The following is a 259,650-nucleotide window of genomic DNA, read 5'->3' as shown; positions in this document are numbered from 1 at the left end:
ATTGTATAATTCGCTGGCTTAAATTGTATAATTCGCTGGCCTATTTCGCTGCAATTGTATAATTTGTTTTGCATATAGTTGAATCGAATTAAAATGTATGTATATTGCATAATTATAAGTTTATAGCAAAAAAAAAATATGTTTTTCTCGCTTTATACAAAAACATAAACACAATATATACACTTTTGTTGTATAAAGCTAGAGAAAATTGTATTTCACTGCAATTGTATAATTCGCAATTGTATAATTCGTTGGCCTTTTTCTCTGCAATTTTTGAACTAAAATGTTTATAAATTGTATAATTAAGTGTATAACACGAAGATATACATTTTTGCATGTGTATATACAATTTTCTCTCGCTTTATACAAAACAAAAACATAATTATACACTTCTGTGTATAAAGCGAGAGAGGCAAGCGAGAATGGAGAGAGACGAGCGAGATTCCTGGGAGAGAGACGCTGGCAAATTTTAGATAATGTTTGCTATGGAGCACAATTAAATCAAACTCTAGTTATTCTATTTAGAGCCTGTTTAGCTCAGCTTAAAAGCTGGTCAAACTGACTTAAAAACTGATTTTTGACTTATTTAACTGTTTGACAATACTCAAAATAGCTTATTTTAAGTTAAAAAAAAACTTATTTTAAGCCAAAAGTTAAAAGTTGGGGTAGGGGTGTTTTTTTTTTTTAGCTTATAAGCTGTTTTAAGTTGACCACATTTTTATGTTTTTTCCCTTAATATTTTTATACAAACTTCAAATTACCCATATAACCCTAACATCTCTTTCTTCTATTTTTCCCTTTTCACGTTTGGCATAACAACTTCAGCACTTTTATCCAAACGCATAACTGCTTATTTTAAAAATAAGTTTCAGTGCTTTCAAAAGTACTTTTTTAAAGCTGCTTTTATTAAGTCCATTCAAACAGACCCTTAATTTAGGTTATTAATTTGCTATTTTATACAATTTTCTCTTAAAAATAATGTACCAATAAAAACGAACGAAGATGTTATTTAATTATAAAATAAAATAAAAAAAGGGATAATTTGATCCAAATACCAAACTCAAATAAATTCTTACCTATTTTTTGTTATCCCAAGATGCAGATATTGATGAGGGTAAGGTGGTGCCTTTAAATCCTACATTTAGTGCTTGGTAGGTGTGATAGAATTTATGATGACCCATTTCTTTATGAAAAATAACAAAAGTGACATTAGATGGTGGTTCATTTTGTTAATTTTTTCGAGGGTACGACATAAACATCGAAAAATCAAAATATCGAACTAAATAGAGTTTTTTTGATATTTCAGTTTTGGTTTTTTAGTTTTTGATTTGATATTCGGTATATATTTTTATATTTTTTTTGATAATTCAATTCGATTTTTGATATGTAATTTTGTATTATTTGATATTTTCGTTTATCGAAATATATCATATTATATTAACTATTAATGTTAAATAATAAATATTATAATTTAAGATAAAAAAATTAAAAAGTAAAAGATATTTTTTTATGTAACTATTTTTAATCCATTAAGCTGAAAAACTTAAACAAAAAAGTTTGTAAATTTTTAAACTTTAAAAAAGCCCACTAAGCAGGCCCATTAAAAAGACTAAAATAATAAAATCGAACTGAAATAATATAAACTGAACCGAATTGAATTGTCTCCGCTCGGTGTTCGTACATGTTGTAAAAAAATTGAAAATCAAAAAAAATAAATCAAACCGAATTATCGAATTCTCACCCCTAACTTTTTATCTTAATTTTTGATTGATAATTTTTATAATAAATAAAATAATATACCTTACATATGCTCTACGTGTTATATTCTATAATTAGCAACGCAAGCACTATTATTCGATATCATTTAAGAAATAGATGCTGGAATCTAGATTGAATATATATACATTAATAGTGATTTAATGTTAAAGTCGATGATGATGAAATCGTACGAAAAGGGAAATCTATATTAATTTTACTATATTATTATAGGGGTATTAAGTTCGAAAAAAATTATAAAAAAATATAAGGCAACATGCCACCCTAATTTATCATCTTTTATTATTGCATGGATAGTCAAAAATTGAAATGGGAAATTGATTGATCATTTTATCTCAATATAGTTACTCCTTTAAGAAATTTAAAATTAAAGTTGATAATTACTTTTAATTATATCCTATATTTTAAAAAGTAATGCACAATATTAAGAGTGAGAATATACTCTACTTATATTTAAATCGAAATAACTTAGTAACTATTATTATTATTATTATTAATAATAATAATAAACATTAAAAAAAACTAAATTTGACGGAAGGGAGTATATGATATAAGGAAAACTCATATATATATATATATATTTTTTTTTTCTCCGTTTTAATTTGTTTAGTTTATTTTTTTTAGTAAAAAAAATTAATTTTTTTTTGATAATTTTTTAATTTTAACTTTCCACATAATATATTCAAGATCACAAATTTAAACGACATTTTAGTATTTTTGAAAAAATTTTAATTTAAAACCACAAGATCCAGAAAAGAAATTTAAGTATATTTTCTATCAAATCAAAATAGATCAAATAAATCAAAACAAAATGCATAGATTTTTCGAGGAGTATACAAATCTAATAGTCCATAATAATGTAACATAATTTTTTGTGTTTATTGTCCTTTTGTTAACAATAATTTCACACATAAAATAAATTTGGTTTGTCTTTTAATTTTACGAACAAAATTGTTTCCATTATTACCAACAATATAAAAACTCTTGTTTTTTTCTAAAATAATCGACTGAAAAAGAGGTGGTCCATAAAATAATTATATTATATAGTCTTTTTTTTAATGCAATAAAGTTACATAGTGTCTCTTTGATAACGTGTTTATACCATTGTATTGAATGATCCCAAATCGATAATAATTTATATAAATAACTACTTTCCTTTAATGACTTAACAACAAAAAAAAATTGAGTTGTTGCCTCTATTATTAATGTTGCATGCTTGGTCATTGACTATATATATCAATCTTCTTCTTTTGTGCCCACATTTCAGATCCAACCCTAGTTTTGGCCAGATAATATGGTTCTTTTGAACATGTATTGCTTGGGTGGGGGGTGGGGATTTGATCCGACGATTATATGTAATAATTTACTATGATTAAGTAAACGTATTAGAAAAAATTGATAGATTTTCTATAAATTTCATTGACCGCTAGATCACTTAGTATCCTATGACATATAAATGGGATAGTGCTTTTGAATATTTTATTGGATACATTTTTTTTGTTCTATTGAATATATATTAAAATGAACTAGAAAGAGCCTATTTGTTTTTTTTTTAATGTTACACTAGGTGTTGTTAATTTTTGTGTGTGTGTGTGGGGGGAGGGGGGGAGGGCTCCATATAAGATGTAGTGATACTATTAATAGTGTGAAGCCATTTGTAAAAAATTCGTATAAAATTGACTCAAAACAGACAATAGCATATTACGTTAGAAGTATCTTCGAGTTGTTCTAGCCCAATAATTGATTAGAAATTGTGCAGGATAAGACTGCGTAGTGCATAGAGTAACCTCTTGTATGTCCAGCCCTGCACACGTGGAAGCTTGGTGCGCCAGGTTGCTTATGCAATTCCCGCCTTTTAAAATTACTATCACATAACCAGAAGGTCACTGGTTCAAACCATGAAAACAAAACTCTTAACAAAAATGTAAGGTAAAACTCCATACGATAGACCCTTGTGATCTGGCTTTTCCCTAGATTCCGTGCATATAACGAGAGCTTAAAACACCAGACTGCTCTTTCTTAAGAGCTATTATCATTAAAAAAAAAAGGTAAGGCACAGATCAAGACCAAAAGTTTAAAACCAATTTATAAATCCAGAAAGCCTAGTAAATTTTTCAGAGAAAATGAGAGTTCATATCCTTTGAAAGCAACAACTCTACATATTCTTGATCAAGTCTTGGATTTTGCTGTACATAATCTGGGAAGGGTCAGTGCCTCCGGCGCTGCTCTGCGCTGCTCGTGAACTTTCCTGAAGCTTCATCTTCTCGATAATGTACTGCTTCTCTGCCTCAGCCTCGCATAATCGCTGTTTCAGATACCTGTTAGTGTAGTCCTCTTCCGACTTGTTTGTCTTAGTGAGTGTAATTTGTTGCAGTCTTTCAGCTTCTCGTCTAGCTTCAGCCGCTTTTTTGTCAAACATTTCAGCTTCAGCCTGTTTGAGCCTTACGATGCTTTCAATATCATCGATTTGTTGCTTCTTCTTCTGTCTCTCCATTTTCAGCATGCTCACTTCCCGAGCTTTATCCTTGAGCTCCTGATCACATGCTTCGAGAGATAGCCGTGCTTTCTTAACCAAACGCATCTTTTCCTCCGCTACGGCTTCCATTTTTCTGATGGCTTCCTGCACTACATCTGCAATCTTGCCGAATGCTTCTAGAGGAGCTATTGGCCGAGCACCTTCGTCATTGCCTTGATTCTTTGAAGGATCATCAAGATCTGTGTAAACGTAGGGGGGAAAAAAATTCAAAGATGAAATGTATGACTTAAAGATCTCGTACACCTAATCCACACATGACAAGCTACACTCTTCGGGCAAGTTTACATGTTATTTGAGACAGCAACATGCTCACCTCGTCTGTCTCGTTACAAGACAAGAAGTTCCAATTAGTTGCACACTGTGATGTAACATTAATTAAATCCTTTCTACACTACTTAATGCACAACTTAGGTGTTCAAAATTGCTTAGAAAAGTCAGGACTATTAGCCAGAGATGATTATACTTACACGCGGATATAGCAGCAAGAAACCAAACTACTACCTCACTTCCCACGATTTATTTCTCCACTTAGATTCAATGATAAGATCCACCATTCGGCCAGTCGTCCTAACAAATAAATTCTATATTTTGCAGTCCAATAATTAATATCCACACAACAGTAACAATGTTTCCATGCATATTCTCATGTAAGAAAATGTGATGAACCTAATGAATGCAAGATAAATAACTGCCTAAAACTTGTCAGAGGGTGTGGTGAGGGCTAGCAAAATATTTTTCACTTGACAAACTTAAATTACATTTTAAAAAATGGTTTTTTGCTTTGAGATAATTTAAAAGAACTTTAGTTACAACAACATACCGATTATAAATCCCACAAGTGGAGTCTAAGGGAGAGTGGCGTGTACGCAACCTTACCACTACCTTGTGAAAGTAGAGAGTATGTTTCTGATAAACCCTCGGCACAAGTAAAACATATAACAAATCGAAAAGGAAATACAGCAGTGAAGAAAGCATATAGAAAATAATGGAAAAAGAACAGTAATAACAAATAGTACAACAACCGAAGAAAAGAAAATAACATGTAACGATAAAATCGAAGAAAATAAGGTAGGAGGAGAATCAAAAAACTGTAGTTAAATTACTAAATAGGCATTAGTGTCATCCATAACCATTAAAGGGTGGATCATTTAGAAGGCAAGATTAACCTACATATTAGGTTAGGTTGGATTTATCTCAAAGTTTCTTCAGATTATGCCAGATTCAAAATTATAATCTGGTAATGACTCTGAGTGAACTTGGTCTGGTCTGGGAACGATATCCACCGAATTGTGACAGTAAAGGATAATTTAGCTCCTCATACATGACGGGAATTCGCAAAACATCATTCTCCTCCTCCTGTCTTCTTCTCCCTCTCTCCAAACCAGCCTATCTCTAATCTGATCATTTGCATGGATGTTTGAAGATCTATAAAGATGTCCTTGTTATTCGAGCTGATCAATACAGAATCTGTCTCTTTCTTGTCAAAATTTTCTGTAAATCATCTTTAACACACTTAAACTAACTTACATCAGCAGCCTATTCTCTCTCATTCGTCCTAGCTTAAACATTTCTTTCTCCCCCTTCTACATCCCTAATAGCTTTGCCAAGGCTTAGCCAATTCATTGGCTAATAGATTTCTTAGCTTCTTATACACTTTCGAGGTTTCACTATCTTTTTCATTCCACCACCATAATTTCAATTCTCGAGGTCCTAGCCCCTAGGCAAGGGCATACCGCATACCCAGTAGCTTAGGCTCAAACCTTGTATGTGTTAAAAAAATCATTTAATATGTATAGATAATTTATTCAAAATCTAGTAAACTACAAGGATTGTTACCTAGCACCCATAAATTAAAATCCTGGCTCCGCCTCTAATGCTATGCCTTCAAATATCACTACTTTCTTCTATCTCCATCCACTTCTAAGTTCCATGCTACATCATCCAATATCATGTCCTAAAATGCTAATTGATTTGTGCCTCTTGGTGTTCACAACCGTATTCTTTGTTGCATGCAACTCATCTCCTTTCAACATCACTACTTTCTTCTATCTACATCTACTTCTAAGTTCCATGATCCATCTTTCAATATTTTGTCCTAAATGCTAATTGGTTTGTGCACATGCAACTCTTCTCCTATCCCTCCACTATTCCAATTACCTAAGATCACCAATCTATCCAAAATGCTTGAGGCTATAAAGATTGAAAAAAATGTATGGCTAATAGGTTCGTGAAAACTGTTGAAGTTTGGCCAAGAGTATATTGTAATTAAAAGTTCAATATTAGAAGAGATGATTCATTATATTCTCAAATAGATATAGATACTTGATGATCATTGCACGAGCTTCTTGGTACAGTAAATGATCCAATCAGAGGGTGTCATTTGACACCCCTTCGCTCGGAAAATTACATTCTTTAGCTAGGTCAAAATTTGAGTTTTATGTATATAGTAATACGTTGACACCCTTTATTTTCTACATGTCTCTACTTCTTTTATATTGTGACACCCCTTAGTAAATTCTTGGCTCCGCCACTGTAATAATACACCTTTTTATTCAACCTAGCCTACTAAAGAACACTAACTATAGATCAAAAAAGCCAGAGAGAGAGCAGAGGACCAATAATCAAATTGTGACCTGCTACATTTGATTTCTTGTTAGATGCATCAAGCTTTCATTTCAACCTTTTCTCAATCTCGGACAGACCAATTCAAGTGTGGTCCAGAATAATCAATCATTTATCAACTACACCCCAATCACAAATAGTGTAGAAAAAAGTTAGGACAATAACTAAGATGTCAGGCTTACCTTGGAAAAAGGATAAGATCACTTTACAAGCCATTGGGTCTGCAACACCACCTTTCAGCTTTTCAACGAGTTCCTCGCATTTCCAATATAACTTGCGGCCTCTGGCGTCCTCACTTCTCTGGAAAATTCTCCTGACGAAATCGAGCTCTCTAACAAAAGCTTCAGCATCCCAAGTTGGAGCACAGTGCTGGAACACATCTTTAACCCAACCTAATAACTCAGATGTCCTACTGCAAGCATGGCATCTGAAGAGCGTCTCGGCTGAGCTAACTCCAACCTTAACAGAAGGGCCCGTTCCAATCTGCCCATTGCTAATGGCACAATCTGTATGTGTCCAATGAGAACAGAGATCACAACCAATCCATCTGCAAGTGTTGACCTCAAAATCAAACTTGTTACAAATAGCACACATGCAAAGGTTGCAGAAACCATTTTTCTTCGAGCAAATTTCGCAGCTACACTCCTCTGCTGGTAGCACACTGCCACATGCTATGTTTCTGCACCTCTTATACAAGAAAATGTCAATGAGAGAAGCTTGAGAGAGACTGACACTGGGATGCAAGAACGCCTGAATTCCCGTCTTGATGGCAACCAGAATTTCTAGCTGGGTACGGTGTGTTAAACACAGGATTCCTTCCGTCAACTCACCCCTACAATTCACTAGCCTTTGGAGGAATTGAAACTCATTTCTGTGCTGAGCACCACCTGACCCTTCAAGAATGACCCGAAGTTCATATTTGAACTTCTCTAGATACTCATCTGGGAGATTTCGCATCCTGTCAGCTATAACGTCAACTCTTTCTCGGGCAATGTCTCGAAGGGAAATTTTGTCTGAGTTTGGCATATTGCGGACAACAGAGTGCTCAGCATAGCCATTCTCTTTCTCCTTCTCCAGCTTTTTTGCCATCAAAGCATCAGATGTTGGCCATGTTTCGCGCGAGCTAGCACTTTCAGATGGTGAGTCACGAGCCTGATCAGAGGTTGAGCCACGTTCTTGAGGATTAGGAGATCCACATGCATCAGGAGAGACGACCAAGGATAAAGACGTCTGAAGTCCACCAGGCCGTGGTTGTTGGCGTGGAGGCAGCATTAGTCCGCGACGCTGGTGATCAAAATAAGTCACAAAAGGTTCCCGTCAGCAAATGTTCAGATATGTGCCAAACGGAAAACAAACAAAAAAACCGATGTCTGATCCAGTAATCACTATGCTTCAAATTCATTTTCACTTCTAATACACAATTTTGAACTCGCTCACAAGTCTTTCCCTCGAAAGAGACAAAAAAACAAATCACAAGATATATTACCTCATCTTTCTAAACATAAAAACATTATAACAAAAAGTATACAAAGCTTGTTTTTGTTTAAACTGCGAAAAAAAGAACACCATATATTTCCAAGTACAAGCAAACATATCTTACAACCGATATCTCCTACTTCCAAAAACTATCACATTCAAGCTAACATTTACTTTTCCAAATTCCTCTATGCTTTCTCTAGTTCCATCACTCCAAAGAAAAAGACTTTTTTGTTGAACAGTGAAATGTCAAAACACACCTGAAGTACACCAGTTTTTCGAGTTCCACACCTAAACTATTAGATATGCGTGTTTCCTATCTAAACTACCACCAAATGTTTATCAAACACACCTAGACTAATATCCAATGGTGCATGTACTACACTCTCTTTTTCAAAAAACAAAATAGTGCTATGAACTCTACTAACAACAAACACTAATACTACCAATTGGTCATGCATCAACAAGAAATTACTAACTTTACACCAAACCCTAACAAGAATCATCCAAAATATTAACAATATTTCACATTTATACCTTCAAGAACAGGGCAAATACAGGACATCAGCTAACATTAAATCAAAACAGTTACAAAAGTTTCTAACTTTATATCAAACACTACCAAACTTCACAGCAAACAAAGAACATCTGTTACTGAGCAAGTAAAACGTTAGATCAAACAAAAACAACAAACACCCAAATTCTCAAATCCCTTCAAAAATACAAACATAGCTAAAAACAGCATACACATATAGCATAAAGAACATAAAACAAGATCTGGGGTTTGTATAAAAATGAAAAATTACCTGCCTGAAATTCCTTAATTGATTGATAAAATAACCACAACAGTTGAATCAATTAACAAAAAAAATTATTTCTAGAAAATCATACCAAAAAAAAAAAAGGGTCTTGAAGAGAAATTAAAAATTTGAAAAAAAATGGGCTCTCAAAATTTTTTCCCTTTCATAAAGTCATGATTTTTATTTTGTGCTAATGTTTTCTTTACCCTTTTTTTTTTTGTGAAGACGAAAGAGAGGAAAGTGAAGAAAAAATTTGCTGAACCGAATTGGCAAGTAGACGGTTGTCGGATGACTTGGAATTTTTTTTATTTTTTAATTAATTTATTAATATTATTATTATTTTTAATTCTAATTTTTAATTTATTTTTTTTAATTTATCAGATGAAATTGGATCAGTATCTAATTTTTTCTTTGGACCCACATTTGTTAGCCGCGTGTTTGACTTTGTGTTTACCTATGTTTTTTTTTTAAATAAGTACGAAAAATTCGATTCGATAATTTTAATTTTAAATTTTAAAAAATATTAGTATATTTTTATATAATTTGATTTTGATATTTTGTGACATTATAAATTGATAATAATGACTTATCTGATTTTGACTTATGTAGAGTCATATCATGACAAAGTTTGTTTTTTTATAAATCGATCCAATTATATTATACTCTTGTCTTATACAAATATAAATATTTTTTAAAAAAGTACAAGCAAATTCATTAGTTAATCAATAACAAAAAAGAAACATTTCAATCAAAATAGACAGAATTTCAATATATGAATAATTATGATAATATAAATAAATTATACTATATACAACAATATACTTTAGTGTGATATTCACTACTTATTTTATAAATTCATATATCGAAGTATTTGATTGAAGTACTAAATATTTTGTATGAGTTGGAATACAAATACATAAAGTTTTTAAGGGTATAAGTTATAAAATAGTTTTGACCTATACAAAGGGATCATTAGACCTAACGAACGCTGCTTTTATCTTGACCGAACAAGCAAAACTAAAGTCCTTAGAGAAAATAGTGAAAGAAATCGAATGAGAAGCTAAGCAAACGAATAATCGACACATCAAGTCTAAGAGCTGAAATTTATTTTATTCAAATCATGTTTTTTACCTAATCACTTAAAATGTACCTTTCGTATCGATGATATTCGATAAAATCTTATGAAATACTTATTTATTTAGCTCAAATTGAAATAAAACATGACAAATCGACAAGAATGTATGTCAATCAAAAAAATTCTGAAAATCGATGACAGATATATGAAATTCAGGTATAGATAGGCCGTTAAGATTAGATTTATTTATCTACAACTCGATTTTGGTACAAATCCACAAAGATCAAAGTTGGAGTGTCCGCCTTGCTTCTCTTAAACTCTATTACCAGATCTATGTCACCGGCAGAATTGAAACACATTTTCATACATCTAACACGGACATCGCAAGTTGTGCTCGATCAAAACCCTATATAGAATAAATGTATATACGCAAACGTATAGATCCCCTTTCTTCCCTAAAATGCATCTTTATTCCAATTTTGCAAACAACCGTTTTCAATTCTTTTCATCTCTCGTTTATTAGATCCTTTTGTTACACTCGATCTTGATAATCAAATATAAACATTCTTATTAATTCTTTGGCACATATATTTATTTGTTTGCTAATCTTTTTTATACTTTGCATCAAGAATAAAAATGAAAAATAAAATTACAACTCAATCAAATCAATAAAATTCTTACCTTCATGACAAAGATGATAAAAGGAATTTGAGGATAAATTGAAGTGATAGAGGTGGACTCTTGTATGCTATTTTTGCCAATGTCCTTTGGAATGAATAGTGAATAAACAAATGTAAAGTTAAATAGTAGGAAAATTTTATCAAAAGACAAAAGAGCCCTTGAATTTGATGTGATGTCAAGGACATTTAGGAGAATTTAAGTGATAATTCTAAATTTTGTTATTTTATAATTGATCTATATTTTGAAAAGATGTTTCTAGATATCAGAATAATATATATATATATATATACACGCGCGCACACACACAATATTATCACGTAAGAAATTATGCAGAAGCAATATCACAAAATTATATTTATAGGATGATACATATAAAAAATTGAAAAAGTCGGTTAATTTTTTAAATTGACGCCTTAGTGTCATAATAGACTCTAAAATGGTGAGATTGTACATACTATTTCACCAACTCCCTACGGAGGGTTTCATGATGATTTCGCAAAGAGATGGTCCTGAAGTAATATTATCAAAATAGTCATCGGTTAAGACACACGAAAAATAAAGAAAATCGTCTAATTTTTGTAAATTGACCTTTAAATGTCCAAAATGTACTCTAAAAATAGTGAGACTGTACGTAGTGCTTCCCAAATTCCTAAAAAGGGTTCCGTAAAGGTTTCACTACGACATCGTTCAAAAACGATATTACTAAATTACCTATTTCCATTAAATTAGCCCGAAATGTCCAAATTGGACTCTAAAATGGTGAGATTGTATGTACTCCCCCCCCCCCCTCTAGCAGAGTGTTCATAAAGGTTTCACAAAAAATTATTCGAAAGTTATATCACAAAAATATTTATGCGATAACACACATGAAAAATTGAGAAAATTACATAATTCATGTAAAGTGTCCACTAAATGCTCAAAATGGACTCTAAAAATGATGAGATTGTGCATACTGCTCCCCAACTCTCTACGAAGAAATATGTAACATTTTCACCAAGAAATCATTCGACAGCCATATTACCAAAAAAATTATGGCCTAACGTACACAAAATACCTAAAACAAACTCTGAAAATAGTGAAATTGTACTTACTACTCTCCCAACTTCCTACGAAGGAATATGTAATGGTTTCACAAAGAAATCATCTGAAAGTCATGTCACTAAAATAGTCATGGCTAACAAACACGAAAAACTGAGAAAATGGCCCAATTCTTGTAAATTGATCCTTATTCACCTAACCCCCTGCAAAGGTTCCATAAAGGTTTTGCAAAAGAAACCGTCTGAAAGTCATATCACTAATATATTCATTGGATAACATAACAAATTAAAAAAATCGTCAAATTCGTATAAATTGACTCCCATCTAAGCAAAATGGGCTCAAAAAATAATAGTGAGATTGTACGTACTACTCCCCCAATTTCCTACAGAGGGATGGTTCTGTTAAGGTTTCACAAAGAAATCGTTGATATCACCAAAAAATTTATGGGCTAATATACGAGAATCAAAGAAATCACCTAATTTCTAGAAAATAACCCCTGAATGCCTAAAATTGACTCTAAAAATGGTGAGAATATACGTAGTTCTCTCCTAACTCCTACGGAGGTTTCCGTAAAGATTTAAAAAGGAAATCATCCGAAAGTCATATCACCAAAAGATACTTAGATAAAATTAGGGTCGGAGAAGTGAGAAGAAGAATTAGACGAGAAGATTAGTAGATATAGTTGATTGCTATCGTGTTTTGTGTAAAAAGGTACAAGGATAGCCTCCTCTACCTACGGGCTTCTCTTTAGTACTAGTAGTATTCAGTAATCGCGTTGCTGTTTTTTCTTGTTAACTTCAATATTTTTTTCGATAGAACCGAGGTTCAATTGGATATAATTTCTCTATTCTTATAAAAGTACGAGTAAATTACATATTCTATTTATAAAATTATACTAAATATGTTATTTTTATAATATAAGTTTTTTACACAGATCTCATAGTGTTAACAACTAATTACATCTTATGCCCTACTATTTATAAATTACAAAAAAAATTAAATTTGATGGAATAAAAAATATCATATCTTATTTTTTAAGTACATCACTCAACATTTCGATTTATCACATTCATTTCAATGCACTATGCAAAGTGATGTATACAAAAAAAATAAAATAGAAGAGAGTAATTAGAGAATGTATTAAAATAAATTATGTATTTAGTTAATTCTTCCTATGAAATATCAAATGTGTTATGTATTAGTTTGTCGTGTACTTAAATGAGACTTTTTCTCTTCTTTTTGTCGTTTTATTTCTTTTTTTTCTCTTTTGCTTTATTTGTAGATTAACATGGCAATGATTTATCTTGTATCTACCAAAAATGCATTGGAATTCTGTAAATACATTTTAATTCACTTCAAATTTTAAAAATTTTCTTTTCCTTTTCTAAATTTCGTGATAAATTAAATTATATTATGTCAGATAAATTAAAACGGAGAAATTAACTACATTTTTTTTTCATAGTGTACCTCATATACAATTTTATACAGGTTCGTTAATTTGCACTTTTGCTCCTATTTTGTTTTAATCTTAAAGTAAATAATTATTTCTTAGGGCATAAGTCTATATTTTTGTATTATAATACGTTATGCCTCGTGTCTTTATTAAATAATCTATATCTCACTAGACATAAGTTTGATTATTTATCAATCCATTTCTAAAGCAAATTGTGCAATCAAATATTTTAAACTATCAAGTCTTACATTAAGATATCTATAGGCAATACATCTTTGGTTATACAAAATAAAGAGATGTGTTAAATTAAAATAACATGATATGACGAATAAAGTTGAATTGATACGATAAAATTTCTTTCATACATCTTTTGTGCATATAAGTTAAAACTCTCTTTCACTATAATAACTTTTGTTAGTAAAATAGAAAATATATTTGATCGAAGAAATGGCTATAAGGCGTGAAAATCATATTACAATATCACAATATAACTCATATCTAATCAATAATATTTCAGATACTCCATTAGTATTAGTGATATGTTTTTGTTATTTAGCGATAAAAGTTATCCATCACTAATTTCTGATTATTATTTTTTGTTGTATAAGAATATGTGGGGGGGGGGGGGGGGGACCTAAACATTGCTCAAGGTTGGAGAATATGATTAAAACTTAGAGAACATGCATGAACTCTAAAAGCCAGTCAATTATAAATGATATAAGCTAGAATTTAATAATATGACACATGATAAATATTTCTAAGATATTTATATTATATATATATATATATATATATATATATATATATATATATATATATATATATATATATATATATATATAGAAGCATACATAACTAATCCCAAGTTTTTGGGTTTTTTCTTTTTTTGGGAGAGAAATATATAGCTAGCTAGTATTTTTTTCTTCTTCTTCTTCCTATTCAAAGATGTAGAGAAGTGAAAGGGAGTCTTGGAGTAGCGACAAGAAGAGTATTTCACCTTATGACTTGTGTGAAAATGATCTCTTTAAGTCTGTGCAGAGTAATTTCAACATGATCTAATTAACCCTTCACCGATCATTCTTGCATGCACATGACAGGAGTTTAGTACATCAAGTTGTTTTCTTTCCTCTTTTCTAAAGATGTAGAGAAGTATCAACATCTGAATGTGAGTCATCACGTTTAATTAGCTTAGGAGTACTCCTCACAAAATTTCGCGATTTAATATCTGGCCATAGGGAGAGAGAAAATCGAGAAGATGACTTGTCATTATATATTGGAGAAACCATGTTTAATTCAGAGTGGAAATAAAACCTATTATCATGATGATCAAAATGCATCAACATATTCTTTAATAGCTCTTTCTCTTGCCTCATCTTCTTGATTTTTTGCAATTGTTTGAACCTTTCTTGTAACAAAGAAATAGAGGACTTAACTTCCATTTGATCACTAGTAGTGTTTTTAACCATTGAACTTGTAATATATGATAAGATCAAAATTTGCAAGAAATGAGAGGTGAAATTGGTTTTTTTGTGATATGAGTTTAAGTTGCATGGCTATTTATACAAAATATTGTATAGGAGTATTTTGGTCTTTTAACATTGATTTCTTTTGGTTTCAAGAATCAACAAAAAAGTACAAAGTCCAAAAGAAAAAAGATGTTTAATTTGGTCATGGCTAAGTAGTAGTGATAGTCTTTTTTTTGTTTGGAGTAATTTGTGAGGGTAAGTGGCTAAAGTGGAAAATGGTGAGAAAAAAAGTCCAAAAATAGGTTAAAAACTAGTACATGGAATTGTGTGTTTGAAGGAATAATAATAGGTTATGTGCCAGATTGGTCCTCTTTTAACTTTTTGGGGAAAATTAGTGCCTTTTTTGGTGTCCATTTGGTGCACAATAACCATTTTTTATTATTCAAATTTTAATTATATATACCCTTAATATTATCAGTGTAATTTAACATGTTAGTACATTACAATAAAAATATCTTTTAGCGATAATAAATATATATATTAACAAAGTGTGTAAAAGTCTTTACCAACATTAGTCAATTGTAATTGAATTTAATATCGCTTAAAGGTTTTAAAGACATATATAAAAAATATTAATTGTCGCGCTAAAAATATATATTTAGTCGCAATTAAGTTATTGCGTTAAAGATTATTTTTGATGTAGTGATAATAGGTTGAATGTCTTATTTTGTATGTACACTATTTCGTGGTAAGAGTGCTGAATATTGAATCACTGATCTTTTAATATGTATTTAAAAAATTGAACTTATCGTACGTTTAAATTATGCATCTACGCCTATAATAATTATCTTCTAGGTATGTATAAATGTTAAACTATTTCTCTTTTTATTTACCTTTTTTCTTGTTTCTATGCTTAAAATAGCTTTAATTTGTAGTATATGAAACTTTTATTTCTAGTTATTGTAAACATTGGAAGGTAGTGTTTGGAGGAGAAAATAAAGCATAAAATGACAAGCAAATAGAAGTGGGAATTATCATAGGAGTCCATGATTCCTTACTTATACTAAAATACAATTTAATAACATTCTTTCTCCCTATATATAAGCTATATAGCTTTGCTTTTTTTTTTTAATAATATATAAAAAAAATAATAAAAATAAAACCAAACATTCTTTCTTGCCTACCTAATCCCAAATTTTGGGGTTTTGTCTTTAAGTAATTGGATGGTAGTGGCATGCAAATATGAAAGCTGCATATACTATTGTTATGTTTATATTATTGATGTGTTATTCGATCTTCGATATTTGTTTTGAAATTTGATAGAATATAGTCATGTAGAGATTATTTTATTAAAGTTTACGTATTGTAGAACTCATTTTTCGAGCTCCTAATAATAAGATTTATTCCGCTTCAAAAGTTTGAATCAAAACTTTTGATTAAGGAAAAATGATAATGTTCTATGATTGGTATATTATTTTCTTGATTATCTATATATTATATTCTTTATTTATTTTTTTCCAAAACATGAGCAAAATGACAAGTTACAAGTATTTTCTTGGAATGTTTTGCTTTGAAAAAAGTAAATAAAGTGTGTTTGTTGAGAGTAGACAACGCGTGCACTTAATATTAAAAAAGATTAAAAAAAATTATTAGGTTATATGAATTGGATAATATAAGAAAAAAAATGTTATACTATCGATGTAATTTCAACTTGTAATTGCCTATTAATTTCTTGTTTTATTTTAATTTATGTAATAGTATTTGATATTGATATGAAGTTTAAGAAAAAAAATACAAAAAGAAGAATATTTAAATTCATGGTCTAAATAAACTCTCATTGAATGCAAAATGAATTTTTTAAATTAAATTATTTCTAAATAGTTATATAATTCTTTGCAAAACTGAAAATACGAAGGTTCACCATGTATATATTGAGACAAAAAGAATACTAGATTTTACAAAATTAATATTTAATTATATATAATTTCATTATATTATATTGTTAATACATATAACTTAAACTAAATATACATGCAAATATATACCTAATAAGCAAAAGACGAATTTAAAATTTAAATATCACAAACTAAAAACATAACCTATTAAACTCTATGTCAGTTTGCTCAATATATATATAAACAAATCAAAATACAAGAGGCTTGTTTTGTTTATTTCAATTTAGTTTAAGTTTTTTATTTATCTTTTACATTTTCTTTTTATATGAAATATAAACTCAATTCATTCAATTTACTCGAATTAAAGTTGCGAAACTTATATAAATATATTATATTAAGAAAACATTTATCATTTATAGTAATAATATTTTTTTCACTTTTATTACAGTTATAATATAATTTTAATACATATTATACATATAGTTCAAGTTTTATAATAATACATTTTATCACACATTTTAATACAATGTGTCATTTTTTTATCAAACAAACACGAAATATATTTTAAAATTATTATAATACATATATATTGCATACATTATTTACTTTTGACACATATTACAGATTTATCATAGTATTAATATAAATGATAATAAATAAAGGGTATTGTTAAAATCAATAATTATTTATTAAAATATATTTATTCTAAGTATTTTTCCGTTAAAGATAAGAGTTATCTTTAATCTGATAGAGTTACCTTTAATCTCTAAGACTTTCCCATTCAAATCATTGCAAAATGGCTAGTTTTGCACATTCTTTTAAAGAGGCCAAAATTTAAATGATAGCCCCAAGATCCTATTTATGCAAATCACCCATCGACGGACCCCCTACCGTTGGCCCAATAAGGTTTTATTGGGCCTAATAATCCTGGGTAATCAAATGCAAGTCAGCCCAATGTATGACATTGTTTGGGCCCAATACTAATTTTTAGGAAAGACTATCTAATTATACGAAAGTTCCGACCATAAATACTAATTCACTTTATAGTTTGAAATAATTAAATATTATTTTTCTGATTAATATTTTTTTAAAATCAAATTTCAACTTAGATACACTAGTATATCATATATTTTAAGTTAGATACATACATATATACATGTATCTTTGATATCAGATCAATTTTAAAATATAGATACATAGGGATCGAAGAGAGGCGAGCGAGGGAATCAACATATTTCACAAACATTTACTCATAGTACAGAGACAAGCGAGATATGAGAGAGGTGAACGAAATTGTATCCTAGATAAATGTGAATCATGCTTCCATGCAATGTTTCTCGAACAAATCACACCTAATATGAATCTAATATGAATCACATGTATCTGAGTGCTGCCGTAAGATACATATATCTGGCAAAGTTAACGTAGTACGAAAGATAATTTTGAAAACTAAACATAATTAGATCATAAACTAGTGATATTTATGTTGTTTGCTAATAGTCTTATATTCAATTTAACAGTTAAAAAAAATAGCTCGATACACGAATTATCTTACTTTCATGCAAGAGTTAGGTCTCATTCTAAGAACTTGCATGCTTACTATTTACCTTTAGTAAAAGTATATATAGTGGAAACGTTTATTTTCCCTTGAACAAGTTATCATTAAAAAAAAATTAAAGTAAAGTTATTATTATTATTTATTATATTAATAAAGAGTAGTTGTTAAATGGAGAAAAATAGGTCTAAAAAGGCAAAAGGAGAAAAGGATTGAGCTTACACGTCCAAAAAGAATAAAAGTAAAGGAGAAAGTGATGGCACTTAAGTTAAGTCACTAATTAAATTTTTGCAACAATATAATAAATAAATAATCAATTCAAAAATAATGACAAAATCTTGATTCATTTAATCTCACACGAGTTTTCTGTAAATTAAAATAAATAATAGAATGTTTTTTTCTTAAATAATATAGCATGATTTAGATATTGTGTCAACTAAAGATGATCATAGATCTATCAATTTTTAAATGAAGTTGATTAGAATCTTAATCTAATAACATTCATTTTCTAATTAATAGGAATAATAAGGTGAGGGGAAAAATAGAAATAATTTAGTAAATTATGATTTAAACATAGTATTTAATTAATAAAAAAATAATTTGACGGAATACATAATTTAATTTCTTCAATTAGTGGACTGGTCATGTACTCAAAAATCAAAGCTTATCTCATCAATTTGTTGAAAAATAGTGGATATATTAGTGGTTAGTGACTTAATTAATAAACTAGTTTCCACTTGATATTAAAAAATAATAGTAGGATTGTTATTATTTAATAATATATTGTACATGGAGCACCTAGTATTAAATTAAAAACCATTGGTTGAAAAAAAACACTTAATCCACAGGCTAGAATTTGGTACAAATGAGAATTGTTTTTGATTTCTTTATCGCGTTCGAGATTTATATTAAATTTTGATAAAGTTTGAATTGATTTTTACGAAATTTGAAGTAAGAAATTTAGAAAATAAATTCTTATGACTCGATCTTTTTACAGTCAAGTGACGGTTCAACTCCTTGTTTTTGAAATAATATGGCAGGAATAGAATTTGATAACATAAAAGGAATTTACAAAAATTTAGAACTCGACATCATGATAAAATACCATCTTCATGATTAGATCATTTTCCTGAAATTTCGTAAAAAAAGTTCATTAACAATTGATATATTGTAATTACATATGTTATTAGAAATATGACGAAATAAAGGATCGAAAAAAATACACCAAAATCCAACATAAATTCTTTATGACTAAATAATTTATTTCATATCTTTTAATAGGACAAAAAAGGTTTAATGGAAATTCCCCACTAGTGAAAAAGAGCTAGAGAGAATATCAATGCGATCGCTTTTAAATATTTTACCCATCAAATTAAAATTATATAATATGGTCACTTTTTTCTTTTTTTTGCATAGCATGTTCTACATCATGATGAGTCAAGTTATTAATTAACTTTTGTATGTGATAATTTAGGTAAATTTTTACATCCAAATTCATAGAAAAGAAAAGTGAAGTTTTATAAAATATGTATCGTAATACAAGTTAATTATATATATATATATATATGGCACGATAATTTTGTAACACATGAAATATTTTTTTTATAAAATAAATAATACGTGATATATGTATGTTTTTGAGTTGAGACAGATATGATATTAACGTCGGATGTTCGCCTTAGTGATGGTGCTAGACAGATTTATATGAGAGAGAGGATTGACATGGTCAAATTAAAGAGAATGATTGACCGACTTTTGAAAATATAATACAAATTATATCTCAGACAAATCTCACTTCTTAACAAGAAATATAAGAAAATTAAAACCTTATAAGACATAAAATAAACATATACGTTACATGACCTCTAGACTTAATGATGATGTAACTCAAGAGATAAATTTGTAAAATCTATTTGTCTTTTAGATATCACGAAAGGTTTCACATTGGCTTTTAGTTATCGTTTTACTTTTATTGCTACATTATACTATTTAACATAAATGTTTTCCTTCTTGTATATTGTTAATATATCCTACATAATTATGTCAATCTGCTAAATTACATGAAACATTGCTCGTCTTCAATTATAGTCATTATCACCAAAATAAATAAACAAAGTTGTGAACTTTTCTTACTTTTTTTTTTTAATTTCTACATTGTAACGTCCATTATAAAAGGCGAGTATAAAAAAAAGTTAGATTGATTTCTAAATTGATTCAAACTTCTAAAGAAATCTAAAAAAATGTCAAATTACATATAAGCCTTCTAAACATCAAAAGGTTTCATTTTTTACTTTTATTTTTTTCCTAGTAAATATTACCCAACAAAAAAAAAATTATTTTGAAGAAGAAATAAATATCTTAATAGCTATGTGTCACGACCCGCCAGATACCCCGGCAGATCGCGACCCGTCCAGGCAGCCAGCAGCAGGCGCAAGGGGCAGACTGCCCAAGCAGGCCAGCAGGCAAAGGGGTAGGCAGCAGTTGGAGGGGCAACCGTTTCAGCAGTTTCAGCTGTTACAACAATCAATGGGGCGGCAGTTTCAAGCCTTGGAGAGGCTTGGCAGAACGTGGGGCAGACTAGTCAAGGCTAGGAGTCCCTTTTTGGAAGACTTAGGAGTCATGCCTTGAGTGCATGAACATAGGGGCTTGTATAGTTGTATTTATTTACTCTTAGTGGTTAGAGTAGTATAAATAGTAGGGTCATTGTATTTTGTAAAGCATCCAACAATTCATTGACTAATAATATACTAGTCCATTCTTCCAAATTCTGTCTTTGTTTTCTCTTTCTAAGTTCTCTTAGCGATCCAAGTAGAGGAAGACTTACTTGAGTCTACAAGATCGTGCAAGAATCGTGAGTAGACCGTCAAGTGCCGCACGGAGTATTGTCCGATTCGAGAAGTCCGTGACATATGACTGATTAATTGAAAAGTATAAGGCTATAGAAGAATGTGGTACAATGAATTATAAGAGATCGAATTTCTTGCAATTAGAGACTTTTATTTTAAGTGACAGATATCGACAAGTCTTTTTGAAAAGAAATACTTCAATCAAATGGACTTTAGAAATGATAATCTCATTAATCAAATTTTAAAACAGATATTAAACATCGATAAATAAATAAATATATGAAAATGAAATGTATAAGTAAGTGCCCATGCCAATTCTCATGGTTCCACTTGGACTTGTTTAGCATTAGTGAAATCAATTTGAAAATGATATATACTTGGACTTCTTTAGCAGGGAAATTAATTATTTTGGGGTCAAAAGTTTCAATTTTAGCTATGTATTCAACATGATTTGTCTTTTAAGATATGGTCAATTATTCAATCATAATATATATAACTTAAATTAGTAGAATGTAACAATAACTATATATCATTCACAAAATTTTATGGGCACCACTAGTTTCTAGTCATTAGTGTACAATTTTATGATCATTTTTCTTCATAATCAGAAATTTAAAATTTAAATTTCAAAAAGAAAATTACTAATAGAGAATTTATCCCAAGTAAGACTTTTAAGCTTGGGACATGTCCTCGTTTTTTCTGACATAAAATTAAATTAGTCTGACTCCAAAGGAACATAAAACAACACATGAAAAATAAAATAAACAATTGTATATACTTGGAACCTTCTATATCATGACTGATCCCTCCACTTAAAAAAAGAAATTAGAATGACTTAAAAGAAAGGGGATGAAAATGACAAAGGAAATAACTTGGGAGTAATGCTAAAAAAAAGGCAAATATACTCTATATATACACAATATACTATATATATAGTATAAGAGAAAGAACATGGAAGATACATTAATGTCTCCATGTCATTATCATCACATTTTAGTCTCTTAGAAGCTACTTCTTGCATCACAATTCTATATTGCTTTAATTTATTTTACACTCAAAAAAATCATAAATAGAAGATATAATTTATTAAGTTATCCTTATTTATTTAAAAAAAATAAAGAATCAAACACTATTAAAGAAAAAGTAAGCAATTTTTTAATTATGAAATAATTAAAATAATAATTATTTTTTATCTTAAATTTTTAAAACGATACGCATATTAAAATGATCGAAGTATTTTTTTTTACTGTGATCATATATGAAGAACGCTAAATTATAATTTTAAAAATAAAATATGACAACTAATATTAGACCGAAAAAGTAATTCAAACAACTAATTATTTTAATAAATGAAGTTGATTAAAAACATGTGTATTTTAATGTTTGTTTCCACCTTCTAGGAAATTAGAACCAAACATTTTGCAAATAAAAACAAATCCAAACGCGGTCTTCTTTGTCGGCAGTACATAATATATTACCCTTACTTCTACGTTTTATTACGTTATTTGCCATTTATAACTTGCGTACGCAATTTCCCTATAGTTTCGATTCTCTAATTACTTTTATGTATTATGTTTACAAATTAAATGCACGTTATGTTTATTTACGAGTAACGTCATATATCTTGTCTATGGCAAAGTCCGCGAGAAACTGAGTGGATTAGATCGGAATCATGATTATATATGATACTTGCTTGATAAATTTAGTTAAGAAATAAAATTACGTCTTTGCTGTCAGCTATAACTTTTGACATGATGATAACTGCTAAGTGCTTGATCTAATAAGTGGTATCAATACCAAGGTCGTAGACAGGTGTTTGGAGGTGGATGGTAAGCGCAATAGGCGTTTTGTCTCTATAAACAGATCCGTTGTCCGCATGTAATGCTAAAATTTTGATGATTTAATATACACTCGACGATATCATTATATTTAGAGATTTTGAACAAAATAGATTAATAAGATTAGAAAGGAACTATAAGTTTATGTATGAATTTAGTGGATTTCATAAATCTTAACTTGACTCAAATCTATCTAAAAAAAAATATTCTCTTATATTTATATGACTATAATTTATTCAGAATATATAATAAGTATAACAGTCTTTTGTAAAAGCTATAACTCCTAATTAATATTTAATTTTATAATAAGTGGTTAATATATTTAATATAAAGATTTTTTCCGACTGAAATATGCTTTACACCATTTACAAAAAATATAAATATAGAAGTGTTTTTACATTTAAAAAAAAAAGATATTATTGACGAAATATAATAGAAATATAGTTAGAGGTTATATTTAGAAACAAAAATAAAAATTAGAAACTGTAAAATCATAAATTAAAAATAAAATCAATAATTTATAATTTTTAACTACAATTACTCATAGTATCTATCGAACATGCAAATATTAAAATATTATTTATAGCATAAATTAGTTTGACTAATTTATAAATTCAACCAAATACACTTGAAAAATACAAATCTTTCACTTGTCGTTTTGGTTATTTAGTGGTAGCTAAGTGAAGCATACAAGTCAATTTTTTAGACATAGGATCACCAATTGGCAATTTCTAGTATAGTGTTTCAATTTTTCTAATTATTAATAATAAATAGAAAGCCATAAGTCAAAATTGGCTCCTAATAAATATGTGATACTTTTTTTTTTCTAGTTTCTATTTCATATATATATTTATATATAAAAGAAAAATATGATTATATTTTATACCATATCATGAGATTATTTGATTCAAAGATAAAAATTATGTTGGGATTGTCTTTTTAAAAAAAATCATTTTAATAAGATGACAGAGAAAAAATTAATCACGTTCATTCAAATTTAAATACTACGTGTGTTTATTTAATTTACTATTTTACTATGTTCTTAGAGTGCATATTTTACATCTTTACATATTTAATTGGATTGGTGAAAGTGTCAAAACAACATAGTTTGGACCTATTGCAAATGTTTAAATGATAATACAAATATTAAATTTCGTGTCAACTTTAAATATTTATATACATCTTTAACTGTTGTAAAAATATGTATTTTATTACAATTAATTTTGTACTTGATCAGTTATTCGACATATGCATGTAACAAACGTGTTAACAACTAACCAATTTAAATAAAAACAAAATTTAATCGTTTCACTCTACTTATAAAACGTATTATGAATTGACAGGGTAGGAGATAAACCTCATAATTCATTTGTAACTCTTAAAATATCACATGTCTTTATTTAATTCGCAGTCAATATATTTACACACTTTTTATATATTTGGTTAAATCATTACAAAGTGTCAAAATATTAGAATTAAACTCACCATATGTCTTTTAGTGACAGTAATCTTATTTGAGATATTCATCTCAAATTTCGTATCGACTTTAATTATCTACATAAACGTATGCTTTATTACTATTAATTTTATATATAAGTCTATTATTCAAACATATACATGCAAATACAATATACATGTTGAAAATTTATCCAAATAAAATAAAAATAATAATTTCACTCTACTAAAAAAAATATTATAAATTGATCGAAAAAAAAAGCTGAACTTATAAATTCAAATTTTAACCATTATTTTAAATTCAAATGTCACATTTTCATTTAATTCGTTATTTCGATATTTTATCGACGAATTATATATTTTTTACATAATTGATGAGTCAACAAAAATATCAAAATAACTATAATGTTTATGTAAAAATTGCTATCAATTTTAAATGTCTATCGTATGTACTCAAACTTATACTTCATTATTAATTAGTAATTTTATACATAATTATTTATTTGATATATACGTGCAACGCAAATACTCGGAAAAGATATTATGAAGTGATGTGAAAAAAAAAAAGGAGCAAATAAACAATGACTAGGAATTGACACTTCCCACGTGGTGTCATCAAACTATGGTCTACACTTTTTTTTTCAAGTAGTTATCTCCAAGAAACCAGCTCTTTATATTTCATCACAACTTTTTTCTCTCTCTTTATTGTAGATTTTTTCAATTAATTTGTTTGTTGACTGTATAATAAGCATAAAAAATTGTCAATACACTTTCATTTCTTCAGTCATCATAAAACAGAAGACCCCTTTTTTCCCCTTCTTCTCTTGTATTTGGCAGAAAAAGAAAAGTCCATTTGGAAAAAAGATCTTGAATTCATCAAAAAGATTCAATCTTTTTTATGAGGTTTGTTTTCTTATCTTGCTTTGTTTATTGGGTTTCTTAAATCTTGATTTTATTTGACTATTTGTAGTTGGTGTTGTTTGATTTTGTATGGAGCTTTTGATTAGTCTAATTGGTGATTTAATTGCTTATTATGTGTAAGTTCTTGACTTTGTTTATGAGTTTTGATTAATTTTGTGTTTAGTTGAATGGAAGGTTTGTTCTTTGCTTTTACTTTCTTGAATGGAAATTTTATGTTTCTATATATATGAAGTTTGGAGTTACTCTTGTTTTCCCTTTTTTTGGTTGGTGGGGCGGATTCAAGATTTGAACTTTATGTGTTAAAGTTTGAATTTTTATCTCAATTTATTTGATTTATAATGGAGTTACTCTTGTTTTCCCTTTTTTTGGTTGGTGGGGCGATTCAAGATTTGAACTTTATGTGTTCAAAGTTTGAATTTTTATCTCAATTTATTTGATTTATAATGGAGTTATTAGTTAAATGCAAGCTTTTGGCGTTGTTTATGGTTTAATTAAGTTAGTCTTGAAATCAAAGGTTTGTCCTTTGCTTACAGTTCTGGATGATAAGTTTCTGTGACTTTTGTATATATGAAGCTGTTCATTTGAAGTCCTTTTGTGGTGTGTGGGTGAAGGCGGATTTGAGATTTGAATTTATGGGTTGAAGTTCAATTTTTTATGACAATCTGTTTGATTTACTGCATTTGAAATTTATCACTTGTACTTGTATAGTGAATATTTTAACGCATATATAAGGTTTAAGCCAAAGCTACGGGGTTGAAATGAACTCGTACTTTTGTGTGCTGCATCTGCTCTTGTTTGTGGGGTGGGGCAGAGAGGGAGCTACATGATCAGGACTCAGAAGGGGTTCATTTAATTCCTGTTAGTTGGAAGAATATACCATGCGAATAGAGTAAATTTTAATCCCCTTTGAATTAGGAAGCTTTTAGTGTATTGCGTGTTCAAATCTTAGGTGTGACGTTCTTGTATTTTTAAAATTTTCCTTGTTAGAACCTTTTTTTAATTCCTCTTTATGTATATGCTAAATCTCGCTCTTTATGTTGGTCGGTAAGAGAGATATTGATATTGGTCCCATAGTATTGATTCCCCACTTTTGCTTATGTTAATTATTCTTGATCTTTATGTTTGGTCGATAAGATGGATGTCAATATTGATTCCTATCTTTTGCTTATGTCAATTATTCTTGATCTTTATGTTTGGTCGGTAAGATGGATGTCGATATTGATTCATATCTTTTTATATGTCAATTCTGCTCTTACACCTGTAAAGTAAATTTTTTCTGTCTTTTGAGTAGTTTAGTGACGCAGATGGGATTTTCGCCAAAGTTTCATCATCTACTGTATACATACAATAAAAAATAATGATAAAGGCTCTCTAGCTCTGACCCTGTAGTGGTCATTCATGTTTCTTCTTCATGGTATGAGAAAACATTTTAACATTAAGGATTTCTAGTCTGTGTTACCAATTTTTTCGGAAGGGTTTAAATTTTCTGTATTTGTTAGAAATTTGGTTGTGAGTTTGTCGCTGATATTGCTAACACTTCATTACGAAAATTTGATTGCTTGTGAATTAGAAAAATTGCTCATGAATAAAATAAAGATATGAGATGATTCGGCATACACGTGCACGTGCAAGATTATAATATTATTTCGACGTTTCCCAATCTGTAAAGTTAAAGATCGTATGGATAGCATGCACGTGCATTCACGTGCCCGGAAACTAGTAGTCTAAATAAATGCAAGAGTAATCATTTCACTCTACTTGGAATGATTACTCTTGCATTTATTTAGACTACTAGTTTCTAGGCACGTGAATGCACGTGCATGCTAAATCATGTCATATAATTTTCTAATAACACCTTCATCATTTCACTCTTCTTGGAAGTTTCAAAAAAAATCATTTCACTCTACTTGGAAAGAATATTGTGAACTGACGGGGCGACTATACAAATATTCAAAACATGAAGGTGTTTTTAGAAAACTATATGGCATGCTTCGCATACACGTGCACACACGTGCCAAAACACTAGCCTAAATAAAAACTAGAGTAGCCATTTCACTCTACTTGGAAAGAATAGTGTGAACTGACAAGGGAAAAAAAACATGATCACATAGACTATGAGTAGGAATAGAGACACTTCCCACGTGTTGCCAACAAACTGTGATCTACAATATTGCGGGAGGGCAAGTTCAAGTAGTTATCTCCAAGAAACCAGCCCTATATAAGAAGCACCCAAAACTCTCAGAGGTGATATCTTCAATCTTCTCTTGTATTTAGCAGAAAACAAAATTCTCTCTGGAAACAAAATCTTGAATTCATCAAAAAGACTTCAATCTTTTTAAGGTTCTTTGATTCTTTCCCTTTTGACTATTGGTACTAGCTAGATTTTAATTTTTTTTATGGAGTTTTGATTAGTCTATTTAGTGATTTTACTTCCTACAAAATGCAAGTTCTTAACTTTGTTTATCGTTTAATTAAGTTTCTGTTTTAATCTTGAAAATTAAAGGTCTCTTCTTTCTTTGCTTTTTGAATGGAAATTTTCTGTGACTTTTGTGTATATGAAGCTGATTATTTGAAGTTTCTCGTTTTGTTCTTTTCCTTTTGGTTTGTGGCAGAGACGATCCATGATTTGGCGCTGATTGTTCGCTTCCTATCTTTTTGTGTCTTCTTGCTCTTAATGTTGGAGTAAGAGGTTTTTGTCTTTTGAGTAGTTCGGTGGCGGAGGTAGGATTTTCATCTAGGGGTTTGTGGTTTATTATCTATATATGTGCACAAAGAAAACCATGTGACATGATTTGGCATACAAGTCAACAGGTGCTATACTAGTATGCTGTCTCTAAGTTTCCTAAGTCTGTGAAGTAAAGATAATATTTTTCAAAAATATATGACATGATTCTGCATAAACGTGCAACACACGTGCTGAGAAACTAGCGTAAATTAAAACAAGAATAATCGTTTCAGTCTCTCACCGCGGAATAGACACTTCCCATGTGGTGCCATCAAACTGTAGGCTACAATATTGGTGGAGGGGCAGTTCAATTAGATTCACCAAGAAATGATCCCTTTGTTTGACTATATAACAAGCACCAAAAACTTTCAGAAACCATAGCTTCAATCTTCTCTTGTATTTAGCAGAAAACGGAAGTCTCTCTGGAATTAAAAATCTTGAATTCATCAAAAAGACTAGGATCTTCTTAAGATTTGTAATACAATTTGATTCGACTGTTGTTTCTTCATAAAAAAGGCTCAAATCTTTTGAAAGTTCTTTGATTCTTGTTTCTCTTGGTACTAGCTAGTTTTTGATTTTGTATGGAGTTTTGATTCGTCTAAGTAGTGATTTAATCATTTAATTGCCTATTAAATACAAGTTCTTAACTTTGTTTATGGCTTAATTAAATTTATATTTCAATCTTGAAAATCAAAGGTTGTTTTTTGCTTTTTGAAAGAAAACTACATGACATGATTCGACTTACATGTGACACTGGTGCTGAGAAACTAATCTAAAATAAAGACAAGAATAATCATTGCACTCGACTTGGATAGAATATTGTGAACTGACTGGGGAAATGACCAAATAAACTATGACTAGTAATAGACACTTCCCCGGCAGTGTGTCTACAATATTGGTGGAGGGGCAGTTCAAGTAGTTATCTCCAAGAAACCAGTTCTATATATCAAGCACCAAAAACTTTCAGAGACCATTTCTTCAATCTTCTCTTGTATTTAGCAGAAAACAAGTGTCTCTCTGGAAAAAATATCTTGAATTCATAAAAAAACTTGATATTTGTAGGGTATGTAATACCATTTAGCTTGATTCTTTCTTCTTCATAAAAAAAGACTCAAATCTTTTGAAGATTCTTTTTGTTCTCGTCTCTCTTTGACTATTGATACAAGCATTAATTTTCATTTTTTACTTCATTTAGTAGTTGAAGATATTGAATTAATCTTGTAGTGCATTAGGCGGCATCTTTGCTTGCTCTTTTCTATCTTTTCAATAGAGTCTTCCCTCAATCAGGTACCTAAACCAACTTCATAGATTATCACTTTTCCTCCCTTTTGTTCCTCCCTTGATATGTCTGACGAATTAGAGGTCTACTTCTGAAGAGGTAAGGAATGTCTTTCTCCCCACTGTGTGTGTCTGTTGTTTCATCATATTTACCACAGTTCATATCGACATAGGCGTAGTATTTTGGTGAATGACTGGCCCTACAATGTGAGATATAAATCTCTATGCAGTTTGTGATGTTCTGATTTGATGAACTGTCCATTGTCTTTATGGTATTTGAACCTAGATGAATGATAATAGGCTCGACATGCTGTGTGTGGTATCTGTTTATTGTATTTGACAATGCACTGTTTTTACAATAGCTTTGTATTTAACATGTTATAGCAGTCAGCAGGTCTCAAAGTTACTGATCTCAAAACATGAAGGCAAATTTAGAAAATTATATGATATGATTCAGCATGCACGTGCACGCACGTGCCGAGAAACTAGTAGTCTAAATAAATGCAAGAGTAATCATTTCACTCTACTTGGAGAGAATATTGTGAACTGACAGACGACTATACAGAGAAGGTGTTTTTAGAAAACTATATGACATGCTTTGCATACCCGTGCGTGCACGTGCCAAAACAGTAGCCTAAATAAAAACTAGAGTAGTCATTTAACTCTACTTGGAAAGGACAGTGTGAACTGACAAGGGAAAAAAACATGAACAGATAGACTATGAGTAGGAATAGACACACTTCCCATGTGTTGCCAACAGACTGTGATCTACAATATTGCTGGAGGGCAAGTTCAAGTAGTTATCTCCAAGAAACCAGCCCTATATAAGAAGCACCCAAAACTCTCAGAGACCATTTCTTCAATTTTCACTTGTACTTCGCAGAAAACAAGTCTCTCTGGAATAAAAATTCTTGAATTCATCAGAAAGACTCGGATTTTCTTAATATTTGTAATACCATTTGATTTGATTCTTGCTTCTTCATAAAAAAGGCTCAAATCTTTTGAAGGTTCTTTGATTCTTGTTTCTCTGACTCTTTGTACTGGCTAGTTTTTGATTTTGTATGGAGTTTTGATTAGTCTGAGTAGTGATTTAATCATTTAATTGCCAATTAAATGCAAGTTCTTAACTTTGTTAATGGCTTAATTAAATTTCTGTTTTAATTTTGAAAGTCAAAAGTTTTTTTTTTTTTTGCTTTTTTAATGAAAACTATATGATATAATTCGACATACACGTGCGACACACGTGCTGAGAAACTAATCTAAAAGAATGACAGCTACCACGTGCTGTTTGTGATATCTGTTTATTGTATTTTACACTGCACAGTTTTTACAGTAGCTGTGTATTTTAACATGTTGTAGCAGCCAGCAGGTCTCAAACTTACTGATCGCAAAACATGAAGGCATTTTTAGAAATTATGTGACATGATTCAGCATACACGTGCACGCACCTGCCGAGATAGTAGTCTAAATAAATGCTAGAGTAATCATTTCACTCTACTTGGAAAGAATATTGTGAACTGACGGGACGACTATTCAAATAAGGTGTTTTTAGAAAACTATATGACATGCTTCGCATACGCGTGCGTTGCACGTGGCAAAACACTAGCCAAAATAAAAACTAGAGTAGTCATTTCACTCTACTTGGAAAGAATAGTGTGAACTGACAGGGGAAAAACATGAAGAAATAGACTATGAGTAGGAACAGAGACACTTCCCACGTGTTGCCAACAAACTGTGATCTACAATAATGCGGGAGGGCAAGTTCAAGTAATTATCTCCAAGAAACCAGCCCTATATAAGAAGCACCCAAACTCTCAGAGATGATATTTAGCAGAAAACAAAATTCTCTCTGGTAACAAAATCTTGAATTCATCAAAAAGACTTGTATTTTTTTAAGGTTATTTGATTCTTTCCCTTTGACTATTAGTACTAGATATAATTTTTTGTAGAGTTTTGGTTTGTCTAAGTAGTGGTTTAACTTCCTATGAAATGCAAGTTCTTAACTTTGTTTATCGTTTAATTAACTTTCTGTTTTAATCTTGACAATTAAAGGTTTCTTCTTTGCTTTTTGAATGGAAATTTTCTGTGACTTTTGTGTATATGAAGCTGATTATTTGAAGTTTCTCTTTTTTGTTCTCTCTTTTGGCTTGTGGCAGAGACGATCCATGATTTGATGCCTGATTATTTGCTTCCTATCTTTTTGTGTCTTCTTGCTCTTAAAGTTGGGAGTAAGAGGTTTTTGTCTTCTGTGTAGTCCGGTGATGGAGGTAGGATTTTCATCGAGGAGTTTGTGGTTGATTATCTATATATATGCATGAAGAAATAAGTGTTATTTTCCAATGAATGGTCCTGTAGATCTGCCCCCCCGAGTAGGCGATTCTTGTTTCTTCTTCAGGGTATGAGAAAATGTTCTACATTTGTTGGATGGATATGTTGTTTTCAATTTCATGAAAATAGTTTTTGTCTTTTCAGCCTTTTCCTCCTCCTTTTGAATCTGCTAATTTCCCTTAAGTTAACATAAAATTGATCCCACATGTTAAAGTCATTACTGTATTGATTAACTTTTCAGTAATTCATGATCTGAATATCCCAAGTTCGTCTTTTTCGTCTATTTCATATATATATATATATATATATATATATATATATATATATATATATATATATCTTTTTTGGTGGGTGGGTGGGTGGGGGGGGAGGGAGGGTGCAGGGTGCAGGGGGGGTGGTTGTGAATTTGAAGATCTTTTTTTTGTCTCTCTATTTTATGGAAATTTGATGTTAGGCTAGCAATTATTCAGATATCTGACAATTGGTTCTTTCTAGTATACTTTTCCATTTCTAAGTATACATATGAAGGAATGACTAATGAACTTGTTTTGAATTTTTAATACTTTTCTTGATAAGCTTGTGAATCTTTGGTAATTTTGTCACTTCATTTAATATTATTTTTTTTAATTACTTTATTTAGAAGTTACAGATAATGATAATGAATTTATCTTTATTAGCTGTCTTTCTTTTTCTTTTCTGGATGTGAGTTTGTTACATTTTATCTTTATCCAATTCTGTTTCCCTCAATTTGGCATCTAAAACCAACTTCATTAATTATTGCCTTTTGTTTTATCATTTGTTCTTTCCTTAATATGTCTGACTAATTTCACATTCTGGTTTAGAGGTAAAGATTGTCCTTCCCCCACTGTGTGTGTGTGTAATTTTATTCTTTTCACTTCTGTTCATATCGCCATACGTGTATTTTATTTGGTGAAGGGCCGTAGAACGTGAAATATAAATCTCTGTGGAGTTTGTGATGTTTTGATTGTATGAAACTGTCCATTGTCTTCGTGCTGGTTGTTGTATCTGTTTATTGGATTTAACACCACACTGACTTTAAGGTGGCTGTGTATTTTAAGATGTTGTAGCAGGCTTTTCTTGAGGTTACAGATCTCACTATTTGTTTGGCGTAAGTTCTTTTTTACACTGTCGGTCTATAGAAATTTGTTATTTTGCTGACACTTCTGATTCATACACTGTGATAAGAGGATGTGGATGCCTTCTTACTTGTGTTGGTGTGTCCTTTTCCGTCTGGTATACGTTGAGATTTTACATTTTTGTTCTTTGAAAAAGCTTCGTGGTTCTTTTAGTAGGAGTCTCCTGTTAGCCTTACTGCATTTTACCAAATTCTAGTTTCATCAAGTATACTGATTCATGATTTTTTTTGGCAGTTGGTTATGACATTCGACGTATCTGCTGAAAGCTTCTGAGACTTTGTGACTACTTTTAACGAAGAGACTTCGTTAGCTTGGAGCAGTTGTTCAGCATTTTAGCCAATTTGAAGAGAGTGCGTGACTGATCCCAATATGCGCGCATCCCAGATACCTCAATCATCAGGCGGAGTTCACAAGTTGTGCCATCAGCCAACGGCGAACTTTGAGCAATATTATAGCCCTTACCATGTAGTTAACAACAATTCCAGCGATACTAGCAGCTCGGGGACACAGCTCTCTTATCAGACACAGAATGATAAGTTTTTCACTCTTGACTCACTTCCTGATGCTGGTTACGTTAGCTATGATTCGCCTCCTGCTGTAAGCGTCTCGTCCAACTGGAGTCCGTTCTCTCCTCAGTGTTCTCAGTCGTACATATCGGATCAGCACCATTCCTCAGACAACACTTATGGTTCACCTTTGAGCGGGTGTTCAGTAATTAATGATGGGAATGAACTGAAGCATGTGCTAAGGGAGATGGCGAATAATTTGCTAGGGCCTGGTTTTGATATTGATGAAGACAGCAGTTGTTCTTTCAATGGTGAGGTCTCAAAACCTTCAAAGTGGAATCGCGTATTGGAAATTGCACCGAGCTTGGACATGAAAGAGCTGCTTCTTGCGTGTGCTGAAGCAATATCGGATGTCGAAGTCACAGCTAGAGATGCTCAGATGAATGTCTTAGAGCAAAAGGTATCGGATGCTGATGTGACAGCTAGAGATGCTCTGATGAATGTCTTGGAGCAAAAGGTATCAGTTTCCGGGGAACCTATGCAACGATTAAGCGCATACATGTTGGAAGGACTCAAAGCAAGAATATATTCTTCGGGAAGTAACATCTACAAAATGCTCAAGTGCAAGGAACCAACTGGTTCAGAATTGATCTCTTACATGCAAGTCCTCTATCACATCTGCCCCTACTACAGATTCGCTTACACATCCGCCAACGTTGTGATTGAAGAAGCCATGAGGAATGAGAGCAGAATCCATATAATTGATTTTCAAATTGCACAAGGAAGTCAATGGGTGTTCCTTATGCAAAATCTTGCTCGTCGGCCTGGCGGACCCCCTTCTGTCCACATCACAGGTGTTGATGATTCCCAATCAGCTCATGCACGCGGTGGTGGACTTCACCTAGTAGGCGAAAGGCTAGCGAAAGCTGCTGCATCATGTGGAGTGCCTTTTGAATTCCATGCTGCTGCTATATCGGGCTGTGAGGTTCATCTAGAAAACCTTCAAATGAGACATGGAGAAGCCTTGGCAGTTAACTTCCCGTACGTGCTGCACCACATGCCAGACGAGAGTGTAACCACTGTAAACCATCGAGACCGTCTACTCAGATTGGTTAAGAGCTTGTCCCCGGAAATAGTCACCCTTGTTGAACAAGAATCCAACACCAACACTTCTGCTTTCCTTCCAAGATTCCGTGAAACTCTGGATTACTACACCGCAATGTTTGAGTCAATTGCTGCAGGTCGCCCGGGGGATGACAAGCAAAGGATCAATGCAGAGGCGCATTGTGTGGCACGAGACATTGTCAACATTATAGCATGCGAGGGGGCTGACAGAGTGGAAAGACACGAAGTTTTTGGAAAGTGGAGTATGAGACTTACAATGGCTGGATTTACTCCATGCCCCTTGAGTCCATCAGTTGGTGAAGCCATCAACGGCGTGTTGAAAGAGTTCAGCCCAAATTATCGACTTGCAGAGAGCAAAGGCGCGCTTTATCTTGGATGGAAGAACAGAGCTTTAGCGACTTCTTCAGCTTGGAGATGACTGTCGTCTAAGGTGTAAATCTCTCCCTACATGATCTTCGTACACCTTTTTGATTTTACGAGATGTAGGACAAACGAAAATCTTAGGCGTGTACATGTCAACAACATTGGAAATGAAATAGTGAACTCTGAAATAGAATTGTGCATCTACACATTTATGGACATGGATTTAGCAGAAAACATCTATACTAAGTTGGACATTGGAAATGTTCTTGCTTCTTTTGCTCTCTATGTTTTATCTCTTTTTTGAATTATGAGTTTGTATCTATAATTGCATCAAGGCTTACTACTTGTGTCAAACAGTTACAAAATAGTAGTGAATATCATATCAAGTTTTGATTCTTTGGTTGTCCCGTAGATCCTTTATCTATCTATATGAAGAACGAATCATGTAACGTAACGAAGGGGATTCTTGTCTGTACAAATAGCATTTCGTGCTTGGAACGAGCATGAAAGAACGATACTTCTTTATCTTTTGAGTGTTTTGCTAGATGGATTGAGAATGATTCTGATCTAGTTCATGGTCTCTATCATCATAGAAGGAGCTACAAATCATTTGCGCTCTCTTATCTGAAATAGCTAACTTTCGGGTGTGAGTGGGGCCCAAGGTTATTGGTATCAGAGCCAATAAATAGCTAATTTTCAAGTGTGAGTGGGGCCCAATGTTATTGGTATCAGAGCCGATGTTCAACTCATGGAGCCAAGGCCTGGACTCGAAAGGGGTGCCAACCGTGACCAATGAGGTCAGTGGCTCTCCATTTAGCCTATGTGGGACACAGAGAGAATATTGTCGAGTGACATTGCTTCTTTGGCTTGAACCTAAGATTATGATTGTAATTTGTAGTAAACAATATTAGTGTTTATGGAAAAAAGGAGAAGCAATTTGTGATATATTATGGCACTTAATATTAACCAAGACAATATTTATGCAAACAAAAACATCTTATATTTGATTTAAACAAAATAAATATCAATGCAAAATGTATATAAAATTACACAATTTACATATATATACACATACAAAAAAAATGAAAAAAGAACAAAATTAAGAAAAGAAATTATTTATATATTGGAAAAGAAATTCTATTTTTTTTTTACAAAAAAAAATGATATATCAAAAATATATTCAAAGGATCTTTGATTTTCTCCCCTCTTGTATATACCTTCAATAAAATGTTCCAAGAATATTTGATTATTTCCTCTCTTATAAAATGTTATTGTTGTGATATTTTTTACAAGCTTTTCTGCATTCTTTTTGGCAATCAGTCAATGTGAAAACTCTAATTTGTAAGCATTCATAATAACATTGTGTTAGAGAATAATTCATATTATTGCTCTTATCAAGTTCTACATTTGTAGTTTTTGTTGTTGCATTTGTAGCCACAAATAGGCAAAAGATCAATATCAAAGTAAACATTTTACTGCTTGCCATATTTGTAATTAACAACAAATTAGAGAAAAATAATATTTTTTTTGTGTGTGTGAATTGAGTGTGTATATATATATATATATATGTTTTGTGTATTGAGAAGAAGGAAAAAGAAAGATTTTCTTTTTTCTTCTTTCTTTTCCCTTCTTCTTTCTCTATGAAAGAATTACTTGTGTTTTTTATATTAAAAAATGAAAATGAAGGGATTTGTTTATATAGATTATTTTTTTTTGAAAATAAAAAAAAATGTGCAAAATTTGAAGCCCAAAGAAATGAATAGTGTATTTGTTACAAATTTTTCTATGGTTTAAAAAGAATGTGATGGAGAAAATACATTTTATTTGGCTCACATGAAATTTTGGAATGCCAATAATAAATAGTGTGTTATATATAATTAATTCTTCGAATTTTGAGTTATAGTTGTTGGGGAGTTGTAACCTACTAGGGTCACAACTTTTTCATCTAAATACATTAGAAAATAATATCCTCCTATCATTTAAGAATTGCAAAACATATTTTTCGAACCATTTATGTATTTTGATTAAGCAGGAGGGGATGTTGAAGATAGGATTATAAATTAGAATGAAATCATAATAAAATAGTCGTACCGAAAGGTGTGGCCTAATAGCCAACTAAGCTGCGTAGGAAAGGCCCAAAGTTAATCCCAAAGAGATAATAATGAAGTTTCATAGGATCTTTTTGTCTAAGATGTTTCTAAATGTTTTTCAAGTTTTTACTCGTAAAACTTGAACTCTATTTTTATGTCCAAATAAAACTTTAACTTCTAAATATCCTTTGTCATGTAATAAATAATACTTTTTTTAAAAATTCAAATTTAAATCAAATCATATTGAAACGCCTAATAAGACAGAAACAAAGGGCAGGTTAAAGCACAGAAATTGAATTATACAAAACTGGGAACTCCAAAAACAGTTTTTAAAAAATGTACTTCTCCCATTGAGATCATTTACATTTTCTAAAGAAATAGTTGTTCCTATAGATCCAAGAGAAAGCTGTACTTCTTTCTTCAACCAACAAGAAACTGAATTACATCATGGGAGAAGTGATATTTAACATGTCTTGGACTTAAAATAGGAATTGTTTACTTTTTTTCTTTTTGTTTCCCACTCGGTGTCCAGTATCAACATTGGGGCGCGAGTAAATATGAATTCACGCCAAGAAGTCTCACATTGAAGGGTAAGCCGCTCCCTAACAGAAGTGACTTCATATTTGATTGTTTTACTTAAGATGAACAACATCCACCTTTCTTTGTATCTGCAACTGTATCTTCATTTCCTTCATCAGCCTGCAAAACCACAGACTTACCATTTGCTAGCCGCCCCGAGTCCTTTTTCTGGAGCTCTTGAGATTGAATGACTTTTCTGCTCAGAATATTATAGATCTCCCTAACAACTGTCTGGAAAGCAGACGTTACATTCGATGAATCCAAAGCTGAAGTTTCGATGAAAAATAGACCTTTCGCCTCAGCCAAGGCTTTGCCTTCCGCTGTTGTAACTTCCCTGGCGTCTTTGAGATCAGACTTGTTGCCAACGAGTATTATAACCACATTCATGTCCGAATGAGCTGTTAAAGGAGTAAGATATAAGTCAAAAACGATGCTATCAAGTAAGTAAAAAGATCCTGAAAATTGAAGCTGTCATGTATGTTGCTTTATTTTATGAGCAATTCCAGGGACAAGTACATCAATGATACATGCTATGTTGCTTGGATTCTTACAATTTCAAAGAGTCCGAGCAGCATAAGACAACGGTGCCTTTCAAACAATCAAACCAACCCAGAGAATCATATGGGAGCACAATGCATAATCCAACAGATGAACTTAATGTACCATAGGCAAAAAAGATTATGAGTTAATGACATGGAATAATCTCTATTGATATGAAATTCTCAACAATAACATACCTAGTGTAATCCCACAAGTTGGGTATAGGGAGGACAAACCTTACCACTACCTTTGGAGGTAGAGAGGTTGTTTCCGGCTTTCCGCTAGACCCTTGGCTCAATGAAAAGCATATCAAAGCCGATCGAAAACAGAATAACTGAAGAGAAGGGATCATGGCAAAACACTACAGAAATCATGATAAAACATTTTGAAAAAAAAAGAATAGTAACTACAACAAAAGTGCGATAATCGAAAATCGTTGGACAAGAAGTTACATGAGAAATAGTACGACTACTAGTATGGGAGGGTAAGAGAAAAAATGTTCTACTACCTACTAACCTACTACCTAATTATCCACTATTGAGCTATATTGAAACAAAATCCAGTGCAGACCTTCCTCAAGTACCTTAAACGTGGCTATTTCAAACTAAAATGAGAAAACAAACAAGTGAATTGTCAAACAAATATAAACTAAAACAAAAAAATAAATCAAAGAGCATACTGCTTACTCTGAAGCTCGTTAAGCCATCGATCAATGTTATCGAAAGTCAGGCGCCTACTAATATCATAAACCAGAAGAGCTCCAACTGCACCTCTGTAATATGCAGAAGTAACTGCTCTAAATCGTTCTTGACCAGCCGTATCCCATATCTGCGCTTTAACCTCCTTCCCATTTATGTTTATCTTTTGAGTCTGAAATTCTACTCCAATTGTCGATTTTGAGTTTGGATAGAATTCATCTCTAGCAAATCTAGCAAGCAAATTCGATTTACCAACTGCAGAATCACCAATCAATACAATCTTGAAAAGGTAGTCCTCTTTTTTTTCTTCCTCGGAATTGTGTGCCATCTTCTTCACCACATAAAATGGGAAGCTAGAACATCATAACTACTTATTTATGCCGAAATAAAGAAAAGTAAAGAATGAACAGGTATAGGCCCTTGGAAAAAACTTCAAAGGCAGGGGTCGGCTACAGAAGGAAACAGCAAAAGTAAAGAAGAAAGAAGTCTCAGAGGTAAATGTTCTATCAGGAGATGAGGAGTGGTGGAAAAATATTCAAAGTGGACTTGCAAAGCACCATGAACTAAAACTTCCCTCCAGTCACTGTAGTTACTTCTTCGAGTTCAGATTCAGTCCTAAAAGGAAAGTGATGACTTTCAAATATCTACACAAAAGCAAAGCATCAGAAACTTAAAGTTCAGCAAAGAATGAAGTGTCCCACCCTGTGCTAAGCTCCCACTCCCTTGCTTCTTGCCGTCAAGTATTAAGCTCAAAACCTGAAAGCATATGATGGAAATCAAGCAATCTGAAATTTCGTGGAACTTGGAAAATTAAGTTTTAGATTTTTAAATGACGTCGTCAACTAGCATGGGATTAAGGTGTAGTAGTTGTTGCTGTTGTAGTATTCTAAAGGTTACATACGGGTTGATTTATTAGATGGTCACTCAACTAATATTATTATCTGAGAAAGTCACCTTTATTGTTGATTCTAACTTATTTCAACAAACAAAGTGACTTTCTGAGATAACAACTATTAATTGAGTGACCATTTGAACAATCAACTTGATGACATATTTAAGAACAATCTTTTGGACCTAAAGAAGTTCCCAAAACTCATCTAATTTGCTATAGATTTTACCAGATTATACCATGTTACGTTACAAACTATTGCTCAATAAAGTCTGTGAAAAGACAAACAATAACCAACACAGTTTGCATGTGTCTTTTTGGTGAGTAGGGAGAGACCCGTCACCTTCTCCGAAAATAAAGTAAAAAATCTCAGTAGATGGGAAGGATGCTACGACCATAGAACTGTTGGTGCTGTAAAATTTCATTAACTATCCGAAGACTATTAAATTGCTTACATTAATGACTAGAAGTTTATACATGAGCTATAATTGATTGAAGAATCATGAAGTTCAGCATTGTACAGTTCACTACATTTCGTCCTCTTTCCAGTATAACTGAAAATATTAGAGATTTAAATTGCAGTATTGTAAGGTTTCTGTCAAAATAAAAGGCTGCTCGTGTTGTTGTTGTTTTCATGTGCAAATCAGCCATAGCTGACAACTCACACAAAATTGGCACTTGTAATTCTGGAAACATACAGCAACAATAACATACCCAAAGTAGTCCCACAAGTGAAGTTTGGGGAGGTAGTGTGTACTATATACACAGCCTTACCCCTTACTTTGTGAAGGTAGAGAGGTTGTTCCCGACAGATCCTTGACCTGAGTAGCAGATATATAAAAACCAATATGAAAAGGACTCCACCACTTTTAAAAAAGACCTCTATGAAAGTTAGAATGCCCACCACTTCTAGTTCCTCTTGGACACTCCATTTTAAGCTAAAGCCAATTCGACCAACAGAAGTTCTATCTCCCACTAACTGCATTATTTGAGATTCATGGTGTCTGGACAACTTACGTACACCTTGACAATGATTTAATAATTTACAAGTTCCTGCTACCTTCCACCAACACGTAACAAGTAACTCAGTCGACTTAGTCATAGACATATAAGAAAATATCACTTAGTTATCATTCAAGCCTTATTTCCTAATGTTGTCACTCCAACATCTTCACCTGCCGGGGCAATCCCTTTGCGAGTACTACTTTGGTATGAATACCACATAAGGGAAAACGGAGCATAATCTCTCTATTGCAATTGCCCTGGATTACAAGTACATGCATCTTTCTATGAAATTTAATCAAATCAATTAACTACACCTCAATCCCTAACACTGGTATGCTATATAAATCTTTCTCTTTTGATCATTCATCAAAGATTTCGTAAATGCTTGCTCTAAGCCAGTGTGATAACACATAATTATAGATTGTCGAGACCTCATATTGTATCCAAAATTGCATCAACACCGGGTACAATAACCAGGTTGGCCATATAAATCTTGTATATCATTCGTTCTGTTTAGGTCTATTTCATTCCAATATGTCCTTTATGGGATATGAAGGGTTCTATAAATCTCTACTTACCTGTAGAAGGGATAATTAATTCCAATTAGTTTGTATCGTTAATATAAATCATTTGTTACATGACTCTCTGTAATTAGCAAATTTCGTCCTTCCTATAACAAAGACTTAATATCATACCAATAAACAGAAAGTGCAACCTTCTGCAAGTAGTTAGTATCCCCAAAAATGGCTAACAACAACAACATACTTGTGGAATGAGGTCTGGGAGGTTGAGATGTACGTACAACTTACCCCTACCTTTATGTGGTCGAGAGGTTGTTTCCATAGACCCTCGACTCAAAACAAATGTAATCAAAGCATGATAGAAAGAAAACAACGACAACATAATAGCAAAGATAAATGGAACAAATGAAACAGCAGGTAGTGAAAATTAGTAGAATAAGATACTGCACATATACTAACTAATACTACAAGGCAAAATGGCTAACAAATAGTTCAATTTTTTGTGAACCTTCATTATGTAGTACCACATAATAATAAGGCTATTCAGGAATTTTTTTTAAAAAAAAACATGTCTAACTGATCTCTCCAAATTTATTTGTATAATGTTGCTCGGACTCTTAAAAATACCGATAAGTGTGTGCCACATCCTACAAAAGTTATGCACTTTGAAGGATCCGATATTGATACGACAACATTTTTAAAGAGCCGGCAACATATTCCTTATTTTTTTTTTTAAAAAAAAAAGGAAAAAAAACACCCTTACCTAGTCTCTTCAACCATGAACAGGAAAAGAGCCCCATCCACATGTAAATTACTTAAACAATTAAAAGGAAATTGACCTAAGATAGAAGAACAGTATCCTACATGTTTTCCTATATGGGACCCTTGTAGTAAATAATTTCAACAATAAGCTACACTGCATAAGTTGTCTCATCATGTCTAATAAAAAGAACTTTCAAAATATGTTGTATGACTAAAACAAGACAGACAATAATTACTAAGTCTGACATAACTACTTCTAGTGCAACATCTTTTACTCCCTCCATTTCAAAGAATTTAAGATAGCAAAAAAAAATTTTTGAATCTTATTACGAGTACCAAAATGTTCATTAATCTTGTGGAATTAAGAAGTTCTCAAAAAGGAAAGAGACATTTTTTTCACAAACACTAAAAACGAAAGTAAGACAAACAAATCAAAACAGCGAGTAACAATAACAACAACATCAAAGTTTGAGAAGGATAGAGTATGCACACACGTAGAGAGGTTGTATCTTGATAGACCCTCAGGACAAGTATTTCAAAGCCGAGAAAAGAAATAACAAAACTAAAGAAGCCAAAACAAAATAAAGATAGCATGATAAATATAATAAACTAAAACATAAGATTACTACAATGAAATTACAAAAAACAACGTACAGTAACATAAATCGAAACGGAGAGAGTAACACTTAACAATCATATAATTTTGGCATTTACCAATTTAAGATAAAAACAGACACATAATACTAAATACAATTAGCATCCACCACCCTTTTTTTAGGATATTCCTAAATCAACCCATATTTCCATTTCAAGGTGAAACAAAGAAAAACTGGGGGGGAAAATCAATCTTTATCAGTTTCTAGCTAAAAAAAATGCAAATTTAACTAAACAATGATAATTAGAAACTAATATAAAAGAGAATTGGGTAATAAAGATTCAATCTTTATGACAAAAGGCACATACCCAATTCTTTATAATGATCAAAATGCTATATTCCCTTATCAATCTATCAAGTGGTGTGATCAAATCAAGAACCAGATCAATGAATCAAACAGCTCTAAAAATGGGGTAATTTGAAAATTTTGTTAGAAAAAAACATAGGAATCAAATGATTATGTTTTTGGGTTTTGGAGAGATTAAGGAAAATTTCAAGATTCAGGCAAGATGGGAGAAGGAGAGAGAGAGAGACACCAGATTTACAGCATTTGTTACACTATACAATGGTGAACAGATGGCAGCAATAAATGGGCTTTATTTAGCTAATGGATATATATTTGTGCTCCAGTCCAAACCAAAATATATTGCTGACTCGAACTCAGCGGCGAAGCTAAAAATTTCATAAAGGGATTCAAAATAGCAATTTATTATGTTAAGAATATTTAAAATATGTTATTTAATTATTTCATGTGTCAATAATTTTTCGACGACGAATCTCAATTGAACACCCTTCCTGCCATGTGGCTATGTCACTGCTCTTGATTTTAATTTACGTGACACCGTTCATCGAAAACAAAAATAAAGGAAAACAGACCTTTTTTAGGTTTGGTCTTATTAAAGCTTAGTTTAGTGTATGGTTTTAATTGATTTTTCTTCATAATAAAGTGTTATTGATAAAAATAAAGATGATGTTGTTAAATAGTTGTCAAAATAACATTAATTTGGAAAAAACTAAAAAAGAAAAAGCGTCACATGAGTTGACTAAATATAAAGCCTCATTTGTGCTATGTAAGAGAAAAAATTGTAATTGTTATTTTGCATTTAGATTTTTAGAAAATAGCAAGGTTTTGCTTAGTTAAAAATATCGAAGTACTTTTTTATTTCAAAACGTATTATAATAAATTATATCGGTGTGCATAAATATAGTGAAATATATTATATTTGTGTGCATTATAAGTATCTTGTATATGAGTTCGAAATACACTACATCTACATGCATAACAATAGTAAAATGCATCGTATCATTTTTCTTAATAAGTGTGTGTATATAAATATACCATATCTCTATCTAACTCTTTTCGTATGAGTAATAATTATATCTATATGTATCTAATGTATCTACGATAATTTCAAAAAACCTAAACACCATCTATTTAAAGACAAAAATTAAAGACCATCGTAATTTGAGATTCACATGCCAAAAACCAATTAGCCAAAGCCAAATTTTTTGTTTTATTATCGTTGATTGGGATACTATTTTCTTTTATTATTAAATCTATCTAATGTTCAAAACATACTTAGATCATTTAATTCAGATATGATCCATGTAGGGCTCATAAAAAGAGTGTTCTCCCTATACATATACAAAGAAATTAATTGTGTAATTCATTATACACATACAAAAGAAAATAGTTATATACATCCAAATCAATTGTATAATTTGTGTGTGTATAAAACAATAAAGAGAGAAAGATAAAAGAAAAGAGACAAGGTAATATTTGTATTATATAATTATAAGTGTATAAGACGAAAATATATGTATTTACAAGTGTAAATAAAATTTTCTTTCGCTTTATACAAACAGAAACGAATTTATACATTTCGTTTTTGTTTGTATAAGCGATAGAGGCGAGGGTGGCGAGCGAAATTTGAAAAAGAGGAGAGAATTTAACAAAAATATATGTATATATACAAAAAAAATTCGCTTTATACAAACAGAAACACATTTTATACACTTGCTTTTGTATAAAAGTGAGAGGAAGCGAGCGAGAGAGGGAGAGTGGCGAGTGAAAGTTTGAGGGAGAGAGGTGATTGACAAAAAGTTTGCTACAGGGCACAATTAAATCAAAGTATGATTATGACATTTAATTTGATTTGTTAGTTTGCTATTATATACAATTTTCCCAATAAGTAATGATGCACAAATGTCGCATCAAGAAAATAAATTTAAATTGCTAAAAAGAAATGGATGAACACACATATACAAAATATTTAATTTTTGTTTAAATTAATTGAACAGAAGTGTCAAGATGGCCGAGTTGGTCTAAGGCGCCAGTTTCAGGTACTGGTCCGAAAGGGCATGGGTTCGAATCCCATTCTTGACAATTTATTTTTGTAATTTTTCTTATGTCATGTTGAGAAAATTAATATGCATGCATCTTATTTGTTTTCAAAATATTTAAACAACACACACACTTAAATGGAAAACATAGCCAAATTATGAATCTAGCTTTTGAACAAGGAAGTCATTAGGTCGAGGATACATCTATCTGAACAGGTTGCTCCAAAGTCATTAGGTCAAGGATAAGTCATAACATCAATAGTAATATTCAATTAACGATTCTAGTATCTAAACCATCTTGCGTGCACCTCGTTTGTTCCATCAAATACCTACTACTAGGTACATCCCTAGCTACTTTGCCTTGTTTAAATGGTGCATATTATAAATAATGTGCATCTTTGCTGCCCTTGCATTTAGACTGATAGGTATTGTAACATGATGTGGCACTACACAGAAAGCAGACCTGGTTTAACTTTGACAATTCTGAGAAAAAGACCGAGTCATTTGTATTGGCACTAATGTCACTCAAGTTGAGCAAAACTGAGAAGATTACATTGATAAATGATTATGCATAACTAAAGTTTCATCTTCCTCCTATATTATCATGATAACAACATAAACCAGCGGGCATGACGTCTTTACTGGTCCCTTCTACACAAATCACCTCGCGTCCAAGTTGTTCAACTAATTCTCTGTAGTTTTGATATCCACTTTCGGGTCCAAATTCAACGTATGTAACTAGCCTTAGCATGAGAGTCGAGGCACTACAAAAAATTTCCATGTATGTAATGTGGTTAAGTACAGGAATAATAGAAGGAAGGGGAAGGGGTGGGAGCAATATGTCATATCAAAGCATCAAAAGAAAATGGAAAATTATGGGAGGAATTGATTTGAGATGGTAAAGGAGAAAAAAACAAAACACCCCTAAACTATACCTGGATTCTTCGAAAGAAAAAAAAAATACCCCGGATTCTCTGTTACACACTACTATACTTTGCGAATCTCCTGACATTTATAACATCTTTTATTAAATTATTTCTTACTGTCTTGTTTTCTTTTTCACTAGAGCTTCTTTTGTTTTCGTTATTACATCATAGACCAGCAGTCCAGCACGATGCCACAACTACCTTTGCCAAAGGCAAGATCTTTTCTCCTCCACCATCACCTAAACCATCAAACCTCTCACCACCACCATCATAAAACAAACAGCACAAAGGAGCATCAACTTATGTTTGTTTTCTATTAACTACATCCTCGAGGTCTTTATATTTATCCAGCAAATCATCCAAAATGCAATTTTATCACAAGGGCCCAAGGAAAATGAGCTTAACCTCATTCCCCATTATTGCATTTTGCCCTTCCCAAGTCCCAAATTGTTGTTGCTCCCTTCGTTGGATGTAGCTATTAATTTGTCCCTTTACCTCTTTTGTAATGCAGGATGTATCAACCTTAATTACCCAAGGTCAAATAAATTGGAAATTTACGGGTGGAAATTTAATTGAGATCCGAGGAATGAATGAAAGATCAAAAGCAAAGATTAAATGAGCAGAGTAACTAAGATACGGAAACAAAACCAAAAGAAAAGACCTTACCAAAAAATTGTTCTGATGTATGCGTACAATGAGCACATTCAGCTGTCTCTGCTTTTAGATCTTTTTGATTTCTTAATATGATTTTCAGATTTCAGCTTTCCCTTGTAGGGTACTAAGTTATCTGGCTCAAGCAATTCAGCAGCCCTTTTGTTGCCTATCCTCTTCTCCGTAATGCTGTAGTATCAGAAAAATGCATGAGGCGGAGTGATGGAATGAAATAAGTGAATAGAAACTTCACAGTTAGCAAGCAAACCTGTAAGCTTGAGACTCTTCTGCTTTCGTTTCCAACCATTGAATATTTCCTGTGTTATCTGGAATTAATGACCCACACATATGTAGTATCTCTTCATCAAAACTACAAATAAAGAGCACGACATCAAGTCTAATTCATCCTTTATGTGATTAAAAAAACAAAATATCACCTCGTAAATTACACCTCTTTAGCTATTACAACAGTTCGAAGTTATTAGTTATATGACTCTCCCTTGATTCATCAAGTCATATTTATGCACCATATTCTTAAATCTCACGATCTCTTTCTCTACAACAACAAATATGCCTAGTATGTAATCCCACACGTGTGGTCTGAGAGGGCAGAGTGTACGCAGAACTTCAGACTGCTAAATTGAACCAAATAACTGCATATATGCTTCTGTTCTTTCTTTGTTTTATATTACTTCTGGTATGTATCAATCCCTATTTTAGAGGAACACAGGAAAATAATTTCCAGTGCTCAATAAAAAATTTGAACGAAAATCTTACTTCTTAACTGAGAACCGTAGAGTAGTTCCCACTTTGATCCTGTGTTTCTTGTTTGATCTGCTAACAAAAACTTCTTTCCCGTGTTTCTATGAAAAGAGAAACATATTCAAAGACAAATCAGTATCAAATCTATATCTCAACTCAAGGTTTCATTAGTTCAAAGTGCTTACAATTTTATACTTGAAATCTTCTCGAATGTCCTCATCTGCTATGACAGCCGAAGAAAAACCAAGAACAACTATGTGAATAGACTGCTGGCCAACTTTAACGACCTCACCTTCTGAAAAGATCAATATCGAAAGTAGGATTAAAGAAACAAAGTCCATCCAAACAAATTTACCATATTTAGGGGTTGTTTGGTACAGTGTATAAAAATAATGCTAAATAAAGTGTATTAGTAATGCTTGCATTAGTTATACAAAAATTATTTCTTATGCATTGTTTGGTTTAGTGTATAAAAAATATCCTTCACAATTATGGTGAAAAACATGTAAAGGGGTTTTTAAGGGATATTGGGACTTTCACAATGCTAATGCATGCATTAAATCCTTTTGCATTACTGATACCTAGAAATCTATGGTATTAGTACACAATAGGGCGTATAACTAATGCTAGGCATGAAAACGTGTACCGAAGACATTATTTTTGCTAAGACACTCTACCAAACGCCCCCTTAAATATTTATATCGCTAGGGTGGGAGTTGAGCTTTGAGTTTTTGAAAAAGGGAAAACAATGAGGTGGTGAAATTGAAAAAAATTACGCTAGTTTAGCATTTACTCCAAGAACAAAAAGCCTGGAAAGTAACTGAGCTACAGTACACTTTTACAAACAAAAAGAACTCAGTTGCAGGACTACCTAATAGCATTTCTGGCTTTGGATTAAAAAGTAGCAATTTTGCTTCAAGTTTCACACCAAAATAAGGGTGAATTCCTGGAAGAATTCTAGCCAAATTGCTACTGAACTTGGGTTCATAAGTCAATACCACACCATCTAAAGCTTCATTAAACCTGTAAAAAGAAGGAATCTTATGAACAAAAGTACCTAAAGAAACAAGTGGAGCAGAAGGCCAAATACACTCAAACACCAAATTCCTAAGTGATGATAAAGGAGGGAAGAAAAGAAAGAAAAAATTGAACCATGAAAATAGGAACTTCAAATAGCAGGATTGTCAACCCAAAATAAAACACAGTAAAGAGGCGACCATGGGATACCTCCCCAAATAAACTCAATAATCCGTCCAACTGATTGGACAAGCTGAAAAAGTAAAATTGCTTGCACAATCCATTCACAATCTGATCAAAACATAACAATAATAATTAGACACACATCAATCTCTAACTACTTGCAGAGATGAAATCCAACCTCCCTCTCACCTTTTAAGCAGTGCACTCATGATATCGATATATGGCATGATGCCTAGACAAAGCCAATGTTTAGCAGAATCATCATATTGTGACTATATTTACCTATGCACTCAGTCAACCTACCACAATTCTCCTCTATTATACTAGCTCAAAGCCAGCTATACAAAGCTCACATATGGGAAGTTCTAGACAAACCTATGTTGCAGCAACAATTTTGTAGAGACCGAGCAATATTATTAACTAAAAATGGATTAATTAACACTCTACTGAAACAAAACATGCGTTATCAACTACTCAACATCTCCACACTAAAAAAATGTAACATTCACCAAAGTTTCTCATACCAAACCAAAAAAATCACTTTTTTTTGGTTGAATTTGTTTGTAGATAGATTTCACTGAGGAAGACACAAAACACAAAATCTGCGACTTCAAATTGAACCGTACTTCAATTTTCTAACACAAAATAGGAAAGATGATGAGGAATTACTTGAAAAGCAGTGAACTGAGTTCGCGATAAACTGCGGTTTCGACATTTTTGGCGTTAGATGGATGTAAATACACAAGCAAATTCGCCCTACACTCTTTCAGAGCCTCCATTGATGCCCAATTTTGTTAGGGTTTATGTTAAACCCTAAAATCTTAGAAGAGGAGATGTAGAAGTAATAAATAATTGGTTATTTGCACTTCTGACCATTTTGTGTTGGTGTTAAATTTTGCCTATCACGCTAAATATTTTTTTTTTTGTGAGCATAAATTTATTTCTAGTATTATAATATTTTACAAATATTTTGTCATTTAAAATTATATATGTCCTCCTTATAAAAGTAATTCATATATAATTGTATCATTATAAAAGTGATTTACATATATTTTTTTATCGTTACAAAAATCACATATCATTACAAAAATGATAAAATCCATTTTTTATTATTTTCTTATTTTAATATTTTAAAAATTATGTATTTGATATTTTCACATATATATTATTTTTGACTTCTTTAATTATTATTATTTGAGTTTTAATTTTTAAAAAAGCATCAAATATTGGATTTTTTTAAATAAAAAAAAGTTAATAAAAATTAATTTAAAATTATTTTTTCATTTTAATTATTTTTATAACGATGAATATATGAGTTTTGAATAACATATATCATGTCCTTTTCCAATATAAGTTGATGACTAAAGAACAAAAATTTCAATACAAATTAGTCAATTTAATAAACAAGACAATGCAATTTTACATAGTTATAATGCTATAAATTTTATATAGTTATAACAAAAAGAAAGTGGAGGGAGACTCTAGTTTGTTAAACTACACAACAATATAATTTTACTAGTGTAGTGTGAGGAAGGTGTTGTGTACCGTCAACCGTGTACGCTAACCTTCTATCTTTATAGAGTAGGGTGGTTGTTTTCAGTATACACTCGGCTCAAAAAAATCAATACGTTCGAAGGAAATGCAACAATAAAATCTCCAAACCTTCCAAAAAGAAGTATTTTGGCTAGAGAAAGAAGATGAAGGAAACAAATGACAAAATAACTACACACAAAAAGTGAAGGTTAATTAATAATTTCAAGAGCTAAGTTCAGTTGAGAAAAATCATCATTCATTTACACACACAGGGCCATAACCTTGACAGCTTAGGAACTAACTAGTACTGAGTTCAAGAGAGTTCCTTGGTTTCAAGGGCTGCAATTTCTTTGACAACTTGTGCTTTGTCAGCCTCAAATTGCTCATCCTCTGTAAGATAAGAAAAGATGAAAGAGTTAGGAATAATGTTACGTTATCGGATAATTGTGGTGTCCGAGCCAGCTTACGTGCATAAGACCTGAAGGAAACTGTGAGGCATCCTTTCACGAGATACAGTTCTGAGTACATATTTATTGTGCATGTAACATATTGATAACTGATATTTAGTGTGTATGTATGTACCTTTGTCAGTCTTGAAATCGGCAAAGAGGCGCAGAAGCTTGCTTCTATTTGCGATGAGGATGCTAACAATATCTGAAGGCTTGTTCTTGTTTGCAGCAAATAACTACAAAAGACGAAAGCCAGAGATGAAGCTGTTGCTAACGGAACGGTCAGCAGACGTGGTTTAAAAAAGTCGAAATCAATAGAGTACCTTGAAAACATGGAATGCTTCTATCTGGATACTCTTGCTTGACTCCTGCCAAAGGAGGAAATTACCAATCAACAAAAAATTACAGCAATTCAAGGAGATATTTTGATGGCGTAGTGTAGCCATTCTTCTCGGTACGAGACTGGCTTTTCAGATCAATCAACTACAGTGATGGGAAAAGGGAGCAGCACAACTTTTTTTATACACGTAAAAACTACCATCCAAGTCTCTGAACTTGTTCAAATGAGTGAGTGACATATTCGTTCAACTCTTTTATACTAAGCAAAAAGTGGTCGATCTAATTCTACACATTTCACAATTTAACAATTTGTCCATTAGATTGAGTTGGACTTATCACACACGAAACTTGAACTGATGTTGCGACGCGAATATCAACTGCAACTATTTTATGATAGATATGGTAAAGCCCCCACCACCCACAAAATAAGAAGACGATAAAATCAAATGCACCAAAAGAACTAAGAAACTTCAAGAGAATACAAGATTAAAGAATGAAGTAGAAGAACCGTCAGGAAGAGAGGGCTGAAATAAGTAAAATGCAACAAAATATAGCTCAATACCCTGAGAAGGTTCATAAGGATCCTTAAGTTGTCTCTTGAACTAACATAACGCGTCATTACTGCAGCATTTGAGCGGTCGAGCAGGATGTCTCCCAACAGCTGCAACAATAAAACAAACATCTTTAAAGATTAAAAGAAAGACAATGAAAAAGGGATACCTATCAGGCTACAAGCTACCTAAACATAAATTGGAAAGACTCACTGAGTGAAAGAAATGAAGAAGGACTCCAGAACTACAATGACCTTTAGTGGTGTATAACATTATGAATTTCCGGTACAAAGAAATAAAGAGAGCTTGAATAAATGGGGGAAAAAACTGAACCACTGGAAATTTCTCTTCAAGATCAAAAAGTTCTATTTCCCGTCAATCAACAGATTGAATCACTCCATTCTAGTGAATCTGTAAAACTGCTAAATTCTGAATACACGAATTTCATTCAAGTTTCTCTTATCCAAGAACTTCAATTTCCTCCTCTTCCCTGATTTATCATGGAAAGTCCAACCCAAAAGGTACATATTAAAGTGTTATCTAAAGAATTTATGAAGTCAACTACAAACACAGCCCTCTGAGTAAAGGAAGATGCAAAAACAGCTCTTTCAACAAAATGAGGATCAGTATACAAGGGATTGATAAAAGATGTTATCTATGTAAATATTAGGAGGGCTTGAGGTAGAAAATGCACATCAAACATGTGTGGATACTATGTACTTGGTTCCACCAAGATATTTCCCAAAAGATGTGAAAAGTTTCTGAAGAAACAGAATTTTTCGGAAGTATATTATTCAGCACAAGTTGTCTACAAGAAGAGAGGAGGCTTCCCTTACCTTGATAGCTTGCCTTCTGGTGATGTAATTACTGGACTCTAGCAGTTTGGAGTTATACTCGGCAAAGAACTGAAAGCAAAACCAGCACAGAATAAGTTCCTCGTAATTCATTTATCGAAGAAAGAGTAATTGATGAAAAAATCCAACAAGAAAACCGGAAATAGCTATTAGAAGTTAAAAAACATATATCATATAGTTTAATGTTGGACACATTTATGTACCAATCATTAACCCCAAGTAAATAGCTATTAGAAGTTAAAAAACATATATCATACAGTTTAATGTTGCACATGTTTATGTACCAATCATTAACCCCAAGTACAAAACACTGAGAATTCATGTCGCTGGCACTAAAATCCTCCTTACCGATATCCCCAAGACAATAACAGTTGATCCTATTCTGCCTACCCTAAACTACACAATCCTGGGTGAAAGGAAAATGGCAGCAACAAGTACAGACTCTAAGGTTCTTAACACTACTTCTCTTATCAATTACATGTCACAATTTATCACCCGTTTTTGTTAATGAAAAGGTGTCTCAAGAGGCACCATTGGGTGAAAGCAAGAGTTTCCAATAACATTAATAAAGTAAGACTCTGAAAGCCATGAATCCCCAAAAAAATAAAAGGTAAAATGTGCATTAACTGAGTCTTCCATCAGTACTATAAGAATCATTTCATTGTAATAAACAAAATAATAGTGTGTACAAAAAAACACGTTGAAGTATCAAAGCCATATGAAGCAAGAAGTTTCTAAAGAACAACTTGAACTATAGATAACAAAACAAGCAGCAACAAGTTCATAGAGAATTCCCGGTAACTATGGTACAAACAGTTAACTTGCATGCGTACAATAATAAGCAATAAGACAAATACACTAAATCTATTACCCAGTCATAATTCTTCGAAAGAAACTCAGCTACTGTTGATTTGTGCCTCGTCAAGAGTTCCTGCAAAAAATATTGCAACCGAATTGGTATAATGCTGCAGTAGGCATGAGAAGCGACTCTTACGAAAGAGCAAAAGCTTCTCAGAACAACAATAAATATGTCCAGACCACTATTAGCTTTGGAATGACCATAGTACGACGACCAATCTACTGAATTTCAGTAGAAATTAATTCAGCAAATTCTTACAGCGGACATTAAGAAGCCCCAATTATTGATCTGAAAAAAGCAAGCTAACCACACCTTATACAGACAAGGGTTCACGTGGAGTACAATTAGCTTCTCTTTCCTTCTTTTCATAAGAGGTTTGCTAGTGCAATAGGGAAAAAGATTGATGCCGTATTTGTTTGAATAGCCATTGAAATGACAATAGAATATTTTCAAGGGAACAACGATTATCTATCAGATATTCATTCCACTAACATAATTAAAAGGACCCAACCTTAAAAGTTGCAGCGGCATCAGCAGCAATATCAAAATTTGGCAGCTGAATATAATCAAAAAACTTCTTCACATGCTCTGATTCCAAGACATACCTAACAACAAAAGCACATATATATGTTCTAAAAAAATAGATCCAGCAGTAGCAGCATAAGGTTGCAATACATTTCATTCACAGTCAAAAATTTAGAAATAGGTAGCAAAAAGAAAGAAATTACGTACTTCAACTTACATCAGATATATGAATCCTCTAATACCAATCAATTCAAATGACATGTAATTGTTTGAAGAAAAAAAGAAGGAAAAAAAAAGCGCATCAGATAGGTTCATGTGATTCACCTTGCAACACTCTGGTGTCGAATGCATTCCCTTAGCATTGTACCATAATGCAAAGCCAGTTCTATATTCTCATACCTAAACGGCAAGGGAAAAGAATCATCAGAAATCCATATACCAATAGCCAAAAGATTGACAGATGATCTTCAAAAACGCATTTTCTTGCTAGGAAACAAATTTTATAAAAGAAGCTATCCTACCAAGGGTTTAAAAATGGCAAAAAATACTACCTCAGTACAACTAGTGCAAAGGAACTTGACTGGATATGTGAATAAAGGAGTTACTTTGATTACAATAACACCTCAATGCCAAAGAGTTGGGCTCATCTAGATAAATCCTCACTGACCATGTAGCTCTATTTAAGCTTATCTCAGGCCAATATTATACAAAATAAAAAGGAACAGAAAGTTCTCTATATTTTCCACTGGTAAATACAAATATCTGACAGGGATAAAAGACTGAGAATAGCATAGGACCTAAAGTTAAAGTACTAACAAAACTAAATTTATAGATCGTTTTCTTCCATCATTCTTTATTTTTCACTAAATATGCATAGATTTCAAAAGATTGTGTATCTTTCCAGACTACTTTGTTCCAAGTAATTTTTTTTCGAGGATAGTAACACTAATCTATATATTCACATGTATACTACATCCAAAATATGTAATTCTCCTTCAAAAGGTATTACAGACTAATCATACTGCCGCCTATCACCTCTTAATCTTACAAATAATCTAAAACATTATTCCACTTTAACACCTTCATTCATCATTATTTCATACCTATGGATCGAGTTTCAAAAAAAAAAAAATCACACCTATGGATCGGTGTATCTGGAGGAAAACACAGGGCATGACCAAAGTATATCAAGCGATCTGTTCTCATTCTACACTCAATATGTGCTACTCGCACCTTCTGTTAATCTGAACGTGGTCTTTTCAATCTTGTCTAATATTATATGACCACGCATCTATCTTAGCATTTGCATCTCTGAACACTTATCTTGTGAATGTTCGCGGGTCTTAAAATTGTTCTATAAAACTTACCTTTCACGGATTAGCATCCTTCTATCACATAGCACCCCAGTAGCACTTCTTCATTTTGACCATCCTATTTTAATTATATGTATAACATGTTCATCTATCATACCATTCTTTTTGTTGATTGCCAATGCATAAGAGTCGGCATTTGTATTAGAAAGTAAAAGGCAAAATTAGTTCAAACAATTTAAAAACTCATAAAATGGATCAATTTGATAATGCAATAGGCACGTGATAATATCATGCCACCATATTCCTAAACTTCTTTTCAGACACTGCTTACCCTGCTACTAATATATCCATCAGATCAATGTTTGCTTCCAAGTAATCACAAGCAATCAACCGCGATTGAACCTGTTGTCTTTGCAGATTTGCAACTACTTGAGTAGCATCTTTCCGAGCCTGCAAAAAGTAAACCTCCTTGTAATAGGAAGACAAGAGGATGGAAACAACAAGATCTTATGTGTAATAGGATCAATAAACATCAAAAGCCAATACCAAATCATCAAATCACATGCAGTGAAACCAGAAGCAAACACTAGAGAACCAGATGATATTCTTATGAAATGCAGATAAATGCATAAAAAGGTCAATTGATACAATAAGAACGATACAACATGACCAGAAGAAACTTCATGCACTCAAGGGTAAAGTATTACCTCTAAATTCAGTTTTGGAAGCATATTAATCAGCAGCCGTAGGGTGTCTTCTCTAAAGAATTCTTGAGTCAGCTGAGAACATGCATCAGAGACAGGTTCTGATTGACCATTCCCGTAAAGAACGCACTTCAAGTCCCGCATTGTCTTGCTTAACTCCATCATCTGCATATTCGGATAAGAAAAGAAGTAGACGACTCAAATTTATAAGCAATTGGTGTATGCATATTCAATCAGAAACAGAACTACATATGGTTGTTCCTATTTTTCATCATGCAATTCATATCAATGGAGTACTCCAAAACCTTAAGATAGAACCAAATCCAACGATGACACAACTTTGAAAAATTGTCCCACTACAACTAGCACATACACTAAGTAACATCTATCCACCAGTTCCATCATATTTAACTAACCAAATAAATACAGGATTAAGGCATAGTTGATTCATCCATTGAATTTCTACCAATTTAAGCATCCAATGGAATCAAAGTAAATATTTCATCATATTCAAAAACAAATGATCCAGCTCCAAATTTAGCTAACTAAGGACAATCAATTCTGACAATGCACAAAACTATCCAGATCAAAAGCATACAGCCAAAAACTTGATCCAAATAAACTAAAAGCAAAACAAACTCGAATCAGTGGTGGAACTACAGTTCTGCATAAATTTAGCCTAAGCCACATACTCCTATTTCAATTTGTTCGTCTTACTTTCTTTTTAGTCTGTTTCAAAAAAAAATGCTTCACACTTTCCTAGCGAACTCTTTAGTACTAACTTTCAATATGACATGTTTAAAGACCACAAAATTCAAATATTTCTTTACTTTCTTAAACTCCGTAGCAAGCACAAACAAATTAAAACCTAAGGAGTATTTGTGTTGAGACGATTCACTTAATCAGTATAAACAATTTAATCACAACACCAATAAACTACGTTTCCCTACAATTCAGAACTCATAAACCTAAAATTCTAGCTTTACCTCCGACTGAAATCACAACCAAACAAAAACTTAAGCATGTCTAAACACTAAGATTGAAAAAAAAAAAACAGCAAGAGAATTCTATTTTAATAAACAAATCATTACCTTTTCTTCTCGCTTGCTCTCGCGGATATCAGAATTACGCTGTGTATACATAAGGAGATCACGAGTTTGACGAACAAGTTCAACCGGAGTTTTCGGCTTTGATTTGAATAATAAACCCTTCATCTTTACCCAACCTGTGTCTCCGGCGCCGATTCTATTTTCTGGTAACGACAAAGCTGCCGCTGCCGCTACTACTGATGCCGCCGGCGACCGGAGACTATTGAACCACCGATCTGCTCCGTTAGCTCTCTGTGCACCGAAGCTACAGCAGATTCCTGTTTTCAGTTGAATCTGGTTGGGCCCCACACCCCGAAATATTATCACGGATCTAACATTTTTTTAGTAAGTGGCTAGTAAAAGTATAGTTGTATAATATTATTAGGAGTACTATTACTTTATTTATTTATTTATCAATAATTAAATAGCTAAAATAATTTATTAGTATATAAAATATTTAAATTTTAAAAGAAAAAAAAATCAAACTAAAAATACTCTTAAAAGAATTAATAACGGTAATTTAGTCAAATGAGTATTTTTTTATGAAGTTTTTACTATGAAAAATACACCTCAATTATTTGGCGAGATATTTATTGTAGAAAGAATATTTACGTCTAATTAATAAATTCAAGAAACATGAATATGTTTGTTATACATAAGTTTATTAGGTAATTATGATTGAGCGATATGTGCTTTTATCTTATTTTTTAGTTAGTAAAAATTAAAATGATTGATTGGATGAAGATAATGATGCAATAAGTATCGAGCAATATTATTATCTATCAATAAGATTTGAACAAAATAGAGAAATATCATGTAACACTTTGGTCTCATATGAAATTTAATCGTAATTATTTATAATTTAACCATTTGATTATATATTTGACTACAATTGAGCCAAATAACTCAAATTGTTAAGACATAATATATAAACGTGTTTTTTAATTTTGTTTAAATTAATTTCTACGTCCTTAAATTTTTGCTTTAACTCAAATAGACACTTTAATTTTTGTGAAGTTAAACAAACAACAAATACGTTCTACGTGACAATTATTATCCTATATATATTATGTCACATAGAATGTATGTGTTTAAATATTCAATTTTATATAAATTCCAATTCCTATTCATGCATATAGAAATCTATCAAAAAAAAACCTTTATAAAATAAATATTCAATTAAGAATAAAACGATATAAATAAATTCAATTATATTAACCTTTAAAAAATAATTCACATCTAAGTTTTTTTTTTTTGAGAAAACGATCGATTTTAATTTAATATTAGCATGGGATCCTATTATGACACTTTCACGTGAATCAACAAAATGTCCTTTTCCTCACAATCAAGACAAATTAATTTTGTCATATATTCTCTTTATAACTAATTCATAGATCCATAATTAAAGGAAAAGGGGAAAATCAAACAAAATATAATTTTGATATGTTTTTTTTTATTTATTTTTATGTTTCGCTAGATATTTGATATTTATATCATAATTTTATAGTTATTTTATGAAATTTCTCCTTATTTTATTAGAAATTTTACATTTGAATATATTATAATAAAAGAATTCAATTACAAATATTATAATCATGTATAAATTCTATAATAAATTTAAATTTATTATTAGAGATGGAAAATCAAAGAAAAAGAGTAAAAAGTCATTATAAATAGTGACACTTACTTGCACCATTTAATGAATTTAAAAATTTTAATGCATATAAATAAAAGTAAAAGGAGATTGATAATTTTCAAGCATCAAACATTAATTGCTCAAAATTTAATGGAAAAAAAAAGAGAAGAAAACTGAGACTTATCCATTCAGTCCAACTTTATTTCAACAAGTTGTATAGCAAATAAATTATATATATATATATATATGCTTATAATTATTTTATATATGACATAGTTATATAAATATCTTTTACTCAATTTATGCATAAAATTTAGCTTATTTATGTGACAAGTATATAACATTTTGTTAGTAGCAAAAGTGAATATAAAAAATCTGAACTCTTAAGATATACAAGTACTAAACTTATTAGGTACATTTTTTGAACTATACATTAAACTTATATTTTATTCGATAAAATTTATGATGTTAAGGTAAAATGAATTAACTAATATTATCAATCAATATATATATAGATAAATTAATCGTTCGTTCGATATATATAACTTAAACAACTTAAACTTGTTTGCTATTATACTTTTTAGTCTAATAATATAATGAGCTCGATTAAAAAAAATTAAGTTTCAAACTTAGATCTATAAATAGTACTAAGAGAAAAAATTAAATATATTAACAGTAAACAAAAATCACTAATCACACATTAATAAGAAACTTAAAAATCACAATAAACACAACATTTTTGCAACCAAAACACCAGAAAATTAAACACAATCTACAATTTTTTGAAGGAAGTGAGATTCCTCCAGCTCATCCATGGCTTATCCCAAACTTCCGCCAAGTACTTATCGCCGCTGCGGCTACGACGACCGCCGTCTGTGGCGGAGATGACCAGTCGGTAATTTGTCCCGGCGACGACTTGTGTTTCTCCTTTCACCACTCGTTTAAACACTAATTTGGATTTGGTATTCTCGTTGTACTGATCCACTGCGAATTTACCGATCTCCGCTACTTTACTGTCTTTTGTGTCGGTTATACGGCTCCAACCGCCGAGTAAACCGCCTTTTCCTCCGCCGAGTGCAGCGGAGGCGTGGAAGAAGAGGGAAGCGACTACCACGGCGGCGAAGAGAGTTCCGGCGAGATTGCGGTTGAATTTTATGGCCATTTTTGTGTGTGAGAGAGAGAGGAGTTTTTGAGAATTTAATGCGGGGAAATGTTTAACGTGTGAGAAGTTAATATAGGGGAAGCACCTTCTTAATGAGATCTCGATAAGAACGTTTAATCAAATATTTTAAATTTAAATTTTTCGACGTAAAAACTTTTATAGTAAAAGTATTGAAGTTAAACAAATTTGCAACCTGTAAATTCAACAAAAACTCTTATAATAAGAGCGTAAGATATATTAAATTCAAATTAGTTAGACAGTTATGAGTTTAAAAATTTTAATAAAAATTATTTTTATTTAGTATTGGTTAATCCTTCAAGGTGTGACAATTAAATTGGAACCTTAATTCGAAAGATAAAAATAGGCTCAAGAAAAATTAATAGGATTCAAATTTAATACGAATATCGAATAAAATTATTTTTTAAAGTTTATATAAAGTTCTTAAAGTCAAGTTCACATGGGTACCATGTCATGGTTGGGTTCATGGTCATTGGTGGAGTTTTTATATTTGACTTTTCATATAATTATATTTTATAATCTTCGTATCCAAGTTGATTATCAAAAATATAATGTAACTTAACTTATTGAGAATATGACGGTAAATAAAAAGGTATAAAGGTCATTCACCTAGTTCAATTCTTTACTATATTTTGTGATTACAATATCTAAAGAGTCATTAGCTACAAGATTATAATAAGGTCTCAATACACTTTGTTTTTCGTGAATGTCACTTCTAAGATTTCACTATAACATATTATTGTTGTGCCTGAACTAACTTGCTCACGCACCTAGATAAAATTTACAAAATACTAGTGTAATCTTATCAATAAAGACCGACAAGAATAAGGTATTTGCAAACATTACCATTACAAAGACAAAAAAGTTGATTTCGATAGATTCTGGAGTAAAAGCATTACAAACAAATCGACAAAAACAAACAACAGAACAGAAGAAGTCAAGACAACAAAAAACTAAAAAAAAATATGACAAACAACAAAGCGATGTGATAATCAAAGTACAAGAAACTCAGTATAATACTATGGAAGTATGAAAGAGTAAGCTTGATATGATATTTGGACACACATAATAAAAGGAATAATCTATACTCAGATAACTCCCTAGTATGATTCTCTAAGAAGAGAAATATGGTGACAATGGTCAATTTAGTTAGAAGGTAAGTAACAAGGATGCAAAACCATAACATGAAAGATCAAAATTTGATCAACAAAATCTTTTGGTTTCTCAGAATATCTCAGTTACTGGACATTCAATTAGAAAAACGACGATAGCTATGCGCGCGAACAGAAGGAAAGAGATAGAAAGAGAGAGCTCATTGTTAATCAGTCATAGCCAAAGCTCAACTTTATTCAATGATACTCAATAAGTAAGAACCTAACTGCTAAAGTTAACTCCTTCACATCATTGAATAATCAATTGCAGAAAAATGTTATCTTTTTTCTTTTCCTCTTCTCAAAAAAACTACCAGACGAGACGGGACAAAAATTACGAAGAATGAAAACAAGAATAGTCTTGGTTTGACAATTCAAGCAACATCTTTGTTTATGTTGCCAGCCACTCCTTCTTGATGTCAAATGTGTAGTTGATCTCCAAATAGCACTTGTTATCATCATCAAGGAACTGAAACAAGAAGAAAGAGGGAACATTTAAGTTAATACGCGTAGAACAGCCTCAAGAATGATGTCTGTCAGATGCGCAAGCTGAACATGATATAACATATTTGGAGAGCTATGAACTATAAGTACAGACATGGAAGTGATACAGACTAAGAAAGAATTTGTTGAGACTTGAGAGATTAGATTTACTTAGGCTGTCTAAGAAATCTCAGAGACATGGTACGTTGCAACAGAGATTATTTAAGTAATTAGTTGCTTGATGGATCGGAGGTCTAATACTTCATAACACCCTTAGAAGACGGTTGTGAAGTTTAGGTGCTTTTTAGGAGTTTTGAAACAACATGGAAACATCTAAAAATGCCTCAATTTCAGGCAGTGTTGCTCGGACTCTTCAAGAAATGCTATTGTGTGCGCTCAGATCCTGAAGTAGTGCATTTTTGGAGGATCATAGATGAGGCAGCATTTTTGGAGAGTCCGAGCAATATAGGCTTTAGGTGCATGCTTGGGATCTTAATATTGCTTATGAACCAACCTAATAAATCTGTCTTTTGGCAAATACATATTGCGGCTCGACTAGATGAATCAACCTCTAGAATAATAAATTTATGTCCTACCTATAAAGATGAAAGGAAATGACAACTGTTTCTCCGATATGGGAAAAGTTAGGGATTTAACTTATAAACAGTGAAATCTTAACGTGTTGCAGAACGTAACTAGTCCTATTTTCCAAGTTACTAATTTCACCTTTTATGGAAAGTCACATGCAGTTATCAATTAGAATTCATATACATTATCAAGCAACTGCAGTCTCAATCAGTCCACAGTATTGAAGAACTTAATATTCACCAAATTCAATAATAGCGGAAGATTTTCAGTTCTGGCATACAGTATATAGCATGAGGGTCAAGTCAAATAATAGACAGAGAATATGTTCAGAGCATGTAAGGCAGAAGATAATCACCTTTGTCCTTGCTGAGTAAGATCCTCTAGCAAACATGCCAGAAGGGGTAGTATCCTCCGGCATTTCATGTGTATAAGGCTCCGATTGAGGACTGAAGGCCCCAATCATTTGTTTTGTGCTGTCAACTGAAATAGGTTTTTGTGAAAAGAAAAAAAGCATTTTGATCAGAAACATCTGAAATAGATGTCGCCACATTTACATAGATAGAGACAGCAAAGAATAGTTAGTACCTTTGAGACCAGTTTTCCATACTGTGTTTATGTATTTGAGCCCTGTCACTATATTATTGGTGACTAGAAATGAGAATTTCAGGCTGTATTTGCTCCCTTCTTTCAGTGTAAACCATGGACACTGGGGTTTCCCACCCTCAGGGATTGGGAGAACAATATCAGGTCTACCAGGGGACTTGATTTCAAGGCTCAAGATCTTCACGTCTGGATCCAGGGATTCTACAAATTAAATAACAGTGTATAAAATGTCTGAATTTCTGTCGAAATACTTCTTTCATAGTCATCAAGACTTTGGTAAATCTCAAAATGTCCATGAGAAGTTCTCACATGTCGTTTTTGAAGAACATTGACTGTACGAATAAGAGCTAAATTGTGCATAGATATAGTGAATCTTTTGCCTTTACTACACCACACATTACAATTAACATAAACTCAGAAGAAGCAGTTAAAAATCACCTTCCAGAATGTTGTATCAGGACTTATGACAGAAAAATGAAAATTGGTGCTGTGAGCGGTGAGTTAAGAGAAAGAAACAGTATTAACACTAAGTATATACTCAGTCATCTATACCTATGCTTCAAAAGGGGTGGTCCAGTATCGGTATTCTGTTCTTTGTTACTGAAATTCGTGAAGATGGAAAATCCAAGATGAAAAAGAACGCTCCTCACTTGAAAATCACACCAGAATTGTTATCTAATTTGTTTCTATGACTCAAAAATTGAGACAATAGCATTAACCAGATGATTAGTCAAACTACAAATGTTCCAACGAAACAAAATCCAGGAAATCATTTCATTTTATTAATTGTATGTGCATATACCTCAATGGAATAGTTGAATACACTACCTTCGATTAAAGTCAATTAAATCTAACAGACATTTCGCCAGAAGGATTTGGTCCTGGAAGAACAAATTAGGAATGCAACAAATATGAAGTCCACAAAAATTTGTTCTTTAATATGACATTCCAAAATGCAATCAAATCAATCAACAATCCCCCAGTACCAAAAATTTCAAGCCGGCTATACAGATCATCTGCATTTTTTTTCTCTATTCAGATTCATTTCATTCTCATACTAAAACATATTCCAAAAATGAAATAAAACCAAGAGAACTTAAACAATTATATTTCTATCATGCCTTGTATGCGTTGAAACGCAAGTGTAGGAAAAGGAAGAGGACCATTACTAGAAGGTAGCATCCCAAGTTCACACTTCTATTTTCTGGTCTTACACAAACCTCATAACATACAATATGCTATTTGAACCTGTTAGTTCTCGTCATGGATAGTCATGCTCATCATAAACAAGAAAAGGAAAAGATCTCAAATTTCGCATGTCAGTTATAGAAATTCCACAAAGTTCATTCATGAAACAAATCTTGAAAACAAAAGAATGGTTACCTCCAACAGCATTGATATCCACACTTCCAAGAAGCTGCTCCTTCCATCTTCTCAAACTCTCATCATCCTAAAATTCCAAAAAACATGAAAACATAACCAAACATTAACACAAAAAGAAGGGGTAAAAACATTTGGTAAGACATAAAAAATGCAATCTTTATGGCTTTATGGGTGGGGGTGGGGGGGAGGGGGGGATTATTACATTTGGCCGCTCGGTCAAAAATAATTACAGCCGCTAGTCAGTGCACATATATTATACACTAAATTATAAATCTATAGGCAATCTTTACAGCACCAACAACTCCCCCTTAAGTCCCAACAAATTGGGATTTGGTTATATGAAGCTTGTTTGGATAGTTATTACCTATTGTATTAATTTTACTATATCATATCGTTAAATTCATCGGTAGGTAATGACGAAAAGTCTCATATTGCATAATAACCAATATGGTGTGATTGTGTTGTTACCTTTTTTCATTTATTATTTAATAGTCCTATTTTATACTTATCTTAACTTTTTATATTACCTCTACCTGGTAAACTACTTCTCTTATAGATTTATATTTTAAATTGTTGATATGTAACATTATATGACAACAGATAATGATACAATCTATTCAGCAATTGTATTCATTTTAACAATACAATACGCCACAATATGATACAACATGAAACAATACATAACAACCGGTGGTAAGCTCATTCCATATCATTATTATCCAAACATTGTACATATTAAATCGATACAGTATCATACAATACAAAACAATATGATATATCATGAAATAATACGTAACAACTAGTAAGTTCATTCCATATCATCGTCATCCAAACATTGTATACATTAAAACAAAACGGTATCACACAATAGAACAAAATATGATCCGTCATGAAACAATATGTAACAACTAGTAAGCTCATTCCATATCATTGTCATCCAAACATTATATACATTAGAACAATAAAATATCATACAATATGATATAACATGAAACGGTACATAATAACCGGTCAGCTCATTCCATATCATTGTTATCCAAACATTGTATACATTAAATCAATACAATACAGCACAATATGATACATCATGAAACAATACGTAACAACTAGTAAGCTCATTCCATATCATGGTCATCCAAACATTGTATACATTAAAACAATACATTATCATACAATACAACACAGTACGATCGATCATGAAACAATACATAACAGCCATTAAGCTCATTCTATATCGTCGTCCAAACATTGTACACATCAAAACAATACAGTACCATACAATACACCACAATAAGATACATTATGAAACAATACGTAACAACCAGCTAGCTCATTCCATATCATTATCATACTAAAAAAAAGAAGTTCAGGGGGAGGGAAAGAAACACCTTATCCTTCTCAAATTGTTCTTTGAGAGTGCATTGTGGTCCCAACTCAATCTTATTATGAGTTTCATCTTCTTCCTCATCCTCAGTAGTGTAAAGAGAACTCTCACTCATTTGCCTGCTGACATTTTTCTCACCAGGCTCATGCTCAATCTCAGAATCAGATTCAGCAATTGGAGTTGCAGTCCCCCCTTTACCCTCCTTACCAGAATGCATAGCTGCTGCTGCTGCTGCTGCTACTTTTTCTTCTTTTTCTCTTTTTTTTTTTTGGGAATTCCAAACAAACCCCACTAGCCAAAATTCCAAAAAGGACAATTCTTGACAAGAAATAAAAAGAACAAAAAGGAGCTACTTAGTCTTGTTCAATCAGAACATCAAGAAAAGCCCAAAAACTCAGAGACCCAATAAAAAAGAATCTCTTTTTATTGAAAAACAAGAAAATGGGGTCATAGAAAAATGGTTAGGATGAGTGAAAAATGAAGGAAAAAGAAGAATACCAAGAAAACAAATACCCAGAAAGGATAATGCAAGTAAGAAGAGAAAGACAAGAAGAAAAAAACAATAGATGAAAGACACAGAGAGAAATATGGAGAAATAATTGGGGTAATGTGGTGATCCTTGAATTGTTGAGGATTAAACTGAAGAAAATGAGAAATAATAAAAGGAGAGAAAGAAGGAGAAAGGGAATGGTGGTGAGTTCATGAAGGTTTTCTTTACAAGGGATTCCATGAAGGAAAAACAAACAAATTATAATAAGAACCTACCATTTGACTTCTTCATATTGAAGAAATAAAACAATACGGTTTTAATTTGGTTGTCTCATTTCAACTCGAGTTAAAAGAATTTTTTAAAAAAAAACTTGTACCGTATTATTATAAACATATCACGTGAAAAAGTAAGACTATTCAATATGTTTGTATGATTTTTGACTAATTTAATACAAAATTTAAGAAAATAAATACGATAAGATTTATCGTATGATAATAAACATGTCATGTAAAAAGTGTGATGTTTCAATTTATTTATCGGAGTTTTGACTACTCAAGCATGGAATTTTAGAAAACTAGAGAATATTTTTGGATCAATATAATCTTAAATATGTCATGTGGAAAGTAAGACGTTTATATTTGCTTGTCTGATAATGACTTATTTGACAGAAAATTATAAGATTTAAGAAAATTTTTGGATAATATCATCTTAACACATGTCATATGAAAAGTCAATCGTTTCAATTTATTTGCTTGATCTTTATTTACTTATTACAGAGTTTAAAAGATTTTTGAATTGTAAGTCTTAAACATGTAATGCGGAAAGTTAGAAATATAGAGTTATCAAAAAAAAATATATTAAAAAGAGAGTAAGAAAAATAAATCAAAATAAAGGGACTATACAACAAGCTTACATGGTCGAGAATAATATATAATGAATTACTCCCTTTGTATTAATTTATATATATAATTTTGATTTGACTCATAGTTTAACGAGGTAAAGAAAATTTTAAATATGTCACACAAAAGTCGAAATTTAAAATTTGTCCAAAACGAGATAATTTTATGTGTGTATATATAACTTTTTTTAATACAAATATACAATCTACAAAAAAACTATTGAGTTTGTCTGAATTCACAAACCTTCATTTAACTCTACCTCTAGAAAAGTCTGAAGAATATATAAATAAACATTAAACCCAAGTTTAACATTATATGAGAAGGTGATAACTACAAAATATCGCTATAATTTTGTCTATTTACAAGACATAGCTATAATTATTGTATCAACAAATATTAGTTGTATCAACAAAAGAACAATGAATATCAATTATATCACATGAAAGGGTCTTATTCAAACCGCAACTATCAATTATATTTGCGCAGATATCAATTAAATCAAACGAATATCGAACATATTTATATATTGTATATTATATATTTGATATATTACGTTATCGTAAATGTGATCTAAATATTTGTCACGTCGTATAATTTTTATTGGAAAAATTGTATATAATAGCAAACTAATAATCTAAAATAAACGGAATAGCTAGGGTTTGATTTAATTGTGTTCCATAGCAAACGTTAGCTAAAATTTGCCATCGTCTCTCTCCAGAAATCTCGCTCGCTACTCTCCATTCTCGCTCGCCTCTCTCGCTTTATACACAGAAGTGTATAATTTTGTTTCTGTTTTGTATAAAGCGAGAGAAAATTGTATATACACATGCAAAAATATATATCTTCGTGTTATACACTTAATTATACAATTTACAAACATTTTACTACAAATATTGCAGAGAAAAAGGCCAACGAATTATACAATTGCAGTGAAATACAATTTTCTCTAGCTTTATACAACAGAAGTGTATATATTGTGTTTCTGTTTTTGTATAAAGCGAGAAAAACATATATCTTCTTACTATACACTTATAATTATGCAATATACATACATTTTGATTCGATTCAACTGTATGCAAAACAAATTATACAATTGCAGCGAAATAGGCCAGCGAATTATACAATATAGGCCAGCGAATTATATAATTGTATATGTATAGCAAATTATACAGTTTTATGTTTGCTATGGAGCGCAATTATGCAAAGTTTGCTATAGCCTACAAATATGAATTTTTTGTTGGCTATATGTGAAAGTCGCCGATTTTTCTTTCACATTTGCATAAATCAGCCCATATATTAGTCTATGGCCCATTATCAGCCCAATAAGAAGAACAAAACATCTTCTCCAAAATTAGCTGTGCAAAAGATCCGAAGAGAGAAAAACCAAATTCGATCGAAGAAGAAAGAGAGAGATCTATCGAAGGCGAAAATGGCGGAAGATTTGGTATTGGATACAGCCATTAGAGACTGGGTATTGATTCCATTATCAGTGGTTATGGTTCTAATTGGAGTGCTTCGTTACTTTGTCTCAAAGCTTATGAAGGGTTCTTCTCAAATACCTGATCCTAAAATCGTCAAAGAAGGGTTCTTTTCTAAGCTCTTTCTATTGGGTTTTAACGAATTTTAGTTTTTTTTTTGGTCCTGCTGATTTTTTAAAAGTTTTTTGATTTCAGGCAAGTGATAATTAGGGCAAGGAATTTGAGAGCTGGGGCTAATTATATTCCAGCTAAATCTTTTCGTGCAAGGAAAGCTTATTACAGCAATGAGGTTCAACTTTGTATTTTTAACGAAATATTTGTTGTGTATTTGCTTGCTTAGTGAAGAAGATTGTTTGATATTGATATTTCTATAAGCTTGATTGTAGAAATTGAGAATTTATCTTACAAGTTGAACAGGTTTATTTTTTCTTAAAATGAATAAAGCATGATTAGATGGTGAAAAAGTTTTAAAGTTGAGTTAGTAAGATGGATTGGAACTTTGATAACTTAGGGAAGATGAGGGGTAGTAGGAGAGAGATACAGAAATCTGGAAAGAGTGGTTAGGAGGGTGCTGGTTAAAACTGGACCAAGATGGTTGGTGCAAGTTATCTATTGTCCTTTCATTTTTTTGTCTATGAAATCAAACATGAGAAGCTCGCAAGGTCTTTTTGCTATTACATGTGTTATAGAAGCCTCTTATAAATGCATAAATGTAATACTGAATGCTCCTATCCTGATTTGATTGTTTTGGGACTCGTACCTAAAGCAAGAACGAAGCTTGAAGTAGTGTTTTTGGAAGAAAATGGATTGAAAACCTGTAGTAAAGGCCACTTTTTGTCAAGTTTGAGGTGTTATCAAGATAAAAGTTGGGTCTGCTTGATTTTTGAGGTAGTATGATGTTTAAGTTTTAACAACTGATGATTAGTTGATGAGAAAGATTCTTAGTGAGGAGCATGAACACCATTTTGGGAAGACCACATTAGACTATAGAAGGTTGAGTCTGCCAGTTTGGACATGATTCTGCCTTTTGTTGTTTGATAGAGTGTTTCAGGCTTCCTTTACTACACTTGCCTCTTGTTTGGCCTAGTAGTTAAGATGCAGAAGAGTTGTACAACAAGGAGGTTAAATAGTTGGGTTACTAGTGAACACTAGCTAATTACTGCCTAGAATGATGATAAGGTACTTTAAGTGAAGAATATGGAAGCTAGTAATTGTTGATTGGTGGAGTGGAGGTGAACATGATCTATGTTCAACACTGAAGTTTATTTGGTTGAATTTGAATGTCTTTTGAATTGATGCAAAGAGACTGGTAGAAACACTGATGCATACACAAATTTTGAAAAAAATATGGGTACATGGTTTGTATATGAGTATCACTTTGTATTTATTTATGTGGACTTCTTTACTATAATATATTTGAAGTAGTTACTGAAATACATATAGGTATTTATACCATCAATTTAAATTGTTGTAAGCTACTAAAAAACAATAGTTCAGCATCACATATAAAAAAGAACATCAACATCTATGCATTGCATACACATATTGATAGAGGCTTCTCATAGTTCTCTTTTCAAGGGAATCGAAGGGTTGGTCAAATAAGGGAACTGGAGGTTCAACTTTGTTGAAAGCTGACTATACTTTACAATAATTTTGTTGGTGTCCATTGGATAACATAAACAATTGTGCTTTAAGAAGTAAAAGAAATAATTAGGAACTGGCCCTGAAGTATCTGAGTGTTGTATACCATTTCTTTTCAACTTGAATAACTAAATAGGTTGGTGCATGAGGTTTTTTATTTAAGAAAATTAATAAACCTGAAAATACAACTCTTGTCCAGTAGTGCACTTGTCAGCAATTACATGGTACTAGCTGTAAGAACATGTTTAGTTTAAATCCATTGATGGTGGGCCTTCGGTTTCTTAGGAAAAATTAGTTTACAAATACAACAATGCAGGAAAATGGATTACTCCATGTGCCCAAGGGCCAAGCTGCGAATCCACAGGCACAAATGTTCTCTGACCCAAACATGGCTATGGATATGATGAAGAAGAATTTGTCAATGATAATCCCTCAGGTATTATACTACTAATTCATCAGCTAAGATATTTTTCACAATAATCGATTGAACGTTGATGGTATATAATAATTTGTGAATCTAACTACTTTCTTGTGTATTCTCCATGTTGTCAGACTCTTACATTTGCATGGGTCAACTTCTTCTTCTCTGGGTTTGTAGCAGGTATTCCTTTTCCCAATATATGAATTCCTTATTTTCTTCGTCAATATTAAAATCTCGGTTGCATAGTGCATTCTTATCTTGAATGTGAAACTTTATATTGTGTTTTCCTTCTTATATCAACTCACATAAATTCGGGTGTTGTTTCAGCGAAGATACCTTTTCCATTAACTCAGAGGTTCAGGGCCATGTTGCAAAATGGCATTGATCTAAGCACTGTTGATGTCAGTTACGTCAGCAGTCGTTCATGGTAAACATTAGCATTCATGACTTAATTTTGATTTTCTAAAGTACTAGTGTTTTTAAAGTTACGTTTTGTAATAGGCAATTTGCTGTATCTTATACTTTCTACGAAACTGCTCAGGTATTTCCTCAATCTGTTCGGATTAAGGGGTTTGTTCAGCCTCATTCTTGGAGAAGAAAATGGTCAGCAGTTTCTGTAGAAGTTTGTGTAATTCCTTTTTTCACAAGTAGATGTCAAGAGTCAAGACGTGGCCAATAATTTCTGTTTTTAATGTATATTGAGAAGTTTTAATTCCAGAGAACTCACTTGGTTTTTTTTTCCCAATTTAAACTATTTATATCGATATTCGATGCAGCAACTGATGATACTCAACGCATGATGCAAATGAGTGGATTTGGTATGGACCCCAGCAAGGTAAAATTCTCTTAGGCTACACGCTTGTAATCAAATTTCTCCATTGATATCTGCACACATTATGTTAATCAAAGACCAAACTAACTTTCGTATTCTCACCTTAAAATGTTAGCATTTTGTGCGGAGTTCTTTAAAAGTTCCCTATGGGACCAAGAAATATTTGGTTCGTATCAGCTCTTCTTCGTCCTTAGTTTTTCCCCGTTGCATTTTCTCTGCCACCCTGAAACTAGATTCCTTTTGGCTTGAACTCATTATGGAGACAATGGTCCTGACAAAATCTTGAATCTATCCTTGTATGCCTACTTCACTGAGTAGCACCTTGGCTAATGGATATTACACTGCTAGCTATTTGAAATCAATCACAGCTGAGCAGGACCAGGAAAACTAATCATTCGACGATGTCTGTTTTGTGAACAAATTGCACTTCTCCTATTCTATCTTGCTCTGCGTTTATGGATGTTAATTTTCTTCTACAGACTTTGGGAGCAGAAAAGGACGGACTAGACATCGTTCAGCATGATTGGGTGCTACCTAAATTCGAGCTGCGAGCTGAATCAGTCTTGCGGAAACTTGTGAAATGAGGATCTGCGGTGGCGTTATTTCGTATTTGGATATGCAGCATTTTGCTTGCTGATCGAGCTTCTTCTCGATGCATGTGGTCATCGTTGCTGAATACGTTATACATTGTTCAAAAGCCAAGATGCTTGTCACAGTAAACTTCTTTTTCTCTTGACCAAAATTGGTGAATTTGCTGCCACTTTCATGTAGTAATAGTTTTGAAATTTCTCAAACTCTATAATTTTGGGTGCAAGTTAGTGACCGTAAGCTTTGATGATTAATCATTTTGATTTATGATATTTTTCTACTGGAGACCACAAATGTTAAAATTGTGAACTTGAAACTGAGTTTTTGTTATCTCTCTATTTCGACGGAAAATACCATTTACGGGGATTTCAATCGAGATACCTGAACAGGGCATTAGTTCATTCTCGAGTGTAGTGGAATGATGAATTTATTTCTTCGCCTTTTTGATAATAAAGCAGCTATGACTCCAATTTTGTTGCATAGTTGCTTAGACGTTGATACCCGTGCCTACGTCTATCGCAACTATCATGATCATAGTTATCCCCATCGGAATCAAAATCTTTAGTTAGATCGCTATTGTGTGTGTATGTGTATTCGATACAATACAAAATACTCATGTTATTTGCCATAGGTTCACCTTTTTGGTCACCACATGAGGACTCATTGGAATAGTTCTGGTTAATTTTGGGTTAGACATTGAGCTATATACGTTCTTTTGTCTTTCATTTATTATAATGGTGTTGTTTGGATCTAACTTATGAATATCTCAAGTTTTGAACTATCCAACAAATACATAGCTTACTTCCTAGTTCCTACTAAAATAATAAATATCTCTGTGTATCGAGACCTAAATAGATAGGAGGAAATTACTCATCGTTCGAGGCCTCGTGATTTTCCTCCTACTTCATTGACATACTATGGTTTATGATGTATCATCCTACAAACTTTAAAATGCTTTCCAAGAAGAGTTTAGTTTACACAACTCTCTTCTTTGAGCAACACCTATACCTATTAAAAAGTGAGAGTTTACCAAACAAACAAGAGTCAATTTCTATTATATTAGTTAAGCGCTAATGAGGACGAAAATAAATGAAAAAGAAGCATCAACTTTTCATGCAATTACTAAATTCGATTGAGACTGATCGCAATTGTATATCGATAAAATTTATTTGGAATTGTATATACATCAATCAAGTTTTGATCAGGATTGAAACGTAATTATTATTATTATTATATTTGGACTAAGGTATAATGATTTATAATCGAGTCTAATAGAAAGGTAAGAGAAAGTTTTGAACATTATGAATTTAGAGATAGACTCAATCGAAATTGAAAGGATGAATCAAACTTAGTTTAATTGAAATTGGGACGAATTTATCTATAAAAGACTGATTGAGATCGTGACGTAGTTATTATTGTTATAGTTATTTAATAAGCATATAGACAAACTTGATTTTTAGAAAGCTTTTTTTTTTCTTTTTTTTGTGAAATACACATTCTAAAAGAATTTAAGAAATCTAAAATCATTATAGTATTATAGATATTTAAAAGTTCTATTTTTGAAATTATAATTGTTCAAGGACTATATTCTTCTTTGTGAAAAAGGCTCAAATATGTCATTGAACTTTCAGAAAAAAAGTTCATTTATGCTATCAGTTAAAAGTTTGGCTCATTTATGTCATCACTGTTAAAGAAAATACTCATTCATGCCATAATTTTTTTAACAGTGGTTTTGCAAAACCATTTTTGACACGTGGTCAATTATAATTCAGCCACATCATCAATTTTTTTAATTAAAAAAATCAAAAAAAATAATTCATTTTTATTTAGAATTTAATTTTTTTTATAAAAAAAAATTGATGACGTGACCAATTATAATTTGGCCACATCATCAATTTATTTAATAAAAAAATCAAAAAAAATTAATTCAATTTTTTTAGAGTTATGATTTTTTTAATTAAAAGAATTGGCCACGTGTCAAAAATGATTTTGCAAAATCACTATTAAAAAATAATGGCATGAATGAGCCTTTTCTTTAACGGTAATTGCATAAATGAGCCAAACTTTTAACTGATGACACAAATGAACCTTTTCTGAAAGTTCGATACCATATTTGAGCCCTTTCCCTTCTTCTCTTATGATACTTGCTATTTTTCATTAGGAGTACTTCACAATTTTGCACCCTTAATCTATGTACTCCGGTTTCAATTTATGTGGTACTTTTTATTTTTCAAGAGTTAAACAGTACAAATTTATCAAAAATTTACGGATGGAATCTTCAATTTGTTTTGAAATGAAATTTATATATTTATAAATTACGTCAAAAGTACTATAAGTTACAATAATTGATATTTCGAAATGTTTAAAAGATCCATATAAAATTTACGGTAAAAGATAGACTTGTTTGAATCTCAAAATTTGAAAAGTGACACGTAAAATAAAACAGATGGAATACCATTTATGATTTACGCACTATTAGTCTGTTCCCCCTAGTTTATTCGATCAATTCATATTGTCATTTAATCACTAGAAAGAAATTTCATCGTTGTCAAGAGACTATAATAAAGCGTAAGTCGTTAATTTAAATCAAACTTTTGTAACTACATCAACAAATCTTTAGAATACATAATTAAAAAAAATTGAAAAATATATATTTTTTTTTTTAAAAAAAAAGATAAAAAGTGTTTGTCTATTTAAATAATTTTTTTAAAAAAGTAGTAATAATGAAATTTAAATTTTAGGGATCATAGATCTAGGTGGCAATGACATAATTCCAGCGTGGCAAAAAAGCAAGTGGGGCCCATGGCCCACTGATTTATACCTGAAAAAGCATCTAAGGGACCCACTTGATTTAAGCATCTTTAGAATGGGCGGTTTGATGGGTCCCACATAGTTATATGAACTTTACTATAAAATTAAAAAAAAATAAAGTTGCCACGTCAGATTATTCATGTTGCTTTTTGCATAGTCCAAATAGGACAATGTTATGGGCGGAATTTAGGAAAGGATCGAATCACGAGAATTTTACGTTGTTTTTATGATATGAATATGGGAAATTGTGATTGTGTGCGAGATTCAGAAAAGCGTTGTATTTCTGTTATTTTCACAGTTTGAACTTGAGACACTGTGATCGTCTGCGTGATTCTAGAAAAGAGTCAAATCACGAGAATTTTACATTGTTTTCACAGTTTGAACAAGTGAAGTTGTAACCTCTTGCTACATTTCAATAATTTTATCCGTTACATCTCTTCCAGGAGGAATCCTAGAATTCTGTCGATTTTCTAGGTTCAGAAAAGTGTGAATTCTTAAGAACGCTTAGTTTAGTTAAAAAAATACTTAAACTATTTTGAAATTAGGGGCAATGTAGTAAAAACTTACGATTTAATGTCATTCCACTTAAAAAAATCAATAAATACAAAATATTATGTGATATTTTATCTATTCAAACTACGTTACACAACGTAACTCAATATTCTCAATATCAATATGTATAATTAATCGAGATGTGTATAAATTAACCGAGATCCCGACGAGTTAAAGAATTAATGATCACAATATGTGAGTGGGGGTTGAATAAGCGCCGGCCTAGTGTCCCCTCTTAACGTTAATGACCATTTTTCCCAATATGAATCTTTAATATGGACGTATACAAATAATACAATATGATAATGACATGAACATTTCAACTTCTAATGACAAAAATTTGATTTAAATTTTTAAGATTTGTGTTTGTTTTTATTGGTCGATTAATCAGGTTGTTAAGTTAATTATATAAAATATATATATTTTTAAATTTTATGCATTTTTCGTCTCGTAAAATGTCAGATATTTTCTACTTGAGACTGATGCGTAAAATTAAAGAAATTATGACCTATATAGTTTTGTGGTTAGCTCCACTACCTATAGTTAATAGACAAACGAAAAGATTTATAATTTTTTTCTTTTGAAATTTGTATCTAAGAGTAATTGAAATATTCAAACGGAACGTGACTTAATTTGAACGATTTATATGAAATATCCTGACAAATTTAATAGGGCGACGATGTACTATTAAGCTTTTATTTATTTACTTTTAATTAGGTTGTAAGAGGGTGAATGATTGTTGCATGCCGTAGACGAAGGGTTGGTAGTAATTTAGTTTGCATGGCTTTTCATGATGGCCAACACTTCCCATGATCCAATAATACTCATAGAAAATTGCAATCAAGATAACTTTTTTACTATATATATCATTATCGTACATTCTACCTTTCCTAGATCGAAATATATCAAATATATATATATATATATATATATATATATATATATCCATTATACTTTCGATTTAGAGAGAATAAAGTGTATGATGATCGTATTTCTACTTTAGAGGTGAAGGAGAGAGGTTGTTTCCAGTAGACCATTAGTTCAAAATAAAAATAGTCTAGAAAAAGACTTAATGAAAAAAAAATATATACAATGAATAGTTACAAAACGATAATTAGGGACGTAGTTGTACTAGTACAAACTACACGAAATAATAGATAGTCGCAGAAATCGACAAACAAGAAATTAAACTTGATAGCAGTTCTACGACTACTAATAAGTGCAACAAGATAAAACACTAATATGGACACACTCTTACCTACTAATTTTTTAACCTAAATTTATATTTTTCACACTTTTTTATTTAAAAACATGTCCTCGATAAGCTGGGATAGATCCACGAAGGGACCAAATTGCAACAAAACCAAAGAAACAAAAAAATAGTACGTAGCTAGTGTAATTATTTATGATTAATTAGAAGAACATGAAAGCATGATAGTCCTACAGTCACCTACATACTAAACTTTACACAAAACACAAAATAATTTAATTTAAGAAAAAGATATGATTGTTGTTATAGCAAATGGCCTCCAACACCATGTGGATTGTCATTTCCAATAAATCATAAAGCATGGGTTTTAACCATCTATTCAACTATAAAATATATTTATCGATAGATTAACGATGAATTTATGAGTAATTTTTCTTTTTATCGTATCGTGCCTCAAGTTAGAGGCAAACTCAATATGAATATCATAACAATGTTTCAAGATTAAAAAATCAGAAAAAATTATATGAATTAATACATTTTTAAGAATAAAAAACTGATTTTAGCGATTCTATTTTGTTTATTACCATTTATAGTAATATTGTAATAAATTTGTAATATATATTAAAAGTGAATTATGTATGAAATATATTTGAATTATAATTGTTTTTGAAATATATTATGTTTGTTTGGTAAAAAATTGTCACATTATATTATAAGTGTATTAAAATATGTGATAAATGTATTATCTCTCATTAAAATTTGTATTATATTTTAATAATAAATTTATCTTTGTAAATATATATTAAACTTGTATAATAAATGAATTAAAAGTAGTCAAATGAAAAAAAAAATTGTTATTGCTGCAAATGGTAAATATTTTTTATTATAGTATATTTATGTGTTTGAATGACAAAATTAAGGACGCACTGAGTTAAATATACATTTCAAAATTCATAACATTTAAATTCTTGATTCATAGAATAATTTTGAGATATTCAATATCCGTTACTTTTTCTTTTTAATCTATTTTAAAAATGATATATCTTTCTCCTTTTATTTGACATCGATCAAATTTAAACGTTAATATGTCATGTTTAAGATTATAAAATTAACGAATATTTCTTACATTCTACATGTTTCTAATTTAAAACTATAAAAATTAAGAAGAAATTCAACTTTTTAAATTTTATATTAAATTAAAATAAGATAAATAAATTAAACAGAGAATCGTAAAAGAATAAAAATATTAACAACTAGACATGCAAAATTTGTCCTAGCCTTTTATGTCAGTTGATATGAGATGTCATTTTTGTATATCCCTCAATATTCTTCTTTTCACTTTTTTTTTTAAATAAAAAAAGATTCTTTTTTTATTTATTTTTATATTAAATTTCATTAAATATTGTACATTTTATTTCCCTATAAATAGCTCTCTATATTCTTCATTTCTCATAACCATTCTTACTATCAAAAAACACATTTGCTCCCTTTTTTCATCTTTTAATTTTCTTCACATCTTGTTAGTTTCAATTTCCAAAAATGGCCACTGTTGAGGTACATTTTTCTCTAGTCATTTTCTTTAAAAAATGTTTTCAATTTATATGATTCTTTTGTCTTTTACAATTAAATCGATTTGATTTTGATTTTACGTTCGTTCGAGCATTGGATCTCTTACCTCATCCCAATATCACGCGTTATTTCTATGTATTCTAATCAGAAGAAGCAGATTCATAATTTAAAGTTTATGAGTTCTGAACTTGTAGTCAAACTCATACAAGTTTACAAATTAAATAAACATTACAGATTTAATGAATTTTTTAATATATATACAGAGTCTAAAGTTACTGAGTTCGTCAGAACTCGTATGTTAATTATGTACTTATATTTTTTTTTCATGTCAATGCTAGTTATACTACTTCTATTTTTTCACCGCGTTTATTTTTTTTTTGTTACGAAGGTTCAATCCACACCAGCCCCAGAAGTAGTAACTGTTCCAGCTGAAATCGAGGCGAAGATCACACCAGAAACAATCAAAACCGAGGAAGTAGCCCCCGTTGTTGCAGAAGAAACAGCACCAGCACCAATACCAACGCCAACAGAAGAAACCGCTTTAGTTGAAGAAAAAGCGGTCCCCGCCGTGGAAGATACCGTAATCGAACCAGCACCAGAACCAGAAGAAGAGAAATCAGCTCCAGCTGTTGAGGAAACAGTGGCTGAAGAGAAAACAGAAGACTCTGTTTTGGCAGAGGAAACAGTGGGTGCAGAACCTGAAGTTGTTGGTAAGATAAAAATATTTTATTTTTATAAAATTACCTTTATGATTTGTTATTAAATTAAATGTTGTTTTTTTTTCACGGTCGAGTCTTTAAGTTGTTTAAGTAGATTCAATCTATGGGCACCCGACAATGGATATCGATAAGTGTTTGTTTCGTGTGATAGAGAAAGACAAAAAGTTTCACATTGTTTAATAAGACAATGTTTTAGTCATATTTATATTTTTTTGTAAAGTAAATAAAATACATTGTTTTATAATTTTATTTTTATTTTTCAACAGATGATGAAAAAGTTGAAGTGGAGAGTGAGGCAAAAGAAGATGAGGAAAAAGTTGTTGATGCACCAGCTGTTGAACAAGTTGAGAAGATTGAAGAGTAAAATTGGTGAATAATGTGGGGTAGGGGGTGGGGGTGATGTTTTAATATTTTAAGTTAAGGTTTTATATATTATTATTAGTATTATTTAGTATGGTAACTAGAATGAAGGAATATGTTTGTTGTAATGCATATATCCTTGTGTCTTTGGTCTTTGGTTTGTAGTTTGTGGGAGGGGGGTGGGGGGTGGGGTGGGGGGGTTGGAGTCTATCTTTGAATAATAATAAAAGGATTAGTATATCTTTTTGTCTATTGTGTTTTTTCTTTCTCTTTAATAACGATGATATCGAAATCAGCTTGATACATTTCGATTATTATAATGAATATCTACGAGCTTTTATTACTATATGGTTTAGGTAATTCTCCTTATCAAAGATTTAACAAATGAGAAAAGATTATCTGTTATTTCTAAAATTTTCACGACTATTCATCATTAAGCCACATCCTTATTTATCATATCGTTCTACTTAGAAGTTAGATCAACTCAATATTACGTACGAATAAAAACTAGTAAGTATGTGTGCTTCTAAAAGTTGACATGGAACATGATCAAATCATTTTAATCAACCTCTTATTTAATCTTTCATGTGCTACTTACAAGTTAAACCTTCTATCGTGGATCATTTTAATCTTCGTATGATCATATATTCTTTTTTAGTATTCATATTTATACAACACTCATCTTGTGGATATATCGAATACTATAACAACTCTAAGAGCCTCATTATATGCATCTCTCTATATGATATGATATAATATAACTTTTTCATGATACTTTTGTTTTTTCAATTATCCTATTTTAATTTGTGTAATATATCCATTTATCGTACTACTTTTTCGAAATATTAAGTCTGAATATCTAAAAATAAGTGAATGCCTCATCTCTTTTTTTGCCCAATCTCGTTGAACCATTTGTATCTATATGAATTAAGATTCTGATTCATGGATCTCTAGATTCAAAAAATTAAAATAAGAGGCTTCAATCATTTTTTTTCGAACCAAAAAACAAGAAAGAGATAATCCAACAACTTTGTGCTTTCCCATTCTTACAAAACCAATGCTATTGGCTCACTTTCAAGTAAAAAAAAGTAGTACCATTTTTCAAAAGTTGGCTATGAATGGTTTCAAGAGAAATAGATCATGATTTCAAAAGAGATAGATCGGAAAAATATTAAAAAGATGTGATTAGATCGGAGTAGACATAATGCAACTTCAGCTATGAATAATAATAAAATGATTAGTATATCTTTTTGTCTATTGTGTTTTTTCTTCTTCTTTTTTAACAGTGATATCTAAATCGGCTTATTGCATTTCGATTATTGTAATGAGTATCTATGACCTTTATTAATACATGTTTTAGGTAATTCTCCTTGCCAAAGATTTAACAAATAAGAAGAGATTATCCAATATTTCTAAAAAAATTACAACTATTCATTATTAAGTCACATCTCCACTTATTAAGTTAAAATAAAAGCTACTAAGTATGTATCTATAAGTTGACATGGAACATGTTATTTTATCTTCAAGTGCTACTTACAAGTTATACCTTTTGTTGTAGGTCATTTTCAATTTTTATATGGTTGTATATTCTTCTTAGCATTCACATTTATACAACACTCATCTATTATTTAGTGCTAGAAGCTAAACCGCCATAAGCTCATCCTTCGGGTCTTGCTTCCAGCGTAGGAGGCCAAGCATTTTGCCAGACGTCCCGACCTGGGAGCCCCGTTTGCCTTTGGTACTTCAGTAGATCTTCTAAAAAAAAAGCGCTACTTCAGCCTTAACTACATCTACATTACACAAGACCCGCCGATACCTACCTATAGAGTAAAATTCTAATAAAAAAGTACCAGTAACGACTTTCTAGGTTTATGGATTCAGTCAGCTAAACTCCATCAAACTCCTCAATCAATATCAACAAGATATCGTGACCGCTTAGGCTTGAGTTTACTTTAGTTTGAATGTAGACCAAAATAAGCGGCGTTTATTCAAACAAAGGGAGCCGAAGGTTTCCTTGTTTAGTAATACGAAAGTAGTTCTGCTATTAAGATGTGGATATATCGAATACTATAGCAACTCAAGAGTTTCGTTATATGCATCTATCATATATGATATGATATAATATGACTTTATTATAGCACTTCTGCATTTCAATTATCCTATTTTGATTTTGTGTAGTATCTCTACTTAGCATGCCACTCTCTTGAAACATGAAGTCTGTATATTTGAATATTTGAGAATAAGTGAATGCTTCATCTCTCTTTCCCCCGATCTCGTTGGGCCATTTGTATCTATATGCATTAGAATTTCGATTCATGAATCTCTAGATTCAAAGAATCAAGTTAAGAGGCTCGAATCATTCTTCTAATAAAAAAAGAAGAGAGAACCCCAAAACTTCGCGTTTCTTTTCTTACAATGCCAATGTTATTGTTATTTTCAAGGAAAAAAAAGTAATCCCATTCTTCAAAAGTTAGTTACGGATGATTTCAAGAGAGGTAGATCAAAGAAATATTAAGGAAATATGATAAAATCAAACATAATGTAGCTTCAGCTTGCTGAGGACATGACTTTAGATAAAAGATTATAAGAGATACACATGCATTAGGGTAAGAAGGTTAAATAGATAGTAAACGTTGTCCCCCTTATTTCCTTGTTCCGAAAATCTACCAAAAATGATCTCTACCTCCAAAATAGAGGTAAGATCTTCGTACACTCTAACTTCCCCCTGTCCCCACTTGGTGGGATTAACCTATGTATGTTGTTGATGTAGTACCATTCTTCACAGATTAGTAACATCAAGTCCAGATGGTGTCTGGCATATGAAGAAAAGTTGATGATTCTAACCATAAAAGAAGTGAAATGCCAATCAAATCTGTACTCACAATACAAATATAGTACATTTGTTATCTAAATAAAAGGAGAGGGCAATATTACAATCACTTCCCAAGGCATGCTGTTTTTAGCATGACAAAGATTGAAAAAAAGAACTAAGCTTTACAGATATAAACAACACACACACATGAAGAAATATAACTACAAGTTAAAAGAAAAAACTTGACCCTTCTTACATTTTTTTTATTAACAGATATTATACCTGTATAAAAGTTAAATTAAGGTGAGAATAAACTACAACCTTCCACCATTTAAACCAACTAGAAAAAAACTTACCAAAGTCAAGTTCCAGATAGGAGCATACGCTATACATATGTACAAGTTGATTACATAACTTATGTGCAGTCTGATTCAGGTCCAAAAAGATCGATGATGTTACCACGTACCAAAGCTGCAACCTACATGCTCTTGGGTGATAATGTGAAGTCGATCTTGCATGGCATCCATGGATGGATAAGGAGGAAAGCATAGGCGGAAGAAGCACGTGTGTGAAGAAGGCAAACGATCATTTGACTCTCTGGTTTTGTAGATGTAAAGCCTAGAGGCCAAACCTCCAAAACCCTCGACGGGAAGATACTTTATTGAAGTCCAAAAGAAGAGGAGAACCTTTCTCTGCTCAGCTGTCATGCACCCAACAATCTGCAGGAATGAAAGAAAACATGTATGAATCAAATCTCATAAATCGAGGTTCATCCTTATAAGAACAATTAGGAAATCCAGGACTTATATCCATTGACCACCAGATACTTTGTTTGCTTCCTTTCTCCACCCATCTTCTACAGAAAATTGCAGTAATCCAAGTCCCAGGAGCATGTTATAATGGATCCTTGCTTAGCTTATTACCCAATTCAGACTCACAGAAAGTGAAATGCAAAAACTCGACACTACTAAATGCAAAAGGAGGGTAGCTCTAGATGTGCATGTATGCTCAAACTATCGATTTTCCGGAGCAGAATAAATAAGACTTATCATATGGCACTGTTCAACTTGTTTGATGATCTACTTGAACAAAATTTTGCACCTCTCAAAAGAAAAATCGTTTCTTAAGTTTTGTAGAATGGCAGATGAGGTGACAAAATATCTCCATGATGACTATATATGATCAAAATCAAAAGAATGCAACCTCTCCAAACAGCACAGCCGACAGCGGGGTAAAGCTTTTTAGAGTTGCTTTCATTGATTATTTCCTATAACCAGAATCAAAGCATTTAGTTTTTAGCCTGCAAAATGCTCTTCACAGAAACCAACCGTTCTTCATTGTTAATTCTTATTCCACCTACAAATATGATAAAGGTGTAAGCCAAGGGCGGCAACAGGTCCACATCCTAATATTAGCCTCTAAATTTACTCCGTGCTGGAATTTCTGGAGAATAAAAAGATAAACCAATTCTAAAAAGTAATTGCTTCTCTCTATCCAAGCATTGAGCAATCAAAGAAGACTACGAACAACTGTTTATGGAACTTTTTTTTTGTTTTCCATTACCTTCTCATACTCGAGCATCAAAGGTTATCATTATTACCATCCTAGTATAGACAAGATAGAGAATATCATAGAGCTTAAAATCATAGTTAAATCATAATTTTAGAGTAAAAAGGACGACAACCCCTCTAGATTGCCTATATTGGATATCCCTCGCCCTTATTTTTTTTAAAAAGGATCCAACTAAGCTTTTTAGGACTATTTGACACACCTATGTATGACCCCATCTAGTCAAAAAGTATCTGAAAGTTGTCGATGTTGCACAAAATGAGAAATTCACAACCAAAATATCCTTCTAAACTAAGCAACTATTCACTAATTATGCATATCTTTTTCTCACACACGTTTAACTTTGGAAGCCAAAATTCTAGTTCCTTTTACAGCTAACACTTAATTATATATGAACTTCAATAAATCCAGACCTTAAAGGTAAAAAGAAAAATAAAATTAATGGAAGTACCTTCTTCTAGATAAGTGGAAATGCCTAGTCTAACATGTCATTTTAAAATGCCTAAGATCAATGAAGGTTCAAATCCCAGCACAGACAAAAATACTAGGTGATCTCTTCCTTGTTGTCCTAGCCTTTAGGAACATAGTTACGTTTTGCTGGCAGGTACCCCCATGGAATTAGTCGAAATGCACACAATTGGCCCGTACACATGGTTATTAAACAAACACACACACACACACATATATATATATATAACCTAGTGTGTGTGTATATAATCCAGTATATATTTTGTTTGATAATGCTATATAACCCAGTATATGTATATATATATAAGCTTGTATTCTCTCTATTAATATGAACTCCAAGATTTGCACATTGAAAATTACTGGCATATGTAGGCAATCATCATATTTTGCACGTATAAGTTGTAAGATGGACTAAATTTGTTCCGAAGTTGGATCTTTCTATCTCTTTCACATAGTCTTCAACTATTAAGCACAAAGGGCATATTGGCCATAGCATAGTCACTTGCACACTTTTTAGCAAAAGGGTCTAACAAAGGTGTCTCTTAGTTTCACAAAGCGGTTAGGTATCTGTAACTTAAGTGGTTTAGCAAAGGTGTTCCTGGAGCTTATCCTAATATTAATTGAGTTTATTATATTATATGTCAAAGAGAATTTGCTAAGAACTACAAAAGTAAAAAGAAACAGTGTTGTTTCAAGCAAATTATCTAGTGATATAAATAGGTTTAGAAGTGAAACAGCCTCTTCCTTAGTGTTTCTCCTTCAACAGTGTCCATTTGATTCAGAATCTCTCAGGAAAACCAAAAAAGAAATATCAGGAAGGTCCCTCATTCCCACCAGGAAAAAAAAATCTCCCTTCTCAGAAAAGAAGTAAACACATATAGAGAAGAAAGAAGAAAATATAGATTTTTGCCTACTGCAATACCTTTGAAAAGAACCAAGCTTCTATACAGAATATTAACAGAGGAAAGACTGAGATGAAAGAAAAGAAATGAAGTCCCCAAATAAAGGAAATGTACAGACTGCAAGACCAGAAACAGAACATACCTTCCAAAACCAAGATATTTGAGGATCACTTTCTTTATAGCCATTATAATCAGTATGTGCTTTCCAGTCTTCCACAGAAACAGCAGTTTCACTCCCGTGGAGCATCCAATCAAGATCTTCAAGATTTAAGCTCTGGAAAAAGGATTTCTGGAGCCTTACGGAGGTTATAATGTCAGCAAAACCTTGAGCAAAATGAGCTACCTGCTCAGCAATGGATGTGACAAAGCGGTGCTGAATAAGAAGCTCAACATACTGCTTCCTATTTTTACTATTCACCATGGTACTTTTCCCATTAGGGCACAGCTCGACAACCTTCCTGGATCCTAACTCTTCTACTTCACGAACAAATGTCAAACCAAGAGTATCTTGATCTACCATCTCCGGATCCATCTCCAATATCTGCCTGCAGCTGCTGTACAAGAATGGATCTGCATCCCTTATGTCATCCAAGGAAATACTCTTGCCCGACAATTGTAAGAAGAACACGCGGTCAAAGACAATGCCAACTTGTATTTTATGCATTAAGGCCAAAGCAATTACCCTGCCAGAGAAGCTAAAATACTCAAGGTGCAACGGGTCCACCTTCGACGCTGCAATACAATTATGTAGAATGTCAACAAGGCCCCAATAATAAGAGTAGTATCAGTGTCTTGCAAAATAAAAAAGTTGTTCCAAACAAAACATAGGCATTGCAAGTTCATCCAAATAAATGGAAACAGTGATGATGAATGAAAATTCAGCTTGTCTAACCACATATCTCAAAAAGAAAAGAAAATGATACTATGACTTGGAAGTACTCCATTTATAGTGCAATACAAAGAAAAGTGGACCATGAATTTCTAACTTTGTCTAAGAAAGTTTGCCGGCTAAGGATCGGTGTGGTCATCCATCAGACAGAATGTTGAGCTCTATATCAGTGTTTCCCAGCATTTATCTGATTCCCCGCAGAAGACAACCAGATGGGGACTTCAGAAGAAAATCAGGAAGAGGACAAGAAGAGTATCTAAATCAAGAAAACAAAATAATATTTAGATATTGCATGTTGAAATACCTACCAATAACTTATTTATTGGTGCAATTGATTGATTTGGTGCCAAAATAGCTGAATCTTTTTAAGTTTAAATGAAAATAATTATGAGCTACGCATTAAATACTGGAATCTTTTAGTTTCTCTGCACAGATAAGGACCTGGACAGGCAGGAGAAGCCCTTATCCCACCTTCAAATATTTGGAAAATTATACATTGGTTATCAATCAGCAATTATTGAAGAAAATTCAAACCTATTTTAGGTCAAAATTGCTAAAACGAGAGACAGAAAGAGGAGGGAGGGGGGGATATTATGAACAAAGATTAAATTCTATTAAGACAACTAGCTCGCCAAGTGAACGTCTAACCCCCTCATACAAATTGGTCCACATAGTAACTACCTACCTATTTACATATATAACTAATTTGTGGACTGACGAAAGACTTAATGAATAATTTTACAAGATAATCATTTGATTTCACAAACTTTAATGACTATGTCTCTCGTGTATCTCTTCTCCAACAAAAGCAAAGTCGATTTCCTTGTATGTGGTCCTCCCATGGAAGATCGAATTTGATGCAATACGAAGTGTAACTTGACTATTACAGAAGTTTTATCTAACTAGTACTTGAGTTTGATATACGAATAGACTTTTAGGATACGACTACATTACAGGGACCACACAAATGAAAAAGGGGCTTAAGTCTAGCAATAAGAGCTCAATCAGTGATGCTTGAGTTATGCACACATTATGGGTTTGAGCCCTACCGATATAAAATCTTGGTATTTAAACGGAAAATGGTAGAGGGGTGGGCCCATCATCCATCGAGTTTCAAACCGTGCCATTAGTCCTTGGAGATTTCTCCATTTTAAGAAAAAAAAGTACAAACGCATAAGAGCAAATATTGATAACTCAAAAAGATGCCAAGATGATGATTACGATAAAAACGAACACTTCATACCCTTCAAAGATTATGTAGAGGACACAGTTTTGCAATAAAAGAAGGATTGAATCAGAACTTGTTGAGGAGGAGACAATGGAATTGTACACATAGGATCCATTAGTTGTGGGTCATGTACGACCACAAAAAAGTCAATATGGTCAACGTAGGAAGAGGATGTGAAGAATGACCTGAAGAAGATGGCATTGCCAAACATAATGTACCATACAAATAAGTTGAGGGCAAAAAAGTGATTGGGTTCATGCCTTCATGTGGCTTGAAGCAAAAAGCATGACGAAGCACACACTTCTTCAAAGTAAAGTGTATAAGTTATACAAGTAAAAATCACCAAACACATATTTATCATGCAATCTATTGATCAAATTGCAATTAAAACAACTAATTTCAAACATCCAATAAACAATAACGATAATATTCCAACTCGTCAAAGTTATGATTCAAGTAAAGCTAGAGTCTACTTTCCTTGTAACATGTTTTTGATGGTGGCCAGCATTCTCAATGCTGAAGAATACAACAGTACTAATTATCAAAAAAAATTCAAAGAACAGACCGATTTTCATTAGGATAGCCTCACACATCATTGTGTGAAGTCTTACACTTATCTAAAACACACAGCCTAAACCATGAAGCGGTAACACCTTGATTAATTGTTTCATAGCTTTAAGACACGAAGTGATGACTTCTAATAACACTAAGCAATGGTAATCCTTACTAAATGGATGACAACAAGGAAACAGACACTTAAGATAGGGTTCTTCAACAGTTCAAATCCCACTCTCAACAGTTTTAGCATTATTCAATTCTCAAAAATAGAGTAAGGGTCTTTACAGTTCAGTTATTTCATAAAAAGACTAGGAATGCAAGTTCAATTCATTGAATCCACTAGAGCAATGTACAAATACGTCAAATGCAAATACAATATCCACATATAGAACTTTGAAATCACTAACAAAATGTGAAGATCTGAGAGTTTATATAGAAAAAATGTCAGATGAATTTAAAATAAAGGCAAGGAAAGCTTACCTGGATTTGGAAAGAACCTTCTGCGGTCATTTGGACAAGCAACAAACAGTGCGTTCTGAGGGTTGAAGATTGCTCGACATACCAAGAAAAACCACTCCCTCAAGACGCCAGGCCCCGTAGCTTCTTCACTCTTGAACTCCATAAACAAACCACCACGTAATGACTCAGGATCTGCATGTGCAATGTACTCAAAAGATTCTGAGAGCAACTGAGCGCGGTCAATGAGCATCTCGTGAAGCTCCTCGTACTCGTCCTTCACTTCTGGAAGCATCATCATGGCTAGATACCTCCTCACCTCAAAATTAGTCACTTCCTTGTGCTCCAAAATCCACCGATGATCTTCAGATCGTTTAGCAAATCTCATAATCAGAAAACACAATGAAACTTTTCTATGCCTCATTCTATTCCAAAATTCATCCTCTGAGCCCTTATAAAGTTTTGATATAGCATTTATCTCCTTCAGAATTGCAAAGTACTGGGACCACCCGGATACAAGAGGCTCACCTTCTCCTTTCTCTTTCAATGCTAAAGATTCTTCCATTTTCTTTAGACATAGCTCTAATTTCTCAAGCAAATCAAAGTAAATATCATGCAAACATTTAATCTGCTGTCTGTAATACAACATCTCAAATCTTTTGCTTTCCTCCTCACTGGTGCCTTCCTCCTGCAACGGAAAAGCGATTGGACTGCAAATCGCTACATGATCCCCGATCAAATTCATAATAGGACCTATAAATGCAGTAAAATCACGCACATCACTCGAAGAAGGCCCCATTACCATGTCTGATCCCACACTTGATTCTAAAGCCTGTGATAACTTAGCTGCTAGTTCGCGAACAAATGGGAAAATGTCTTGCAATTCCATTACATCTTTACCATCAGTCTTCTTACTCTCCCAACTTAGAACCCCAACAGACTCTACAATACCCCCTAAACTACTCCGACAAACACCATATAAAGAATCATCAACACCAGCAGACGCCCTAAGCAACTTACAGAATTCTAAAATTATAGGAGCACATTGCGTATATATAGGATTAGGCAAAACAGTCTTACTCGAATTAATAAATTGACGAATCGATTCATCAGCAGTATCCTTGTTCACTTTAGCTTGAGACATATAGAGCATTACCAAAGCTGCCGGGGCGCACGAAGAGAGAAAAATCTGAAGGTGCTCGGCAGATTTTTCAGTAGCATTTCGCGGTGTCATAGTAAGAAACTCAATCAGTCTAGTCTTTATACGATTCGAAGGACGAGGATTACCACTCTTACACAGATCAAATATCTGAGAAACCAAGTCATTTATCAGCTGCCATGCTTGTGGATGCCCTGTGCTCCGCATTCGTCCAACCAATTGCAATCCAGCATCATTTTGAATATCGCAGCCTGCTAACGTTTGCTCCCATTGTAGCTGCTTCCCTCTGTATATTAATCTCTGCTCAGTTATGGGCATTCCGGTAATGAACTGGATTTTCTCATGAATTGATTTTACTGAGTCAGTAGACTCAGCTTGAAGCACCAAAGTATTCCCGCGGGATAATAACCTGACAAAAAACTGAAGACGACCCGGAAACCTAGTTGACTGAGTGAACACCGACGATGAAGATGAAGATGACGATGACGGAAGCTGTTGCAGCGATGATGAAGCTGAGTCAGAGCTGTTGTTCTGATGATGACGTGGAGCAGAATCGGTGAAAGAGGTAAGGACAAATTGGTCTTTTCTCATCCTGACGGCGGAGTGTACTAAGTATAGCTCCGATGAAACAGCGTCTTCGTCGGCAGCATAATCTTCAAGCTTCCGTTTAGGATTAACTCCGGTCATTGAAATTCCGGGGTTTTACTCCATAGAAGAATCATAACACCAAAATCCACCAAAAAAAAAACTACACCCACTAATTTTTTCTGCTGAGTTCAAAATTTCCCTCAATCAAAACTGAAAACAACAACACGAAGAACGAAGAAGATGAAGAGGAGAGAGAAAGTGTAGAGAGAGAAAATGGAGAGTGAGAAAAAAATGTTTGAGAAGAAGAAGAGAAAATGTAATGAAAAGAAAAAGAAAAAAAGCTTTTTGTTACGCTAAGTATTGTGAAATGACCAAAATAGGTTTCCCGCGAGCTACATGCCTTTTCCATTTTTAGTTATTAGGACATAAATATTTGTCCCCCGTTCACTTTTACGTGTTCACTTTCGATTCAACGCGTATTTTATTTTATTAATTTTCTATATAAGTTATGACCATTTTTTGAGGTTTACAAACTGATCTCGATTTTTAATTTTGGATATTCACTTAAATTTTACATATTTATTTTATACCACGTTAGAAGATAAAGCCACTTTTATATTAAAGGAAATATTTTTTAACGGAATTAAGTATTATTTTATACAATGTTATGAATAATTTTGTATGTATAGATATAGTAGATATCGAATCTCCTCCGGCTACTTTCTGCGTCTATTTTTACATATTTTAAACTTTTTTATTTAAAATTTTATTTATTTAATTTTATACAAATTTGAATATTTTTTTTTCCGTATGCCATCGTATATAAATATCAAATGAAATCAAAATAAATAAATAAATAAATATATATATATATATATATATATATGTATTTATGCCTTTTTATTATTTTTGAATAGTTATATTTGGTAATTTGTTCATTAAATTTCGGGTTTTGTTAATCAAATCTTGTAATTTTTATTATTGATTTGCAGTATCTTGACCTTAATTAATTAAATTAAAACATTCCATCTTACAAAATTTTTACAATCAACATTTTTATACAGCAAAAAAAATACTAACAACACTAAATTGATCAATCTGAATATGGTGAGATGAATTGAAATATCTCTTTTTAAACAAGGATCTTTAATTTTATATTTTTGATAATAAAAGAAAATTATTGAAAAAATCCACTTTTAATAAACTATATAATATATAAATTTTTATTTTATTTCAATAAAAATATCGAATATCAAACATAAAAAAAATTAAATCTGTTTTTCCTATTGTTGGACCTGTTCACATTATAGGGGGCCTTTTGGAACTTTCCAACGACATGCAATAAGACAACACTATTACATATATAAAAAGAAATGAAAGAAAAAAAAAACTTTTAACACAATATATATGATTTAAAACAATAAAAGAAAAAAAGGAAAATAACGTGATACAAGGTACATATTTTATTTATGATAATCGTAATATTCGTTTCAACTTGCGTGAACTTAAAATGATTCGATGATAATAAGTATATTGTATTTTCATCTAACATAAATTATCTGAATAATTAATGTTCAAAAATGAAACGAGTTATTTATAATATAAAAGTGTTATTTTCATATATATATATATATATATATATATATATATATATGAAATGCATTTTGAAGGTTTAAGAAATCACTAAGCCAGAATTTGATGATTCACTTTTTGTATCAAAAATTTATATCGAAGAGGATTTTATCTTTATGTTCTGTTATTTGACTCGTTGTTTGATATATATTTACTAGTTATATCTACGTATTGCAACGTGAATGCATGGTGCTCGGCCCGTGTGATTAATAAACAAGGCATTACCCTTTTTAAAAAAATTTAAAGTATATTTTACTGATTGATCGAGTAAAAAATATAACCGTTTAAAGAGATTTTGAAAAAAATAAATATTTATTTTTATGTATAATATTATTATTGGCCCCCCAAATTTTACTCACCTTTCTACTAGTTGAGTCCTCACTTTTTGTTCAAAGTGCATTTCTTCTTTACACACTCAAAAAGCATAGATGAAAATTACATAGGTATTGTATAAGTAAACTAATTAAAGTCAACTCATAAGATTACTTTTCCAAAAAAAAATCGTAGATCGATGAATATTTATTTATTTTTAATATGTAATCAGATATTTTGAATTTAAGCTTTAAATATAAAGTTATTTTTTAAAAAAAATATTCTACTTTTATTATAATTTTCTTCGATACAAATTCAAATTTAGTTCAGCTTTAATATGAATATGTTTGGTTAGTGAAAAAACATACTAAACATGACTTTAAAAATAGAGCTAGAATCTTAATTATAAATTTAACATAATTTAATTTTAAAAGAGGAGGGGAAACAAAAGAGGTGAATTATTATTATTATTATTATTGTTATTATTATTATTATTATTATTCATTTGATATTTATATTAGAACTGATTAATTCGATTTGAGCTATATAAAACTTATTTAAGAAAAAATATTCTTTTAAATATAGAATAATCATATTCATTCCTTCCCAATCCATCGTTTTTAATGCCAAAGGAATATTTTTTCAACCTTCTTTTCTTCTTCTAAGTTTTATTTTCTTCCATTTGCATAACAAAGGAAAAATAAATAATTTTATGTTATCTCACAATTTTTTTTTATGACAACCTCTTTTTGTTATTTTAAAATACATGCAATATGTATGAAATTGGGTCATATTATAAGTGTTTAATATAATTAAATATTTTTATCCTTCTTCTTTTTATCGACCATCTTTTTTAAAAAAATAATTAATATAATAGAATGGAAAATTTGCAAAAAGTAGGACAATGGATGGCTAACTCAAAACTCTTTAGGGGTTAAAGTTAAGCAATTAAAATTTATTAATATCTCGTTTTAAGGAGGAATTTAAATAAAAATGTGATATAAAAATGAATTAAAAGGTTAATTATTAGGTAATACAAAACAAAGTATATATGGCCAATTGACCATAATAAGTCAAAAGGCAAATGCTAACCTATTTGATATTTTTTTCAAAAATATAAATTTGATTACTATTTTAATCGATTTATTATATAGCAAGTCGATAAAGAATGGTTTAATTGCTACTTGGAGCCCAAGATACAACACTTATCTATATTGATGTACTAACAATGGATTTTTAACTTGGGGATATATTTAGGAGAAACTATGTATATATATATATATATATATATATATTCACAAACATATACATTATTACCATCTTTATTTTTCAAATATCACATATTTTATCACTATTTAAGAATTTCTTATTATATATTAAGGGGACGTTTCGTTATTGATTAGAGTTGTGTAGGGTTTAACTATGCAGATATTAGTTATGTAGGGTTTAGTTATGCAGGTATTAGTTATGAATAGTTCAGTTATGTAGGTATTAATTAGTTATATAAATGTTAGGGAAAATGCACAAGTAGCCCCTTACACTAAGGCTGACGTGTCATTCAAATATTTCCCCTGCGCCTCAATTGCGTGGGGTCACGGAGTGTGCCATGTAAGACAAATGGTGTATATAATTACAAAAAAGAAATAAGTTCAGATATGTGTTTCTGAAATTCGATCATAGTTTAGGGAGGTACTTGTGCATTTTCCCCAAATGTTATAATACATGAATTATTAGCTACTGAATATTGTTTGTTGTAAATTAATATATATTATTTACAAATAAATAAATAAAAAGTATAATTTTACCTCTTGTTGAATAAAAAGTAAAGTAAAAAAAATTCTCCCTGTATACTGGACTTCTATTTTTTTCTTTTTGTTATTTTTTTTAATGTTTATAATATAAAAATAAATATTATTAATATATTTTCAAGTATATTATGATATCATACTTAATTAGGTAAATATTTGATCAATATATTGTATATATTATTTATATAATTTTAATATACCAAATATATGAATTATGTATAAATTTATGGCCAAAGTAAATATATGTTAATTAAATATGTAGAATATATTTAATAATAGTAATATATATATATATATATATATATATATATATATATATATTTAGTTCTATTGTTGTAAGGAGAACTTTTCAACGCGAATCTATCCGAATGATATTAAGGAAAAATTACTCATATAAGCAAATATATACTAGTTAATTAGTTAATATAGCTATAGTTTTGTTCAATATTATTCACAATCTTCTTTTACTATAACTATGCAACTTAACTTTTTAATTTTGTATAATTCACACGTTTGAATAATTCGAAATTCATATAATATAAATTGCATAACTTTTGTATAATTCAGAATGTGTATTATATAATTCGTATAACTATTTACACTTCTGATATTTGTAATTGTATAAATTTCGTTATTTCGAGTTTATACAAAAACAACTGAAATATGTAAATGTATCCGCAAATCATACAAACTTGTGAACTATACAATCGAGGCAGCTTAAACTGTAGTTACAATCCGTGAATATGTAAACTATAGATATGAAGTATAATTAAATTTATTATAATGACTATTTACGAAAAATTCGTATATTAATCGAATATCGAATATCAAATATCAAATATCATGTGAAAATGTGTGACCAGCCCAACCATGAAAAATCATATGGGCCAGCCCAATATACACATGGGCTTTAATCTAATTATCCATTTTACATAAATTAGAGGCTGAAAAAAAACTCAGCAATTAGCCATTTTTCAAATCTAGGGTTTCTCTCTTTCACCAGAAGCTTCTCAAGCTTTTCTCCAATGGCGGCGAAGAAGACAATCCGAAATCCAGAGCTAATCCGTGGCGTCGGAAAGTTCTCACGTTCCAAAATGTACCATAAGAAGGGTTTATGGGCAATTAAGAAGAAAAACGGCGGTAAATTACCTCTCCACGAGAAAAAACCCGCCGTCGCCGTTGCTGCTGTAAAGCCACCAAAATTCTACCCTGCTGATGACGTGAAAAAGCCTCTTGTTAACAAACACAAGCCAAAGCCTACAAAGCTTAGGGCAAGTATTACACCCGGAACAGTGTTGATTATCCTTGCTGGTAGGTTTAAGGGAAAGAGAGTTGTGTTTTTGAAGCAGCTTACTTCTGGATTGCTTCTTGTTACTGGTCCGTTTAAGCTTAATGGAGTTCCATTGAGACGTGTGAATCAAGCTTATGTTATTGGTACCTCAACGAAGGTTGATGTTTCTGGAGTGAATGTGGAGAAGATTGATGATAAGTATTTTGCTAAGCAGGTTGAGAAGAAGCAGAAGAAGGGAGAAGGAGAGTTTTTTGAAGACAAAAAGGAGGTTTGCTTGTTCATTTTCTGCTTAAATTTGTCTCCTTTTTTATGAAATTCTGTATTTTTCACTCAATTGGACTTAGTATTATACATTGGTATACTCCCTCCATTGCTATTTGCTTGTCCTATTTTGATTTAACACTGAGTTTATCGAAGATATGACTAATGCATCAAAATGCGTACTTATTGTAACTAAAGTGTCACTAAAAAAGCATAGTAGACAAACAAATTGAAATAGTAGTGTATATGCTGTGTGAATGTTGCAATGTTGTATTACTTATTAGTGAGCTTTTGGTATATGAAGATATTTATAGTCCTGGGACTTGGTATAGATATCGGGTTTATTAGAACGATTGTAGTGTGTGTGATTAACTTGCTTTGGGGACGAATGTATTAATAGCTTATATGCTGTGGGAATGTTGCAATTCTGAAGATGCGATACTTATTGTTCACGAGTGTGTAGCATATGTAGATGTTTATTGTTAGTAAAAGTAATCACATTTAGAAGTCTTTTCTATACAATTTTAGACAAGAAATGGAATTGCGTTGTTGTGATCTTGGTTAGAGATGGTTTTAGCATTTACTTTCGAGAAAAAGTTCCAAGTTTTAGTATAAATATATATTGGTGAGAAAAGATGCACTCGCTGCTCCCTTGTAATAGTGAGTACGCGCAGCTTTGTGTGATCTAATTTGATGCGGGAGAATACAATTGAGAGTTGTTTGATTTTCGTATTTGTATTCGTTTTTTGAATGCAGGAGAAGAATGTGCTTCCACAAGAAAAGAAAGACGAGCAGAAAACTGTGGACTCTGCATTGCTCAAGGCTATTGAAGGAATTCCTGAATTGAAGGCGTATTTGTCTGCAAGGTTCTCGTTGAAGTCAGGCATGAAACCACACGAGCTTGTGTTCTAATGGAAGTATACCTACAACATTTCTGTTGAAACTGATTTTTGTTACTACTATTTTTCTGTTTTCTTCGGATTGAACTTGCGTTAAGAGTTCATATCGAGTATAAACATCTTTAATTAGAATTTGCAATATGAGAATTTTCTTGATTATCCTTCTGATATCATGCAATTTGTTTTCTTTAATATATACTATCTTGTTCTTTTCTCCTATGTACTGAAGCTACATGTGTACCAAGATGAGTGTTAAGTTGGCTACTCTTCTTCTTGACTGCCATTGTGGCTGTAGCTTATATGTGATGAATATATCGAGAAGTTTAAGTGGCGGGTTGTTGTTGAACTGTTCACATATCTGCTTACCGATCTTCTTACATTGTGCATACTTGTTGAGAAGGGTACTTGCAGGAAATGGCGAAGTGTTTTGGCTCGTTGGTAAGCCCTTTGTTATCGCCAGTGATCTCTACACTTATCGCTCACTCTGCTGGTCCCTATGAAGTGTTTTGGCTCGTTGGTAAGCCCTTTGGTATCGCCTATGATCTCTACACTTATCGCTCACTCTGCTGGTTCCTATCGGTTTGCTTATATAGTTGCTTCTCCTAAATAATTGTGGCTACCATAGTTGCTTCTTCAATATTTGCATCAGGTGACTCTTATGCTGAGTGTCTATCGAAAATAACCTCTCTGTGTTCACAGGGTAGGGTTAAGGCTAGGACACCATCTATAGACTCAACTTACGAGATTACGCTTTATTATAACAAAGAACCTTGCTAATCTTCTCAACCATATAGTGTAACTAAATAGATCCCTTCTTATTTATCCAAAGGATAACTATATATTATGTTATATATTTTTAATGAATGTAAGATAAGGTGAGCTAAACCATATTTTTATTGAAATGTAGTTAAATATCCTTGACGAAATTAATTAACACTAAATTAATTATTAGCTTTGTTTTAATTTATATGTTCCACTATTTTTTGTAAGTCGGTTCTAAAAGAATAATAAATTTTTATATAAAAGGTTGAAAATATGAAAAATTGATCACGCTAATTAGTTGAGGGAATTCGACATCTATTATATATATAAATAATACCTTTAATCATATATAAAAAATTAATTATTTGTCGAAGAAAGTTCGAATGAACCTTCACTTCAAGTTGGCTCTGTCCAGATGGATCACAAATCATCACATACATGATCAAGAGATACTGTTGACAACATAAAAAGAGGATAAATGAAATATTTCTTTCGTTTTGATTATTTGACATATTTTAATTTGATATCAAGTTTAAGAAAATAAAATGATTTTTAAATTTTGTTATCTTAAACAAAAGAATATATCAATTGTGTCAAATACCTTTAATTTTGTGATCTTAAACAAAAGATATGTCAATTGTGTCAAATACCTTTAATTTTGTGATCTTAAACATGCAATATGGAAAATTGAAATTAAAAATGACTAAAAAAAGAAAGAGATTAATTATTTTGAAACAGAATAAAAAGAAAAGTAAATCAAATAAACTAAATCGGAGAGTAGCAATTTAAACTATCATTAGTTCTAACAATATAGACACTACCAAAGACCCAATTTTTTTTGCTGATAAAACAAATTAATTAGGCAATTTGCATGAGCCAAGTTAGCTAAAGTCAAAAAGTATACACATATATTCAAATTCAAAAGAAAAATACTTATTTAAATTTTTATTCTATATGCTTTGGCACTAAATGCGTGAAACATACAAAAGATAACTAATTTTTTCAAGGTGTTTGTTAGGTAGAGAAGGGTGTTATATATATTTGAAAGAATATTTGTTCAAACTTTTATCGACACATGCCAATATATATATCTTTGACATTAATTAATGTCCTAATAAAGCTTGTCACTCATAATCACTTTTGATTCATTCAAAAGAATTTAAATAAAATTAATTAATCATAATAATAATGAATTTAAAAAAACTCATGTATGTTGACTCATTCTTCTTAAATATGGACATATAATTAGAACATCACACCAACCAATCAAGATAAAAGGAAAATAAGCTATAGGGAAATAATTTATTTAAATATCACGACAATAATAACTGTTATACTTTAATCATCAAATATATAAGTTCTCACTATTCATATCATTTTATTTAAATTATCTCATGTCAAAAACACAATTTTTTTTAATATCTTCTTAGTTGACATTTGGATCTCTATTAATATTAGGAGATTCCTAGATAATATTAAACCTACAATTGAGGTACCAACATGTGTTATTAACTTAAAATTCAACTATTTGTGCAATAATGGAAAAAGTGGGACCCTAACAAAAAGCTAGAGAATATATATATATATATATATCACATATTTTACCTACTAGTTTCACATATTACAAAGTCTATAGAGCACAAAACTTCCTACTCATACCCTTTATATAACGTCATCACTGTCACCATCACCATGAACGAAAAAAAATTTATAGTTGTTATTCTCATGACAATTATTTTTTTCTTATGCTCGAGCTGCTCTGAATTCCTCTTCTGCTCGAATTCCTTTGGTAATGTAGCGTTTGTAACAATGTTATGATAGCGTACTTTTATATATATATATATATATATATATATTTTCTCTCTCCAAAATGGTATAATTAACCTATATGTATATCAATCGTAGCTTATGATCATCCATGGGAGGAGGATTATGTAGTTCTTCGAAAGCTAGGAGGTGGCTTTTTTTGGTGATACTTGGCTTCTAAAAAATGTAATTGATAATTCAGAGTATGTCTTGAAAAAAATCAAGGCATTATACCCTTTTCCCCTCACATAAGATTAAGTTGTATTTATGACTTAATGACACATTAATAAATGTAACCTTATTTTATACGCATGCATGTAGAATTTGACACTGTGTGAGAAAAAAATGAGAGAGATATGCAATATATTGATGAGTTTATGATATGATGAATATAAACCATACAATATAAATAAATAAATAAATAAATAAATATGGTGTAGCAGATGAAGATGAGATCAGTTCTTTTTTTTAAAATTAAGGTATGAATTCGATTAGATTTTAGTATGAATATCGAAGATCGAATGAAAAATAATATTAGTAAAAACTATGAAACATATAATACAATACATAATAATATTAGAATGTTTTTAAAACATATAATACAATACATAATAATATTAGAATGTTAATAGATATCAGTGTATAACAATTCAACTCTAATAAATGTTATATTAAAAAAGGTCCTATGGTGCTTTTCTAACCATATTTTCTTCATGTTTTTTCAGTAAAACAGGTTTTGGATGCCTATTTAAATTGTTGATGTTATAAAATAAATTGGATTAAAATGGTGTTAGGTAACCTTTATGCAATTTGAGGATATTTATTCATTGCATTGGTTCATTATAATAGATCTCACAAATTTTAAAGCAATAGGAATGCTTAAAGAGATCAATTATTCAAATAATAATTTTTTTCTTCGATAAGTAAAGACATTTTGAATTAGTCGAAAATGTAATTAATTAATTAATTCATATTTATATTTAAAAATTGATATTAAATAATTAGTTTTTAACCATTATGCAATACTACTAATATGGCTGAACAATGTATTGAGATTTCCGAGATGTTAAAGGTAGAAAGAATGCACAAGCTTACCAAGCTTACAACCTGCACTGATAATGGATATGCCGATTATATTCGTAATCGGGATCCATTATGAATAGGGTAATATTTTTATATATTAAATTTTTATATTTATTTATATTTGAAAATAATTAATAATTATTATTTTTAAATTTAAATTTTGAGATGTTGAGTTTCTCAAGCTTGTACGTCCTCTATTAAAAGCATATCCCAATTTGCGTATTGGAGTGGATGACATTTCATCATCCCTATTTTGCTGTTTCTACACATGATGGTAATAACTTTTTCTTTAAAAAATATAATCCATGGCTTACCCAACCCACATTGTTAAAGTTCCATTAACCAATACGACTAACAAATATATGTTATTAAATGGGTTTCAAAATTTGTAGTCCAATCCAAACAAATCACGGGTTGGATAGATTGGCTCTATGGTGATATTAAAATACTTTTTTTTAATTTTTAGTTATTTTAATTTCTTTTTAGGTGATGTTCTGTTGGTTATAACTTATAATTTCATTATTAATTTTTAGTGCGAATTTTTTCATGTATGGCAACATATCTCATTACTATATTGTTTTGTCAATGGGCTCGATCACGATTAGCCTTTTTGGTTATTATATGCTGAAAGTCTACGTAGATTTGCGAAAGGAAGAAAACAAGAAGAAGATGAACTAAAATATATCCGTAGTCATATCTACTAAATTGTTATTTTAGTAATGCTATCGAATATTGTATAACGTTATCTTTATCTGTACTTAATTTTCAAGATATTGAAAAATTCAAATGTATAATAAAAAACACAAACAATTCGAACACACTATGTCTACTTTAGAGATAAGGTGCCTACCCAACTAAGCTAAGTGTACATTGATTTGTCCAATCTTATTTTGAACCCATTTCTAAGTCTAATATATGTTCTTGCGTTACATAATATTTCACATTCTTGATTTTTTTTCATTCTCTAACTAATAACTATATGGAGTTATTTTCTTGACAATAACCATTACTCGATTATTTCCATATTTACTAAGACCATATGGCTTAGTGATATGGAGAATTAATTTTAGATAACCAATTAAATACTTGTTATGCTTCCTCAAAACATTTATACTCTACTGCAGTGACATTCAATTTTGAATTTGAACCTAACACACACAACAAAAGGTTATCTCTGATTTTAAAATTTTAGGTATTGCTAAAATCATGCACTGTGTGTGGTAAAAGAATATGAATGTCCACGAGACAAGAAAAAAATAGACATTTCCAAAATAACCCATGAAAGTAGATACAATTGATAATAGTTTCATTGTTTTTATAAATCTCTGAACTCGACATATTAAGTGATATAATAAAAATACACTTATAACTTGGGAGTTTTTCTAACCGACAATTGACACTATGAGCTACATGATGATACAACATCTCACCGATGCTGTCAGAACTGTTCTATACCTTGCCGGGTATAGAACACCTTTACTAATCTCGGAGGCACTAAGGCTTCATCTAAAAAAGTATGATCTTTTATCCATGTCGGCATACATGGTTTATGAGCAATTTCAGTTGTTTGAACTCATCCTCATATTGGTGCTCAATACTACTACTAATACTATGTATTAATGCTCAAATGTGTAAAACATACTCTTTCTCTACTCAGACTATCCTCTTAAAAGAGGTAACTACTCTGAAATACCTTTGAACTCATAGATGTTTTTTTTAGAATTCAAAATTTCTCTTTTCTCAATGTAAAAATCATATATTTGAAAATACTTAGTTTCCATAAATTTTACTCAAAAACTAGTTTAAAACTCAAATGTTGACTTTAAAAGATTCTCAAGATTTATAACTCAATATAGAGTTCATGCTGAAATATAATCATGAATGAATTAACTTAAGAAACTCAATGACAATATAGGGAACTCTATACTCAGAAGTCAAGAACTCAAAACTCCACGATCTAACTCACCTCACGAATACGCAATTCAAAGGGTTAAAGCGCGAATATGGACATAAATGCATCCACTCAAGGATCTCAATAACAATATTGAAACTCAATAACAACTTTAGAACTTTTCTCCTAAACTCACTTTAATTTTGAATGAAAATTCAGGCATGTGATTAGAACATGCATGTAAGAACTCTAAATATTAATGGAGCCTTTGAGAGCTAATACAAAGAAGAGAAAGTAGTCACGATTCAAACGAACACGTTTAGGAAGAAGCACAAACAGAAAATGGACTATGCATTCTTGGTGTACTAGTGACACGCCGCCCCAACACTCCTGACATACTGTCAGAGCGCCGCAACAAGCCCCAAAGTACTGGGGCTGGATTTGGGCGTAGTGTTGTCGAATCGCCCCAGCACTCCTGGTGTACTAGTGGCGCGCCACCCCATCCGTTCCCAGCGACTACTAGTTTAGAATTGATGAATTTCTCCTAAACTCTTCTTGTTTCTCAACCCCAACATCAATATGAATACATGAAGAATTTCATACAATTCCTTTCAAGAATCACAACTCATACTCAAGATCCTCAACCCAAGAAACTAAAAACCCCCATTGTTAAATAATGAAAAAGAATAACTCAAGAATCTCTTAATATAACGATTTCATGGATGAGTTAGATGAATGACGTGTGATCGAATAAGTCCAACTTTATGAGAAGCCTTACATATCTGGCAAGAACGATGTTCATGGCGAAATCCACAAATCTTGAAGAATGTTTGAACTTAGCACCTTTTCTCCTCTTGAAACCTCATTTTAAATCCCTAAGTGTCTAGGAATGTAAATATGTGATTTAGAATATGATTATACCGTTAATTGGGTCAGGAAAAACGTGCTAAGCCTAGTGAAAAAAATGAAAAGATCAAAATATCCTTTTTAAAACTGAATGAAGTACCTTAAATAGAGAGGCTTCACTTGAACAAACATAACTTTTTAATTTGAGTTCAAAATTTAGCAAACTTAACGACGTTGAAGAGAAGACTCAAATACTTCAATTTGGTAGGTCGTGGACCACCTAACTCTTTATGTTTAAAAAGATATGATCATTTGAAGTTGACTCAAGTAAAATGTCATAGTGAAACTCAATCAGAAAGAAAGCTTCCAACTCAACTTTATATAAAGGGATTCTAGTGAACTTAACACTTTAGAAAATTTAAAATTACTCGATATAATCTTTTTTAGAATGAAAAATGGTTTGAGTCTATACTTAATTTTTTTTGGAATGTCATGAATTTACTAGGTAATGTCAATAAATATATATAATTTGAATTTCATCTAAAATTTGCTTTGACCATCATATCGAAAAGCCAAATACAAATTCAATCACAATCTCTTGATAACACAATGATGGATGGATAGATAATATACAGCCGAACCAAAAGTTTAGGATTCAAAACATGTAAATTTGTACAAAATCATAAGAACGATTAGATGATTGAATTGTCTGTCCTATCAAGTCATAAATGACTTGCGATCATCACAAAAATACTCTAAAACACCAAAAAGATCACAAAAAGGAAAAAATGATCTAAAAAATCATTATAAATATAATATAAAGTATCAACATATATAAACATTTTTCACGAAAAATATTTTCGAGGAACACACCCATCATCATAATTTCTTTTTCGAGTCTCTAATAACTAATTCATTACAAGTCATAATATTCTCCTTGTATTTTCTCAATTTTCTCTCGCACCACAAATTTTTACTTTTACCTTTCTTACACAGATCCCGATGAGCTTTTTCATCACTATATAAATACTCCTTCCCTCTTCCCTCTTCCCTCCATCTCTCACATTTTTTTTAAGCTTCACTTTCAATTCACGCAATTTTAAGCTTTCGTTTCAGTTCACCCTCTTTGTTGAAAAACTTCATAATACAGATCGGAAAAACTCAAATTCTCTTCTACAATAATGTCTCCCGTGCCTGCTCTCAGTCCTGCTGATGCCGAGAAGCTAGCTAATCTCAAATCTGCTGTTTCCAGTCTTACTCAAATCAGGCAAGTTTTTTTGATTTTTGAGATTATACGTAGTTTTGCTTAGATTTACTTGCTCTAAATGCTAGGATCAATATCTATGATTCTCATTTCTGTATTTCTGGAGGTTTCATTGATATACGATAGCAGCATTGCGTTTTTTTCTCAGTTTCTCATGTTTTGTTCATTTTTTGATTCGAAGCTTATTTGAATTTTTTTGCAGTGGTAATGAGAAATCTGGATTTATTATGTGTGTGTGAATATGCTTAGATTTACTTGCTCTGATCAATATTCGATGTATCTCAGTTTTCTCTATTTCTCGCGGTTTCATTGCTACACGATATCAGCATTGCGTTTTTTTTTTCTATTTTTCTCAATTGCTTGATGTTAGTTCATTTTTTGATCTGGAGCTGTTTTTTTTTTTTTTGCAGTGATAATGAAAAATCTGGATTTGTTATGTGTGTGACTCTGTAGTTTTGCTTGATTTACTTGCTTCATGTTATTATCATCTTCAGAATAGGTTACATTGCTACACGATAGCAGCATTGCGTTTTCTTCTCTTCTATTTTTCACTTCGTTTATTTATTTTTGGATTTGTACTTGATATAGTGTGAACCTTTTGCTTTTGCAGTGATAATGAGAAATTCAATTTTCCATTTCTGATTCCCTTTGTGTGGTGTAGTTTTGCTGGATTTACTTGCTCTGCATGATAGCATCATGTCTTATATATCTCAGATTCTCCATTTCTGGATCCGTTGCTCATTTAGTTTAGTTTTCCTAGATTTTGCTTGCTGCATGATAGTGTCATTTGCTTTTGAATTGTTTGATCTGATCCAGACCTGATATTTTTTAAAATATTTTATTTTTCATTTTTTGTGTTTTCTCATCTGATTGTTTTTGTTATTTGCAGTGATAATGAGAAATCTGGATTTCTTAACCTTGTCACTCGCTATCTAAGGTACGATTGGAGATTTATCTGATTACTACTTATTATAGTTAGTGCTAATCATTTTAATTAACTGAACTTTAGAATGCGGTTTAATCTAATGCTCAATTTCTTGAGTGAATTTGTGACAGTGTTAGGTGATTTAAGGTAGTGATGTGGTAGTGTCTATTGATTTTGATTATCTCGGATATGTTTTTAGTTTTGGAGGATAAGTTTAGTTTTTAGCTCGTGAAACTCAAACAAGAGCAGATCAACTCATGATCTATTGTGGCATTTGAATTGTAGTGGTGAGGCACAACATGTCGAGTGGAGTAAGATCCAGACGCCAACTGATGACGTGGTGGTGCCTTACGACAAGTTAGCACCTCTCTCTGAAGGTATTATTATTTGCTAATTGCTCTTCTTGTATTGATTGGCTACTGTATTGGGAAGTGAGAACAAGTGGCGGATGTGTATAGAAATTGGTAGTTATTTGTCTGTGCGTGTGCGCATACGTGTTATAAAAATTATTTTCATATTTGTATACATGGTAAGTATGAGTCTAGTTGAATTTGCACTGGGGAGCTAGATCTGCCTTTTGATTTATCTTACAATTCAAACTGTTTCTGAAGAAGCTTCACTATCTTGATCATTGCAGATCCCGCGGAAACAAAGAAGCTCTTAGACAAACTTGTCGTCCTGAAGCTCAATGGAGGCTTGGGAACAACAATGGGGTGTACTGGTCCCAAGTATGTATTTGCCACAAATACAGCAGTTATTTTGTCTAAAGATTATGTCTAACAGGGTTATGCTATAGATATGTGGATAATACTTTTGTTTCAATTACTGGTCTTAACTCATGTTTGTCAGCACATATTGTTCCAAGTATCTTTCTGTTCTATTACATGCCACTGGAGAGTGAATACTGTTGGTGGATCCAGAGCAGTGTTCTGAATCTTCTGTCTTTTTTCTTGGCTACATTATTTTATTGATTCATCAGTAAGGTTCCAAGAAACTTTCTGAATGGGATTCTGAATCTTGTTAAGAGTACTATTTTATTTTACCTTCACATGATACCCTTCTTTGAATTTTTTTTTCTTACACATGCTCTCTGTGAAGGCTATAAAGTGATAAAACTCGGTTATTGGTTTCTCTTTCTACTCTGTATTTGATTGTTTTCTAATGCTTTGAGTCGTGAAACATGAATAGCAACTACTTATTGGGTTGATTTGAATGCATTTCCTACCGCAGCTTGTATCATTTGGATGTGAAACAGTTCAAATGCTGCCTGCAACTAGATAGAATTTGGCAGAGTTATAATACTGAAAGACCAATACTAAACCACTTTTCTGCACGTGACACCTTTTCAAGAACACAGATAGGAGAAATAAAAAAAGGGCATTTTGGTGCACAAAGTATCCCACATTAGCAGGGACTCAGGAAAGGCCACCTCCCAAGGGATGTGATGTAGATGGGAGAAATATGATGGTTAATTTATAAGTAGATCAGGTTTTACATTTGTTGACAGCTGAGGTGCTACCTCCTTACCTTTTACCTTTTTGGTGTTTATGATGATGCTTGAGTTCTTGAGAAGTTCGTCTAGATATGTTAAAAACCTCTCATTTCTCATCATAAAATGGAAGTTTTAGCTGGGTTATTTATCGATCTTTATATCTTCTCAGAGTCTGAAGTTTGTATTTCTTCCATGCAGATCAGTTATTGAAGTTCGTAATGGTTTGACATTCCTTGATTTGATTGTCAAACAAATTGAGGTATCTATGATTTTATGGATCAATTTAGTTCACAATGATGTTTCATATATATTCACCGACAGAAGGATGCTGTCTGTAGGCTCTCAATACCAAGTATGGATGCACTGTTCCCCTGCTTTTGATGAATTCATTCAACACCCATGATGATACAGCAAAGGTGAAATAATATCATTGTGAAGCATAGTCATCCATGATTGTTCTCCAGTGTTTGGATTTGGTTCAGCTGCTGATTTTGCCTTTGCATTCTCTATGTAGATTGTAGAAAAATATTCAAACTCAAACATTGAGATTCACACATTCAATCAGGTTAGTGGGGCTTAACATTAATGATATTAAGTATCGGCTAGCTTTTTTTTTCACCCAAAATTTTGGATTTGAATAGGTTTATTTATTGTTTCATCTTTAATTTTTGTAGAGTCAGTATCCTCGTATGGTTATTGAAGACTTTGCTCCACTTCCTTGCAAAGGCAATGCTGGCAAAGATGGATGGTATTTAGATCTGTTTAATGTGTGGACTTTGTGATTACGATTAAAAAATGGAATCAACTCACCATTTGAAACATTCACGAAAAAATTTCTTGTGGGAGCTATACTGAATTATAATGATAGAATCTACATCTTAATGATCATCTTTTAAGTGATGATTCAGTTATTCTAACTGCTCTTTCTTTAGTTACTATTTTTCACTCTTTTCTTGTCACTTAAGTTAAACCTGTAATTGATGATGAAGATTTCCTCCTTCAAGCTGCATCTATACTTGTTCTTGCAGTTATTGGAAAATAAAAAAAACTGTACTCATGTTGTCTGTGGCCAAGTATGCTACTATATTTGCTGCTGCTAGAATGAGAGCAGACTCTGATTAATTTCTCTTTTCTGTGACATAAATCATTCTTCATAAAGCAATCCATTTCAAACATAGGCTAAGATTGTCGAATTCTTAATTCTTAATATTGAATCTCAACTCGAGTAGATTGTTCATGGGTTCTGGTCGTCTGGTCCTGTTCTTGTACTCCTTTTTTCTTTTGTTGGTTTCAATTTAGCATTTCTCTCAGCTAATGCAGTGTTCACATGTACAGGAACCCCCCAGGTCATGGTGATGTTTTTCCTTCTTTGATGAATAGTGGCAAACTTGATGCACTTTTATCGAAGGTTCTGCTCTTCATGTTACTGCTTTCTTCTGATTTTGCCTTGCATTGGTCTGGTCTTTTTTATATTTACTGTTTGTGTAACAATGACTAATTTTCTTTTTCAATCTGTTACAGGGGAAGGAATATGTCTTTGTTGCCAACTCTGATAATTTGGGCGCTGTGGTTGATTTGAGTATCCTTGCTATGATTCTCAAATGTGTATAAAGCCTGAGTTCATTTATTAACATATCAATCATAAGAAGCTTCCAATAGTGATAGACTTTTTCCAATCACCGCCAAGTGCAATTTAGTTTCCTTAATTCAACATTACAGAAATCCTAAATCATTTGATTCAGAACAAGAACGAGTACTGCATGGAGGTAATGACTGTAATGCCTTTTAAGGCTATGTGTTTGGTAGGTAAAACTGTTTCTAGTTTCTGTAGTATTAAATCATGACAATTTTTGCAGGTGACACCAAAAACGTTAGCTGATGTTAAAGGTGGCACCCTAATCTCTTACGACGGAAAAGTACAGGTCTGTGGCCTTTCCCTAAATTTTTTTTTGGATGTTGAGGTTATTTGCTATAACATCCTTCTCCCCACATTTCATCATTTGAAGATGTAAATATTTCAAAACAACACTAGGACCACCACCCGTATCTTTTCTCCTTCACTAGAACAACTGAGTACTAGTTTTAGAGGGGATAATGGTAACATCAATTGGTCAAATCTCCAGTTATGAGGATTTTCATCATGTGTGCTAACCCTTCCCATCCCTCCTGCCTACCCTAACGGGTCAAAGAAAAATAATCACCTGCAAAGTGAACTGTACTTTCTTTGCAGTACTTCTAATCACCACAGTTCCTGCCTATTTTGCTTGCTGTTAAACACCATTTGCAAACCTATGATGGATGTCCAAATTCAAGTGTTCTTTTACTCTTTTTGGTTTTCTCTTTTTGTGAGAGCTTAGGGTAATTGTTTTGCTTCATTAAAGTGAATTTCACACAACTTGCTTATTAAGCTTCTGTTTTGTGTGGTGGTGCAGCTTTTGGAAATAGCTCAAGTACCTGATCAACATGTGAGTTATGCCTCTTCTATTTCTTCTATTGCTATTATAGTATGCATTGACGTTGCAGATGTTAAATTGCAGCTGACATTAGGCGATAGAGAGCAAAGACAATAAATAGAAGAAGTAAAAGAACATTTCAAATGCCTGATTCTGTGTCAATATATTGTCAATTTTTTCAAGTTGTACTGTGACATACAGCTCAATCAATAGCTGATATGTTTATCCAATTCTGATGAAATTATCTCATTTTTATTTCACTCACCATTCTGTTTGATGCTCTACATGAAACTGTTACAAATACACCTGAAGATTGCCAGAGGGTTTCGAATATACTTTCACTTGAGTTAACTAATTGGATTAGCTCATATGGCTGAGTAACTCTACTAACTATAGACCTCGTAGTTCTTTTTCTGAACAATCTAGTTTTCTCTGCAATTCCTTTCTATCAAGATGTTTCTTTCAAATGAAATAGCTAATTCTGTTGCATGTACATTATATGTATTGTTAAAAGTTGTGAGCTGCTCAATGTTCCTCCTATGTTAGTATTTGCTGCTATTATTCAAACAAGATTAGTTAATTGACATTTCTCTTGTTATCGTATCCAATTCCACTTCTCCTTTAAACTTATGGTGTACGTGATCTTTCTTATCCATCCCGGAGGTGGCACATCTGATGTATAAGAAACTTGTTTGGTACAGGTCAATGAATTCAAGTCAATAGAGAAGTTCAAGATTTTTAACACCAACAACTTGTAAGCTGAGACGACTTTTTTAACCTACTCTAAGCTTTATGTTCTTACTTCCTTTTCCTTTGAAACGTGCACTGATTGAATCCTTGGCTATACAAACAGGTGGGTGAATTTAAATGCTGTTAAAAGACTTGTAGAAGCAGATGCACTCAAAATGGAGATAATTCCAAACCCCAAGGTATCATTTTTTGCTTGTGGAGGCTGAAGTTCAATGTTTCAGTACTTTGTATAAGATCACGATGTAGCTAATTTAATTTGCAGGAAGTAGACGGGATCAAAGTTCTTCAACTTGAAACTGCTGCTGGTGCTGCAATTAGGGTATCCCAAGACCTTAATTCTTGTGCCTTTTAGTTACTACTGCCATTCCTTTAAGTCTTGATATTTTCATCGAACTGATTCCTCTTCTGATGAAGTTTCGCTAAGCATTACCTTTTTTTCTCATCTTTCTTTTCTTTACCAGTTCTTTGATCGGGCTATTGGAGCTAATGTTCCTCGATCTCGTTTCCTTCCAGTGAAAGCAAGTTCAGATTTACTTCTTGTCCAGGTTAATTTTTGTATTTGTCATGATTACTGATAAAATTCATCCCCTGTTAATCAATGTTCTTTATAATATGTTAACTCACCTGCATAATTTTTACAGTCTGATCTTTACACCTTGACTGATGATGGCTATGTCATCCGCAATCCAGCCAGGGCTAATCCTTCTAACCCTTCTATTGAGTTGGGACCTGAATTCAAGAAGGTTGAGCTTACTTGCTGAAATTATATTTAACATGGTAGATTGGTTGGTCTTTCGTTGAATGCCAGCTGATAAGTCTACTTATCTTTTCAGGTTGCCAGCTTCTTAAGTCGTTTTAAGTCGATTCCCAGCATTATTGAGCTAGATAGCTTGAAGGTCACTGGTGATGTATATTTTGGAGCTGGCATTACTCTGAAGGTAATTAACAAAGTTTGTCTTCATCTCCCTTGATCTCACGTGTTCACCGGTAGAGTTGGTTTTCTTAGACTATGTTCAGATCCAATAGTTCATGGCATTTTCATATGACTTATCAGTGTCCAATTTTTTTTGTTTCCAAACCTTTTAGGGGAATGTGACTATCAATGCTAAATCCGGAGTGAAGTTAGAAATTCCAGATGGAGCTGTTATTAAAAATAAGGTAATTCCATGCATGCGAGCTATTCAATTTAGTTGATATATATTGCTTTTCATCAAAAACCTATTTGGTTATACGTTGTGTCAATTTTTCACTCCAAATTTTAAAGAGTTTTTCAAGTCAAAAGAAAAACTTCCCATCCCTTTTGGGTCGGATATGGACGAGGAGGGATTTGAACCCCTAACACCGTGGTTCGTAGTCACATACCTTAAGTACCCAAAAAGAACCTTTCCTCTCCCCAGTTAGCCATTTCGGATCAAGAATATGTATATGTCCAAAGATAACTTCAACAATGAAATACCCTTTTTCAACTTTGCATTAATAACTACTTTTTCTAATATCACGCAATTCATGTCCAAACGCCAACTAAAGTTTGTTACATTGATTTCCAGGATGTCAATAGACCTGAGGACATATAGGAGAGTTGAGTTACTGGTGTTAAACAACATAGGATGTTCCGAAGAAGCAAGGCGTAATTTTTTGTTGCAGTTTATAGAGAATTGTCACATTAACGAAAATAAATGAACAATTTTGTTTTGGCTAACGGTACTCGTTGTAAGAGTTCAAATGATTACAATCCCCATATCTTGAGAATTACTAGTATTTTTCTTAAACAAGCTTAGTCTCTCTTGATTCTAGTTTCTAGTTATAAGCAATTAAACTTCAACTTCGCTCTTGAAGCATTGCTACTGTATGTTCAAGATTTTCTTTTTCTTGTTTTTGCCAAAAAAAATATTACTCCTTTCCTCTCTTGAGACTTTTCTTTAGAATTGCATATCTAAAATTTGAAATTATTAGTTTAAATTTGAATTTCTATCACATTCAATATCATTTAGGGAAAAAAAATTACTCAACAAGTCAAACATGTAATATGTATTTGCTAGAAAAACTTTAGTTTAAAATATTGCAATTTGTAGCTATATATAGGGTTTTATAGCTAATTTCTCTCTTCTATGACTTGCATCTCTTTCTCTCTCCCGTCCAAACAATTGTAGCCCCAAAAAAATATTCCACGTAAAATATGATAGTTATATTTTGTATTGTGTGAAATGTGTTTGTATTCCATATCAATTGCATGCGTATTTGTATCAATTGTATTATGACAATTTGTAATCTTGTCAATAGTATTTATCGAGACAAATTGTGTTCGTTAATACACATGATACAAATATGTTCGATATATGATACAAATCATTTGTATTCAGACAATTATATTGTATTTGTATCAACTGTATTTGTATTCTTTATCAATTGTATTCGTGATACAACGAATACAACATTTATTCATCCTCTCTCCTCCCTCTCTTGATCTCGCTCGCCTCTCTCCTCCCTCTCTTGATCTCGCTCACCTCTATCCTCCCTCTCTCGATCTCACTCGCCTCTTTCCTAATTGTATTCATTTGATACAAATCAATTGTATTCGTGATACAACCTCATACAACATGTATTCAACTTTTCTCACCTCTCTCTCAAATCTTGCTTGCCTCTCTCCTCCCTTTCCTAGTCTCCTCCTAACATGTAGCTATAATTTGTAATTATGCAAACTATAGGTTTAGATCCCTAATTAAGCCCAAATTGTAGTCATTTTTTAAAGTTTTCCTTTTGTTTATTGAGTTTGAAATGTATTATTTATACATTTTTACTTCTTAATAAGTTTTAAGCACGTATAGGGCTTAAACAGAAATTATGAAGTTCAAATGAATCCATAACTTATTTTGTACTTGCTAGATCTACCCACCCTTGCTAAACGTCCCAATGGCAATCTTTGGGCAAGGCAGAGTTACAGTAGTGCTAACAGGTTAACTTTTACCATCTTTGAGCTAAATCTATATTTATGCTTAGAAATCCAATCAATACATACAAATATTTTATAAAAAAAACTCAAGAATAAAATTTTTACAATTCAAAATATTAAATATAAAATTCTTATTCTGTTTCCGTCTTAAAATAAATCAACATTTAAACATCATGAGTCGACATTAATGGTTAAAGACCTTATGAGACTAATGTCAAGACTGGTTCCCTGTTACGCCTTGTTTTATATTCCTCCAACATTTCTATATAACAATTATATAACAATTTTTAATGAAAAGTGGTTGATTATGTGAGGAAATTAAAAGGATTACATTAGCTATATGTATGAACAAACAAACTTTGCTCAACAAACAAAATGAATCACATTTCGCTATATATATGAACAAACTAACTTTGCACAACTACCTAGTGGATCCTTATCTTGGGAGGCAAAGAGGTCGTTTTTGATAAATTCTTGGCTCAAGAAAAAGCATATTTAAACAAGAAATAGCGGAAATGAATAAATCATGCTAAAAGAAAATACTATAGCAACTATGAAGAAACATTTTGAATTTTTTTTTGTAATAGTAATAAACTATTGCGATTTTTGAAGTACTAGAGACAAAATGTAATAATAGAAATAGAATGACAAGAATGACAAGAAAAATATTGCAACTACGAGTATGGAAGGATAAGTAAGGCACTGTACTTTACTATGTCCAACTAACCTTCTATCCTAATCCATGTCCTTCACAACCTCCTATCTAAGTCATGTCCTTGACAAGCCGCACTTGCATCATGTCTTATCTAATTACCTTTTCTCGATACTGTTTTGACCTACCTCTACTTCTTTAGAAATCATCCGTTGTCAACCTTTCACACCTTTATATGGGGCACTGTGCATTTCCATTTCACAATATACTCGAACCATCTCAACCTTAACATTTTTTGCAACTTGTCCTCCATTAAGGTCACTTCTGTCCTAAATATTTTCATTTCTAATTTTTCCTAATATGCCACATAATCATCATTTTTGTAACTCTATCTTCTGAATGTGAGAAATCTGGCCATTCTGGCCCATACATGATACAACATAGTTGGTCTGATCACTTCTACGTAATACTCATCTTTAAGTTTTGATGGCATCTTTTTATCACATAATACGATGGGGCCTTCTTATTATCTTTAATATTTCAAAATCATCGAAAAAATAACTCAATGGAGAATATATTCAGAGTTAGTTTACTCGTTATATATATAAATTGATTTTTCAAATGATCACTCAATTAATAACTATTATCTCGAAAATTTATTATTGATTTCAATTTCTTTCAATAAAATAATTACAATTTCCTAAGATAATAAATACTACTCAAATTAACTAAATAATCATCTAAAAATTCAACTCCTCATTATATTAGTTGTATTATTTTGAAAAGCTTTAACTGCCAAAATCTTGACAGAAGAAGTCTATATTATCTTATTGGGTGATTGGTAGTTGGATTATAACATATCTAATAATTAATTGAAGAATATATTCTGTAGAAAATAAAATAAGTGCACTTGATCGATCTAAGCATATTTAATAAAGTCGCATCTTTATGCATTTCATTTAGTATGAATCGTTCAAACTAATTATGTTCTTTTGTTTCATTAATGTTCGCTCCTTTGTCCATATTTATTTATGCTGGTTTATTTGACACGTCTTTTAATAAATAAATAAATTTATATATTACCTCTAACTATTATAATTATATAGTAAATATAAGTCAAGTTAAAAGGAAATAAAAATAATTAATACTTACTACTAATGTTATAATAGATGCAAAAAAGTAAATAATTTCTATTTTTTTACAAGTGAACAGATAAAAGTTAGAATTTCTATTTTTTAATATAGCGGACATAAGTGGACTAATCTCAACGTTAATTCATTGGTTGGATCAGTTGCTTCTTATACTTTGATTAAATTAATGACATGTTCCCACATGATGAAAGTCGATATATTAAATTGTTTAAGCAACTATTATTGGTAAAAAAGAGATTTAAAATAATAACATTATATCTAGGTATTTTTGGAAAGCACAATGAAGTATGTTAGAAACGCGTTGGAACAGTCAAATATATGATTTAGTTATCAATAAAGTTGAATAGAATTATGAATGACTAAAATATAAGACTTAGTTGTCAATAAAGTTGAATAGAATTATGAATGACTAACAAAAACAAAAGAAAAATAAAGTAGACTTAAGGTTTTCTTAATTCTTTGCCTAAGTCGTACTGTTCATATTAGACGGTACTAGTAGAAGGCAACAAGCACTCTATAAAATAGGTAAAACGTATAAATTATAAAAATATTATTAAATTGATATTACATGTCATGTGATTAAAAAGTCAATCTGAACTGTAAAACATGTCTTTTACTAGAATAAAATTGTATACAAAAGATTCTTATAGTTCGATTCTTTTTTCGAATTTCACACATAACAAAAATTTAGTACGTCGCACTTTCCTTCTTAAATATACACAAGTTTCTTTAAGATGAATTGAACACGAAATGAAAAAAAATAGTATTGGCTTAAAATTTAAGTATGAAAGTAATGAAGCCATTCAATTTTTATTTTAGTAAAATCTTAGAGAAGAAAAAAAAGGTCCAATTTTTTTAAAGCAAATAAAATTATAAGATTTAAATCATAAACCAAAATAGAGAATTTCATGCTACTTCACTAATAAAATTATTACACCATCTCCTCTATTTTTAACTATTGTCTCTCTACCCCTTTAAAAATAAATTCCTATAAATATGCCTATCCTTTACACTATCTTTTTGTTTTATAAATAGTAACCTCTTATTGATTATTTTTTTTCAACGAAGGAACGAAGAAGAAATTAATTCTCTCAAAGTCGTTCCTTCTTGAGAAAAAAAACACACACTCTCTCTCTCCTCCGTCCATCACCATTCACCACCACCATGGTCATATCCAAGGCCGCCTCGGAGTCGGATCTCTCCGTCCATTCCACCTTTGCTTCACGCTATGTCCGCGTTTCTCTTCCCCGGTAAATTAAAATTATTACACACTATTTTTATTGAGTTGAGAAAGTTGCTCGGATGGTAATAAGCATCTCTCACTTTTAATCCGAAGATTGTCACTAAGGGAGCAAAAGGGTGGAAGCTCCTATAGGAGGATTAAGAAAATGTAAAAAAAAAAGAAGAAAAAAACAGCACCCGAACCTCGGGCCTCGAAACACAACTTATTCTAACTTTTACAACATACTTAATATTATGCTTTCCAAAGAGCAATTCTTTTCAAAATCTTATGCGGATCTAATATTGCTCATGCAATTTGAATTTTAAATCCTTTTGCTTAACTAGTTGTGGAAGATCATGAACGTTTATAGGAGAATTTCTAGTTTCGTCTCTAATTTAGCAATTTGTTTTTTTTTTCTCTTGGTGTTTAAAATTCTTGAAAAATATTATTAATTTATTTATTTTGCAATACTTTTATTTTAGGTTTAAGATGCCGGAGAATTCGATACCAAAGGATGCAGCATATCAAATAATTAATGATGAATTAATGTTGGATGGAAATCCAAGGCTAAATTTAGCTTCATTTGTGACAACATGGATGGAACCAGAATGTGATAAGCTAATCATGGATTCAATTAACAAGAATTATGTTGACATGGATGAATACCCTGTCACCACTGAGCTTCAGGCAAGTTATCCATATTTTTTTTTTCTCTAACAATATATTTGATCGTGCACACATCAATTATTTCATCGAGTATATATGGTCTCCACATTGTCTTTTCTAAATATTGTGTTTGACTGAGTTGTTGTGCTTACATTGATTATTTCACCTAATATTCATTTTACGCACCTTCATCGAATATATTTCCACCTCACATAGTCAACTTGTGCGTAAGTCAATTATTTTACTAAGTATATATGATCTCTCACATTGTCCTTGAGTTAGTGAAGCAAACCCGATTTTTAATGCAGACACTGATTGATATATATATATATATATATTGTTATCGCTAAATGCAAATCAAAAGTATAATACACACGACAAAGTAATAACATACTAATTATGGATAGATTTAACATAGAAGAAGGTAATTAGAATGTGATGAGATACTAGAACATAGAAAGGAGATGAGAGATAAGTGAAAGCCAAAACTTCAACATAATTTTCACAACGGTTCTTTCTGATCCCTAGACCTCCTTAACATTAGCTAATTGGGCTTGGATCCCATTTAAAACTCTCTAACATTTTACTCGGCCCAATAATAGCAAGTGAAACAGTCTCATATTTGTCACGTCTAGGCCATAGGCCCCTATAAAGTCATCGTGGATCACAACAGTTAAAGTCTACGCATACCTCAATTATTTCATCGAATATCTACTACTTCGACTCCCACGTTATCTTTTTTTTTTATAAAAAAAAGTAATTTAATTTTTTTATATATTTATTTATTATTAAAATACAGAATCGATGTGTAAACATGATAGCTCATTTATTTAATGCACCATTGGGAGAGGGAGAGGCTGCTGTTGGAGTTGGAACAGTTGGATCCTCAGAAGCCATTATGCTTGCTGGATTAGCCTTTAAGAGAAAATGGCAAAACAAAATGAAGGCCCAAGGAAAGCCTCATGACAAGCCCAATATTGTTACTGGGGCCAATGTCCAGGTATGTTTTCCACTAAAAGCCCATCTTTTTCTTTTCGAAAAGTTACACATTTGATTCAGAAATATAAAAAAAAGATAGGATTATACCCTATTATATAGTTGATTAAATTGCATTGATAATATTTAAATTTTTATTAATTATAAAGGTATGCTGGGAGAAATTTGCGAGGTACTTCGAAGTAGAATTAAAAGAAGTGAAATTGGAGGATGGATACTATGTAATGGACCCTGAGAAAGCTGTGGAAATGGTTGATGAAAATACTATTTGTGTTGCTGCTATTTTGGGTTCCACACTTAATGGAGAATTTGAAGATGTCAAGCGTTTGAATGATCTCTTGGTTGAGAAAAACAAAGAAACTGGGTAACTTATCTCACCTTCTACGTTCTAACCTCGTATACATTATAATTTTTCGACGAAAGAAGTTCAAATAGACTTTTTGTCTTTGACTATACACACACTCTTTACTTCACAAAGATAGGAGTATGTGTCAATATACATCCATCCTACTCTTTCCAGATTCAGCACGTGAGATTACACTGTATATGTTACTGTCGTTTCATAAGTAATTAATAGTTGATTATAATTGTTATTTATTTAACAGGTGGGATACTCCAATTCATGTGGATGCAGCAAGTGGTGGATTCATTGCCCCATTTATATATCCAGAAATTGAATGGGATTTTAGATTACCATTAGTTAAAAGTATTAATGTGAGTGGTCACAAATATGGTCTTGTTTATGCTGGTATTGGTTGGGTTATTTGGAGGAACAAAGAAGATTTGCCTGAAGAACTTATTTTCCACATCAATTATCTTGGTGCTGATCAACCTACTTTCACCCTTAACTTCTCTAAAGGTAATTATTGCTCCCTCCGTCTCATTTTACCTGACATTTTTCGCATTTCGAGATTTAAACAACTCTATCTTTCATCGTAAGTTTTCATAGATCCTTTTAACATTTTGAATTATCAATTATTGTGACTTATAGTACTCTTTACGTAGTAATTTACAAATATATAAATTTCATTTCAAAAAATTTAAAGATTTCATATGCAAATGCCCGATCAAAATTAACCTGGTTGACTCTCGAAAAATAAAAAAAGTATCACATAAAACGGGACAGAGGGAGTACTAGTTTAATTATTTTTTTTGATCTTCACAAAAAATGTTCTCAAATGTATACATATCATACAAAAGCTTAGAAGATCACATGAACATATTATCGTCAAACTACTATTGTTACAGAGAACATATAATGTAACATAATATGAAAATATATTATCATCAAATTTGTCAGTACATAAAAGATAAATTTCTGATATTCTCTTGACTCGCAGGTTCTAGCCAAGTAATTGCACAATATTATCAACTTATTCGTTTAGGTTACGAGGTAAGCTCAAATTTATGAATAATAATATTTTTTTTGTTAATTTTAAGGTTATTATTGTAATAATTAATTATCATTATGAATTATGTTATTAACTAGGGATACAAGAATATTATGGAGAATTGTCAAGAAAATACAAGGGTACTAAGAGAAGGACTTGAAAAGACCGAAAGATTCAACATAGTATCTAAAGAAATTGGAGTCCCATTAGTAGCATTTTCTCTCAAAGACAATAGTAAACACAACGAATTCGAGATTTCTGAACACCTTAGGAGGTTTGGGTGGATCGTGCCAGCTTACACGATGCCAGCTAATGCTGAGCACGTGACCGTGCTCAGGGTAGTGATTAGGGAAGATTTTTCCCGAACACTAGCTGAGAGGCTCGTGGGGGATATTGTAAAAGTCCTCCACGAGCTCGATAACCTCCCAGCAAGAGTCACGGCTAAATTAGCCGCGATCGCGGAGGGTGAAGGCTCATCAGGGCATAAGAAATCCCCAATGGAAGTGCAATTGGAAATCACCAATGTATGGAAGAAGTTTGTTGCTGAAAAAAAGAAGACCAAAAATGTAATATGTTAAAAAAGAGAGTTAACTTTGTTCTTGTTTTTATTTGTGTGTGTGTGTTTTTTTTTTTTTGAGTGTTTTAGTGCTAATGTATTTTGAAAGGTTCAATTAAGTTTGGACCTTTTTTTTTTTGGTGTAATTTGTTTTCTTTTTGAGGTGTTTTGACACCTTTTGGAAAAAAAATAATTATTTTTTCGATTTATTATGTTTTTATTTTATTTTTAAGCGTTTAAATTTTAAATATAAATAATTTCGGTGTATGAGAATTCAAAATATTTGGCTTTAACATGATACTCATACATTATTTAAACTCTTAGAAATAAAATTTATATATTTAAAAATTATATATATAAAAATAATTGATAATTTAAAATATTAATAAACTATTTAAGAAAAATATATTCAACGAAGACTCTATTCTTTAAATGGTGTTGAAAAGAAAAAAAAATACAAATATTAATCATAGGAAGAGGAAAACTAAATATATTACTAATATTTTGAAGAAATTTTAACTGTAACTAATGTACAATGTGTTACACAAAATTTGACCTTTTTCAATTGGTGTATAGGGGCACTTTGATTAAGTGAATAAATATAGAGTATAAATTATGTTGCTCGATAGTATGGAGTATTAAGGTAAGCAAGATCGAAAAAGTAACTGATTCTTATATATAAAATTTTATTACGAAATAATTTTTTTGTAATAAGGATTTTTTGAGCTCTTTTACTGGTGCAAATCTTATATCGTAATCTCATGACTAACAAATACATTTAATGAATCTATTCGGAACACAACTCTCCCTCGTAAGTTATCTTAATCTATGTAAACTAAAAAGATAGCATAAAATAGATATTAATTAAAGTAGAAAGCTGCTCGTCTTTGTAAGCTTCACCTGTAATGATCTTCGATAAAAATAATGATTTTTTATTCAAACATATATTAAAACTCATTATAATTTTTTAGTTTTTATCAATTGAGAACTCAAAAGATCACATATTGTGACATTAATTACTTAACTAAATTAATTTTACCTAAGTCAATTTATTGAAAAATAAATTGTATTTTATAATTAGATTTAACCTCCCATATTTCATTTCACAGTTACGAAATTACCCTTTTCTACTGAACAGAAAATCGAGATCTGAGCTCCCCACCCCCACTCCCTTCACCCCACCCACCCCCAAAATTCTCTATATCTAACAATATATACATACACAAAGAGTGATACATATATATATATATATTCATGTATACAACGGAGATGGAGAAGAAGATGATGAGTTACGTCGTCGTTTTGATCGTTTTGTGTTGTGGGGTTACTCCGGCGAGATCGGACGGTTCCGATCATAAGTACAAGGCCGGAGATCAGGTTACTATGTATGCTAACAAGGTTGGTCCTTTCCATAATCCAAGGTAATGTTTGTACATTTGTGTTTAACATTTTTGGTAAAATGGAGAATGTGAAGCTGAATTTAACATTTCGTGTAAATTTGATTTTTTTTCATGATCGAGTTATGTAATTTGTGCTTTTCTAGGTTTAAAAATGTAGTATGTTTTTGTACATATTGAGCTTCGGTAGAGTAACCTGGAATGTATTTTGTGAAATTAGTTGAGGTGCGTGCAAACTGCTCCTGATATCAAAAGAAAAATTAAAGTAGTTTGTGGTGTGTATATATGTGCATTGTCCCGACTCCCGAGCCCGGAGTTATAATGTCCTTGGTTAATGAGTAGAAGTAAATTCACGATTTGAAGTTTATAGGTTTTTATCGTGGGCTCAAGTTAATATACAATAATAATTGGGTACGTTGTTTGAGCCAAAGTTATAATGGCCTTGGTTAATGAGAAGTGGATTTAGGATATGAATTTTATAGGTTTGTGCAACGGTTTCAAGTTAATGTCCAATAGTGATTGGGTTGGGTTCAGAATTTGACATTTATAAATATTGAGTTAATTCTTAATGTATATACAGGGTCGAGGCAAAATGTACTGAGTTTACGTGAACTTTGGTGACAATCTAGATACCTCAAATTGTTAATGAATTAATGGTGCTGGCTGGATTTGATGAAATTTTTCTTGATATACTGCTAGTTATTAGAGATTAAGTTGGAGTCCCTGACAGATTTGATGAGCTAACCTTGCTGCTTGCTTCTGTGTCCTAGAAAGAGATAAAGATAAGAAATTGGGATATGTAGATTTTAAGACTAAATATTTACTTATGTAGTAGCTTCTTAAAGGACACAGCATATTGCAACGATACGGAGTACAGTATCTTATGTGGCTGACTTCATTGAATGAAAGATGTCTATGTTCGATTACTTAAGTATATCAAGATAAAGGGAGTGATGATGCAACTTAGGTGGACGACAAGTCTACTAGCTTAAGTTATGTGGAAAGTTATATAATTCCTTATGTATGACTGATGATGTATGAATGCTTTTCGACTTTCATGAAGATTGATGAAAGTTAACTAAAGAGCAGTCGCCTCCTACTTTTGCCTTAGATTGTTCCACAACAAGTGTGAATTTTGGTTTGCTCTATTTGTCCTTCTAATGGAATCTTAATAACTAATAATTGTTATATAAGTTGTAGGAGGACTTCAAAAAATTTCTTTCTTCATGTTGGTATTATAGTATACGAGAAAATGAAAGAACAAAAGAGTGTGTCAATGCATATGGATGTTTGAACAAACTTAAGTACTATCACCTCATAATAGTACAAACTGCAAACTTCACATTCAAAATGTTTCAAACAACTTTAAGCGTCTTGATCAAAAAGAAAGATTCGTAGGACTCTTAAAAAATTAATCCAGACATGCATGTTTGGCTCATGGAGTTGGTTTTGCATTTGCCTTGTTCTTGTATTTCCAACATGCAACTTTCTGTTCTTTCTTTGAGTCATTGTTGACAAATGAGTCTCTTCATTTTTCCTTACTGAAGAAATTTGCGAGGTCATGTAGATAGATGTAGATAAGGAAAGATGGACCCAAAGCCTAGAGTGAAGTACAATGGGTTTTAACAAGTTGATAAATTGGAGATTGATGTACTTACAAAATCTTTATCCTTCTGTCACAACATTTTGACTTGAAATTGATTAAAAAAAACATATATATTTGCCCTTGCATATGTCCTGTATTTCCTTTTTGTCTGTGGAATAGCTCATGGATTGTTCTCTTTTTGCATTTTTCATTCCAGCGAAACGTACCGATTCTTTGATCTTCCATTCTGTGCACCAGGTATGCAATTAATGTTTAAGTTTCCTTCGTTTAAGTCACTCTGTAAATTTTAAGTTTCAAGCTTACCGAAGGATGTGTTTACAGCTCATGTGACTGAGAAAAAGGAAGCTCTTGGTGAAGTCTTAAATGGTGATCGATTGGTCAGTGCTCCTTACAAGCTCGACTTTATGTACGACAAGGACTCAGAAATAGTGTGCAAAAAGAAGTTATCGAAGGAAGAAGTTTCTCTATTCCGTAATGCCGTTGCCAAGGACTATTACTTCCAAATGTATTATGATGACTTGCCCATTTGGGGTTTCTTAGGGAAAGTCGATAAGGAGGGAAAAACAGATCCCAGCGAGTACAAATATTACCTGTTTAAACATCTCCATTTTGAGATCTTTTACAACAATGATCGTGTGGTTGAGATCAATGCACGAACTGATCCTAATGCCTTGGTTGATATCACAGAGGATAAGGAAGTAGATGTTGACTTTATGTACTCTGTGAAATGGAAGGAGTCAACTACTCCTTTTGAGAAGAGGATGGAAAAATACTCACAGTCATCATCAATGCCACATCACTTGGAAATCCATTGGTTCTCAATTATCAACTCCTGTGTGACAGTTCTTCTCTTAACTGGTTTTCTCGCAACAATTCTTATGCGCGTTCTTAAGAATGACTTTGTCAAGTAAGTGACATTTCAGTTAATATAGTTGGTTTGCCTACATTTGTTAGTCTTGAGAATAAGTTTTCTCTTTTGTGTCTAAATTTCCATTATTTCTTAATCGATATTCAAGGTATGCACATGATGAGGAGGCAGCTGATGACCAAGAAGAAACTGGGTGGAAATACATTCATGGTGATGTTTTTAGGTATCCGAAGTACAAATCGTTGTTGGCTGCTGCTGTTGGTTCTGGTACCCAACTCTTTACAATGTAAGTATATTTTATCTTGAAAATTTGTTATCATAAGCATAGATATCGCTAATGCTCTTTTCCTACTTAATTTCCAGGACCATCTTTATTTTCATTCTTGCACTTGTTGGTGTTTTCTATCCTTACAATCGTGGAGCTTTATTCACTGCACTGGTTGTCATATATGCTCTCACGTCTGGGATTGCTGGCTATACTGCATCCGCTTTCTACTGTCAACTAGAAGGAACAAACTGGGTATGTTTTCATGGCTCTAACACATCTCATTCTCATTTGAAACAATACTCTTTCCGTTGTATGACATCTTTCTATTTTTGGACATGCCAAAATGTTTTAACAATTCTATTGCAGTATTTCCAAAACTTTCGAGAATCCAATTTCATTGAACTATTCAACTTTTAAATCCTGAAAATATAATAAAACGTCAATCAACACCTTTAACTCTGTCCAGTTGAATAATGTATAATGAATGGAGGGAACATTCACCCCTAATTCTGATCTTTTTAGAACGATTAAAAGGAAAGTCATCCCTAACTTTGATTATTTATTCACAAAAGGGGATAAATCTGCATTTATAATTTTTTTTCCTATCTTGTACCTTGTCAACACCCGTTGCTTGTCATTTTTATTAAAATCATTCTTCTCTAGCATTGTTTGGGGGAAAATGAAGGGGTTAAACCGTTATATAACAAGACGACTGATTTGTTTCCCCAAGGTCTAGCCTGTGTAGTAAAGGGTCTAATTCTATCCCCTTGCTTTTTTTTTGCTAACCATAGGGAATGAAAGATAATACTTTATGTCTCTGAAGTAAATTATTGAACTGTTGAAATGTATAAAACGTACTCGCTTTTAAATTATTCAACTGTTGAAATGTGTAAGTTGCTCAAAAGCTATTCTGGAATCAGCTTCTATATCAGTATCTGCGGGTTAGTATTATTTGCCTAATTTCATCAAGTTAATTAAGATGACATGCTTTTCCTTGAGTCGAGGGTCTATTGAAAACAACCTCTACCTCCCAAGTTGTGTAGGGGTAAGGTCTGCGTACAATCTAACCTCCCCACCCCAGACCCCACTTAGGGGTTACATTGGGTATGTTGTAGTATTGTCAAGTACATTGCTATCTTAGCTAACGAAGCACAACAGCGGAAAATGGAAGTGAGTGCATCAAAATAACAAGATGGTGTTGTTTGTGCCTTGCAGGTCAGGAACTTGATATTGACTGGGGCATTGTTTTGTGGACCGCTGTTTCTCACATTCTGCTTTCTTAACTCCGTTGCTATCGGCTACACTGCCACTGCTGCGCTACCTTTTGGAACCATCATGGTCATTTTTCTAATATGGGCTCTTGTAACATCACCTTTGCTCGTATTGGGAGGGATAGCTGGAAAGAATAGTAAATCTGAATTCCAAGCTCCTTGTCGTACCACCAAGTATCCAAGAGAGATACCGCCATCGCCTTGGTACCGTGGAACTCTGTCTCAGATGGCAATGGCTGGGTTTTTGCCTTTTAGTGCCATATATATTGAACTTTACTACATATTTGCAAGTGTTTGGGGTCACAGAATTTACACAATTTACAGTATCTTGTTTATAGTCTTCATTATCCTTCTAATTGTCACCGCTTTTATAACCGTGGCATTGACATACTTCCAACTTGCTGCTGAAGATCACGAATGGTGGTGGAGGTACGTTGCTCCTTCACCCTTTTAGAATCAGCAATTTCGTTCTTCATTTCTAAGGAAAATGTGACATGCAAGAATCACTTTCGTTAAGTTCATGATCTCTCTGCATACCGCGATACATTTGAGGTTGTTGACAATGATGTAAAGTCCTCAACTTTTATATGTTATTTCGCCATGCAGGGCTTTCCTTTGTGGTGGATCAACTGGACTGTTCATCTACGGATACTGCTTGTATTACTATTATGCACGTTCCGATATGACAGGGTTCATGCAAACCTCATTCTTCTTCGGGTACATGGCTTGCATCTGCTATGGTTTCTTTCTCATGCTCGGGTCTGTTGGTTTCCGTGCAGCCCTATTCTTTGTCCGTCACATATATCGATCGATCAAATGCGAGTAAAGTTGTTGTCTGTGGTCTTCTACATCTCACAGATTGCTTTCCAGATTTGGTAAAGGCCACAATCAGGTGTCAAATAGGAGCATGTAGGAGAATTCATTTTCTTGAAAAGAAGCTTGTATTATCATACAATGACAAATTTTTTTCATATATAACTAGGCATTTTTCATTTGCAGCTCAAAAGTTTACAACAATGATGTTTGAGGAGGGTAGGATGTACGTAGAGTCGTAGACCTTATCCCTGCAGCCTTACCTTTGCTAGGTAGAGATTATTTTCAGTAGATCCGCGAACAGCTGAAAACTCAGTTTTCTAGTAACATGATAGATTTTAATTTTGCTAATGCTATATAATCAGATAGTACTAGGTTAAGATGATCATTTATTTGATACTATTTTCTTTTTAGTAAGTTTAGAAAAAAATGTCTTTTAGCCATATAATGTCATGCCGCGTATAAGATCATAAGTTTGAGAAGATTGGAATTTTTTATGTTATTAAAGTCAATATAACTAAGATGTTTATTCAAGGATGTTAGCTCACCAATTCTATCAATTCATCCTTATTACTATCACCATCGCCTGTGTTATCAACTACCGTTATCATCGTCCATCATTATCAACTATCAGCACTCACAACTATCATTTTTAGCTACAACCATCATAGTTGTAAATTTCTACAACCGACCATCATCGCCATTAGCCACTAGTTATAATCTTTAACACCAATCGAAATAATCACCATCAATAATCATCATTATATGTCATTGATTACATTTATCATGCACCATCTTTTAGCTTTCACTATCATAAATCATAACTATCAATCGTCACCATTAATCACTATTATCAACCACCATCACCATTAGATACTCTCATAACACCACCATAACCAATATCATCCCAATTGACACCTACAACCACCATCGCTAGCCATAACTAACCGATCACCATATAATTTTTAAAAATATCTATTAGATATAATCATTTAATATTTTCTTAAATTTATATTACTAAGTCTTAAATATAGACAATTGTATTGATCATTTAAAAATATCTCAATTTTTATTAAAATTTTATATCAAGTCAAACTATGATAAATAAAGTGAATATACAATATTTCTATAATGTCTTTTTTTTTAATTATTTCTCACCCAACATTCAATATCCCCATTGAAGTTTAATTAATTCCAACTTCACACATTACAGGATCCATTTCTAAGATCAACAACACTCCAAACAATAATATTTTTGTTTCTAAGAACTCAAACTCAAAACTATCATATTAAAAGTGAAAAAATCTCAACAAGCTATCAAACTCAAAACTATCATATTAAAAGTGAAAAAATCTCAACAAGCTATTATTATCTGACGATCAACATGTTATATTCTATCATAAACAATCGAGCAAAATCGATTTCTCTCTTTCTATTTACTTAATATGAACCCTACCCGTACAACACATGTTGTTATTTTGTATTGTAATGGTTGTCTTTTCCTCTAGTGAAAAATATTCCAAATTCATTTTCAAGTCCCTTTGGCATTAATATTTTTGAACAACAAAACATTAATGGATCTTATGCCAAAATTGTTAAAGCTGTATTCACATTAATTAAATATCTGCATCACAATAAGTATTTAAGAGAAAATTTAATAAGAAAAAAAATGTACAAATACAAAAACAGTGAAAAATGATTAAAAAAAAAGTGATATATATTTATAAAGTTTCACTTTTTTATGTGCAGCTTTTAAGATTTGTCTCTGTGATAACTGCAGGGTGTCTGGAACTCACTTTACACCTTTTCATTAACTGTAAATTGGACAATTTTTTTTTTAAATTTATTATATTTTATAAATTATTTGATATTAAATTCGTAAATTCGTGTCAAATAGTAAAAAAATTATTTGTTTTTAAAAAATATAGTAATTCATGATTAAGAGATCGATCTTAGAATATTGACAAATGAAGAAGGTGAATACTATTTTGATTTCGATTTGAATCGAGAAAAAAATTATAATACGATGGAAGTCATTAATTATGTAATTTAGTGGAAAGATTTATTCGATACTATTGTTTTAATCATTGTACCAAGAACTTTTTCTATTGTATTTAGTGATGATTTCAATTTAGGCTTTCTGATATATTATAAATGAAAGTGTATCATATAAATTAAAATAATTAATAAAGTAATTAATTATATATATATATATATATATATATATATAATAAATCATTCTTGGTCTACTTTTCGGTTTATCATATCAAGTTTTATATTAAGAATTCCCTATTGTTCAAGGGTTTTTTGAAGATTTAACATATAATAATAATTATGTAAATATTTATATACAATGTATTAATTATTTTTCTATATATACTTTATCTAGAACAAGAACTATTGAGTTTATGACCATTCATAAATTTAACCATTGTATTGTAGATTCCCATTTACTATTTATATAAATAGAAAATAATCAAAAATGTCTCTAGACTATCGCAAATGATCTATATAAATATGGCCTTCATTAATTTATTTTGCTAAAAATAGTCTTTCGATTACATTGTGGCTCCAATTATTAATATCCATCCACTCAATTCTCTGACTTACCCGACTAAATTTAAATTTGTTTTAGAAAATCTTGTATCGGAGATAAATCGCTCAAAGATAATTTCATATATCTAATAAGACTTGAATTTGAAATTTTTAATTAAAAACGAATGAATACTTATCACACGTACACAACTCATTATCACGCGTACACAACTCATTAAATTCTTCAAGATCTCACTATTTTTTGTAATAGAAGATTGACTAGAGACTGAATGGATTGTGTTTTTCACAAGATAAAACTGAATAAGCCAAAAGAAAAAAAAGAGAGAGGATATATTTCACCTCAAAGAAATGTTTCTTTTTTTTGGGTAAAAAAGTACAAATTATAATTTTCACATGTTGACCAGTAACTTTAAATGAAACTTGTAAATACATACAATAGAGGGTTGGACACAAAAATATGAAATATATACAAAAAAAGAAATAATTTTTTTAAAAAATTTAAGTTAAAATATTTGAATTGAAATTATGTTAAAACATATAAACTCATAAAATAAGTAAATTTTAAGATACATATTCTAAAATTTAGAACATTCTTAGCAAAAAGTCTAATTTTATCGCTAAGCGTGGAGAAAGAATCTTAATCATTTCGATACATGTTCATAGTTTTCAAAGGAGTTAAACTATAGAATGTCATATGGTTAGGTCAGTCATATATAGTTAGGTCAACAAAAGCATCAACATGTATAGCAAGTATAGTTGAAAAAGTGAGGTGTGAAAAGAATAAAGTATACGTAGATTTAATTTTATCATTATAAGGTAAATAGTCTGGTTTAGAAGTTATATACTTAGGTAAAAAATATTACCATACTTGGGTAAAAAACAATAACATATTATATGTATAATTGTATACACTTCATTTTTTTGAGACGTACGTTATTTGTAACCCTAATTATAGTTTCATAACTGAGGTATGAGATGAATGAAGTATACACATATTTTATGCTTATCTTTATAAGATAAAACGATTACTTTTGAAGTCATATAGTTAGGTCAATATCAAATAACATGCTAAAAATAATTTTGAGTACACTTCACTCTTTTCATCTGTCATTTGTAAATCCAAATACTATTTCACAAGTAAAGTATTAAAAAAATGAAATATACACAGATCTAATCCTTATTTTGATAAGATAAAGAGACTACATTGATACTCATATAGTTAGGTTAAACCAATAGTATAATATATATATATATATATATATATATATATATATATATATATATATATATATATATGTATATGTATGTATAGTTACATAAGTGAAGTATCATATAATTAGGTCAATACCAATAACATTCAAAATATAATTTTGTGTACATAAATTCACTCTTTTTAGACGTTATTTTCGATCCTAAGTATAGTTTCATAACTGAGTTATGAGAAAAATGATGTATACATAATTTTTATTCGTATTTTCATAAAATAATTAAAAGCACCTTTTTGAATTCATATTTAGGTCAAATAAGTATCCTTTTAAAAGCACCATTCTTTTCAAACTTTATTTCTAACACGGCCAAACTCATAGACAGATTTCTAAATTTATTGGGTTATTTTCCTCAGGTACCTCAACTACGTCATTTTCCTATTGAATCATTGAACCACTCATAATTTGTTCCTTTTAAATATTGTTGGCTGATTTTGATTGGTTTTTCTATTGTAAATGCCTTCAACTGTGTTCATATTATAATGACTTTGATTGAATGAATGAAGACAAACTGTGTGTCAGTCTCAATTATTTTCTAATGTGTTCAAATGACTTGAAGTAAAACACAATTATTCTCGAACATTTTCATTATCAATTGGACTAATAATGACTTCTGAAACAATATATATATCATCATCTATCAACACCCCTCACAAAATCTAATTCTGTATCAGTCAATAATATTTAAAATGAACAAATTATGAATGTTTCAATGATTTAATAAGAAAATACCGCAGTCAAAATACCTGAGGGAAATAACACAACAAATTCAGAGATCTATGATATATTCGACCTATCTAACACTAAGTAGTTATTCTATATCATGTCATATAGTTAGTCCATCAGTCCATGGAACTCAAAAAATCATAACAAAATAGCAATGAAATGGAAATGTAGTAGTTAGTCCACATTTAAAGATCCAAAATGCCTTTATATTAAAAGCATACTATATAATAAAATTCATCAATATTCTAGTAGTCTCTCTCTCATCAATACATGTAAGTATATATATATATATATATATATATATGTATGTATGTATATATATACACATATATATATGTATGTATATATATATATGTGATATGATGAGAGTTTTCAGAAGAGTGAGGGGTCATATACTGTGTGTCTTGTCTAGGGTTGAAAATGACTAAAGCTTCTGCATACACTTACAAATCATGGCACTGAAAAACATGGCATTTTAATGAGCATTAAAATTGGAATAGTACTATTGATAAAGACACTAGAGTAATAATAATAATATGTCAAAAATAAAAAAATACATTAGTTTTTTAGTTCTATTTTCCAGCTTTTTCATATATTCATTGGTCCACAAAAAAATTAAATTAAATCTATTATATATAGCAAAGTGATTTTGGCTTCATGTTCTTGTGTGATATTGAATGTTATGAAATAGACTTTATAGAATACATAGCTTTAATCCTATTTCCAGCCTTTTTCTTGTACTCATCATTTGGTCCACCACTCAAGACCATATAATTGCCACGTGGCTTCTTATTTTTTTTATTTTTTTAATGAAAATTGACTTTTTTTAATTTCGAGACGACGATCTATCGAAAATAATTTTCATCTAACTAAAAATGGGGGCAGATAAGATTTGTGTATATCTCGCTTTTTTCAAATTTCATTTTTTGAAATTATGTTAGAATGTCTTGTTACTATTATCAGATTTTGAGACAAAAATCTATCAAAAATAATTTATTTTTAAAATCTAAAAATGCAGATAAATAAGATTTATGTACATTTCATGCTCTTTAAAGCTTACCTAATGAGGTTACACTTATATTGTTGACTATTAATTTGAATATCGCATTAGAGAGAATTTCTTCGTCTTTAAATAACTAGATGTCTGGATTTAAAATTTGAGTACGTGAGAAAAATCCTCATGAAAAGTGTTTCTCCATTGTTAAATCATATAAGCATAACAAATAACATAATCAATGTTTTACAAAAAGAAAAATTCTCAAATATTTAAGTAGATAATTAATATCCATTTCATAGTTATGTTTAGGTTAGTTCTTATGAATTGATCAATAATAAAAGAAAATTATCTTCAAAAACCTATCATCAAAGGCCTTGGAAGAGATCTTTAGACACCTTGAAAAAGATATGAAAACCACTTAATATATACTTTCAATTTAATCCATATGATAAATTAATGTTTCATTCTCATGAATTCAATGATTAAATACTTTAAATTCTTTCATCAAAGAATAGGTTTTATTCATATAAATCTTGAAATTAAACCATAATATCTTTTGAAAAAAAAGTAATATAATGAGATTCGATCAATTCAGATTAATTTATCGAATCTCTCAGATATTAGGGTTTTCAACATCAAGAGTAGATGCATATGTGAGAGATTACTAAAAACAAATATTAGACTCTTAAGCATATTCTAAATTTATATTTGCATATAATTAAACTAAACTAACAAATTGAAAAAATAGAATACATGTAGGGCAAGATTAAAAAAAAATTAAAATGATAAAAACCAACTTTATTCAACTAAAGTCTTACAATAAAACATAGTTTACATTGTTCACTCATATAAAAAATCAAAAACTTAACTAGCATTTTTCATCATAACCACCAAAAACTAATTATTTCAACTAAACTTGTTAAAAGAAAAAAAAAGCTACTAAATATTTTTCATCATCTTCTATAAATAGAAGATGACAAATAATAATTATTAGTCAAAGTAGCATCTTTTGATGATGACACACTTTGAAATTGTTTATTATTACAAGAACTACATTTTATTATCTTCATGACATGTGATGATGATGATGATGAAGCACAAACACTTTGTCTAATTTCCATTGCTTTTGCCATTTCAAGGTTGGCTAATTCAATCAAACACTTTGCTTCTTGTCTCTTCTCTATAGCCATTGCCTTTTCTTCCATTGCTATTTTGAGTATTTCATTTGCTTCACTTTTCAATCTTGTTACTTGTGTTGTTGCCTCTTCAATAATTTCTTTGACTTCAATATCATTGTTTTGGACTATGTAATTATTATTATGATGATGATGATCACTTTGATCAACAAATGATGAAAAATTGTGTGTGTTTTGGTTGAAATAATTTGGAGAAGTGAAAAGCTCAAGATCAAGATTAGGCAATATTTTTGAATATTGATCATGTGGTGGGATATGAGTTGTAGTAGTAGGCAAGAAAATTGGTTTTGGTATTTGCATATCATGACATTCTTTAGTAGTTGTACTTTGTGGTTTGCATGAATCTTGATGCTCAATAAATGTTTCAACTCTGAAAAAAAAAACACAATAAAAATGGGAGGAAAAAAAAAGTAGATTAATTAGAAGAAACATACTATATATAACTCAAATTTACTATCAGAAAATCGCTAATTTTTAATTAAAAATATTTCCAACAAATCTATCAGAATTTGACTCATATAATATCGTCGAAAATTAGTGATTTTCTGATAATAATATTCATGTTTTTAACTAAAAAGATAGTGATTTTTATAATCATATAGATAAGGAAGAAATTTTCAAATGTGAGCACACAAAATATGTTTGTACATTTACAAGACATATATATACATTAGGTTTTAGACCTAAAGGATGTTACCAATTCAAGTAACATGTGGTAATCTCATCTTGATATATGTGTATAATTTTTATATATAAGATAGTGTAAATTTACTTTTTACGCTATTAAGTCACTTAAAAGATTTTTATAAATTTAATTTATATCACTAAACAATGAATTAAACCTAATTCTATTTGACTACATAGAAATGACATTTTATAATGAGACAATCTTAGTAGATATAGACTATTTAGTTATAAATTAACCAGCTACGAATTTCATAGCTAATTCTTTAACGTTTTTTAGTAGTATATTTAATATAACCTAGATAATAAAGATACGCTGATGATAAAAATTACTATAACAATAACATATTTAGTGGAATCTGAATAGGACGTTGTAACCTTACTCCTATGAGGATAAATAGATTCTATTTTTTCTTATAGATTCTCGACTCAAGTAAAACAGAACACAGATATATAATTAAGAAGATGAATTTACCTAGAGAAAACTCTTCCACAATCACAAGAATGGCCTCTAGTACCACAAGTTTTGATGTGAGCTTTATAATCTGATTGAACAGCATAACCTTTGTTGCATTTTTGACAAATCCATTGTTTGTAATTGCTATGTTTTCTTCTAAAATGTTTTTTGATTCCAACAAGATCACCTAATGCATGACATGGATCATGGTGCACACAACTTGGCTCTGGACACACATATACTCTCTTCTTAATAACTTGATCCATCTCATTTTTCTCTTCTTCCTGATGATCACGTTGAAAATATAATCAAGTAAATGAAATTATATTTATATTTAATTAAAAAAATTAACATATCTAATCATATAATCTAATATGTCAGTTACAATTTATGTGACTATATTTAACTGGGGAGTGACGTCTAGAATTGAAAGACTTTTGAAAATTATTGTCGAAAACTAAGCCTTAGCAATTTGTGTGATTATTATAAATCATTTCAGTAAGAATAAACAGAGAAATTCTAAATATTAAAATGTATCGTTCTCGTAATAAAAAAGAAGAAGAAGAACTTCATGACTTGCACGTGAGGAGATGTGTTGAAATATAAAGTATAATTTAGTAAATAAAAATTGTATAATTCTCATCAATATCTTTCTCGGTCTTGTGGCTAAGATCAAGTGTAACATCTGTTCTTATCAGATATATGAATTCTCCGTCTACACATGATATTAACTCATTTTTCAAAAAGGGGAAGACTCACTCCCTATTGAACGAATGAAGAACTTGTGTTCTATCGAACAGTTTAAGATTTTAGATGAGACGATATATTGATGACGTAATTATACATAAATTAAACTACCTTCTTCTTCAACTTCCATGGAACCTTATGGCGACGACGATGCATTTGTAGATTTTGCTCTCTTTGAAAGCTAAGGTTGCAGATTTCACAAACGTAACGATCAGATTCCATTAACATCTCAGCTGTAAGATATACAACTTGTGCATCGGGATCTGTGCAAATTCGTAAATTTAATTATTACGAGTTCAACAGAATTCAATAGCATTCTTACCAGTCGAATAACCCTAAACATATGTGTGTTAGCAATAGTAGCGGAGCCAGTAATTCAAATATAATTTTCACATCTAAATTTATTAGGTTAAGAAAATTTTAAAAAATTAAATCTATTAGGTTAAGAATTTTTTTTAAAAAATAAATATATAAAAATATAATTTTCTGACGAAAGGGGTTGTATCAACCAAACAATCTTTGTTACCTATAGCTCCGCCCTTGACTATAAAGATAAGGTTAAATCATAATTCAACTTTCTCATCTATAACGTTTAAATTCTGAATTCAAAAACACAAGGTCGGAGATAGAAAAAGCCAAAAGGAGGTTCATCTGAATTCTTTTCGTTACATCCTCATGAATCCTCTGATGAAAATTCTGTTTTCGTCACTGACTGAACATGTTGATCAATTTAGAAATATAATAGACACACAAGAGCTAAAACTCAAGTGTTTTTTCACATAATTATCAAAAAAAGTACCATTTTCTTCATATATTTATGTAAATTAATTTTTTTTTAAAAATATACTAATTAATTAATTAAAAATATATATATATACCTGGAGTACCAGCAGGTCTTCTTTTTCTTTTGATAATAAAACCATTTTCTGGGGAAGAAAATGGATCAGAATAATTAGAAGGAGCACCAAACAAGAAAGAGTTGCTAGTTAGCATAGAGAGAGAGAGAGAGAGAAAGAGATATATTCAATATGATGAAATATTGTTTTTTGCTTCTTAGCTTTTTGTATATAGATGGATAGATAAGGAGAACCAGTTAAATAACAAACCTAATATATATAGTACGATAATAATATATTCAGTATAATTATATATGTAGTACGATAATGATATATTTACTGTAAATTATACGACTGGTTGAAATATTTGTACCCTTAGAAAGGGTAGGTGTATACAATTTTATCCTTGCTAATATATAGTACGACAATAATATAGCAAGTGTAATCACACAATCATGTAGTAATATGTTCAGTGTAATTGCATAACTGAAATATGAAAACAGTAGGTGTATACAATTTTATCCTTGCTAATATATAGTACTACAATAATATAGCAAGTGTAATCACACAACTATGTTAGTAATATATTCAGTGTAATTGCACAACTGAAATTTGAAAACAGTAGGTGTATGCAATCTTAGCTTATAATTAACTGTCAATATATAGTACGACAATAATAAATTTAGTATAATCGAATGACTGGTTGAAATATGTGTACCCCTAGAAAGGGTAGGTCTATGTAATTTTATTTTGATCAATATATATAGTTTGATAATGATATACTCAGTGTAATAGCATAATTAAAATATGAATATAGTAGGTGTATGCAATCTTTTAAGTACTATCAATGTATAGTATTACAATAATGTATTCAGTATAATCGTATGACTTGCTAAGATGTATGCAATTTTATCCTTAACAATATATAGTACGATAATAATATGTTCAGTGTAATTGTACAATTGAAATGTAAAATTAGTGAGTGTATGCAATCTTATAGCTAGCATTATATATAGTACGACAATTATATATCTAGTATAACGGCACGACTGACCAAAATATGTGTACCAGTAAAAAGGGTAGATGTATGTAATTTTATTCTTACCAATATATAGTATGAAACTAACATATTTAGTACAATCAATGTCAGAGCAAGGAATTCCACAAAGAGTGTTCAAAAATAGCACGATAAAAGCTCTTTTCAAAAAATAAAACTAGTGAAATTCAAACAATACAAGCACCACTTCTTTAAAAGGAGGCGAAAACACTGGGCTACAATAACTTATTGTGTCAAGACTATCCAAAATATGTTATCAAATCATTTCATGTATCATTTAACTTGTATTTATAATATTTTTTTTCCGACAAAGGATATCCAATTGGACACTGAACATCATGTGGCTACACCACTGAGTATAATCATACGACTGACAAAAATACGTATATTCTTAGAAAGAGTAGGTATTGTGTGTATGCAATTTTATCCTTACCAATATATATAGTACGATAAGAATGAAATGCTTAAACTAGCAAACATCAATGTACTAAGGTAGAAAAGTATCTTACCAAAATAAAAATAAGAGTTCGATCTTAGAATTATACACTTTATAATTTTGTATTTTGATTTATTTATTATTAATTTTCAGAATTTATATTCATATACTTAATTGCTATTCATCAAAGAAATACTTTATAAGTCTTTAACATATAATACTGAGTTCGGAGCATAAAGGGTATAAAATATTAACAAAAATTCCAAAACGTTATATAAATTTTATATTAACCAAAACGGCAAAATCGCTGGAATAACAACGATTTCCTCCACCTGAAAAAGCAAAATATAATTTTTAAAAAAAAATTCAAATCGCTACCTAGGCAGCGAATTTCATTTTTTTTAGAAAATCTAGGCAACAATTTCCATTTTTAAAAACAAAAAAAAAATGAAAAATTGCTGCCTAGGTAGCGATTTGAAATTTTTTCAAATGAAAATCACATTTTGTAAAATCGCTGCACTAGCAGCGATTTTGCTTTTTCCGGTGGAGGAAATCGTTGTTGTTCCAACAATTTTACCATTTTGGTTAATATAAAATTTTATATACGATTTTAAAAATTTTATTAATATTTTATACTCTTTAGGCTCCTGACTCATATAATACTCATTAACTAATTTTAATCACCTAATTCTAATTAATGGGTTCTTGATTTGATAAGCATGTTACCAATTATTCTAGATATTATATTATATATATTATATATCAATATAATCAATATATTAATTAAATAGAATTAATGAAAATGTTCTAAAGCAATTGAACTGTGTACATTTTTCAAGCCTATTGTATAGAAACTTAAACTCTATACATAAATAATACAATTCAATTAATTATAATAACTATAACTATTTTTTAAGTGATTCGATTATTTTAATTTTCTTATATTATTAATGTATAGAAGTAATAATATTTAATTTCAAAATTTATCTCACTTTTTTTTTTTGAAAAATATATAAGTAGCACAAATATTTTTTGTATTAATTAGACGTACTAATTTGTACTCTAATGAGTGAAAATTCCCTTGAGATTTGACATTTGTACAAAGTACCTAAAATAGGACCAAACATCTTTTCTTATCTAAATGAAATAATCTTTTTTTAGATATACGAAATGTGGGAGCATGAGAAAATATTTTTGTACTTCTAATTTGTGAATAAAAAAATAATCTAAAAAAATATCGTCCTAAGTAATAGTTCATGTAATATATAAATTTAAATTTAATCAGACTTAATATAAATATTAAATATAAAAAAAAATCTAATATATATATATTAAACTTATTATTATTATTATTATTATTTATTTTATTTTATTTATTTTGGTAGTTGGGAAATCACTATTCACTAATTATAAAAAGCCAAAGAAGAAATGATTGTTTTGTACAAAATTGGTGAAAATGAGTCTTCTACTTTATTGGTTTCATATTCTGTCTATGTTATGAAGTTTCACGTGGTAGTTTTTATTACAAATTTATATTTATGTTGATAAGGTAAAAACAAATAGAATATTTATCGAAATTATTTTTCTAATTCATAAAAGTAAAATAAGGTGTAAGTAATAAAATTTTACTTTTTTTTGTATCTTAAATTAGTTGTTTAGTTTCTCTTTATATATATCTCAAAATATTATTAATAAAAAAATTAATATTTTACTAATTTATTATAAGAAGTTTTTTACGATTAAGAAAAATAAAATCGAAAAAAAAGGTAAAATAAGAAAATTAATCCTTCCTTCATTTTTGTTCATATTTAACCTGACACCCTTTAAGAAGTAAAAAAATACATTGTAATTTTTCTATATCATCCTTTATAATAAATTCATGTCTTTGAAAAATTATTATAATTAATAATTAGAATAAACTAGAAATTAAGTGATAAATCTCTTAATTTTCGAAACTGAATATTTATTTTAATATAATGGATATAAGTAAAGATGAAAGGACGAGAATAACTTGTGACGATTATTTATAGAGGTAAATAAATAGATTAATTTTATTGATTTAACAGTTTATATCCAACAATTATTGATCTAATAATTAAACACAATAATTATTTATCACAAAACAGGTGTTGAATTATGTAAGAACTAATTAAGACAAGTCGAAATTGTTTTGTCAATTTTCATTTTCCTAATCTTTGTTTCATGATTAATATCATTTTTCATATGTAATTTAGCCTTGATAATGACTTGACTTATCTTGTTCAACAATTAAATAAATAAATTAAATGCTAATTAATTAATCTAACAACATAAACATAAAAATTGTCCCTATTTGGCTCTTTGGAACCAAACAATATCACATGAGACTTCAACTATTATTATTATTATTATTATAGAAATAAATTGATGTAACAAAACTCTTGAATTTTATTTCTTCGTCGACATCATATAATATATTTTTTAAGAAAATGTCACCAGAGCTCAATTAAAAAATTATTTAAAAAATAAATAAAAGATCTTTAATGATTTATTTTTGTAAAAATCGAGAATAAAGTTATTATTATATACGTATCAAACCATGAATTAGTAATTAATTTAAAGTTTGCAATTAGACTATCAGAGTTAGAAATTGACTTGTTAAAAATATTTTTGATAATTTTTTTTTGTTAAAAATCAAAAATATTTTGAGCGATGAAATAATTCTAAAGTGGCTCCGTCTCTATATCCAGATAGTCCTTCTAATTTATATGTTATGGAATAATTTTTTTTATGAGTATGTCAAAATATTAAACGATAAAAATACTATAGTACATTTAGTAGTAGTACAAATTTTGTTTTTAAAAATCGAAACATTAGCTCGTGGTTTCAAACAAAGCCTTAAATAAAAGTGAAGGACCAAGTTGCTGCAGGTGCAATTATAATCTATGTCTTGGATCTGAAAACATATCATTTGTTTGGATGTGAAAAATAAAAAAATAAAATAATAATAATAATAATAATTATTAATTAAAATAAAATAAAAATATAATACGATAAATATTCTAATAAAATAACAATTTGTATTGGTATGAATTGTGGGGCGTAGGGTTGAGATTTCGTTGTTCTTAATTAATTAGAAGTTTTGAATTAAAGCTTATGAGAATAGAAAAGAGATTTTGATAGGGGCATGATACTAGAAAAATGGATTCTGCAATATGCGAATGTGAATTTAGTTGAGCTTAGATTTTTACATATCGATATAAGTTGTGATAGGATAATTGAGACAGTTCCTTCAGCTTTAATAAAGATTTTGAATTCGAGCTCGAAATCCTGCTTGAAGCACCATCCAAGAAATGTACCATGTATACAAATTTAGTTTGAGCTCTATGTGTGGGGATATCAGATATGTGAGAAATAATTATAACAAAAAAAAAAGACGGTTGAGACGATCCCTCCACCTTTAACAAAAGATCTCGAATTTCAATTTAAATTTGTTTTTGGAATCTCCGAGCCCATAAATGAACTATGCAATATGCATACACAGATTTAGCTGAACTCAATGCGTGCGAATATCAAATATTTAATGAAAAATAATTATAACCAAGAAAATTGAATCGTACCAACGTGAAATATGATGAGATAGTTGAGATTCTTCTACTCTTAACCAGATATCTTATATTTATGCCCCAAAACCCTATTAGGATCGCTGCCCTAGAAATGAACCCTACAATACACAAGTTAAAATATAATCGAATTTTAATACAAATATCGAACATGACCCCGAAAGAGATATATATATATATATGTAAAAACAAAAACAAAATTGAATTTCAGATTAGTTGTTTTCTAGTGTTTGTAAAGGACCCTCACCCCACCCCCACCCCCACCCCACCCACCCCACAACCCCCCTATTGAAAGGATATATATTCTTACATAAATAAATAATTTAGATTCTCTAATCGATGCAGCATATTACAAAGAATGAATGTCTTCGTCAGTCTTTCAATTATATGTTCCCTTACTCATTATCATCAAGATACCTTTTCTGGTAAATTCATTTTATTTTTTTTATTTTCTATTTTTTTTATTTTTTTGTTTATATGTAAATATCACATGAATAATTAAGTGATAAAAATATTTAGTAGTTCTATAGAAATTTGTGAATATTCAAAAAAAAAAAAATGAAATTGTAAAAAAATATATATTATATTATATGTTACTCTCTTCGTTCCATTTTGTATGTACGCATCTCTTTCTATAAATAGTTAGACCACAATACTTGTCATATTTATGCATAAATTATCATATTTTGTCTGTTATACTTTTGATAGAATAGTTAATTAATCTTGTCATTATTAATAAAGTTGAGTTAACAAAACATTAAATAAGAGTACAAGAGTAAAGTTACATAATTTCTTAATTCAAGAGCAAAGTAAAAAGGTAACATATGAAATGAGACGGGGGAATATATTATTAGAGATACTACATAGACACACCACTATCATATATACTTTCTAAATATTACATATTTTATCACTAATTAAGAGTTTATATCATATATTGAGAAAGATACATGTATTTTTGACATTAGATATATTAAATTAGGGAGAGAGGCGAGGGAGAAGGAGAGGTAGTTGAGCGAGATTGTTATGATTCCCACATACATGCGAATCACACTAGATATATACACTTGATACATGTATTGTATGTATATGTGATAATATCAGATACATAGAAGAATGATGAATGAGATGAGAGAGCGAGGCGGACGAAGTTTGTTATATATCTTAATTAGATATATCCGAGTACACTTAGATATATTGTATCTTAAACAAATTACACCTAATTTTGAATCCATGTATTCCGAGCTACACGTATCTGGATGTATCTGGACACACCAAAAATTTATATAATAGGTAATTTTATAAACTAAAATATATCTAAATAATCAATTCCTAAACTAATAAAATTTATATAAATTTCTCTTCTACTATTTTTTTTTTTTAAATTATAGTTGTTAAGTATTTTGCGGCATTGGATTTGGTAGTACAAAGAAAATATTTTCCTGTAAAATCAAATCTAATGCATGGCTATAAATTTTGAAATTCATAAATTTGTGGAGCAAAAATTCAAAAACACAATCATTCAATTTTTATATTTTCAGGTTGAGGACAAATAGTCCAAAATATATCAACATAGTCACTGAGGATGTGAGTGTTAATTTCTCCGATCATTTAATATTTAACTGGACATGATTTTCTTTAAAAAAAAGAAGAAGAATATTTATAAATTTATTATCTAAAATAAATCATAACATTACTCATGTTCCATATTAAAAGTTGGTCATTTTATTAAAAATGTATGACATAAATTATTTAATTACTTACTTAATCAAAATAAATCAAAATTAATTAATTTTTATTTAGTTTTAGAAGCCTAAACAAATTTAGAAGTTCCAAAATTTCTTTTTCAAATGTTTTATTAATTAGTTTAGATCTATTCAAATGATATCTATTCATATACCCTATGCTATTAAGCATTATAAATTATCTCATCAATATGAATAAAAGGTAAATCATTAAAATCAAATATTTTATTTATGATTTTCAAGCACGGTATAAAAACTGTTATAATTAATATAGAACGGAGGAAGTAATTTCTCTGATTGTACGTAGGAATGTCAAATGAGCTAATTGATTAGACTGAGTTAGTAAAATTAGTAGATAATTATCCATGAGTTGGATCAAAATGAGCTAAATGATGGGTAAAAAAAGGCAAGAGCCGATGCTTAGTTCCGGTTAGATGTGGAACTAGGTTTTCAAGCTTATGAATTTTAAATTATAATTTTTTAAGTAACTGAGTTTTAAATTAATTATTTATACATATTCAACGGATTTTAAAGACAAACATAAATTTAAACTAAAGCTATTGAATTTGACTGAATCTTGTAGACGACACTCTAGCTCCTCCCTTTGTTCCTTATACGAGTTTATCCGAACTCAGTAACTTTTGACCTAGGACTTATATATTGGAATATATCTAGCGTATGACGATAAAAAAAAACAAAGAATGTTATGTTGGCTAGATATTCATAAGAGTTAATGTTTTGTGCACCGACAATGTAGAAAATTCAAAATACTGGTCTTGTTGACATGAAAACGTTCTATCCCATATCGATTGTTATGTATATGAGTCAAAAGGAACAAAAACATCGTCCTGAGAGGATACCTCAACAACAACATACTCAGTGAAATTCCACAAGTGGGTTTGAGGAGGGTAGAGTGTACACAGGACTTACGGCCCCGACTAAATGAAAATAAAGAATTTATTTTCGAAAGACCTCAGCTCAAGTAACACATATAAACAAAAGAAAGGAAGACTAAATAAATACTAGAGGACAATATAAAAAAATCGTAACAACGACAAAATAATGAGATAACCAAAGCGGGCTTCAAGGAAATGAACAGGCAGATAGTTAACATGATCATGAGATTAAAGTACAGAATTACATCTACTTATTAGTTATTTAGATTCATCTTCCCGTCTTAAATATATATATATATATATGTGTGTGTGTAAAATAAAAACTACAGTATATACTACTCCTCAATCATTAATAAGTTGTAGTTGGAATTTTGTGATACAAAATGAAATTCATGTCTACTTTTACTAAACAACCAAACATTCAACTTCGAGAACGAACATCTAGATGTACACCTCAACTCTGTTATCATTACAGTGTGGACACCCAACGCTGACATAACACATATAAACGAAAGGTGTGTGATACAACCCTCCTCGATCATTGTGTCTTGTAGTCATAGTTTTTGAAGGTTGGGTAGTCTATGAATTCTTGATAATGAATCGTATGTCAGAGCGAGCCCTTGCAACGTCAGTTTCTTCGAGCTCGAAAGGAAGTCATGTGTATATTCATCCAATGAATGCAAACTATAAGCAAATAAATTAAAAATATTTCCCCTTGTTATTTACAGAATTTTATTTTATATTGAAAAATTATAGGATTTTTTTTTTTTTACTTTTATGATACAATAAAACTAAATTTTATCATTTTCATTTTTAAAAAAAAGACTAAAATTTTTACTGCATATTGAATTATTAGGTAGAGTACTATTTACTCATGAAAATATGAGTAAATGTGGGTAAACTAATATTTTATCCAATTCATTTCTTAAAAACTCTATTTTTACCAATATCAAATATAAACGGCTCAAATTTTACCCAACACGTCCATTTGTCACCCCTATTCTTAAGCCATTCCAAACATGTTGTACTTAGGCCACCAATAAAGGCCCGATTCTCATGATCTAATACAAGATTTGATTAACTACAGTAAATGATTTAATACATAGAGTTTAAGTTATATCAGTAAGATTAAATCATCGATTCTTATAGATAGGAACAATTCACTATTGACTTAGAATGCATGAATGATTATTGCTCCAAAATATAAAGATTATATTCATCATCTAAGTTACATAAAGCACCAAACATACTTAAAAGAATATATTAATTATGTGAATGAATAAAAAATTTAAATATTATAATCAAACATACCAATGATTTGTTATCTTCCCCTTCTGTTTGTCATTTTCTTTTCCTCTTTCCATCCTCACTAATCAAAGCCAAAGTAGTTCAAAATTATAATCCCTTCCTTTCAACTTCTCAAGTGAAAATTTTTACATAAAACTAAGAATGAAGGAAAATTAAAGGTGTAAGTAAGAATTTTTTCTTTTCCAGTTGAGAGTTGTAAAGGTACTGTTAAAGATAAGTGCACTAATAATATTGTTAAGTAACGTGAAATGAATAAAAATACCCTTCGTTTATAATTTGGCATAAATTCATCTTTAAAGTTATATCGAAAAATTAGTTACACGCTTAAACTATTGAGTCGATCTATTATACACTAATACTATTCAAAAGTGAATTTAATACCACTCTCGAAGCTGACATGGAAATAAAATTAAATAAAAAATAAAAAAGGCGCGTTTGAGTAAAAAAAAAAATGACAAATTTATTCCCACCCCAAACTTCTCCTTCACCTTACGCTACCTTTCTTCTTCCTCCATTTTTTTCTTTTCACAAACACTATTTCCATATCATATTCGTCAGGTCAAGAACGGATTATCTCATTTATTTTTTGTGTCTTTTTGTTGATTGTGAGCATTTGAAATAAAAAAAAAATTAAGATCTATCTTTTTTTTGTGTAAAAAGTTTTTGGATTTATGCACAAAATATAATTTTTAATCTATGTTCATAGATCCTTTTTCTCTCTTATTAAAATTCTCTCTAAATTTATTTCAAAATCAGTAATAAAAAATCAAGAACTAATTTTTCAATTGTCTGACTAAAATCTACAATTAAAATATTGCAACTTTTCACAATTCTCCTCTTTGAGCTTAATTGAAATTTGTATATTGTGATAATTTTTTGTTGTGTGTTTGGTAATGGGTGAAAGATTAGTGGTGGTATGATTTTTAATTTCGATAATAACAATGAAATTCGTGATTTTGATGTAGATGGTGAATTTATGATTATGATTGTGATGAATTTCAATGATAGTGATATGGTTCTAATGGTTAATTAGTTAAATTTATGATGTTTGTTATCGAATTTTTATGATGACAATGACTGTGAGAAGATTCCGATGGTGAATTTGATTATGGGTGGTGAAATCTATGGTGGGGGAGAAGTGAATTTGATGATAATAGCAACAGTTATACTTCCTCCGTTTCAAAAAGAATGTTCCTATTTCCTTTTTAGTTTGTTTCAAAAAGAATGTCCCCTTTCTTTTTTTGACAACACTCTAATTTTAACTTTCCACGTGGCAGGTTTAAGACTACAAGATTAAATGACGTTTTGGTACATTTGACATAACTTTAATTTAGAACCACAAGATTAAAAAGTCTTCTTTATTTTCTTAAATTCCGTTTCAAGTCAAACTAGGTCATCCTTTTTGAAATGGAGGGAGTAGTAATTTAATGGTGGGTTTGATGGTGTGTAGGGAAGAAGAAGAAATTGGGTGACATGATTTTTTTTTAAAAAAAATATGACATTATTGATGTGGCAGTAACATGGTGATGACGTGACGCGAGTGTGAAACACTTTCTCATCATGTGACTGGTTGTATGTGTGTTAGGGTTGAAAAAAATTCACTTTTAAGTAATGCAGGCGTGTAATACGTCACACAATAGTATAAGCGTGTAAGTGACTTTTCGTGATAAGTTTAGAGGGAATTTATGTCTTTTGCCTTAATTTTTGTCACATATATAATATCATCATAGCATATCGATCTTTAGTTTTCATTTATATAACGATACAAAAATTATAATAAAATAAAAATATTTTTAAAAAAATTTGAAGTAGGATAAACATTAACTAATTTTAGAAAATATTATTAGAAAAAATATGTTTTAAGAAGAAAATAAATGATATATTTGATTGGAAGGACATTTTTGATCCATTAAATAACAATAAGAGGCGTTTATGGACAAAAGTAATGAGAAAAATACATTTTTGGACTAAATTATAAACTAATGATATTTTTTTTATTTCACATAGTAAAGGGTGTTTCACCTATGGAATTTGTTTCTCCTGCTTTCATTAGAAAAATCATTACTTTATTTTTATAAATTAAAAACTCAATTTTCTAAAAAAAAATTGACCAGTCAATTTTTTATATATATAGATTTCAAAAAATTGTGTATGAGAAGTGCTGGGAGGTATTGAGAATTGTACTATTGGTACTAGAAAGAAGAAATAATTAATCAGGCTACTTTAGAGTAAAGTCATCTTTTTTATATTTTCTTTTTAGGGTGTGTTTGGTATGAAGAAAAATATTTGAAAAATCAAGGGAAAAAGACATAGATATCCTTATAATTGCATGAAAAGTCATTTACAACACCAACAATTATAAACATATTTTATCGTGTGTATAAGTTAAGCACCTTTAGGGGCGGTAATTTCAGTCCATGTTAATAAAATGAGCTTATTTTGTCCATAATCACTCATATTTTAATTGGTTAAATATGAGTTTCAAACTATTTTAAGAGTTTCTATGAATATAGTCAAAATAAGTTAAATATAGGCATCTATTTGATCCATATTACATTACTTATTTTCAGTTTTACTTTCACTTTCGAACTTAATTGAAAAACAGATTATTATTTTTTTTTAATTTGAAAAACACACACAAAATTAGGAGTTGATTGGTGGAAGGCTGAAGGGGGGGGGGGGTAAATTCTTTTTTATTTTATTTTAAAAATAAGAAAAAATTAGAGGTAGATTGGTGGAAAATTGGGGGAGGGGGTAAAAAAACTTTTTCTTGCAAAAATAATTTTTTTTAAAAAAATAAAAATAAAAAAAATTTAGGAGTAGGTTGGTGGAAGGTGGAGGGGAGCAGGGGGTTAATTTTTTTATTTTTCCAAAAACAGTTTTTTTATTAGTTATAATTTAATTGAAGTTATATGCACTGATAAAGTCAATATTTTTTTTTATGTTACTTTATCGTTTTTTCTATCGTCTTACAAAGATGAATTAAATTATTTGTATTCACCTTATAAGTGACCTGACTGTATAAATATTCACTAAAACTCTTTTTTGTTTCTTCTTTCATATAGGTATTGGAATAATATCAATACCCTATGCACTTTCCCAAGGAGGATGGTTATGTTTGATGCTACTTCTTTTAGTAGCAATTATATGTTGTTACACAGGAATACTTTTGCAAAAATGCATGAGTGTTTCACCATCAATTAAGACATACCCTGATATTGGTGAATTTGCTTTTGGTAACAAAGGAAGAATATTGATATCCATTTTCTTATATCTTGAACTATACTTTGTTGCAATTGAATTCCTCATATTAGAAGGTGACAATTTGCAAAAATTATTCCCAAATGCAAAAATTCATGTTGGTTGTGTTAAAATTGTTGGAAGGGAAGTATTTGTTTTATTAGTTGCTATTATCATATTGCCAACAACATGGTTGAAAAGTTTAGGTTTATTGGCTTATGTTTCGATTGGTGGAGTTTTGGCTTCAATTGTTTTGGTTTTTTCAATATTTTGGGTTGGTGCAATGGATGGTATTGGATTTGAAGAAAAAGGTGTGATTTGGAGATGGGATGGATTGATAAGTGCAATAAGTATGTATACATTTTGTTATTGTGGTCATGCTGTGTTCCCAACAATATGCAATTCCATGAAGGATAGAAGCCAATTTCCCAAGGTAAATATATGTATTACTTCGGTTTCAGTTTACGTGGTACTAGTTGATTTGATATAAATCTTAAAAAAGGAATTTTTTTGAAGTTGTGGTTGTATATCGTTTCATTAAAGGTGTAAAATATTGCTTTTCTGTTATAGAAAGATCGATGAAATCTCTTTTGAGAAAAAATTATATAAAAATAAGTCATAAAATGAGACGGAGGAAGTATAACTCCCACACCACATAGAAAATAATTCTAACACTTGAAAGTTGAAGAGAAGTACTCCAAACCATAAAAATAGACAGAACAATACAATAAAATATTTTTGTTCAGTATTTGTTTGAATATAAAGTTGACAAATGACATAAATAATATGTCTAATTATTAAAAAAATGACATTTCATATTTACTCATAATAAATTATAAATACCTATTCTACAGCCTACATGTAATATTATACACATTTTATTTAATCATCGTGCGTATATATAACTTAAATCTTTTTTTTTTTTTTGGTCAAAACAGGTTTTATTTGTGTGCTTTATAGTAAGCACCATAACCTATGGATCAATGGCAACTATAGGGTACTTAATGTATGGACAGAATTTAATGTCACAAATAACATTAAATCTCCCAACGGGGAAAATTAGTTCAAAAATCGCGATATATACGACACTTGTTAATCCAATAACAAAGTATGCTCTTGTCGTCTCTCCAATTGCAACGGCTATTGAAGATAAATTACCTTTACGAAAGAGTAAATTTATCGTAAGCTACTTCATCAGAACAATTTTAGTCATCAGCACGGTCACTGTTGCGTTAACCGTTCCATTCTTTGGATATGTAATGTGTAGGGGTGACGAATAATAGTCCTGAATCATTAATTAATTATAAGTTTGTCATTGTAACTTTGTGATACTAATTGAAATTCATGTCTAGTTATATGATCCCTTTTCATTCATTTACAAGTTAAAACACCCTATTCTACTTCCTTTTACATCTCGTCATGATCACTATGTCTCGTGAACACGTGAAATAAGCACACATACAATAACTTAATTAAGGAATATGTTTGGAAGAAGGCATACATACATACATAATTACATACATATATCATCTGATCTCTGCAAAAGAATATATATTGTGTAATATTGGAAAAAACATAACATGACATTTCTAAAATTCGTATTCATACTCACATTATTAAGACCCCCAATCGTAGAATTGTACGTGAAGCTTGTCTACTCCGTTTATTTCTTCAACATATTCCTTAATTTTGAACAACGACTCTTTAAGCTGAGGGCTGAACTGTACAGTGATAAACTTTAATGACGCAATATCTCCAAAACTGTCTGGGATTTCCATAAGCTTATGACATGAATCTATAAATAGTTTCTCGAGCACGGGAAAGGATTTCTCTGCATCAACCTTCCATTTTATATCACTAAAGTACGTAGTCTTGTGAATTGTTTTTTTATATTGTCCAATTCTCAAGATCAAGAAGCCGTCCTATTTGGAAATTATGTTTATTGTTATGATTTTGATTTTTGGTTCTTCAGTTACCCTATCTAGAACTTACACTTCTTTGAAAAAATATTATTAGTCATGTGTAGGGGCGACGAATAATAGTCTTAAATCATTAATTAATTATAAGTTTGTCATTATAACTTTGTGATACTAATTGAAATTCATGTGTAGTTATATGTTCTCTTTTCATTCATTTACAAGTTAAAACACCCTATTCTACTTACTTTTACATCTCGTCATGATCACTATGTCTCGTGAACACCTGACACAAACATGACACATATAGTACGTATGGAAGGTGTCTAGATGATCAAAATTTGTAAGTTAGAGTGTTCAATTGACACAGGAGAGACGATCAGGCAATTTCAAAGTCAGACTTGTTTCATGTTTTATTGTAACTGAAAGTAGCAATCTAATAATACATCAGATGGACAAGCATACAATATCTCATCCGTTATAATAAAGAACACACACAATATCTCTTCCGTTATAACAAAAAATAAGCACACATACAATAACTTAATTAAGGAATATGTTTGGAAGAAGGAATGCATACGTACATATATCATCTGATCATATATATTGTGTAATATTGGAAAAACATAACATAACATTTCTAAAATTCGTATTCATACTCACATTATTAAGGCCCCGGATCGTTGAATTCTACGTGAAGCTTGTCTTCTCCGGTCATTTCTTCAACATATTCCTTAATTTTGAACAACGACTCTTTAAGCTGAGGGCTTAACCGTACATTGATAAACTTTAATGACGCAATATCTCCAAAACTGTCTGGGATCTCGATAAGCTTATCACATGTACATATTAATAGTTTCTCGAGCACGGGAAAGGATTTCTCTGCATCAACCTTCCATTCTGAAAATGACAAATCTACCAATTCTAGAGATTTGAGATCTTGGAAAATGACATGATCATCCATGTTCCATTTAGAAAATATCAGACGAGACAATTTTAGAGATTTGAGATTCTGGAAAACGACATGATCTTCCATGTTCCATTCTTTGTCCTCCTCGATGATTGTGTATTGTAGAGTTAGTTCTTCAAGGTTGGGTAGTCTAGCAATACTTGAAAGTATATCGGATGTCACAGTGAACCATTCCAACTTCAGCTTCTTCAAGCTCAAAGGGAAGTCATGTGTATATTCAGGTAATGAATTCTGAGGAAAAGCAGATAAATTGAGGACATCCAATCTTGGAAAACATATCTTCTCTGGTATTTGTTTTTTGATAAGGACTTGAAGGTTTTTAAGATTAGGAAACCTTTTGAAAATATCCTCCGTGTCTTCTGAACCAAGAAGGTAGAGATTATGTAATGTTGTCAAATTTTCTAACCTTAAATCCTCATCTAACACAGTGATGACCGGATCAAACACGGCACCCCAAGTCATCTGCACAACTCGTAGCTTTGCGAGACTCCAAAAACAAGGCGATAGTATTATGCAAATGTCGTTATACACCACCAGAGTTTCTAGATTGCAGAGGTTTGAAAATGACGGAGGGAGAACGTTTGTCTTCATCTCAATTTTTAAGTACTTCAAATGAACGAGCATACCGATTTCATTCAGCAAAGAATCTGGCAATGTTACGCTGCCCAAATCCAAACTTTTGAGAAGCCTCAAGTGTTTTAGGTGATTCTCGTAGGAAAAACAAAGACTGGTCACGCCAAAGTCCTTCAGAGAGAGGAGGTGTTTAACAGACGGAATCTTCTGTTCTGGATCAAACACCGGGCGATACTCATCCAAAGAATATACATCTGTATAATAAAAGATAATTCCACGTGGCATAAGATCCGAAGAAGACGGAGCTTTTGAACGTCCTATGAAGTGAAACAACTTTTCCTTTCTACATTTTATATCACAAAAGTCATGCACAAGATCATGAATTTTGATAATAGAATCATCGAAAGGTATTACCAAACTACACGAAATTAACTCATCCACTACTTCTTCTGCACTTTTCATCTCAAGTCCTTGAAAAATCAACAAATCTTCCAACTCAGACATCCTTATATCTTCGTCCTTTGGATAAGTTGCAAGGCAAACCAAACACGGCTTTACGTCATCTGACAAATGGTAATAACTTAATTGTATAGCCTTCACCACTTCCTCTTCATCCTTAAAAATAGAGGAACTCAAACTATGGAGAACTTCAAGCCACAAAGTCTCTTTCTTTTCCTTCCTAGAAAGGACTCCACCGATTAGGTCAAGTACTAAAGGAAGACCACCACACTTTTTAGCTATCCTTTTCCCAACATCCATTAGTTCATCAGGGCAGCCTTCTTCCCCGAATACCCTTTTCTTTAATAACTCCCGACTTTCTTCTGATCTTAGCAATCGAAGATAAAGAGGATCACTGTGGCATTTTCCATGCAAAGCAACTTCCTTTTTCCGACTTGTTAAAATCACTCTGCTTCCTTTATGAAATTCAGGTAAAGGTCTCATTAGCTCATCCAATGTCTCAGTATCCCACATGTCATCCATGACAATAAGGTACCGCTTTCCACAGAGCTGTTTCCACAGCTTATCAGCAACGCCATCATCTATGTCCTTCTCACTGAATCTTTCTTTCAAACCAATAACTTGATTGAAAATTTTCTGCAACAACTTTTTCTCATTACGTTCCTGGTCGACTGTGCACCAAGCACAAACGTCGAAATGATCAACAATGGCCTTATGATTATACACTCTGTAAGCCAAAGTAGTTTTTCCAATCCCTGGCATGCCAACTATGGAAATGACATCTATCTCAGCTGGTCCGCTGGTGAGCTTCCTAATTATCCACTCTGTCTCCTCCTCAAAACCTACAATTATTTTACCAACTGTACTCGATGAGTTTCTTTCAACCGGCTTGTTGGGAGCATTTGCAACAATTCTCTTGGGGATCTTCTCTTGCACCTCTTTTTTGACAAGTTTGATCTTTTCTATGGTATCAGGAAGTATTAAGATAAGCTGCAATAGACCATGATCTCGGGCAAGAATTGAGTTAAAGGCATGTTCCGCCTCATAAGCTGTGTCTAGAACACAAGTCCAAAGATCTCTATGCAACTCTTGCTCAACATACCCAAACAACGATCTTATGATTTCCAGGTCTTCTTTCACCTGCTTAATTTCTTCTTTAATCAAGGAAACTGAAGAAGCATTGGATTTGACCAAGTCTCCTAAGTTTGTGAGTAGAAGAGTCATGAAGAGCGGTCCATCACTCATGGGGAAGCGGAGCTGAGGCGAGTCTGCACGGGCTTTCAAGAAAACATTCTTGAGATTTTCCTTCAGGAGTTCAATATTTTCCAGCATGTTTAGATTTGAACCACTTGCTTCATTCATATTCTCTTCTAAGTTGCGAAATAGAATGAATAACTCCTTGGTAAGTTCTCTAAGACGTGCCAACAGAACAAATAGTTTGTCATGACGAATAACGTCTTTGAGCTCATCAGTAAGAATAATCAATAGGAACTCTATCATGACATGAATGTTACACGTAGAAGCGCTAGGAGTAACAGCATTAATAATCATGTGCTCTTGTAGATAAATCAAAGATTCTCTAAGAATGTCCGGAGAGGCTTCTAGGAGCTGCTTGATGGAACGTACAACTTCTTCCGAGTTTGAACCTTTCAAATTTGTAAAACATATGTGCATAACCTCTAGTTCAACAGGAATAACATCCACAAGTAGATTAGCTGCTAGCTTGGAGTTAAGTCGAGTGACTTCTGATTTATCGAAATCGTGAAGTGTACAATCACCCAAAAAAGTAAAACAGAAGTTTACTATTCTCAGAGCCATAAGTTGAAGATGAGGTAAGACATATTCAATTGTGTCATACTTAAAGCAACCATTTACTTTCAACCTATGAAAATCTCTTAAATTGCCAAACACATTCTGAAGAAGCTCATAATGAGTCATTGATGGGAAAATCAAGTCAGAACAACACCTTAGACATTGGAGATATATGAGGATGGCATCTAAAAGTTCAACCAAACGATCCTCGGTCATGGTTGGTTCAGCATAGCTATGTGAGCTAATATAACTTATGATATTCTCCAAGAGGCGAGGAACATCATGATACATTATATTCACCAGCATGTCTTCTCCACTTGGATGAAACAGTGACTGAACCAAATCATGAATCTCATTTGATATGCAGGACATTTCGTCATTACTACTTGCCAAAAACAATGAGTAGTAAAGATGACAAAATGCGGACACAAATGTCAGCTCCAATGTCAAATTTTCAATTTTATGTGTGTTAAGAGAAGTTTGAATACGCCCATTATTTAACCTCTCTATGAAATCTAGAAGATTAACTATGTCCTCGCAAAGTACAACAGATGACACCTGCCAAAACACCAATGTTGTTTCAAATTATGTTGATACATAAAGGGAGGGAACAACTGATCATTGAGGTGTGAAACTCGCGAAAACGTGATAGTTCAGGTATACTATTGATTATTAACTCTAAATTTTAATTTTACATTACATGAACAGGCAACTATCACAAATGCACCAATAGTTAAGCTAAATGTTTGATCTGTTATGCCTCAAGTCTTAAAGTAAAAAAAGACTGTCTGATGCACTAAGCTCTCTCATTGTTTACGCGCTATCTCTTTAAACAAAAGCTCTTTATTTCCCAGTTTGCAATTCTGAACACGTTCTACTTAGGCCGCCAAGGCACGGTACTCAAGATCTAATACAGAGTTTAATTATATTCATTTATTTTTTATGATCACGGAGTCTAGGCCAACTTACACGCACCTCGACAAGTTTCACGGGATACCTGTCATCTCCCACCAACAACACATACCAAACAACTGTGGCCACCAAGGCTAGGAAAAATGGAAAAACTCACCTAGTATTTTATTGTCTCCGTTGAGTTTTGGACCTAACACCTCAGGTTAATTCTCATGAACCACCCTTACATTCATTTTGCCTTGCTATATTTTTGTGATTTATATTCACCATCTAAGTTACATAAATTAAAGCAACAAACATACTTACAAGAATATATTAATTATGTGAATGAAAAATAAATTAAAAATTATATGCAACATACCCCTTTTGTTTGTCCTTCGTTTTCTTTTCCTCTTCCCATTCTCACTAATCAAGCCAAAGTAAATTAAAAAGAAAAAAAATCTTTCCTTTCAACTTCTCAAGAGAAACAATTTAATTACATCAAACAATCTTTTCTTTTTCAATAGAGAGTTGTTAAAGTAAGCCCACTAATAATGTCTCACTAAGTGGGGTTCCTATTGGGTCATTTGCACTTTTGAATATTTTTTTTTAAGGAGGATAAGTATATATTTTCGTATCATAATACTTTATAAATATATCGAGATATAATTTATGTTGCTAAAAAACTTATATTTTAACCTTTAACAGCCCATTTAAAAGTCAAAACATGCAATTTTATGATTCCTATTTGGTCTGAGCAGTGAGGTGTTACTCTCTTCGTTTCAAAATAAGCGGTGATTTAAAATATCACTTGCAGAACTATTGTTTCTCCTGCTTTCATTAAAAAAATCATTTTCCTTATTTTTATCAATCAAAAACTCAGTTTTCTAAAGAAAAAAAAATTGACCAATCAAATATTATAAAAAATTGATATATTTCAAAAAAGAAAAATGTGTATGAGAAGTGCTTAAAGGAATTAAGAATTGGAGTATTATTGGTAGTAGAAAGAAGAAATAATTAGACCTTGAGAATTGGACAATATAAAAAAACAATTCACAAGACTACGTACTTTAGACTAAAGTCATATTTTTATATTTTCTTTTTAGTCTCATGGTCAAAAGTTACACACTATCATCTTATATTGTTTAATCAAGGTGAAAAGACACAAAATACCCCTATTATGGCATGTAAAGTCATTTACACACGAATACTCTATTACGTAAAGTGTTTAATATAGATTTTTGACATGACATTAACTTACAAAATGATCATCTAAACACCTTTAAAAATTATATGTCATGCATTAAGCATCAAATGTCTGAGATACATAAGGAGGATGAGTTGAGACAGCTTATACAATTATTTTTAGAATAATATTTTCTTTTCCTACCGCAAATGAACATCCAATTGGAATCAGATAGGGAAGTTCACAAACCAAAAAAATAAATAAATTTATAGGTAATCTCAAAACAAGTGGAATGCAAAATATTATATTTTTCACAAGTGATTACAAAGACTCGAAGATTTGACAATTAATTAACAAAGACTAGAGTAATTTTTTAAATCTTCTTGGGCCTTTCAAGTTTGTCTTTGGGCTTTGTCCAAGTAATTATTTCAACTGATTTTGTCAACTTCAAGGTATCATTATTGAAGAATATTGGGTGTTCATACTTTCTTCTTTACAAATTAAAATTTTCTAGACATTTTTGGTGTTAATTAGCAGAGTAATTTTTCAGATTTTGAGAATTGCAAACATGGATATAGGAAAAGAAAATGAAGGAGAAATAGAGAGATTAGGAAGCAACTCATTGGTATGTTAGTTTCTAGTACCTCGATTAGTATATTGTTTTGTTGTAGTTTTTGTTCAATTACTATCTGCTAATTTTGTTATTGTTGTTTCTTGTATCTTCATTACTACTTCCTTTTTGGGATTGTTTTTCTTAAGCCGAGGATCGATGAGAAACAGTTTATGTACCTTTAAGGTAGGGGGGTAAGGTTTGTATATGCTCTAGATCCGACTTTGTGGGACTATATGTTGTTATGTTGTTGTTGTATTGACTTGGATGATTATTTATTTTGTTTATCTTGCTATTCTGCTATCATTATTTTTTATTCCCGCCTTGCTTTGATTACATCCAGAGTAAAAAGACTTTTGAAACTTGTAATCTTAGATCCATCCTGTGTTTCATATCTGTATGTGGTTGTTGCTTACTAGTATGTTTTATTTGAAACAATATCTTTGCGTACACACCAATTTTTGGGATTACGCTAGGTATGTTGTTGTCTTTATGTTTAAGTTAAGTACAGGACAAACACTTAGCTTATGTGCCCTCTACGTTTTACGTTAGTTGCCTTTTAAATTAGAGTGAATTTTATCATGGCAAATTTGTGGCACTGAAGATTTTGATAGATATTATATTGCTGAGTGAATAGATCATCATTTGATATACATTTGGTCTATTAGCAGGTATCATCTGCTCTACTTCGCGAGGACATTGTCGATCTTAAGGATTTCATACAAGGGTTAAAGAATGAACAAGATCAAGTTGAAGAGCTGAAATTTTTGTTGGCATGTTTACAGCTATGTTATTACATTTCCGATGCTGAAATGTCCTGCATATCATATGAGGTTCATGATCTGGTTCAATCACTTTTTCATCAGAGTAGTGGAGATGACATGATGGTTAAATTAACGGATCATGTCGTTCCTCGCCTCCTTGAAAACATCACAAGTTTTAAAATCTCAGATCATCATCATTCTGCTGCCATGAATGAGGATCAGTTGGATGAACTTTTGGACGTGCTCCTCGTGAATCTCCATAACCTACCCAAGGTTCGTGCTGAGTTGATTTCCCCTTCAATTACTCAATATGAGCTTCTTAAGAATGTGTTTGGAAATTTACGAGATTTCCATAGGTTGAAAGTAAATGGTTGTGTTCATGAGTTTGAGACAATCGAATATGTCTTACCGCAGTTTCAACTTATGGCGGAGAGAGTTGGACACTTCTGTTTTGTACTTTTGTCTTATCATATTGATAAAACAGATGAAGTCAATTCCATGCTGGTCCATCTACTTTTGAAGATAATTCCGGTTTCACTGGATGCTATGCACCTATGTTGTACAAATTTGAAAGCTTCAAAGTCGGAAGAAGTTGGATTTTTCATCAAGCACCTCCTAGAAGCCTCTCCGGACATTCTTAGAGAATCTCTGCTTCATCTACAAGAGCACATGGTGATTAATGCTCTTACTCCTAGAGCTTCAACATGTAACATTCATGTCATGATAGAGTTCCTATTGATTATTCTTACTGATGGGCTCAAGGCCGTTATTCGTCATGACAAATTGTTTGTTCTCTTGGCACGTGTTATACAACTTACCAAGGAGGTATTTGTTTTTTTCCGTAACTTAGAAGAGAACATGAATGAAGCAAGTGGTTCAAATCTAAACTTGCTGGAAAACATTGAACTCCTGAAGGTTGATCTCAAGAATGATTTCTTAAAAGCTCGTGCAGACTCGTCTCAGCTCCCCTTCCCCATGAGTGATGGTCCGCTCTTCATGACTCTTCTGCTCACAAACTTAAAAGACTTGGCCTATTCCAATGCTTATTCAGTTTCTTTGATAAAAGAAGAAATTAAGCAGGTGAAACAAGACCTGGAAATCATAAGATCGTTGTTCGCTTATGCTGAGCAAGAGTTGCATAAAGATCTTTGGACTCGTGTTTTAGATGTGGCACATGAGGCGGAACATGTCTTTAACTCAATTCTTGCCCGAGATAATGGTCTAGTTCAGCTTTTCTTCATGCTTCCTGATACCGTAGAAAAGATCAAGCTTGTCAAAAAAGAGGTGCAAGAGAAGCTCCCCAAGAGCAGCAGCATTATTGTTGCAAATGCTCCCAAAAATCCGGTTGAAAGAAACTCATCGAGTACAGTTGGTAAAATAATCGTAGGTTATGAGGAGGAGACAGAGTGGATAATTAGGAAGCTCACCAGTGGACCAGCTGAGTTAGATGTCATTTCCATAGTCGGCATGCCAGGGATTGGAAAAACTACTTTGGCTTACAGATTGTATAATCATAAGTCCATTGTTGATCATTACGATGTTTGTGCTTGGTGCACAGTCGACCAGGAACGTAATGAGAAAAAGTTGTTGCAGAAAATTTTCAATCAAGTTAAAGGTTTGGAAGAAAGATCCAGTGAGAATGACATAGATGATGACGTTGCTGATAAGCTGCGGAGACGACTATGTGGACAAAGGTACCTTATTGTCTTGGATGACATGTGGGATACTGCGACATTGGATGAACTAATGAGACCTTTTCCTGAATTTCATAAAGGAAGCAGAGTGATTTTAACAAGTCGGAAAAAGGAAGTTGCTTTGCATGGAAAATGCCACACTGATCCTCTTTATCTTCGATTGCTAAGATCAGAAGAAAGTTGGGAGTTATCAGAGAAAAAGGTATTCGGAGAAGGACGTTGCCCAGATGAACTAGAGGATGTCGAAAAAAGGATAGCTCGAAAGTGTGATGGTCTTCCTTTAGTAGTTGATCTAATCGGTGGAGTCATTTCAAGGAAGGAAAAGAAAGAGGCTTTGTGGGCTGAGGTTCTGAATGATTTGAGTTCCTCTATTTTTAAGGATGAAGAGAAAGTGTTGAAGGTTATACAATTAAGTTATGACCATTTGTCAGATCACGTGAAGCCGTGTTTGGTTTATCTTGCAACTTATCCAAAGGACAAAGATATAAGGATGTCTGAGTTGAAAGATTTGTGGATTTCTCAAGGACTTGAGATGAGAAGTGCAGAAGAAGTAGTGGATGAGTTAATTTCAAGTAGTTTGGTGATACCTTTCGATGATTCTATTTTCAAAATTCATGATCTTGTGCATGACTTTTGTTATATAAAATCTAGAAAGGAAAAGTTGTTTCACTTCATAGGAAGTTCAAAACCTCCGTATTCCTCTTCTTCTTTGGATCTTATGCCACGTGGAGTTATCATTCGTGGTGATACAGATCTCTTTGATTTCGATGAATGTTTTGCTCCATTTGATCCAGAAATGAAGAATCCTTATGTTAAACACCTCCTCTCTCTGAAGGTCGATGATGTAACTCTTCACAGAAAAAGTAGCCTAAAACACTTGAGGCTTCTCAAAAATTTGGATTTGTGCGGCATAAAATTGCCAGATTCTTTGCTGAATGAAATCGGTATGCTCGTTCATTTGAAGTACTTAAAAATTATGATGAAGGCAAAAGTTCTCCCTCCGTCATTTTCAAATCTCTGCAATCTAGAAACTCTCATGGTGAATAACGGGGATCTGTCATGCATGATGCTATCACCTTGTTTTTTCAGTCTCGCAATGCTACGAGTTGTGCAGATGAATTTGGATGCTGTGTTTGATCCGGTCATCACTGTGTTAAATGAGGATTTAAGGTTAGAAAATTTGACAACATTACATAATCTCTACCTTCCCGGTTCAGAAGACATGGAGGATATTTTCAAAAGGTTTCCTAATCTTAAAAACCTTCAAGTCTGTATCAGAGAACAAATACCAGAGAAGATACGTTTTCCAAGATTGGATGTCCTTAATGAACTTGAACAACTCATTTTCTCTAATTCTTCTCGGAATCCATTCGCTGAATATACACATGGCTTCCCTTTGAGCTTGAAGATACTGAAGTTGCAAGGGCTCACTGTGACATCCGATACACTTTCAAGACTACCCAACCTTGAAGAACTGACTCTAGAACACGGAATCATCGAGGAGGGGAAAGAATGGAACATGGAAGATCATGTCGCTTTCCAGAATCTCAAATCTCTAAAATTGTCTTGTCTGGTATTTTCTAAATGGAACATGGAAGATCATGTCATTTTCCAGGATCTCAAATATTTAAAATTGGAATTTTTGAATTTTTCAGAATGGAAGGTTGATGCAGAGAAATCCTTTTCCGTGCTCGAGAAACTATTTATATGTGGATGTGATAAGCTTATGGAGATCCCAGACAGTTTTGGAGATATTGCGTCATTAAAGTTTATCAATGTACGGTACAACCCTCAGCTTAAAGAGTCGTTGTTCAAAATTAAGGAATATGTAGAAGAAATAAACGGAGAAGACAAGCTTGACGTAGAATTCTACGATTGGGGGTCTTAATAATGTGAGTATGAATACGAATTTTAGAAATGTTATGTTATGTAAAAAACCAATATTACACAATATATATTCTTTTGCAGAGATCAGATGATATAGGTATGTATGTATGTATGCCTTCTTCCAAACATATTCCTTAATTTAAGTTATTGTATGCGTGCTTATAATTAATTAATGATTCAGGACTATTATTTGTCACCACTACACATGATTAATAATATTTTTCAAAGAAGTGTAAGTTCCAGATAGGGTAACTGAAGAACCAAAAATCAAAATCATAACAATAAACATAATTTCCAAATAGGAAGGCTTCTTGATCTTGAGGTAGCATAGGCATGGTAACAATATCGACACGGTAACGCCCAAAAGCGCGCCCGTAAATGTCATGACATATCCATACAATGGAACGGTTAACCATAGGTTATGGTGCTTAATATAAAGCACACAAATAAAACCTGTTTTGACAAAAATATATATATATATATATATATATTTAGGTTATATATACACACGATGATCAAATAAAATATGTTTATAATTATTGGTATAATATGACATATGAATATTTGTTTAAACGCTAAATTTGGTATATAATTAGATCGAGTGCTGAAATTTATCATTAAAGGATTGTTCATGTATTCCGTCTTTCAAAAATGATGTCATATCCTATGTATTAGAAAATAATATTAGGGGTTTTGTTTAATAGGTAAAAAATATAATTTTTGAAATTGTTTTTAATATGAAAGAAGTGATTAACGTATTTATTTTTTTAATAGTTAATACTCCCTTCATCCGGAAAATTGTTTGTCATGTTGCGCTTTCTAAGTCAATTTGACTAATTTTCAAATGTAAATTAGATCACATTAATTTAATATTTTAAACATAAAAATTAGATATTCTAAAACTACATGAAAAGTACTATAAATTACAATTTTTTGCATATTAATATGATGAAAAAATACATCTTAAAATGTTAGTCAAAGTTTTTATAGTTTGATTCTAAATATAGAAATCATGACAAACAATTTTAGACGGAGAGAGTAAGTAAATAAAAATATTATTATTCCATTAAAATGATACTCTATTTATATCAATTTTTCTTGTTTATTAATATCCTCATTTAGATAGTACAATATTAATTTGTGGAGCAAATTAAGTCAAACCCCACATGCAAGAAAGTCACTAAGATTTTTATTCTAACAAAAATTATTAGCTAAACATATACAGGACCCCCCTTTGCTCTATCTAACTTGGCGTGCGCTCCTTCCGGCCCTGCGAGAACATATTCGGACACGCGCGCTACAGCTCTTAGTTCCGTTTGCCGGCCCCACGGCTTATTTCATCTCGATGTTTGAACATTAGTTACTATATGTTATTTTGGTTGTAGTTTATGTTTCTTTACTATTTGTTTTGTTTTGTCGTAGTTTCTGTTCTGTTTCTATCTGTATTGTTTTTGTTTTTATTTTGTTACTATCATTGTAGCTTTTGTTTTGTTATTTTTGTTATTTGTCGATTGTTTCTTGTATTTCCATTACTTCCTTGTCGTGGGACGGCATGCTTTGATTGTTCTTCTTGTATCAGAAAAAGTTAGCCTACACTCTACCTTCTCTAGGTCCTATTTTGTGGTTATGTTGTTGTATTTGACTTAATCTTTATATCCCTCATGTCATGATGGCCTAAGTATAGCGTGGCTGGAATGACTTAAGAACTAGAAAACTAATCAAGAGCTTTCGTTTAGAGAGTTAGTCTGCATACAATAGACTCTTATGGTCCGATCCTTCCTCAAACAATGCGCACATAACGAGAGCTTAGTGATCCCACGCTTTCCTTTTTTTTAAAAAAAAAAAATAAAACTTTAATTTAAGTTGTAACAGGTCAAACACTTAGCCCTTGTGACAGTTGTCTATCGTAATTTAAGAGTAAAATTTGGAGTTAAATAATCAAAACATACATGAACTATCATGTTTTCACAAGTTTCACACCTGATACCTAAACTATTAATTGTTCCGTTTTTTTCTCTATCTATGTATATTAAACAATTTGAAACAGCATTTGGTCTTTTGGCAGGTGGTTCTTCGCAAGGACATTGTCAATCTTGTAGATTTTGTAAAAATCTTAAATGATGTGTAGTTTGTTTTACTACTTCATTATTCTTTTGCGATTTCCTTATTAGTTTCATTTTCCATTGTAACTTTGAATTTAGCGATTATAATATTTGAATGTTCTATTGTGAAATTGGAGTTGTTACACAATTATAGGGGTATCTTGTGTCTTTTTCCCTTGATTAAACAATATAAAGTGATAATGTGTAACTTTTGACCACTAGACTTAAAAAGTAAATATAAAAAAGATGACTTTAGCCTAAAGTAGTCTTGTGAATTGTCTTTTTATATTGTCCATTTCTCAATGTCTAATTATCTCTTCTTTCTAATACCAATAATACTCCAAATTCTCAATTCCTTTAAGCACTGCACTTCTCATACACAACTTTTTGAAATATATCAATTTTTTACAATATATTGGTCATTTTTTTTCTTTTAGAAAAAATGAGTTTTTGATTTATAAAAATAAAGAAAATAACTTTTTTTTTTTAATGAAAGCAGAAGAAACGAGTTCTGCAAGTAACATTCTAAAAGATCATTTATTTTGAAATAGAGGGAATAGGAGTCATAAAATTGCATGTTTTGACTTTAAAATGGGCTGGTCTTTAACTTTTGTCTTTTAAAAATAAAATTTGTACCTAACAATATATAAGTTTCTTAGCAATTAAAACCATATCTCGACATAATTTATAAAATATTATGATATTAAAATAGGGAAAATGATCTGATATACTCTTAAACTTTGTCATTTAGAGCTGATATATCCCTCGTTATAAAAGTGGCTCATATATACCTTTACCGTTATACAAACGGCTCACATATACCTTGTCTTTACAAAATAGCACACATATACCCTTCATTTAACGGAAGTTAAAAAATTAGTTTTAAATTTATATTTATTACTTCTAATTTTTTTAAAAAAAAATTATTTAAGGGTATATATGATTCTTCTATCAAAGTTCAAGGTATATTTTAATTTTTTTCATACATAAATTATTTTTTGACTTCTTTTATTATAATTATTTGAATTTCTTATTCTTGTTTTTATTTTTTCTTTCATTCCTTAGTTTAAAGAATAAAAAATTAAACTACTTTTTTGTGTGTATTGTAATTTAATTTCGTATTCGAAGAAAAAAATTTGATCATCTACAATAAGTTTTACAAGAATATTAGTGAAACATAAATAAATTTGATTATCAAAATAATAATTATAAATTAGTCATTGAAACAAAAAAAAATATGTTTGACGAGGATTAAATTTACTCATATGAGATTATATTTTTTAGAAAAAATAATAAAAATTTAGATTAAAATTATTTTATTTTTTTTTTGTTAGAGGAAAATGGTATATGTGAGCTATTTGTTTACAACTAGTGATATATATGAGCCGCTTTAATAACAAGGAGTATATCAGCTAAATGACAAAGTTGAGGGGTATATCATACCCTTTTCCCTGTGAAAATATAAACTTTTATCTTTCTCAAAAAAACAATTATCCAAAAGTGCAAATGACCAAATAGGAACCCCACTTAGTGAGACTTTACAACTTTAATTTTCTTTCATTCTTTGTTTGATTTAAATTGTTTCTCTTGAGAAGTTGAAATGAATTTATTTTTTTTGAACTTCTTTGGCTTTGATTAGTGAGAATGGAAAGAGGAAAAGAAAATGAAGGACAAACAAAAGGGGAAGATAACAAATCATTGGTATGTTTGATTATACTATTTAATTTTTTTATTCATTCACATAATTCTTGTAAGTATGTTTGTTGCTTTATATAACTTAGATCGTGAATATAATCTTTACTTATAGGGATCGATGATTTAATCTTTATTTATATACGCCACTTGGTAGGAGTAACATTTGTGTACGATCTACCCTCTACGGATCCTACTTTGTTATGTTGTTGTGATTATTTGTCTTGTTTATGTTGCTATTCTGCTATCGTTATTTTTATTTCCGCCCTTGTTTGATTAATAGATCCAGAGTAACATGATAGTATTTTATTAATGAAGTGCTCATAATAGATCTGTTGTGGCACTTTCTGAATGAGTATGAAATTTGTGTGTTGATGAATAGCCTAAGCTCATTGTAGACTTTTTGTTGTTGTTGATAAGAATTATATTATGTTGCTGAATAAATAGATCATCATTTGGTCTTTTAGCAGGTATCATCTGCTGTACTTTGCAAGGACATTGCCGATCTTCAGGATTTCGTAGAGAGGTTAAAGAATGAACAAGATCAAGTTGAAGAGCTGAAATTTTTGTTGGCATGTTTACAGCTATGTTATTACATTTCCGATGCTGAAATGTCCTGCATATCATATGAGGTTCATGATCTGGTTCAATCACTTCTTCATCAGAGTAGTGGAGATGACATGATGGTCAAATTAACAGATCATGTCGTTCCTCGCCTCCTTGAAGATATCACAAGTTTTAAAATCTCAGATCATCATCATTCTGCTTCCATGAATGAGGATCAGTTGGATGAACTTTTGGACGTGCTCCTCGTGAATCTCTATAACCTACCCAAGGTTCGTGTTGAGTTGATTTCCCCGTCAATGACTCAATATGAGCTTCTTCAGAATGTGTTTGGCAATTTAAGAGATTTCCATGCGCTGAAAGTAAATGGTTGTGTTGAGTATGAGACAATCGAATATGTCTTACCGCAGTTTCAACTTACTGCGGAGAGAGTTGGACACTTCTGTTTTGTTCTTTTGTCTTATCATCTTGATAAAACAGATGAAGTCAATTCCATGCTGGTCCATCTACTTTTGAAGATAATTCCGGTTTCACTGGATGTTATGCACATATGTTGTACAAATTTGAAAGGTTCAAACTCAGAAGAAGTTGGATTTTTCATCAAGCAGCTCCTAGAAGCCTCTCCGGACATTCTTAGAGAATCTCTGATTCATCTACAAGAGCACATGCTTATTAATGCTGTTACTCCTAGTGCTTCAACATATAACATTCATGTCATGATAGAGTTCCTATTGATTATTCTTACTGATGGGCTCAAGGCCGTTATTCGTCATGACAAATTGTTTGTTCTCTTGGCACATGTTATACAACTTACCAAGGAGGTATTTGTTTTTTTTCGTAACTTGGAAGAGAACATGAATGAAGAAAGTGGTTCAAATCTAAACTTGCTGGAAAACATTGAACTCCTGAAGGTTGATCTCAAGAATGATTTCTTAAAAGCTCGTGCAGACTTGTCTCCGCTCCCCTTCCCCATGAGTGATGGACCGCTCTTCATGAATCTTCTGCTCACAGACTTAAAAGACTTGGCCTATTCCAATGCGTATTCAGTTTCTTTGATAAACGAAGAAATTAAGCAGGTGAAACAAGACCTCGAAATCATAAGATCGTTGTTCGGTTATGCTGAGCAAGAGTTGATTAAAGATCTTTGGACTCGTGTTCTAGATTTGGCACATGAGGCGCAACATGCCATTAACTCAATTCTTGCCCGAGATCAAGGTCTATTGCAGCTTATTTTCATACTTCCTGATACCATAGAAAAAATCAAGCTTGTCAAAAGAGAGGTACAAGAGAAAATCCCCAAGAGCAGCGGTGTTATTGTTGCAAACGCTCCCAACAAGCCGGTTGAAAGAAACTCATCGAGTACAATTGGTAAAATAATTGTAGGTTTTGAGGAGGAGACAGAGTGGATAATTAGAAAGCTCACCAGCGGATCAGCTGAGATAGATGTCATTTCCATAGTCGGCATGCCTGGGCTTGGAAAAACTACTTTGGCTTACAGAGTGTATAATCATAAGTCCATTGTTGATCATTTCGATGTTTGTGCTTGGTGCACAGTCGACCAGGAACATAATGAGAAAAAGTTGTTGCAGAAAATTTTCAATCAAGTTATTGGTTTGAAAGAAAGATTCAATGAGGATCATGACATAGATGATGACGTTGCTGATAAGCTGCGGAAACGACTATGTGGACAGCGGTACCTTATTGTCTTGGATGACATGTGGGATACTGCAACATTAGATGAGCTAATGAGACCTTTTCCTGAATTTCATAAAGGAAGCAGAGTGATTTTAACAAGTCGGAAAAAGGAAATTGCTCTGCATGGAAAATGCCACAGTGATCCTCTTTATCTTCGATTGCTAAGATCAGAAGAAAGTTGGGAGTTATTAGAGAAAAGGGTATTCGGAGAAGAAGGTTGCCCTGATGAACTAAAGGATGTTGGAAAAAAGATAGCTCGAAGGTGTGGTGGGCTTCCTTTATTAGTTGATCTAATCGGTGGAGTCATTTCAAGGAAGGAAAAGAAAGAGGCTTTGTGGGCTGAAGTTCTGAATGATTTGAGTTCCTCTATTTTTAAGGATGAAGAGGAAGTTGTGAAGGTTATACAATTAAGTTATGACCATTTGTCAGATCACGTAAAGCCGTGTTTTGTTTATCTTGCAAGTTTTCCAAAGGACGAAGATATAAGTATGTCTGAGTTGAAAGATTTGTGGATTTCTCAAGGACTTGAGATGAAAAGTGCAGAAGAAGTAGTGGATGAGTTAATTTCGAGTAGTTTGGTAATACCTTTCGATGATTCTATTTTCAAAATTCATGATCTTGTGCATGACTTTTGTGATATAAAATGTAGAAAGGAAAAGTTGCTTCACTTCATAAGAGGTTCAAAAGCTCCGTCTTCTTCGGATCTTATGACACGTGGAATTATCGTTCATTATAATCATTATGTATATCCTTCGGATGAGTATTTCACGATGTTTGATCCAGAACAGAAGATCCCCTCTGTTAAACACCTCCTCTCTCTGAAGGGCTTTAGCATGACCAGTTTTTGTCTTTCCTACAAGAGTCACCTAAAACACTTTAGGCTTCTCAAAAGTTTGGATTTGTGCGGCGTAACATTGCCAGAATCTTTGCTGAATGAAATCGGTATGCTCGTTCATTTGAAGTACTTAAAAATTTGGATGAAGGCAAAAGTTCTCCCTCCGTCATTTTCAAACCTCTGCAATCTAGAAACTCTGATGGTAAATGCGGATCTGTCATGCATGAGGCTATCACCTTGGTTTTGGAGTCTCGCAAAGCTGCGAGTTGTGGAGATGACTTGGGGTGCTGTGTTTGATCCGGTCATCACTGTGTTAGATGAGGATTTAAGGTTAGAAAATTTGACAACATTACATAAGTTCTACCTTCTTGGTTTAGAAGACACGGAGGATATTTTCAAAAGGTTTCCTAATCTTAAAAACCTTCAAGTCCGTTTCAGAGAACAAATACCAGAGAATATATGTTTTCCAAGATTCGATTTCCTTAATAAACTTGAACAACTCCATTTATTTGTTTTTCCTCAGAATTCATTCCCTGAATATACACGCGGCTTCCCTTTGAGCTTGAAGATACTGAAGTTGAAAGGGTTCGCTGTGACATCCGATACACTTTCAAGACTACCCAACCTTGAAGAACTAAGTCTAGAAGACGCAACCATCGAGGAGGGCAAAGAATGGAACATGGAAGATCATGTCGCTTTCCAGAATCTCAAATCTCTAACATTGTCTCGTCTGATATTTTCTAAATGGAACATGGAAGATCATGTCATTTTCCAGGATCTCAAATATTTAGAATTGGAAGCATTGAATTTTTCAGAATGGAAGGTTGATGCAGAGAAATCCTTTCCCGTGCTCAAGAAACTATTTATAGATTCATGTGATAAGCTTATGGAGATCCCAGACAGTTTTGGAGATATTGCGTCATTAAAGTGTATCAATGTACAGTACAGCTCTCAGCTTAAAGAGTCGATGTTCAAAATTAAGGAATATGTTGAAGAAATGACCGGAGAAGACAAGCTTCACGTAGAATTCTACAATTGGGGGTCTTAATAATGTGAGTATGAATACGAATTTTAGAAATGTTATGTTATATTATACAATATATATGATCAGATGATATATGTATGTATGTGTGTATGTATTCTTCCAAACATATTCCTTAATTAAATTATTGTATACGTGCTTATTTTTCGTTACAACGGATGTGATATTGTGTGTGTTCTTTATTATAACGGATGAGATATTGTATGCGTGTGTCATCTGATGTATTATTAGATTGCTACTTTCAGTTACCATAAAAACATGAAACAAGCCTGACTTTGAAATTGCTTGATCGTCTCCATTGTGTCAATTGAACACTCCAACTTACAAATTTTGATCACCTAGACACTTTCCATACGTACTATATGTGTCATGTTCGTGTCAGGTGTTCACGAGACATAGTGATCATGACGAAGAAGGTATTTTAACTTGTAAATGAATGAAAAGGGATCATATAACTAGACATGAATTTCAGTTAGTATCACAAAGTTACAATGACAAACTTATAATTAATTCTTGATTCAGGACTATTATTCGTCACCCCTACACATGACTAATAATATTTTTCAAAGAAGTGTAAGTTCCAGATAGGGTAACTGAAGAACCAAAAATCAAAATCATAACAATAAACATAATTTCCAAATAGGAAGGCTTCTTGATCTTGAGGTAGCATAGGCATGGTAACAATATCGACACGGTAACGCCCAAAAGCGCGCCCGTAAATGCCATGACATATCCAAAGAATGGAACGGTTAACGCAACAGTGACCGTGCTGATGACTAAAAGTGTTCTGATGAAGTAGCTTACGATAAATTTACTCTTTCGTAAAGGTAATTTATCTTCAATAGCCGTTGCAATTGGAGAGACGACAAGAGCATACTTTGTTATTGGATTAACAAGTGTCGTATATATCGCGATTTTTGAACTAATTTTCCCCGTTGGGAGATTTAATGTTATTTGTGACATTAAATTCTGTCCATACATTAAGTACCCTATAGTTGCCATTGATCCATAGGTTATGGTGCTTACTATAAAGCACACAAATAAAACCTGTTTTGACCAAAAAAAAAAAAAAGATTTAAGTTATATATACGCACGATGATTAAATAAAATGTGTATAATATTACATGTAGGCTGTAGAATAGGTATTTATAATTTATTATGAGTAAATATGAAATGTCATTTTTTTAATAATTAGACATATTATTTATGTCATTTGTCAACTTTATATTCAAACAAATACTGAACAAAAATATTTTATTGTATTGTTCTGTCTATTTTTATGGTTTGGAGTACTTCTCTTCAACTTTCAAGTGTTAGAATTATTTTCTATGTGGTGTGGGAGTTATACTTCCTCCGTCTCATTTTATGACTTATTTTTATATAATTTTTTCTCAAAAGAGATTTCATCGATCTTTCTATAACAGAAAAGCAATATTTTACACCTTTAATGAAACGATATACAACCACAACTTCAAAAAAATTCCTTTTTTAAGATTTATATCAAATCAACTAGTACCACGTAAACTGAAACCGAAGTAATACATATATTTACCTTGGGAAATTGGCTTCTATCCTTCATGGAATTGCATATTGTTGGGAACACAGCATGACCACAATAACAAAATGTATACATACTTATTGCACTTATCAATCCATCCCATCTCCAAATCACACCTTTTTCTTCAAATCCAATACCATCCATTGCACCAACCCAAAATATTGAAAAAACCAAAACAATTGAAGCCAAAACTCCACCAATCGAAACATAAGCCAATAAACCTAAACTTTTCAACCATGTTGTTGGCAATATGATAATAGCAACTAATAAAACAAATACTTCCCTTCCAACAATTTTAACACAACCAACATGAATTTTTGCATTTGGGAATAATTTTTGCAAATTGTCACCTTCTAATATGAGGAATTCAATTGCAACAAAGTATAGTTCAAGATATAAGAAAATGGATATCAATATTCTTCCTTTGTTACCAAAAGCAAATTCACCAATATCAGGGTATGTCTTAATTGATGGTGAAACACTCATGCATTTTTGCAAAAGTATTCCTGTGTAACAACATATAATTGCTACTAAAAGAAGTAGCATCAAACATAACCATCCTCCTTGGGAAAGTGCATAGGGTATTGATATTATTCCAATACCTATATGAAAGAAGAAACAAAAAAGAGTTTTAGTGAATATTTATACAGTCAGGTCACTTATAAGGTGAATACAAATAATTTAATTCATCTTTGTGATATACTCATAGGTAAGACGATAGAAATAATAATAAAGTAACATAAAAAAAATATTGACTCTATCGGTGCATATAACTTCAATTAAATTATACAATAACATATTCAGTGAAATCCTACAAGTAGGGTCTGGCTGCATTACGAGGGTTGAGAGAGAGGTTGTTTCTGATACACCCTTAACTCAAGTAAAGCCATAACAAAACAAGAAGGGAAAAAAATGCCAGTAGCAAAATAGTACGATAATTGAAATAAAGAAAACATAATAAGAAGTATAAGAAAGTAGGCGGAAAAATACTAATACCACTGATAAGGAAAACTAAACGACACGACTAACCTTTTTACACTAATTCACGAATTTCATATTTTCCTATCTTCGATAAGCTAAGTGATTATGACTTATTTCTAATTTTGATGTGTCTTGAAAATAACAAAAAAAATATTTAAAAAAATAATGAGATGTTTACCTGATAATGCATTAATACCATTGAAACATGTTCTAAAGAAAGAGGTTCCTTTACTAGGAGGCTCCATAATTTGTGGAATCTGATTTTGAGTCTCTATTTTCTCCACATTATGGGATTCCATATTTTTTGAGTGCCAAATTAACATCCAAATGCTAGTTTATATATTGGGTTTTGGCAAATATGTCTAGACTAAAAATATTCTATCTATACATTTTTAATTATTAATTCAAAACTCAATTCAATAAAAAGTAGATTCTTAAACTCATGGAGATGTAGGTGATCGCGTTCTCGAAGAGGCGTTCAATTACTTGACTGTAAAGAGAGGGACGTTCAACTATTTTTTATTTCACTTTGTATTTCTCACTCTTTTTAATAGCTTTGAAAAATTATGTATGTTTTTATATTTGGAAAAAAAAAATTAATTTCTCATTTGTTTATTAATGACACTGTAATGCCCGTGATGCGCTAAGAAGCAAACTGACAAGTTTCTAGATCGACAAGCTTTTGAACTAATTAACACCCAACAGAAGTTTGGTCCCTGCTGCCCTAGGATATCGTCGTTAAATAGGTATTTTTAGAAATAATTAACATTTTTTGTAAATATATCTAAGGCCTATAACGATATTAGATTTAATGGCTATTCACTCATGTTGATAAAAAATATTATCATTCTTTATTAATGTATAGATTTATTATCGCTAAAAGATATTTTTATTCCGATGGTTAAGGAAGACCAGGGTCTTCTAATTCTAGGATACCTATACAAAACATACCTATTAGTCTCATTTTTATTTTTTTTTTGCTCTTTACTTTACATTATGTAATTTTATAATTGTTTTTATTATTCAACTTCTGTATTGGAACATTTAAATCTAATATGCAAATAATAGCTATGTATGTTCATCTCCATTAAAAAATAATAAATCAATTTGCACATGCATACACTTACTATTATAATTTTAGAAAATAGTTTGCATCCATTAAAAATGTTCTATAGAATCAAACCTCATTTATACTAAATTAAAGTTTCAATTTGTATGTTTTTTTTTTTTTTTGGTTAAGTTTGGAATATATCACTTCACACGTTTTTGTACGAATCTTTATATTATAATGAGTATCTTATAGTACTACGATACTAAACTTTTAATTACTGATAAACAAGAATGCATTCTACCTAGTAGGTACAAAAAATAAAATATTATTTTACATAAAGTAATTTGTTGGACATGAAACTTGACTTCCTTTTATTATTTTTTTTTTAAATATCGAAAAATCCATCTGTGATTCGTAACTCTTTCTCTTTATTAAGCAACGTTAATTGGATATGAAATTTATTGCTTAGGGGTTTTGGTAATAGTTTTGATTTTTTCTATTATCTGATTGTTAGTTTTAACGGCTTTAAGTTTTTTACTAAAATGGATCATAGAAAATTACAATAAGTTATTTATATTATTCGCTATATAAAGTTTTACCTTAAAGTTTAGTCTCGCACTTCATTTCTAATAGTATTAAACTCTCAATTACTCTATAATATGTCAGTTTTATACTTTGAGAAAGATACAAAATTTGTCAAATTCATGTGCATGGTTCATTTGGTTTATTATCTTGTTTATAAGTTATTTTCATTGATTTTTTTATATCAAATCTTAAAAGTTAAAATCGATAACCGATTAATAAACAATCAATTGATACTTAATAACTTAGTATTTTAATGGCTCCATAATGATTTAGCATATCTACAAACAAACAAGTCACGATAAACATATATTATATAAATTTTAATATATGTTTATATATATTTAAAATTGAAGATTATAACTATCACAAGTTAAAGTATACATTTATATATTATGCATGACTTCTTAATATATGAATCCAAAAGTATTGATTTTGGAGAATGGAAAATCCACATATAGATTCTTTGTGCACTTACTTTCAAGAATCAACAAATGGACAAAGAATAATCGAAAATCTCTATTTTTTTCTCCCAACGTGAAGAACAAAGATAATAATTTTGCTTATTAATTTACTGTTTGATTCAAAACAAAATTCCTAGAATCTTTACCCTGAAAAAAAATTAGCCAAATGTTAGTAATTGTTCCTTGACTAATACATTACATTAGTGGTCTTAAAAAGATGAATATTTATAGAATATGACCTTTGGATTTAATTATCTTCTATGTACAAATAATTAATTGTGATATATATTTTTTTATTAAATGATTATATTCATTTTATTTCTACCTATTCAGAATCGGTTAATTGAGACAAGCTCAAAGTACCCCATGTGAGAGTGACACTAAAGGTCGAGCTAGAAGACAATATAAGATATATGACCTTTGAATTTAATTTTAAACTACTCATTCTATTTTAATCGACACGTTCTAGCTAATGATATATAGTAATAACAACGTTGGAATAGTTATATCTAGATAAAATATCAGTTACGATGAGGACTTCTCTGAATATATGTTGGATAGGTGACCCTCTAAAATCATCGATAGATGAATGACTTTGTATTTACAAGAATGTATGAGTATTTATCACTTACTCCGTTAAACATAAAGCAGAACACTTATTTGGTTTGATCCATCATTTAGTAATACTTTAGGCCCAATGCTTAATTGATCAACCCAAGTTCATTTTAGGCTCAACAATAACTTGAAAATATAAGACTATAAGTAGACAAAAATTCGAAAATAATGGTACTTTTTGTCTTAATTATCAATCACAACGATAATCTGGCTAATTATCAAATGTAAATAATACTTTAGTTTAAAAATTTGCGATACAGTTAATCGATTCACTTTATATTAGTTGTATATGTTTGCTTTGTAATAATACACTGATATAAAGTGAATCGATACAATTACTGGTAAGAAGATAAACACTTATATTGATTGCTCAGTCATTGAAAGCACTTATACTATTTATTTATATCTCAATCTTAGTTTTTTATTGCTACTCGTCTCTAATGCCTCTATTTTCTTACTATCATGTTGTTGTTACGCTGTTTATGTCTTCATAAATGTTGTGTTTTTGCTTTCCTTAAGCTAAGGATCTTTCGAAAACTGTCTCTCTATCTATCAAGGTACGGGGTAAGATCTGCATATACTCTACCCTTTTCAGACTATATTTTTATAGTTGTTCATTGAAAGTGTACATCTTTTCCTTAACCGGAACAGAAATTCCAAGAGAATGTAGAGAGCAATGAACTCAAAATACATATATATAATGGTTATTAATGAATTTTCCAAATTTGACGGGTAACTATTTCTTTATCCTTAATCAAAGGTCTCGAGTTCAAGTCTTGAGTTATGAAATCACCTTTGGTGCGGAATGTTTTACCTTCCAAAATGTGGGACTTCTTAAGTTTGAATTAATTGGTTCCTAAAGCAAATGCCAAATACTAAGCAACAATAAAAAGAAAAGAAAGGAATAGAAGTGCTTTTACCAAAATATCATTTTTCTATCTTAGGCTATTTATACTATCAAATAAGGTAAATATGGATGGTTATGGTATAGTGGATAGGGATACTTTTATAAGGAGTTATCAAGTTCAAATCTTAGGCATAGAAAAATTCTTGATATAGAACGCTACTTTTGAATGGGGTCTTATTTAACACAAATTTAAATTAATCAGATTATAATATGAATATCGAACAAAAAATAATAATTAAAAATAAAGACTAAGAAATTCAAATTTTTGATTTTAGATCATACATTCAAATTCTAGGTAGAATTCACATCAATCACATGGTTGCATGTGTATCCCACTCCAAATAATATATTGTTTAAATTTTATATTATTAGTAGTTAATAGTGGAGAACACTTCTAGATACTTTCAATTTTTCAACCAAGAGACAAAAAGTAAAATTAAGTTTATTAAAGAAAGGGGGGCGGCTAGGAGAATCTATTGTGAGCAATATTAAATTTGCTGTTGCACTTAGGAGAATGTGGAAACCATAATGTTATTTCAACCAAATCCTAATACTTAAATCTTAATTAAAAATAAAAAAATAAAAAGGAGAAGCACTCTAAATTCAATTTAATATTAGTTGCGAATTCAAAATTTTTATTTAAAATATAAAAAGTTCTTATTTTCATATATTCAAAGAGATTTGGATGAACCTAAGGCATCTAGCTCCTTACCTAACGTTACATTATTCAAATTAATCACCTTATTTCCTCTTTCTACGAGCATGTGTTCAACTTTTTCGTATTATTATGTCCACTTGTTGTCAACTTTTATGTTATTTTTTCATCCACTTGTTATTAAGTACTTCCTAAAACAGTACCACTATCCTATTTTATGTGCATAAATAGAACTACTAGCTTAATTATTTTGCAAAACACACAAGATTTATAGTAGCTAGAGAGAAGAACGAAAACGATCGCAAAAATGACTAGAGGGTATGTGATTCTCATGTTTTTGATGGCTGCATTTGTACTCAGCAGTCATCAGCAAGCGGTGGCGAAAAACATCGCCACCTATTCGCAGTCGCGCTTTAGCGCGACCACTAGTTGCAGCAATAGTGATAAGGGGAAAATAAAGAAGTGCATGACACAAACAGTTTCTATAGATAAATGTTGCCCCTTATTTAAGAGGACAATTGGTGCTAATTGTAAGTGTTATAATTATGCTGAGGATTTGGATAATCAAGCTTTAATTACTCTCCAGAGCTATTGTGATATCAATAATCCATGTAAAACTGTTCAAGTAAGTTATTCCTTCTTTGTCTTACTAATAGAAAAACTTATTGATAGGAAGCTTTTTCCCCTTTCGATGAACTTGAATCCTATATAAAGCGAAAATAGAACCTAACAAAGCATTTTGTGAAAAATGTACCAGAAAGTGGTAGCTGATAGGAGCAGGACTGGCACAGTGGAAGCAGTCGCCACCATTTCTGCCAGTCCAAGCCCCCGGGTGCGCCCTCAGGCGCAGCCGAAATGCAGTGCTGCTGATAAAGCAAAGGTTAAAACTTGCATGACGAAAACAAGTTCAATAGATGCATGCTGTCCAACATTCAGAAGCATACTAGGCAAGAGCTGCCCTTGCTATAATTATGCCATGAAACTAGACAATCAAGCTTTGATTACTCTTGAAGCTTATTGTGATGTTAACAATCCTTGTAACAAAGTGCAAGTAAGTTCTCTTCTTTCACCAAAAGTACTTTTTTTTCAAAAGCATTTTCACTTAAGATTTTAGAAGTTTGACCAAATATATCATTTTTCCCTGTGCTTATTTTGCGCTTCCTCACCTACCACGATGTACTTTATGCATTGAAGAACTAAGTAGAAGTAGTTTTTAAGTTCCCTTTCCCTAAAAAAAAAGAAGCATATATTAAAATTTACTCCACTAGATAACTAAAAAAGCAATCCAGTGCACAAAACATCTCATGTTAATAGGGATTTGGAGAACGGTCACGCCCTATAGATAGTCTAACTCTACCAGATAACTATTTGAAGATTTTTCCACAATTTGATTGGCAAATTTTTCTTATCTTTTAAGTAAGTTCCAACATTTCAGATATATTCAGAGTACATCTTTTTTTCGATTTTTAAGAGAAGACAAACAATGTGTACAGCTCAAATAAACAGATTGTAAGATCACATTTGATTCACTTGTAGTTACTGCTATCTTTTTCTAGCAAATTTGTTCGAGCCTAGTTCTTCTAAAACTTTCTATTCCAATCAACAGCCACTTACTAAGCGATACTAAAATGAGCTAGACCCTTTCTTTTATTTGCTCATCTCTTTACTGTTTGAATTCGTTGTAAGACTCATAGTGATTAACTTTACGAAGATCTCATTTTGTTTCAGAAGCTCATAGCATTGAAGCCCAATTTAAAGTGCCTAATTGATTTGTGGGTAATTTGCTACTTTCAGGTGATATAAATCGAGCAAGCCAGGATGGAGATGGAAGAAAATATTTATTATAATGAACTGTTTAATTCCTAGTTCTGTATGAGTTAAACCACTCCTATTTTATCTAAGACTTCAAGCAATAACTTAGCTTCCTTTTGCATTACATATACTCTTGTAGCATACTTTTGGACTAAATATGTATGTCATATAGTCTCCACCACGGAGGCCACTCCCACCTTGTTCCTAATTTTAAGTTTTTGACTGTCAAAAAAAGTTATGGTAACATTTCAATTGAAAGTATTATATCATACCAAGTGCAGCCTTAATAGTTAATATAGACCTCTTTGATCTGCTCTATTTTTTAAGTTGAATCAGAATTTACTTATCGTGTTTCCAGAAATAGCACTACAACAATTTCCTCATGCTATTAATGTACTAGCTTGACTTTGTAAGGTTATCATGAAAATTGAAAATCTAAATTTTTTGACGTAAATACTTACCTATTAACTTTGCAATGCAAATCAAAACTCCAAGACACTACTGGAACATTAAAAAACTGGCCCTGAAGAAAGAGAAAGATCTTAACGTTATATTTTAGAAACTTACTGCATTTAGCACCAGGGCCATTTTGCATCCCTCCAAGTGAAGCCATGATGTCTTGAAGTTGAGTGATCTGCAGGACTGAAACAGTGCTCTCCAGCCTGTTGATTGTTCTGTGTCTCAAATGCAAAAGCCGGACAACATTGAAGCTTCTCATCAGATAGAATGGCTTCTTCTCTGTATCTAGGATTATAGTACCTTGGATGTTGCAAGAAAGGAACGCCCTTCCACCAAAGCTTGAGAGCCTGAGAGATATATAAAGAAAAGGAGAAAGGGAATGAATGGCATTCCTATACTAATTATAACAAATATAACTTAAAAGGCAGTAATGAAGTAAATAATCATATTGAAATAACAAGAATAGAGAGTGATTCTTAGTGATTGCAGCGAGAGCTAATTGATAGCCAACAGTAGTAACGAGAAATCTATGAACAATGATGGTGCTACAGTATCTATAAAACAAAGTGTCAATTTGAATCACGTGTGAAAAGGTGATATATATTTAACGGTTAACCTAACTCTAACCGATTCCTTGATCTCCTCCCACACCTCTCGGGGATAAGACACTGGTTGTTGGATGTGATAAAATTAAATCCCTGATATTCAGAGTTTGGCTGGCGTCGGAAAGGTGAATTGTCTGGGCTCTTGGACCTCTCGGACAGGTTAAGAGATCTTAGGTCTTTGGCCAAGTTGGCACCAGCTGACTCAGAGTTGACTATATGTTCCTTCTGCGCTTGCCACGTGTTCGGTCAAAGAGTCTTCATCCCGGTACATTTATTATCAATACATCAATAAACATGATTCAGGAGAGAATACTTCTGATTTGCGCATCAAGCATGCAGTGAGAAAACTAAAAGCAACGAAATTCAAGTTTTGGAGGATCTTCTAATTAATTTGGAGGAGCAGGAAAACCTAATACGAGGCAGAAACTTGTCATTTAGGAGTAAAAAGAGCGAGCATATGACATAGATTCAACCAAGAAAATCATTGCCCACTGAACTAAGATGCATTAACAGATGCTTATTTAAACTATTGAAAGATATTCAGTTATCAACAACGAATTTATTTCCAGTCTTAAGGGCTTACCTGCCAATATATCCCTAATGCAACCTTGTGAGGCATTAGCCAGAAGAATAAATCTAGATCAGTATGTGTGGAGGATGATACTCTTTTGGCCATCAATGAAGCTGAGAAATATTCACCATGTTTCGGATGATTTACTGAAATTGTTACAAATAGATTATCCCCAGGTGTATTTGTTTTCATGGTCCAGTTTCCTAGCATATCCTGCAAACAACTCCACAAAGCTACTAATGAATATCAATGACCAAGTTAAATCCAAAAAAAGATGAAATTGGAATTCTAATGAAGAGTCTTAACGTATGAAAATCCAATCTATCAAACAAGAAAAAAGTATGTATGACTGATACCAAAAAGAGTCCTGAAAAACCAGGATTAGAATAGTAGGAACTAGGAACCTTTCAGGATGGTAGCCAACCAAGTCATGTAGTAAGGGCTTAAAAGGATCAATAGTTAGTTCAGCCTCATCACATTAATATATTTGTACTTTTCAGAGAGTGAATGTATATGCTCAAGTACCTAACCACACTGCATATACCGGCCCGAGGAATGGCAGGAAACTATAGAAACAGTGAGAAGAAAAGAGTTCAGATTTCAGGTTCAGCAAAAGCAAGGACGTGCCACCAAAATTATATAAATGCCTTTAAGTATCTTGGACACAATAACGGGTAGCATTGCAAACTCTATGCATTTCTAAACCATCTCAACCTTTACATAACAGTTTTGAGGTTTTAAAAATGATAAACATATAATCACCAAGGAGAAAGCAACATAAGATATCAGCACAAAACGTGGAATAGAAAGAACAAGCTTCATGAACAGTACAAAATAACAAATCAAGAGCATGACATTGATGTTATGCATCACTTTCGAAGGTCACTAAAATCAGATTAAGCTAGAGATAGATGTAAGTAAATAATCCCTCGGTTTCAGTTTGTTTATCCTACTTTCTTTTTTTAGTCCGTTTAAAAAAGAATGTCTCTTTCCTTCTTTTGGGGAAACTCTTTAATTCCAACTTTCACATGACATGTTTAAGATTATGAGATTTAAAAGAATTTTGGTACATTTAGCATATCTTCAGTTTAAGACCAGAAAATTCAAAAAAAAAAAAATCTTCTTTACTTTCTTAAATTTCATGTCAAGTCAAAACAGAGACTAACAAATTGAAACAGGGAGAGTAAAAGGCAAGGTGATCCCTAAAGATGGCTTACCATGAAAGGACTAACATGAAGAGATTTTGCAACTACATCGGAGTTTGGGTTGAACAGAAATGATACCCTTTCACCCCATGGGGTGTTAGTCACCTGAGAAAGAATTCAGTCAGCAAATAGCCAAAATCATGATAAATAATTTCACTGTTTGATCTAAGGAAAATGAAACTGGACATGCAGCGGGTGGAAATTAGCAGAAAGGCAAAACAGTTGGGTACAGTAGAACTTCCTTTTTAATTTGCTCGGGGTAAAAAATGTGAGAAGCCTTTTAGGTAACAAATCTTGTTTGCTGATAGTAGATTATCGATAGTACACAGGCCCTTGTCTGAAACTTTAAACAGTATTTTCAATTTTGACAGAGTTTTTCAATTTAGGCTGTGATTACTTGTCAATTAGAATGATTCACCTCAGCAATGCATTTCTTCAAATACTGCAAGGAGCCTTCAGTATCATAGCAATAATACAAACTCAACGGATTTTGCACATATCCCACACTGGGCGGTATTGTCAACAAGAAACTGCTTTTAAAAAGATGAATAATCAGTCCATGAGTCCATAGCACTAAAAACACTAAAACATTTACAGCTTTTGAACTATCATGTGTCCGATTTCGTGTGCACAAGTGATACTTTATCCATGCCAATGCCTCAAGATGTCATGATGTATTGCATAAAGACACCAAAAGATGGAATTCATAGTTTAATTTTAAACTAAATCATTAACCAAGAAGAACTCAACCATGGAAAACATATATCACAACGATATTTTCCCCTTCAATGAGAAACTGTTGAGAAGTCGGAGAGGCAGGCATCTACGACCAACTGAGAATAATTCTACAGTATTTCAAAAGAAGTGCTTTAGTATTAGAAATTCGCAGTTGCAATTCAGCCAAATAAACGAATCCCATTAGATAGTATCTCTCAAAACAAGTTCAGTTCAAGAGAAAAAACTAAAAAGAAAAATACCCTCACTCTACTTGCACGGTTATTACATATTGTTTCATAATGTTGCATAGATTGTATCATTTCCTGTCGTTACATAATGTCACGCATCTATAATTTAAAGGATTAACCGATCAAAAAAGAGTAAGATACTGGATAGAGCTACGATAAATAATAAAATAAGATTATTAAGTAATAATTAGACAAAATGAGAAGAAAAACAATGTAACAACACCACACTCAATCCTTACACAAATCATAATGTTTCATAATGTATCTTATTATATAGATGAAATAAACTTCTAGAGCAAAATAAAAGCTAACAATCAAAATAAACTTTAAAACTAAACACACATATATGTGAATTATTTCTTTCTATGAATCTACCAAAAGGTAATAAGATGATCAATACTTACACTGGACCAGTAGTACCAGAAATGCGTCGAGCTTCATTAGCTGAGAAGTGATCAGACGGCGGATTAGACGAACGATCAAGGTCAATAAGTGCGTAACGAACCGGGTACCGGAATGAATGATGAACCGGACGACGTCGTTCGTGCCATACAGTTCCTTCGTAAAGAGAAACACAGTCTCCTCCTTCTCCGGCTACAGCTCCGGCGGCATCAAATCGGTAACCTAATCGGCGGAGCAGAAGGCGAATAAGGAGGAGAAGAGATAGGAAGAAGGAAGTGAAGGAAGTGGAGAGTATAGAGCAGAGAAGAAACACTAATTCCATTTGTTATCTTCTTCGCTTTGAAATTTTATTTGATATTTATTTACTACTCCATTGGAATACGTGTACGATTAACAATCACTAATCACTATTTTTTTAGCTTAGATAAAATTTAACAGAAAATTATCAAAATGGAAGAGGAAAGGATCAAAATAGTCGAATTCTTTGGGTTAAGGCTCAAACTGATACTTGAGTTTTTACGTAGAGCACTAATAGTCCCTTATGTTTGTAATATTGGTACACTTTTGGTTCTTGTTCAAAGTTTTACCTATGTATGGGATGTTCAATCGTCATTTTATATATTTAGTAGAAATAACAACTCCATATCAAAGAATGTGAGAAGAAAAACACTTTATTTTGTTTAGTAGAAATCGTTTTGCAGGTGAAGTCGAGAGGTTCATCACGATAATTTCACGCGCAAATAATACAATTTTTTCTTTTCCTGTAAAGTCATATGTTAAGATGTTCTTAGTTTAGCTGCTGCAATAATAATTTTAGTGAACAAAACAAGGTGTTTTTCTTATAACTTTCTCTCAGAGTTATTATTTCTATTAAATAAATAAAAGGCGATTGGACATTCGTCATATAAAATTTTGGATAAGATTAATGTTAAAAAACAGGCAAAATTTTAGGATAGGACCAAAAGTGCACTAATATTGTAAAGATGAGGGACTATTAGTACTCCATGTGAAAACTCAAGGATTACTTTGAGCCTTAACTTAGAAATGAGGGATTATTTGAAGACTTTCTTCAAATGGTACGGATTGTTTTATGTTGATCCCTAATATATTTCACATGATCTATATGGTCCTTAATTTATATGAAAGGATAATCATTTTAGTCCTTTTAACCCTAAATTAACCTAAAAAAAAGAAAAATTTAAAAATATCTGTTAGATTTAACAGAATTGGTTTCTTTCACCATCACCCCCGTAGACCCTTCTTCTTTAACTTCTTTCTTTTATCATTTGAGGTTATGCTTTTTATCCTTATAAGAAAAATAATACACACTATACTCATTTCTCATCTTCGTCGAAATAAAAATTTTAGAAGCTTTCATTATCATACATAAATAAGAATAAGAAAACCAAAATCACTAAAACAAAATTTTTAGAAGCTTCCATTATCATACATAAACCGAAACCATTTTGATATTTTTCTCAAATTTAACATTAGGCTAAAATTAAACCTTTTTACTATATTTTGATTAACTAATTTAGAGTGCGTGCTTTATATGAGTATATTACTTTTAAAGGAAGAAATTAGGCATTCTTACTTATCCTTTCCTTTGATTAATTATAATTCATAGACCATAAGTACGTTATTATTTGTATGAATATATTTCAATATTAAAAATAATTCTAAATATTTATTTATTAATATCTCAATCTTTTATAAATTATTCAGATATAAAGTCTTAATTGAATCTATTGAATAATATAAAATTTATTAGGTGAAAAGCTACTCGAAGAGAAATAAAAATTGATCCCTCACCCCATATTTGATCTCATTTGATTGAATATTTGTATATGATTTTAATATTTTATAAGAAGAAGTTTGCCTTCAATATAATAAACTAATCTCACTAAAACAAATACATATTTAAGTTTTGTTTGTTCTTTGTCATTTCATTAAAGAATATTTGGGTATGATTTAAATTTTGATTTTTTTTTTTTTTTTGCATTTAAAACTAGCTTTACTAAAATATATTTGGTGTAGCACATATATTCAAGGAAGGTGAAATGACATATTTTGCTCAATACTTGTTAATTTGAGGAGATAAATTATCCAAATAACTCTTTAATTTAATGTTAATTGAATATTAATTATAACACTTATTTTAACAAAGTAGAAATAATAATAAATTAAAGGGGAAAAAATGAGTATATATAAGAATAAATTAAGTGAAATAAATGAAAAAAGATATTAAAACAACCAAAGGAAAAGCAATTTCTCTTCATTCTCAAATTTCAACGCTTTCTTTTACGTCTCTTTAATTATCCCACGAAGATTCAGATTCCGGTCAATTCTCGCCGGCAAATCCCTCCGTCACCGGCGAATTTCATCGCCCGTCGATCTCAATGAATCCTGAATAGTAAGTTCTATTTATCGCATCATTTTTTTAAAGCATTTAAATAGATCAGCTTTATTATGACTCGCAGGTTAATTTGTCCAGATTCGGTTTTGATTATTTGTCATTAAGGAACTATGGATTTTTTTGCTTGAATTGAGATGTGGTCCTTAATCCTTATGTATCTGAGATTAGCGAATATATCTGTGAACCCTAAGTCATTATAATCGGAATTTAGCTGCTAATCTTTTGGGATTAATGATTATTGCTTGATTTTCTGTTCAATTTTACATCGGTTAAGGAAATTGAGATGTATGTTCGTTGGATCCAATTAAATGTCTTTGAGAGCCGGGAGGAAGGTGAAATGCAACACATTTCATCCTTGAGCTTATTACCATCAGCTTTGTGTATTTGTTTAGTGAATTTATACGGGAATACTTACGGGAGATGTTGAAACAATGATTGTTGAGTGCATGATGGAGAAATTAGGAATTTTTGCTTTATGTGCGTGTTGTAGAAGGATTTGATACAATTCCAAATGGCTTTCTGTTCAACTGTATCTTTGATGTGGCTATGACGTATGGTTCAAGACTTGAAGTTGTATTTGATTTCCCTTGGAACCTACTCCTGATGAACTCAATCCAAAACATCAGTGTTTATCCACTATCATAATTTACAACAACAAGAACAACAGCAAAGGATGCTAGTTGAACATTAGGATATAAAAGAATTAGTTCTTTGAGATATATAGTACACGTAGCTTCCTTAAAATGACATTCTCTCATTTTGTTCTTTGAGAGACTAAAGTGAAAAGCTAGTTCCACATCTCAAATGACATTCTCTCATTTTGTTCTCTATATGCGCTACTTGCACCTTCTGATGGATGTGATCATCTCTAATTTTATCTAATCTTTTTTGAGACACATTCATTTTAAAATTCGTATCTTTTCGACTTCGTCTTTGGGATATGTAAGGCCCAACATTCATCCATACAGCATTGTTGCCTTACAGTTGTGCTATGGAACTAGCTTTTCACTTTGGTAGATATTCCTATCACATTGTACTGTGGCACTCATCCATGTCAACCTTCCTACTTTAGTCCTATGCATAACATTTTCATTTTTCATTCCATTTTCTGGAATATAAAGACCATATATCTAAACAGTTTATATGTAGGTACCTCTATTCCTCACCTCAACTCACTCCTACCTCATTGGCTAAATTTGCAGTGCTTATATATGCCTTACTCTTAGTCTCCTACTTATCTTAAATAATCTACTATGTAATGCTTCTCCATATCTCGTGCTTTTAACACTTGAGGCAACACTCGTATAGTTGATTCTTACCTCTAAATTGTCTGAAATTGTTTCAGTGATATTTCGCCAAATAAATGATCTTGTCAAGTCAGTTGTTTTGCTTTTTCTTTGGGGAAATGGGGTAAAGTGGTTTAACTGTTTAAGTTGAAACCAGCTTGATCTTAGTGCTTAATCCTACTTCAGCAAAGGCTTGGTCTAGAAAACTTGGATGATGTGTCACCTAACATAGCTTTAAACTTTATCAGGTGCATTCCAGGGAAGTGTAGAAGTGTTCTAGATCCTGATTAGCCCTATCTCCAATTTTCTTTACATATACCAGAGTTAGTAGGTGATTCTTTCTGGGTATTATTTGTGTGTTATCTATGCGTGAGTAAATATGATAGTATATGATAGGAATGGATATTGAGGATTCCTGAAACCAACTTTTAATGGAGGCATAGTTATTTAACTTTATCCTATCAGATGGGATAAAGTCCTGAAATGTTCTCTTTCCTGAATCCTAGTTATCTTAGTAGTCATATGTAACCATGTTTTATTTCTTGATAAGTTCATGTAACAATGCTATAACAGTGTAAATTGCTTTATATGATGGGTGTTAGGATTAAAATGAAAAATTAATCACAGTCACAGCAAAATATATCATAAAGAGGCATACTTTAAACATCTTTCAAGCTAATAAACTTTATGATGTGATGACTTATCTGTTGTTCTCTGCTCGCAGTGACTACCTGTTTAAGCTTTTGCTCATTGGTGATTCTGGTGTTGGGAAATCATGTCTTCTTCTGAGGTTTGCTGTAAGTTTTCTGATCATAAAATAAGTTGTACTACTGTATTTCTTCTTTCAATAAATCAAAAGGAGGACCAAGTCATAGGGGAGCATATTGGCCATACACACCGCCAAATGCCAATCCAGTTTCCTGTTCTTTTTTGTTAACTTCTCTGTTAGCTTTAATGAGCTGTCTATGAGTTACGTGCTGTCAAAGGCCAAAAGACATAAAATATATCGAAATATGTTTGGTTTCTAGTATAAAATTCACTAAAAACGAAGTTATTCGCGAAGAAAGGCACAAAGGAAACAAATATTGCTGCAGTGCAAGAAAAAATAATTATGATAACGATCAACAATTATATGGAAAAACTACAATGAAGTCAAACTTATTTGAGTGAAGTACAATAACTATATAGATGAGTAAACTGCTTCTGGCATCATATTTGTCCCTCCTTCCTAAGGCACGAATTTGATACTTTCCTAGTTCATGTTCACAGTTTAAAACCTCTGATTAATTAATGATGCATCTCGCTGGTTATGGAGCTTTATTGTTTGAGATTTTTTAAGAGTTCTTGGATATTCTCACCTTTGCAATGGAAAGTTATTAGAATATAGTTTAATGTGGTTAAAGTTATCTTCTGTAAATGGCGCTGAATGTTTGTCATGTATTTATATCAGGACGACACATATCTGGAGAGTTACATAAGCACCATTGGAGTTGATTTTGTAAGTAAATACCACTGTAGTTGATGAGCTACTTCATTTATGTATAGTTGGAATCTTCTGTGGTCTTATTCTGCCATCCCATTCTTAAATGAATGTATATACTCATCTTACCAAATCTTTTCATGTAGAAAATCCGTACCGTAGAACAAGATGGGAAGACTATAAAACTTCAGATTGTAAGACTTCACTTCCAGTTGTGTTTAAAGTCATTTTATATTGCTAATTTTATTCAAGCCAAACTCTTACTTGGAACATAGGTCCTTGATTTTTCTTTTTTTTTTTACTTCATATAGTGGGATACAGCTGGACAAGAACGCTTCAGGACCATCACTAGCAGCTACTATCGTGGAGCCCATGGCATAATTGTAAGTGCTTTTTTTTTTTTTGAAAATGGTACAATTGAACACAATAGTTAGTGCTTTCCCGTGAAGTCTATCATCAATGATGTTCTGCATCTTTTGATGTTTTCTGATGGCCTCTTGCGTAGGTTGTGTATGATGTGACAGATCAAGAGAGCTTCAATAATGTAAAACAGTGGTTGAGTGAAATTGATCGTTATGCTAGTGATAACGTCAACAAAATTCTTGTTGGAAATAAGGCTGATCTTACTGCAAACAGAGTTGTCTCATATGAAACGGCTAAGGTTAATACATTTTCTACATTTAATTCGTTGCCACTTAATCAAACTATACTGATAGACCACTCCGTTCTTAGGCATTTGCTGATGAAATCGGTATTCCGTTCTTGGAGACCAGTGCTAAAGATGCTACAAATGTCGAACAGGCTTTCATGGCTATGACTGGTGCTATCAAAAATAGGTAAGTGTTGCCTTCCTAATTTGCTCAAGCCAGATCTGTGGTGCAATCTAGGTGTTTTGCTTTTTCGTTATCTAATGACTATATGCTTTATATCATCTTTTATAAGAATAATTATTGTGGAAGTTGGTCCCAAGCCTGAGATATTTCTAGTTCAGAAAACTAGCCTTTTCAAACGCCAACTTCACTGTTGGAGATCTGGGATATCTTCTTCTTTCCTTTGGGTTCAATTGAATGTCCAAACTTCAAGCATGAATAATCGGGTGCAAGGTCTGATGAAAACTTGTATGGTTACGGCTGTTGTACACAACCTCATAAGAGAAGATGTTTTTCAGCAAGACCTAGAAATTCATTCCAACTGAGCTAGCTCATGGCTATGCCCTTTTAGTTCACTGGTCTGTTTGCTTGCCCAAACAATTGAAACTGCTCCTTCCTCCCGATGGCCAGATGGTAGTGGGCCTTTTCTATCTGGTTGGAGTGGTTAGTCTTGGGCTAACCAGGTCCAGTTGGTTATAAGTAGAGTTCGGCTTCATTTTGATGTTGTCTAGTTGTCCAAATGATCTTTTTGCATTTAAAACATATAAACTAATCTCACCGATGCCTCTTTTGCTCACTTCTATTGTTTCTTTCTCTAATTCTCTCCTAAATGCAGGATGGCAAGCCAACCAGCCTCGAACTCTGCCAAGCCTCCGACAGTGAATATCCGTGGACAGCCAGTGACACAGAGTGGTGGCTGTTGCTCATCCTGAGTACCAAAAATTGTTTGCTATTTGTAATATTTCCTTTGCTGTCTCGTCGTTGTCATGTCTATTTTGTGGTCTGATTGAACATTAGGGAAATTTGCTTCTGTCCCAGATATATTTTTTAGTCTGCATTTGTGTTTTATCGAGTAGTTTGTAATTCTGAACATGTCAATATTAGCATTATTTATCAATGTTCGTTTGACATTGGACCAGCTTGTTGGTAGGAATGAGTGAGTCAGCAGAAAGCTATTAGTATCAAGAAAACTGCTATCAGTATTTTATTTTCCCCTATGCAAAATTAAATATACGCTCATAATAGTCGTCTATGTGCACTTGACTACCTTTCGCCCAAGGTTGCTTTATACATAGTGTTTGATGATCGTATTGGAATTCAAACTAATTCGTATTTGCGCCAGAATATTCTCACGAGTTGAGTGACCATCCAAAAAAATTTAAAACTCATTACCAAACATAAGTAAATTGTTATACAACACATGACCATAAAATATTTAAAAGTTTATTAAGATTCACTTTCTTTTTAGAAAAATAGTTTTTTATATATTCAATCTTTCCCTTATGGTTCGATCTTAATCATCAATTGAAAATGTGAATAAAACGTATACACTATAGGGATTAATATGAAAATTTGCGGGAAGAGAAAGTTTCATTTAAAGTCAAAACAAGGGACCATCGCTATGTTACCTCATACAACGTGGCACCTTGTAATTGGCAGTTTGGACAAACTTATGAAGGCAAAAATTATCGAGTTTAAAATAAAATTACCCCAAAAATGGAAAAGAAATAAATTACTATATACTTTTTAGTACCCCTACCTTCAATTTTTTCTCTTTTTTAAGAGATAAATTATATAGGTATACGTGGAATTAATTTATTTTCATTTTATATTTTTTTTAAAGATGTTGATGTGGTTGCAGAAGGATTTATATTAGAATGAAAAATGTAGCAAACAGTTTTATTTAATGTAATGTGAATAATTATATATTGTCTATGAATAATGAGTATAACATATAGTCTATTATAATTCTTTTAGATACTTTCTACCTCGAATTAAGTTTTACGTTTTAATCGACAAGATTCATGAATTAATCTGGAGATATTACGTCTCAACAACATCAAAAGTGTGCTTATGAACATAGTTTTACATATCCATCGCCAAGATTCATGAACTAATCTGTACAGATTGCGTGTCACCAACATTGATAATGTGTCAAAGAACGACAAAGCTCAAAAACTTTTTTTTTGGTGCATACATATCCAAGCTACGGTAAGATAGTGATGGTCCATAGATGGGCAAAGGTCGTAAGTCGAGCCCCATCGAGTCACTATGTTATTTTCATATTTGTCTTGCTAAATCATTGATTATGATTATTAGGTCATTTTTATATTCGTCTTGCTAAATTATTGACTGTGATATCGGTTGTTGGACTAAAGCTAACCATGATACATAAAACATGATGAAATATCAAGATTCAAATAGAACACTAATTTCTCGAGCCAAGGGTTTATTAGAAACAATTTTTGTACCTCTCAACATAAGGATAAAGTCTACATACACTCTACCTTTTCCAGAAGAGACTCGTGGAATTACATGGGGATGTAGTTGTAGTAAATAGAACTCTAATAGTAGGTAAACTTACATAACTAATAAACTGAGCACACATAAATCTATTGTTCAAACATTATCCAACAAACTAAAACACAAAGAACAGAAAGAGGACAAGCTGTACATCCTTGTTGAAGACATGTTCTTAGTTATATGCCAGCAAGTTCTTGAACAAAAGTGGTACTAGTAACTGGCACACCAAAAGCTTTCTTTCTTCTTTCTATGAGAGGAATGAAAGTGAAGGTCTTGGGTAATTGGATTCCGCGGGAGTCTCTTCCGTGCTGCTTTTGCAGGACTTTTTGAACGCAAAACTTGATTGACTATGCTGATTTACCTGCCGGACTTTCTTATCATTTTTTGCTACATCCTTGGACTGCTGAAGCTGTTCTAGAGCTGTTACTACTTCGTCCATTGTTGGCCTTGACTTGGGTTCCGTCGATATGCATTGAAAAGACAGGATAGCAACCTTTAAGGCATGACTGAGTGAATATTGTCCTTCAAGACGGGCATCTAGAACACGGGAAACTCTAAGTTTACTGGTCAAATAAGGTTTTGCCCAATCAACAAGATTATGTTCCCCCATCGGTCGATTCTTGTCTATTGCTTTCTTACCGGATAGAATTTCTAACAGAACTACCCCGAAGCTGTATACATCACTCTTGGCAGTAAGATGGCCTTCCATAAAAGAGAAATGTAATCAGCTCAGGGCAAGAACATTCTTATAGACATTTAACTATTTAAGAGATTCATTCAATTTAAGCTAAATTTTAATGTATAAAAAAAGATCATGTTCATCTGTTCTAATACTCTCGTATAATCATACGAACTCGGTGTCCAGATACAATAAACAGGAGGAGATGAGTATATGAGAATGTACAGATGAAGTTCATCGTCTGTGGACTAAGCTGTGTTAAAATACCATCAGATTGTGAACTTGAAAATGGAATTGGGTAGCATGGAGACAAACCTGTGGCTAGGTACTCTGGAGCAGCATATCCATAAGTTCCCACAACCCGAGTAGACACGTGGCTCTGATCACCTACGGGACCATCTCTGGCCAACCCAAAATCAGAAAGCTTGGCATTGTAGTCCTGTCAATGTAGATCGTAAAATTGAGTACAAAAAACCAAGTATCTGAAAATATGAAAGACTTGACATAACCCATGTTTCAAGGCAACGGGACAGTGTAAACTGTAAAAGTGACCCTTTAAGTTGATATTCACAAACCGAGTCCAGCAGAATATTAGAAGTCTTGAAGTCCCTGTAAATAACTTTTATTTCAGCATTATGAAGAAAAGCAAGGCCCCTTGCAGCACCAAGTGCAACTTTCATACGAAGGCTCCAAGAAAGTGGTTGGTAGTATGAACCTCCTGACTCAAATAAACAAAACCACATATATCATCTAGGACTCCACACGCTTGTTCATATGTACCGTTAGTAATTACACAGGTGGAAGAATATAAAAGAAATGTTGAACTCACTCCGAAATAGATGATTCTCCATGCTACCCTCAGGCCTATACTCATAGACCAAGAGCCTATGATCTTCCTCTAAGCAATAACCGATCAAATTTTCAAGATTTGGATGGTGTAGTTGCCCAAGATAGTTTATCTCAGCCTGCAAATTCGTATGGTTGAGAACATAAGGTACGTTGCTCATAATGAGTAGCATTCATTTGTAGCAAAATGTTATATAAGCACTGATCTAGACAGAAATCAAGTCATCCTATTCATCACGATTTTATTGATCAGATTTATTTCTTTCCCCAAATCTACAAATGAGGTTACCCAGCAAAATCCAGTACTCCCTTCGTTTCCAATTTGTTTTTCTTACTTTTCTTTTTTATCCGTTTAAAAAGAATGTTTCTTTTCCTTTTTGAAACCTTTTAATTTCAACTTCACACTTGACATGTTTAAGACCACGAAATTAAATGATATTATGGTACATTCAAAAGTTCTTTTTAACTTTCTTAAACTTCTCAAATTAAAACCAGACAAACAAATTTAAAATAAGGGAGTAACAAATATGCAGATAAGCCTACAGAACAATAATTTTCACAGTATCAACGTCGTCTTTTAAAAAAATTAACTCCAGCTGCGGGGTAATTTCAAATAGAACAAAGCTTATACTCACCAGCCATTCTCTGTGCCCCTGCCACCCTTCTTGGTCTAAGTTTTTCACAGCTATCACAATCCCTGTGCCAGGCATTGATGCTGCAAGAGTATGTTCGTCGACCCAGCCTTTGAAAACTGAACCAAAACCTCCTTCTACAACTACACTGTCACGATGGAAATTTCTGGTTGCAGATCGAAGTTCACTGAGAGTGAAGCTCCTCAAGTTGGATGATTGCAAGATCTCACCCTCACTCCGAGGAGTCGTCGGTGAGTGTTTGCTATTCGAATTACTAATATCTGTACCATTTCCACTGACATTTCTTGAATCCAACCCTAAAACAATCCATTTACAATGCCAACAAAAGACAGTAAGCAAAAGAATCAAAAGTACATCCAACAGTAGAAAGAAATCACTACTAATCTCCAAAGACAAAGCAAATTTCCCTACATAAAACAGAAACATTTCAAAAGGTAATATTACTAGTCTTTAGCACACAAATTTAACTTTCATTGCAATTAACAAATACATTAGTCACCCACAAAACTTTACAGTGACCAGAAACAATATTTGGTCTATTTCTTCTCTTTCTCCCCTGCAATGACCCCCACCTCCACCCTCCCTACCCCAAGGGGGTAGGGATTGGTGACAAGAATCCTCAGCAGCTTTAGGGTATTTTCCTTTTTTTTTTTTTTTGTTCAATTTTTTAAGCAAGCAAATACTTGAATTCACCAAAACACTTAGAGCTAACAAATCATATTACACCTTTCAAAAAATAAACTTATACAAAAAGATAGTTAATTTAGTATACCTGAAACAGTATAAAATGTTGTCTCGGCCTTGATTTGGTTACTCAGACAAATCCCCATTAGAGCAAAAAACACCCCAAAATTCAATCTTTTTAGCTCCACTAGCCACTAGCCACCAGACAAACTGCAAAACTCAAGTTTTCAGCATTATATGCACAGATTAACACCAGTTGTTACTTAAATACAAACCCCAAAAGTTCATTGAACCCCAGATCTAGTGTGAACCCAAGAATCTTCCTCTACATTAAGAAATGACAGTAACTTTGGAGAAAAAAAGAAAAAGATTGAAACTTTCTGATGAACATTCTTTGTAATTCTTTAACCCCACTTGCCTATGAATGAAAAAAAAAAATTCATTTTTTTAAAAATGAAAAATTTCGTGCGCAAATTCCCGATCAAATTTAGATTGTTTCAATCTTAAAAAATGAAAAGTATCGCATAAATTAACACATATAAAGAGCAGTTCAAAACAATGTGGAAAACAAGTATCAACTTTTGTTCCAAAAATATTATTATATATTTTAAAATATTGTTTAAATACGCTTACCATGCATAGACTAAATTAATATAAAGATTTCACCATTTGACTCGTATAATAGTTATATATGAATAACTTATAATGCATATTTAAAAATTCACGTGTTGATTAATAATAACGAATAAATTGTTATGTAAATGTAATTGCTATGCAACGAATAATAATACAAGATATATTGTTTAAGGATATTTATTACTTAAAAGGACATATCTTATATTTAATTTTTTTATTGGTGTAATACAATGTATAATATAAAAATTTTAAATTTATTAACATTATTTTAAATTAACTTGCTCGAAAATAAGGTGTTTCGATCAATATTTAGAGAGCATATTGATGTATTAATTAGTTAATTTATCTATATAGTAAATGTTCTTATGATTCTTTTTAGAAAAACTCCAATAAATATATCAGAAAGGTCAAGCTTGGTGGCTGTTCCAAGTTTTTAACCTCTCCTTTAATAAATTTTTTAGTGAAAAGAATTTTAGTTCAAAATGTCATTTTGTAGAAATTAATACAATTCTTTTTTTTAAAGTTTGAAGTCCATAGTACCCACTTAAAAACTTTTTTTCAAAAATTAAGTTCAATTGATAATAAAGAAATCCGTATATTGAATGTCAATTTCTATATTTTTATTACCAAGTAATAGAGGTAACAATTATTTACATTAGTAAATTGAAAGCACATTATAGGAAAATATAAATTATATTTTATAGTAATAGAAATTTACTCGATCAATAAATAAATTAGTATCTGAAATGCTATTAATAACACGCTTTGGATGTACGATATTTATGAACAAGTTTAGCGAATATAATTTAGAGCATGTTTGGTAGACTTAACTTTTTTCTTTTTAATATTTTAATTATTTAATTTAAAAATAAAAATTTTAAATTATTTTATTCAAAAATTATAAAATTACTTAAAATATCTAAAATAAATCAATTTAAATGGTTCTTACGTGTTATGTTTTTGAAATCATTTAGAAGTTGCAATGAGATTTACAAGTAAAAATTGAATAATCAGGGGTGACTCTAATAAATTGGTGACCTAAAATCAAATTCGAAAGGAAGCCTTAAATTTAAATATAAATTTTTTATTAAGTTTTTTATAGCTAATTATTTAATTTTTCTTGAGATATAGTACTCATAATTTGACAAACTTCTATACTCTTTTATAAAATGTTTATTCTATAAATAATATTCGATATATTTTTTAAAATATACTTATAACTTATTTTTTTGGAAAAAAAAACGAGGCCCCTCAAATTTCGAGAACTACGCCATTTGTTTTTTTTCTCTTCACAATTGTAGAGCCGCCCCTGTTTGAAGCAAAAATGTCTTAATGTTTTGATTTTACCATAAGTTTGAAGTTAATTTAAAGTGGCTAAATGGACAAAAATTATATAATTTGGCTATATAGCTTAAATAGTGGTCCTCAAATTGGTGATATATGCAATTTTTTCTTTTTTTTTCGTAAAAGAAATAAGATTTCTTGCCCACTTACCATTTGAATGGAAGTAAATATCAATCTCTTATATGTAAAAATAAAAAAATTTCATTAAAAAAATGAATTCATAAAGGTCCAAAAAATCATTTCCTCTTTTTTTTTTTTGGTTCAAAGAACAGATTTATAACAGTAATAACTTTTGTATAATTAGAAAAAAAATTCAACGTTTAACTCACTCATATATATATTGCAATTCTCAAGAATTAATATGTTTCTTTGATTCACTAAAAAAATTTAATCAAATTCTTTTACATGTTACAAACATCTTTAGCGTAGATATATAGTCATGCATGCATAATTTACTTCGGTTATTAAATAGTTGTGTAACTATTTTACACTTTAAACTGTTTTTGAATTTCATTCACGATATATCTCTATAAATGATTTTTTTACATATAAAAATTATTTTTAAAAAAGATTAAAATTTCGTATTGTGTCTTGAAATCCAGTTTTCAACACTAGGATAAAGTTTCACTTTATCCATGACATGATAACAATTATACGTATGGAGAATTACCAAGGAGTATATTTGAATTATACATTTTAACAAAATTTCCAAAAATAGCATATGGGGAAAGACCAATAAAACAAAGGGAAAATTGTATAAAATAGCAAACTAATAACCTAAATTAAATGGAATAGCTAGGGTTTGATTTAATTGTGCTCCATAGCGAACGTTGGCAAAAATTTACCGGGCGTCTCTCTCCCAGAAGTCTCGCTCGCCACTCTCCCATTCTCGCCTCTCTCGCTTTATACATAGAAGTGTATAATTTCTGTTTCTGTTTTGTATAAAGCGAGAGAAAATTGTATATACACATGCAAAAATGTATATCTTCGTGTTATACACTTAATTATATAATTTACAAACATTTTACTTCAAATATTGTAGAAAAAAAGACCAAAGAATTATACAATTGCAGTGAAATACAATTTTTTCTAGCTTTATACAACAAAAGTGTATATATTGTGTTTCTGTTTTTGTATAAAGCGAGAAAAACATATATCTTCTTGCTATACACTTATAATTATGCAATATACATACATTTTAATTCGATTCAACTGTATGCAAAGCTAACTATACAATTGCAGCGAAATAGGCCAGCGAATTATACAATTTAGGCCAACGAATTATACACTTTTATATGTATAGCGAATTATATAGTTTTTATGTTTGCTATGGAGCGCAATTATGCAAAGTTTGCTATATTATACAAATATGATTTTTTTTGTTTGCTATATGTGAAAGTTGCCCTAAAACAAATAACCTATGAAACTGAAAATATACATTAACATTAAAATTAAAATTGTAAAAGTAATAAATTAAGAATATCATTACTATTATCTAATTCACCTTATTTACCACAGCAACATAAATGTAGTGAGAAGTTAAAACACAAATAGAAAGATTATTCCTATTGATTTTCGGCTCTAAAAATAGTTTTCGATTACAAATAAATATGATAACGAATAGAAATATATTATAAGTTCAAATAATAATACACATTAAAGAATAAGAAATTTAGTGTGATCTCAAGAATAGAGTGTATACAAATCTTAAGGTAAAAAATCTATATATCATAGATTCATAACTCAAGTTAAAGATATTCCTTTCGTTTTATTTTATGTGGCACTTTTCGAATTTCGAGATACAAACACGTCTATCTTTGATTATAAATTTTTCATAGATCTTTTTCTAACATTTTATTAATTATTGTGACTTATACTACTTGTTACGCAGTTAACAAATAAGTATATAAATTTCATTTTTTAAAAAATGAAAAATTTCATGCATAAATTCGCGATCAAACTCAGATTGTTTCACTCTCAAAAAACAAGATATATTGTTTAAGGATGTTTATTACTTAAAAGTACATATCTTATATTTAATCTTTTTATTGGTGTAATACAATGTATAATATAAAAATTTATAAATTTATTAACATTATTTTAAATTAACTCACTCGAAAACAAAGTGTTTCGACCAAATTATAATATATACTAATTAAAACCATAATGCTTTAATGAAAAAAGCAATTGTCCCTCATCGGTAATGGAAAGCAAAATAGGAGAGTTTAAATATATAAATACTACTATTAATTGTTAAAAGGGTTAGAAAGAAGGACCGCTCGCTCGCTTTGACAAATGATCGAGAGATTATTTTTTGGACAAAATTTATTTTAATTATTTATTTAATTAATTAAATGGCCAAAAAGTATTTTTAATTAATTAGTTGATAACAGAAGTTAACCGAAATGTTTTCAACTTTTTAGTTAACCCGACCCGACTCTGATCCGCGCGCGTGATTCGTTTTAATTTTCGTTATATTTAAAATTCCGCCATGACTGTTCAGAAAGGTTGCAACTTTCAGGAACAGTCAATACCATTTGAAAGTTTGCAACCTTTCATTAATGGTCGTGTCAATTCTGAAAGGGTCGCAACCTTTCAGAATATATTCTTCTTGCCTATAAATACCACTCGGTCTTCAAAATATTTTCGAACGAATTTTCTGATCTTCCTTCTTCTTCTAAACACATTTTTCTTCGTGTACTTTCCTGCTGTGGATTGATTTGCTGACAGTAGAGTTTTTCGTATCTACACTCTAGTGATTAAGATCATTTTACCCTAGAAGGTTATATTCCAAATCAAACCTCGGATACTAGAGGGAAATAATTTCCTTAAGGGGACACTGTGAGTTCACTCTGACTTGATCTTCTTCCAAACTAAAAGATTGTTTCAGTTTCTGGTACGTTTGTTTTAACTATTTCCTGAAATAAATTTATGTTCATCTTGTTTACTTATTCGATAAATTTCAGCTACTTCGTATTTCTGAATAATTTATTACAATCAATAATTTCTGATTTTAACAACATAAATTGATGAACAGATGAAGATATGTAGATTGGTTTTATTTGAAACTATATCTATAATTTTATACGCAATAAATATTGAATTCATATGAATCGGATCTTAATATAACACTCTACATATCACGTCTGCAGCTGGCAATTTCTTTTTAGAAAAAATTTAAACGTGATTTTTTTCACTTTCTTTTTTAAAACATTGAATCTAACCCAAAAGAAATATATAATTGCATTAAAAAAACGACTAGTTAGTGGCTTTTATGAAACGAGCAATTTTGGGAACTTATTAATGTTTTATTTATTTTATTTTAGAGTTAATTAGAAGTGTACGTAGGACGGTTTGGTCGGTTTGATTTTAAGAATAATTTTCAAAATGTCAATATTTTAATATTTGATCGGACCTTTTATCAATATATTATGTTTATTAAAAATGTCAATTTTTTCTTTTGTTACTCTTCTCATTTATGTATTTTTTATTTGTTTGATTTGGAAAAAATATAATTATTTAATAATAGAAAAGAGGAAATCCAAGGGAGAGAATATCTTTCAAAAAGAATTCGCATGAGTTATAATTTCAAAAGTAATGGTATTTATTACAATATGTATGATATGCGTATTTGTATTCATTACGGTTTTCATTGTTTGAGTTTGTATATGACATTTGCATTTCTTTATTATTTGTATTCATTCTAATGTGTATTCCAAATGGATTTGTAATTATTTAAGAGCATATTTATATCCATACACTTAAGTAAACTCATATTCATTCAGAAAGGATACAATATCGATTTATATATATATTTTTCAAAAAAACATACATTCTTTCTTAAAATTTCAACAAAATTTGTATTCCAATCATCAAAACATACAAAGTTACAATCAAAATTCATACATATTTACAATCATATATATGTAATATCTATTAGGTATTCCAAAATCATATTACATTCCATGTCTAATTCATAAAACATCTACTAATTAAATATGATTCCAAATTATTTTGTATCCAAGCATCCAACATACAAAAAAAAATTCAAAACAATTTAATCATCCACTATGTAATATTTGTACATTCATATCAGTCGAATTCACTTTGATATCTCAATCGATTAAAATTTTATTCGCTAATGGAAACAATCGCAAGTCAGTCGAGTTCACTTCGACAAAGGTTGAAAATCTTTTGAATGATTTCTGAGATTTCGTAGAAAAATTGAAGAATTTGATTTGAAAAAGGCAAGGTTTAAGTTACTTGAAGATATGGAATAGAAGAAATCGTGAGAGAGAGAAGTCGGTAAGTTTTTTTTTTCTTTTCACTTGTAATGGAGTCAAAAAGTTGATTCAATTTGAGAAAGATAAATAAATTATACGAAGATATACTTTATTTGCTAAAATATTTATATTTTGACATTTTTAATAATTATTTAAAGTATGTATTTTTTTAATAAGTTTAGTAATCTCATATCAAATCAATGAAATATGAATAGTTTGTTATATGAGATAAGAATAATAATCAAATATATTAATTTTATCTTATATTTGATTTAAAGTTTTAACTAATTCAAAAAAAATTATACTAAAATAATAAAATTAGTTATTTATTAGTATAAAATAAATGAAATAACTAATGCAAACTAAGTATTGCTAACCTATGGATTATTGACAAGAAAGCAAGGATTACTAAAAACATATTGAACATATTTTTCTTATATATCAAGTTGATTCATCTATTAATGGGCAAATTAATAATATACGAGAAGTGAAATCACGTATGATAGATTCACAATCTACTCTTAATTAGCTTTTTCATTACATATGATGTGGAACATTATTAGTAACGGCGGATTCACATTGAAGATTTCGGATGCTCGAACATCCATTAATTATATACTGTATATATTTATATATAAATTTGAACAAATAGTATAAAATTAATTAGTGAGCATCCACGCAATAAGATATTATTTAGTGTAGTGTGTTTGTAGGTGCTCAGAGTTGTATATCGCATTGCTATCAATTTTCACTATGAATTTTTTAAAAAATTTAAAAACTAACTCTTCTTGAAACACCTATAATCTTAAAATCCCGAATTTATCGCTGATTATTAGTGTAATTATGTGGTGAAAAATTCTTATTTTTGATTCACATATGATATGATATGAAACTCAACTAAGACAAGAAATATAAAAACATGCACAAAATCAAGAAAGATTCAGAACTTTTTGGACTTTTATTAATTATTTGATTCCTATATATGCATTAAAAATATTGTCCAACTACAAAGTATATATACAATAATGAAAGTGAGGATCCTTAAAAAAATAATGGAAAAAACCCTTTCTCTCAAAATGACCAATTAAAAATAATGAACGTGGATTTGTACATTTTTCACATAAACAACACATTTTTGGTGTGGATTTTCAAAAAATATATATCTGGTCTTATTCTTTGTAGCTAGTGAATACAGAAGTTCTTTTTTTTTTCAAAATAGAGTTTCACTTCTTTTGCAGCGTCCAGGTTAACTTACGCGTATTTCAATTAATTTTATACAATATATATTTGTTATTGACATTTATCGACATTACTCTATCTAGTATCTATTAAAGCTAGAAAAGAGGAAAACTGCAGAAGTATCTCCCTAGACTATAAATGAAATTTCAGAGACACATTTTAACTAAACTAATGTGCTATTGCTCCTGAACTTATTTTTTTGAAATTTTGTGCACCCTTTTGGCTTACGTGACATTCAAATATCACCCACGCGTGTGTGGAGTCACGGAGTGCGCCACGTAAAACAAAAGGTGTATGAAATTACAAAAAAAATAAATCCAGGAGGGTAATAGGACTTTAGTTTAGTTAAAATGTGTCTCTGAGATTTCGATTATAGTCTAGGAGATATTATGCATTTTCCTCTAGAAAAGACGAAAAGATGTCTGTTGAAATTTAAACTTGAAACTTTATGGTGCTGATCAATTTCACGATTCATTAGTCACTAGGCCATCCCGACTTTTCGATGGGTTTCTCTCTCTTGTGGTCCACTTTTACAAAATTGTCAAGTAAGTATAGATATGTCTTGAGATCGTGACACATGGCAACATTCCCTTTGTTTATTATTTGTTGACATAAATCGTTGCTACTTAATCTAAGTTCTTTGCCTACCTCAGCATACACCCATTGGGTATCCTCCATGCACTTTTGTAGCCAGCTTGGCATACCCGTAGACGCCACGTGGCTTTCCGCCATGTCATCAATATCGTCGTCGATGACGAATCCCGGAACTTTTGTAATGGGATCGTCGGAGTTGACGATTCGGAGAATATTTGTATTATTTTTCTCTAATAGGCATCGAAAACTTTTGTTTCCAACTCTAGGCCCTCCAAATGATACAACACTCACTATGGGTGCGTTACTAAATTTTGTTGTAATATCACACGCTGTTAATGTTGCTAGGGCAGCACCAAGACTATGTCCTGTGATAGTTATACTTAATGGCTCATCATTATATTTATCAAGAATCTTACTAATTTCTTCTCTAATTGTGTCTTGCAAACTTTGGTCACATTGGGTGTTTGTTGTGTACAAGTTCAAGAGTCCACTTTGTACCATGGGTTGATCGTAATTTTCGTCGAACGTCGTCATGTCGTCTGGTAAGCAAGTCAATGTGGCGCGTAAATTCTCGAGCCATTCAGATGAGGTGGCGGTACCCCGATAAGCGATCACAATGTCGTGGCGTCCGAGCCTTGCGATCTCTTTTTCGTCGTCGCAGATGGCCACGTAACCGAACCAGCTTGATCGCGGGGACGCTAGGTTCGGGAACATCTTTTTAGTCCATCGTGGCATTTGGACCACGCACGTGGCACACAAGTTCTTGACCACCTTGTAACCGGTTTTGTCAAGTCCGCAGTCTGACAACATTGAACTCTTAGGATAAAGACATGTGGCGTAGGTAGGTGATGACATGTCAAAGTCAAAGCAACGATAGGCCGCCTCAACGAATTCCCCGTACCTCAAGATCTCCTTACGGAGATCATCATCAAGCGGATCAAGCAAGCCTTCCCAATTCTTAATCCCTTGAAATTCCATCCAACGGTCCCGGAGTCCAACCACTGCTCTGTCTGCCACACAAAAGTGGTTGGACCCTTGGTTCCACGAGCACGTAATCTTGAATCTACGAGCTCCGTGTTTACTCAATTTAAAGCACTTCGAAATAGGGAATACCAATCTCATATGTTGTTTGGTCATGAAAAGAATATTGCATTTTGATTTGCAAATATTTCCACTTGAGAGCCTCATTATTCTTTATGGAGAAATAATAATATTAGTGCATACACTTTCACATAGTTATATTTGAGCAATTTATAGTTTTCTCTCATATAGGAATATATATATATAAGTATTACTATAGTTGGGTGGGGACAAGACAAAATGTGTTTATATTACCAATAGAAAAAACGTTGCTAAAGGACTTATTTTGCAATTTGTATAAATGTATATATGGACTTAAGATTTTGAATTCAAGAAGGAAGAAAACATTTTCTAGACTCATTGTGTTTAACATGTCATGACATTTTTATAATTATAAGCGCACCATGTTATCAACGATACGTAGTGTAGTAGTGTAATGTTTAACATATCATGATACGTAATACTATTTGATCGAATGTACCTAGTAGGTGAGCGACTTACATGTTTCTATATAATATCGATCTGCAATAATTATCACCTTAAGTTATCAATTGTTAAAAATTATTTATCCACTATGTGGAGATTCCTTCACGCGATAACTCATTCTATATATTATGAGCAAAGCGCTTTCTTTTTTGCATTCAATATCTTAAGTTTAACGCATAAAATTAACTGTTAAATTAACAGACTAATTAACACCCCTCGTGAATGAATCCGAATTTCGATCCTATAATATTTTTCAACCATATGAAAAGGAAGACTAAATATAGTTGGTTCAAATCTTGAAATTGGTCAGCATTGAATAAAAATTGGCCTTCAAAATTTTGACACGTTGACCAACAAGAAAGTAAATTAAATAAGTACACTGAGTTGCGTGCCTCTTTAGTTCCAATCATACGGCGGCACGTGTAGTATCGTGTCTCCGTAATTCTTGAAGATATGATTCGCATAATCTGTTCAAGTTTACAAAGATCAATGAGTCGTTCGTTTATTAATTTATGAGGGATTTAGCGTGGCAAATGAGTTATTATTTGACCTGAATTCGAACGAGTTAAAATGGGCTAAAGAAATAAATTGGTTAATGTTTACTCCGTCTAACATAACATATCATTTTTATGTTTTTCGAACTTACATTTTATGTTTTCATCTAATATAAACGAAATGTATAAAATAATGTAGAATTTTTTGTTATTGCTCGTAATGTTTCAATTTTCTTTATGGTTCCCCACTCTGTGTCTAGAGTGCGCAATTCAAATTTTATCATAATGTTTCTAATTTATAAGTAAGTATTGACATTTTTTTTTGTTTTACCACCTGATGTTTGGTATTTGCATAAAACTTTAGATTTTCAATTTATTTACGAATTATAAAAACTCAATTTCCGTCCACAAAATTTCTCATATTTAAAATCCAAATTCAATATCCAATTGATTACCCAAAATTAGAAAATACCTTTATAAATATTATTTGATGAATGAAAAAAACATGTAAAGAATGAGATTTGTATAATTGGTAGGTTATCTATAGAACATCAATAATTTATGTTATGAGTTGTATTGACGTAACTTTTATCTCTTTCATGGACCAAAAAAAAAAAATTAGTACCTTACTCATTATTTATTATAATAATAGTATTCTATAATTAATTTTTTAAAAGAAAAAAATAGACAATTATTTATATGTAAAAAAACCTAATCAAGTGGTTGATTCAATATTTTCATAGTAAAATGGTGTGTTATTCATCATCAGGATACAAAAATTTATAATTTTATTAGGTTTTTAAAAATTGAATAAGAAAAAATTATTAAAATTTAATAAGAATAGATAACTGAGTCACGATTCGCCTTTAAATTTATTTTAGTTCGGCTTACGTAACTCTTTGATGGGTTACTATTTATTATATCAATGCCGTTCAAATTGATTCATCAGAAAGACATATTTTAAAAATATCTAGTTATTTGATATATTATATATAGTCATACTTTTTTCTAATAAATATTTATAAAATTACATAAAAACAAATGAAGCAATCTAAATTTTAGTAAGAACTAGACAAGTTAAATTATGACCGACTTTTTTATTTTTTAGAGTCCAATTCATTTCTAACCCAAATAATTTTTTAACAAAATCAAATGTATTTTGTACATAATTATGTTTCTTTTATGTGGGAAAATTCATGCATTGGTTGAATAAATAATTTTTGGGGAAAACTAAAATGATTGAAAATGATAGTGAAAGGCAATATATATACTTTAAATTATGAAGTGATTGTTACATTTTGTAAAACTTCAACTTATAATTTGCTCTCACAATGACAATTACATTTCAATTAATATATAAATTTTTATTTCACTATTTAAAAATATATTATATAATTATAATAATAATAATAAATAAAATTTAAAAAAATGTTAAAATCTAAATAAAAATAAGATTACTAATAATAACTAAATATTCATACGAATCTAAAATTGCTAGAATAGACCAATTTACTTCTAAATTGGATTTATCTATTGAACTAAATTTATATCTCTTTAATTTTTCACCTTTTTTTTTAATTATTGAATTGAAAATATAATAATTGATCTTTCACCACAAAGAGAAAAATTAATTAGCAATTGTTTTGGCTTATTTGGATATATAGATGTTTGCATAGGGAATATATACTCGAAAAACTTTTTTAAAACGTCAAATTCATCGATGATCCCATAAAATTGACATCAAATTTCATATAGATATTTTTAACTAGAGAATATTTATTTTCGAAATTTTTAATAATATTCTATTATGTTATTTTGCATATTATGTGTGTTACACTTACTTTAAGCGTGTAAAAGACATAATTTTATGATTTTTGAACTTTTTTATTTCTTTTTCTTCCTTCTCTCCTTCTCACACTTCCTTCACTATATATCATCACTTTGCCACCGTTGTATATTCAATATTTTCCACTCTTTGTTATTTCTTGACGTGGAAAATTAAATTAATAATATATATCAGCAAAAATAATCTAAGAAAGGATAAAAAAATATGTCTAGAGCAGATATTTCTTCATGATATCAAATTTTTTTATCTAATTTTTTTCATAGTTTCATTGCCGGAAAGTTTATCGAATTCTTCAAATGTTTGTTGGTATATTTTCACCTCTCTCTATTTGAGTTGATTTTTTTTTTCAGATTCAAGTTTTGAAACATTAATTTTCTACTTCTCAAAGCTTTTGACTTTTTCTATTTTGATGAACCAATTTCAAGTAAATTTATAAATAGATCTAATTTTATCATGGATAAAAATTTTTGGGATAATAGTATGATAGTTAAGTTATGGGTAATATAGTTAGATTATGAGTTTTACTTATGACCCAAATTAGTTATCTAGATTTTTCTTATATATATATATGCCACATGTCATTTTTTAATTCGCTACTTTGACACGTTATCGGCGAATGTAATACACACATCTTATATATTTGGTTGGTTGTCAAAAACGTTTCAATATAACACAACGTCCCCCTACTTAAGGTGTTTAAAATGAAACATGAATAAGGTCTACTTGAGATGTCCAAGTGAAAAAATTGATGTCAACTTTAGGTGACTACCGATGAGTTAGGCCTTCTTAAAAATATTTTACCATATACCCCCTCAATTTCAAAAAGAATGACCTCCTTTATTTTTCAGTTTGTTTAAAAAAGAATGACGATCTTTTTCTTTTTTTGGTAACATTTTTATTTCAACTTTCCACGTGGCATGTTTAAGACCACAAGATTCAAAAATCTTCTTTGTATTCTTAAACTCTATATCAAATCAAATCAGGTCATTCTTTGTGAAACGAATGGAGTATTACAATTAAAAGAGACTTTTTGAGGTTCTTACTTCGAATCTCAAAACACTATTCTACAAATCTTATTACTTATATTTACAAATGTTAAACCATATGGTAAAATATATTGAAATTTGTTTAGTGAGTATTTGTACATGAAATTAAATTTGTGGGACTTACCTTTCCCAATAAACACAAAAATATAGTCAAAAAAAATTTATTCAACTAAAATCCAGCCAATATGCCCAAAATTCTTAAAGATGAATTCAGATCAAATCTTTGATTAAAGTAAAGAATATATGATGATATTTGAGTCTAGATTTGATATATAAATTGAAAGCCAAGAAGTCTAACGATGTTATTATTTATTTATTTTTTTAACGATGTTATTTTGAATTAGTGGCTAAGACAGAATAAATTTCATGCAACGATTATAAGAAAAAATCTCACATATATTCACTCAAACGGATCGAATTTTCCCTAAATATCGAGTTTTGAGCGGATTGGGAGGTATTACCCAAGGAAAGAGAAAAGGATACTTTCGAATAAGGAATAATAAATAAATGGAAACAAGATAAAATCTTGTATCAAAACGAGTTTTGGCATCACCAGAAGAATCGACCAATAATTTTTCTGACCGGATGAACTATTAGAAGAAAATAGAGAAAAAAAATTGAGTAAAATCACGAACTAATCATTAAGTAGATACAAATAGATGCAAATTCTGACAAGATCCAACGATGACCAAATACCTTCATAAAAATCCAAACCATAGAAAGATAGAACATAGCTAAAAAAAAAAAGAACATATTAAAGAGAGGAGATGAATAGATGAGAGGTAGTTACAAGTTTTCATGTATTTTTGGACTCTTAACTACCACTTGTTTTTTCCTTTGTGTTTCTAGGTCTTATTAATAAAGTAGTTGTTGACCAACCAAAGTTGTGGAAAGAAGCGTTAATTAACGACGGATTCAGAATCTTAACTAAATCGAAATTAAAAAAAAATAGTAAAAAATTTGAAAATGAAATCTCAAAATAATTTTTGAATCCCTTAAAATAAACCAGCTCGCAAATCCAACCTTTTATATCGTGTTCAAGAAATTCATCAAACACTTTACATACACATAAAATATTTTTAAAAAGTTACCTTATATACATACATACATATATATATATATATATTTATTTGCTGAACAACTTCACATCTGATTGTTAGTGCTCTTTTATTCTTAATCAAAAGACTCATGTTCGAATCCCTTTGAATATGAAATCATCTTTATTAAGGAATACTTTATTTCAAACATAAAACTTTTTAACGTAAAATTTAAATTTTATCAAATTTTCATGGAGATATCAGATATCCAATTTAAAAAATATATATAATGATCAATGTGGATGCATTACTGTGGACTGTGCCGCAATATGGTCGGAAAAACAAATGAGTTATAATACATTGTTTATTTTACTCGTTTATACTTCCTCTAATACTTGGTCAACATGGTCAATCTTTATTTAATGTTGACTATTGACTTGTCAATATTATTTCTAGGCTAAAGAGGTTGTATCGGACAATTATGGATTTTTGAGTTTTCGTCATTGATTACTGATAGTTTTTATGTTTGATAATTGTAATGTTTGGATTAGTTTATGTATATTAAAATTAATTTTACGAGATATTTATTGATATCTCTCATCAGATATCAATAATAATTATCAGATTGTTCTACAATGTACAGACAAATAGAAAAGAAATTACCAATTGTTTATGTCTTTGCTAGTTGAACATGTGTAGGATTTAATCATACGACTTATTGCGACTAATACATGCTTTTCCCGTTTCATAAAGAATGATCTAGTTTGACTTGGCACGAAGTTGAAGAAAATAAAGAAGACTTTTGATCATGCGGTCCTAAATTAAAGTTATGTCAAACGACAAATTGTTCTTTCATCTTGTGGCCTTAAATATGTCATGTGAAAAGTTGTTACAAAGAAAAAAACATTCTTTTTTAAACCGACTAAAATGGAAAGGAGCTCATTCTTTTTGAGACGAAAAAAGTAAAACTAAAGAAGATGACATATTTTAAGTGGTTAATCAACTATCCATGTAATGGATATTTGAGAATGCGCACTAAAATTCTTTTAAAATCTGAGCCCGAACATATGTGGTCTAATAAGGACACTTTAATTATTATGTGTTCACGTGCTCAATATCGAAATAAATTACAAATTTAAATGTCTAAATAAAATTAAAAAAATGATTGGTAAATTCTTCATAAATTTTTATACCAGTAATTTATCTAAATAATATGTACAACATTACTATACATATATAAAGTTAATATATACAATATTTTTTTCTAATACATATACACTCCACCAAACGATTTCCTATCATCGTGACATATTCTTATGATGATCATATGAATGTCATGATTATGACATATTCAAAACTACTATAGTTTCAAAAAGGTATTTTTTTCATAGGCTTACCAAAAATTCAATCATTATTTTTTTTTCTTCTTTCTCATGATTCATTCCCAAACACCATATTTTATAAAAACAAACTACAGAATAAAGTCCTCCACCAAACGTTTTTCAAGTTATTGATAATGTATACACATTTTGTCCCCACTAAACCATATAATAAAAAAAAAATCTATCCAATAAACACTTAAATCCACCGTCCACCTCAATTATTTCTGTCATATAATATTATATATATTCTTCCTAAGAAAAGTCTCCCTTCTACCCCATGTTTGGATTTGTAGATTTTATGCGGATTCGATTGAATTTAGTAGATTTTAATTTATATAATGTATTTTTATTAACATTAATAATAATAATATATTCAGTGAAATGTCATTAAGTGAGATCTGGAGATGATGGAATATACGTAGACCTTATTATTGTATCGTAAAAATGGAGAAATTGTTTCTAACATATATTATATTTGTATTACTAAATTCATTAAATATGTATATATATTAAATTTAGAACGTAAGCTAATTATTGTTAGTATAATATTTATAACGTAAAAAATTGAAATTCTAGCTTCATCTCGGCTCGACCCCACCATGCACCTACAATAAAGCGATTGGGATTGGGAACAACTATAAATAGCCCTCATTTGAGTGCAGCCAAAATGTAATAGTTAAGTGAAAAGTGTATGAATTAATATTATTACTTAACAAGAGCCTCAATCATCCATATTCCAAGAATCTTGTAAAAACTACATACACCTTTCACATATCATGATGAGGCTCTCAAGTGGAAATAATCTCAAAACAAATTGTAACATTGTTTTCACCAAACAACATATGGAGTTGGTACTCCCTATTTCAAAGTGTTCTACATTGAGTAAACGAGTCGTAGCTCGTAGCTTCAAGATCACGAACTCGGGGTTGGGCCACTGCTCTGTTGGACACAGAGCAGTGGTCGGACTCCGGGACCGTTGGATGGAATTTCAAGGGATCAAGAATTGGGAAGGGTTGCTTGATCCACTTGATGATGATCTCCGTAAGGAGATCTTGAGGTACGGGGAATTCGTTGAGGCAGCCTATCGTTGCTTCGACTTTGACATGTCATCACCCACGTACGCCACATGTCTTTATCCTAAGAGTTCAATGCTGACAGACTCTGGACTGGACAAGACCGGCTATAAGGTGATCAAGAACTTGTACGCCACGTGTGTGGTCCAAATGCCACGATGGACTAAAAAGACGTTCCCAAACCTAGCGTCTCCGCGATCCAGCTGGATCGGTTACGTGGCCGTTTGCGACGACGAAAAAGAGATCACTAGGCTTGGGCGTCGCGACGTGGTGATCGCTTATCGGGGTACCGCCACCTCATCTGAATGGCTCGAGAATTTTCGCGCCACGTTAACTTGCTTACCAGACGACATGACGACGTTCGACGAAAACTACGATCAACCCATGGTACAAAGTGGACTCTTGAACTTGTACACAACAAACACCCAATGTGACCAAAGTTTGCAAGACACAATTAGAGAAGAAATTAGCAAGATTCTTGATAAATATAATGATGAGCCATTAAGTATAACTATCACAGGACATAGTCTTGGTGCTGCCCTAGCAACATTAACAGCGTGTGATATTACAACAAAATTTAGTAACGCACCCATAGTAAGTGTTGTATCATTTGGAGGGCCTAGAGTTGGAAACAAAAGTTTTCGATGCCTATTAGAGAAAAATGGTACAAATATTCTCCGAATCGTCAACTCTGACGATCCCATTACAAAAGTTCCGGGATTCGTCATCGACGACGATATTGATGACATGGCGGAAAGCCACGTGGCGTCTACGGGTATGCCAAGTTGGCTACAAAAGTTCATGGAGGATACCCAATGGGTGTATGCTGAGGTTGGCAAGGAACTTAGATTAAGTAGTAAAGGGGATATTGCCACGTGTCATGATCTCAAGACATATTTAGACTTAGTAAACAATTATGAAAATGATACATCATTAGCATGAAAAACAACAAACTTTTTGTACTAGGTACATGAATAGGAATAAGAATAGAAATAATAGGAATAAGAATAGAAATAAAAATAGGACCACAATATTCTAGAAAATATGTATATTGCAATGTGACAAAGATGTACAAAGTCAATTGTTTTTGTTTCTTTCTAATCTTTTATATCATTATTTAATTGCTTTTCGTGTTGATTTCTAAAAAAGTACCACTTTAATATTTGATATGCATGTGTCGATATGTAAAAAATCCAAGCAACAAAGACTATCATTATCTATAATGTATACTTAATGATTAGGTGATAAAAATTAAAGTGCTCTAGATTTTTCTTGAGTTATATGTGTACTTTTTTCCGTTTCAGAATAAGTTTTGCCTTAGCTTATTTCATGTTTATTAAGAAAATAAATAAATATAGTTTACTAAGTTTTGCTTATTCATTAGATATATTTTTTAAAAGGATAGAGATTAACTCCATCGATCTTCACTTCATGCAAAGTTCTACTTCTTCCTTTTCTTTCATTAGATAATTGAGCTCAGTTTCCATCTTCTTTATCTTAAAGAATAGAAGCGAGATTTCATAATGAAGGAAGATCGAGGCGAAGCCTATTTATACATCATCATAGTTTAGCCTGGCTACTGCTTTCACATGGCAGAAACCATCATAGCGGAAGGAGTATGACGCTTTTATACACTCATATCTCGATTGAATTAACAATTAAAATTGCAAAAAATAAAATTTTATAGATTGATGGCAGGGATGAACCCATGTGTACGCCTAACGGCCACCCCTTAATGGCACTAATAAGAACACACGACACATAGGTAAAGGAATGTGCGTATTAATTTATTAGACAATATTAAAAAGAAATAGTTCTTTAATATGAGGGTTTATATACAATATAATTGAAAATAATTAGTACTATTTTGTGTTGAATTTCTAAAGTAACATTTATTTTTAGATAACTTTTGTTAACGTAAGCGATATTTATTTTAAAATATTTTTTATTAAAATAACATTTATTTTGAAAAAAAAAATGGGATTGCTTTACTATTATTGTCCTTTGTTAAAAGTCAAGACTAATTTAGTGTACAACAAATGCTTACCTAATGAAGTACGTATAAGAAAGACAATAAATACATTTTATCCAAAGACAATGAATTGCTTGCTAGCTATTTGTTGGATATCTACATCAAAAATAAAGGAACAATATTATTTTATAAATCTTAAGAAAAATTATGGATGGTGTAAATAAGTGTGTCGTTATGTTTAGTTGGTTAAAAAAAATATTCTTTCATAAAATAAATTCATTAAAAAGAGGATAACATTTTTGTTAATGAAATGAGGAAAAGAGTTGGGAAAAAAATAAGGTTCATAAGTGACTTTACACATTAAAGTAAATACATCCTTAATGACCTCTATTCCTGATGTGAACGGACACTTTTTCGTTGTTTCGTTCACGCCTTCTAACTCATCTCACCCTAAACTCGTTTCCCCACCACCCTCACATCCTACCCCTCCCCATCTCACATTGTACTTTTGTACGTTATAACCAAGTAAATAACTAACACGATTTGTGATGAGAAGGTTTGAGATCTTTTGACACGTCTAACTAAATATTTTAGATTCACGCTTTCTAAAATAAAAATAAAATTGTTATGATCGTCTTCGTCTCTTTTAACTATAAGCCTTGTACTAGTGATCATTTAAATTTAATATGATTTTAATTATTCAAATAGCAGTCATCGAATGGAAAACCAAATAAATCAATAAATTTTTAAAAAATATTTTTAAAATATTATGCTTTTACTTATGTATAAAAAAAACATTATTTTTTTCATGAAAATATTTTACCTGAAAATCATTCTACAGAAATTACAATTTGAGATGATATGTAAATGAGATGAGCAGTTTGATCTTATTGTTGATATGTAATCCAAATTGACTCGTAAAATCGTGACAAAAACTTAACAAAAATGAATGTGGCAAACATTGTCTTTGACATTGATATTCAATACATTAGGCATGAGGCAAAAGAGTTTGGCACATTTAATTAAATTGCCAAGAAAAGGAGACACAACTAATGACGTGTGTGGGAGTAGTGGGCTTGACGGTTAGTGGCGGAGCCAGGTAAGACCTAGAGAATTTATCCGAATCTTTTTTTATAAAAAAATATATGATTTCTATATGATTAGAATTATTTCATGCGTCTACATATATACACTACTAAAAAATAACTATTGTCTCATTAAAATTTTCCATTGAAAAATATATTCATAGGCTATTTTCACGAATATTCCTAATGAATCAATGGGAGAAAAAACGTTATTTCAATGAGAATTTATTTTTCATCGTGTATCTTTTTAATGCGCTGGTTTGATAGTGATGTAATGGGAAAATTATGTTTATAGTAAAATAAGTTCTATTGGTTCATGGAAAAACCAATGTTCTTGGTAGTGATACAATAGATGTTGAATCTCGTTTTGTCTTTTTTGTATGTGTATTTATTTTTTTTATATTTTGAAATTTGTTACTAAAAATTTTGACTCTGTCACGAGTACGCGAGCAACACACCTTGACATGCCAAACACATTGGTGGTTACCAAATCCATGTCATGCACAAGTCAAGCCGCAATTGGATGCATGGTTGAGCTTTGTGGCGGTTTGTGTTTAGGTAGATTGTGGGTATTATATCACACCAAAATTATATATATATATATATATATATATATATATATATATATATATTCTGTGTGTGTATGTATATATGAATGTATGTATGTATGTATGTGTTGGATACTACTAGTCTCTTTGTCATAATTTATTGACATATTTTGAATTTCGAGATTTAAACAAGTTTATATTAAATCGTAAATTTTTTTGATATATTATAAATATTTTAAATTATCAATTATTGAGACTTAAAGTACTTTTTACGTAGTTTACAGATATATACATTTCATTTTTTAAAAAAAATAAATAACAATTTCATGAATAATTTCTCGATCAAATTAATAATTTAACTCTCAGGAAGCAAAATGTGTCACACAAATTGAGATGGAAGAGTACTTTATTATCCTTTGTTTTGAGTACAAAAAAATTGAGTCACCGAAGAGAATTCTTACTAATTAAAGGGAGGTATTCTTTTCGTGGAGATGTGAACTCAACACTTGTCTGTTTGTTGAGTTATATTTTACGAATTGGTCATTGTATTTTAGAGAGAACAATTCATAAAGACTATTGCTAGACCGATAAAAAAAAATTTGTTGTTGTAGTGAGGTTAAATTTCATTAAAGAGAGCATGATTTTCGCCCCTTAGCCTAAAGATAAATATTTTCTTCATTTTATTTTCAATTGTAATTTGAACTTTGTAAACTTCACCAACTGCTTAAAAGAGGAAAAAATTGAGTGACAACAGTTAGCTCGCGTTTGAACATGCATTATGAAGCGATGATTTTAAATCAAGATTTGAACATGGATGAAGAAATTGTTTGTATCATGTAAAAGAATTATATCATAGAATAAGTAGTTACTACTATTATTGACTAACTTATTTACAAAGAATGATGTGCACATTCGATAAGATTATATACAGATTAAGGAAATTTCGATAGTTTTAACAACTAATTGGGATTTCATGTTTATGAAGAAAAAAAACTTATAAGAAAATCTCGATAGTTTTCACAATTAATTGGGATTTCATGTTTATGAAGAAAAAAGACTTATAAGAAAATTTGAATTGCATATCCAGACAAAACTTTAACTTCAAATCACAATTTTATTTCGCACGTACATAATGTACACGAGTTGATACAATCCTTATGCATTTGCAAAAGCAATGGTGAAGCAAAGCAAATATACAAACTAGAAAATGCAAAATGGGAAGAGAAGGAATCGAGTCCCTTTCCCATTCCATGAAATTGCTCGGATAGTAAACATCAAAACCTAATTCAGTCTTAACATTATAAATTTTTCGAATCATCAACGAAACAAAAAGATGTAAGAATACTGAAAAAATGACCTTTATTTCTCAAAGTAAATTGAACATCTATCCTTGTGAATATTTATTTTTATAATAAATACAATATCACTTTATTGCAAGAGTACCAATGATATCTTATGTTGCTGCATTTTTCTAAATGTTTATTTCATTTCAAATAAGTTTAAATAAAAAAATTCTATTATATTATTAGCTTAAAAGAACGAGTTTAATATTTTATTTGTCTCTAATCATTTACCGTAATTATTCAATACAAGTCTTCGAATTTGTGAGTTATAATTGACAAATGACACATATCAATATTTACGAATATTATATTATAAAATATCGAAATAGATTTAATGAGTATTTTTTGTACGTTTCGATGAGCACAAAAATATAGTCAAAAGAAAAACTAGTTGACCAAACCACTGCCAGTATGCATAGAATTCTTAAATATTCAAAATTCAAATCAAAATCTTTGATAAAAGTAAAAAGAATTCTATGATGATATTAGAGTCTAGATTCGAAATATACGTGCAAAGCCATGATGGATATGGTTGTTAAACTTTGATTCAGTAGCGAAGATAGAAATTTTATTATAAAAATTTAAAAAAAAAGATTTATCTTGTATATTCATCGAAGCGGATGGACATTCCCATGTGATATATCGATCAAGTTTTGAGTAGACGGAACCATTTGACGATAACGAGATACCTTCATAGAAAGCCAAACAATTGGAAGCAGGGGCGGAGCTACTTTGTACGAAGGGGTTCATCCGAATCCTTTTTGGTTAAAATAATTTTATAGATATATATAATAGATGTCGAACCCCCTTCGATACTTCATATGTCTATTTCTATAAATTTTTTAATCACCTTATTGAAAATCCTGGCACTGCCTCTGATTGAAAAATTATATGTGTAGCAAGATTAAAAATTGACTATATTGAGTATATATTTAATTTTATACACTCTTAAATTAATATAACAGAGAAAAAAACGCACATCTTTTATCAAACTTTTGACTCCACCATCTTTATTAAATAATATTTTATCTTTAATATAAATTTTTTTCATACGAATTCAGATTAAATCATCTCGATATCAATATAATTTTTTTTTCATGAATACTACCAATATGGACTGTGCCACAATATGGTCGGAAAACAAATGAAATGGTATAATATATAGTTTATTTTACTCGTTTTCTAATACTTCCTATAGTTTTTATTATGTCAAAATCATTATGCCTAGAATGTTGTCTGCTGACTTGTTAATACTTCCGATTGGTGGAATAGTTTTCTGTCGGAAAATTATGAATTTTTGAGTTTTCGCCATTAATTATTAATTATTAATATATATATATTTAAGTGTCTGTTAAATAATAATTAGGTTAAATACATTAAATATGTTATTTCATTTAATTATAATATATATAAGTTTCAATTTCAAACATGTTTGCAATTTTTCCTTTTCGGGATATTATCATGTGGTGCACGCAACACGATTAATTTTACGAGATAATTGTGATCACCTCCCACCAATAATAAGTATTAGTTAACTCTGTTCACTAAGACTCTATTAAATATATGTGAAGTCAAGTTATAATTGAGATTAATGCATATAACTAAAGGAGATATATTTCAAGTGGTTAACTAATAATCTATGTAACGCACGCTGAAGAATATCTATAAAAAGAATTTCAAAATTTGAGTTCGAAATGTCTACTAGGAACATTTAATTGTCATGTTCTAACTCGATCGAAACATATCATAATTCAAATATCTAAATAAAATTGAGACAACAATATCAATGTAATCTGTAGTTTTTTAATATATATTTCCTTTTTCGATCTATCAAAGAATGAATGTATACACTTTGTTATATTAAAAAAAAAATTAATACCCTTTTTAAGTCTCTTATTTCATATTTATTTAATTTAATAATGACATGTTCTTATGATCATCATGACATATTAAAGATTATGTTTTTAAAAGTTATTTTTATCATAAGTACAAAAATTAAAATTTTCTTTTATAATTTAAATTTTATTATCTCGAATACTGCGATAAAAAAATAGAAAAAATAAATCCTAAGACCAACGTTTTTTAATTTGATAATATAATACCTATATTATAAAACTTAATGCACCGTCCGCCTTCAAATATTTTCTATAAATATAAATTATAATATATAGTCTTTGACAAATAGTGACATGACATTGATATTCTAAGACACTAAACAAACACAACTATGACGTGTGGGGGTGCAGTGTCTTGACTAGGAATCAACGATTTATTCTAATATTTTTTTTGACTAAAAAGTATATTATATCTATATTTCTATTTTTTTTTATTATTTTTCAATTAATTGAAACTTTCAATTGACTATTTCAAAGATATTTTAATTGAATATGTGAGAAATGTAAAAATGTTTAGTCCAGTATTTTAATTGAAATTTATCATGTTTTTTTTTACTGAACTGGTTCGATAAAAATGAAATGTGAATCATATTATATATATAATTTTTTAATGATTTGTATGTAGCTAATGTTGAACATATGTTTAATATTTTTAAATATTTATCTTTTCATATTTTAAACTTCATAATAAAAATTTTGATTAGGTCACTATTTAGAAGCGCGCTAGTTTCATAGACATCAACATAGTTAAACTCATTGATAGTTACTAGACTATATTGTGTTCTAGATTTAGGTGACATGAATTTTGAAATGTTTTGAATGGCTAAAGCATTTTTGGATTTGATTGTCAAGTAAATTACATAAAATTATTGTGTCTAAGTGTGGACCAAGTTAAATGTCTTATATATGTATGGTAAGTGTCAAAGAGTGAGACTCTATATATATATATATATATATATATATTGTTGTGCGGAATTTGAGATAATACGAGAAAATATAAACGCAAAAAACAAGACAACAGTTTACGTGGTTCACCAATAAATTGGCTACGTCCACGGGAAGAGAGGGAGCAGTTTTTATTATGGAGAGGCAAAAACAGAATTACAGAATAGGGTTTCCCATAGCGTCTATATATAGTGCTAAGCTACGCCCTAACAGGCTTGGGCCCAACATACAGAATCAACAGAAAATTAAGGGCCCAATACAACAACATTGTATACCGTCGGGCCGGGGGCGTCTCCGCCCCCCCGGACCCCCAGGCCAGGGGGCGCGTCGCCCCCCTGGACCCCCCGACTCGCTGACCGGGCAGCGAGACCCCCGTCCTTTCTGTTTGTAGCGGGTCCGATTCAAGGCATTCAACATATATATATATATATATATATCCTTTACATTACATGTAATAAATGTGGATTAGAAAACTTCGGCTTGTGTTTATACATGTGATATAAGAAAATGATTTTAAATTAACGTTAACTTGTATTTGAGATCGTGATTTTAAAATTTATGATAGGAAATTGATGCATAAGTTTATGTTTTATAAGAATAAAAACTCAGATTTTAACTTTTGCAAAAATAAATAAAAAGCTCATACTAGCTCGGTATGAAGAGAATGTTTCTACTACGTGAGAAAACTATAATAATAAATAAGAATAACTAGCTATTGTATTGACTAGTGATTCTATTAAAATTAATATTATGTGTATTTGGAGATTTATAATTATAAGCGTTTATTTATTAAAAATTAGGAAAATATTATGTGATTCGATAATGCGATTTCTTAGATTGTTCTGATATTTTATTTATGAACTATAATTAATTTATTTGGCAGAAGTGTAAAAAATTAGAAAAAATTTAATATGAAATTTTCATATTTTAATTTAAAATTCTAAATGGCAGATACAAAACTTTTATTTAAGATGGTATGTCCCCCTTGGATTAATATTAAATGTTCATTATTTCTATTTTCTCACAAAATTTTAATGTGTGACGACTTTTAAATTTTTTTCATTTTTATTTTTACTTTAACTATTTTTGCTATTTTATCATTTTATTTATTTATGGGAAAAGGGTCTGATATACCCCTCAATTTTGTCAGTTAGAGTTGATATACCCCTCGTTATAAAAGTGGCTCATATATACCCCTACTTGTAAACAAATGGCCCACATATACCCTTTTCCTCTAACGGAAATGAAAAAAAAATAATTTTAATCTAAATTTTTATTATTTTTTTCTAAAAAGTATAATCCCGTATGAGTAACTTTAATCCTTGTCAAACATATTTTTTTTTACTTTTTTTTGTTTTAATGACTAATTTATAATTATTATTTTGAAAATCAAATTTATTTATGTTTCACTAATATTCTTGTAAAACTTATTATAGATGACCAAATTTTTTCTTCGAATACGAAATTAAATTACAATACCACAAAAAAATAGTTTAAATTTTTTTTCTTTAAACTAAGGAATGAAAGAAAAAACAAAATAAGAATAAGAAACTCAAATAATTATAATAAAAGAAGTCAAAAAATAATTTATGTATGAAAAAATTTAAAATATACCTTGAACTTTGATAAAAGAATCATATATACCCCTAAATATTTATTTTTTTAAAAAATAGAAGTAACAAATATAAATATAAAACTAATTTTTTAATTTCCGTTAAATAAAGGCTATATGTGAGCCATTTTGTAACGACATGGGTATATGTGAGCCGTTTGTATAACGGTAAGGGCAAATATGAGCCACTTTTATAACGAGGGGTATATCAGCTCTACATGACAAAGTTGAGGGGTATATCAGACCCTTTTCCCTTTATTTATTTGTGTATCCTTTAAAAATGTCTTTTTCAAACTCTACAAAAAGTAAGTTTTCTATTCAATAAATATGAAAATAAATAGATATGCAATTCATCGATTTAGACCTTATTTATAAACTATACTAAATATGTTATTTTTATTATTATTATTACTATATTAAGTGATAGCTTAGACTATCTTTTAACTCTTTATTACCATTTCCATCAACACTCCATTTTCCAAAATGTTTGTATTATATCTATATAGAGGTAGAGTTAATAATGAGAAAGTAAGTAAATCATTTAATTTTTTCCCAAATTTTCTTTAGTTTTTCTTTACGAAATATTTTCTAAATGTTGTATTATATTATATCTATATGGGAAAATGCACAAGTATCTCCTAAACCTATGCTCGAAATCCCAGAGACACACTTATACTATACTAAGGTCATATTACCCCTGAACTTATTTTATAAGTAATTTTCTATCCTTTTTTAGCCTACGTGGCACTAGTTTGAAAAAAAAAAGTCAACCATCTTGGGTCCACAAGATAGTGCCACGTAGATCGAAAAAGGGTAAAATATTATTAATAAAATAAGTTCGGAGGGTAATAGGACCTTAATATAGTATAAGTGTGTCTCTGAGATTTCGAGCATAGGTTGAGGGGATACTTGGACATTATCCTTATCTATATAGAGATAGAGTTTACAAAGAAAAAGAAAGGAAGTCATTTAATTTATTTCCAATTTTTCTTTAGTTTTTTCTTACGAAATATTTTCGCCGTTTATTTTTATTTATTTATGTTTGTCTTACACACTTTTTACACATTAATAAATGAAAGAGCTTTTTTAATTATATTTCTCTTTGAAATATAATAACTTTTTAAAGAATTATTTTGAAAAATTAGCTATAGTTAATAACAAGAGTAAATTAAGGAAACCTACACTTACTATTATTTGGTTGAGCACAGGGTAAAACTCCTGTTTCTATGCAATAGCTCGCAAATCACATAAAAGAAGTGACTTTTACTAGGCAAGCCCGATACGACGAGTTTGACTCAGAAGGCAGTGATGGGGTCAGGATTTTCACGATGAGAGTCCAAGTACTAATTAAGTGAACCTGCTCTTCTTGAAAAGTGAAAAGAAAATTACTACTAGTGAGATTGGAACACACACACTTTAAATTTGTGTGTCTTTATTCTTTCAAGGCGTTTGAAACCATTATGCTACATCATATGTTATGTCAAGAGTGTCTAAAATATGTTACTTAGCCACTTTATTTATCATCTTACTTGTATATATTGTATAATATTCCGACGAAGAGTGTCCAGATGGACACCATGATATAAGGGTGGCTACGCAACTGACAAACGGCATACCCTTTGCTTACGCTGATAAGATGTTTCGAATTTAAAACCTTCAATATGGAAATTTCAGATCCAAATCACTGGGCCTTCCCGAAGGATAATCTTATTTAATTAAACTAAATAAATTTAAATAAATATTTATTTTTAACACTCCGAATCAACAAAGATGAACGGAATAAATATAACTATTAACTTACTACTATTAGAACAAGATAAGAGAGATTAAAAAAAAAAGGGAAGCTAAGACCTCAAGTTTAAGCCCAATATGTAAAAAAAAATTTATTGAGAGCATCGTTTATTTAGTCGAACTTCAATATGGGCTCAAATTTTATTAAGAGTATCGTTTATTTAGTCGAGCTTCAATATGGGCTCGGCACGATAAAACCCAAAAAACAATAAACATTTCCTTACCTAATTTCCAAACAAAAAAGAGAAACAAAAGGGGAAAAGAGAGAAAAAAAAATGTTGTCCTTTTTCCCTCCATTCCAAAACAGAGAAGAAACACATGCAACTGCGTCTCTTCCCCTTCTCTTTTTTCTCTGGTTTTCAGCTTTTAGCACCAAAAAACTCCATTTTTGAGTAGACCAAGAAAAACCCATCTTCTCAATTCCATTTTTATATACTTTTCTTGGACCAATTTCATCTGTTTTGCTCTTTTTTTTCCGTTTCTGATCATCGTTTTTGCTATTAATTTAAGAAAAAGAAGAACTTGGGGTTGTTAATTTCAGTATTTAAGAAGTACCCAGAATGGGAAAATTCGATTTTGGTTGGGTTTCGTTGTTGTTAGTTATACTTGTTTGGAGTGTATATGTGGGAGGTGAAGGGGTAATTAAAGTGCATTCTAAGTTTGCTGGGTTGGAAAGGAATTTGCGTGCCCTAAAAGCTCATGATGAAATGCGCCATCTCCATATTCTCGCCGGCATCGACCTTCCTATCGGCGGAACTGGCCGTCCTAATTCCATCGGGTTTGTTTTTTCCGTTCTCTCCCTTTTATTGAATTGTGTGTTTTTTGTTTGTTTATATGTGTGTGATTCTGCATGAGAGTGTATATACACACTTTGCTGTGTCTTTTTTTTGTCTTTGGAAGTGACGAACAGAGTGATGTTGTACATTTTGCTGGAACTGTTGTACATTTTTCTTATTATGCACTGTTGCTTTTGTTGATGTGTGAATTAATTGAAGCTTTATGTTAGGAGTTCAATTGACAGATTGAGTTGAATTTGGGTGTATTGAGTGAATGATTTGCCCAAAAGTTACTTTGAGCTGTAATAGCTAGGTTGGGGTAAAATGGGGTTGACTAACTTTTTTATTTGTTTCTTTCATAATATTTTAACTACCCAATACACCATTTTTTTTCTCTTTATTATGGTTGTATATAACATATCAAAGAAAAAAAATTAAATCTTTTTGAAAATATTTTGGATTGATCAATTTGGGCTACATATACTGGGAACAACTTTTAAATGGATTGAATTGGGCGTGTCAAACTTGAGTGGGTTGGGGGTGCACGTGCACTCATTAACTATGAAAAGAATTTGGTATATTATATACCTTGAAGAACTATCATATATTTTGGAAGGCCTTCAAATATATCTGCTGGATTGGTCATTTGGTCAGGGTGCTCCATAGGCGCCCTTGAATGCTGATGCGTGACCTGAGATCGAGTATGGCTGCTACATTATTTGGTGCCCCCGTTGTCTATAAATCCTAAGCCCACTTCTGACGGTAGTGGCTGTAAAAGTAGTTTTGGTGTATTTAAAGAGTTCGCATGAATTATCAATTGGCTATATTTTCAGTGTTGGCTTTCAATTAGGCCTATATCATCTAATGAATTAATAATTTCCAGAAGATGCTTAGATCTCGGGTAAATTAGATAAGATGATGAATTCCATGGTTGAGTGATGCTTTTTAAGTGCACAAGTCTCTGATTATTTGGATAAGCTGATGAAAATCTTTCTCCATGCAAATTTAAGTGGCTCACAATAATCATTTATATATATATATATATCGAATGATAGTTGTATAGTCAGTTTGAGCTGCTATTGAAATCATTCCCTTGATCTTTTGTTATTACAGGCTTTACTTTACTGAGATTGGGATTGGAACACCTCCAAATAATTATTTTGTTCAAGTGGATACGGGAAGTGATATAATGTGGGTTAACTGCATTGCATGTGAAAGATGCCCCAAAAGAGGCTATCGTAATGTACGTTTCTTTTAAATACACACTGATATATGTTATACGTACGTTTATAGTTGTTTTTGTGTGTGTCTATATTTTATTTCTGCTCAGTATATGAATTGCTCTCGAAAGCAAAGCAATTTTTACTTGATGCTGCACTCCGTCCTTTTTAATCTGGATGTTTTCCTCGGCAGATCGATCTAACACTCTACAATCCAAGGGATTCGCTCACTGGTAAACTCATTCGTTGTGGTCAATCATTTTGCAAAGACTTCTACAGAGGTTCAGTATTAGGCTGCTCTGGTAATAGTTCTTGTACATATACTCAAAATTATGGAGATGGAAGCTCTACAAGGGGCTACTTCGTGGAGGATGTTATCCAATACGATAAGGTGTCAGGTGATCTCCAAACTAAATCAGCAAATGGGAGTGTTATTTTCGGGTAAGATGTATGTTATCTAATATTATAGAGAAATAATATATCTTTAGCTCTTATAATCCACAATCCAGAGCATGATTTGTAAACATTTAATTGAAAAGGTGATCTTATATGGGTGGCTTCTGCTTCAAAATATTTCAAACTCATGCTTGTTATTCTTTGGTTTACTTGGCATTTATGAATGGTCTGCAACCTTATGTGAAATTTGAACTTTTGACTATCATTTGGTGCGAATAATTATGCATTAGTTGAGCCAAGATCTGGTGACACATTTTCTCTTTTCTTTCGGATAATAAGTTTATTGATGTTTCCCCTTGTATTCTCACAGGTGTGGTGTAATACAATCTGCTGACCTGATTTCTTCTGATGAAGCTTTTGATGGGATTCTTGGATTTGGGAAATCAAACTCATCCATACTTTCCCAGCTGGCTTCATCTGGAAAAGTGAAGAAAATGTTCGCACACTGCCTTGATGGTTTGAATGATGGTGGTATTTTTGCCGTTGGAAATGTTGTGCAACCAAAAGTGAACATGACTTCTTTGGTACCTAACCAGTATGTACATTATCCCGATAGATCATAAAGCTTTTGATTAGTATTACTGCTCTTTTGTTAATTGTAATTTATCTCTGAACTAGTTGTATAATTCCATAATCTCACAAATATTAGTGAAATAGTTTAGTTGTGACTTCGGATCTTCTTTTAGGTTAATCTCCCAGAACATCTGACATACAATTCTGTTCCTAGTTAAATATTACTTATTTAGGCTTCTGTTATTACTTTAGCATCACATCTTTTTCTCCTTGTGGTTGATAAATGCAACAATTTAAATGCTTTAAACTGTCTTTTTTCTCAGGCAACATTACAGTGTCAATATGATGGCCGTTGAAGTTGGTTATCAGTTTCTAAACCTGTCTGCTGATGTATTTCTGAATGGAGAGAACCATAAAGTAATAATTGATAGTGGAACAACATTGGCTTATCTTTCCGAGGTGATTTATAGTCCACTAGTGAAAAAGGTAGTTTTCTTACTATGGTTGGTTTAGTCTTTTTGGTGGCCACTTAATTGAATCACAAATAGATATAAATGTTTCTACCTAAATTATTGAAATGTTCTGTATTTCTTCACTTCTGTCAGATACTCTCCTGGCAACCTGATCTGAAATTGCATCATGATGAGTATACATGCTTTGAATACTCTGGAAGGTATGGTGTGCACTGAGCACTCATCTCTTTCCGCTGTCTGTAATTGCATGAAGTTATGCTATCATTCTAATTGTGGTTTCTTCTTTATTTCATCACATTACTCTATCAATTTCTCAATCAACATCCTTATGAAGGATAACTTAGCTGCTGTTGTGTGCTTGAAGCTTGTTTATTCAGGAGCAGTGGCAATTCGATTCTGAAGTGCGGTCATGCTATCCTTTATACTCTACTTCTTGAGATGTTGTCTGCAAGGCAAGGAGGTGGAATTTGATGGCCAATTCTATCTAAAGATTAACTGACTATTGATAACTGAATTCATTCACATTCTTTTATCAAACTAGTGGAAATTAGATGAGGTTGCAATTTTACACTGATCCATGTGGGCATGCCTCACATACTGTTCAAGATAATTAGGAGAGCGAAGTAATATATGTCCAAAGAATCAAAAGTTCTCTTTTATAATGACTTGGATCCTGTAAAAAAACTAGCAATGAACTTACTAGAATAACTGTCAATCCTTGACTTGCAATATAGTTATTTCAACAGGATCACCATGTGGAATAATGATATTAGAGCTGGTAAAGCAGTTCTGTTTATTTTGTCTTGTGTCATTTGTAAATTACTAAAAATCATGGTTTTAGCAATTCCCATTTCACTGCATTTGCATTCGTGACTTGGTTTTGTAACCTAGTCCAGCATAGTCTATTGCCTTGAAAGTGTTCTTACAAAACCGAACTGTTTGAATGTTCTTTTTATTATGGAATACTACTACTCATCAAATTTAGTCAACCAAATAGTTTGTCAACTCTAAGTAGTAAAAACAGCTATAGAAATTTACTTTCTGATATATTGTTCCACTTGATATGAAGACTCTTAGTATTTGACTAGTGCCTTGAACATTTCTTAGTTAAATTATCAAAGAAAAATTACTTTATGTGGGGATACTTGTTTCCGCTGGAGGTCCACGTGGAGGAATGAACCTTGTAAGCGACCAATTCCTTTACATCTTCTCTTCCTATGTAAAATATTTTTCTTGAAATGTTTCTCTTAATATTCTTCTTGTAATTTGCAGCTATTTTCTAGTCATCCAGGTTAAAAGATGTCCAAATGCAATAACTTTTGCCTCCAACTGTTGCAGTGTTGATGATGGATTTCCTCAAGTCACTTTTCATTTCGAAAATTCTCTATCTTTAAGAGTTAGACCCCATGAGTATCTGTTCCCGGATGTAAGTATCTTCTTTTACTAGTTAGTTTTAACTCAATGAAAGAGTGTGGTCTTTTTTAGTTAGCAGTATGTTTTGAGATTTTTGATCAAATGTAATTAGAATGTAGTTGTCAAATTATCACTTATTGTTAGTAGTGTAGGACTATTGACCTGACAAATTGCTTGAACTTGGAGAGCGGAATGTGAATTGCTTCATAATTGTGTATTTTTTAAAGAGTAGATGACTTCTGCTACTTCAGCTGTGAATTAGGTAGCAACTTCCCATTTGTCATTAGAGTTGCTTTAGTTCCATCATGTGCCAGATATTTGACAGGATTTGCACAAGAGTACCTCCTTCTCCCTTCTAAAGGCTATATAAACAGTTGCAAATAATATCTCAGAACTTTATATTTGTATGAAATTGTCATTGCATAAGCTGTCAATTGATTTTCTCTGAGAATTTATTCTATCTTCATGATCATGTTTACTGAAGTAATCGACGAAGATTTACGGGAATAGTGTATACATTAGTTGATTCTATGTGGAATATCACAGTTGCCAGTAGATCTGACTTCTGTATGCTCTTTCAGGAAGATTTAGTTTGCATTGGATGGCAAAACAGTGGTAATCTATCAAGGGACAATTGGAACCTCACAGTTTTTGGAGGTGTGTTTATCGTTCTTTCATTTTTGTTATTTGCAAATGTCAAGGCTACTATTCTGTGTTTGGATTATTATATTTTGGAATTTGAATCCAGCATTTGAGAGCTCAACTTTTTTTTGCTTGGAAGAAGTGGCAACTATTTTTATCCCAAAAAAATGTCATTTTGTGAAAGAGAGACTATAAATGAAATATCTTGACACGAAATTTTCTTGAACATATGCTTTTCTTTATTTGAAAACTCTGCATTTCGCACTCTGGATAAACAAGTGGGAGCGCTCTAGTACCTCGTTTTGATGATTTACACCCAAATTTTCTTTCCATCTCTTCTATTACTGTTTGAATTGGTCACTTGCTGTGATGATATTGATTAAAGATTTATCCGAATTCTTTCAAATACATTGTATGTATCCTTGGTTGAATGCTCCATCTTAAGAAACTTAAAGACTTCTTTCACTATCTTATGTCTCATTTCCTTCTAAAGCCTTAGAGATATATTGCTGCTATGCAGATTTGGTACTCTCAAATAGGCTGATCCTGTATGATCTTGAAAACCAGGCCATTGGTTGGACTGAATATAATTGTAAGTATAAGCTATATCTGTTCGATACTTGCGCTATATATGCTTTGTCTGGACAAACTTTTTCTTGCATTTGACCTCGAAAATACACAGTAGTAATTCATTTCCCTATGAACAACAAATGCTTTGATCAGCTTTATGAATCAAGATCTTTTGTTATTGCTCGAAAGGTTCGGTTAAGTTCACTGATAAAACTCATCAAGTTTTGTTATGTGGTTGATTGATTGCAGGCTCATCAAACATTTCATTAAAAGATGAAATTACTGGATTAGTTCATTTAGTAGGTGCTCACACCCTGTCGAGTGGTTCTCGTTTGACAGCGCAAATGGCTATGACATTCTTGTTGTTAGCAGCTCTGCTGCACAATCCATTCAACTAGTAAATCTGGTAAGTATTTAGCTTCTCTGGTACCTGAGACAAGAAGCGTGCGTTCGTTCGTTCGACTGTGAAGAAAAAAATACTTCAAAAGTGTTGATACAACCCTTGTAGCTGTGTCTCTGTGTGCATATTTTTGAAATATAGAACAGATTAACAAAGAATTCCATTTTGTATGTTACAAAATGCTTCAATGAAAGTGGAGTTCTGGTTATATTTACTCTTTTCTTATAACATCTAAATAATTTTTATTATTTTTCTGGCTTCAAGTATTAAAATGCTTTTAGAGAAAAAGGTCCAAATTTCATGTTCGATTAAATTAAAATACTTCTTATATTAAAAAGAATAACATTTAGAACATAAGTGGTGTTGATGTTGAAATGACATATTCAATGACATACACTATATGTAATCATAAACTAAACGACTTTTATTATTTCGATATGATTTTCAATTTTTTTTTTATGTTCGATTGATTAAAAAGTTTTAAAACACTTTTTTTTAGGAATATATATTTTTTATAAACGAGGAAATTGGTTCTACTGATAAAAATAACGAAAATAAGTTTTAACAAATATTCTTTCACGTCAATTGTGTCTTCCACACCTTCGAAAATATGTTCCATTAGGTTAATAATAGGAAAATAAATTTCCGTTGTTAATTATATTATAATAAATAAATCTTATTTGTCTCATCGCGATCCCTTATCGAGAATTTCTAGAAGTCATGAGCTACCTAAAACCAAATACGTTATGGCATGCGTACCTAATATTTGGGGCATATTTGAACATGGTACACAGGGAATTTAGTGAACTAAATATATCCACGTATGTGATAGGGACACTTGCTTTTTCACATGTTCCTAAAAATTAAAAAAATATTTTTCAAACTATAAAATTATACGTCAATAAAGATACTGGTGGAGTGTTTTATACTTCTTCATTCTTGATAAAAGGTCTCGAATTCGAGTCCCTCACGTGTACAAAAGTCATCCTTTTCAAGGAGAGCGAATCCCAATTTACTCGAGCTTCAATGTGAGCGATCAGACACCAAATGAAAAACAAAACAAAAAAATTATAAAGTAGTACTCTCTCCGTCTGCTATTCTATTTATATAATACTTTGAAATGTTAAACAACAAACACAATCCAATTTCTTATTCTTCTCCCTTCATCTCATCACTTTCTACCAAAAAAAAAAAAAAACACAAATTTTTCTCCAAAAAAAATAAAATGAATGACCATCAAGAGCATATAGTAATCCTTCCATTTCTTGCACTTGGCCATATGATACCTTTCATAGCCTTAGCAAAAAAAATTCAAGAAAAAACTAACTACAAAATCACTATTGTTAGTACCCCTTTAAATGTCAAATATCTAAGTTCAACTATAGCAAAAGATTCAATTAATTCAAACAACATTTCATTAGTTTCACTTCCTTATAACAGTATTGAGCATGGTTTACCACCAAATACAGAGAACACAGAGGCTTTACCATTAAAACACATGGTAACAATTTTCAACTCAACATTATCTCTTAAAGAGCCACTCAAAAGATTGATTCTTGAAATTATTGAAAAAGATGGTAAGCCCCCTCTTTGTATAGTTTCTGATACATTTATGGGATTTGCAAGTGAAGTTGCAAGATCTTGTGGAACTTTTAATGTGAGTTTTACTACTTCTGGTGCTTATGGAACAGCAGCTTATGTGTCAATATGGCTAAATCTTCCTCATTTGTTGGCTATTGATGGGGTTTTCAAAATGCCTGGTTTTGATGATTCTTGTTGTTTTTTCTCTGTTGAACAACTTCATACATTTATGAAATTAGCTAATGGGGATGACCCTTGGTCTAAAGTGTTGAAATCTTTGTTGTTACCTTCTTTTGATTCTATAGGGTTTTTGTGTAATAGTGTTGAGGATATTGAACCTATGGGGGTTAAAGCTATCAAGAATCTTACTGAACTTCCTGTTTGGTGTATTGGACCTTTGCTTCCTCAATGTATGCTCAAGAAATGTGAAAAAGATTCAATCTTTGAGTCAAGAAGTGGTAAAGATTCAATCTTTGAGTCAAGAAATGGTAAAGATTCAAGATTTGAATCAAGAAGTGGTAAAGATCCAATCTTTGAGTCAAGAAATGGTAAAGATTCAATCTTTGAGTCAAGAAATGGTAAAGATTCAATCTTTGAATCAAGAAGTGATAAAGATTCAATTTTTGAATCAAGAATAGGTAAAGAACATGGGTTGTCACCAGAAGAATGTATTTCTTGGTTGAATGAACATCCTGAAAGATCTGTTCTTTACATATCTTTTGGTTCACAAAACACAATTAGTACATCACAAATGATGGCATTGGCTATGGGGTTGGAAGAAAGTGAAAGGCCATTCATTTGGGTGATTAGGCCACCTATTGGTTTTGACATAAAAGGTGAGTTTAGATCTGAATGGTTACCAAAAGGGTTTCAAGAAAGAGTGTCAAAGAGTCAAAAAGGTCTACTAGTGAAATCTTGGGCACCCCAATTGCAAATCTTGAGTCATAGTTCAACGGGTGCGTTCTTGACTCATTGTGGATGGAATTCGGCATTGGAGAGTTTGAGTCAAGGGGTGCCTATCATTAGTTGGCCTTTGGCTGGTGAACAAGCATTTAATTCAAAGATGTTGATGGAGGAAATGGGGGTTTGTGTTGAGTTAACTAAATGGTATTCAAGTGATGTTGATAAAGAGGATGTGAAGAAAGTGGTGGAAATTGTTTTGGGAGAAAGTGGAAAAGGGAGAGAAATGAAGGAAAAAGCTAATAAAATTGGGATGTGTATTAGAGATGCTGTTAAAGAAGAAGGGGATTTTAAAGGTTCATCTGTTAAAGCATTGGATGATTTCATATCTACACTACTTTATAGAAGAAATATGTCATCTTAAGAAAGGAATTCGGAAGAATCGAGGATCTTTCTGAAATAGTATCTCTTCCTCCATGAGGCAAGGGTAAGTATATGTATACTATACCCTCCTCAAACCCCGACATGTAAAATTATATTAGGTATGTTGTTGTCGTTATCATTGTATTACTTTGTAGGTCACCCTTTTTCAGAACTTTTCTATCTTCACAAGATAGAGGTAAAAGTTGTTGATACGTCACCCTTTTTCAGAACTCACTCATGAAATTACTGGATTTGTTATGATTGTTGTACTACTTTGTAATAGAAATATGTGACCTTAAGAAGGAATTTGGAACAAAGGGATTTTATGAGATTTCTCCTACTAGTGAAATAGAACTTCTAAATTTGTAGCTAAAAAGAATCACTTTCTCTTATTTCAACTATATTAGGCGTCGTGACAAATTAAGTTTATTTTAAATAGTTCACGTTTTAGAAAAATAACAAATATATACTATTTTTTTTAGGATCTACCCTTGATCTAATACGTAGAATTTAAATTAAGTGAGACGTGTTAAGATAGATAAAGAATTATTTAAATGAATACTCTTATAATTAAAATTATTAAACGTCTTGTTTACAAGGTGTACAAAACCTCAAAAACACATTAACTCAGATGATTAGCATTATCCATCTTCAATACGAAAAATTGTTGGTTCGAGTCATCAAGGGAGCAAAAAAGAGAGCCCCGAGGGAGGGGTAAAAAAAAGAGAAAGAAACAATAAGCACTCTGTCACTTTACAATAGAACAAAAGTTTAAGATAATAAACTCACCATTACATATCATGAAAATTGGATCAATTAAAGTTTAGTAAACTAGATATCTCTACACAAAGATCTCACAAAAATTTTAAAGAAAATTCCTTCATAGATCTTCTCCGAAAGACGTCTACTTAAACTCGAATCGTATTTTACCTGAAAATTTTACCTCACTAAACAACACAACCTACAGAGATTCCTAAACAGTTTCTGCTTCTGTATATCCTCTTACCAAAAATTTGCGATACAAAAATGTCAAAATGGACTGGATGACGATAGTACAGTATCCTTGTATCGGGGTCCTGAAGAGGCTACTCATCTTGATTGCTCTTCTCTTTTTTAACGTTAACTGGTATTTCGTCATAAAGACATATCCGCAATGCACCTTCCAGTACTCGTTGGTGAAAGTAGGTCCTATACAAGTCCCAGAACTCATCTCTGCAAAGTGGGGATATCTACAATGAGATCTCGTAAATAGTAGGTAGAAAGGTTAAGGGAGATAGATTGCTGATTTTGTTATTTATAACACATTCTGAGGCGAACGAGTAAGTCAAGGATACAAGGGGAAACAGGGAGGTTGATTCAACACTAGGTTTAAGTATTACTAGTAACTTTAGATCGGGACAAGTGTGTAATCAATTCAAACGTAAAGAGAATCTAACCTGACTTGAGGCAGTGTCAATAGTGAATAGCCCTTCGCGTCAGTTTTCATATCCAGCACAATCACAGCTAAACGAGATAGGCCAAGTGCTTCCACATCTATCAATCTCTTAATCCTGTCACCAGTTTGAAAGAATCAACAGGCCAAATTTTTAATGGTATATGATAGCACTTTCAACCACAAAAGTATCAAATTGCAAATTGGTGCATTTGGGGATACGCCTAGGACATCACCAAGTCATTTTACGTGACATCTTATTTTATTTTTTTGTGAATGCTGTTTGCACCCTCTCGTTGAAGTGATAATGGTTAATCTTTATTCTACTCTTCATTGTTATAATACACATCTTGCGGCTACAAACAAGTCCCACTAAAATCATGCATACTTGCAAGAGAATAACAGCAATTTTAAAACACCATTATGCATGATTTCATCATTCCTTGGCTCACGAGGCTTCATCACCTTTGTGGCAGTATACTCACATAAGTTCATAAAAAAGTCGGTATAAATCAACTGAATTTTATATAAATAGTCATTTTCATTTCATCTAAAATGTCTCATTGTATTGTAGTTGCAAAAACATATAAATCAACTGAATTTTATATAAATAGTCATTTTCATTTCATCTAAAATGTCTCATTGTATTGTAGTTGCAAAAACAGACATAACAAATATCAATAGAAAAATAATTCATCAACCAACTTGCAAGGAATACTACACATACCTGCTTGGTGTCCCACTTGCAATATTAACACGATTCTTGAGAGCAGACGCCTGTGATGAATAATAACAAATTATTGAACATGAATGAAAGGATATACTAACAGCAGAGAACTTTTTTGTCAATGATCCAGAAATGTACTTGATGAATCTTGCAAGTAGTATAAAGAATTGTTATATAAGTACAAGCAGTATATGGATACCTGCTCCTCAATCTTCATATGCTTTGAGAAAAGCTTTGCAGCACGGCATTCACCCGTCAAAGGCCGCAATTCTCTGCCAAAGCAAATTTATTTATAGGTCATACTAAGAGAAGACTGACTGATAGTTGAGCTACATTACTAAGAGCTTTATTACAGGATTAAGTTATGCATGCCGAACTACTCAAAGAAAGAATAAGCTCCCACTCAACAAAAGACACCAACCTGAGAAAGTCGCACGAACGCAAGGCAGATAAGCTAATAACCAGAACTGCAGGTTGCCCTGGATCGATTTTCTCATCGAGCTCCTTTTCACATAGACTCTCTTTCCATGATGATCCAAAAGCAACCTTCATATGGTCAGCCAATGCAGTACTAATTTGAGCATGATCAGGATTGAGCTCAAGCATGCATGTCTCTGTATCATTTCAGTACAAAGTAGGATTCATATCGCAGTCAGAAAAGCTATTCAAGCCTAGAAAAAGAATGAATGTATGAGTTTAAATTCATCAAGTACTTGTCCTCCAAATTGTGCTTCTCAATCTAACCGGTAAAAATTGCTCTTCTTCTATTCTTGATTTTCATTGTTTATCAAAATTTTACATTGTTCCAACTAACTGCCGGAAACCTTTTTCTAGCCAAGGAAACAAATAGAAAGACAACTACTACTACGCCTCAATCCATGCTAGTTAGGGTATGAATCCTCAATATCATGAATGCTTTGTTTGAGTCCATAATATTTTAATACTTCGTTCTAAAGGATTACTAAATACTAACACTAGGAGTTCTCTAATATACTCTTAGTGCTTATTTCTAAAATAGCAAGAGTCTTCTAGTTGGATCACTTACATGCATTTTCAACATCCATTGATTCCAATCTTTTGCTAGATTTGCCTTGATTCTGAAATGTTCTAAATCTTTTAACATGACTTCTTTCCATCACAAGAGTAAATGTTGATAGTCTAAATGTAGACTATTTTACAGGGACTTACATATTCCCACACCACAGTACGGGTACCATACAACATCGCTACCTACTGGGGTAAATGGTATGAAATCACCTAGATCTTTTGCCTAGGTACTGATTCCACTGCTATCACTACTATTATATTCACCAATAACCAAGTTTTACCAATACGACAGACTACTTTAGTAGTCATAGCAAGCCATTACTACCTTCCAATGTGACAGAAATCTAAGTAAGCTCTAAACAAGTACTACCAACATTTACTTCCATAAAAAAATTTTATTTACCAATTCAAACCTCTAAAATTTGATCAATCTTCTATACAATTTTTTAACTTGAGCAACATATTTACATAATTTCCTCCAATAACCTAGCAGCTACTGAAAATCATAATAAAGGAAAACCCAACTCCATCAACTTAGTGAGTAGTGCAGAGCCACCATTTAAGCTATGTAGTTTTAGCTCAAACTTTGTATTTTGACAGAAAAAAGAGTAGTCCAGTGCATAAAGCATCTAGCGTCAACAAGGTTCAGAGAACAGTTGGCATCTCCAGGGTTGTGATGTAGACGTCTAACCTAATAGAAGCATTATTGGCTGCTTACCCTACTCGAATTCCAATGGTCAAACTAGGATCTTCTCTAAAGGAGTTCAAAATATGAAACAATAAACACAATCTACTATATTTATAATATGTATAAACAACGTAATTTTCCGCCAAAAAGAGTTTGGATCAACCCCTGGCCCAATCTTGCTTCGCCCGTTCACACTAAGACAACTTTACCATTTATATGAAGGGAAAATGCACAAGTACCACCTGAACTATGACCGAAATTTCAGAGACACACATTAACTAAACTAAAGTCTTATTATCTCTGAACTTATCTTTTTTTTGTAATTTTGTGCACCTTTTGTCTTACGTGGCATACTTCGTAACTCAACTCAATTGAGGCGCGTGGAAATATTTGGATGCCACATAAGCCAAAAAGGTACAAAAAATTACCAAAAAAAGTAAATTCAGGTAATAGGATATTAGTTTAGTTAAGTGTGTTTCTGAGATTTCAATCATAGTCTAGAGAATACTTGTCTTGTATAAAAGAAGTTCATCAATCTATCCATCCCCGAGTAAACAAAAAAGATAAAATTGTTGGCTTCCGAATTCATAAACTAAAAATTCTAACTCATAAAACTTGGTTATCCTCATGGCTATATTAGTTACATAATTTCTAAATTACAAATCAAACATCGAATAACTTATACACAAAATTAATACATGAATAACTTGTTTCTTCGAAGAAAGGCGGAAAAAACCTGAAAAGGAATCGAGTTCAAGGGAAGAAAGCTGAATCCTATTAGCTGATTGATACTGCTCATGAAAAAACTCCAGCTGCTGCGCTGCTGTAGGAAAACGAACAATATCAATTAACTTGGTGTCTTTTACTTTAATTTTGGATTTCAAATTTTCAATAGATTCGCCATTGTTGCTGCTGCTGCTTCTACTCTTCTTCACTTTTTCCTTCTTCCTTTTGCTATTCACTACTTTTTTGGGTTGTAAGGGAAATCGCTTCTTCTTGTGCTGCTTCTCTTTGCCGCTCGCCATTTTTGCTGCCTCTGTTCGTTGGTGGCCGGCGTTTTTGCTAGGTTTGAAATAACAATATCAAGGGTACCAAATAAACTCTTTTTTTTTCGTTTTAGTCTGTTTAAAAAAATATATATATATACATAAATTATAATAATAATTAAATTTTAACATATTAATAAAATGATTTATAATTAATTGATCACAATAATTAAAATAGATGGAATATTACATAGGTAAAATCATTATATATAGTATAATATATAAATCTTATATCAAAGTGTATGATAATATATATATAAAAGATATCTATATTTAAGAATATGAATTAATTGTGTATTTATATACAAAAATGTGGGAAATGTGATGTAAACTTTTTGACAAATTTTTTCATGGCAATTTGAGCTATATATTAACCTTTTTTTTTTCAAAAATATAAATTGGGGTATTAATGGATCAAATTATTATTATTTGAGATATTGTTGGATCGAGTTATTATTTTTGTTTGATTTCGTTTTGACCCTTTTTCGATTGATAGATTTTATGTTAGTTTATTGGTTGATAAAGCTTACAATACTCGTAAAAATCTTTCAAGGTTATTAGTTTATTTAAATTAACCTAATGCTTATATTTCTATGAAATTAGAATGAAAAAGAATATATTTATATTTCTAGTATAGGGTGATAAACGGACAATTTAAATTAAATTTAAACGAGTTAAAATTGATTGAGTTAACAAACGTTCAAAAGTTATTTATTGTGCTTAGCGTTCGAATACAATAAATAAGTATTATGGAAAAGGAGTAACTAATGTTGAATGTAAAGTATGAAGAAGAAAAAAAATACTATCTTCGTTTAGTTTTACCTTCGTTTAGTTTTACCTGTAACATTTGAATTTGGTATACCTATTAAGAAAAATGACTATTTTATCACATTATTCTTATTATTTGATGTTTAATATTAAATCTTAAATAATAATTTAAAGAATAAATAATTAATGCTAAGGATAAAAACATAGGGGAAAAATATTTATTTTCTCTTCATATATTATAATGACAAGTAAAAATAGAATTCTATTTGAAATAATGAACAAACAAAAACAAAGAATTTTATTCTTCATATACAATTAAAAAAAAAAACATATAAAAATAAAGATAATAAATAAATAAAAATAATTGAAGGACAAATTTTAATATTTTCCTCCATGTATGACCTCTATGAGAACAAGAGCATTTATCACACTGTAGTTTTTCTGAAACTCTTGTTTTGGGGGATGGATGGATCATTTATCAAAACGTTTTTTTCGTTTCGTATCAAATCAAACATAACGTAATTTAAGATTAAATGTCATAAAAAAAGGGTATTTTTAATTGATATATATGAAAAAAATTTATTTATATCGGGTGTTTATATCAAATCAATGCAAAATGCATTATTACGTGATTTAAAAAAGTAAAATAAAATATAAATTTAAACACATGACATATATATATTGACTTGATATAAACACTCGATACGATACCCGATATATATAATTAAATAACAATAACTTAGTCCATATAATCACAAGAAAGGTTTAGAGACGGTGTGATGTTCACAAATTTTATGAAGTATGAAAATAAACAAATGTGGATTTTCAATAAAAAAATATAATATAAAGTTAAAACAATAAAATACGGCCTATGAATTAAAAATTTGATACATGTATTATCAAAATAGTGTTGCGCTAAATTTAATAAATTATTTCATATAATAATAGTGAATTCAATGCTTGAAATTTGAAAGACACCAAAATGTAAAATTTAATCTTTTTATAAGTCGACAATAACAGATTGTGCATAACACAAAATGTTTTACTATTTGAATAACTTTAAAATATTCAATCATAAAAATAATTGAATGAATTTTCTTTAAAAAAAAGGATAAATATAAAAATATTAATAGTCAAGCAATAAAATAGATAGTCACATCATAAAAAAAAAAGATAGTACAAACACATAAATATTTCGTTTTTTTAATTATTACAACGACCGTCACAAATAAAAATAAAAGAAATTAATTCTAATGATAATAAAATAAAAAAATATATAAAATTAACGTCGCACAATCATTATTTTAGTGATCTTATAATCGAATTGGACCCGGTATTTAGTTTGGGCCAATTTCCCTCCATAATTGACATGAGTATTTATCACACTTATTAAACAGCTTGTAATTTCGTGGAAACTGTTAAAATGGAGGAATCACTTTCCCTTTCAAACAATACTGAAAAAGCATTTATTAATGGCGTTAGGTACCTTTTTACCTCCACCAATCCAATCCATTGCCTTCGATTTTCCACTAAGAATCAAATTCCTTCCTTATCTCCATTAACGGTCCCAAAATTCACTCAAATGAACTAAAAATGGGTAACACTTTCAGATCTACATTTCATAAAAAAACTAGTCGAAGCAGTAGTAGTGATTGCAATTCTTCTAGAGGATCGACGAGTCGAGAGATTTCTTCTTTTCCATCTTCGTTTAATGAGAATTTCAGTTCAATTCCGGCGAAGGATTTGTCTTTCGGTTCGGGTTCTGTGAATTCGAAGAAGGATTCGAGTAATTGCAGTGAAAAGGAACCGGGTTCTGTGAATTTGAAGAAGGATTCGAGTAATTGCAGTAAAAAGGAAACGGAGAAGACGATGAAGGATAAGAAGAACAAGTATTACTATATTCCGGATAATTTCAAATCAGTTGATCAGGTTTTTTTTATCTTTTTTTTTTTGCGTTTACGTATCGAGTCGTGAAAATAGTTACTAATATTTTGAGACGATGAGCTTTGTATTTGACTAGATATCAAATTTGAAAACATAAAATATTATTTTGGGTATCTTAAAATGTTTTTATCTCTTTCTAATATCTATTAGAGCATGTTATTTAGCGTAAAATAAATATTTTATAGTTTACGATAGAGGATTAAAATTTCAGTTCACACTTTAACTAAATTAAGGTGCTATTATTTGAATCTATTTTTTTTTTGTCCAAACATCTCCCACGTACAGTGGTGACATGAAGTGTGTTACGTAAGTAAAAAAATGTACAAAATTATTTTTTTTTAAAAAGAGTCCGGAGACATAATAGGACCGTAGTTTAGTTACGTAGTGTCTCTCGTATTTCGGTTTTAGTCTAGCTATAGTTGTGCATTGTCTCTTTACAATTTTTTTTTAAAAAAATATTTGTGATATTTAGGGTAGCTTATGTGCGACTCGACTAATTTTGTGGGTACTTGCTATTTTCCATTGGTAATAGGTACATAGAATTTTTGTCTTTAGATTTACCAAATAGTTCTCCGCCAGTAATCTGTCTGGTTCAGTTTATTTGTATTACTTTTCTTTTTCATCCGTTTAAAAATAATTTCTCTTTTCCTTTTCTTTTGGCAATTAATTAGTTTTAATTTTTCACATGATATGTTTAAGATCACAAAATTAATAGACATTTGGTATAACTTACGTGTCCTTAGTTTAAGACCATAAAATTAAAAAAGTTTCTTAAACTTCGTGCTAAATCAAAATCAAACAAACAAATCAAAACAAAGAGAGTATTTGTTTATGAGCCTAAAAATGTGGAATAAGAGAGGGAGCAATAAGTTGGCAACTTCTTTTTAAACTCATATTTGGTAGTTTTGTAAGACACTATCTCTATTAATATACAAGTTAAAAAGCTTGATGGAAAAAATGCTAATGTACCATGCACATTGATTATATCTTTACAAATCTATAGTGTATGGAGATTTTTATGCAGTGTATTGCTAGATGTAAACTACGATAGTCGAAACGATTAGTCAAGGGTAAAAATTGTGGTCAACGATGAAACTAAGCATTCGCTCTGGTTCTAATTATTTAGACAGGTAAAAAGAGCAAGAGTAGAGGTATTAGGAGATCTCACATAGAATTTATGTGTACTTCCTTTTACGGGATGAACATTTCGGGAGGCTGCAATCTAAAGATCGTTTTACAAAATGCTGAGTTGTAGAGTGTAAATTGAGCTCATGGCAACGTTTAGCTTCTGTACATTCAGTGTCAAATTCAGAAAATGTCAAAGGACTAAATCGAGAGGAAGGACACCAATGTTTCATCTAGTTATCTATTATACTGCACCTGTTTACTGTTAGGTACAAGTGTCCGTTTATTAATATATCGTTGTTTGCTGTAAATCTAATATTTCTGAATCATCACTTCACTTTCAGGTAACTTTAGCTCTGAGAGAATCAGGGTTGGAGTCATCAAATTTGATTATTGGGATTGATTTCACGAAAAGTAACGAATGGACAGGTTAGTGGAACACTTGAACTACTCTGTCAGCTGAGAATCAATCCCCGTGTGGTATAGAATATGGTAGTTGTGAATGTATTATGACCATTAAAATTTAGCTTTGCCTGATGGTTGTGGCGACAGCAAACAGCCTGTTCCAAGTCGAATACCCGAGAACAAATAGAATTAAAATTGATTTATTAAGTTTTCATCATAGTTTTGCTAGTTCACTTGTTCCACTGTACTGTTTTCAACTTTTTTTGTGTGTGATTAGATGTTCTTTGGAGTGTTTACTCTGAAGGTAAAATTATTTGTTTTCTTTCTGAAGGTAAAGTTTCGTTCAACAACAAGAGCTTGCATGCTATAGGCAACTCAGTCAATCCATATGAGAAAGCCATATCTATCATCGGAAAGACATTGTCTCCATTTGATGAAGACAATTTAATTCCTTGTTTTGGGTTTGGTGATGGTACGTTCCATTCCTAAAGTTTCTGTGTGTAGACTGTACTTACTCTTCTGTTTCAGCATTCACTATCATGTTTGTCTTTTTGATCTTCTGTTGGCTTTTAATTCTGCCGTCAAACTCCTTTTGTTTCATTTTTGGGTTCTAGCGACCACGCATGATCAAGACGTGTTTAGCTTTCATAGTGATCACTCTCCTTGCCATGGCTTTGAAGAAGTCCTAGCTTGCTACAAGAAAATAGTTCCAAATCTGCAATTATCTGGTATCCTTCTGTTCTAATTTGCAAAGTTATGCAAATCTCTTCCTTCATTTCACCTTTTCCTTTTAACATAGCAACCTATTGTCTAAACCACGTCAATGTGACGTCCTGATTATGTCCTTTTATGTTAAAGGGCCAACATCTTACGGGCCAGTAGTAGATGCTGCAGTAGATATAGTAGAGAGATCTGGTGGACAATACCATGTTTTGGTTATCATTGCTGATGGCCAGGTTCTTAAATGCTTCTATCTCTCCCCCCTCCATTAATCAAACAAAACTCACCTGCATGCATAAACACATGCACACATACGTGAAACCTTGTTGACGATAGTCATACACTTCCCGCTGCAAATTGTTGATGTTTTCTCTTGTCCTGTAGGTTACCAGGAGTGTCAATACTAGTGATTCGGAACTCAGCGAACAAGAAGAAAACACAATTAAGTCTATCGTTACTGCCAGGTATAATAACATAGATGTATTTCTTTGTTGATGTAATTCATTTTCAAACTACTCAATGCAGATAAGTCAGGTTCCCTTGGGCTATCGAAACCTTCAGGTGTATAAAATATAAGGTTACCGTGGAACAAGGTGTTGTGAACTAGTAACAATAAACCAATGACGTGCCGGAAAATACTTGTTATTGCATGTTGTCTGATAACTCACTTTCTTAAAGAATTATTTACAAAAAGTATAATTCTCAAACATCTAGCATTTGTTCCCAGCATGTATCCTCTCTCCATTGTACTTGTTGGAGTTGGCGACGGACCTTGGGAAGACATGCAAAAGTTTGATGACCGTATACCTGCTCGTGAGTTTGATAATTTTCAGGTATAATTCTAGTATCTTTAAGTTACATATAGAATCGTCAGTAGAAACAGACATTAGTTCTTACAATCCTTTTTTCGTTTGCAGTTTGTGAATTTTACTGCTATCATGAAAAAAAATACAAGTGATTCGGGAAAAGAAGCTGCTTTTGCTCTTGCTGCACTCATGGAGATCCCTATCCAATATAAAGCAGCTAGAGAACTTGGTCTGCTTGGGTATGGAACACATTACTAGCTTTACTATTGGCATCTCACATCAGTTATACATGTTATTCAACAAAATGCCTTATATTATGAAGTAGACTTTTTTCGTCTTCTTAGTTCAAGTCCTAAAAATGTGATCTTAAACCATAGAACACGGGAAACCATGGTAATTCAGTTAGTTGGTTACCTGAACTTTCACCTTATTCGTGGTGGTTCAGTAGCTCTCTCTCTCCTCACAGAACACTAAAAAGTAAAAAAAGAAAAAACACAGAGTACTTACTAAGTGACAGTAGTAAGTACTGTTTCCGTTACTTATGGCATCTGGGGAGGATACGATATATGCAAACCTTATCCCTACCTATTGAAGGTAGAGAGATTGTTTCCATTAGACCCTCGACTCAAGTAAAGCAAATATAAATGTCTTGGTGGATCTGTGAGAAATGAAGCTCTTGAATTTAATCCATACACTCAATAACTGTCTTTATTGTACTTGTTACTCATTTTGTGATTTTTCTTGTACAGAAAAAGGACAGGTAAGGCGAAGAAGGTAGTTCCAAAGCCGCCACCAGTCCCTTACAGTCGCCGTATGGCAACCCCAACTCGACATCAAAGCAGTTTTTCAGGATCGCCGCAAAATGAACAGAATCAAGTAAGACCTTTTATATTTCTTGGTTTTGAAATTATACGTGAAATTTCGATTCATGTTTCCACTTGATAATAAGAACGTTGAGATTTTTATACTGCCTTTGGTGCTTCTCATGTTGAACATGCCATTTCTCCTTTTTCTGAGGTAATTGAGTGATGGAGACCTTAGACACGAATTAGGGTAGTAGGTAGTTAAGTATTGTCTCGCTCATCTTGTAGTTTCTTGTTATTAGAGTTCTGTTACTATTTATTTATTTCTTCATTTCCGTTATTTTCTTTTTTCAAACTGCTTTGAAATGTTTCTCCTTGAGTCGAGTGTCTATCGAAAACCTATCTACCTTCAGAGTAGGAATAAGCTCCGTGTATAGACTTCCCTTCCCAAACCTCACTTATAAAATTACACTGGTACGTTATTGCTATTTGAGTGTTTGGACAATTGATCTCTTTTTCTTTTCTTTGTTCACAATGAAGGCTTGCCCAGTTTGTCTAACTGGTACTAAAGATATGGCTTTTGGTTGTGGACATATGGTGAGTTCCTTTCCTCTACTATTCAATTTATTGGATGATTTCCATTCCTCCCCTCCATCGATTTCTCGTATATGTCATTCAACTAACAGTTATTATCTCATAAAATCATGTTTCGTCTTGATTCCATTTTTCGTTAACAAACAAAATAACTTTCCGAAATAATTACTGTTAGTCAAGTGACTATATGAGGATTCAACTCGCTTTTTATCTGGTGTTAATGAATTTGTGGTCAATTGAACGCAGACCTGCAGAGAATGTGGTCCAAGAGTGTCGGATTGTCCAATTTGTCGTAGACGAATAACTAGTCGTATCCGGTTATACACTTAAAATAGATACTTAAATGACGGGTGTATGTAAATATATGTTGTATATTTCTCGAGTTTAACTTTGCTTTTATGTTGATAATGTAAAGAATTTCTACATTATCACGTTATTTTTACTTATCTGTAGTAAGTAGGTAACTTACCTTAATTTTAAAATTATAAACTCTACGTTTGTTAGAGTGTTATCTATAAACATATCAATTTTGTTTATTGTTAATATATATTAATTATTAAAACTTTATTATCATGTATGCTAAAATATGTTAATTTTTTTTTTTTCATAATTCAAGAAAATTATTTATGTTTTTCAAAAAAAAAAAAAGTCGCCGTCTGTGGGGATCGAACCCACGACCACGTGGTTAAAAGCCACGCGCTCTACCACTGAGCTAAGACGGCTTGATTGATAATTCTTAATTAACATTATAATTACATTTAAGCCATATTTGCAGTTACTTAATTGTACAAAATTAATTTGCCTTATTTTTTGATTAAAAATTATAATTTCTTGATTGTGTTCAATTAAGCATGGAGTTTATGAACGAAAGCAAGATTGACATTTGATAAACAAATAAAGTATACTTAAGACTTATGATCGATCTTAAATATAATTTATTAATGGTAAAATAAAAATTAAAAAGTTATTAATATTTCAATTTTAAAAAGTTGTCCCTTTTCTTTTTTAAAAAGGCTGTAAACACTACTTTGGGGAAGTGTTGGACCACAAATATTGCTTTATTAATTCTAATTGAGGAAAAACATTAGTCAACCTTCCAAAACCAGCAAAGCTCCTCTATAAACAAAGGAACAATCTTGTCATTTTCTAATCACATGCTATAAGTTTTTATTATTGAATAATGTCAACAACAAAAATAAATTCAGTGTGATTTCATTAGTGCAATCTGCCGTTAAACGAGGTATATGAAGACGTAATTTTTATCTTTACGGATATAGAGACTGAATCTGATAGACCTTCGATAAAGAAATTATTAAAAATTATCAATAACAAGAACAAACTCAAATGTTATTTCATAAGTGGAGTCTGGGATTGAAGCGAGGTGTACGCAGACTTAACCTCTACCTCTGTAGAAGAGAGACCTCAAACTCAAAATTTTATTGAAAAATTATCAATAACAAGAACAAACTTAGTGTGATTCCATAAGTGGAGTTTGGACTGAGTGACGAGTACGCAGACTTAACCTCTACCTTTGAGGACAGAAAGATTGAATTTGACAGACATTTTATCCATTGAAAAATGTTAACCTGAACAAACTCAGTATAATTTCATATGTGGAGTTCGAGGTGAATGAGATGTACATAGACTTTTGTGGGATGGAAAGACTGAATCTGATAGACCCTCGACTCTGTTGAAATTGAAGATGAAGATGTGCATGAACTCCATTAATGGAGCAGAATATGCATACGAGAGATGAACAGTGCAGGCATTTAGAGAGCAATCTGTTGAGTTTGTGAGAAAATACAAATTGTGTGTTCTTCACCCATGTGACTAGTATTTATACATGTAATGGACTCCTAACTAACTTCATATAACTAACTAACAAAATCTAACTAACTAACTAACTCCTTTACAATGGTATAATTAGTTGAATTAAGTATAACTAATCTTAACACCCCCCCTCAAGTTGGAATGGATATGCTGCCAGACAACTTGCGTAAAATGGTTGAATGCTTTGGTCCAGTGAGGCTTTTGGTTAAGATATCAGATAGTTGTTCATCAGTAGGAATGTGATGCAAAGTCACAAGTCCTTCATGTAGTTTGTCTCGAACAAAATGACAGTCCACCTCTATGTGCTTCGTTCTCTCATGAAACACAGGATTGTTTGCAATATGAATGGCTGCTTGACTGTCACAGAAAACAGATATAGGTCGAGAAGGTTTTTCACCTAATTCACAAAACAAACGTTCCAGCCAAACCAACTCTCCAACCACTTTTCTTATTGCCCTGTACTCTGCTTCTGCAGAAGAAAGTGAAACAGTAGTCTGTTTCTTAGATTTCCAACTTATAGGACAATTCCCCATGAGTACTATGTATCCACTTACTGATCTCCTGGAATCAGGGCATGCAGCCCAATCTGAATCGCAATATGCAGTGATGGTGTAGTTAGGATCTTTGGATAGATAGATTCCCAGAGTATAGCTATTCTTCAGATACCTCAATACATGGAAAGCAGCCTTTAAGTGAGGCTCTCTAGGTGTTTGTAAGAACTGACTGAGGTGTTGTACACTGAATGCAATGTCCAATCTGGTATTTGTGAGAAAATTCAACTTTCCCACTAACTTCCTGTAGTATGTTGGATCAGTTAACAGAGTTCCTTCATGAGACTTCAACTTGATCACACTATCGAGAGGAGAAGTAGATGGACTATAATGTGAGCAATCAAACTCTTTGAGTAGGTCTGTGGTGAACTTCTTCTGTGTGATGAGTACTCCATCCTGTCTGTAGAGGATCTCCAACCCCAGAAAATAGTGAAGTTTTCCTAGATCCTTAATTTTGAACTGGTCATGTAAAAATGACTTTAAAGATGTAATCTCATCTAGATCAGTTCCTGTCAATATTATATCATCAACATACACTGCTACAAACACCTTAGTTGATTTGTCTTTCTTGTAGAACAATGAGTAATCACTGGTAGAATGTGAATATCCCCTTGAATACAATATCTTTGCTAGTTTTTCATACCATTGCCTACTAGCTTGTTTCAACCCATACAAAGACTTGTTAAGTTTACAGACAAGTCCTGTTCTATTCACCTGCAGCCCCTGTGGAAGTTCCATATAGACTTCCTCATTCAAATCTCCATGCAGAAATGCATTATTCACATCCAGCTGATATAGATCCCAACCTTTCTTAACAGCTAGACTGATTAATAGTCGCACAGTGGTCATCTTTACTACTGGAGAGAATGTCTCATTATAATCAATACCAGCTTGTTGAGTGTATCCCTTGACTACAAGCCTAGCTTTGAATCTTTCCACAGTTCCATCAGCCTTGTGTTTGATCTTGTATACCCATTTGCATCCAATTGGTTTCTTCCCTGCAGGTAAATGAACTAAACTCCAGGTATTGTTAGCATGCAAAGCTTCAAATTCAAGTGTCATTGCTGATTGCCAAGCAGGAATCATGGCAGCCTCTCCATATGTGCTTGGTTCACTATCATGAAATATGTTTTTTAACTAATTGCTGACTTTCAGTATTAAAACTGGTAAGAGAGAATTGTTGATCATTGGTGTTGTTGATTCCATTTGAAGAATGGTAAATTGATGATTGAGGTTGTAAGTTGGGAAGATTATATGTGTATTCATTTAGGTATTTTGGTACAGAATGTGTCCTACTAGTTCTCCTAGGTGTATTGGTTGATCTTTGTGAATTGGAAGTGGTAGTAATAGGTTGTTGTGAACTGGAGACTGAGGTATTAGAATTGGTGATATGTGGAGATATTTCTGGATTAGTTGATGGAGTAGTAGTATTATCAAATGAAGTCTCAGTGTGTGGTAAGTTGGCTTTAACAGAGTTATCAGTGACAGTAATTAGGGCGTTTTCATTCAAATCATGAACATTATGCAAAGGATTGTTTGTACACTTCCACAGTTCAGAGTTAGCATCAAGACACTTCAATACAGAATTAAAACTTGAATCAGGAAAAGAAAGAGCAAAAGGAAAGATACTTTCATGAAACAAGACATCTCTAGAAATATGTACTTTCTTGGTGCTCACATTTAAGACCTTGTAACCCTTTGTGTTGAATGGATATCCAATGAAAATGTGAGGAACTGATCTAGGTTCGAACTTATCTTTGTGAGTTTTAAGAGTAGTAGGATAACAAAGACAGCCAAAAGATCTTAGGTGTGAATATGTAAGTGCTTTTTGGTATAGTACCTCAAAAGGAGTTTTGTTTTCAATAGCTTTGGATGGTAATCTGTTCACCAGATAAGTTGCAACCAAAATGCACTCTCCCCAATAATTCATGGGAAGTTTGGACTGATACAATAAGCTTCTAGCAATCTCAAGTAGGTATTTATGTTTTCTTTCTACAACACCATTTTGCTGTGGTGTGTATGGACAGGTTCTTTGATGTATGATACCTTTGTTTTGCAGAAAGTCAGTTGTTTCTTTATTGACAAATTCCATACCATTATCAGTCCTTATTGTTTTTATGGTGATATTGAACTGATTTTCTACCAAGGATGTGAAGGCTTTTATGGCTTGGAGGGTGTTACTTTTACAACTGATAAGTTGAGTCCATGTTGTCCTGCTATAATCATCAACTATTGTGATGAAATATTTGTAATTGTCATATGTTGGTGTATGGTAAGGTCCCCATAAGTCTATGTGGAGAAGTTCAAATATTTTTGTAGAAAAAGGTGTTGATTCTGATGGGAAAGGCATTCTTGCTTGTCTTGCCATGGGGCAGACAGTACATGTAAAAGGTTGTTTGGATGAGAATTTAACAGGTATAGTGTGGATACCCTTCATCTTAACAAAAGGAACATGTCCTAATCTAGTGTGCCACAAGTAGTCTACAGTATTTTCATGAGATGTACATAATGAAGGAGATTTAGTGGAGCCAGGGCAATTAATAGGAGTAACATATGAATTCACGTTACAACAGGCTGTTTTATTTCTTGGAATGACAGATGAGGAAACATGATGTAAACCTTGTTCATTTTGAGCATGTGAAGAAGAACAATGAGATAATGGTGAAAAAGAGTAGACAGAATTGGGACACCTTGAGCAGAAGAAGTAAAGGCCACTCCTTGATCTACCAATCACCAGAGGGCTCTTCAGTGAAGGGCCCTGCAAAGAACATGATTTATCATTGAAGATAATTGCACTTCTAAGGTCAGAGGTCAAACAATGTACTGAGATCAAGTTAAATTTGAAAGTAGGAATAAACAACACATTGTATAAAGTCACTATTGAGTTTAAACATGCATTCCCAATCTCTGTCACTTTAACCCTATAGCCATTTGGTAGTGTTATTAGGAAAGGGTAAGGCAATGGTCTGATGTTGGTAAGTAAATTTTTATTGAAAGTCATGTGGTTTGAGGCTCCAGAATCAATGATCCAAGATTCAGCAGTTAGTTTTAAACAATTACATGAAAGATTACCAATATCAGTGATGGAAGAATGACATGCCAAGATACCTGCAAAGTTTGCAGCTCCACCCATGATGTTATCCAAAGTGTCTTTGCTGCTGTGAGATGATCCTTGCACCTGGACATTTTCAAGCAATCTCACCAGATGATCATATTGGTCTTTGGTTAAATTTTGAGTTCCATGAGCATGTTCCAGTGGTGTTTCACTATTGTTGTGAGCAATTGCTGCTGATCCAGAATTCCTTCCCTTAGTGAATTTGAAGTTTTTGGGAAAACCATGCAACCTGTAGCATTTCTCTTCTATGTGTCCTGTCTTCTTACAGTAATTGCAAAATAGATTTGCTTTGTTAATATCAGGAAAGGGATAAGTCCTATTGTCCTGCTGATGCTGAGAATGGTCTCTGTGTGTGCTTCTATTTGTGCTTTTATCTTGAGAGTAATTTGTTCTAAAACTTCCTCTTCCAGAAACAGCACTTAGTGAAGTAGAAGCTCCAGAGCTAGCATCCAAGTTCATGCGAGTGGATGGCCTGACTTCTCGTTGCTTCTCTTCTTGGACTAGAATGGAGAAGGCTTGTGCCATAGTTGGCAATGGGTTCATCATAAGAATACTCCCTCTGACGATCGTATAGACCTCGTTAAGCCCCATTAGAAACTGGATAAGCTTTCGATCTTGCTCTGCCTTGTGCATTTTGGTCTTACCACCACAATTGCACAAACAAGTACATTGAGTATTAGGATCCAGAGTATTAAGCTCTTCCCAGAGTCTTCGAAGCATGGAATAGTACCCTGTGATGTCCAGATTTCCTTGGGTGAGATCATTAATTTCCTGTTGAAGTTGGTAAAGTTTCGCACCATTCGTCTAATCATACCTATCCTGTAGTTCCTCCCACAATTCCCTTGCATTATTAACATATTGCAGACTATCAGCTAAATCCTTTGATAGAGAATTGAGGATCCATGATGTAACCATATCATCACAACGTTCCCATTGGGCAAATGTAGGTGAAGTTTCAGTTGGTTTCTGCACCTTGCCATTAACAAAGCCTACTTTGTTTTTCACAGATAGTGCACGAAGAACTCCACGTCGCCATGATCTGTAACCAGTTCCGTCAAAAATCACTGGAATTATAGCAGATCCAACACTTTCTGATGGATGCATATACAATGGCTGACTAGCATCGATGACTTGCTGATTTGGAATTGGAGGAACAGCTGCATTTTGATCCATGGGATTGTAAGGCTGATGGAAATTGAGCTGAACTTTCGTGATGCAAGTGCAGAAATCGAGAGAGAAAAAACGAGAAGATGAAGAACAGATTGCTCTGTGAAAGAAAGTGAAAAATCGATGAATGCTGCAGAAGATGAAGAAGAGATCAATGCCTATAGCTTTGATACCATGTTGAAATTGAAGATGAAGATGTGCATGAACTCCATTAATGGAGCAGAATATGCATACGAGAGATGAACAGTGCAGGCATTTAGAGAGCAATCTGTTGAGTTTGTGAGAAAATACAAATTGTGTGTTCTTCACCCATGTGACTAGTATTTATACATGTAATGGACTCCTAACTAACTTCATATAACTAACTAACAAAATCTAACTAACTAACTAACTCCTTTACAATGGTATAATTAGTTGAATTAAGTATAACTAATCTTAACAGACTCAAAATTTTATTGAAGAAAATGTCATACTTTACAATGATTGATATCAGCAAACAAATACACTTTCATTGTACTCCTCTTCATCCATAGTATCACTCAATGTCCTTCCTTTAGTTTCTGGCAAACACAACACAAACAATCCACAAATTGCTATACAAATCCCAAAAACTCCATAAGAAAACCATCTATTTTTTCTCCCAAAAGCCACCAACATTGGACTAATTGCACCACCAAGTACCAATGCCTGTCTCACCATTGACACTGCTGAATTTCTAACACAAGTTGGAAACAATTCAACAGTGTAAATTAACAAAACATTAAAACCAGTACATGCACTAAAAAATGAAAGAAGTTCAAACCCCATTTGTAACACTTTAAAATCATCATTTTGTACTACTACACAACCTATACTACATATTCCACTTAACATAGCAAATGCTAATAGTGATTTTTTCCTAGTTAATTTTCCAATTAGGAAAAATGTTACTATGGATGCTGGTAATTCTGATAGTGCATTAAGTGTAACACTTAGGTATAGATTAAAAGGTAAATTTCCAACACCTAATGGCATCCCATAATATACCATTCCTATGCCAAAACCAACCAACATAACCGATATAAGTCGTCTAAAAGCCCAATTTCTTTCGATCAACATCTTGATAGCTGAGTAGAGATTGATTGTTGATGACTCGTTCGATTTCTGTATTAGAAAATAAGATAAGTTACTTGCTATAACATGTAAAAATTTCATTCAATGACGATATATTAAACTTGCTCAAATATATAGTCTAAGCAACAAAAAAATATAGAGAGGGGTTTGAACACATTCATTTTCTTCAATTTGTTTATACACAAAGTTTTAAGAAAAGAGCGAGGGATCAAAACTACACCTAAAGTATCTTAGTTTTCAAGTTCTATATTTGAAAACTATCACCAATTATTTATCGAAACATGTTAGTGAGTAAACCAACAAAACACACTTCAACTATCAGTTGTTCCTTTTTCCTATACCTAAATAATGGTAATATTCCAGTAAGAAAAGGGAACAACCGATAGTTCATATTGTGTGTTTCGATAAACATTTGATGATAGTAATTAAGATAGAATAATGGACATAAAGAGTACGTGACGTTCATTTTTAAAAAGACTTTTAAAAGCAAAGTAAAACAAACAAACAAACTGAAAAGTGTAACAGATCTCGAAGGGAGTAATAACTTACATTATCATGTTCTTGATCTTCAAATTCAAAAAAGGATCCAAAGAAGCTCAATGTCAAGCTACTCCTTGTTGTAATACTTTTCAAAGTTGACACAAATTCCTCTTTGTTCCCTCTTACATAAAGCCATCTTGGTGATTCACAAACCAAAAAATGTACCAAAATTGAGTACAAAATTGTTGGAATACATGTCCACAAATACATCACTCTCCATGAAGACTCTTTATTCAAAAAAGCAATAATTGGCAATGATAGAAAACCAATAGTAAAACAAACAAAACCAATTATACCAACTTGTCCACGCCATTGATTCCCTACTAACTCTGTTGATAAAACAAGTGCACAAGTCCCAATAGTAGCCCTTCCAAATCCACTCAAAAACCTCAAAAATGAGTAAATCCAAATGTTCGTTGAGATCGATGTAATGGTTCCGGCTAGTGACATGACAAGACATGAAAAAACCAACGTGTTTTTTCGTCCGAGTTTTGTGTCAGCCAATGTGGATAACACCAAACCTCCAATAAGACAACCTATGAAAAACGAAGACGCTGGTAATCCATTGAGAAGTGAACTCACCCCTTGTTGTTGTTGTTGTAACGACCATTCATTAACGGCATGTGTATCGGTGAAGACACTGATAAACGTTTGTTGTGCATCGAAAACCCACGATAGAGATACGAGGACGGATTGTAACAATTGTGCCCATCCAAATTCACCAATGCACCTCTCTATCGTCTCATCGAGCGTTTTCAATGTATTTTTTCGATTTAATAACGATTGATCACTCATATTATTTTTTAAAAAAATTTGTGTATACAAATTAAAAGTGTATGTGGATTTTGAGCACCTTGAGAACTTTAGTTTATATATTAAGAAGAAAAAAACCACTAGTTGCATTTTTAATTTTTATTTAATTAAGGTCCCACAAATTAGGCAAGACAATACCAGTATTCGTTCAAAATCGAATCGAAACCGATAAAAAAAGGTATTGGTTTATAGTATTGGGTTATTGGTTTAGTGGTTTTTGATTTTTTTTGTTATTGGTTTATTGATTCTTAACGGTTTAGAGTTTTTTCTTAATGGGTTAACCGATAACTCGATATTAAATTAAATAATTATATTTATATCGTTTTGTATATAAAGTCCTTGACTGGGAGTTTAATTTCCTACTTTTATTTTAGGTTGTTTCAAACACTTGATTATTCTACAACGTAAAAGTGTTTGCTTTTGAGCAAGATGTAACTTGTGAACTCAAGTGCATGGTTTATTTGGTTTGTTCCCTTGTTTCTAAGTGATTTTCAATGTTTTTTCTTTTGTGTCAAATCTTAACGGTTGAACCAATAAATTTATAACCAATAAGCCAATATCTTAATGGTTTCATAACGGTTTAGCATCTCTACAAACTGATAACTAATAAATCAACCTGATAAACTTTAAAATCGAAGCGAACCGACCAATACACACGGCCCTAACCAGTAGAATTATGATTTGCTGGTATTCAACATTTAGATAATTTCATAAATAATTAATTTGTATTCTTGAAGGATCATATCATATTGATATCATGTGTGAATGACAAGGATCTGATTGGACAGATCCTTCTAACAGAAAAGGATAAAAAAAAATATTTTAAAATTATGTATAATTGAAAAAAAAAATGTTTTTAATTAATAATTTGATCCGAAAATCACCTTCTTATAGTTACTTTTGGATTAAAGCGCCTTTTTTTAAAAAAAATAATTTTTTTCTTTTAAAACATATCTTTTTTCTTATAAAAATATTGTAATAAATTACTAATTCTAATTCAGATTCGTAATATAAAATAGAGAAGCATTTGCTGATATATATAATCTTGTAGTTTTAAAATAAAAATTATATGTAGAATATGTCTGAATATTCTTTAATTTATTGGTCTTAAACGAGAATTAAAAAACTACCAAAATAAACGAGACATCATACTTTTTGAAATGAAAAAAAAAAAACTAAAACAAATGAAATATTACATTGTATTAATTAATTGTTCTTAAAGAACACGTATTTGCTGTATCCATGGGGACAAGTTATATATTATATCTTTATAATTAATCAATTCCTAGTTATAAATGACAAAATTAACACGAAATTAGATGATTGTTAAAAGATTAACAAAAAAAATAATTGTTATATAAACTACCTAATTAAGAAAAAAAAAAGGTCCTTTAAACATTCTCATGTGTTGAAAAAGACTTAAAAGACGAAATAGACCAATTGACAAGAATTGTGACGGGGTCTTTTTTTTACAAGCGTTTACTCTTGATATAGAATTTTTCAGTACGAGTTTAAATTTAATTCGGCTTTAATATTAATATTAAATATTGAGTAAAAAGTAATTTTTTTTAGAGAAATAAAACATTAAGGATTGTGGTGGCTTTCTATAGAATGCATTTTACTCTTAATGTAGAATTTTTTCAATATAAATTTAAATTTTATTAAACCTTAATATAAATATCGATCAATAAATAAGAAAAAAAGATAGAAGAAATAATGGAAAGGAATAATTCGAAATGTTTGGTACGCATGTGAATCTATAGTGAATATTAATTTGTACTTCTTGTGGTATTTATTATTTGAAATATATTCTAAACTTATATTTAAATTCCATTGATTTTAAATCCTAAATATTTATTGCTAGAGGAATAAATAATTCATATGATTATATCTCATGGTGCCAAATGATATAAAGAATCATTGGCTAGAATTTAAAATTTAAAAATTAATGATTTTTGAAATAATATTTTCAAATTAATATGTATTTATATTTTATTTTGTTGTTTTATTTTTAGTTCTTTATTTAACAACTATTTAACCTAATATTTCATCTGATGTTTAAGATTATGATGAAATTAAATGACATTTTAATATATATATATATATATATATATATATATATATATATATATATATATATATATATTCAAAAGCATTTTTTACTTTATTAAAGCTCATGCTCAATTAAAATTGTGTGTTTAGCTAGATTTTCACAATTTACTTAGTTATGAAGAGTTGCGATTTGTATTTAGATAATTAATTTAAAAAATATTTTTATTAATACAAAAAATTATTTTGTATTAAGCTAATATTTTGAAAGTATGTTTGAAAATCATATTTACTTATTTTTTCTTTCTATGAAAATATTTATATTAATATTACATATATTATTTTTCTAATACAGTCAACTAAACGATCCAAAATATATATATATATAAATTAAATTTTTGCAATATGTTGAATCCGCCCCTATTATTCTCATGTACCATAGTTTTGATGAAAAATAAAACTAACAAATAAATAGATTATAATTAATTAAGCTAGTGGATACACTAGGATTGAGTTGGCAGATTTGGCGTTTTTTATTTTGGATAACAATAAAAATAAGTCAATTTAGACAGCAAGTGCACAACAATTATATTCCACTTGTTTGTATTATATTAGTTATTTTTATTGTCTTAATTTAATTTAATTTAATTTGATATTACTTATTTATTATTTATTGTGTTTAAGTGATTATATTTTGTTGTTGTTATAAATTTTTTGTCTATATCTTTTAGTTACTTTTATCATTTTAATTTATGTGATGTTATTGAAGTCGATATGAATTATTTATGGTTTATTGTGTTTATTTGATCATATCTAGCTTGTTGTTATAATTTCCTTGTATATACATTTTAGTTATTTTTATCATCTTAATTTAAGTGATATTATTTAATTTGATATTAATTATTTATTATTTTATTGCATTTAAGTGATTATATTTTGTTGTTATACATTTTTTTGTCTATATCTTTTAATTACTTTTATTATTTTTAGTTTATGTGATGTTGAATTCGATACGAATCATTTATGATTTATTGTGTTTATGTGATCGTATATAGCTTTTTGTTATTGTTGTTATATATATTTTAGTTATTTTTATTGTATTAATTTAAATGACGTTGTTTGATTCGATACAGATTATCTATGATTTATAGTGTTTAGGTAATTGTTATCTTGTTGGTGTTGTTGTTACGGTCTTGTATATGTATTTTTAGTTATTTCATCGTCATAATTTAAGTGATGGTGTTGGATTCGATACGGATCATTTATGATTTATTGTGCTTAGGTGATCGTACCATGTTGTTTACGATTTCTTTGTATATATATTAATTCTGCATTGACTCGCTATTAGTTGACATGTTTCCTCCACTATTGTTTTTATTTAATTACTGTTTTAATTTGCTTGAGTCAAGGGTCTTTCGAGAACAACCTCTCTAACTTAGCGAGGTATTGGTAAGGGTTATGTACACTCAATCTTTTCTAAATTACCTCATTTTAGTACGATTTCACAGAATATGTTGTTTGATTCACTATCGAGTATTAAAAAGTTTTTTTTTAAAAAAAATATGATCTAAAATATGCCATAGATTAATGTGACGACTATAAATTATCTCATTAAAAATAAAATGTATATTTTAAAGTAAAATTGCTAACAAATATAAGACAAGATGAACTTAACACTTTTCATCTCAAATTACTTTGGAAATAATTCGATCTACAATGAACATATAATGTATTATTTTTAGACTCAATAAGTTAAAGGGCTCCATAAATAGTTAAATTGATTATCAAACAAAAAATTATTAGGATTAATATGAATTGTGATAGAATGATATAGAAGTCTGCATCCTTAATTAATATGAATTGTGATAGAATGAATTGTGTCTCGTATTTTAAGGCAAAAAAAATTGAATTATAATAATTCTACAATAAGAAACCCAAACTCTTTTATCAAATAGATATAGTAAATATATCCACACTTTTACATGTAGACTCGTATACATACAAATTAAAATTCAGTAATAAAATATAAAACACATATACATATATATCAATATATACCAAACAAGACTTTTATTTTTTGGGTATATATATAATATATAATATATATTATGGTTGATTTTTTTTTCCAGATTATCACTCAACTATAATAGCTATTATCTCATAATTTCAATTTTCTTCGATAAAAAGAAAAATGACTTTCTGAGTTAATAAGCAATTTAGCTGAGTGACTATCAAACAAAAAATCCGTTACACAAAACATCTGACATTGACACAGAGTTCGAGAACGGATCGCACCCCGAGGAGAGGGGGGTGATTTATAGGCGACGACCACCGGTACCACCTTCCCTATTGCAATTGAAGTAAACAGCAGCAACAGGCAAACCTAGATTGTGAAACCTAGCAAAGTCTCTTGTGTTGAAATTTTGTCTAGAATCGATTATGTCCGGTGCATCGATGGCATCGCAGCCCAATTGTCGATACAACACGAAAATATAACGATGGATTCCCATTGAGGGTCGTGGGCTCTCGTAGCCCACGACTTCATTGCCTGTATAACGAGAGTTTGAGTTTAGTAACAAAGACATTCAATACGCGTATTTTCCTTGTTTCAAAAACATTTATATACATAGTATATACTTCATTTTGATTTTATGTTTCTTTTTAAGTCTTATTTTATTAGTAGTCATAATTGGGCCTATAGTACTAATAATGTACTACTAAGGTGATGATGATACAAGTTGTATTTTGTATATTACTAACCGTCTTATATTAAAAATGTAGTGATACGGATACAATGTATCGTAAATATAAAGTATATTTAAATTTCTTGCTTCGTCACTGCGTAATTACGAGCCATTAGGTAATAATGTAAGAAAAACTTACCAAAGGTTGCTCCTGTGGCTGCTGGGATATCTGTGACCAACCTATTAAAAAAATAATGTGTTAAACATTATTATTATTATTATTTTTTTTAAAAAAAAAAGAGGTTTAGGTACATTAATTGTAAGGGGATTAAGCAATCGATAATAGTTATTATTTTTTTACGTTGTTATTCGATATTTGGTATTTATTTGAAATATTGATTAATTTGTGTATCAGAAAGTTATCATTTTATGAAATAATACTTTCCTTAGGTTCTTATATAATCTCACATACATTTTTGTCTTCGCTATCGACGATTGATTTAAGAGAAATAAGAAGTATATAACAAAATGAATATTTTTATCTATTTATATAATATATATATATATATATATATATATAATATAAGCTAGATGACTTACCAGTGCAAATATTCCCTCAGGTTTGGGTTGCTAGGGTTTGGAGCATCAGGATCCACCATAATCTTCCAAAAAGAAAAGAAACATTTCAAATATTTTGAAAATTAGGAAAAATAATTTTCCATATTGTATATCCAAATGTATTACATGACATTATTAGTAATTTAAAAATATTGTATATTTTCAAGCTTGCAATATTAAACATACATGTTACTAACATTTTTTATTATCATAAATAGTATGTTATGAGTTCTCAAATTCAAATAAAAACCACAAAACAAGTACTTAGATGGTGAATCAAAATTAAAACTAACACAAATTCACATAATTAGAAGCCTTTGCACATATTGTCCTTTTGATCTTCTACTCATAATCAATTGACAAAAGGTTAATAATTTAGAGATATTAAAATGTATAAATAGAAAGAAAATATATATATATATATATATATATATATATATATATATGTATATCATATGAAATAAAACGATGAGTTTATACCAGAGTGTAAAAAGTACGAAGATCGTCTCCATCAATGTCAACCCTAGGTTGATTGACAACTTGTGAAGGCCTCAAGGAACATCCATTATAGACCACCCTATTGTTGTAAACCACACCAAAGTCTACACATCTTGTGAATGGATCAACAACATCTCCAACAACTCCAGAAACTATTAAAGGATCTCTAGGCATGATTTTTTTTCTTCTCAATTATAATTAATAAGCTCAATTTTTGTTTATTACATGAGATGGATGGATGATATTTTATGAGTAGACAAGAGCTAGCTAGCCCTTGTTATTTATACTCATGACTAGAGAGCTTTCATATGTTCTTGAGGACATATTTGGTCATAAAAAAAATATTTATTTGTTTTTGGAATAATTTTTCACTTTATTTGAGAATCAATGGTTGACAAGTCGTGAAAATTTTAAATTCCACTTGTAATTGGATTTCAAACTTATAAGATGTCTTTCAAATTTTGTCTGCGTAATTCCAAATATAATCTCTTAATTCTCTCCTTTGGAAAAAGTATAATCAAACAAAGTCGCATCTTCAAACTGTGAGGTTTAAAGAGGATAAGATGTATGCAGACCTTACTCTTACTTTTTCGTAATAGGGAGACTGTTTATATCAGATCCATAGTGATCAAAAAAATTTCGATTTGAAAATTGAAAAATATTTAATTTTTATGGCCAAACGTTTCTTTACCATCATAGGAATCTTTTTGAAGTTTTTCTTTAAGGGGAAACCATATATGTTAATTGTTGAGCTGTAAAGTGGAGAATCAAGTAATTTTGACATAAAAATTATATACATAAATATTTTCCTAATTCATATTATTATTATTATTATTCATTTACTTTATTAATAGTTCAAAAAATTTTAAATAAGAGAATCACCATAATTATAACACTTCTCGAATTGTTATAATAAAGTGCATGGATACATGAGCCATGACAAGAAAGAATAAAGGACCAAACATATTCTTGGATTATTCATCGCTACTTAAGTGATTTCTCTAGGTCATATGTAAGTTAACTTTACACTTCATTAAATCATACTTCACTAGATAACATTAATATTTATATTACGATAGACTATTTAGATTATATTTTGAAGAAGTAAATTCTTTTTTCAAATCTTAATTATAATTTAATAAAATATGGAATGATTTATGCGTCATATTATCATTTTTATGAATGACTATATATAGAGTTTAATAAACAAAATAAAGATACGTCAAAAATGTAACTTGTGAGTTTAAGTATATATATATCTTGGATTATTCATTGCTACTTAAGTGGTTTCTCTAGGTCATATGTAAGTTAACTTTACACTTCATCAAATCGTACTTCATTAGATAGTACTAATATTTATATTACGATAGTCTATTTATATTATATTTTGAGAAATTAAATCCTTTCTCGAATCATAATTACAATATAATAAAATATGGAGTGATTTATGTGTCGTACTATCATTTTTATGAATGACTATATATAGAGTTTGATAAACAAAATAAAGATGCATCAAAATTGCCCTAAACTTGTGAGTTTAAGTATATATATTTTTATTTTTTATTTTTTTAGAGGCTTTAGTAACAGAAGAAAATAGGATGCTTATTTGTCACCACACATTCCTTAAAAGAATCTCTTTTTTCCAATTGTAAAAAAGTGATAGAACTTTTTCCTTTGTTTATTGGGACTTTTAATTAATAATAATGAAGGTGAAAAAATTATAAGAAGGAATGCACCTCTAGAGAGGCCCGCCGCTCTTTATATTATTTAGTAGCGAAATTAGAAATTTTATTTGAAAAATTAAAAAAAAAATTGAAGTCGGTTATATTTTACATACAATCCGTTGACCTACAGAAATTATTGACTCGTCTTCGATGAGAGATTAGAATTTGTATTTATACTGAATTTACAAAAATAATAACAAATCAATGAACCTTATGACAGGAGATCTAGGAGAATAGAATGTACACGAACAATACTTTTGTCTTTGTGAAATGAAGATGTTTTTTTTCAATAGATCCTTAGCTTAAAAGAAATAAAAATTAAAGCATGAGCGCAAAAGAAATTAAAATAACAATAAAATAGCAAAATAAACAAAGTAAATAAAGCAACAACTAATTATGTAAATAGAAGATAAAGATATTATACAAAATTAGGAGAAGAGGAGTCTAGCACCCAGTCTCTCCCATGTAAAAGTAAGGTAATATTTATCTACTACTCTATTATTTTAATCTTCGATTTTTCTATCTTTTTATCTAGGTTATGTCCTCGATAAGTTGAAAATATATAACATCTTATGTAACCATCATCCCAAATTCTTCTTCAGCTTACATCTACGGCCTCTCCAAAAAGAAGACTAATTTGGACGAGTGGTCGAGCCACCTTATGGTAAGGGATGTCTTGACGACTTTTCACCAGAAAATTATATTATTTAATTAGGTCACGATATTAAATTTATGTATCTATACTATATGTATACTTCTCAATTCTTTGTGTGTCTCTTCTTATTTTTTTATTTTATGACACTCTTTGATAAAATTTATATCTCTCTTATTTTATGTCGAATAACAACAAATCTATATGATATTAATTGATATTCTTGACACCTTTTCATCAGAAAATTACGTTATTTAACTAGGTCACGATACTAAATTTATGTATATATACGATATATGTATACTTCCCGATTTCTTTGTGTGTCGCTTCTTATTTATTTTTTTACTTCATAACACTCCTTGATAAAATTTCTGTCTCTCTTATTTTTACGTCGAACAACTACAATTCTATATAATATTAATTGATATTCCTAATGGCAAAAAAAAAAGATATATGTGACTTTTTTTTAATTAAGACGTACATATGAGGAAATAAAGAATATTAGCTCTTTTGTCCATTTTCACAAGTTTCTTTGTGTTCAAATTGTGTCTAGAGAGAATCAATAATATCAGAAGCATTTGATAGCCTCTCCACACAAAACAACATTCCTTTTCTTTCTCCTCATAGTGATCAAAGTTCAGTAAGAGTGGGGGTAGGGTTACTACAAGTGTGGGGACATGGAAAGTGATTGGTAATAATCAGCTATGAAATTTATCGATAATCTCTAGCTAATATATATAATTATATAAATTTTAAATTATTTGAACTTTTATCGCAAAATTTTGTCGGTTGTTAATTTCTTATTTTAAGTGTAGTTTATTTATATGTAGGTGGATTTTGGGTGGTACACCAGGAGCTGGTGTGTTATACTGTAAATTAAGGAATTTTTTGGCGATAATAGCTAATTATAGTTAAATATATTTTTTTAGAGACAATTAACATTTTTTGTAAATGTCGCTAAAGTTTATAGCAACATTAGATCTAATAACAATTAACTAACGTTGATAAAGGATCTAGTGTTCTTTGTTGATGCGCATGATATATTACCATTAGAATTGCTTTTGTTGTAATAATAATGAATTTTAAGTCGACTTCCTATCGAGTAGCTGGTCCAACTAAACATATTCTATAATCTAATGTATTTTACAAGTTAATGGATAAGAGCAAAATTATCCGATGCATACCTAAAGAGTAACGGCTATGCGATCCGATTGTGAGATGTAAAGATGAGTGAAAGAAAGAATATTGCTAGTTTTTTTTTTCTTAATTCTATTTTTCTTTTCTCCCTTTGGAAACCTATGAATTAAACGGTTTGCAGGAAAAAAAAATTATTATTTTTTAGGCCATAAAGAATTTGAAAGATATCCTCTTGAGGTTTAATGTGGCTATAAAATAAATACCTATTTTAGTGGACAGCCTGATTCACAATATTTGATTTTTTTTGTTTTTTTTTTAGTGAAAAGACATAAATTTCCTCTTAAAAAATTATATCGAATAATTAATTACACGTTTTAATTATTATGATGATTTTATAACAACATACTTTTATTAGTTAAAGTGAATTTAATATCACCTTGAGACATGTAATACCGCCATCACATGTATGTGATGTATTACACTTACTGCTACATCAGTGTCACATCAGCACCACGTTAGAAATTATAATTTTATATTTTTTTTATTTTTTAAATTAATTAACTTTTCTTTTGCTAACTTTATTTTATTCTTAATTAATCCCTAACTAATTATTAAAATTATCTAATAATCATATCTGCTTTCAAATCTAAATTCGATCCCCTTTTATCTCTAATCTAACTAGAAAAATTATCCCCATATCGCAATTCTCTTTGTCTTATTCGGCGAAGAACAATCAACCCATCACCACCACAAACCTACCACCACAACATCATCACTAGCAGAGACTTTCTTCAATATGCGCAAACAGAGATGCTGCTTTCAATGAT

General features: G+C 31.2%; 34 protein-coding genes, 3 non-coding genes and 1 pseudogene across 56 annotated transcripts; 19 read left to right on the top strand and 19 right to left on the bottom strand.

Annotated features, from left to right (window-relative positions):
- Positions 1 to 3,772: 3,772 nt before the first annotated feature.
- Positions 3,773 to 9,505, bottom strand: LOC101247126 (OBERON-like protein). 2 transcript variants are annotated; one of them, XM_004239770.4, is made up of 3 exons: positions 9,217 to 9,505; positions 7,117 to 8,218; positions 3,773 to 4,491 (listed from the first exon to the last, which is right to left on the bottom strand). In XM_004239770.4, the coding sequence occupies exons 2-3, from the start codon at positions 8,204 to 8,206 to the stop codon at positions 3,932 to 3,934; spliced, it is 1,650 nt and encodes a 549-aa protein (XP_004239818.1). In that variant the 5' UTR covers positions 8,207 to 8,218; positions 9,217 to 9,505; the 3' UTR covers positions 3,773 to 3,931. The 2 variants fall into 2 exon arrangements, with proteins under 2 accessions (XP_004239818.1, XP_010321393.1); XM_010323091.4 differs by having other exon boundaries at positions 9,221 to 9,505.
- A 15,552-nt stretch (positions 9,506 to 25,057) lies between these two features.
- LOC101247427 (scarecrow-like protein 13) lies at positions 25,058 to 35,310 on the top strand. Of its 5 annotated transcripts, none has more exons than XM_069298560.1 (3): positions 25,198 to 25,415; positions 31,691 to 31,832; positions 33,156 to 35,310. In XM_069298560.1, exon 3 carries the CDS (start codon positions 33,291 to 33,293, stop codon positions 34,968 to 34,970), a length of 1,680 nt encoding a protein of 559 aa, XP_069154661.1. In that variant the 5' UTR covers positions 25,198 to 25,415; positions 31,691 to 31,832; positions 33,156 to 33,290; the 3' UTR covers positions 34,971 to 35,310. The 5 variants fall into 5 exon arrangements, with proteins under 5 accessions (XP_004239819.1, XP_069154661.1, XP_004239821.1 ...); XM_004239773.5 differs by lacking the exon at positions 31,691 to 31,832 and adding an exon at positions 28,046 to 28,154; XM_004239771.4 differs by lacking the exon at positions 31,691 to 31,832 and having other exon boundaries at positions 25,058 to 25,415.
- Positions 35,311 to 37,283: 1,973 nt separating this feature from the next.
- On the bottom strand, positions 37,284 to 43,267 carry LOC101248300 (ras-related protein RABA5a). 2 transcript variants are annotated; one of them, XM_069298558.1, is made up of 5 exons: positions 40,616 to 41,294; positions 40,426 to 40,532; positions 39,524 to 39,578; positions 38,811 to 39,437; positions 37,284 to 37,982 (listed from the first exon to the last, which is right to left on the bottom strand). In XM_069298558.1, the coding sequence occupies exons 4-5, from the start codon at positions 39,148 to 39,150 to the stop codon at positions 37,642 to 37,644; spliced, it is 681 nt and encodes a 226-aa protein (XP_069154659.1). In that variant the 5' UTR covers positions 39,151 to 39,437; positions 39,524 to 39,578; positions 40,426 to 40,532; positions 40,616 to 41,294; the 3' UTR covers positions 37,284 to 37,641. The 2 variants fall into 2 exon arrangements, with proteins under 2 accessions (XP_069154659.1, XP_010321395.1); XM_010323093.4 differs by lacking the exons at positions 40,426 to 40,532; positions 40,616 to 41,294 and adding an exon at positions 42,963 to 43,267.
- A 1,692-nt stretch (positions 43,268 to 44,959) lies between these two features.
- Positions 44,960 to 45,040, top strand: TRNAL-CAG (transfer RNA leucine (anticodon CAG)). The gene has a single exon. It is a non-coding gene; the product is annotated as a tRNA-Leu (tRNA).
- Positions 45,041 to 45,478: 438 nt separating this feature from the next.
- LOC101248579 (uncharacterized) lies at positions 45,479 to 49,421 on the bottom strand. Its single transcript, XM_004239776.5, has 7 exons — positions 49,206 to 49,421; positions 48,208 to 48,359; positions 47,522 to 47,631; positions 47,352 to 47,437; positions 46,843 to 46,944; positions 46,590 to 46,763; positions 45,479 to 45,761 (listed from the first exon to the last, which is right to left on the bottom strand). Exons 1-6 carry the CDS (start codon positions 49,313 to 49,315, stop codon positions 46,628 to 46,630), a joined length of 696 nt encoding a protein of 231 aa, XP_004239824.1. The 5' UTR covers positions 49,316 to 49,421; the 3' UTR covers positions 45,479 to 45,761; positions 46,590 to 46,627.
- Positions 49,422 to 50,234: 813 nt separating this feature from the next.
- LOC101248878 (putative MO25-like protein At5g47540) lies at positions 50,235 to 57,136 on the bottom strand. The gene is made up of 11 exons (XM_004239777.5): positions 56,755 to 57,136; positions 55,667 to 55,828; positions 55,291 to 55,409; positions 53,971 to 54,045; positions 53,633 to 53,726; positions 53,134 to 53,193; positions 52,245 to 52,313; positions 51,420 to 51,518; positions 50,842 to 50,886; positions 50,652 to 50,754; positions 50,235 to 50,459 (listed from the first exon to the last, which is right to left on the bottom strand). Exons 1-11 carry the CDS (start codon positions 56,875 to 56,877, stop codon positions 50,383 to 50,385), a joined length of 1,026 nt encoding a protein of 341 aa, XP_004239825.1. The 5' UTR covers positions 56,878 to 57,136; the 3' UTR covers positions 50,235 to 50,382.
- A 1,899-nt stretch (positions 57,137 to 59,035) lies between these two features.
- LOC101249175 (cysteine proteinase inhibitor 5) lies at positions 59,036 to 59,995 on the bottom strand. The gene has a single exon (XM_004239778.5). It carries the CDS (start codon positions 59,547 to 59,549, stop codon positions 59,160 to 59,162), a length of 390 nt encoding a protein of 129 aa, XP_004239826.1. The 5' UTR covers positions 59,550 to 59,995; the 3' UTR covers positions 59,036 to 59,159.
- Positions 59,996 to 60,879: 884 nt separating this feature from the next.
- LOC101249460 (rho GDP-dissociation inhibitor 1) lies at positions 60,880 to 65,940 on the bottom strand. The gene is made up of 5 exons (XM_004239779.5): positions 65,164 to 65,940; positions 63,776 to 63,842; positions 62,375 to 62,593; positions 62,145 to 62,269; positions 60,880 to 61,187 (listed from the first exon to the last, which is right to left on the bottom strand). The coding sequence occupies exons 1-5, from the start codon at positions 65,374 to 65,376 to the stop codon at positions 61,110 to 61,112; spliced, it is 702 nt and encodes a 233-aa protein (XP_004239827.1). The 5' UTR covers positions 65,377 to 65,940; the 3' UTR covers positions 60,880 to 61,109.
- Positions 65,941 to 67,863: 1,923 nt separating this feature from the next.
- Positions 67,864 to 71,802, top strand: LOC101249730 (uncharacterized). Of its 2 annotated transcripts, none has more exons than XM_004239780.5 (8): positions 67,864 to 68,132; positions 68,222 to 68,315; positions 69,984 to 70,103; positions 70,220 to 70,268; positions 70,416 to 70,515; positions 70,630 to 70,691; positions 70,865 to 70,923; positions 71,400 to 71,802. In XM_004239780.5, exons 1-8 carry the CDS (start codon positions 67,978 to 67,980, stop codon positions 71,502 to 71,504), a joined length of 744 nt encoding a protein of 247 aa, XP_004239828.1. In that variant the 5' UTR covers positions 67,864 to 67,977; the 3' UTR covers positions 71,505 to 71,802. The 2 variants fall into 2 exon arrangements, 1 of the variants encoding a protein (XP_004239828.1); XR_003247003.2 differs by having other exon boundaries at positions 67,875 to 68,132; positions 70,630 to 70,781.
- A 5,693-nt stretch (positions 71,803 to 77,495) lies between these two features.
- Positions 77,496 to 78,839, top strand: LOC101250018 (induced stolen tip protein TUB8-like). Its single transcript, XM_004239781.5, has 3 exons — positions 77,496 to 77,635; positions 78,039 to 78,360; positions 78,636 to 78,839. Exons 1-3 carry the CDS (start codon positions 77,621 to 77,623, stop codon positions 78,731 to 78,733), a joined length of 435 nt encoding a protein of 144 aa, XP_004239829.1. The 5' UTR covers positions 77,496 to 77,620; the 3' UTR covers positions 78,734 to 78,839.
- Positions 78,840 to 81,584: 2,745 nt separating this feature from the next.
- On the bottom strand, positions 81,585 to 89,726 carry LOC101250305 (E3 ubiquitin-protein ligase UPL5). Of its 2 annotated transcripts, XR_741642.4 has the most exons (4): positions 87,636 to 89,692; positions 84,623 to 85,212; positions 82,745 to 82,897; positions 81,585 to 82,260 (listed from the first exon to the last, which is right to left on the bottom strand). XR_741642.4 is itself a non-coding variant. In XM_004239782.5 (3 exons), exons 1-3 carry the CDS (start codon positions 89,455 to 89,457, stop codon positions 81,997 to 81,999), a joined length of 2,676 nt encoding a protein of 891 aa, XP_004239830.1. In that variant the 5' UTR covers positions 89,458 to 89,726; the 3' UTR covers positions 81,585 to 81,996. The 2 variants fall into 2 exon arrangements, 1 of the variants encoding a protein (XP_004239830.1); XM_004239782.5 differs by lacking the exon at positions 82,745 to 82,897 and having other exon boundaries at positions 87,636 to 89,726.
- Positions 89,727 to 94,040: 4,314 nt separating this feature from the next.
- Positions 94,041 to 95,720, top strand: LOC101250600 (large ribosomal subunit protein eL6). The gene is made up of 2 exons (XM_004239783.4): positions 94,041 to 94,669; positions 95,419 to 95,720. Exons 1-2 carry the CDS (start codon positions 94,136 to 94,138, stop codon positions 95,572 to 95,574), a joined length of 690 nt encoding a protein of 229 aa, XP_004239831.1. The 5' UTR covers positions 94,041 to 94,135; the 3' UTR covers positions 95,575 to 95,720.
- A 127-nt stretch (positions 95,721 to 95,847) lies between these two features.
- LOC112941610 (small nucleolar RNA snoR109) lies at positions 95,848 to 95,943 on the top strand. Its single transcript, XR_003247031.1, has one exon. It is a non-coding gene; the product is annotated as a small nucleolar RNA snoR109 (small nucleolar RNA).
- Positions 95,944 to 102,994: 7,051 nt separating this feature from the next.
- Positions 102,995 to 110,743, top strand: LOC101250892 (UTP--glucose-1-phosphate uridylyltransferase-like). Its single transcript, XM_004239784.5, has 21 exons — positions 102,995 to 103,216; positions 104,103 to 104,150; positions 104,424 to 104,515; positions 104,776 to 104,866; positions 105,829 to 105,889; positions 105,969 to 106,046; positions 106,145 to 106,195; positions 106,305 to 106,378; positions 106,966 to 107,038; positions 107,152 to 107,209; positions 107,350 to 107,396; positions 107,487 to 107,552; positions 108,063 to 108,095; positions 108,785 to 108,837; positions 108,937 to 109,012; positions 109,096 to 109,152; positions 109,295 to 109,378; positions 109,475 to 109,576; positions 109,667 to 109,771; positions 109,920 to 109,991; positions 110,381 to 110,743. Exons 1-21 carry the CDS (start codon positions 103,131 to 103,133, stop codon positions 110,405 to 110,407), a joined length of 1,434 nt encoding a protein of 477 aa, XP_004239832.2. The 5' UTR covers positions 102,995 to 103,130; the 3' UTR covers positions 110,408 to 110,743.
- Positions 110,744 to 114,750: 4,007 nt separating this feature from the next.
- Positions 114,751 to 118,439, top strand: LOC101251185 (glutamate decarboxylase-like). The gene is given in 7 exon segments (NM_001319326.1): positions 114,751 to 114,836; positions 115,291 to 115,495; positions 116,274 to 116,474; positions 116,620 to 116,834; positions 117,076 to 117,329; positions 117,811 to 117,863; positions 117,960 to 118,439. Coding segments are annotated over 7 exon segments (1,494 nt in total).
- A 1,078-nt stretch (positions 118,440 to 119,517) lies between these two features.
- On the top strand, positions 119,518 to 124,833 carry LOC101251477 (transmembrane 9 superfamily member 4-like). Its single transcript, XM_004239786.5, has 7 exons — positions 119,518 to 119,838; positions 121,617 to 121,657; positions 121,742 to 122,327; positions 122,437 to 122,574; positions 122,652 to 122,808; positions 123,772 to 124,256; positions 124,434 to 124,833. The coding sequence occupies exons 1-7, from the start codon at positions 119,672 to 119,674 to the stop codon at positions 124,651 to 124,653; spliced, it is 1,794 nt and encodes a 597-aa protein (XP_004239834.1). The 5' UTR covers positions 119,518 to 119,671; the 3' UTR covers positions 124,654 to 124,833.
- Positions 124,834 to 130,961: 6,128 nt separating this feature from the next.
- LOC101268284 (zinc finger protein SHOOT GRAVITROPISM 5-like) lies at positions 130,962 to 134,355 on the bottom strand. The gene is made up of 4 exons (XM_004240155.3): positions 134,147 to 134,355; positions 133,380 to 133,531; positions 132,540 to 132,805; positions 130,962 to 131,750 (listed from the first exon to the last, which is right to left on the bottom strand). Exons 1-4 carry the CDS (start codon positions 134,259 to 134,261, stop codon positions 131,138 to 131,140), a joined length of 1,146 nt encoding a protein of 381 aa, XP_004240203.2. The 5' UTR covers positions 134,262 to 134,355; the 3' UTR covers positions 130,962 to 131,137.
- LOC112941594 (U2 spliceosomal RNA) lies at positions 133,167 to 133,324 on the top strand (annotated as a pseudogene).
- An 11,827-nt stretch (positions 134,356 to 146,182) lies between the features above and the next one.
- LOC138348986 (amino acid transporter AVT1I-like) lies at positions 146,183 to 148,693 on the top strand (the record flags this gene model as incomplete). Its single annotated transcript, XM_069298614.1, has 2 exons — positions 146,183 to 146,821; positions 147,327 to 148,693. Coding segments are annotated over 2 exons (981 nt in total), but the record flags the coding sequence as incomplete, so codon positions are not given.
- A 72-nt stretch (positions 148,694 to 148,765) lies between these two features.
- On the bottom strand, positions 148,766 to 153,534 carry LOC101268577 (putative late blight resistance protein homolog R1A-3). Its single transcript, XM_019213859.3, has 2 exons — positions 153,392 to 153,534; positions 148,766 to 152,676 (listed from the first exon to the last, which is right to left on the bottom strand). Exons 1-2 carry the CDS (start codon positions 153,428 to 153,430, stop codon positions 148,972 to 148,974), a joined length of 3,744 nt encoding a protein of 1,247 aa, XP_019069404.2. The 5' UTR covers positions 153,431 to 153,534; the 3' UTR covers positions 148,766 to 148,971.
- A 1,014-nt stretch (positions 153,535 to 154,548) lies between these two features.
- On the top strand, positions 154,549 to 159,276 carry LOC101268870 (putative late blight resistance protein homolog R1A-3). Of its 5 annotated transcripts, XM_069298539.1 has the most exons (4): positions 154,549 to 154,647; positions 154,746 to 154,820; positions 155,477 to 158,836; positions 158,919 to 159,276. In XM_069298539.1, exons 2-4 carry the CDS (start codon positions 154,764 to 154,766, stop codon positions 159,027 to 159,029), a joined length of 3,528 nt encoding a protein of 1,175 aa, XP_069154640.1. In that variant the 5' UTR covers positions 154,549 to 154,647; positions 154,746 to 154,763; the 3' UTR covers positions 159,030 to 159,276. The 5 variants fall into 5 exon arrangements, with proteins under 5 accessions (XP_069154640.1, XP_025887048.2, XP_004240205.2 ...); XM_026031263.2 differs by having other exon boundaries at positions 154,550 to 154,647; positions 155,474 to 159,276; XM_004240157.5 differs by having other exon boundaries at positions 154,551 to 154,647; positions 155,477 to 159,276.
- A 3,462-nt stretch (positions 159,277 to 162,738) lies between these two features.
- On the top strand, positions 162,739 to 167,235 carry LOC101251780 (putative late blight resistance protein homolog R1A-3). 5 transcript variants are annotated; one of them, XM_069298535.1, is made up of 4 exons: positions 162,739 to 162,782; positions 162,892 to 162,953; positions 163,412 to 166,368; positions 166,562 to 167,235. In XM_069298535.1, coding segments are annotated over exons 1-4 (3,057 nt in total). In that variant the 5' UTR covers positions 162,739 to 162,781; the 3' UTR covers positions 166,599 to 167,235. The 5 variants fall into 5 exon arrangements, with proteins under 5 accessions (XP_069154636.1, XP_069154634.1, XP_069154637.1 ...); XM_069298536.1 differs by having other exon boundaries at positions 162,747 to 162,782; positions 163,415 to 166,368; XM_069298533.1 differs by having other exon boundaries at positions 163,412 to 167,235.
- A 292-nt stretch (positions 167,236 to 167,527) lies between these two features.
- Positions 167,528 to 170,560, bottom strand: LOC138348931 (amino acid transporter AVT1I-like). The gene is made up of 3 exons (XM_069298538.1): positions 169,798 to 170,560; positions 168,633 to 169,240; positions 167,528 to 168,127 (listed from the first exon to the last, which is right to left on the bottom strand). Exons 1-3 carry the CDS (start codon positions 169,940 to 169,942, stop codon positions 167,621 to 167,623), a joined length of 1,260 nt encoding a protein of 419 aa, XP_069154639.1. The 5' UTR covers positions 169,943 to 170,560; the 3' UTR covers positions 167,528 to 167,620.
- Positions 170,561 to 171,616: 1,056 nt separating this feature from the next.
- On the bottom strand, positions 171,617 to 180,271 carry LOC101252086 (uncharacterized). Of its 2 annotated transcripts, none has more exons than XM_010323100.4 (6): positions 179,915 to 180,253; positions 178,964 to 179,075; positions 178,558 to 178,650; positions 177,353 to 177,553; positions 176,273 to 176,511; positions 171,617 to 171,863 (listed from the first exon to the last, which is right to left on the bottom strand). In XM_010323100.4, the coding sequence occupies exons 1-5, from the start codon at positions 180,232 to 180,234 to the stop codon at positions 176,278 to 176,280; spliced, it is 960 nt and encodes a 319-aa protein (XP_010321402.1). In that variant the 5' UTR covers positions 180,235 to 180,253; the 3' UTR covers positions 171,617 to 171,863; positions 176,273 to 176,277. The 2 variants fall into 2 exon arrangements, with proteins under 2 accessions (XP_010321402.1, XP_010321403.1); XM_010323101.4 differs by lacking the exon at positions 171,617 to 171,863 and adding an exon at positions 174,868 to 175,121 and having other exon boundaries at positions 179,915 to 180,271.
- Positions 173,912 to 175,980, top strand: LOC101252396 (uncharacterized). The gene is made up of 3 exons (XM_004239789.5): positions 173,912 to 174,518; positions 174,651 to 174,944; positions 175,688 to 175,980. Exons 1-3 carry the CDS (start codon positions 174,201 to 174,203, stop codon positions 175,694 to 175,696), a joined length of 621 nt encoding a protein of 206 aa, XP_004239837.1. The 5' UTR covers positions 173,912 to 174,200; the 3' UTR covers positions 175,697 to 175,980.
- A 1,623-nt stretch (positions 180,272 to 181,894) lies between the features above and the next one.
- On the top strand, positions 181,895 to 186,879 carry LOC101252882 (ras-related protein RABD2a). Its single transcript, XM_004239790.5, has 8 exons — positions 181,895 to 182,325; positions 184,339 to 184,411; positions 185,065 to 185,112; positions 185,241 to 185,288; positions 185,406 to 185,477; positions 185,600 to 185,755; positions 185,827 to 185,930; positions 186,580 to 186,879. The coding sequence occupies exons 1-8, from the start codon at positions 182,312 to 182,314 to the stop codon at positions 186,674 to 186,676; spliced, it is 612 nt and encodes a 203-aa protein (XP_004239838.1). The 5' UTR covers positions 181,895 to 182,311; the 3' UTR covers positions 186,677 to 186,879.
- A 1,297-nt stretch (positions 186,880 to 188,176) lies between these two features.
- Positions 188,177 to 191,753, bottom strand: LOC101253190 (probable serine/threonine-protein kinase PBL11). Its single transcript, XM_004239791.5, has 6 exons — positions 191,218 to 191,753; positions 190,428 to 190,741; positions 189,776 to 189,911; positions 189,522 to 189,664; positions 189,262 to 189,385; positions 188,177 to 188,969 (listed from the first exon to the last, which is right to left on the bottom strand). The coding sequence occupies exons 1-6, from the start codon at positions 191,273 to 191,275 to the stop codon at positions 188,515 to 188,517; spliced, it is 1,230 nt and encodes a 409-aa protein (XP_004239839.1). The 5' UTR covers positions 191,276 to 191,753; the 3' UTR covers positions 188,177 to 188,514.
- Positions 191,754 to 199,105: 7,352 nt separating this feature from the next.
- LOC101243895 (phospholipase A(1) DAD1, chloroplastic-like) lies at positions 199,106 to 200,218 on the bottom strand. The gene has a single exon (XM_004240158.5). The coding sequence runs from the start codon at positions 200,201 to 200,203 to the stop codon at positions 199,106 to 199,108; it is 1,098 nt and encodes a 365-aa protein (XP_004240206.5). The 5' UTR covers positions 200,204 to 200,218.
- A 7,076-nt stretch (positions 200,219 to 207,294) lies between these two features.
- LOC101244190 (phospholipase A(1) DAD1, chloroplastic-like) lies at positions 207,295 to 208,683 on the top strand. Its single transcript, XM_004240159.5, has one exon. The coding sequence runs from the start codon at positions 207,373 to 207,375 to the stop codon at positions 208,609 to 208,611; it is 1,239 nt and encodes a 412-aa protein (XP_004240207.2). The 5' UTR covers positions 207,295 to 207,372; the 3' UTR covers positions 208,612 to 208,683.
- Positions 208,684 to 219,082: 10,399 nt separating this feature from the next.
- On the top strand, positions 219,083 to 225,537 carry LOC101253489 (aspartic proteinase 39). 2 transcript variants are annotated; one of them, XM_004239792.4, is made up of 10 exons: positions 219,083 to 219,638; positions 220,750 to 220,879; positions 221,050 to 221,297; positions 221,623 to 221,847; positions 222,149 to 222,311; positions 222,431 to 222,498; positions 223,637 to 223,724; positions 224,293 to 224,368; positions 224,874 to 224,945; positions 225,173 to 225,537. In XM_004239792.4, the coding sequence occupies exons 1-10, from the start codon at positions 219,421 to 219,423 to the stop codon at positions 225,319 to 225,321; spliced, it is 1,437 nt and encodes a 478-aa protein (XP_004239840.1). In that variant the 5' UTR covers positions 219,083 to 219,420; the 3' UTR covers positions 225,322 to 225,537. The 2 variants fall into 2 exon arrangements, with proteins under 2 accessions (XP_004239840.1, XP_025887046.1); XM_026031261.2 differs by having other exon boundaries at positions 223,571 to 223,724.
- Positions 225,538 to 225,777: 240 nt separating this feature from the next.
- LOC101244489 (UDP-glycosyltransferase 92A1-like) lies at positions 225,778 to 228,556 on the top strand. The gene has a single exon (XM_004240160.3). It carries the CDS (start codon positions 226,444 to 226,446, stop codon positions 228,226 to 228,228), a length of 1,785 nt encoding a protein of 594 aa, XP_004240208.3. The 5' UTR covers positions 225,778 to 226,443; the 3' UTR covers positions 228,229 to 228,556.
- Positions 228,557 to 228,979: 423 nt separating this feature from the next.
- LOC101254094 (uncharacterized) lies at positions 228,980 to 233,709 on the bottom strand. 2 transcript variants are annotated; one of them, XM_004239794.5, is made up of 6 exons: positions 232,858 to 233,709; positions 230,808 to 231,000; positions 230,586 to 230,658; positions 230,387 to 230,436; positions 229,664 to 229,777; positions 228,980 to 229,456 (listed from the first exon to the last, which is right to left on the bottom strand). In XM_004239794.5, the coding sequence occupies exons 1-6, from the start codon at positions 233,144 to 233,146 to the stop codon at positions 229,201 to 229,203; spliced, it is 975 nt and encodes a 324-aa protein (XP_004239842.1). In that variant the 5' UTR covers positions 233,147 to 233,709; the 3' UTR covers positions 228,980 to 229,200. The 2 variants fall into 2 exon arrangements, with proteins under 2 accessions (XP_004239842.1, XP_004239843.1); XM_004239795.5 differs by having other exon boundaries at positions 228,980 to 229,439.
- Positions 233,710 to 235,087: 1,378 nt separating this feature from the next.
- Positions 235,088 to 240,899, top strand: LOC101253786 (E3 ubiquitin-protein ligase RGLG4). The gene is made up of 11 exons (XM_004239793.5): positions 235,088 to 235,864; positions 237,349 to 237,433; positions 237,741 to 237,881; positions 238,024 to 238,137; positions 238,268 to 238,365; positions 238,514 to 238,593; positions 238,857 to 238,962; positions 239,047 to 239,174; positions 239,685 to 239,811; positions 240,279 to 240,335; positions 240,579 to 240,899. The coding sequence occupies exons 1-11, from the start codon at positions 235,529 to 235,531 to the stop codon at positions 240,660 to 240,662; spliced, it is 1,356 nt and encodes a 451-aa protein (XP_004239841.1). The 5' UTR covers positions 235,088 to 235,528; the 3' UTR covers positions 240,663 to 240,899.
- An 83-nt stretch (positions 240,900 to 240,982) lies between these two features.
- TRNAK-UUU (transfer RNA lysine (anticodon UUU)) lies at positions 240,983 to 241,054 on the bottom strand. Its single transcript has one exon. It is a non-coding gene; the product is annotated as a tRNA-Lys (tRNA).
- Positions 241,055 to 245,339: 4,285 nt separating this feature from the next.
- LOC104647564 (uncharacterized) lies at positions 245,340 to 247,284 on the bottom strand. Its single transcript, XM_010323102.4, has 2 exons — positions 245,822 to 247,284; positions 245,340 to 245,471 (listed from the first exon to the last, which is right to left on the bottom strand). The coding sequence occupies exons 1-2, from the start codon at positions 246,546 to 246,548 to the stop codon at positions 245,437 to 245,439; spliced, it is 762 nt and encodes a 253-aa protein (XP_010321404.1). The 5' UTR covers positions 246,549 to 247,284; the 3' UTR covers positions 245,340 to 245,436.
- Positions 246,633 to 247,001, bottom strand: LOC138348985 (uncharacterized). The gene has a single exon (XM_069298613.1). It carries the CDS (start codon positions 246,999 to 247,001, stop codon positions 246,633 to 246,635), a length of 369 nt encoding a protein of 122 aa, XP_069154714.1.
- Positions 247,285 to 247,425: 141 nt separating the features above from the next.
- Positions 247,426 to 249,512, bottom strand: LOC101254595 (organic cation/carnitine transporter 3). The gene is made up of 2 exons (XM_004239796.5): positions 248,658 to 249,512; positions 247,426 to 248,138 (listed from the first exon to the last, which is right to left on the bottom strand). The coding sequence occupies exons 1-2, from the start codon at positions 249,441 to 249,443 to the stop codon at positions 247,485 to 247,487; spliced, it is 1,440 nt and encodes a 479-aa protein (XP_004239844.1). The 5' UTR covers positions 249,444 to 249,512; the 3' UTR covers positions 247,426 to 247,484.
- A 4,062-nt stretch (positions 249,513 to 253,574) lies between these two features.
- SP5G (protein SELF PRUNING 5G) lies at positions 253,575 to 255,544 on the bottom strand. Its single transcript, NM_001321052.1, is given in 4 exon segments — positions 253,575 to 254,058; positions 254,394 to 254,434; positions 254,795 to 254,856; positions 255,293 to 255,544. Coding segments are annotated over 4 exon segments (528 nt in total). The 5' UTR covers positions 255,485 to 255,544; the 3' UTR covers positions 253,575 to 253,825.
- Positions 255,545 to 259,650: the final 4,106 nt, after the last annotated feature.

The sequence above is a fragment of the Solanum lycopersicum genome, chromosome 5 (genome assembly GCF_036512215.1).
Source record: "Solanum lycopersicum chromosome 5, SLM_r2.1".
NCBI lineage: Eukaryota > Viridiplantae > Streptophyta > Magnoliopsida > Solanales > Solanaceae > Solanum > Solanum lycopersicum.
Note: the sequence above shows the minus strand (reverse complement) of the source record. Positions and strands in the feature narration are given on the sequence as shown.

What these genes read in the sequence shown, in the direction of transcription:
- LOC101247126 (XM_004239770.4), bottom strand. Translation starts at nt 8,206, where the DNA reads ATGCTGCCTCCACGCCAACAACCACGGCCTGGTGGACTTCAGACGTCT. An exon ending in GATCTTATCCTTTTTCCAAG is followed by an intron (nt 4,492 to 7,116) that starts GTAAGCCTGACA and finishes ACGTTTACACAG; the next exon opens with ATCTTGATGATCCTTCAAAG.
- LOC101247427 (XM_004239771.4), top strand. Translation starts at nt 33,291, where the DNA reads ATGCGCGCATCCCAGATACCTCAATCATCAGGCGGAGTTCACAAGTTG.
- LOC101248300 (XM_010323093.4), bottom strand. Translation starts at nt 39,150, where the DNA reads ATGGCACACAATTCCGAGGAAGAAAAAAAAGAGGACTACCTTTTCAAG. An exon ending in ATGGCTTAACGAGCTTCAGA is followed by an intron (nt 37,983 to 38,810) that starts GTAAGCAGTATG and finishes CTCCTTTAACAG; the next exon opens with CTCATTCGGACATGAATGTG.
- LOC101248579 (XM_004239776.5), bottom strand. Translation starts at nt 49,315, where the DNA reads ATGGAGGCTCTGAAAGAGTGTAGGGCGAATTTGCTTGTGTATTTACAT. An exon ending in CTACGGTTCTCAGTTAAGAA is followed by an intron (nt 46,945 to 47,351) that starts GTAAGATTTTCG and finishes CTTTATTTGTAG; the next exon opens with TTTTGATGAAGAGATACTAC. An exon ending in GAAGAGTCTCAAGCTTACAG is followed by an intron (nt 46,764 to 46,842) that starts GTTTGCTTGCTA and finishes CTGATACTACAG; the next exon opens with CATTACGGAGAAGAGGATAG.
- LOC101248878 (XM_004239777.5), bottom strand. Translation starts at nt 56,877, where the DNA reads ATGAAGGGTTTATTATTCAAATCAAAGCCGAAAACTCCGGTTGAACTT. An exon ending in CGACACCAGAGTGTTGCAAG is followed by an intron (nt 53,727 to 53,970) that starts GTGAATCACATG and finishes TTTTGTTGTTAG; the next exon opens with GTATGTCTTGGAATCAGAGC. An exon ending in CGATTTCAAGACTGACAAAG is followed by an intron (nt 50,460 to 50,651) that starts GTACATACATAC and finishes CTTATCTTACAG; the next exon opens with AGGATGAGCAATTTGAGGCT.
- LOC101249175 (XM_004239778.5), bottom strand. Translation starts at nt 59,549, where the DNA reads ATGGCCATAAAATTCAACCGCAATCTCGCCGGAACTCTCTTCGCCGCC.
- LOC101249460 (XM_004239779.5), bottom strand. Translation starts at nt 65,376, where the DNA reads ATGCATTCTGGTAAGGAGGGTAAAGGGGGGACTGCAACTCCAATTGCT. An exon ending in GGATATCAATGCTGTTGGAG is followed by an intron (nt 62,594 to 63,775) that starts GTAACCATTCTT and finishes TTTAATTTGTAG; the next exon opens with AATCCCTGGATCCAGACGTG. An exon ending in ATGGAAAACTGGTCTCAAAG is followed by an intron (nt 62,270 to 62,374) that starts GTACTAACTATT and finishes AACCTATTTCAG; the next exon opens with TTGACAGCACAAAACAAATG.
- LOC101249730 (XM_004239780.5), top strand. Translation starts at nt 67,978, where the DNA reads ATGGCGGAAGATTTGGTATTGGATACAGCCATTAGAGACTGGGTATTG. An exon ending in CTTCTCTGGGTTTGTAGCAG is followed by an intron (nt 70,269 to 70,415) that starts GTATTCCTTTTC and finishes GTGTTGTTTCAG; the next exon opens with CGAAGATACCTTTTCCATTA. An exon ending in TACGTCAGCAGTCGTTCATG is followed by an intron (nt 70,516 to 70,629) that starts GTAAACATTAGC and finishes GAAACTGCTCAG; the next exon opens with GTATTTCCTCAATCTGTTCG.
- LOC101250018 (XM_004239781.5), top strand. An exon ending in TGCAGAACCTGAAGTTGTTG is followed by an intron (nt 78,361 to 78,635) that starts GTAAGATAAAAA and finishes ATTTTTCAACAG; the next exon opens with ATGATGAAAAAGTTGAAGTG.
- LOC101250305 (XM_004239782.5), bottom strand. Translation starts at nt 89,457, where the DNA reads ATGACCGGAGTTAATCCTAAACGGAAGCTTGAAGATTATGCTGCCGAC. An exon ending in AAGGTTCTTTCCAAATCCAG is followed by an intron (nt 85,213 to 87,635) that starts GTAAGCTTTCCT and finishes ATTGTATTGCAG; the next exon opens with CGTCGAAGGTGGACCCGTTG. An exon ending in AAATATCTTGGTTTTGGAAG is followed by an intron (nt 82,261 to 84,622) that starts GTATGTTCTGTT and finishes TCATTCCTGCAG; the next exon opens with ATTGTTGGGTGCATGACAGC.
- LOC101250600 (XM_004239783.4), top strand. Translation starts at nt 94,136, where the DNA reads ATGGCGGCGAAGAAGACAATCCGAAATCCAGAGCTAATCCGTGGCGTC. An exon ending in TTTTTGAAGACAAAAAGGAG is followed by an intron (nt 94,670 to 95,418) that starts GTTTGCTTGTTC and finishes TTTTGAATGCAG; the next exon opens with GAGAAGAATGTGCTTCCACA.
- LOC101250892 (XM_004239784.5), top strand. Translation starts at nt 103,131, where the DNA reads ATGTCTCCCGTGCCTGCTCTCAGTCCTGCTGATGCCGAGAAGCTAGCT. An exon ending in ATGGGGTGTACTGGTCCCAA is followed by an intron (nt 104,867 to 105,828) that starts GTATGTATTTGC and finishes TCTTCCATGCAG; the next exon opens with ATCAGTTATTGAAGTTCGTA. An exon ending in ATTTTTAACACCAACAACTT is followed by an intron (nt 108,838 to 108,936) that starts GTAAGCTGAGAC and finishes CTATACAAACAG; the next exon opens with GTGGGTGAATTTAAATGCTG.
- LOC101251477 (XM_004239786.5), top strand. Translation starts at nt 119,672, where the DNA reads ATGTATACAACGGAGATGGAGAAGAAGATGATGAGTTACGTCGTCGTT. An exon ending in GGTCCTTTCCATAATCCAAG is followed by an intron (nt 119,839 to 121,616) that starts GTAATGTTTGTA and finishes TTTTCATTCCAG; the next exon opens with CGAAACGTACCGATTCTTTG. An exon ending in TCTTCCATTCTGTGCACCAG is followed by an intron (nt 121,658 to 121,741) that starts GTATGCAATTAA and finishes ATGTGTTTACAG; the next exon opens with CTCATGTGACTGAGAAAAAG.
- LOC101268284 (XM_004240155.3), bottom strand. Translation starts at nt 134,261, where the DNA reads ATGCTAACTAGCAACTCTTTCTTGTTTGGTGCTCCTTCTAATTATTCT. An exon ending in CATGGAAGTTGAAGAAGAAG is followed by an intron (nt 132,806 to 133,379) that starts GTAGTTTAATTT and finishes CGTGATCATCAG; the next exon opens with GAAGAAGAGAAAAATGAGAT. An exon ending in TGTGGAAGAGTTTTCTCTAG is followed by an intron (nt 131,751 to 132,539) that starts GTAAATTCATCT and finishes TTTTTTTTTCAG; the next exon opens with AGTTGAAACATTTATTGAGC.
- LOC101268577 (XM_019213859.3), bottom strand. Translation starts at nt 153,430, where the DNA reads ATGGGAAGAGGAAAAGAAAACGAAGGACAAACAAAAGGG. An exon ending in ACGAAGGACAAACAAAAGGG is followed by an intron (nt 152,677 to 153,391) that starts GTATGTTGCATA and finishes GTGTTTTGGCAG; the next exon opens with GTGTCATCTGTTGTACTTTG.
- LOC101268870 (XM_026031263.2), top strand. Translation starts at nt 154,764, where the DNA reads ATGGATATAGGAAAAGAAAATGAAGGAGAAATAGAGAGATTAGGAAGC. An exon ending in GATTAGGAAGCAACTCATTG is followed by an intron (nt 154,821 to 155,473) that starts GTATGTTAGTTT and finishes TTGGTCTATTAG; the next exon opens with CAGGTATCATCTGCTCTACT.
- LOC101251780 (XM_069298533.1), top strand. An exon ending in GGGAAGATAACAAATCATTG is followed by an intron (nt 162,954 to 163,411) that starts GTATGTTTGATT and finishes TTGGTCTTTTAG; the next exon opens with CAGGTATCATCTGCTGTACT.
- LOC138348931 (XM_069298538.1), bottom strand. Translation starts at nt 169,942, where the DNA reads ATGTTAATTTGGCACTCAAAAAATATGGAATCCCATAATGTGGAGAAA. An exon ending in TGGTATTAATGCATTATCAG is followed by an intron (nt 169,241 to 169,797) that starts GTAAACATCTCA and finishes TCTTTCATATAG; the next exon opens with GTATTGGAATAATATCAATA. An exon ending in ATAGAAGCCAATTTCCCAAG is followed by an intron (nt 168,128 to 168,632) that starts GTAAATATATGT and finishes TGGTCAAAACAG; the next exon opens with GTTTTATTTGTGTGCTTTAT.
- LOC101252396 (XM_004239789.5), top strand. Translation starts at nt 174,201, where the DNA reads ATGACTAGAGGGTATGTGATTCTCATGTTTTTGATGGCTGCATTTGTA. An exon ending in ATCCATGTAAAACTGTTCAA is followed by an intron (nt 174,519 to 174,650) that starts GTAAGTTATTCC and finishes AAAATGTACCAG; the next exon opens with AAAGTGGTAGCTGATAGGAG.
- LOC101252086 (XM_010323101.4), bottom strand. Translation starts at nt 180,234, where the DNA reads ATGGAATTAGTGTTTCTTCTCTGCTCTATACTCTCCACTTCCTTCACT. An exon ending in TCTGGTACTACTGGTCCAGT is followed by an intron (nt 179,076 to 179,914) that starts GTAAGTATTGAT and finishes TTTTAAAAGCAG; the next exon opens with TTTCTTGTTGACAATACCGC. An exon ending in TTCATGTTAGTCCTTTCATG is followed by an intron (nt 177,554 to 178,557) that starts GTAAGCCATCTT and finishes AGTTGTTTGCAG; the next exon opens with GATATGCTAGGAAACTGGAC.
- LOC101252882 (XM_004239790.5), top strand. An exon ending in GTCTTCTTCTGAGGTTTGCT is followed by an intron (nt 184,412 to 185,064) that starts GTAAGTTTTCTG and finishes TATTTATATCAG; the next exon opens with GACGACACATATCTGGAGAG. An exon ending in TCTCATATGAAACGGCTAAG is followed by an intron (nt 185,756 to 185,826) that starts GTTAATACATTT and finishes CTCCGTTCTTAG; the next exon opens with GCATTTGCTGATGAAATCGG.
- LOC101253190 (XM_004239791.5), bottom strand. Translation starts at nt 191,275, where the DNA reads ATGGGGATTTGTCTGAGTAACCAAATCAAGGCCGAGACAACATTTTAT. An exon ending in CTAATATTCTGCTGGACTCG is followed by an intron (nt 189,386 to 189,521) that starts GTTTGTGAATAT and finishes CTACATTGACAG; the next exon opens with GACTACAATGCCAAGCTTTC. An exon ending in TCCAGAGTACCTAGCCACAG is followed by an intron (nt 188,970 to 189,261) that starts GTTTGTCTCCAT and finishes CTTTTATGGAAG; the next exon opens with GCCATCTTACTGCCAAGAGT.
- LOC101243895 (XM_004240158.5), bottom strand. Translation starts at nt 200,203, where the DNA reads ATGGAATTTCAAGGGATTAAGAATTGGGAAGGCTTGCTTGATCCGCTT.
- LOC101244190 (XM_004240159.5), top strand. Translation starts at nt 207,373, where the DNA reads ATGATGAGGCTCTCAAGTGGAAATAATCTCAAAACAAATTGTAACATT.
- LOC101253489 (XM_026031261.2), top strand. Translation starts at nt 219,421, where the DNA reads ATGGGAAAATTCGATTTTGGTTGGGTTTCGTTGTTGTTAGTTATACTT. An exon ending in ATGAGTATCTGTTCCCGGAT is followed by an intron (nt 223,725 to 224,292) that starts GTAAGTATCTTC and finishes ATGCTCTTTCAG; the next exon opens with GAAGATTTAGTTTGCATTGG. An exon ending in TGGTTGGACTGAATATAATT is followed by an intron (nt 224,946 to 225,172) that starts GTAAGTATAAGC and finishes GATTGATTGCAG; the next exon opens with GCTCATCAAACATTTCATTA.
- LOC101244489 (XM_004240160.3), top strand. Translation starts at nt 226,444, where the DNA reads ATGTTAAACAACAAACACAATCCAATTTCTTATTCTTCTCCCTTCATC.
- LOC101254094 (XM_004239794.5), bottom strand. Translation starts at nt 233,146, where the DNA reads ATGGCGAGCGGCAAAGAGAAGCAGCACAAGAAGAAGCGATTTCCCTTA. An exon ending in CGTTCGTGCGACTTTCTCAG is followed by an intron (nt 230,659 to 230,807) that starts GTTGGTGTCTTT and finishes TTGCTTTGGCAG; the next exon opens with AGAATTGCGGCCTTTGACGG. An exon ending in GCAAGTGGGACACCAAGCAG is followed by an intron (nt 229,778 to 230,386) that starts GTATGTGTAGTA and finishes AACTGGTGACAG; the next exon opens with GATTAAGAGATTGATAGATG.
- LOC101253786 (XM_004239793.5), top strand. Translation starts at nt 235,529, where the DNA reads ATGGGTAACACTTTCAGATCTACATTTCATAAAAAAACTAGTCGAAGC. An exon ending in TTATCATTGCTGATGGCCAG is followed by an intron (nt 238,366 to 238,513) that starts GTTCTTAAATGC and finishes CTTGTCCTGTAG; the next exon opens with GTTACCAGGAGTGTCAATAC. An exon ending in AAGTCTATCGTTACTGCCAG is followed by an intron (nt 238,594 to 238,856) that starts GTATAATAACAT and finishes ATTTGTTCCCAG; the next exon opens with CATGTATCCTCTCTCCATTG.
- LOC104647564 (XM_010323102.4), bottom strand. Translation starts at nt 246,548, where the DNA reads ATGCTTCGAAGACTCTGGGAAGAGCTTAATACTCTGGATCCTAATACT. An exon ending in TGGAGCTGCAAACTTTGCAG is followed by an intron (nt 245,472 to 245,821) that starts GTATCTTGGCAT and finishes TGTTCTTTGCAG; the next exon opens with GGCCCTTCACTGAAGAGCCC.
- LOC138348985 (XM_069298613.1), bottom strand. Translation starts at nt 247,001, where the DNA reads ATGGATCAAAATGCAGCTGTTCCTCCAATTCCAAATCAGCAAGTCATC.
- LOC101254595 (XM_004239796.5), bottom strand. Translation starts at nt 249,443, where the DNA reads ATGAGTGATCAATCGTTATTAAATCGAAAAAATACATTGAAAACGCTC. An exon ending in AAGATCAAGAACATGATAAT is followed by an intron (nt 248,139 to 248,657) that starts GTAAGTTATTAC and finishes TTTCTAATACAG; the next exon opens with AAATCGAACGAGTCATCAAC.